The sequence below is a fragment of the Kogia breviceps genome, chromosome 2, assembly GCF_026419965.1.
Source record: "Kogia breviceps isolate mKogBre1 chromosome 2, mKogBre1 haplotype 1, whole genome shotgun sequence".
Classification (NCBI taxonomy): Eukaryota; Metazoa; Chordata; class Mammalia; order Artiodactyla; family Physeteridae; genus Kogia; species Kogia breviceps.
This window is the reverse complement of record NC_081311.1, coordinates 33,925,475-34,157,705: the sequence shown is the minus strand read 5'-3', so window position 1 is coordinate 34,157,705 and position 232,231 is coordinate 33,925,475. Positions and strand designations below refer to the sequence as shown.

Here is a 232,231-nt window from a genome sequence, read left to right as displayed (position 1 = left end):
AGTAGGACCTGTTTTTTATCCATTCCATATATAATAGCTTATATCTGCTAACCCCAATCTCCCACTCCATCCTTCCACCCCCCAACCCCCTCCCCCTTAGCAATGACAATTCTGTTTTCTGTGTCTGTGAGTCTAATAGACAGGTTCATTTGTGTCATATTTTAGATTCCACATATAAATGATATCATATAATATTTGTCTTTCTCTTTCTGACTTACTTCACTTAGTATGATAATTTCTAGTTGTATCCATGTTGCTGCAAATGGCATTATTTCATTCTTTTTTATGGCTGAGTAGTATTCCATTGTATATATGTATCACATCTTCTTTATCCATTCAGCTGTCAGTGGACATTTAGGTTGTTTCCATGTCTTGGCTATTGTGAATAGTGCTGCTAAGAACATAGGGGTGCATGTATCATTTTGAATTATAGTTTTGTCTGAATATATGCCCAGGAGTGGGATTGCCCAGAAGTGGATCATATGGTAATTCTATTTTTAGTTTTTTGAGGAACCTCCATACTGTTTTTCATAGTGGCTGTGCCAACTTATATTCCCACCAACAGTATAGGAGGGTTCCCTTTTCTCCACACCCTCGCCAGCCATTCTGACTGGTGTGAGGCGCTACCTCATTGTTAACTTGTTTATTCTTAAATATATTATTATTTTCCTTTTAGGATGAGAAATGGAAGCCCAGAGACTTTAAGTAACTTGCTCAAGATAATATAGCTGGTAAGAGATAGAGCCAGCCTTGTAACTCAGCCTGTCTGGCTCCAGATCTTACTCCTCAAACCATGTTATCCTTGACTCCTGACTTCATTAATTGCTTGGCGAAATGTCGACATCCTCCCCGTCCTCCCCCCCCATTGGAGCAGCTTATGTGTGTGCTTGAACATTATTACACTGGCACGAAGAGTCTGGCTCTTGTTTGCATCATTGTGGGTGACCTTGGGCACCAAGTCTCTTCATTCTCTGAGCTTCAATTTTATCACCTGTAAAATGAAGAGATTGGACTGTTTGATGCTGACTTGTTGCTTACCAGCTATGTAGCCTTGAGGAAGTAACATAACCTCTCTGAGCTAGATTCCCATCTCTGAGAAGAGGATCATTATTTCTGCCTTGTAGGGTGGTTGAGAAGAAGAGAGACCAAGTGTGAAAAGTGTGGGGCACAGTGCCTGGCATGATAATGATAAGTGATGACTGCCATTGTCTCTTCCTAAGGGTTCCTGAGTCTGGAGGGGTTGGGAAGAAGGGCTCACTTTCCAAGGGATATCCTACTGGGCCTTGCAAGGGCATTCTGGTGACTCTGTGGCGAGGATTCCACACTAGCACAGGCAGGGGATAAAGAGGGGCCTAGAACCTTGAGCTAAAAAGGGAGCCTAATAATTGTTTGAGCGGCCATTTATTAAACCCCTACTATTCTCTAGAATAGTACAAATACTACCACATTCAGCCTTGACTCCTCCTAGCAGGGCAGATGTTAACAGCATCCCCATGGCTAGTAGTGAGTAGAGTTGCCAGGATTAAAAACTGTGCTCGGGCTTCCCTGGTGGCGTGGTGGAGAGTCCGCCTGCCGATGCAGGGGACGCGGGTTCGTGCCCCGGTCCGGGAAGATCCCACATGCCGCGGAGCGGCTGGGCCCGTGAGCCATGGCCGCTGGGCCTGCGCATCCGGAGCCTGTGCTCCGCAACGGGAGAGGCCACGGCAGTGAGAGGCCCGCGTACCACAAAACAAACAAACAAACAAACAAACAAAACCTGTGCTCTTTCTCCTTTATCACCTTGCTCTGGTTATGCTTAATTAGATTTTTAAATCAGGTGTGCAGTAGAGTCTTACTGTTGTATTTAACACGAAATGCCTAAGTCACCAATTAAATAGATTTTTTTCAATTATAGAACAAATACATGCTCAATATAGCAAATACGAGAAAAATCTAGAAAAATAGACAATCCACTTGCAAATCTACTACCCAGCATACAAAGACGACTATGACTAGCATTTTTTCTAGTCTTTCTTTGTAAGGTTTTCTTATATAACTAATATCAGGAAATGGCAATAGGCTTTTAAAACTTAAAATCATTGAAATAATAAAATAAAATGACCTCGGATTATAAAGACCTCAGATTAGAGAGTATTGAAGTTGGTCTGTCTCAGTGGGTCTCCATTGTGGGGGATTTTGCCCCCCAAGGCACATCTGGCAATGTGGTGCTATGGTATGAGTGTTTGTGTTCCCCTTAAATTCATATATTGAAATTCCAGAGTACCCAATGTGATTGTATTGGAAGGTAGGGCCTTTGGGAAGTGCTCAAGACCTGAGGGTAGAGCCCTCATGAATGGGATTAGTGCCTTTATAAAAGAGGCCCCAGAGAGCTTTCTGGTGCCTTCTACCATGTGAGGACACAGGGACAAGGCGCTGGCTATAGGCCAGGAAGAGGGCCCTTATCAGAACATAACCATGCTTGCACCTTAATCTTGGACTTCCCAGCCTCCAGAACTGTGAAAAATAAATTTCTGTTGCGTATAAGGTACCTAGTTTGTGGTATTTTGTTATAGCAGCCCAAAGAGTCTAAGATAGATGGAGACGTTTTTGGTTGTCACAACTTGGGAAGGAGGGTTCCTGGCATCTAGTGGTTAGAGGCCAGGGATGCTGCTAAACGTCCTGCAATGCACAGGACAGTCCCTGAAACACAGATTATCCTCCTCAAATGTCAGTAGTGTGGAGATTGGGAGCCCTGGTCTATCTAATGCTTCCAAACACAGTGGCTTTGTCAGTGTTGGAAACAGGCAGCTGTATCTTGCTCATCTCCATGGCAACAAACCACAACACAGAGGGTCCAGCCTGATTAAGTGGTAGGGGAAGGCCAGTAGCTTTGGCTAAATTTCTGAGGGGTCCAGGATCCATGCCCCTGGGGTTGAATTTCAGCATTCCTCTCAAAGATGCTTTCCCAGCCAGGCTCCATTGCCACCACTTTCATAGTTGCTTTGTCAGGGGTCTGTAGTAAACCCAGAGGACTGGGAGGGAAGATGGGAGTACCACTCCCACTAATTATAAGAGCGTGGGATGTGATGGGTCAGAGGTCACAGACACAGTGGACATCAAGAGGAAGACATAAACACCCCAGCCAGCAGAGGGGTCCTGAGTCTATCCACGTGGCCATCAGGGCTATCTTTTATCTCCCTCCATCCGGAGGGAGTTGGGTCAGGAACACACTGCGGGTAGATACTGAATGGGAGAACAGGCAGAGTTCACGCCATGTATTCGTTTTCTGGGGCTGCCATAACAGTGCACCACAGATGGAGTGGCTTAGATAACAGAAATTTATTGTCTCACATTCTGGAGGCTAGAAGTCTGAAATCAAGGTGTCATCAGGCCACCATCCCTCTGAAGGTGCTAAAGAAAGATGTGTTCCAAGCCTCTCTCCTGGCTTCTGGTACCTCCTTGGCTTTTGTTACCATTACTCCAGTCTTCATGTGGCATTTTCCCTGTGTGTCATCCTGTCTCCAAATTTCCCCTTTTTATAAGGTCACCAGTTATACTGGATTAGAGACCCATCCTATTCCAATGGCTTCATCTTAACTACTTCCACCTGCGATGACCCTATTTCCAAATAAGTTCACATTCTGAGGTACTGGGGGTTAGGACTTCAACATATGATTTTGGAGGACACAATGTAACCTATAACAGAGCTCATATTTGGAAAGTAGTTTTGGTGTCACTAGCCAAGCAGGAGGATCTGAATCATGCTGACTGCTCGTGGATGCTCACAGATGCTTATTGGCGATGGAGTCCTTCCTGTGTAGGTATCCATCTCCTGAGGGTCCCTGCCCCATTCTGCACCTGGAAGATGTAGGTGTGAGGGGGCCACTCATAAGCCCTGCTTGACCAAAGGGCAGCACTTAGGCAGGAGGGCTTATGTGTCTGGCCCATGATGGTGGGGGATTTAGCTCATGGCCAAGAATCCATGTGACCTAAACCAAAAATGGAAAAAGGAAAAAAAAAGGAAGAAGGGAGGTGGGAGGTTGGGGTGGGATGAGATGTGGACCCAAAAGGACAGTTGTGCCCTGGAATGCTCTGCAGTAGAAGGCTTGTGGGCTGGAGCAGACATTTTTGCACACACACTGGTCAAATAGATTGGGATTTCCCAAAGTGCATCCTGTGGAATATTGGTTCTGTGGGATGTTAAATAGATATTACATGAAGGAAGGGTTCTGTGGCAAAATAAGTTTGGGAAACAATACTAAACTGAATTTTATTTTCAGCGTCGAGATTTTAGAAATTGTAATATACTAATATGGACTGTGCCTCTTCAAGAGGAGTAAATAGTAATCAGCATTTACAACTCGATTGGGCCGTAGAAACTTTATTCCCAGGAGCATCTTGCAGGATGCATTTTGAGAAATGTTGAACTAGGAAATGGATGAGCCCGTAGTGAAGAAAACCACAGAAGTGGTGAATGCAGTCCATAATAGTCTTGGAAAATTCCTAGTTTATGTTATTACCATTCTCTAGTCCTCTCTTCCTACTGCTTTCCTCTGTTGCTAGTGTATTGGATTTTCTTGGGAATGACTGATAAAATCCTCAACGGTCATTGCACCACTGTTAGCAAAATTATTTTACATGATGCCACAGGCCTAGGACCAACTTTCAACATATATCCTATTTCTTCCAACTCAGTCCCCCACCATGTATGCGAGCATGTGCGTGCGCGCGCACACACACACACACACACACACACACACACACACACACTCCTTTACAAAGTGTTTGTGGGCCCCCAGTGGTCTGCTTAAGCCAACATGGAATAGAAAGTTGTCATCATTATGACCCTTGAAAGGTCTACCAGCTTCCTGGGATGAGGCAGAGCATACCGAACAGATTTAGGGCCCAAAGTTCGTTTTCTTTTCACATTTAATCTAAAATAGGTCATTTGTTTGGATTCCCCACAAAACAAACTTGGAGACAGAGAATTTCTTTGGCAGGTGATCCCAGGAAGCCCAAATGAAGAAGTTGGGAAATTGAGACAGAGACATTAGCAAAACCAATAATGGGTACATTAATGAGTGGGTTCTTGTGGAAAACTGAGGCTCAGTCAGACTGGGGAACCCCTGGGAAACCATGAGGAGCACATCTTGGAATTGTGCCACCCGAGGATGAGTGGCTGGAGCATTCACCTACCCACTCACTTCCCCCATTGGTCGAGGGTTGGCCCCTGGACTGGATTGAAGTGTCTCCCTAAAATTCACGTTCTTTCTGGAACTTCAGAATGTGACCTTATTTCGAAATAAGGTTGTTGCAGGTGTAATTAGTTAAGATGAGGTCATAGTGCAGTAGGTGGACCCGTAATCCAATAGGACTGGTGTCCTTATAAGAAGAGGAGAAGATACGCAAAGACGGAGACACAGAGGGAAGGTGGTCACACGAAGACTGGGGCAGAGATTGGAGTGATGCTACCACATACCAAGGTACATCACCGATTGCTGGCCACCACAGGAAGCTAGGAGGGGGCAAGGAAGGATCCTCCCCTAGAGCCTCCAGAGGGAGCATGGCTTTGCTGACACCTGGATTTTGGACTTTATTGCCTCCAGAACTGTGAGAGACTAATTTTTGCTATTGTAAGCCACCCAGTTTGTGGTACTTCATTAGGGAAGCCCCAACTGATATACCCCAGAAGGTATAGAGCTCCCCAGAAGCTCCCCAGGTGTCCAAGACGGCCTTCAGGCAGAGAAATAGAGATGCAAGCATTCTAGGTGGGACGCTGTCGATGAGCTGAAACCATCCTGGCTGTAGTGAGCTCAGGGCGAACATGGGCGGGATTGGCAGTGTCTGCTATGTAAGTATTCTCACTTATTAAGAGGCCTTATGTCATAGCTAAGTGCACGAGCTTAGAAGTCAGGTTCAAACCTCGATCACTTACAAGTTTCAAGACCTTGGGCAAGTTACATAACCTCTCTGAGACTCAGCTTTCTTTATTTATAAAATGGGCGTGAGATCATACTTTACAGAAACGTTGTATCTCTGAGTTCACTTTTATAAAGCATACAACATGGTGCCAGGCACATGGCACTGTGCTATAAACATCATCTATTATCATTAGGTATTATTAGCAGAAAGAGTACAGGCTTTGGATTCAACCAGACTTGAGTTTAAATTTCAGCTTTGTCGCTACATGACCTTGAGCAAGTTACTTATTTGGATTTCAATTTTTCCATGAAGATAATAACACTATGTGTGAAGCCCCTGCTAGTTTTAACTTCTCTCCACTGCTAAGGGAAGCATAAAAATCCTGGAGGTGTCTTTCAAAGCTTCCCTTCACTCAGGGATGAGGTTCCGGGTGGTATTTCTGAAACCCAGAGACTCTCCCTGAGCCGGTGTTAGAATGCAGAGCCTGGAGTGGCATGTCCTCTTGACCTTGCTTTCTGATGCTTATGTTTCACCTGCTGTCCCTCTGGTAGCTTGTCTCCCTACCTCCCATCACCCTGCATCTGACTAGTGCTAATAAAGCCCAAATCCCCAACATGACACGTAGAGTCTGGGCTGTAGCCCTGGCCGGCTGCCTGGCAGGCATTCCTTTGAATAAGGAAAGGAAGCTCAGACGCCCGCTCGTGCCTTTGCGTCTGAGCTGGAAATGTGGCCACCGCCTGCGGAAACGTTGGCAGCAGCTCTGTGGAAATGAGCTGGAGACACTTTCTGTGGGCAAGGTGGGTTGGCACCTTCTCTGGTTTCTTGGCTCGCAGACAGCGAGGCGGTGGGGGCACGTGTTGATGGGGTGACATTGGCTGTTAAGTCTTTTCACTTCCCAATCTCACTCTCAACTAGCAGTTTGTCCAGTGCTCTGGGAGCAAGTGTGAACAGAGGGGAGGATGGCCCCCTAAGAGTCCCCCTTACATGCTCCAGTCCCCTCTATCCAGATGTCCACTATGGTAGCTACCAGCTACATGCTGCTCTGGGACACTGAGATGTGCCTAGTGCCACTGAAGACCGAGAGCTTACACTTTATTTAATTTTAATTGAAAAACAGATGCTCAATTCAGTTATTGGAAGAATTTTTAAAATGTGTTTGGAACAGCTTAGGTATGTGGATCATACCTTTTACTTTTACAACTATAAATTCTTATGAAATCTAAAAACAGATTCAGTATCTCCGATGAAAATGTAGCATCCAGATGGAGATGTGCCAGTAAATATAAAATGCATACCAGATTTTTGAAGACTTAGTTTGAGAAAAGAATGTAAAATAAATCATTATAATTTTTTAAACACTGATTCCTTGATGAGATGCTAATATTTTGGATATATTGGGCTAAATATATTATTAAAATTATTTACCTACCTTTTTTGACTTTTTTAATGTGACTAGAACATTTTAAATTATGTACATAGCTTGCATTGAATTTCTATTGGACGGTGCTGCTCTATAGATGTGTAGAAGGTGTAAAACATTAACACTGGAAGGAGCCTCAGGCATCGTCTGGAGCATTCTCTCATTTTCGAGGTGAGGAATCTGACACACAAGGAGCTTAAATGTCCTTCCCAAGAACCCAGACCTCTTTTCTCCTGGCCATGGTTACACGGAATCTGGGACGTTACAAATAGGCCAGACTGCATAAAGTGAGATGAGGGATTGTAAGTACATAATGATAATAACATGACAATAGTATCATAAGGTGTTTCAAATGGTATTTGCTATTATTTTTGCCCTTTTCTGAGGAGCATAATTGGACTGGGAAGTATCCGTAGAGTTTACTCAGAGAGGCAGATTCCCCCTTGCCATCCCCACCCAAGATATCTGCCTCATTCTAGAACTCAGACATCTAAGGTTCCTTCCTGGGGCTAGATGCCTGATCCTGTAAGGAATGTTCTCTCCTTGGAATGATGTAGGAAGCAGCCTCAGGTCAGAGAATGGCTTCTCCTATTGCTTTGGGCTGAGTATCTCCTCTGCTTTCCTTGACAAAGACATTGTTTTTGGAAGGCAAAGACCCCTTTCACATATCCCCTAGCTCTGTGTGACATGCTGAAACTCTGACATGCTGGAGCTGATGACAGGGATGTGACCCCTACCCACCAGTCTAACCCTGACCACTGCATTTAGGTGTGAGTTTGACCAAAGCAGAGACTGTCAGTGTGATTCCAGGTGGGAAGAGGAGGTAACTATAAACGTAAATACAGAGAGGGATGGGGCATTGATCGTCTAGTCTGAGGGTCCTTGCGTATTTGGCTTTGCTTGTACATGGGGCTGTGTGCATGGCTGCAGCCTTGGGAGTATGGTTGTGTGTCTGAGGGCGTGAGCTGAGTGTGGTGTGGAAGTGGTAGGGGCTGAAAAGTGGAGGTGGTCTATCCCAGTGCCTGGCTGAGTGGAGAGTAAACAGGAGTGGAGAAGCGATTTCGAAGGAGTCTTTGCAGACCTAAGGGGAGTTAAGGGCATTGAGCCTATAGTGTAAGATTGAATGTCTGCCCAGGTGGGTGTGGCTATGTGTCTGAAGGTTGAATGGGCCCCTAGGGTATGTGTTCTGTGGCCTTTTTGTATCAGAAATCAGAGCATTTCCTGCTGGCACCAAAGTAAGATGCAATTTTAGATGGCAGAGCAGAAAGACCCCAAGCTCACCTTCTCTCACAAAAAATTGCAGTAAGATTATTATCTAGTATCTTCTACCCTCTCTCCATACCTTCCCTCCCTCCCTCTCCCTCCTTCCATCCTTCCCTTCTTTTCTTCTCTGTATTTCATTTCAAGCTTACAGAGCTCTTGCTTTGTGACAGGCACTGTATTGGATTTATTTGTCATTTGTCTTTTCTCTCCATTAACTAATCCCTCAAAGTGCATGGTGACTGACCTCCTCTTCAGTGTTCATTATGAAAGTATCTTCATGGCAGGGACTGGGTCTTGCTCAGCTCTGTAACTCACGGTGCCTGGCACTCTGTCCCCTTCAATGAGTCCTTGTCGACAATGATAGGCCATGGCATCTCCTTTCCAAGAAGGGGAATGTGGGAAAGTGCTGGGGGGCTATGACTGAGTGGCTTCTTTTTGGCAGCCACTTTGGCGATTTGAGCCTGATGGCCTATGTCCCTGCTGTTTATTCTCCTGCAGGCCCATCACAGACCCGAGAGATGCCTAGCCAGGTCTGCAGCGTCATGGTCAGTGCCATGTGTGGCCTGGGCCGGCCCTGAGGCGTCAGGGCACAGCCTGGTCGTGTCCACCAGCAGCCTCTCCCTCTGGCACAGGCCTGGGCAGCCTGCCTGCCTGAAGGCTCTCCCTCGGGTCTCAGGACTATCGACCGGGCCTGGCCCCAGAGGGATCGCGGGACCTAGCAGAGGCCCCTGGTCCTCCCTTAGGGCCAGCAGCCATGGGGTCATTTCTCCTCTCTCAGTCTGCTGGCTGTGGTTGAGCACGATGTCACGCTGGTCCTGGCTCCCTGGGAAGGACTTCCAGGTGCCCCTGGGTCTCAGAACTTAGTGGCGATGCCATGTGGTACATTGCCCTCCGCGTCTGTGCCCAGCCAGGCTCATCGTCCATACTCGGGACCTCTTTGGCACAGCTGCCTCTGTGCTCACAAATGGGTTTGCAAAGCGGGAAGAGCTGCTGTCCTCAAAAAAAATCCTTTCTCAAACCTGGAGCCTGGCCCCCTTTGCTTCACCTTTTTTCTCAACTCCGTTTTCACACAGCAGATTGGAGAGAGATAAGGGAACATCACAGCATTTGAAATGTCCGGGGTCTGCCTTGGAGGGCTTTGGGGCATCTGCAGTGCTACCCGGACCCCAGCACGAACTCCTTCATGAACTGTTTCTGAACCTCTCTGAGCCTCAAGTTTTCAGATCTGTCAGATGAAAACATCTTCTTGATCACTGTACAGGGTCAGTATTTAGGTGAAACGAACTAGGCCATGTGAAAGTAGTTTGCAAAAGAACAAAACCAAAGGAGGAGACAAATGGTTATTTGGTGCTTATTGCATACCAGGAACTTCATAGACTGCATCTCAGTCTGGAGCTGGGCTCTGGAGACTGAGCTTCCCTGACCTCCACCAAACTCCTTTGCTCAAATCAAACTCTGTGTCTTATCTTTCTTCCTCCGTGGGCTTGATCTCAGCCATTCCCAAGGGGGTACCCTAACCATCCAGTAAAGATACATATGCTGAAATGTTTAGGGGTGAAGGGGCATGATATCTGCAACTTTCTTCCAAATGGTGCAGCAAAAAAAAAAAAAAAAAAAGTGTGTGTAGAGAGAGAGCACATGTGACAAAATATTAATAATTGGTCAATCTAAATGAAGGATATAAGGCATTCCTTGTAATATTCTTGCAACTTTTCTATAGGGCTGAAAATTTTGAAACAAAAACTTGGGAGGAAGGAACCTTATCTCATCCTCAAGGTCCCAGACTCCCCAGATATGAGGCCATTCTTCCCTATCATGTATTCAAAGGGTGGTCATTCTATTCTGTCTTAGGACTTACCATGATTTCTAATTTTGTATTTGTATTTTGTTTATTTGACCTTTGCCTGTCTGAGCTCCACAAGGGCAGGCACTTGCCTGCTCGGCTCCTGTCTGTGCCCCAGCACCTGGCACTCAATATTGATGGAAGGGAGGGAAGGAAAGGATGGAGGGGAGGGAGGAACCCAGAAACATAGATGGGGCTAGACAGGGACAGACCAGAAATATGGAGGAGGGGCGGAGGAGTCTAGATCCCAGACAGTGTCTTAAAATTCATGACGGTGAGCTCATTCTTGCTCTTCTCCTCTTTTTCCCCTTTCTGTTTTTCCTGATTCTTCTTCCATCTTTCCCCCCCCTCTCTCTTCTTTCTGTCTGTTGCTATTGATTCCTGGGTTCCCTTCCTCCCTCTCCGGGCCTGTTTGGGCTGCCAGTGAGATCCCGGGCCCCCCTGGGAATTCCAGGTCCCCGGAAGGGGAGCAGAGCATGGTGGACTGGGCGGAGCAGACGGCATACTTGTCAAGGCAAGCTGACAGACTCACTCCATCTGGAAGGAACCACAGATACAGTCTAAGACCTCCATTACATTGCAAATCTATTCACTCCTCTCCAGCCACCCTCATACTCGCCCAGACCACAGGAGCAGGCTTCCTGGGGTTTTCCCAGCTTCACCCCATTCTCCTACCACAGCGGCCAGGGGATGCTTTTAAACCCACAGATCAGCCCATATCACATTGCTCCTACTTACAGCCCTCCCATGCACCTCTAAATCCCCTCCCCTCCCCGCGCTTCGGATAAAACTCAAACGGCTTTTTATCATCACTCAAACCTCAGCTCAAAACTCACCCCCTCAGAGAGGCTTTCCCTGACACACACCTCCCATCTAATAAGCACCCAATACCCTGCCCTCCATTATTTTTTATCTCAGTGGTTTGAATTATGTATTTACGTGCTCCCTGGTTTCTTATCTGTCTCCCCTGCTAGACTGTAAAAGCTACGTGAGGGCAGAGCCTTTGTGAGTCTGGTTCATGGCTTAACTCCTGTGTCTAGCAGAGACACGGGAGGTGCTGGATAAGCTCTCCTGATCAAATGAAACAATAGATATATAATTGTCTTGTTCCCTTTCCCTACCTCATAAGTTTCAGAGCTGAGCAAACTGAAGCCCAGGGTGAAAGGTGGGGTGTGTGAAATAAACTGTCTGAGTTCACCCCACACTGTTAGCCTAGAGGTAGCAGAGCCAGGACTAGAACCCAGTCCACTGTCTCTCAGCCCAGGGCTGCCCTGACAGGGAAATTTCTGGCTCCCAGGGATGCCTGATGCTCTCAGCTGTGGGTGACTTTTGGAGGTTCCCATTACCCCAAGGGACGTGATCTGATGTCACATTCCAAGCCCCTGACTTCCCTCTGAATGTGAACCTTTTAGAGAAAAGAAGTAGGAGAACACAATCACTGGACATGAACGTCTAACCTCTTGCCAAATGCCACACTGAATTCAGGTCTGACCTACTTACCCTAACAGATTTAAGAACATCCTAAAGTCACTAAAAGCTTTTCAAATTAAATTGTATCAAAAAAGTAATTGAACAGAGTTTAAAGAGTCAAATAATGCTAACCAGCTTATAACTTAAAAAAATACAGTTAATCTTGTTTAATGCTGAGCCAAGTGGTGTACTATTATGACATTTGTTTTCTTGTATAACATTTTTCGTTTCCTGGGGCTAATTACCGTTCATTTCTTTCATTGTTTAGATTTCTTTGAACCTTTGGCTAAGTCTTCCCGCATCTTCTAATCCACCAAAAATGTTTCTCAATACAATTCTTTCATTGGTAAGTTTGTCAGTTGGTCCCTCAGTCTCATATTTTCCCAGAGATGGTGCTTCTGGAGCCTTCTTTCCTCTCACTCTTCTCTAGGACCTGTGGTGCTCTAGGGCTCCTGACCATGGTTAAGGGAACCAGGAGAGCTTAGAAGATAATGACAGCCACATCTCCGCTCTCCCTTGGGTCTTTGGTTCCATACCCATGTTCAGCCACCTTCTCTTACCTGTCTCCTTAAAAGAATGTTGTCAGCATCTCACTGCATATCAGAAATCCAGAGTAGGGTGAAGGGAAGAGGCGTGATGTTACACTTTACCTGGGTCCTACCAATGCTTTGATTTCACCCTGTGCTTGGAATGTCTGAGGCAGATCTGTGTGGGATTTTGGCCCGGTTGTTTGCTAAAGTAAACTTTGTGGTGCCCCCTGAATTTACTCAAGCCCTCAAGTTTTATGGTAACTCAAGATTAAATCAATTAGGAGGAAACACACTCCTCCAAGCATCCCTCAAATCTTGTTATTCCACTCAGAGCCAGCCTTATAGTGGTCAGTGCCATGAATGTGAAGGGAGTCCTGCAGAACCCCTGCCCCTGAATATCAACTCTGCTTGGAAAAGGCTTCCTGAATTTCTACCATTAGCGCTGTAACCTCTACTGCCTCCGGATCTGTTGCTGAAATTCTCTCGGAGGATCACACTTTAAACTACATCCGGGTTTTTACTTTAGGTGGAAGACACATAGGCTGCTTTCCGGAGAGTAGGTTGGGTAGAGGGGCAGCAAAGAGAGCTCTTCCGCAGGGCTGCAGCCCACCACACCCTGCAAAACTGATGATGGGCCCTCCATTAGTGGGTTTGTCTGGGGAGAGCAGTACCGAGGAGGGTGGAGGAAGGCACATCTGTAGGAACTGCAGACCCTGAGCTCCTCTTTATCTTCACCTCTCACCCAAAGTTCTCACTTCCAAGTCGGATGTGAATTTTCTGGCTTCCTTTTGTGCCATGACAGCATCAAGTAGACATCAGAAAGGATGGGCTCAGCTCCTCTCCTTCTTCCCTGTCCATGGCATGGCCCATGAACGTGAAGATCCCTAGTTCGAGCTGCCTCACACCCAGAAAACTAGGGAGGAAGTCTTACAAGGTCGCCAGCACCACCCCGTGGCACCCTGATAACACAGGCATCTGCCCTGACGCACATGGCTGCTGCCCACGGTTCTTCGGCTGTGGCTGAGCCAGAGGCTTAGCCAATGTCTGTAGCTGTGGAGCGCCAGTGCTTGCTGGGTTCTCCCAAATATCTAATTAGCTCAGACAGGAGGGTCGACCCTCCAATTCAAACTCACCCCCTTTGTAAAGAGGAGACTTCAGGGAAGGTTTATGGCAGACTGATGCAGTTTGGGCTCTGTAGGGCACTACACAGCCCTGGTTCTGTGTGGATGCCGCTCTCTCCATCATCTCTCCTTTTTCCCTCTCTCCTCTGGCTTTCTCTCCCTCTTTCCCTTTCAGTCCCTTCCTTGTTTCCCTTTGTCTGTCTCTCATGTTCTCGGAACACTGCTTTCCTTTCCCAAATCAAAGAAGCATTAAAACAATGAGACACACATGGGCACTGAAAGGTCTGAGCCGGGACTTCATTTGGCCTTAGCTCTGCAGATGAGTGTGTGTTTGTTTGCTGATAGGTTTGTGTCATGTGGAGGAAGAAGTGTCCTGGTCTATTTTTCTAGCAGGATGTGGACACTCCTACCCCCTCAGCGACTGGAAGAATGAGTGTACCCTGAATGATCAACACGGGTCTTTGCCCTCCAGGTTCTGTCCGTGACTATAATCTTGAGTGTGTTCTCAATATTTATTAAAAGTTTAGTTGAACCTAACTGTAGATCAAGTTGATAATATAACCATACAGAGGAAAGCAAAGAGCCCATCCAAGGACCTTGTGAACACAGTTCTTACTACACACCCTTGTGGGATATAGGCCAAGGATTACTGAACTACAAAGCTCTCCCCCTTCACTTAGGTGGTTTGTGGTGGTTAGTGGTTGTGGTGAAGTAATTCCTGAACCTTTTTGAGTATATTGCAGTAAATGAGTAAATAGATTGGTATTTGAGGGAAGTAGGCTTTTATGGTAGAAGAGGAGAGATATGGATGTGGCATGGGGGAAGGAGACGAGGAACTTTTGGTGCTGGGTTGAAATTGGAGTATCAGTACAAACACACTGTTAAAATAGATATGTATTCCTAGCTCTCCCTCCAAAGGTCTGGAAGCAAGGACACATCATTGTTAAAGAGCTCTAAATGGCACCAGAGCTCCTTGGAGAAGTGGTTAATTCCAGGGCCAGGGAAGGGAAAGTACTAGGTGGGTCTGGAGTGTCTTGTTATACTGGAAAGTACTCAAAGTAAGGAAGTGTTCAAAAAACTTGAGGAGATGTCAAAAAGACGTAGGAACCATCTTGAAGGAGCTCACACTGGCTAAATTTGGGTCAATCGGAGCATCAAACGGAATAGTGAAAGTGATAACTAGTAACACATCAAATAAAAGATGAATGAATCCATTGAGACACTAAAATATATCTCTGTATGGGGGTGAGATGGGGAAGCTCTTCTTTGTAGAATGATGTTACCAAATAAATGTATAAGGAGTGACAGAATTAGGAAATCATTATTTTCTAAGCACCATTTGATAACTGAGGCAAGTAAAAGTTCATAAATGGATGTTTAACCACTGGATAAAACTTTTAGGGGATGAGATATTCACACAGTCTTAAAATATCACCCTACAGATGTCCATGCGTTAGAAGAGCCAAGTGCTTCTGTGTCAAATGATCAAACTTACATTGTCTACAGTGAGACAAACTGACCACAGGTGCCCTGTGATGTGAGACACTGGGAAAGGTACAAGGTCACCTCTTAATATTCCTGCCAAACATTTCACTTTAACCTAATCACAAAGAAGCAATCAAATTTGGGAAGGAACTAAAAACTGAGGACCATTCTACAGTGTAACTTTTCTTTATACTTAAAAAAATGTCACTATTGTGGAAGACGGAAGAAAAAAGCTGTTATAACTAAATGCAATGTGTGATCCTAGATTGGATCATTAATATATTTTTTTAAAGCTACAAAGGGCATCTTGGCAAAAATTCTGGAAATTTGGATATGGGCCCTATATTAGGTAGTAGTACCATATTGATATTAAAAATTCCTGCATGCGACGGTGATACTGTGCTTGTGTAGCACTGTGTCTTTGGGAATAAATGCAGAAGTCCTTAGCTACGAAGTGTTATGATCTCTTCAACTTACTCCTGGATGATTTGGGAGGAAAAAAAGTATGTTTTTGAAGAGAATGGAGGAAGAAAGGAAACAACCCAGCACAAATATGATAAAGCGTTAACTGAATTTTCCAGATAAAGAGCATATAGATGTGCAGTGCATTATTTTCTTCACCTTTACTGTAGACTTGAGAAACTTCAAAATAAAAAGTTTGGGAAAAAGCCAGCTTATGGCTGGAGTCTGGAGGCTGGTTCGACACAGTCCACTTTTCCCATTGAGCCCGTGTTTGAGGCTTGGTCAGTGTTGGAACAGATAAAGGAAAAGGATTCTAACCTTTCAGAAGATCAGTTCCTGAACACCAGTTGCCTCTTGTTGACTCTTCTCATCCCCCTGGGACCTGGTGGGGTGAGGAAACTCACCCTGAGGCACTGAGCCCCAGCCCCTCCCTGGAATAGGTATTTCTGATGAAATCCCAGGAGCCTCCTTGGAACAAGTTCCTATAAATCAGATCTCCATTACACAGAGTGCTGTATGCCCATAGGAATATTCCAAATTCTAGGACCAGGTCCATGGCAGTGTATCTTAAACCCAGTAGCTCATCATAATCACCTACAGGGCTCATTAAACCACAGATGCTGGATGCTACCCCCGAAGTTTCTGACTCAGTTTCTCTCAAGGAGACCCCAGAAGCCATAGTTTTAGAGAAACGCCCAGGCATAGCTCATTTGGAAATGAGGATTGAAACCCCAGGGCAGAGGTGGCCTTTAAGGAACTTTCCCACTCTTGATGTATCTCTACTTAAAAATAGAGGATAAGGGCTCCCCTGGTGGCGCAGTGGTTGAGAGTCCGCCTGCCGATGCAGGGGACACGGGTTCGTGCCCCGGTCTGGGAGGATCCCACATGCCGCGGAGCGGCTGGGCCCGTGAGCCATGGCCGCTGAGCCTGCGCGTCCGGAGCCTGTGCTCCGCAACGGGAGAGGCCGCAGCGGTGAGAGGCCCGCGTACCAGAAAAAAAAAAAAAAAAAATAGAGAATAAAAATAAAGACACACTTAAGAAACTTTTCCTTGATCATTCCAGTCATCCGATGGTAAATCTCTTCTGTCTGGTTCAAAGTCTGCACTGTAAGTAGTACTTACTGCATTGGAGTAGATTAAATAATCAAGCCACAGCTTGGGCTTGAAGTTAGAAAGGTACTTTCAAATGTCGCAGACACCGGGTGTTTGGATCAGGAATGTGGTCTGGGTGCCTTCCAGGCAGAGCCTGCCTGTGCCAGGCTGGCAGGTTCTCAGCAGGGCTCAGCCCCTGTCTCCCCTGGCTTCTGACAGCTTTGGCTGTGCCATGTGGGAAGGAAGCTGTCTAGGTCTAGAAGTACAGCAAAGTCCCGAATATATCTGTGAAAGCTGGGAGTTTGGAATCAGGGACCATTAACACTCAGAAGAAGTTAAGGATTGTCCTGTTCTCCTCTTGGACCATTTTAGGGGTCGGGGAGCTGAGATCCAAGCTCTGTCATGGCTGGGAAGTGTCAGAGGTGGGTCTCTGCCAATAACTCAAGAGTGGCAGTGGGGCATGGAGGATGCTGCAGTGCACCCCACAGTCTCTGAAGCTTATCTCTGTTTGGTCCAAACGTGCTTCCCCCATTTTTAGGCATATGTGAAGATACTAAATGTCAAGCATTGGGTGAAGTGGGGACTACAGAGCGAGCTAACTGAGAACATTTAGGCCAGGTTCTCTATGGCAAGAAATATGCTTAATAAGTTGTGGGATTTTTCTGCCTTATATTTCTTCCTTGGATCTTTCTTCCCAAATTAATGCTTTCAGTGTCTGCTTGTCCTTAAAAGACAACATTGTTCAGGACTTTGTGCTAATGGGGGTGATTTCTTTTGCTGTCAGGTTTTGCCTGATTTGGGTAAACTAAACAAAATATCTTTTAATTATATGGAAAATCCTTTAAAATTATTAGTTTGTAATTCTATTTAAAAATGGATATTTAGGGCTTCCCTGGTGGCGCAGTGGTTGAGAGTCCGCCTGCCGATGCAGGGGACGCGGGTTTGTGCCCCGGTCCGGGAAGATCCCACGTGCCGCGGAGCGGCTGGGCCCGTGAGCCATGGCCGCTGAGCCTGCGCATCCGGAGCCTGTGCTCCTCAATGGGAGAGGCCACAGCAGTGAGATGCCTGCGTACCGCAAAAAAAAAAAAAAAAAAAGGATATTTAAAATTTGTTAATCAAATATTTATGTGAGAACATAGCATTGAACAAACATACAAAAACCCTAAAAGCCTGGTTGGGGGGAGTGGTGGGGATGGTGGTGGGATGGATTGGAAGATTGGGATTGACATGTGTACACTAATATATATAAAAATAGGTAAATAATAAGAACCTGCTGTATAAAAATAAATACGTATATGCAAAAAAAAAAAAAATCAGGAGCAAAAAATGAATTGATAATAATGAATATATAATAATGGACAAAAAAATCCCTAAAAGCCCTTCCCTCTTGGAAATTATAATTTAGTGGATAAAATATTAGAAGTGAATCCAATAGGCAGTTTGTAGTAATTGTCTAAATAAATATAACTTTAAATGTTAACTGTGCAATGCAGTAATATTATGTGAAAGCAGTGTTACAGATAATATATTTTCTTGTTCTTAAACAAGACCATATATAAGATATATAAGATTTGAGATAAAATTATTATTACATTTGCACATTTCTGTTGCCTTATAAAAACTAAAACAAACCAAAAAATTGACCTGTTTGAATCTTAAGTTTTCTAGGGATTTTACTTCTCTTAATGGGGCTTCTAGGATTTAAAGGATTAGCGGTGTTTGCTTTGGGCCAAGCTGATGGGGCAAGTAGATAGTAGAGCTTTGGGGGATTCTACTCAGAATCCTTTTGGTTTCAAAGAACAGTGACCCACTTGAATATCATTAAGCAAAAGGGCCTTAGTTATGAGAACCCAAAAGGAAACACAGCAAAATCTGTGGGCCAGGGCCCAACACAGGGCATCTCACTGGGACTACAGTGGAAAGCCCTAGAGCCATTGGGAACAGAGGCTTGTCTCTGCAAGGCTGGCTCTCTCTCTCTCTGTCTCTCTCTCTTTCTTCTCCTTCTCTAATGGTTTCCTGGCTTTTTTCAGTGCATCTACTCTCCCCGCTTTCCCTCCTTGGCTTTCCTGTGTGGTTCCAATTTCTCCGTTCCTCCAAATCTCACCTCGCGCATGGGCCGTAATGGCCACTCCCATCTCAGTTCTGCTGGGCTTTTCAAGGTGGTGCCACCACCACTGCCACCTGGCAATTTCCCCTGGAGCTTTTAGGTTAAATTCTCAAGAGAGGAAGCTGACTGGTCTGACTCATTTTCTTAAGCCAGGCCATGTACGTATACGTTGCTGGCTAGTTTATGGATGGTCTCCTTCTTGGGTCAGATGTCACTCCCGGTCTAACTAGTCATGGCCAGAGTCAGATGATACAGAAATGACTGTTGAGGGCAGCATCACATGTAAAATGAAGCAAATTCCTCCAGAAGGCAGTGTTTGGGGACAAGTACTCTAAAACTCATTTCATCTTGTGGCAGTATTTCCTCTCAGATCAGAACCTTTGGGAATACTCGCGGTTGCTCCTGAACCCCATGGTGTTGTGATCTGGGCAAAGTCAGGGATTGGGGGTTCAAACAGCCAGAACCGGACCCAGGAACTCAGTCTTTTTTTTAACTCGCCACCCCCCTCCCCGAGGTGTCTGTGAATACAATTAAAAATGGGGAGGGGAGAGCTGCCTCATTTGGGTTCCTTGGCATCCTTGACTGCTCTTGAATCCCTATCTAATCCTAAATATCTGGATTCAGGGTAAGCTTGGGCCAGGGTGAACCCTTGGTCGTGGTTAAAAGCAATGGCTATCCATGTGGCTAATTTTCAGGCTGAGCTCATGGTGGAATACCAGTCAGGGATGTCTTTGGCAGATTTCTGCTTAGAATGAGATCAAGAATGGGATCTGCTAAGAACACATAGATTTGGTTTAATCCATCTGGAGAAGATGGCTGGGACCCATAGAAAAGTATAAGAGACCAAAAATTAAGCCCGGAGTGTTCTTCAGAGAGAAGTTAGATGAGAATTATGTCCTGGAAGCCCAGATGGACGTATAAGGAGATGGAATACTTAGTTTTCCAGGGAAAATGGGAGGGCCAATTAGAAGGCTGCTGTGCTTTTGATCAGGTGGGGTTACATACAGCAGGTTTTGTAAAGCTGGTAATTGACAAGGCCTGTTCTGACCATAAGGTGGGTGTGCAAGAGTTGAGAGAGCTGACTTTGGGGTCAGACAGAAACTTCCAGAGCTGCATGATTTGGGTAAGCCTCAGTTTCCTCACCTGTATGATGCAGATAATATCTATTTCTCAGGGTTTTTCGGAGGGTTAAATATCATGTTATCAGTGAGGTGGAAATGTTAGCTATTATTCAACAATCTACAATCCTTATCATCAGGATATTTGTCCATGACCACTGACAAAACACATTACCATGCAATATTTCACTTGGCTTTTGCCATTCGGAACTGCTTTTCCTGACCTCAGCCGTGAGCAGAAATTAGGAAAGAAGGAAAAGGCTTTCAGTACTTACTTTGAAGTTGCCTCTTCTTTCTGGAATTGTCTTTAATCTAGGCTCAAATCTTTTATTCTAGTGAGGGCTGGAATCTCTGGGAAAGACATGACTTGAATAAAAATTCATATCAGTGTTCTAAATGACTGATAGAAAAATTTTCTTACAAGAAATGTTTTTGGTGAGCAGGGTGGGGGTGTGGGGGGGGAGGAGGAAGACATAGGCATATTGGTGCTTAAAGGAAACAAAAGTGAATGAAAATAGCTTAAGGGAACCAAAGATCAAGTTCTCACTTTTTCTTAAGAACAGTGTGGCCTTAAGTACTTCTCAAAAGGTGTTCTATAAAGTCTACGGCCTCTCTCAGACATAATGTGAACTAGTTCTGAGAAGTCCTGTAGCCAAGAAAATGCCCTAACTTTATTTAGTCCAGCATTTCCAAACTGACTGCCCATGGCACTCCTTTTCAGAGCTAAATCCCATCAGCCTCCTGAGGGACCAGGAAATTCTGCTCCACATCTAATCACGGAAGGGTACATCTCATCCTAACTTCTCTATTTTCTCACCTTGACTTACCTAGGCACATTAGCGAAGACAGGATTAGACAAATAAAATAATTGTCTTCAAATGTGTGAAGAGTTGGCACTTCAGACAGAGGGGTTATTTTTATTTTTATTTTTTTATTTTGGCAGTCCGGCATATGGGATCTTAGTTCCCTGACCAGGGACGGAACCTGTGCCCCCCCTGCAATGGGAGCACAGAGTCTTAACCTCTGGACCACCAGGCAAACCCCCAGAGGAATTAGATTTGCTCTGTATAGCTCCAAATAACAGTGAGGGTCGATGGTTGGATTCCAGGAAAGTGGACTTCACTTCTGAATGAGGAAGAATTTTTTAAAATTCCCTTCGTTTTGAAAAGGCATTATAAACACATGGTACAAAATTCAAAAGGTGTTAATACCGAGTAAGGATGTGGGTCAATAGAAATCCTTACACATTGCTGGTGGTATAATAACTTAGAGAAAGTGACCATTTACACCGTCCATGACCCAGCCATCTACCATGTAGGATATGCCCCCAGAGAAATTCTTGCACATGTGCGACAGAATATGCATACAAGAATGTTCTGGGAAAGACTGTAAGAGCCTCAATGACCAAATGTCCACTAATAGGAGAATGGGTAAATAAATTATAGTACTTTCATACAGTGGAATAGTATATATGCCACACTGCCAAAATAAAAATAAAAATAACCCCTCTGTCTGAAGTTCCAACCCTTCACACATTTGAAGACAATTATTTTATTTGTCTAATCCTGTCTTCGCTAATGTGCTTAGGTATGTCAAGGTGAGAAAACAGAGAAGTTAGGATGGGATGTACCCTTCCGTGATTAGATGTGGAGCAGAATTTCCTGGTCCCTCAGGAGGCTGATGGGATTTAGGTCTGAAAAGGAGTGGCATGGGCAGTCAGTTTGGAAATGCTGGACTAAATGAAGTTAGGGCATTTTCTTGGCTACAGGACTTCTCAGAACTAGTTCACATTATGAATGTCTGAGTATATGGTGATGGAAGTGAAAAAACTACAGATATATGCAATGATATGGGAAAATCTTAGAAACTTAATGTTGATATAAAAAAGTTGTGGAAGACTACATACAGCATGATACAGTTTTTATAAACTCAAAACCAAGCCAGATGGAACAATATATTGCTTAAAGAAATATCTATATAATAAAATGGTTTTTAAAAGATAGTAAGAAACAGTATTATTTTTAATAGCCAGAAGGTGGAAACAACCTGTCTTTCAACTGGTAAATAAAATGTAGTATATCGGGCTTCCCTGGTGGCGCAGTGGTTGAGAATCCGCCTGCCGATGCAGGAGACACGGGTTCGTGCCCTGGTCTGGGAGGATCCCACATGCCGCGGAGCGGCTGGGCCTGTGAACCATGGCCGCCGAGCCTGCGCGTCCGCAGCCTGTGCTCCGCAATGGGAGAGGCCACAATAGTGAGAGGCCCGCATACCGAAAAAAAAAAAAAAAAAAAGTAGTATATCCATACAATGAAGTATTTTTTGGTAATTAGAAAAAAAAAGTCCTGATACAGGCAGCAACATAGATAAATTTTAAAAACATTATGCTAAGTTAAAGAAGCCAGTCACAATGATTCCATGTATGTGAAATTCCAGAATAAATAAATCCGTAGTGACAGAGAGTAGATTGCTGGTTGCCTAAGGCTGGGGTGGAGGGTACTTGGAGGAAAGAGGGAGTGACTACTAATGGATACACAGCTTCTCTTGGGGGTAATGAAAATGTTCTAAAATTGATTGTTGTGATGGTTGTACAATTCTACAAACATCAAAACCCATAAGAATTGTATACCTTAAGTGGGTAAGTTGTGTGGTGTGTGAATTATATCTCAATAAAGTTGTTATACAAAATAGCAAGAGAATAATAGACATGAAATTCAGGAAAGTGATACTTGGGGGGGGTGGTATGTGTGTAAGAATTGGATAGATGGGGCTTCCCTGGTGGCTCAGTGGTTGGGAATCTGCCTGCCAATGCAGGGGACATGGGTTCGAACCCTGATCCAGGAAGATCGCACATGCCGCGGAGCAACTAAGCCCGTGCACCACAACTACTGAGCTTGCGCTCTAGAGCATGCAAGCCACAACTACTGAGCCAGCGTGCCACAACTACTGAAGCCTGCACGCCTAGAGCCCGTGCTCCACAGCAAGAGAAGCCACTGCAATGAGAAGCCCGCGCACCGCAACGAAGAGTAGCCCCCGCTCGCCACAACTAGAGAAAGCCCGCATGCGGCAATGGAGACCCAACACAGCCAGAAACAATAAATAAATAAAATAATATTTAAAAATAAATAAATTAAGAAAAAAAGGAATTGGGTAAGATGAAGAACCCACAGGTAGCCTTGATGGAGCTGAAAATGTTCTAGTGGAGAAGTACACTCTCTGGGGGCATTCACTGATATTTTTTGATTTTTAAAAATTATACTGTATAACTTGCATATGTGTTGCACATATTCTTTTGTAGATGTCAAATAATCCGTAATAAAATTTTAATACAAAATGCACAAAAAGGCATATAGTAAAAGTAGGTGTCACTCCTTTTGCCCTGGTTTGAAGGCAGCCACTATTCTCTGCCTTTTCTGTGTCCTTCCGGAGGATCTGTGCATTTACAAACATTACACACACTCATGTACATAACCAGAAGTTACTGCACACACTTCACACTGTCTCGCATATTGGTTCAGAGAGAAACTTGGAGAACCTTCCTAACCTGTACACAGAGTGGCCATGTGGTCATATTACTGACAGAGAGGCTTTGGGTCCTATTTGGGAAGAGGTGAGTTCTGGAGTCAGTCTGCCCTTGGTTAGGCTTTGCTGCCCGCTCGTTTGCTGCATTCAGACCTGTGAAACAAAAGGCCGGCTTATCTGAAATGGCAGCCCTCCGCCATCCTCTATCCCCTACCTTGAATTAGTTTTCTTCTCAGCATAACTTGTATGCATTTGTGTAGCTGTTTACTGTTCATCTCCCCCACTAGAAAGCAGACTCTGTGACAGCAAGGGCTCTATTCCACTGCCACGTAGGGTGTATTGCAGTAGGCACACAATAAATATTTATTGAACGGTCAAACTAATAAACATGTGAATGAATGCCTGTTTTGAAATTCCAGCTCCATCACGTACTAGCTGTAAAATCTTAGGCAACTTACTAAATCTCTTTGCCTCAGGTTCCTCACTGGCACGATAGTATAATAATAGCCATGAAGATGAAATAAATGTATACCTTCAAAACACTTAGAACTGGGGCTTCCCTGGTGGCGCAGTGGTTAAGAATCTGCCTGCCAGTACAGGGCACATGGGTTCAAGCCCTGGTCTGGGAAGATCCCACATGCTGCAGAGCAACTAAACCCAGGCGCCACAACTACTGAACCTGTGCTCTAGAGCCTGCAAGCCACAACTACTGAGCCCATGCACCTAGGGCCTGTGCTCTGCAACGAGAAGCCTGCATGCCACAGCAAAGGGTAGCCCCCGTTCGCTGCAACTAGAGAAAGACCGTGCGCAGCAATGAAGACCCAACACAGCCAAAAATAAATAAATAAAATAAATTAACAAAACAAAACAAGACACTTAGAACAGGGCCTGGCACTTGTAGCATTCATTTTATGTTGGCTCTTACTGTTAGAGTATCCCAATGTAGGGAGGTACCATAATTTATTTAACTGGTCTTCTACTGAGGTGGTGGTTTCCAAGCAGAGTTGTAATGCAGAACTCTGTACATAATGCCATTTTGCATATGGGCAAGTCTAGTGGTTGGATGAATTTCTAGAAGTGGGGTTTCTGGGTCCAAGAGTACACGCTTTTTTTTTTTTTTTTTTTTTTGCGGTACGCGGGCCTCTCACTGCTGTGACCTCTCCCATTGCGGAGCACAGGCTCTGGACGCACAGGCTCAGCAGCCATGGCTCACGGGCCCAGCTGCTCCGCGGCATGTGGTATTTTCCCAGACCGGGACACGAACCCATGTCCCCTACATCAGCAGGCGGACTCGCAACCACTGCGCCACCAGGGAAGCCCCGAGTACATGCATTTTTGATTCTGAGAGAGAAAGCCGACTTGAAGAGATCGGTAATGATGAGTACAACTGAACCATGCTGGAGGAGGCTGCTCCTTCACTAGACGTGCTTATTTAGTCACTAGGCTGTGTGACCAGCTCTCAGGGCTGTGGTGGCAACAACTCCTTCTGCAGATGCAAGGCTGGGCTGTGTGGCCTGCAAGGTCCCCGCAGACCTGGAACATAATAGTGTGTCCCCTACGATTACTGGCTAAGTGCCAGACATATTTGCAACACCAACATGCAAAGCTAAAATGTTCCATTTTATGTCCAATTGGTGGTAATGGGGAAAAATACTCTTTTAACTTATTTTTAAACTGAGAGCCAATTTTTTATTCACATTGTAGTTATTTGTTTTTTGGGGGGGAGAAGGATTTGCTTTATTTTTTGGACCTTTCTGAAGGTATTTGGTGTAAAAAATTTTAAAACATCCAGTGTACCTTTTTAAAAAATGTGTGGTCTAGTATTTGAACTCTCCCTACACAAATTAAATTCTTATGTAATGATTAGGTTGGGGGTAGGTCAAGAAATATTGTATTTCTTTTTAAAAAAAATTCTATTGGCTTTTTTTTTTTTTTGCCCTGTTGAGTCTAGTCAATAATCCACATTCTCCAGCCACTCAAATGTCAAAATGTTTCAAAAACATAAAAAAATAAATGAATAGAAGCGTCCTTGTTCTTTAAATTATTTCTGTGTTACCCTGAACTGTAAGTGAACCCTTCTTGCTTATAAAAGAAGCAGCTGTTCATGCAATTGAAACCATGGTTCATTACAAGCTGACCTTGGATTCAGGAGTAAAACTTCCTCTATTTTACTACAACTATTCAGACAGGGACTGGAGATAAACAATAATCAAAATCAGGATGGAACTTGACTGGGAAACCCTCTATGTTCTTTGGCAGAATTATAGCAGCTCTCGAATTGCCAGGAGTGAGGCAATGTGAAATGACCCTCAAACATTCCCTTCTGAAATGCAGTGGGTCCAAGCTGCCAGCTCTGAGCAGACAAAGGGCGATTGTAACGACTTCTTAAGCATATACTTATAGAAACATTAATTATCACCAACCCTATTTTAAACATTTATAGAAAGTTGAGATGAAAGGGTCTTTTTATATCCATTTTTATACATCCCCTTACAAGAAACTGTGATTACAGAATTTTTTTCCCCCTCTCACTCCTTGGAATTCTTATTTCTAGGTCTTATTCTTAAAAGACTAATTTTGGTTTGAGGCTTTGTGCTCATCAAGTTAGATATGAGAGGATGGCAGGGAAATGAAATGGGTAAGTGGGTGTGATAAGGGAGGGGACACACTGAAGTGTGGGAGTATGGGCGTCTGGAGTGCAGAAATGACCTGTTTTGGAAAGGTAGGCGTTCAGTTTGCTAAGGTGCCAGTGTAAGCCAATTTGAGATCGATTTGGTTAAGGTCAAAAGCAGTGGTTCTCAAACACTGGAGTTCATCAGAATCTTGGAGAAGGGCTGCTTTCATGATGACCATCATGGGGTACCTCCCTCCCAGAGAATTGCATTCAGTGTGTCCGAGCTGAATGTTAACCAAGACTACTAGTGATTCAGACGCAGGTGGCTTGAGGCCACACTTTGAGAGGAAAACTGATATGAAGGTTAGTTTTTTCCAGCCTGTCCCTCAAAGGACCTCCAACCGTATGTCTACACAACCTGCTGGAACCCAACCGTCTCCCTCTCAGGTCTCCTCCATGGCACACAGCATCATGTGCTATCAAGTTGGCTCCAAAAATGACGTATGGCAGGCCATGTGCAAGGGTGTTCTTGGCTGACACTGTCCTTGAAGAATGCTTTGACCTCTTGAAGTCAATTATAATTCTTTATAGAGTCACGAAAAAAAGGAGAGAGAGAAAAAGAGAGATCACAGGCTAAACAATCCACTGATAGGGAGTAGATATCCCTGGCATGGAGGAGGCTGACCTGGGCACGGTGGGTAAGGAGAAACCCTGAACTTGCCTGTGGAGCTGACAGTTCAATGCACACAGTGCAGACATGAGGACCGATGTAAAGAGCCAGGCTGTTTGTTTGGAGGAGTCGTGGAGCTGCACGAATTCCACTTAGGCTGCAAAATGAGACTTGGCTTTGCTCTGGTTTCCCAGTACCCACTCCCTCCCCTCCCACTCCTTCTCCTATGCTCCCATCCCTGGCCCAAGAGAACACACATCTGTCACTACTTCAGCTTCTCAGCCTCTGCTCTGTGCATGTGAACATGAACTGGAAATCCCAAATGGGGTGTCAGGAGGCCAGGACTTTGCCTTCCACTGGGTCCAATGCCGCAGTGTCTTGAAAAGAGCCACTGGACTGGGGCAAGCGTAGACTGTTGCCTTTCTCCCTCCTCTGCCTCCAGCTTCCTGCTGGTGATGCGAGGGTTCCATCACATAGGAATCAGTGATGTTCGTTCGGAAACAAAGTTCCTTCCCAAGATAGCCAAAGCAAGGGATTCCAACACAGGACTGAGAGAAGTGACTACCATTTATTAGGTACCTACTACATGCCAAGTGCTTTGCATCTTTATTACATTTTCTCCTCACAATAACCCTGCAGGCTGAGCAGCGCTATCTTGTTGCAAGTGGGGAAACTGAGGCTGAGGAGTCTGTGGCTAGTCCAAGATTGTACACATAGGGCTAGAATGTGTGAGGTATAGAGAGGGCTCTATGCTTTCTGTTTCTTGTTGCCTTAATGATTTGTCTAGCTCTGATGCATTTACTGTAGCTGCATTTTATGCCCACCTAGGAGGCAGTACGCAGAGAGGTTAGCAATTGGGCTCTGCAGACAGACTGCTGAGGGTTCTACCACTCATGAGCTGTGTTCTATCCCTCATTTCTCTTGGGAGAACAAGAATAATGATAATATAATACTTACCTCGGGCTTCCCTGGTAGCTCAGTGGTTAAGAATCCAGCTGCCAAGACAGGCGACACAGGTTCCAGCCCTGATGTGGGAAGATCCCACATGCCCCAGAGCAACTAAGCCCGTGTGTCACAACTGCCGAGCCTGCGCTCTAGAGCCCACGAGCCACAACTACTGAGCCCACGTGCCACAACTACTGAAGCTCTCGCGCCCAGAGCCCGTGCTCCGCCACAAGAGAAGACACCGCAGTGAGAAGCCCGTGTACCGCAACGAAGAGTAGCCCCCGCTTGCTGCAACTAAAGAAAGCTCACGTGCAGCAGAGACCCAACACAGCCAAAAATAAAATAAGTAGATAGATTTATTTTTTTAAAAAATACCTCTTAGAGTTTTGAAAATAAAAAGAAGCAATAAGATACTTAGCACAGGGCCTGGTACGGTGCCAGTGGCTCAACTAACGGCTAATTACTATCATTACCATCACCACCATCATCATCATCTTTGCAGGTTGCCTTATAAGTGCATATGGGATATAAATGTAAGACGGAAAAATAGCCAAGTGGTGGCTGGGTGAATTCATGAAGGATGTTTGTGTGAACAAAAGAGGGAGAAGGCTGGATGGGGAGAGGGAGGGATGGGGCATCAGATGACTTAAGGTGCAGCTATGCCTCTGCCCTCACTGACCTGCTGACCCATTTTGTGGCCAGCCTCCCGAGGAACTCCCCTCCCCCAAGTGGCCTGGGCAGGCGATCCAGGGTAGCACAATTATGGTGGCCGCTAATTACTTCCCAGCTGTGCTGCTGGCTGCAGGGTGGGTGGAGGTGGGGTGTTTCTGAGAGATTAAAGAGCAGGCGTTTCCAACCCTGCCTAGCCGGTCAGGTCCTTGATCAGCTTTGGGGGTCCCAGCCCTGAGGCCGGAGCGTGCACCCTGGCCTGGGCACCCCAGGGGAGGAAATCTGGGACTGGATGGTGGAGGAAGGTCCTGAGGGGTCGATTAGACCAGGTCCGGAAGATGGAGGTTCTGCCTGGGAGAGGGATTGGGTGCAGGCGGCAAAAGGGACCCATGGCTGGTCCTCATTTTCCAGATGGTAAGTCAAGGATTAGAAGATTAAGTCACTTATCCAGGTGTGAACACAGAGAGGTTGAGGGCACTTTGAAGAAAGGCCCTGCCTCCAAGAGAGGGGAATCCCAATACCTGCTTAGTTCACCGCTGTGATAACTGTCCAAGGAGTGATAACTATTTCTCTGTCCTCATCCGTGTCTCCAATATTTATTATGAGCCCATAAGCCCAGTAGATTATTATTGTGTCTGTGGTTCTGTGGGGGACACACATTTTCCATCCACATCCTGAAGATATTTATTGTCCAAGAGTAATAACTATTGATATCATAAGAATAAGACTACTAACTACCACTTAGTTCATATCTACTATGTATCAGGCACTTTATGTTCATAATTTCACTGAGTTGTGACAACAGTTGTCATGGAGTGGCTATTGTCAGCCTGTTTTATAGATAAAGAAACTGAGGCTCAGGGACGTTAAGTATTGTAGCTTGCTCTCCATCAAGAACATACAGCTGCATGCGGGTCAATGCCAAGGCCAAGGTTGCCAAGGTTCAGATCCAGACTCTGTCTAACCCCAAAGTCCTTGGTGTTAATTGCTAGTCAAGGGGGGAGTATATTTACCTGTGAAAGATCACCCACTAATTGAAGGTGGATTTTGAAGCCGCTGAGTCAGTCAGAGTGATCAAAGGAGGCTTTGAGGCGGGCTGGGGCACAGGAGGATTCTGCAGGCTGAGGGGAGGGGTCAGTGAGGAAGTGCAAGGGCAGAGTGGACAGTGAGGATGGTCACAGATGCCATCATCTCCCCTGACCTCCCCCACAGTCCATGAGGGACGAGGGACAGGGGTGACCCTTCCATTCTGAAACAGTGGAAGTTGAAAGAGATTATGTGACTTGCCCAAGGTCACCCAGCTACTAAGTGATAGAAATAGGTCCTCAGGCTCCTGGACGCCTTCCATTTTACAAGGAACAGGGACCCATGGAAATTTTGTGGGTAGAGTATGGAGGTGGGGCACAGACTTTCTTATATCACTAAGGGTGGAATTTTCATTATTTGGATTACAGCAGCCTTCTTCACGATTTTTGTTTGTTTGTTTTCTTCATGATTTTTTGTGTCACAGACCACTTTGGCAGTTTGATGAAGTCTATGAAGTCCCTTTGCTAAATAATATCTTTTAAATTTTAATTATGGTAAACACATAGAACATAAAATTTACCATCAGCCACTTTTAAGTGTACAGTACAGTGGCATTAAGCACATTCATTTTGTTGTGCTACCATCCACAGAACTCTTTTTATCTGTAAAACTGAAACTCTGTACCCATTAAACACTAATTCCACATACCCTCCTTCCCCCATCCCTGGGCAACTACCATTCTACTTTCTGTCTCCATGAATTTGGTACCTCATATAAGTGGAATCATACATTATTTGTCATCTTATGGCCAGCTTATTTCACTTAGCAGAGTGTCCTCAAGGTTTATCCATGTTGTAGTATCTGTCAGAATTTCCTTCCTTTTTAAAGTTGAATAGTGCTCTGTTGTATGTCTGTACCACATTTTATTCATCAGTGGACACACAGGTTGCTTCTGTCTTTGGACTATTGCAAACATGTGCCAAAGAATGTTTTAAAATGCATAAAATTGTGTGTGTGTGTGTGTGTATGCATGATGCTTCTAAGTGTGTGTGTACATATATAAATTAGATATAACATTACAAAAACAATTATATTGATACACAGTTATCTATGTATATTTAAAAAACAAATTGTGTCATAGAAATATATCAGCTTCTCTACTAATGCAGTAAATAAGATCTAGGAGCAGGCCTAGTAACTGTCTTAATTTTGAAACAGGAGTGTAAATGATATTTTTGAGATATGTGCAGTAACTAGAATATGATGTAAAATATCCATGATTTTGGTGACAAAATCCCAGGTTCTGCCAACACTCCTGTAGTTTGTGGTCTACGTTGATAATTGAAGGAAATGCTAAATTTCAGTTAGAGATTCATTAAAAGAAAGATGTAATTATTTCCCATACAAGTCTGGGACCCCCTGGAATTCACTCTGCAGGTCCTAGGAAATTACAGCCTACAGGGGCCGTGATGAGAGCTCAGCTTTGGAGCTTGAAGAAAAGTTCTTTAACCATCTTGGCCTGAAGTGACAGCTCCAACTTCTAACTTTTGGGTTTGGGTGACCTTTTTCTGGCTTGGTCCAGCCGTGTGAACTTGGACAGGTTATTTAGCCCCTTTGAGCCTCAGTTTCCCCACCTGTGGTTGGATACCAGTACACATCCTTCAGAGTTCGCAGCTTCCTATGGCTCCTGAGGTTCCTTTTAAAAGATAGATAAAACCAGGCGAGCATTTTGGCCCAGGTTTATCTAAATCTCAAAATCCCCTTCTCCATCCATAATGGATGGCAGGATAGCAGGCTTGTTACATCCATGTTTCCCAGAAGCTTGTTTTCTTCCTGCTGTCCTGGGTAAACAACACAAGTAAGCCAGACCCTGACTTCTGCTAGCATCCTAGCCTTTTGGGAGCCAAGATTGGCATCTGTTTTTATAGACTCTAAGTTGTCTAAAACTTTTACAAACCGGGGGTGGTCTGGGATCCTATCAGGGGTCATAAAAGATGTTAGCCAGCAAAGATAGGGGCTCAGAAGGGATATTCTTAAACAATTAGCTAGAAAAAGGAAGCCACAAATGGAAGTTTATATGCAGGTGTCCAGGCATTCCAGCAATGTGCCTTAAGATAACCAAGTCCCTGACCAGGTATGACAGATGGGGATTTGCTACCTTTGCAGCTTGCTGGATAGGCTTAGTCTGTTCTGTTTTAATACTGAGTATCTCCTACTGTAATCCATGAAATGGGATAATGTTAGCTAGTTCCCAAGACTGTGGACAGATTGCGATAATGTGTATGAAAGCCGCAGCCTAGGCTGAGTTGGAGCTGAGACACAGCTGGGAGGGGAGCAGGGTGACCCCTCCCCGGAAGACCTGTTTGTATGGGTTGCTGTGCACAGAAGTTTAGTTCTTGGTCGACGGAGGAGGGTGGAGGTTTTCTGTGGTTGTTATGTTTTATCTTCCCCTCAGGAGTGTCTGGGGAGGGAGGACGAACGGAGGAAGTGACCACTCTTTCTGTCCCCCTGTCGCAGATACTGGCCCTCTGCAGTGGGGAAGGAGCTGTACCTATGGACTTGTGGAGACTGTGCCCAAGCACTGTTGGGTCAGAGCCTAAGGGACAGAATGTCACACCAAGTAGGGAGAGAGGGCTAGTCTCCCCCTGTACCCTTTCCTTTCTGCCCAGACTGCAGGGCAGCACTGCAGACCCAAGGGGGCCACCAGCAGCATCCCTGTGGAGGGCAGTGGCTTGGTGAGGACAGGGCACAGTACCTAGCAGAGGCAGAAGACCATGAGCAGACTCCTTGCTGTGTCCATGGAGACTCGGCTCCCCTGAGAATTCTGGAAAACAAGTGTTGGGAGAGAGAGGAGATGTTAAACAAGGCCTAATTTGATAAGCTGATGGGGCTGGGAGCTAGCCAGGGTCAACTGTTTACCACAGTTTCACCACTTCTATTTTGAGCCTGGGACATAATAAGTAAGGCCTTGTCCTCATAAAAAAATGAGAAATTCCTCTTCTTTTTATGAGTCTGGGACATAGTAAAGTATCATGCACATAATTGCTTACTAGTAATGCCATGGCTGTTAAAGTATTGCTCTTCCATCAACTACGTAGGAGAAAGGTTAACAGGTCAACCAGCTGCTTGCCAAAGAGCTGGGATTCAGTCAGGTTTCTCTGGCCCCAAAGCTTATACTCTTCGTTCTAAGATAACTTTTTCTTTTTATCAAAGGTAACTTTGATAAAGAGAAAACATCTTCAGTAAATTAAACAGAACTACCATCTGCCCCAGCAGTTCCACTCCTAGGCATATACCCAAAAGAATCAAAGGCAGATGATCAAAAAAAACACCTTGTACGTGAATGTTCATAGCATCCCTGTTCACAATAGCCAAAACACAGAAACAACCCAAATATCCACAAACTGATGAATGGATAAACAAAAGGTGGCATACACATAAAATGGAATTTTATTCAGTCCTGGAAAGGAATGAAGTTCTGAAACGTGCTACAACATGGGTGAATCATGAAAGCATCATGGTAAATTAAAGAAGCCAGTCACGAAAGAACACACATGATATGATTCTAAATATATGTTATGTCCAGAATAGGCAAATCCACAGAGACAAAAAGCAGATTAGTGGTTGCCAGCAGGTAGGCGGTGGGGGAAATGGAAGTCACTATTAATGGGGATAAGGTTTCTTTGGGGGATGATAAAAATGTTTTAGAATTAGATGCTGTGATGGTTGCACAACATCGTGTACGTACGAAATGCCGTGGAATAGTACACTTTAAAATGGTTAAAGCGGTGAACTTTGCATTATGTTTGTTTTACCACAACATAAAAAGAAAACAGCAAGGAGCAAATATTTAAATAGGACACGTTAAGCACATTTCAGGTGCATTCTTTCTCAGCAACCTCTTTTATCAATGTTTATTATTTATTTTTTAAAATGAATTTTTATTGGAGTATAGTTGATGTACAATGTTGTTAGTTTCAGGTATACAGCAAAGTGAATCAGTTATACATATACATATATGCACTCTGTTTTAGATTCTATTCCCATATAGGTCATTAGAGAGTATTGAGTAGAGTTCCCTGTGCTCTACAGTAGGTTCTTATCAGTTATCTATTCTATATATAGTAGTGTGTACATGTCAATCCCAATCTCCCAATTTATCCCTCCCCCACTTTCCCCCTTGGTAACCATAAGTTTGATTTCTGTATCTGTGACTCTGTTTCTGTCTTGTGAATAGGTTCATTTGTACCATTTTTTAGATTCCACATATAAGTGAAATCGTATGATATTTGTCTTTCTCTGACTTACTTCACACAGTATGCCAATCACTAGGTCCATCCGTGCTGCTGCAAATGGCATTATTTCATTCTTTTTATAGCTGAGTAATATTCCATTGTATATGTGTACCACATCTTCTTTATCCATTCCTCCATCGATGGACATTTAGGTTGCTTCCATGCCCTGGCTGTTGTAAATAGTGCAGCAATGACTCAATTTTTAGTACAGTAATATCTTGCCCATCTTGGAACTCCTTAGGCAACCTCACCTCAGCAGAGCCCAGCTGAGAATCAGGAGGCAAAGAGCTCTAAGGACCTCCTTCAGTGTGAGAGGAAGGCCTGAACAGGGAGCCTGTGAGCTAAGTCCATCCTGGTATTATGACCTAGGACATTCCTGGATCATAGTGATTCCCTGAGCTATCAAGACAAGGACAATCCCATTCTGGGTCTTTGCAACACAGTTTTAGGCCTCTTGCTTTGCTGTCTGCCTTGTTACATAGCAAATTATGCATTCCTTGATTCATTTCTGAGAACTTCAAAGATTTTAAAGGAGTTTCAGGAACAGGCTCAATTTAGTGATATAAACTCATGTCCTCCAGTGTGCTTGATTAGGACACAATTCTGAACCTAGGACCAAGTGTTGAAACACAAGGCTTCTGCCTAACAGCCACAACATCTCCAATGTGGAGTTTTTCAACTATGGGACAAGGTCGTCTCAACACAGGGCTATTATGAAAGTCAAATATGATGATGTGTGAAAAAGACTTTTATGAATGATGAGATGCTATACACATGCAAGGTACTAATTATTGTGTTGGCAGCAAAAAGCCCCTCACTTCTAATAATAATAGCTAACACATACTATGAATATGTGCCAGGCACGAGGTTAGTACTTCACACAACATCCATGTACATATAGGAGGTAAGTTCTGTTTTAGTGTCAGGTAACCAATGAAGAAACTGACAGAGAGAGATGGTAAATAACTTATCCAGGGTCCCAGAGCCAGTCCATGATAGAGCCAGGATGTGACCCAGCAGGCTGGCTCAGTCTTCACGCAGCCTCCTGTGTATAATATATCTCATTCTTCATATGATAGCAAGGAATAAGTGAAGCAGAACTGAGGGGTGTAATCAATACTTTTTAAAGTGAGTATCCTTGGATGAGATGACACCCTGATCACTGGGACCAGCTCAAAGCTCATTGTTAGTGTCACCTTCCAAACTCCACATTCAAAGACATTCATTTCAGGAGCTTAAAATCAACCATGGTGGGAGTATTTACACCATGGAAATTAGCAAATGCTCTGAACCAGGGCTTTTTCTTTCCCTTCTTTTTTGGAGAGCCTATTAAATATTTACTGGCATATCACTGGCTATACCAACTCCTACTGGCAGAAAGAATTAGTAATAACATCTGATAATGATAATAAAAGAACATGGGTGCATATATATCTTTTTGAGTTAGTGGTTTTGTTTTGTTTGGATAAATACCCAGAAGTGGAATTGCTGGATCATATGTTAGTTCTATTCTTAATTTTTTTGAAGTAGCTCCATACTGTTTTCCACAGTGGCTGCACCAATTTACCTTCCCACCAACAGTACACGAGGGTTGCCTTTTCTCCACACCCTCACCAACACTTGTTATTTCTAGTCTTTTTGTTAATAGCCATTCTGACAGGTATGAGGTGGTATCTCATTGTGGTTTTGATTTGCATTTCCCTGATGATTAGTGATGTTGAGCATCTTTTTTTTTTTTTTTTTTTTCTTTTGTACGCGGGCCTCTCACTGTTGTGGCCTCTCCCGTTGAGGAGCACAAGCTCTGGACACGCAGGCTCAGCGGCCATGGCTCACGGGCCCAGCCGCTCCGTGGCATGTGGGATCTTCCCGGACCAGGGCATGAACCCGTGTCCCCTGCATCGGCAGGCGGACCCCCAACCACTGTGCCACCAGGGAAGCCCCGAGCATCTTTTCATGTACTTGTTGACCACCTGTATGTCTTCTTCGGAAAAGCGTCTATTCAGATCTTCTGCCCATTTTTCAATCAGATTTTTTTTTTTTTTCTATTAAGTTGTATGAGTTCTTTCTCTGTTTTGGATATTAACCCTGTGCCAGATATGATTTGCAAACATTTTCTCCCATTCAGTAGGTTGCCTTTTCATTTTGTTGATGGTTTCCTTTGCTGTGCAGAAGCTTTTTAGTTTTATGTAGTCTCACTTGTGTATTTTTGCTTTTGTTGCTTAGATACTATGATTAATGCCACTTCACAGGTGGGAAACTGAGGCTCATGTCTCACAACACTGAACACCGAGCAACACTGCCCTTGGAGTGTCAGAATGGGAAGTAGGGAGGGACCAGGTGGAACAGGCTGGATGTCACCTGCTGACTTGGAAGAGAAAAGAGGAGAAAGGAAGTCACAGGCACAGATAGGAGCCTTATGCAGACTTTCTGGATGTAGGGTGAGGCAGTTTGGCACCTACTGCCGAGTATGAGTGCCCCCTCTGTCCCCTGCTAGCCTGGATTAGGTTGCCCCCTTTCACCCTCCAAACCCCACATTCCCACAGCTCTTCAAGGTTATCTCTTTAATAGGAGACACCACATTTGCAGTATGATTGTCTGTTTGGGTCTCTATGTGCCTTTCAAGGCCGGGAACCTAATCACTCTAGTCCCAGCCCCCAGCATTCCTGGTTAGAGCTCAGTAATGTCAGTTCATCCAGACAGAAGACTGCATTTATGATCAGGAAGAGAGTAAGCATCAGATCTTTCACCTCAAGGAGAAGTTTATAGGTGTTAGCACTTATTTAGGGAGTGGAGCATCATGGCCTTTTCCTACTAATTTCTAACAAGGAAGCTTGTGCTTCTGCCTCATACAAAGAAAGTTGTTACAGTGTCTAGGTCCCTCAACAGGTTTCTTCATGTCCTGGAACCATCCCTCAAAACATATGTTTTCACATGTCACAGAGCCCAAATGGGCTGCCTGTTGCCTGGATGGACCATGATTTTTCTAACCATTAAAGAATCACTTAGGTTGTTTCCATTTTGGCTCTTTCAAGCAATGCTGCAAAGGTTGTTTCTGAACCTATCGCCTTGTACTCTTGTGCAAGTGCATTCCTAGAGGGGAATTACAGGGTCAAAAGCAATCCCATAAAGGTTGCATCTTTAAGACTCAAATATTAGAAAGTGTTCATGTGAATCTTGGCTAATGGCAGTTACCTCAGAGGCAAATACCTCAAGTACCTTTCCCATGGCGTGTTATTTATCTGTTCTGACTCAACATCAGGGTTCACAACTCTTGTAACAGAGTTTTTTTCTGAGATTGACACTGCAGTAAGCAGCAGGAATGCCCAAGAGAACGTGTCAAGAGAAAGGGATGACAAAGTCAAGGGTAGCAAGGGAAACAACATTGAAGAAACTGAAATAGAAAAGATGGCTTGGAGCTGAAAGTATATAAAGTCAAAGAAAGAAGGAAAATAAAGTGAGTCTCTACCTGAAAGAGGATCTTATGAAAGTTTTCCTTTGAAAAACCCATAATGCTAGTACATAGCAAGACTCTGGTAGGAAATCCTCAAGATTCATCCTCCTATTTTATAGATGAAGAAACAAGGGCAGAGGGGTTAACTGACTTGCTCGGGAACACATAGCTAGTTAGTAGCACTGCAAGGACCAGAGCCCTTGCTGCATACTCATGCTGCATCATGGCCTTGATTTTTCCTTCCATTTTTCTCCACTTATCCCTTTATAATTACTGTACTTAGGCAATATGGATAATTCATTCAGAGACGGAACATCATTTTCTCATTTCACTGAGTTTAAATAGAGATGACAGGGCCTATTCTTAATGTTTAGCAATCAAAACCAATTATGACTCTTTCTATCCCTCATGCAAAAAAACACACTGTCCTTTTCAGAATGCAGTGTTTTCATTCTATGGCATAAACAGGCCAATGAGAACAATAACATGGCACGAAAACCTCCGGAGAAGGTAAATACTAAATATAATCAAGGAAGCCCAGTTGTTCAGGGTTGGGGAAATTATGCTATGGATACAAGATAAAGAATAAAAATAGCTCAAAGGACACTGAATTCATGGGTACGAGTCAGGGCACACTCATGTGTGTTCAGCCCAGTGGTGTGACCAACGCCAACAAGCTCAATTTCCTTCCGCCGTGTAGAGGGGACCAGAAAGCCCCTAGATATTTCCCTGGTATAGAACCAAATCCCCCAAACTGCCCAAGTGATGCTTGGCTAGACCAGAAAGTCTTCCCACTTTGCCCCTGTAGCAGAGGAAAACTGGGTCATAGAGCTATCCTAAACATAAGTTCAATTAATTACACATCCACCTATCCACCTGTCCTTCCCTCCATCCATCCCTCCATCCTTCCATCTGACTATCAACATTTGTTGAACTCACACCATGTTGGAGTTCAATTAAGAATTTCAAAACAGCTTCCTGATTGGAAATAATAGCCAAGTCTCGACTTTGGGCTCTACACTATCCCTGGGTGTTTTTTCCTTGTTTACAGAGAGGGACAGCCAATTTTCTGAGGTTTTTGTCCATCAATGGAACTTATATGGATACGGTTGCTCTTCTCTTTGTCATCCTAAATAGTAGAGCTGGAGAAATGAAGCAAGACATATAATTAAATGTAAAAAGGAATCCTGTTTTTCTTGGACTCCATCTTGAAAAAGCCATTCTTTTGGAAATCCAAGGAAAAATATTGCCAGTGAGCCCTTCAAAGAGGCAGAAAGAGGGCTTCCCTGGTGGCGTAGTGGTTGAGAGTCCGCCTGCCGATGCAGGGGATACGGGTTCGTGCCCCGGTCCGGGAAGATCCCACATGCCGCGGAGCGGCTGGGCCCGTGAGCCATGGCCGCTGGGCCTGCGCGTCCGGAGCCTGTGCCCCACAGCGGGAGAGGCCACAACAGTGAGAGGCCCGCATACCACAAAAAAAAATAAAAAATAAAAAAATAAAAAAAAAAGAGGCAGAAAGAATTCCTGGACCCAGGGAAGATAGTCATTGTTTACGAAACACTCCTGGAGGAGTGTTTGAAATACTCTTGCAGGTCCCTTTCACATGTATAGATGCTACTGGCTTAATTCAGCATTAGAGGCTTTTGACACCAGTGCCATTGGGAAATTGCATCCTCGAGGTATCCAGGGGGCTCTGGCCATGACACTGCTCTTGTTCCTTTCCTTGGCAAAACTGCCATGTTTCAGGTTTTAGGGGACTGAGGAACCCAGACCGAGTTCTTGCCTAAGATCCTGGGATAAGTTCATAAAATGTGACTACCTGAGATTGAAAGAGAGGAAAGTGACGCAAGAGGGATAAGATAAGGTACCTCCTTGATTGTGAGCTCTGTGAGGACGGAGACTCTATTGATCACATTCATTGTTTTATCTCTAGTGTCTGGCAATATGATATTCAATGCTCAATAAATATTTGTTTAATTAATATCATTGTTGCAGTCTTTCCAGGAAATGTTGCAGCATTTAAACCTCTAAGCAATAGAAAGTATATTAGATTTGAAGTAAGAAAGCCCAAGTCTGATTTCTGGCATTTCTAGTAACTAGCTGTGAGCATCCGTTTTCACATCTTTAAATGGGGTCAGTAGCATCTAGCTCACAAAACTACTGATAGGATTAAATGGAATAGCATATTTAAAAGGCTTGAGCACAATACCTGACACAGTGATATGTGCTTAATAAATGTGGAGTCTGTTAAACAAAATAAGAGGACTGCATCCATTTTAGCAAGAGGGCTACAGTGACTCTAAAAAGGAAGCACCAATTTAAAATGTAACCAATGGGGCTTCCCTGGTGGCGCAGTGGTTGAGAGTCCGCCTGCCGACGGAGGAGACGTGGGTTCGTGCCCCGGTCCGGGAGGATCCCACATGTCGCGGAGCGGCTGGGCCCGTGAGCCATGGCCGCTGGGCCTGCGCGTCCGGAGCCTGTGCTCTGCAACGGGAGAGGCCACGGCAGTGAGAGGCCCGCATACCGCAAAAAAATAAAAATAAAATAAAATGTAACCAATGAAAGAGAAGCCAAAATCATGAAACTTCCAGCCTGTCCTAAGGAAGTGCTATAACGACAGAAACACTTGGTGATAGCTACAAAGAATATTTTAGAAAGGGAATCAATCGATAAAATTTTGCTAGTGTTTCTTTCGCAGTTTTCAGTGCTAACTTTATTTTCATATGAACAAAACTGCTTTCCTGAGTTATCTAGTGATGGCTCACTAAAACTTGCTTTCGAAGTTCTTGCTAAGAAAAAATTATCCAAAGTTTGGAAATAAGGCAGAGAAGTTATTGCATACTTTTGTTTCAATGTCATACTAGAGAACTGTCTGAAACACTCACTTAAGGATCATCTGAGGCTCTGGGAAATTATCAATTTGTTTGACTTACTATTTACTATCTGTTATAGGCTAAATGTTTGTGTGCCTCCAAATCTATATGTTGAAGTCCTAATTACTGCTTCAAGTCCAGAGTCTGTAACTTTGCATATTAACTTGTAGAAGATTGACGAGTTGTCTTCCACTAGGCATGTCAGTGGTTTCTGTTTGTAGAAATAAGAGCCCTGAAGGTTACGGTTTTATTGACTTGTAGGGCATTAACCTTTTTTTTTTTTTTGCATTAACCATTTTTATCTAATGTGATTTGAGCTTCAGTTTTCTTGCTCTGTAAAATGGCATTAATATTTCTCCTGTAGGATTCAATATAATGCATATAGCACTTGTAAGGCACTGCCTAACACATAGCAAACTCTCAATTAAATTATACTCACTATGATTATTTAGATCGGAGGTCCACAGATGTACAGTGTTTAAAAATATTGGTGACCAATAGGTAAAAATCAGGACATTACATATATACATATATACATTCAGATTTTGACTTCTCTTAGAAAATCACAAGGTCTGGTAGCCCAAGGCAGCCAACAGCTCTAAGTGGGTGTCATCTTCCCTTTGGGATGGGCAGGTATTGTCCCACAGGACACACCCAGGCCTCTTTGTTCCTTTACATTCCCTGCCTGGCCCTTGAGGCTTCAGTCTCTGGTTTAGAGCATCATCTCCTCATTCCCCAATTGCACAGGAGGTCTTCACAGAGCATTGCTTCTTTTCCTCTCTTTCCCAGCCCTGCGGGACGGGCATGGTGCACTCTGGCTGAGTGCATGGGTAGGACGTCTTCTTGAGGGTCTCTGAGATTGTCACATCCTGCTAGATATTCTCCACGACTGGTAGCACTGGCTGAGCACCAGACTAGCTGATAGTAATAGTTAACCTCGATACAGAGCTCCCACCTATGTCAGCCACTTGATGTGGGTTAACTTGCAGAATCTTCCAGACCATTTAAAGTAGGTATCACAGCCCCACAATTGAAAATTTCAGAGCTCTAGAAATCAGAATTCTTCTTATGACAAAATCTAACCTGAACCTACATGAAGCTATATAGTCTTTATTTCTCCCACCTAATTTAAGTACCTCACATTTTGCTGCAGAAATACTAATGTGTTTAATTACTAGGTACTGCCCCAGACCCCACTGTGGGGATGGTATTCACACCATACTAACTTTCTCAGGTCTGAATACCTGGTTCAGATAAGGTATTGAGGATATGTATTATTCCCATTTTACAGATGAAGAAACTGAATCCTTGAGAAATTTTTTTAAAAATCCAAATAAGTGCTTAACTGTAGTGACCATCCATCAGACTGTCCTTCCTGGATGGCCTAGGGCAAGTCAATTCTCTGGACCTCGGTGTCTGTTTGTAAAATGAAGGGTAGTACTGCTAGCTATATGCCACACACTTAATAGACTTTAGATCTCTTGTCCTATAACGTAGGTGTTGTTATTAGTTTCCCCATTCTGCTGATGAAGATATTGAAGTTCAAAGAACTTAAATAACTTGCCCAAGGTCACCCAGCCAGTCCCTGGAGGGCTGACTTGTGAATCAGGTCTGTCTGACTTTGGTATCACACACCCTTTCATGGGGTTCAAGGGTCCTCGTAGCTGTAAAAGGAGTCCCTCTCTCTTATATCCCTATCAGATCGCTTCACTAAAAAAAATAATGCCTGGCCCATTTTCTCTCTCGTTCCTCGCATTCCAGCAATCATCGGCTTGACGGAGAGGCCAGGGGCGCTTTGAGAATGGTGTTTACTGTTCCCTATCTCCCACACCCCAGGGGAGACTTCCAGCCATTCCAAAATGTCCACTTTCAGACTATTGTAGTTGTTTTCTAGGATCTCATTTTCCAGGACGCAGTGGTCTGTCTCTCGCTCTTCCTGCTGTAAAGATTTCTGCAAGTAGGTGCAACATTTCTCTAGGGACTTGCAGCCCCAATAAGTCTGAGCTCAGCAGGCCCAGTTCTCCAGCTCCTGTTAATGAGGTCTGTCCCTCCTCCTTCCTTCCATCTCTCCTGGATAATTACTCCTCCTCTCACTCAGGGGACGCAAGAGTAATCACAGGAGCTTCTGGGCTGGCTGTGCCTGGGAACCCTGACCTCACTGAAGGTGACTTGAGGGCCTGTCATCTTGCAGCCAGTTCAAGTGACCAGGGAAGGTGTGGCTCTTTCCCATAATGTCATGTTTTTCAACCCAGTTGCTAGAAGGAAATGTATCTGGGTGATAAATACAGAGCCTTGTTAAGTCTGTCTATAATTGTGGGCACTGGTGGATTCACTCTCCACCAAAGAAGAGATGCTATGGGGAGACAGAAAGCACCAGGGTCTGTTATCTCCCTCCCTGTTCTTTACCCCTCTGACCTTGGGCAAGACACTTGACTTTACTGTTTTCTTATCTTGAAAATGGGGATAAAATGATCCAGTTCTGCCTATCTCAAAGGACTGTGAAGAGAATCACAGTAGTAATGGATGTGACAACCTTTGCAAACATCCCATGCAATTATCATGTAAACCTGAGGACAATGGGTGAGTTATAGCCAAGGATGAGGAAGGAAGGTCACAGGAAGTCAGCTCTACAAAGAGATGAGATCAAAAGTTCAGTAGACTGACTCCAGTAGAACTTGAGAGATGATCTAGAGTTTACACATATATATCCAAACACATATCCCTTTTCGCCACTTCAAAGTGATTGTGAATTACTGGACTTTATGAATGATGGAGGAATTTTGTTTCGGTGTATCTTTTAAAGCATCTTTATCCCTCAAGATTTTGGGTAGTGCAAGGAATGCAACAGGAGTAAAAATCGAGGGAAAAAACATATAGCAGAAACAAACCTGCATCTAATTTCAGTAGTGAAGTTAGATTATCAAACAAATTTATTTATTATATAACTTATAAATTCGAACATAAACTCTAAAAAAAAAAATCTAGCAGATATAAAAAAGAGCCAAATAGAACTTCCAGAAGTAGAACCTATAGGAACTGAAATTAAGCGCACCAATTTCATAAACCAATCTGGGGACTGTTCTAGCTGGGAAAAGATAATAGGCAAGGCCTCCCATGGAAAGGAACAGTAGGCTTGGTATAAGTGGAGCTGTGCGTGGTGGGGGAAGGGAAATATACAAGACCTCTGGAAACTAGACTTCTCATAGCTACAGGGATCTCAAGGGATGTTGTCTTGATCCCTTGACTACAATAGTAGCATCAGCATCAGGGCCAGATCCTCAGGGGCAGAAACCAGTACTTCTTTGGGAAAAATGGAAACGGGATGGGAGAGGGAGGCATCACCAGCTCTTACCAAGTCGTTCAGAAGTAGGCAATGTCTGTCTATCATAAATTCCAACTATGATCCAGAACAAGAAAGCATAATTAGCAAACTCTGGGATTATTCTTGAACATCAGCTCTAATTACACAAAGGCCATTGGTGTTTTCCCACTGCATAGTCTTAGAATTGAAGCCAGGAATCCAGGTTCAAGAATTCTTTCCAGGAGGTGAGACTTCTTATCAAAGCGAAAGGGCATAAGAAATGAAATATACATCAAAGCCCAGAATCATAAAACTTGGCACTCAGAAGAAGCCACAGAATTACAGTGGGGCAATCCCTTCCTTCACAGAAGAGGGAACTAAGCCTTAGAGAGAGAGAGTGTGGCAGACACAGATCACACAGTTAACCTCCTAACCTCCACTTTGAAACAAAAGCAATACCACCTACCAAAGCAGGCTCCCTTGGCTCAGCTTTCCAGAAGAAAACATTATTGAAGATGGGGTTGTGAATCCCAGGTCATCTGGTGAATGGTTGGCCAAGTTGGAACGTAAAGAGATGAGGCTGGTTGAGCACAGCGAGGGGAGCCGGCCAGCAAAGGCTTGGAGGAGATGAGCTTGGACGCAGACCCTACAGCAGCCCCCAGCAGGTTGTGCCAGGACTGAAGACACTATGTGAGGAAGGAGAAGGCGCTTTAGGTAGGGAAAGGCCATAAGCAAAGGCCTGGAGGGAGGGGTGCATGCAGATTGGCTTGGTTGATTCATTTATTCAAAAAGCATTTGCTGGGAGCTGGTCATGTGTTGTGCTCAGCACAAGCCAACTGGACGTGGTCCCTGTTCTCATGGACTTTATGGTCCAGCGAGCTGGGGAGGGAAGGAGGGAGATGGGACAGCCAGCAGGTGTTCGAATGTCAACTGTGGAAGGATTTTTGATACGTTTCTGGGGAAAAGGAAGAAACCGGAAGACAAATGACTTGGTAGTTGCCATCATTACTGTTACTGCCAGAATGCCCCGCCGCTGGGGGCTCTGGTTGTACCAAGCTATTCCTTGAGGAAGCAAACCAGACTGTGAACAGCAGGTGTTTCCAGGTACGGCGATCATGGGTGCTTCTGTCTTCTTCTTTATACTTTGGTATACTTTTCAAACTTTCTACCTTAAATATGCACTACTTTGAGAACTGGAAACAAAATTAAAACAATATACTCAAAAAAAAAAACCCAATATACCCTATACCTTTAATAAAGTATTTATTTAAACTACTGGTATTAACCATAGGTATCAAATATACTGATATGGAAGAAAATCCACAGTATATTACTGAGTGAAGAAAAAGAGCAAGTAGGCAGCCACAGGACAAAACATCTAAAGTGATCTCATTATTGTGAAAAAAAAAACAAAACACCTACCTATGTATTTGATTACATATGCCTATAATACACACACACACACACACACACACACACACAGAGAGTTCTGGAAGAACCTACACTAAATTCCAGTGGCAGGGGCGGGGAGTTTTACTTTCACATTCTTCTGTGATGTTTGAATGTTTGCAGTAAGCATGTGTTAACTCCTGCCATTTTAAAGTCCTTAAATACATAGCTGTGAGGTATCATTTATTGGGTTTCTCGCTCTGGGTACTGTGCTAGCATATTCCTTCTCACTCCTGGTGGCTTCTACTTCAGTTGTCCTGTTCTCTGGGCACCAGGGAAGAGGATCTTTCAACTTGCTCAGGTCTGTGCCCACCCCACTCAGTATCTTGGGCTCCTTGGATCTTCCCTCCAGGGACGTGCGTCTACACCTTCTCCAGGTGTGGTCGGGCTTTGTGGAGCAGGAAACTGATGGGAGTGATTTTTCTGCCTCCTCTGTGGACCTCTTTGCCTGAAGAGATGGGGGATGGTGGCAGGGGAGTGGGCCTCAAATACCCAGTGGGGTGGATGTCCTGCCCCGTGAGGAGGGGAGGGAGAAAGAAGGAGGATTAGGGAGGTGTCCCCCACCTCCCCCCACCCTTGGCACCCACCTGGGGCTGACAGCCTCTGGGACCCATAGCTTCTTTCTTCCTCTCACCCTGCCCAGCCCAGGAAGGAGGCTGAAATAATTAACACCTAAGTGGAAACTCTTTTAGGAGAGATTGTGAACTCCTCCGTGACCTGCATTTTAAACCTTCTGTCGCTAATTGTGGAATGCAAGCTTTGTCTCCTCTGAAAGGAAGGCAGGCCAATGGAGATCAGGTGAAGAGGGGAGGGCGTCCTCTTTGGGCAGGGCCCCCCAAACATTCTACCTCCAAGCCTGGTGCGGATGCAAAACCCGAGCTGGGGGCCTGTCACCAGAGCAGGTGGTCCCCACCTCCACCCGAAAAGGTGTCTGGCAGTGAGCTCTGTAGCCCCGTCCGGGGTCTGTCGCCTGTCTGGGACCTGGGGCCCAGCCATCTCCTCCCTAAAGCAGGCGGAGGCCCTGCCTGGCATCCCAGCCCTCAGGACAGATGGCCTGTGTGTGCTGGCAGCTGAGGGCACAGAAATAGGTCTGAACGTGCTTAAAGGGGTAGGGGACTCCAGAAAGGAGTGACAGCATGAGCTGGGAGAACTTTTCAAGGACTGATTAATTTTGTGAATGGGTAAAACATTTAAAAGGTTCAGAGGAGAAAAAGCAGGTGTCCCTCTTACCCCTAGCTCTCAAGTTGTGTGCTCTCTCTCTCTCTTAATATGAGTATATATCTGTATATATGTGTGTGTGTTTACATTAATGACTCGCTACAGAATTCACTCTCGTTCATCTTTTTTTTCACAAAGCAATGCTTTCCAGGCCTACTACTTGCCGTGAGACTTGTTAATGTCATTAATTCCCTTGTGTTCAATCTCCTCTGTAAAATGAGTGATAATAAGATTACTGACCTCATGGGGCTGTGGTGAGAAATCAACGCGTGAATTCACGTAAAGTCATTAGACCAGTGCCAGCACACAGAGAGCACTGTCACGTGTTAGCTGTGATTATTATCATGGGCACTGAAAACAAAATTTTAGCCTGTGATCACCCCAAGAACTTGAATCTTTGTTTTTTAAGGTATGTAAGGTGTGTGTGTGTGTGTGTGTGTGTGTGTGTGTGTGAGAGAGAGAGAGAGAGAGAGAGAGAGAGAAAGAGAGAGAAAGAGAAAATAATCACCCCAAGAACTTGAATCTTTGTTTTTTAAGGTATGTAAGGTGTGTGTGTGTGTGTGTGTGTGTGTGTGTGTGAGAGAGAGAGAGAGAGAGAGAGAGAAAGAGAGAGAAAGAGAAAATAATGATTTAATATATTACAGGAAAAAAATAGTGATTGATTCTGAGATTCTGATTCTGGAAACTGAGAAATTAACGTGAAGAAAGCTCAACAACAATAACAACGAAAGCTTCTATTCATTACCTGTCTACCACGTGCCAGATGCTATCCAGGCCCTTGACATACCTTATTTAAGGCCTGCAACAGCCTTGGGGGCGGGTATTATCATTTCCAATGTACACATGGGGACACTGAGACTTCGCTTAGTTTGTAACAGGAAAACAAAGTCATGTAAACTTGGTCCTTTGAGTTTCCTGTTTATGCCAACCACATAATACAATAGTTGTCGCATGTTCATGTGCAGATCAGCGCTGGAAGTTTTATTTGATTCCACACTGTTCTCTGCGTGGCTCCTGTGGCGCGGTCTTTGCGTAAACCCAATAAATTAGGAGGTAGATTCCTGACCTTGAGCCTCATCAGTATCTCGTTTATCGATACTCTGTGGTACGTGACTTAAGGCAGTCATTGAAGCTGATCTTTTCCGGGATAAAACATCTTATTTTTCTCCTTAAACATGCCTGGGAAACTAACTGCATTTGGCCTTTCTTTCCGTTTGTCCCTGAGGCATCACCTCGGTGTTGCCCTCCGCTTCCGGTACCTTTGACCAGCCTTTTTCCGCCATCAGTCGGTTTTCTGTGGCAGAGCCCTGGTCTGGTCTTTAACATGTTGCCCTCCGAGAAAGCAGCAGACGACCAACCAGTCTTGATGGGGTTGTGCAGAAAGCCAGGACTGACAAGGGCCAAGGGAGAGTCCGTCCTATGGGGTAAAGAGTGGTAACTGTTTATCAGAGATTGTATGCCAACCTTCTGGGTTCTCTGCATTCTTTTTTTTTTTTTTTTTTTTTTTTGTGGTACGCGGGCCTCTCACTGCTGTGGCCTCTCCCGTTGTGGGGCACAGGCTCCGGACGCGCAGGCTCAGCGGCCATGGCTCACGGGCCCAGCCGCTCCACGGCATGTGGGATCTTCCCGGACCGGGGCACGAACCCGTATCCCCCGCATCGGCAGGCGGATTCTCAACCACTGCGCCACCAGGGAAGCCCAGGTTCTCTGCATTCTATCAAGAGTTGGTTGGAGTTACAGAAGCCTAAACCCACGATGAGTGATAACAGTCGATACCATGTTTCTGGCTCTGATGGGAGCCAAGAACAGTGAGGGAGGAATTTAGCAGAAAGCAGCACCAGTGAATGTTTGGTGACATTTAAATGGTGTGCGTTTTGTCCCTTTCCTCAAGTGTAGTGGTCACCTCCTTCCCCACCCCGGCATGGAGCCCTGGTACCTGCGGGAGGGTTGGCAGGGGTCTCGGGGACTGGCAGGGGCAGGGAGGTGGCCCCCTGTGTTGTCCTGGCTTCGCAGGCTGTGCTGGGACTCCTCCCCTTGAACAGCTGGCTCAGGAAGAGAACGTAAATAGCAATGATAATCCTAAGCAAATACACAGCTGGAAATGCCACTGATGGAGTTTCTGATGAAAATAAGTCACAGGAAAGATTGTTCAATGAGCTGAAGCGGTACCATTGTAAGTTCTGCCCAGTAACCTTGGGTCTTTTGTTCTCTGAACTGCCTGTTCACCTCCTGTCAGTGTTCTTCTATTGAGCTGCACTTACAGATCTCGCTGATTGGAGTGAACTCTTTGTAAAATAGAAAACTAACGTTTTATCAGTGGTCATAGGTTGCAAACAAATTTTCCCAGTGTTATTTGTCTTATTTTGTTTATGGCATTTATTTTTGCCATACAGAAATGGTACTTTTTTTTTTTTTTTTTTTTTTTTTTTTTGCGGCACGCGGGCCTCTCACTGCTGTGGCCTCTCCCGTTGCAGGGCACAGGCTCCGGACGCGCAGGCCCAGCGGCCATGGCTCACGGGCCCAGCCGCTCCGCGGCATGTGGGATCTTCGCGGACCGGGGCACGAACCCGCGTCCCCTGCATCGGCAGGCAGACTCTCAACCACTGCGCCACCAGGGAAGCCCCAGAAACGGTACCTTTTTATGTAGTCAGATGCATCAGTCATTTCTTTTAGATTCAGGGTTTCCTGGTCTGCTTGGAAAGTTCCTCTCTACTCGTAGATTATACATTTCGTACTTTTTATTTTGACATTTTATGGTTTCATTTTTAAAATTTAAATCTTTGCTCCGTCTAGAATTTTGTTGGTTTTTTTTTTTTTTTTTTGCGGTATGCGGGCCTCTCACTGTTGTGGCCTCTCCCGTTGCGGAGCACAGGCTCCGGACGCGCAGGCCTAGCGGCCATGGCTCACGGGCTTAGTTGCTCCGCGGCATGTGGGATCTTCCCGGACCGGGGCACGAACCCGTGTCTCCTGCATCGGCAGGCGGATTCTCAACCACTGCGCCACCAGGGAAGCCCCTATTTTGTTGGTTTTAAGGACTGAGGTAGGGGTCTAACGTCATGATTTTTCCCAACTGATTATCAGTGGTCCCCCCAAATCATTTACTGAATCATCTCTCTTTCCTCACTAAATTGAAATGCCACTTTTATCACAAACTAAATGTCCACGTGTATTTCAGTCTATTTATGGTCCCCTCCTATTCTGTTGCACTATTTTTTTCTCCACTATAAACTGTTTTAATTACTGTTAATTCATGGTGCATTTTAAAATCTAGTAGGAGCTATGCTGTCATTATTTTTCTTTGGATTTTTCCCCATCTGTTTTCACATGTTTATTTTTGCAGATAGATTTTAATATCATTTTACAGCCCTCTTCCATCCTCCTGATATTTTATTTGGAAATGCATGGACTATATACATTACTTTAGGGAGAATGACATCCAAAAGAAGGGCATGTCTTCCCATTTACTTCAGTTTTCTTTTGTGAACCTCATTAGAACTTGACAATTTTTTTCTTATGGATCCTACAGAATCTTGGTTAAATTTATCCCTACGAATGTTATCTTTTCAGTCATTATAGCAAATGAAATATGTGCTTCTTATATTTTCTAACTGGCTGTGACTTTAGGCAAATCACTCACCCTCTCTAAGCCTCAATTCCTTTGTCCATAGAGAAGGGAGCATGTCTCTAAGATTCCTGCATCTCAAGCTAGCCAAGGAGTTTATGAAGTAGTCAAGGACTATGTACAGGATGCTGGTATTTTCAGGGGCAGCTTTGCTCTCATTGCATTTTCATGAGAAAGACCCGGGGTCAGCTCAGTTTCTCTGGTCCCAGCTGTGCAAACAAATACCTGGGTCAACCCTAACTGAAGCCTCTGTGAGTCTCCTGCCCCCTCCAGTGGTTCACCAAGACTCAACTGCGCCTGACTCCACCTGCAGGCCGGACACCCCGCAGCATGAGCAGTGGCTTTATTCCACACCAGCCACTCTTTACTGGGCATCTACCATGTGCCAGGCACAGTGCTAGCCTCTGGATGGGGCCCCTGGCTGTTTCTCTGATCAGGGTGGACAACTGCTTTGAATAACTCACACCTCCAAGCACAACTTGCGTTTCAGGGTAGATTCTGAGTTTGTTTTGGCTTCCTTGCACCCTGAGCCAACGGACTAGTCAAGGGCCTTTTCTCCAGGGTGTGAAGAAGACCCAGCGGGCAGGCGTGGCACTGGAGGGAGAGGATGCTCAGAGAGAGAGCATTTCCTAGAGAGACTGAGAAGGTCGGGCTGGCCGCCTGGGGAAGGCCAGCTCAGCCTCCCATCCTGCGGAATCTCTTCCACACTTTCCAGCTGCCGCCGTGCACCCCACTGTGCTGACGACTGGGTGACAGGCTCACACTCCCCGCTAATTCCAGGAGGGACCCACGGACGCATTTACCATTTAACCTAATTGTTGCTTTAATTGAAAGTCAGCAGATAAGCACAGGTTCCTTTCCCATGCAAAAGAGGTTTGAACTAGAAGAAACAAGCCAAGGGCATAAAAAAACAAATGCCAGCTTTAGCCTGGCTCCGGGGAAGGAGGGCTTTGTGCCTCTGGTTCTTGCATCATAATATACAGGAGTTAATTTGACTGGTGGGGGAGCTTAGTTAGCCAAACACTTTAATAGGATTGAAGCGGGGTTGAGGTGGGCTACTTTCAGGCCCTGCCTGGGTAAGAATGGATGGGCTTAAGCCCTCTTTTCTTTAAGGAAACAGCCCCCGTGCTTGTGCAGGCCAAAATAATTAAGTAATTAGCAAAGGCATTTGTCAAAATGCCCAGTGGGGCTGACGAAAATGACAGCTTTGAGAGGATGAAGAGCTTGCAAATAGCATTTTCTCCAAGCTTGGGGCTGGGGTCAGGCCTGGAGCCTGCAAGGGAAACGCCTGCCTGGGACTCCAGGGTCCCAGCTCAACCTTTGGGGTTCAAGTTCACTTCCCTGTGGCAAAAGCCAAGCTCCTATTTCTAAGGAGGCTTTCTTGAAAGGCCTTTGGAACATCAAAGGGCTCTTAACACACAGCAAGTAAGTGAAAAATAAGGGAGTCATTTTCCTTTTCAAAGGATTGAGACCATTAAACAGCCAAGTCCATGGTGGAAAAAGCATTTGTGGTTTATTGAAATTAAAAGACCGGGGAAATAGCTGGAGATTATAAGCCAGTCATCACTGTCAACAGTGAACTGATTCTGTACCTACTGTGTGCAGGGCAAATTCCTGGGTTTTCTTAGGTCCATAAGGATGTCCATCCTTAAGAGGTGTTCAGTGTTTGCTGTTGTAGGGACACTAATCGTAACAACTACTTAAGGGCCCCTTCAATATATCAGGCACATGGTACCTCATTCAACAACCACGACACCCTATGAAATTGGTGTTCGTTTTCCTCCTTCCTCCAAGGGCAGAAACATCCTTCCCTCGATGGGGAAACCGAGGCTCACAGAAGTTGCGTGACTTGGATCTGAGAGGCAATAGAAAGGAAAGGTTAGGAGCAATGGAGTCATAATGATCTGGTTTTGATCTTGGGTGGCCTCAGCCTGCAGCCGCTCGAAGCAGGATTTCAGGTCCCAGCCAGAGATTGAGGTCAGGCTGCGGCAGTGAGAGCGCTGAATCCTAGCCACTAGACCGGTGGCCAGTGACAAGCCCCTTGGCCCTTCAGCTTTGCAGAAATGAATTCCCACAAAGACGAAAAGTATTGAAACAGAGTGTTTATTAGGAGGAAAAAGAGTACACACGGGCGGACTCAGAGAGAGAGTCGCGTGCTCGTGGTAGTTTAAATCACTTATATGGGGCATTTCCTCTGGGTTTCCTTTGCCCAGTCATCTTGTTTTGCCTGGTTCTGAGTCTGTATGTGGTGTATCTCAGGATCCTCCCATGTGTGCATGTGCATCTCTCAGCCAAGATGGCTTCCAGCGAAGAGGCCTATGGGTAGGTTGGCATCACTCTCCTTTTGACCTCCAAGGAGCCCTTCTGCGCACGTATAGTTGGGAAGGTCTCCTTGAGCTGGAGAAAGAGAAATATGTGGTCTCTATCTTTTATCTGGGCAGGGCTCAACCTCTCCTATTATTCCCCTGCTGTTTTCATCTTGGAGTCTCTGTCCACAGGGGACAAACTCCGGCTGTTCAGTCTGGGGCCCATCTATCTCCTGCCTCAGTTTGACAGCAGATTCTACTTTTATAGATCAAAAGAAATAAGGGCTGAGAAACGATCATTAGACTTAGAAGCTAGGAGTTGGTGGTGGCAGGAGAGAGGCGTTTCACTGGAGTGAAAAGGGATATCATGTGGTGAGAGGAGGGTGTGAAGAGTGAGTCTTCCAAAACGGCCAAGGGCAGAAACACCACTATTGGTCCAGTAGGGAGGTTTCCCAAGCCATGGGGAGATGCTCCAAGAGAGAGGGAGTTTGAAGATGCCAGAAAGGGAGGGAATATTTGAGAGAGATTGGTTCTTCTGGAGGACATGGCCCGGAGAGTGACATGCAGCTTAGAGAGGAGGTAACTTGTGGTGGTGGGGATGGAGTGATGGGGAGAGGAGGGTTGACTGTTCCTGAGAAAGGGGAGAACGTGAAAGAGAGATTGTGTAAAGTCCTTGTGGTATTTAAGGTTAGAAAGAAGAGAGTTGGTTCAGAAGTGCTTTTCGGGGCAGGGGAGGAGAGCAGAGAGGACTTAGATGGAGAGGAAGTGGCTGACGTGGGTACTGTCTATGGAAGAAGTCAAGTTAGGCCAAGAACCAGTGGGGCTGGTGAGAGTGGTGATGGGTGGAGGTTGTGGCTGGAGACAGGAGCTTGGGGCTCAAGATCTTGGTTGCAGAGCATTTCCATAGGTCTACGTGGTTGGGGATTGGAGGTGTCTAGAGTGGGGGCAAGACTGAAAAGACCTTAGAAGGCCAAAGGTCGGTGGGGTCATGGGTCTCTCCGTGAAGATTGAATGAGTGATGACAGGCAGGGGTGTGTCAGGTACCAAAATCCTCCAGGAACAATGCCAAGGAAGGTAGAAGAGGATGGTGACACAGATGAGGTGAAAACTGTGTAGGTGGTTGTGAGGGCTTCTGGTAGGAAGGGTTGGGGCAGTGGTGGTGGCTTAATAACCTGGTTGACAAAGAGTAAACCTTTGCCTCTTCCTTTTAGAGCTGGTGAGAAATATTGAGGCTTTGGGGCTCAAGACCAACCTGGCTTCTAATGCTGGCTTTCAACTTACTAGTTGTGTGACCTTGGAGACATCATCCAGGATATTTCCGAGTATTAAAACTCATCTACGGAATGGAGGTGCCACACCCACTTGGGGTGTGTGTGTGAGGATTAAACTAGGTCTCGATCATAAAGAACCTGGAACAACACCTGGCACACAGCCAGTGCTCAGTAAATGGCAGCTGTCGGAAATGTCTGAGCTGGAAGACATCCAGTTATTTGGGCTACCACGTGAGGAAAAGGAGGCCCAGAAAGGCCACAGATTAGGGAAGATGATGGCATTCCCGTGAGGTCACAGAGTGCAGGACTCTGGTGGAAACCACATGAGGGGGGTGGGGTGTGCAGGACCGGAGAGATTCTGGAATCTGCAAAATCCCCAGCCAGGCGCTGGCTTTGGGTACAGGCCAGGTTGTGTGTGCGTTGGGGGTTGGGGGACAGGTCACAGCTCTTTCCAGGGTGAGGAGTGCACACCGGGTCGTAAAGCTTGCCTTCTAAGTGTTTGTGACACCGTCTTCTAATCAGCCAAGTAAGCATGTTGTCTACAAGGGAAGGGGCCTTGTGCATTTGCTCTTAATCTAAACTCTGGGCATTGACCTCCCTCTTTGGTTGAAGGGATATTCCAGATTTGTTTACACCTCTGGTCCCTGAGCTTGGACCTGTCATGGCAGCAAGTTCTTTGCGTGAAGGTTACTTTAGCTTGCATTTGACAGCACTCATCTTTGTATGCCCAGTGTCTGATGGGGGTGAATCAGTGAATGCATAACTTCTTCTTTGTCTCTGGTGATGACACAGCCCTCTATCCACCTCTGCAGTCGGTTGGCTGTGTGGAGGTGAAGGATCCAGGTTCAGGACTTTGACAAATGAGAGTTTAAATCCGTCTTTATCATTTAATACTGGCGATTTTCTCTAAACCACTTAAGTAACTTCACAGATCCTCAACTTCCTCACCTTTAAAGTAAAAACAATAATACCTCTTTTACCTCTTTTGACTATTGATTGGGTGATATGTAGCTGTGACCTCAGCATCGCGTCTGCCTGGCGCTCTCAATAACGGTGGCTGGTTTTTATTGTCATCATAGCGCTAGGTGTGGCAGACACACAAATTTACCTTCTCTTCAGTTTTTAAAGCTGATTGCCTCTCCCGTCCCACATTCTAGAAAGTGCTATGAGGGACTGAAGACATATCCCTGTTTCCCATCTCCAGGCCCCACTTTATGCCCAGTGGGTTTGGTGCTTCAGTGAAAGAAGAGCCAAGCAAACGATCCTCTGGATCCCCTGATTACAACCCTGAGGCCCTTCAAACTCAGGTGTGTTTGCCCTGATGGGGCGGCCAGGTAAAGGCTTGCCACTAATAGCCCTGGCCTTTTTTTGGGGTGCTCACCGCCAGCAGGAGAAACCCTCTGCGTGGAAATTACTTTAATTTGCAGTTGACAAAAGGCAAATTGCTGGCATTTTTTTGCTTGGAGCCTGGAATGTAACCTTGCATGGCTGCCCTAGACATTCCAGGTGATGGCTTCCATTAGCCCGGCCCAGATTTCTAGCTTAAAGGAGGTGGGGGGGAAAGAACATAAGTAATTTTACAGGAGGCAAAACCCCCAATCATGATCGCATTCTACTAAGTTCTGTCCCTTCGAATTCCCTCCCACTGCTGGCAGCATACAAAGCGGGTTCAATGTGACTTCTGATCATGTACGTGTTTTTCTTTGCTTAACCTTCGATTGTGTATTTCCACAGTCCACAGGCTTGTAACTATTAGTTGGGTGGGAGACTCCTTCCTGTGATCTACCTGTGTTTGATTTGTGTGTAAGGTCATGAGAGAAGGGCCTTCTCTGCTTTGTTCCATTGCACGATGCCTGGGATGCAGTAAGGTCTCTGTACATATTTGATGAAGGAATGAATGAGTGAATGATGGTTTCCAATTTTTCCCAAGGCCAGAACGTCTTTGTCTAGCCATAGACTTGTATAGCATTCCAGAGGAAGGGCATCCTTTAGATGCGGTGCTGGTTGCCTTCCACTTAAAATATGACCCAGAGATGCCTGTCTTGGGCGGGGTTCCTGGAATGCAGGCTGAACGGAATGCCTTGTAGACCCAGGAGGAACCTGAGGCTGCTACTGCCATCTTGTGGACAGAATTTGAAACATTGGCAAAGTGACAGCAGTAGCCCTTATACCCTTCCATTTCTCCGAAAGGAATCTTGGCTGATTCTTTGATGGAATAATCTCCTTTGCAGTACATTAGGCCATATTTCCAGATCCATGCTTAACCTACTTATATTCCTCTGTTGAAATCATCATCATTATAGCAACAATAATAACTCACATTTATTGAGTTCTAGGCACTGTGCTAAGTGCTTTATATTAAAACAACAACAACAACAAAAAACCTTTAATGCCTATGCTATTATTACCATCTCTACTGTAGAGAAAGGAAATTGGAGCTGCACAACTTGTACCTGGCTAGTAAGTGGGAAGGGAGAACCAGGATTTGACCTCAGCCTGACAGGCTCTGAGCCCAACTCTTGGCCATTATACCAAGCTCTTTCCTACCTTTTTTTTTTTTTTTTAAGTTCTTCTTCCCTTTCCAACCCTCTATTTTGACAGTGCATCGTACCTGCCATCATATCAGGTCTTAATAATTTGTTTATGTGTTTGATTCCCCAACAAGACAATGAGCCCCCTGGGAGTTGGTCAGCGCTGTTGAGAAAGGGTTTTATGTATCTCTAAGCACCAGCTATGCACCAGGACTGTGCTAGATTAAGAGAATATAAAGATCTGTTAAACTGGGGCAAAGGCCTTCCTCGTGTATGCCTGCCAGGGTGTTGCTAAGCCGTGGGAAAGATGTGAAGTATGTTCCCGGGATATGTTTTGTAATGGAGTTGACAAAGGTGGTGAGCAGGGAGATTAGTCATTTAACTAGGTCTTTACAACCTTATTTTTATATGAACTGCCCACCCCTCCCTCCCCCCCAGCACTGCTCAGGTGAATCTTAACTGTTATGAAATCCATCCATACACGCGTTTCTTTGTTCTTTATGCTGTAGCACTTGACAGAGTTGCCCTGGTGAGAAGCAGTTCTCTGCAGCGGGCGGGAGGGGAGGAAGAGTGACAACCTCTCTCTTTGAGGTTTTCTGGGATGAAAGGGGACCCAAAGGGAAGATCACGTATTCCATAGAGCCTGTATTTTGAGTTGGACTGCCCCAAACACATTCTCTGTGTTTAGTGAAAATTTGTAGGCATTTTTCATTTGCTGCAGTACTAGACAGAATCAAAATCTGATTAAAATTAAAAGATTGTGAAATGGAAAGCAAAAATTAGAATAGATTTATAAATGAAAGCAAGACTTTGAACCTGCAGGTAAACCCTACAGGCTTGAAGTCCATTTCTCTGTGTATAAGAGTGTTTTGGGGAAAAAGTTCACGAAGTGCCCATGTGGTAATCCTTTATAGGAAGGCGGTATCACATGGAGTGACTAAACTCAGGACAGCTGTCTTTCTGCTTTATTCAAGGTCCGAGGCAGGATAACTCATCGATGGCCAGGCACAAGGCCAGTTGCTTCAGGGACACGGAGATAGTAAGGCAGGGTCTCTGCTCCTCTTGGGGGCTGGCAGATTTCTCAGCCCTAAGTACCAATGTCCTGTGAGGTAACACCTGTAGGGGTTAAAGACATACCTGGAGAGACAGTGGAGAGGAAAGGAGAGCATAAGAAAGAACTAGAAAAGGGAGAGGGGAGAAGCAAAGAGAAGAGACAGACTCTAGAGGAGGTGATGGGGATGACCCCCAGAGCCTCGGAGGCCCCCTGAAATGTCCACCCCAGGGGCCTGAACTCAGCTCGAACAAGCAAGTGCCCTCTTTGGGCCCTTCCAAAATGCCTGGCGGCAACCCTCTTCCTGCAAAAAGTTTCCTGCAAAAACATCTTACAAGCTTCCTGGGTGTCCCCAGCACTGGTATTTTTGTTCCGAGGTCAAGGGTCTTGTGGAGGAAGTGTATCACCATTATTAGTACTTTTATACCATCTGCCAGCCTTCTTGGGTAGCAGGAGCTGGTGTGCAACCAGGTCTGGAGTGATAAGCTCACAGTGGCAGCTCCAAGTCAGAGAAAGCCTCCAAAACAAGTAAGATGGTGAGAGACGGTATGGCTTCCATCCGGGTGAGCCTCCTGAATGCCACCCCATCTGCATGCAGGACACACAGGGACATCACATCCCCAGGCAGCAGCAACGGGGCCTCCCCAGAGAGCACGGCTTTGATCTTTTTGCCATGCTCATAATCTAGTTCAGTATCAAAAGTTGGTGGAAAGGAAAAATACTTGGGCAAGAATTGAAAAGCTGTACTCTTCATAATAGTTATATTTGTCAGCCATAAGAATATCCTTCAAAGGACTGTGCTTTCCTATCACACTCTGACTTGTACCAAAAGTCATCACAAGAGGTATTTCTGCACTTGACAAACAGTAACGACGTCAGCTACCATACACTGTGGACATAGCAAATGTTACGAATTGTACTAAGATCCTAGGGGGACTTTTTTTTAATATTTTATTTTTTATTGACGTATAGTTGGTTTACAATGATTCAGGTGTACAGCAAAGTGATTCAGTTATATATAGACATATATATCTCTTTGTTGATATATGTATATATATATATATATTCTTTTTCAGATTCTTGTCCATTATAGGCTATTACAAGATATTGAATATAGTTCCCTGTGCTATACAGTAGGTCCTTGTTGTCTGTCTACTTTATATAGTAGTGTGTATCTCTTAATCCCCAATTGCTAATTTATCCCTTTCCCCACTTCCTCACTGGTAACTATAAGTATGTTTTCTGTGTCTGTGAGTCTGTTTCTGTTTTGTAAATAAGTTCATTTGCATCATTTTTTTAAGATTCCACATATAAGTGATATCATATGATATTTGTCTTTCTCTGTCTGACTTACTTCACTTAGTATGATAATCTCTAGGTCCATCCATGTTGCTGCAAATGGCATTATTTCATTCTTTTTTATGGCTGAGTAGTATTCCATTGTATATATGTACCACATCTTCTTTATCCATTCATCTGTTGATGGACATTTAGGTTGCTTCCATGTCTTGGCTATTGTAAATAGTGCCTTATCTTTGTAGAACCATATGTACATGCGTTTATCTCCGGGCTTTCTATCCTTTTCCATTGATCTATATTTCTGTTTTTGTGCCAGTACCATATTGTCTTGATTACTGTAGCTTTATAGTATAGTCTGAAGTCAGGGAGTCTGCTTCCTCCAGCCTCTTCTTTTTCCCTCAAGACTGCTTCGGCTATTCGGAGTCTTTTGTGTCTCCATACAAATTTTAAGATTTTTTGTTCTAGTTCTGTAAAAAAAAAAATGCCATTAGTAATTTGATAGGGATTGCATTGCAACTGTAAATTGCTTTGGGTAGTATAGTCATTTTCACAGTATTGATTCTTCCAGTCCAAGAACATGGTATATCTCTCCATCTTGTTTGTGTCATCTTTAATTTCTTTCATCAGTGTCTTATAGTTTTCTTCATACAGGTCTTTTGTCTCCCTCGGTAAGTTTATTCCTAGGTATTTTATTCTTTTTGTTGCAATGGTAAATGGGAGTGTTTCCTTAATTTCTCTTTCAGATTTTTCATCATTAGTGTATAGGAATGCAAGAGATTTCTGTGCATTAATTTTGTATCCTGCAACTTTACCAGATTCATTGATTAGCTCTAGTAGTTTTCTGGTGGCATCTTTAGGATTCTCTATGTACAGTATCATGTCATCTGAAAACAGTGACAGTTTTACTTCTTCTTTTCCAATTTGTATTCCTTTTATTTCTTTTTCTTCTCTGATTGCCGTGGCTAGGACTTCCAAAACTATGTTGAATAATAGTGGTGAGAGTGGACATCCTTGTCTTGTTCCTGATCTTAGAGGAAATGCTTTCAGTTTTTCACCATTGAGAATGATGTTTGCTGTGGGTTTGTCATATATGACCTTTATTATGTTGAGGTAGGTTCCCTCTAAGCCCACTTTCTGGAGAGTTTTTATCATAAATGGGTATTGAATTTTGTCAAAAGCTTTTTCTGCATCTATTGAGATGACCATATGGTTTTTATTCTTCAATTTGTTAATATGATGTATCACATTGATTGATTTGCGTATATTGAAGAATCCTTGCATCCCTGGGATAAACCCCACTTGATCATGGTATATGATCCTTTTAATGTGCTGTTGGATTCTGTTTGCTAGTATTTTGTTGAAGATTTTGGCATCTATATTCATCAGTGTTAGTTGTCTGTAATTTTCTTTTTTTGTAGTATCTTTGTCTGATTTTGGTATCAGGGTGATGGTGGCCTCATAGAATGAGTTTGAGAGTGTTCCTTCCTCTGCAATTTTTTTGGAAGAGTTTGAGAAGAATTGGTGTTAGCTCTTCTCTAAATGTTTGATAGAATTCACCTGTGAAGCCATCTGGTCCTGGACTTTTGTTTGTTGGAAGATTTTTGTTGTTGTTGTTGTTTTTTGTGGTACGCGGGGCCTCTCACTGTTGTGGCCTCTCCTGTTGCGGAGCACAGGCTCCGGACGTGCAGGCTCAGTGGCCATGGCTTACGGGCCTAGCCACTCCGTGGCATGTGGGATCGATCTTCCTGGACCGGGGCACGAACCCGTGTCCCCTGCATGAGCAGGCGGACTCTCAACCACTGTGCCACCAGGGAAGCCCTGTTGGAAGATTTTTAATCAGAGTTTCAATTTCATTACTTGTGATTGGTCTGCTCATATTTTCTGTTTCTTTCTGGTTAAGTCTTGGAAGGTTATACCTTTTTAAGAATTTGTCCATTTCTTCCAGGTTGTCCATTTTATTGGCATAGAGTTGCTTGTAATAGTCTCTTAGGTTGCTTTGTATTTCTGCGGTGTCTGTTGTAACTTCTCCTTTTGCATTTCTAATTTTATTGATTTGAGTCCTCTTCCTCTCTTTCTTGATTAGTTTGGCTAATGGTTTATCAATTTTGTTTATCTTCTCAAAGAACCAGCTTTTAGTTTTATTGATCTTTGCAGTTGTTTTCTTTGTTTCTGTTTCATTTATTTCTGCTCTGATCTTTATGATTTCTTTCCTTCTGCTAACTTTGGGCTTTGCTTGTTCTTCTTTCTCTAGTTCCTTTAGGTGTAAGGTTAGATTGTTTATTTGAGCTTTTTCTTGTTTCTTGAGGTAGGCTTGTATTGCTATAAACTTCCCTCTTAGAACTGCTTTTGCTGCCTCCCTTAGGTTTTGGATTGTCGTGTTTTCATTGTCATTTGTCTTTAGGTATTTTTTGATTTCCTCTTTGATTTCTTCAGTGATCTCTTGTCTATTTAGTAACGTATTGTTTAGCCTCCATGTGGTTGTGTTTTTTACGTTTTTTTCCCCCTGTAATTCATTTCTAATCTCATAGCATTGTGGTCAGAAAAGTGCTTGATGTGATTTCAGTTTTCTTAAATTGACTGTTTTTCTTAATTGACTGTTTGATTTGTGACCCAAGATGTGATCTATCCTGGAGAATGTTCCGTGCGCACTTGAGAAGAAAGTGTAATCTGCTGTTTTTGGATGGAATGTCCTATAAATATCAATTAAATCTATCTGGTCTATTGTGTCATATAAAGCTTCTGTTTCCTTATTTATTTTCATTTTGGATGATCTGTCTGTTGGTGTAAGTGAGGTGTTAAAGTCCCCCACTATTAAAGTGTTACTGTTGATTTCCTCTTTTATAGCTGTTAGCAGTTGCCTTATGTATTGAGGTGCTCCTGTGTTGGGTGCATTTATATTTATAATTGTAATATCTTCTTCTTGGATTGATCCCTTAATCATTAGGTACTGTCCTTCCTTGTCTCTTGTAACATTCTTTATTTTAAAGTCTATTTTATCTGATATGAGTATTGCTACTTCAGCTTTCTTTTGATTTCCATTTGCATGGAATATCTTTTTCCATCCCCTCACTTTCAGTCTGTATGTGTCCCTTGGTCTGAAATGGGTCTCTTATAGACAGCCTATATATGGGTCTTGTTTTTCTATCCATTCAGTGAGCCTTTTTCTTTTGGTTGGAGCATTTAATCCATTCACATTTAAGGTAATTATTGATATGTATGTTCCTATTGCCATTTTCTTAATTGTTTTGGGCTTGTTTTCGTAGGTCCTTTTCTTCTCTTATGTTTCCCACTTAGAGAAGTTCCTTTAGCATTTGTTGTAGAGCTGGTTCGGTGGTGCTGAATTCTCTTAGCTTTTGCTTGTCTGTAAAGCTTTTGATTTCTCCATCAAATCTGAATGTGATCCTTGCCGGGTAGAGTAATCTTGGTTGTAGGCTCTTCCCTTTCATCACTATTTAACTATATCGTGCCAGTCCCTTCTGGCTTGTAGAGTTTCTGCTGAGAAATCAGCTGTTAACCTTATGGGAGTTACCTTGTATGTTGTCGTTTTTCCCTTGCTGCTCTCAATAATTTTTCTTTGTCTTTAATTTTTGCCAATTTGATTACTATGTGTCTCGGCGTGTTTCTCTTTGGGTTTATCCTGTATGGGACTCTCTGCACTTCCTGGACTTGGGTGGCTATTTCCTTTCCCATGTTAGGGAAGTTTTTGACTATAATCTCTTCAAATATTTTCTTGGGTCCTTTCTCTCTTTCTTCTCCTTCTGGGACCCCTATAATATGAATGTTGTTGCGTTTAATGTTGTCCCAGAGGTCTCTTAGGCTGTCTTCATTTCTTTTCATTCTTTTTTCTTTCTTCTGTTCCACAGCAGTGAATTCCACCGTTCTGTCTTCCAGGTCACTTATTCTTCTGCCTCAGTTATTCTGCTATTGATTCCTTCTAGTGTAGTTTTCATTTCAGTTATTGTATTGTTCATCTCTGTTTGTTCTTTAATTTTTCTAGATCTTTGTTAAACATTTCTTGCATCTTCTCGATCTTTGCCTCCATTCTTTTTCCGAGGTGCTGGATCATCTTCACTATCATTATTCTGAATTCTTTTTCAGGAAGGTTGACTATCTCCACTTTATTGAGTTGTTTTTCTGGGGTTTTATCGTGTTCCTTCATCTGGTACATAGCCCTCTGCCTTTTCATCTTGTCTGTCTTTCTGTGAATGTGCTTTTCGTTCCACAGGCTTCAGGATTGTAGTTCTTCTTGCTTCTGCTGTCTGCCCTCCGGTGAATGAGGCTGTCTAAGAGGCTTGTGCAAGTTTCCTGATGGGAGGGACTGGTGGTGGGTAGAGCTGGCTGTTGCTCTGGTGTGCAGAGCTCAGTAAAACTTTAATCTGCTTGTCTGCTGTTGGGTGGGGCTGTGTTCCCTCCCTGTTGGTTATTTGGCTTGAGGCGACCCAATACTGGAGCCTACCTGGGCTCTTTGATGGGACTAATGGTGGACTCTGGGAGTCCCAGGAGTACTTGGACGCCAAGGAGTACTTCCAAGAATTTCTGCCAGTGTCCTTGTCCTCATGGTGAGCCACAGCCACCCCCTGCCTCTGCAGGAGACCCTCCAATACTAGCAGGTAGGTCTGGTTCAGTCTCCTATGGAGTCACTGCTTCTTCCCCTGGGTCCCAATGCACACACTACTTTGTGTGTGCTCTCCAAGAGTGGAGTCTCTGTTTCCCCCAGTCCTTTTGAAGTCCTGCAATCAAAACTCACTAGCCTTCAAAGTCTGATTCTCTAGGAATTCATCCTCCCGTTGCCAGACCCCCAGGTTGGGAAGCCTGATGTGGGGCTCAGAACCTTCACTCCAGTGGGTGGACTTCTGTGGTGTAGGTATTCTCCAGTTTGTGAGTCACCCACCCAGAGTTACGGGATTTGATTTTACTGTGATTGCGCCCCTTCTACCATCTCATGTGGCTTCTCCTTTGTCTTTGGATGTGCGGTATCTTTTTTGGTGAGTTTCAGTGCCTTCCTGTCATTGATTGTTCAGCAGTTGTGATTCCAGTGCTCTCACAAGAGGGAGTGAGAGCACGCCCTTCTACTCCGCCATCTTGAACCAATCTCCTCCAGGCCACTTTTTAAACCTAAATAAGAGCAACTATGCTGACTCTTAGAATTGATGTATTTGTTTTTCTTCTCTTACCCTTGTTTTAACCTCCTGAAAATTTTGTTTGATTCTTCTGCTTTTCTGTTTTTTGTGAGTTAACTTAAAGCCCCTTCTTCCTCTTTCTAAAAAGAACATGAAGAAGTTTAATTTAACACTTGGTGAGGTTTAAAGATGGACTTAGATCTCAGTTTACTGGTTGGGGACTCTTGCTCAGGTTATTTTAAGCACATTGAGAGTTCTTTAGCAGAATTTACATTTTCTAAGTGAAAAATTTCCAAGTACGTGCTTTTTCTGAAGGACGTTGGAGGATTTTTCTGCCTCTCCAGAAACAGAGGGGAGACTCTGTCCTCATAGGAGGTACTCAGAGAAGACTTATGGAAGGCTTATTATTAAGCCCTGACAGCAATCCCTTCTTCTCTCACTGCTCTGGGGGGTGTCCAGCAATCAGGGCTTGGGAAAGTCACCCCATAGAGATGGAGAGTGGCTAAGGAATGTCTGTCAGGTCTGGCTTGAACCCTCTCAGACTCTGCTGGGGGTGGGGGGTGGGGGTAAATTGGTACTACATTTCAGGAAAGCAATTGGCATTTGTCTCAAGGATCTTAAATATGCTCCTGCCTTTTTACTCAAGTATTTCCCCTCTAGAGATTTAACTTAAAAAACTAATGAAAATGCATTCATTCATTCATTCAACAGTGGCTGCTCTGTGTCATATACTAGGTTGGCTGAACAAAAAACACTGTCCTGCCTTTGTAATGTTAACAGCTCAGTAGATCTAGAGGCTGTGAAATGCAGGCAAACATCTTTGTCCAGGGTCATTTAAAGCAGCATTACTTAAAATAGCAAAGAATTAGAAACAGTATATGTCCAATGATAGGGGATTAGTTCAAGTATAGGAGATACATATGATGGTATTTTAAATGGCTGTTATAAATCAGTTTTTTCCATGATGTGGAAAAAGTTTTATGAAATACAATTTTAAGAGGGAGAAGAAAACAAGCTATAAAACTGGGGTTGCTGTGAAGGCAAGACCAGGGTCGTTCTAGGGATGGGATCCCAGTTTTATATCTTAAAAAAAAAAAAAAAAAGACTGGGCTTCCCCTGGTGGTGCAGTGGTTGAGAATCTGCCTGCCAATGCAGGGGACATAGGTTCGAGCCCTTGTCCAGGAGCATCCCACATGCTGTGGAGCAACTAAGCCCATGTGCCACAACTATTGAGCCTGTGCATCTGGAGCCTGTGCTCTGCAACAAGAGAGGCCACAACAGTGAGAGGCCTGCGCACCGCTATGAAGAGTGGCCCCTGCTCACCACAACTAGAGAAAGCCCTCGCACAGAAACGAAGACCCAACACAGCCAAAAATAAATAAATAAATTTATTTTTTTAAAAAAAAGACTAGAAGGAAGTATTGCAAAATGTTAACAGTAGTTATCTCATGATTGTGAGATTTCAGATATTTTTATGCTGCTTCTGCATTTTCCATTTCTACAATGAATATAAATTAATTTAGATATCTTAAAAACAATACAGAGAAAAAGAAAATTACTAGGAGATGTGTTCAGGCCTTCTATGCTGTAGGTATAAGGAGAGAATTATCTCCCAGATTCTTCTATCTGCAACATTCATGCCAGGATCTCCCTCCAGGGCTGACATGAGCCCTTATCAGAACTCTTCACTACACTCACTGCATGAGCCAATGGGAGCCTGGAGTGGAAACTCTTCAAGGACATGTGTGGAACTGGTGTGATTGGGAAGGCCAATAGGTTTTACTCTGGAAGCCCCCCTCTCATTCACTGGGACAGATGTGGTGTAGGATTGGTATAGGTAATGGAATAAAAATTACAGTAAAAATATAGCCCTTTGGGGAGGAGACAGTCACTAAATAATTTAACTTAATCCTTAAGGTTTTGGTCCCCTAGTTTGATTTTCTTACTATTTTATCTGACCTAAATCATTACTAGGATCTCAAGGAGTGGAGCAGCGGAGAGAATGGCTCTGGAGTCAGATTGTCCAGGTCTAAATCCTGGCTGCACCACTAACTTGCCAGTTACTTAACCTCTCTGAGCCTTCCTCAGATGTAGAAGAGGAAAAACACATAACCTACCCAACTGAGTTGTTGCAAACATTAAATAAGAGAGCCTGGACCCAGGAGCGGGTGCTGCAGCTTGTCTGCGTTGGGCTCAGGTCGCTTCTCCACCCTTCCCTGTGCTCTTCTGCACCGCAGGGGTCACCTCTGCAAGCTCTGTTCCTTGGGACAGGAGACTCGAGGCAGGAGGAAGGAAAAGACAGGGCACTCTCCCTCTCTTGCTCTGCTTTGGGCAATGTTGCTGGCAGTCCTGTGATTTCGTGGGAGGTCTCTGTTCCCACAGGGCCACCCGCCTCCTCTCTGCTTCAGGGAGGGACCCTTTGTAATTATAGTTCCCTCTACTGAAATCCCTGATGTGGACTCAGTTTCCTGATTAGACCCTGACACTCTTCCAACCTTTGCTGGACCTGAGGTTTTGAATGGCCGTGATAAACAACTTTTACACAACTTTGTTCACTGATCACCTCTGCAATGAGTTTGATTGCATCAAAGAGAAGATCTCTGTGTTTAACCCCAGCATACTGTCCAATGACCCAAACATTTTGGGAGAGGCAACAAATGTTTTAAACAAATTATATATTGGATATAAAAGAATATCTCTATAGGATATATGCAATATAAAGAAAAATGATACAATGAACAGATACTCCTGTATCCAGCACCCAGTTTAAGAAAAAAATCACCATTATCTTTTTTTTTTTTTTTTTTTTTTTTTTTTTTTTTTTTTTTGTGGTACGCGGGCCTCTCACTGTTGTGGCCTCTCCCGTTGCGGAGCACAGGCTCCGGACGCGCAGGCTCAGCGGCCATGGCTCACGGGCCCAGCCGCTCCGCAGCATGTGGGATCTTCCCGGACCGGGGCACGAACCCGCGTCCCCTGCATCGGCAGGCGGATTCTCAACCACTGCGCCACCAGGGAAGCCCATCACCATTATCTTTGGACCCTTCTGTGGACGTTTTCCTGATTCCATCACTCCCCCCCCTCATCCCTAAGATCTCCAGCCTCCTAAGTCTATCATCTCTTTGCTGTTCTTTGTGGATTTACCATGTCTCTACTCCCTAAACAATATATTTAGTTTAACATGTTTTTAAGTTGTATATAAGAGAAACAGTGCTGCAGCTAATCTCTCTCGACTTGTTCTTCCACTCAGCACTGTTCCTGGGGTTTATTCATGTTGTCCCGTGTAGCTGCGATTCAGAGTGCTTTATGGCAGTTTATTCTAGAACCGCACCTCAATGTACTGTCCAATTAGTGTTCGTGGCCACAGAGATTCCTCCAGTGTTTTGGTATTTCAGACATTCTTAAATCCATCTCTAGGCACACGTGTGTGGATGTTTCTCTGGGACTCAAACTGAGGAGCGGAGTGCCGGGTCACAGAGCAGGACAGTCACCCTTAGCAGATGCCACATTGTCTTCCACAGCGGTTTTACCAGCTGTACTCCCACCAGCTGTGTAAAAAATATATGCTGTTCACATCCCTCAAGGGTCCTTGATGTCAGACTTTTAAATCTTTTTGCCAATCTGGAGGTGGGAGAGGATATCTCACTGTGGCTTTACTTTTTATTTTCCTCCCTATTAATGGGATGAGTTTCTTTGCATATCGGTCATTCAGATTTTCTTTCTGAGAGAAGCCTGTTTGAGGACAGCTGATTGTATTTCCCTGAACCTTGGGGTCGTGGCTGACTTGGGGCAGCTGGGGAGAGTAAGGAGGGCCCAGGAGGGAGGGGGTCCTGAAGTCCAGGGTGGAGCAGGGCAGAGGCTTGGCTGCAGTGGTGGAGACAGGCTGAAAGAGCTGCCCACCCAGCCTGGGGGCTTGCAGTCTATTCCATGCCTTGGTTAAGGACCCCCTCCTCTAGCTACTTTGACAACACAATGTATCTGAGTCCCACACTCGGCATCTCCGAGCTGGGCAGGAAATGTCCGAGAAGCGAGGGGGGATTGGTAAGGGGGGTCTGTGGTGAACCCGCAGGCATGTGACTCCAGCCAATTTTTGCACTGTGAAGTATTGAGAGACCTCACAATCGGTTGAGAAAAGCTCAAAATATGACTTTTTCATGTGAATTTTTCCAATTTTCAAACACTGGCAGCTCATTATAAAAAGCCAGTTTGGGCCAAACGAACTGTCTGTCGGCGCTGGATTTAGTTGTCCAAAGACCCCTTTGTGACCTGTGTTTTGGTCACAAGACAGGATTCATGTCTTGGTCAGTCAGCAAGTATTACCTGTTGCCTGGGACCGGGATCCACAGGGAACAGGCAAAAACTGAGTTCCTGGAGGGGGTCGTCTGAAGGGACCTTTCATTCTCTCAGACTTTTTCTATGTGTTTGTGGTAAAAAATAACGTAACATAGACCTGTACACCATTTAGGTGTACAGCTCAGTGGCGTTAAGTACTTTCACATTATTGTGTTACCGTAACCCTTCCCACAGAACTCTCTTCATCTTGTGAAACTGAAACTCTGTACCCATTAAAACAACCTGCCCCCCCCGCCCCGTCCCCCGGTCCCTGCAACCACCGTTCTGTACCTCTGCCTCTATGATTCTCATATAAGTGGAACCATAATACTATTGGTTCTTCTGTGTCTGGCTTATTTCGCTTGGCAGGATGTCTGCAAGGTTCACCCATGTTGTAGTATGTGTCGGAATTCCCTTCCTTTTTAAGGCTGATATTCCATTGTATGTAGAGACCACATTTTGTTTATCCATTCATCTGTTGATGGACACTGGAGTTGCTTACACCTTTTGGCTACTATAAATAATGCTGTTACCAACTGGGGTGTACTAATATCTGTTTGGGTCCCTGCTTTCAATTCTTTGGGGTATATACCCACAAGTGGAATTGCTAGATTATATGGTAATTCTATGTTTATTTTTATGAGGAGCTACCTCAGCATCTTTACCTGCTTTCTCTAATTAGGAATATGCAGTTAGAACTTGAAGGGGAAAATCAGTATCATTTTGGATAGTGGTGATTCACATCCTTTCAAAGGTGACATTTCAAAAGCAGAACACGTCTGTCACCTCCTGGCCCATATGTGTTTGGCTGTTCCTGTCCTATGATGATGATGATTGATAACTAGAATATATTGAGTGCTTATTTTGTGCCAAGTTCTGTTCTAAACACTTTTGCTTCTTTTCAATCATTTTATCTTTGCAATCATTCTATGGAGATTATTGTCTCAACTTTATAGATGAGGAAACTGAGCCACGGATAAGCAGAACCATAATACAATGCGGGGATAGACAAGGTCATTTAATTCAGCGCTTACTTTCACAAATGAGGGAAAGGAGACTGGAGAGGAGATACCCCGACTCACAGCATTACATTGTGACCGAGCTAGGTGAGCTCACGGGCTTCCAGACGTCTGGAAGCCCCTGGCCCCAGGCTCTTGCCGCCTCTAAGACAGGATTCCATCTATTCATTTTGTTTATCCCGTTGACCCAGGTGAAACCTCATCTGAGCGGCTGCCGTGCTGCACTGGAATCCAGCTGGATATTCCTGGTCCTCCTCTTGATAATTGCTGGGGCAGGACTTCACTGAAATATGTCGGGGGGGAGGATTACGGGTTTGGCTCTAAGATTTTGTGAAAACACATGGAAGTAGCACATTAATATTAGTCAAGGACTGAATGGGCCTTTATAAGAAGTTGAGATAAATTTTGGCAAAATCAGGTTGCCCTGAGAAGCATTCAATTTACTGTGAGGGAGTCGCTCCAAAAAATTACAATTTTTCTTTCTTGTTAAGTTTATTTAAAGAGTAAAAATCTAGAGTCTGCATCTCCTGCAAAGTTGCACCCCTGAGGTTCCGAGCTTGACCATGCATATGGCGGGCCTGTGTTTTTCATTATGTTTCCTTACTTGTGAGGCTTTGCAGTTAGTCCGAGTTACACGTTTCTCTGGTGTTTTTCTTGAACTTCATGAACTCTGGCATTTCGTTTCGGGGACGTATATCTCAGGGAAAAGCAGCCTTCCTTTGATCTTCCTTGGGACCCCATTATGTTTAACCTGAGAAAGATTAGGGAGTTGCCATTCAACGCTGCACACACACAAAACTCAGCTGCCAAGATGGCGGGTGCTTAATCTATTTACAACATCGACTCCATCATGAACTAATTCCACATCAAGCTGACTTTGAAAGGCATTCTTTGGAATGGAATTCCCATCTGCCTTGCGAGGCTACATGCATATGGTCCAGAGTACTGAAGGTATTGACCTCACAAAGAAATCTGTTTAGCATGAAATATGTAAACTGTAGAGGGTCTTTAAACCTTGAAATCATTGTCAACGTTGGTTCCCCATATGGTAGTCAAGTTGTACTTTCTCTGAACTAAACAGCCATTTCTGGAAAGCACCCTCACTTTCGAGCTGTGTTTGTAATAACATCTGCTCAACGGTGGTGAGACAAGTCAGTTCCAGTCCTTGGACAAACAAATCCTCTGAGCCCGGGTGAACTCCGAGGGGCAAGGAGCTGCCACTTGGCCAGCACCTGGAAAACCAGACCACTCCACTCCCCTCAGCTTCCTTTCCAAAATGGGTTTCAGAACTCTGCCCATAAATAGCTCTTTAAAGTAACATGCAGGGCTAATTGTGACTTTTTTTTTCCCCCCTAGTCTGAAAACGAGAAAGGAAGAACAAAACAAAATCAAGCGTTAGCCTGTCAAGATTTTCAGTGCCCTGTCACTCTCAAGACATTGATGGAGATTTATTTTCCTAATGAAGGCTCCAGCGTTAATGGTGGCACTTGCTAGAATCAGTTAGGACTAAGTGTTATTTAATTCACAGTGAAGCGACAATCTGACTGGACTGTGATTAGTTCCAGCTTTTAGCTATCATTTATAGGTCACCAGGCGGCTAACAACCTCAAATGAGGGACCATTATCTTTTGACAAGATGAAGTGTTTTCTGGGGAGGAATGGGAACTACCCAGAAAGCCCAGTCCAATATTCTCTCTGGGAATTACTCATTCCTAATAGGGCTTCCCTGCCACTTTCTCAAAGGAACTACACTAGTGCATACCAGTTCGGTGTGCTGAAGGCAAAGGAGGAGAAGACTTTCCTCAAAGCCATTCATGTATCTGCTCAGCAACTACTTGAGTGAGACGCTGTGGGAGAATGTGTAGCGGGGCGGGGGGGGCGGTACCTGGAAGGAAGGCCGACATTCAGCCTGCACATTTTGGTATGGCTGTGCTAGTTTTTTTACAGCTGTTCTCCATTTTGATGGGGTGAAGCATCTGTTTGGATTGGTCGGTACCAGTGCCATAATGATGGTTAAATATTCCAAGTAACAATCTTGTCTGGAACCCTTTTTCATTCTGTTGATGGTTTTCTTCGCTGTGCGTTTCTTAGCTTCTTTTAACCACAGTGCTATACCCACCAGTGGGAGGGCTGTCAAGAGGAGCATGGAGCTGAGATGGTCAAGTAATGAGTGACAGTAGCAACCCGGTGAGGCTATGCTGATACCAAGGACAGTGTGTATCTTCTAGAACATGTGAGCACATTGTCCTGTTAATATATGAGACCATGGTGAGATCAGCAAACAGTTCTAGTCTAAGAGCAACACAGAATCGAGAGGAGCAAGAAATGGTTCGATAATGGCAATGCTTTTGGGCATTTAGACAATGTTATACTGCAGTGGGACTGTCTTGCCATTATTGCTGAGTTGTGCACTGTTGGTGAGACTGTAAATTGCTGTAGACACTATGGAGAAAAGTATGGAGCTTCTTCAAAAAATTAAAAATAGAACTACCATATGAACCAACAATTCCATTTCCGGGTATTTATCTGAAGAAAACAAAAACATTAATTGAAGAAGATATATACACCCCATGTTCATAGCAGCATTTTTCACAATAGCCAAGATATTGAAACAATCTAAATGTCCATTGATGAATGAAGAAGGAAAATGTGGTGTATATACACAGTAGAATATTATTCAGCCGTAAAAGAGTGGAATCTTGCCGTTTGTAACAACATGGATGGACCTTGAGGGTATTATGCTAAGTGAAGCCAGGGAAAGACAAATACTGTAAGATCTCACTTATATGTGGATTCTGCAGGAAAAACAAAACAAAACACAAGCTCATAAGTACAGAGAATAGATTAGTAGCTGCCAGAAGGGGGTGGAGGGGTGGGAGTGGGTAAAATGGGTGAAGGGAATCAAACAGTATGAACTTGCAGTTATAAAATAAATGTCATGGGGATGTAATGTACAGCATGGTGAATATAGTTAATAATACAGCATTGCATATTTGAAAGTCGCTAAGAGAATAGATCTTTAAAGTTCTCATCACAAGAAAAAAAATTGTGTAACTATGGATGGTGTCAGATGTTAACTAGACTCACTATGGTAATCATTTTGCAATATATACAAATTGAATCATTGTGTTCTATACCTGAAACTAATATAATGTTGTCAGTTATTTCTCAATTTAAAAAAAAGCAAATAAATACAAATACTGATGTGAAATTTACAGACCCCCCAAAAAAAGTTAAGAGGAAAAGAACCCATACTGCCTGGGTTCAAATTCCAGCTATACCATTTATTAGCTGTGTGACCTTGGACAAGTTACTTAACCTCTTTATACCTCAATTTCTTTAAAAAAATTTTTTTTTAATTCTTACTTTTTAAAATTGAAGTATAGTTGATTTACAACATTGTGTTAATTACTGCCGTACACCAAAGTGATTCAGTTATGTATATATTGTGTATATATGATATTTATATACATTCTTTTTTAAAATATTCTTTTCCATTATGGTTTATCATAGGATACTGAATATAGTTCTCTGTGCTATACAGTAGGACCTTGTTTACCCATTCTACATATAAAAGCTTACATCGGGCTTCCCTGGTGGTGCAGTGGTTGAGAGTCCGCCTGCCGATGCAGGGGACATGGGTTCGTGCCCTGGTCTGGGAAGATCCCACATGCCGCGGAGCAGCTGGGCCCGTGAGCCATGGCTGCTGAGCCTGCGCATCTGGAGCCTGTGCTCCGCAACGGGAGAGGCCACAACAGTGAGAGGCCCACGTACCACAAAAAAAAAAAAAAAAAGAAAGAAAAAAAAAAAAAGCTTACGTCTGCTAACCCCAATCTCCCACTCCATCCCTCCCCAAACCTCCTTTCCCTTGGCAACCACCAGTCTGTTCTCTATGTCCATGATTCTGTTTCTGTTTCACAGATAGGTTCACTTGTGTCATATTTTAGATTCCACATATAAGTGATATCATATGGTATTTGTTTTTCTCTTTCTGCCTTACTTCACTTAGTATGATAATCTCTAGTTGCATCCATGTTGCATTATTTCATTCTTTTTTATGGCTGAGTAGTATTCCGTTGTAAATATGTACCACATCTCCTTTATCCGTTCATCTGTTGATGGACATTTAGGTTGTTTCCATGTCCTGGCTATTGTGAATAGTGCTGCTATGAACATAGGGGTGCATGTATCTTTCTCAATTAGAGTTTTGTCTGAATATATGCCTAGGAGTGGGATTGCTGGATTGTGTGGTAATTCTATTTTTAGTTTTCTGAGGAACCTCCATACTGTTTTCCACAGTGGCTGCACCAACTTACATTCCCACCAACAGTGTAGGAGGGTTCCCTTTTCCCCACACCCTCTCCAGCGTTTGTTATTTGTAGACTTTTTAATGATGGCCATTCTGACTGGTGTGAGTTGGTACCTCATTGTAGTTTTGGTTTGCATTTCTCAAATAATTAGCGAAGTTGAGCATCTTTTCACGTGCCTATTGGCCATTTGTATTTCTTCTTTGGAGAAATGTCTATTTAGGTCTTCTGTCCATTTTTGGATTGAGTTGGGTTTTTTGTTGTTGTTGAGTTGTATGAGCTGTTTGTATATTTTGGAAATTAAGCCCTGTCGATCGTATCATTTGCAAATATTTTCTCCCATTGTGTGGCCTGTCTTTTCATTTTGTTTATGGTTTCCTTTGCTGTGCAAAAGCTTTTAAGTTTCATTAGGTCCCATTTGCTTACTTTTGTTGTTATTTCTATTGCCTTGGGAGACGGACCTAAGAAAACATTGATTGGTATGATGTAAGTCAGAGAATGTTTTGCCTGTGTTCTCTTCTAGAAGTTTTACAGTGTTGTGTCTTATGTTTAAGTCTTTAAGCCATTTTGAGTTTATTTTTGTGTATGGTGAGAGGGTGTGTTCTAACTTCATTGATTTACATGCAGTATGCCTCAATGTCTTCAAGGGCAAAATGGGATTAATAATGTTACCTATTACCTTTATAGGATTACCTTGAGGACTACATTAGTTAATATGTATAAAGCATTTAAAACAATGGTGTGCATGGAGTAAGTACTTTAAATAAGTGTCAATTTCTTATATTATCCTCAGCTTGGCCCACTGGCCAAGCTTTGGCAGCACACTGATAAGGGGTTTACAGCCAAGTGGTATGTCCTGGCATTCCATCCACTGAGACGCAGACTAGAAATTGCCTCCTTCCCAGCTTGGCCCAACAAGCTACAACAAACAGGTATGTGTCAGAGGCAGAATGTTTTTATTTGGGTTCATCACAGAGGATGAATAGTCTCATGACATTTATCCATACAAAATATAACAATGGTTGCAGGCATAAATAAAAATTCCTCCACCTCTTCTAACTACTTGATAATGCACAGTCCTTTTTTGTTGACTACAGATAAAGAAGTATATGAAGTCGAGATGCAGGAATTTTCAAATTTGATTTCAGCAATTTCCAAAAATTGAATTATAGAACTAGGACACAGAAAAAAAAGATGGTTTTTAAACGGAACCAGCCACCTTGAAAAATATTCTGAAAAAACATGGTTAAGACTTTTAATACTTCAAAAGATTAAAATGTTGCTTGTTGGCCTGACTTGGACTTCGAGCCTCTGGGAAGTGATGGGCCTCGGTGAAATAGTGTAACATGCCCCTGGAATATAGTCTCAGACACAAACAAAATCACTCTCGGTTTTGATCTGTAAACAGAGACAGGATTCCCTCCTTGCTGGATGACTCTGGAAAAGAAGCCCTTGCTTCCATTATGCATTTGGCCTCACAATCTTCATTGACAAATAGTTCTGAAAAGGAAACAGAAAGAGGGCCATGTGTATATATATATAACTTAGGGATTCTCAATCTTGGTACTATTGACATTTAGGACCAGAGGGTTCTTGTTGGAGACTGTCCTGTGCATTGTAGAATGTTTAGCAGCATCCTTGGCCTCTACCCACTAGATTCCAGTAGCACCGCCAGTCATAAATGGGAGTCAAATGGGAGGTTTGACTAGGCCTAGAAGTGCCTTCATTCCTCCATTCGAGGAATTTGTTGAGATAGGAAGTATATGAAGTCGAGATGCAGAAATTTTCAAATTCGATTTCAGCAATGAAGGCACTTCTAAGCACACTGACGAACCTCCCATTTGGACTCCCATTTATGACTGTGGAGATTAAGGGAGATTTGAGGGGGAGGTTATGTAATGTGGGCCTTAAAGAAGGAGGGAGGTTTTAATAGACAAAACATGGGCAAAGGAACAGCCTTGGCAAAGGCATCTTGGCAGGTAAGGGCAATACTTGTCTGGGGAGGCCAGCTCTCTAGTTTGGGTGGAGTTCAAGGTTTGTGTAGGCCTATAATGAGCCCAGGATCTGTGAAATGTCAGGAGTTAGGATGCAGGATGGTTTGGAACAAGAAAGTCTGAAGGCAGGAAGATCCGTCAGAAATGCCGGCTGTGGTTTAGACACACATTCATAAAGGCCTAAGGGATTGCTCCTAGAATTCCTGAGACCAAAGTTTTTTTTTTTTTTCAGACCATGAAGTTCTGCCCTGTAATTCATGAAACTGTGAGAATGTAATCCTAGTCACAGGACACAGTACTCTAAATTTTCCAAAGGTTGACGGGTTGTAACACCACAACTGCTACATAGGTCATTTTACCAGATGGCAAAAAAGGCAAGTACCAAGTGAGATAACCAACCATAATTCATACCCAAAGAGCCAAAACAAGAGGCCAGGGACTCATACCGGTAAGGAGTAGAGGAGCACGGCCACAAAAAGCAGCAGGATCAGCAGGACCAGCAGGCCGAGGATGACCCACTTAAACCGCCGCCACACGATGAACCTCATGGTCTTGCAGGGGTTGGTGAACCAGAGGAAGGAAGTTTCTGGTCGGCTGCATTGCAAAGAAATGGTTTTACCTACCCAACTCAGGAGGGACAGATATTTTATACCTCCGAGCATAATAGTTTAAAGAATGATTAACAACATTTTACAAAGTCAAGGAAAGATATTATTCCCCTTAGCTGGCCTGAGAGAGCCTTTAACCTTTTCTGGCTTTCTAAGATGCCGAAGACACACTGGACTTTGGTTTCATGGGAAGGAGAATGGTTAAAATGAAGCCAGATCACCAGCCTCTCCCTCCCCCATCTCCCCTGTTCAGTACAAAATTCAGACAACAGCTAATCCATTGCATTAAGGCAATTGGAAGGGGGGCTTTCAGACTGCAGGTGTTTGGGGATCAGAACAAAGAGGGTCTCTCACTTTGGTAGGTCCAGCTTGGGGTTCATGTTGGGTTCATCCCGTCCCTTCCCGGCTGGCCTCTCGTCGGCCTCCTTCTCATTGAGGACTTCCAACGTCATCTCCACTTTCCCCTTCAGTAAAGCAGAACAGGTTAAACACATGACATCACGTTTCACAAATATTTTCACTTCGACCCAAGGAGTATTCCCCGAGCAATGATTTTTATTCTTGTAAAACAATCCTTAGATTGCCTTAAATTTTCCTCAAGAGATTTCATCACATTTCCTCTTCCATGTGTTTCTGAACCGACTCCTTGTGGGAAACTGAGAGGACAAATTGCTTTCCCTCCTCCCTGCTTTTCAGTCTCTGGATCCCCATCATTCTAACTTTCTCACATCTGTCTCCTTGCCTGCTCACATACCTCCCCTTTGTAACTTTACTTGGACCCAGAATAACCTGAATACGGCTGATAACAATAGCTAACATTGTTTTTTTAATTTATTTATTTTGGGCTGCGTTGGGTCTTCGTTGCTGCGCGCAGGCTTTCTCCAGTTGCGGCGAGCGGGGGCTACTCTTCATTGTGATGTGTGGGCTTCTCATTGCGGTGGCTTCTCTTGTTGCGGAGCTTGGACTCTAGGCACGCGGACTTCAGTTGTTGTGGCTTGCAGGCTCTAGAGCGCAGGCTCAGTAGTTGTGGCACATGGGCTTAGTTGCTCCGTGGCCTGTGGGATCTTCCTGGGCCAGGGCTCGAACCTGTGTCCCCTGTATTTGCAGGCGGATTCTCAACCACTGCGCCCCCAGGGAAGTCCCACAACAGCTAACATTGACTGAGCATTAAGTGCGGGCTCCAAGAGAGCCTTCGTGCTCCCTTTGGTACCCCCACTGCATGGAGCAGTGCTGGCACTTAGTGGGCACTCGATGTACACTAGCTGAGGAAATGCATGAATGAGTGAATGAATGAATGCTGCCTCCCTGTTCACAGGTTCCTGACTGGTGCACTGGGCACTGCATAAGCCTTCTATGTGGATAATCTCGTGTAATGCTCAGGGCAGCCCTATAAATCAGGCACTGCTATGATCCTCGTGTGCACATGGGTACACTGAGGCTGCGAGAGGGCCAGCAACTTGTCCACCCTTAGAGCCAGGCTTAACTAAGGCTGTAATAGCCTTTCAAGAACCCTGGCGCCCACAAGGTCACCAACAATTTGAGAGCTTCCGACCCTGAGGCTCATTTATGCAATGGAGCACAGATGCCTCCTCTGTCGATGAGTCAAAGGTGGGTGTCTGACTATGGCAAGGTGGTCCTCCTTTCCAAGCCTGTTCTTCGAATCTATGTAAAATGTAGGTAACGGCTGCTTCATGGGGTTATGCGCAGAACTACATGAGCTTATGTACAAACTACCCTCTAGTGGCAGGAAGCTTATAAGTGGTTTCCTGCACCAGGGGTAGAGGAGGTGATGGACTGCAAAGGGCACAACAGAACTTTTGGGGTGATGGGAATGTTCTGGATCTTGATTATGGTAGTGGTTTCATGAGCATATACGTCTGTCGAAACTCATCAAATTGTGCACCTTAATTGTACTTTAAGTGGGTGCAGTTTATGTAAATTATACCTCAAAGTTTTAAAAAACAAGATTATGAATATAAGGCATTTAGTATATTGTCCAGTTTATAATAAGTGATGTTAAATATTAATTATTAATAATACATAATGAATTAGGTAGTCTTTTTGTGACAGGGCATGGTAACCCGCACTTTTGCTTCTACATCAAAATTATCTTCAGTTTTCCAAATGTGCTCGTAACTTATGGCCTTCATGTTCAATGGATGTCAACACTCCCTGTTTTGTCCATCTTTAAAAAAAAATTTTTTTTTTTTTTAAAGATGAGGACAGCTCAAATTTGAAGTTTCTTTTTCTGTACTGAATTGTACTGGAAGCTCAGCATAAATAGCATTCCTGGTGGAGGAGAGTCCTAAAGAAATACAGTGCAACCACTTGCGTTCCCAGTTTTTTGACAATTCCAATCCCTCTATCATCCACTCAACCCCAAACATATGCTAACAGCATCTGCCGCCTTCTCCTATAATCCCAGGTACAAACCGTTCCCAAAACTTAAAGTACCACCAATTTAACCTCCCTTGTCTTATCCAGAGCAAATCTACTCATAAAGGGCAAAACCTAAAGGAGAAAAGGAATAAATGACCCTCAACCAGGAAATACTCATACATACAGCCATCACACGGGAGCCATCTTTATCTGCGTAGCACGGCCACCATCCTTTCATGGACTTCTGTTCAAAGAGAGAGGCGGTTTTCACTTTAAGGGGGTTCACGGCTTTGAGGTCAGGAATCATGTCCAAACTGCATTTCTCTGGTGATTTTGCTGGAACGATGCTGTGATTCAAATCGAGTTCCAGGAAACCTAGCCAAGGAAACATTAAACCCAAATAAATTTCAAGTGGGTCAGCCGTTGTTCACAAGTGAACAGAATGTACTTGTCAGAAGAGAGGTAGACCATGACTCTGAACAGGTGACAGGTGAGTTAGAGAAATGGACCCTGGTAGGCAGTTAAAATTCTTTCCAGATAGAATGGAAAGAGGCAGAAGAAGTATCTGTCCACTGCTCTGCATCTCACAGAGAACAACCCATTTAATTTCTCAGAGATAGGAGCATAAACAGAGTTCTTCTGCAAACTCAAAATAATTAAACATCTCCAGACAAAATTCCCACTGAACTTGGACTTGGAATTTGCTCATATTGGTTCTGAACTTCCCCTAACATAGTCATTTGGCTATGGGTAAAGAAAACTGGTACTTGGAACATGGGAAGCTCCATCGAACAGTCAAGTTCAAGTTTCTCCTACTGTAACCTCAAAAACAAGAGCTTGAGAAGGAACATTGAATTCTCAACAGAAAGTTCTCCCCAGGAACTAGGAAGCCCAGCTCAGGGTGCCTGGAGAAGCACAATTTTTCTTCCATGATGTGAGGCATTAACTCTTTTGTAGTTAATAACTGTCTTTAACTGACTATCTTTGGGGCTTGGGAACTCCCAGGAAACCTCTCCTTCAGAAAAAGGTTATGTGTGTGTTGGGTCGTGTCTATGGCCTACAGGTGGTCTTCAACAGTGGCAGCAGAGAGTAACAGGGAGGTTGTGGCAGATTCTCTATAAACTTTTAGGCTCAGAAACTGCCCTTTATCTTACAATGCATCCATAGCCCACAAGCCTTTCTGGAACTTATGCCTGATGTTATTTGTCTCTCCTTTTGGTGACAACTGCAACCATTTGCCCACTAGCCATTTAGAAATAAAGTCATTCTCTTTATTTGTTATCAGACTATTTCATTTAAATTCCAAGGGATGGGCTTCCCTGGTGGCGCAGTGGTTGAGAGTCCGCCTGTCGATGCAGGGGACGCGGGTTCGTGCCCCGGTCCGGGAAGATCCCACATGCCGCGGAGCGGCTGGGCCCGTGAGCCACAACTACTGAGCCTGTGCGTCCGGAGCCTGTGCTCCGCAACGGGAGAGGCCACGACAGTGAGAGGCCCGCGTACGGAAAAAAAAAAAAAAAAAAAAAAAATTATTAAATTCCAAGGGAAAACCCTCTACTATTCTTTATGCTTTCTAAGTTTGCACACCACTGTGGACAGGGAACGTTGCCTGCAATGCCAGTAAACAAAGAATGCTGCCCATCATCCCAGCTCTACAAGGATCAAGACTGAGGCTGTGGGGCTTCCCTGGTGGCACAGTGGTTAAGAACCCACCTGCCAATGCAGGGGACATGGGTTAGAGCCCTGGTCCAGGAAGATCCCATATGCCGCGGAGCAGCTCAGCCCATGCACCCCAACTACTGAGCCTGCGATCTAGAGCCCGCGAGCCACAACTACTGAGCCTGCGAGCCACAACTACTGAAGCCTGAACACCTAGAGCCCGTGCTCTGCAACAAGAGAAGCCACTGCAATGAGAAGGCCGCGCACCGCAACCAAGAGTAGCCCCTGCTCACCACGACTAGAGAGATCCCATGTGCAGCAGCAAAGACCCAACACAGCCAAAAATAAATAAATAAATGGGGGAAAAAAAAAAAAAAAAAGGCTGAGGCTGTGCCCTGAGGGGAGTTCAGGATGGAGAAAGACAGGATGCGTTCTGACCTTTGGATCTGCCTCTAGATAGTTAAGATGCATACCTAAGGAATAATTTCCATGGGCCCAGGATCTTGTATCTCCGCAAACATAGAAATGCACTCAAATCATTAACTTGAGATGTCTGCTCTTTATGATTTGCAGTTATCTTTTGATGTTTGACTAACTTTTTTGTTTTTCCAGCAAAAACCTCTTGTGTCCTGGCTCCCCCCTTACCTCTTGGGAGTAGTTCCTCAGAGCTATCTGAGAGGCTCTCTCCTGGGCTCTAGTCCTCAGTAAGGTGCCCAAACTCAAAACATTTAGGTTGTACGTTTTTCTTCAGTCAACACTTTCCCATTCACTTGTTTGTTCAACTCTTATTAAGAACCAGCTAAGTCAAAGGCACCGCAGTCAGTGTTGAAAAGGGTAAAGGGAAGAACAAGACACAGCCATTGGCCACCGTGGGCTTTTCCTCTGCCAGGAAAGATGCTCAGGAAGCAGGGAGATGCGCTAGGAGCTTCCGTAACAGCTGGCTACGAGAAAGTGAGGTCTGAACTGGCAAGTGGCAGAGATCATAAAAATAAGAAAATAAGTGTGCTTTATCATAAAGCAGGTTACATTGTTTAGGAAAGTGGTAGGAAAGGAGAGGAGGACCCGCAGAGGACTCTGGGTGCTTCTGCCTAGGTGGCTGGGAGAGGCTGTGAACAGCAAAAGCGGTTCATGAGGCGAGCAGGTATGAGGTCAGGGAAGAAAGGCTGAGTTTGGTCTTAGTTATCGATAAATTTGAGGTGCCAGCCGAACACAAAGGTAAAGTTTCTGGTGGGGAATGGGGAATAATCATCGTGGGAGTTTCTTTTTTTCAAACTGAGATATAATTGACATAGAGCATTGTGTAAGTTTAAGATATACAATGTGTTGATTTGATACATTGCATGTTGCAGTATGAGTCATCGTATTTCTTGTTATTATGTGGCAGGCACGGTGGGCAGTCAGGCTACACCTCTAGGTCTAGGAGTTATACCTCGTTGAAAGTGAGAGTTGAAGCTTTACCTTCAACGGAGGTGAGGGCTGGTAAGTCACTGAGGGAGCCTGGGGAAGAGCCACAAAACCCCAGGGAGGGCAAAGGCCTATATTTAAAGAGGAAGAGGGGGAGTTTCCCTGGTGGCGCAGCGGTTAAGAATCCGCCTGCCAATGCGGGGAACGTGGGTTCGATCCCTGGTACGGGAAGATCCCACATGCTGTGGGAGCAACTAAGCCCATGCGCCACAACTACTGAGCCTGTGCTCTAGAGCCCACGCACCTGAAGCCTGCGCACCGCAACGAAGAGTAGCCCCCGCTCGCCGCAACTAGAGAAAGCCCGCGTGCAGCAACAAAGACCCAACGCAGCCAAAAATAAATAAGTAAAATAAATAAATAAATTTTTTAAAAAAAGAGGAAGAAACAGCAGGCCAATGAGACACCCAAGACCTGGGAGAGAGAAAATAAGAACACTGTGCTGTGGGCAGACCAGGGTGTGTGCCAGGAAATGGAGGGGCCGGGCCGGGGTGTTTAACAAGGGCCTTTTACCCCAGAGAAGGGCGGGGCATCAGGGGACTGCAGTGACTGCTGAGAGCAGCGTGGAGGAGGGAGCCAATTCTGAGGTGGTGGTGGGGGGGCGGGGAGAGAGAGAGAGAGGTTTGGAAGTGGAGGCAAGGCTGTGGCATCCCTGAAAACAAAATCTGTGTCTTCCTAGCAAGACAGGAGCTGGTGCAAAGGCCCTGGGCGTGGCTGGGGCCCGCAGTGCCAGTCACGGTGCCCACTTCTCAGAGGACCTGGGGCAGCAGATGAGCAGGCCACCCCGCTCCGAGGACATCCAAGCAGGGGGTGGGACCCCACCCCACAGTATTGGAGAGTTAAATAATTGATTCCAAGTTTTAATTGCTTTTACTAATTTCTTTTTTTTTTGCGGTACGCGGGCCTCTCACTGTTGTGGCCTCTCCCGTTGCGGAGCACAGGCTCCGGACACGCAGGCTCAGCGGCCATGGCTCACGGGCCCAGCTGCTCCGCGGCATGTGGGATCTTCCTGAACCGGGGCACGAACCCGTGTCCCCTGCATCGGCGGGCGGACTCTCAACCACTGCGCCACCAGGGAAGCCCTGCTTTTACTAATTTCAAGCACAATTTCTTAGAAAAAAGTATCCAAAGGTAAGCCTTACCCAAGTAGTCATCCAGAGAAAACTTGTCATTATCCCATATCTGAATGATCAGTTTGGGTGGGACCCGAAATTCAGTTTGGTCCATACTCCAGAAATGCTCCTAAGACGCCAACAGGAACAGACAAACCAAAATGACAAAATGACACTGATTACTGGATTCTTAACACCCTTCCCTTGGGCCTCTTGAAAACCCAGCATCAAGCCATGGGGCGTCTTCTCTCCTTTGCATCCCCACCTGAAACCCCGCCCTTTGGCCTACCCCTCTACCCCAGGTGGATACAAGGCAGTTGGGCTCCCCAGGAACTCTCAAGACTACCAGCTGGGTGACAAAAAGGTTGTCCCAGGCAATTCCCAAGCGGCAGGTTTCCTGCCACGTTCCTATCAGTGTGACTTCCTGCCGCTCCTGCGGTTTGGAGAGTGATGATGTCTCCTGGTCTAAAGACTGTAGCCTGCCTAGATGATCCTCCCAAAGCCAAGCCGTCCCAGGCCAGACGGAAATAGCCCCTGCTGACGAGTTACTTCTGCTAAGCGACCTCCCCAACCCCTCCCTCCCCCCCTGCCCGCCAAGGATGTCCGAGCACACTAATTTCACACGGGGGTGAGGAGATGGGGGCCCACATTTCACTCTTTTGTTAGTGCAGATTTAAAATGTCCTGGCATTGCTGGCTTTTGAAAAATCTTGCTGGGTTTTATATACCGTGGTCATCCAAGACCTGTATTAGCCCAGGATAATAATGACGTCCCCACAGCCTGAGTACACCTAAGTTCCTCTGGCCCCAAAAGAAAGGGAAATCCCCCAGGGCTTCATGAATTTGAAGGAAGGTTGTTGGATTGTTTCTCGTTTTCCAGATGACATTCCAGGAATGGACCCTTTTGCAGGGCTCTGGGGGGCGGAGAAGCCTACTCTGCTGCCGTCTGGCCCTACTCGGCTGTCCTGTGTGGGGTGATGCTCCAAGGACTACTCAGGATGCTGAGAGGTCCAGCTCTAGATGTGAGCAAATAGGAAAGGTAACTTTCCCTAAAGGCCTACCTGACCCCAAATCCCTCTCTTCCCCCCACCAGTCTGTCTCATTATCTGAAAGTGCACATGGTTCAACATCAGGATGAGCCTATATGTCTCTAGAAAGTGCCCTTTGCAGGCATTCATCTCACCTGGACAGAAAAAGCGGTCACTAGAGCATCAGCACCGAGTAGGGCCAGCAGTGGGTAGGGCCTGGCCAGATGGGACATGAGGCAGGTATATTTTGATCAGGTGTAGGGTAAGGAGGTGACCGGGCAGAGCTAGGAAAAGTTTATAGAACATGGCAGGAGGGGGTGGGGAAGGGAGAAATGCGACAAGGGCCTGTAAAAGACATCTGTTGGTATTACCTACCCAGGTTTTAGGCCCCCCTTTTTGGATGAAAGCACCAGATTTTCCTTAGAGATTCCCTTCCCCCAGTCCATGCAATCTGGGGAGAAATGACTTTATCCCTAACTCCACGGTCTCGCCAATCAGAGCACTGAATCCCTGGGCAACACTGGTTCAGAGATGGACACATGGCCTCAAACAGGCAGACAATGGGGCCCAATTCCAGAACTCTGGTTGGTGCCTTTGGGGATTCATTCCCCTCTCTCTGCTGAGGTTGCCGAGAGGGCAAGACACAAGCTGGGGCTGCTGGCAGCCACCTTGCACTCACCAGGGAGTGAGGCCCGTGGAGGAAGGCAGGGCAGAGGGGCGGAGAAGGTGAGAGCAGTTTCTAAAGACATCAGTTCAACCCAGGCTCCAGGCGTTCCTTAAGCCAGCCAACCCTGGACTTTGTAGTAATGTGAACCAGTAAATCACTTTTTTTGGTTTAAGCCAGTTTGAGTTGAGTTCTGTAACTGAGAATCTTATAAATTAAGACCAGGAGGGCCCTGAACCCTCATGGAAGTGCTCCCGAAGGAAGGCAAGCAGATGCTTAAGTTTAATAAGGAAGGTAAGAGGGATATTTCACCTACATTAATATTTTGCCTCTGGCTAATTAGTGCAACAGTTGTGCTTATCAGGGGAAGAAATCAGTCTCCCTGTGACATAAACATATACTTAGGTTGCTGTATGTATTGACACAAGACCCCACTTACCAGATCCTTCCCCCTGCTGCCAACATGTTAGTGCTCCTTATACTTCTGTTATAACTACACAAATAACTGCCACACCTGTGTGAGCCTGGGCAAGTATCTACCCCGCTGGGGTCTCAAAGTCCCCATCTGTACCAAGAGGAGCTGGACGCATGACCTCCCCGGGCTCTGAGCAGCCCCAGCCTTTTCTGAGAGTCTGCATTAAGGAAGACCCATGACATCCACTCCCCACTGGCATATTTCAGAACTCACTTTTTTAGCAACGAGACAGAGCTGTTCAGCTGGAAGGTAGTCAAAAGGGAAGACAAATCTCCAGTTAAAATTCCCTTCACCATCCAAGGACCTGTAGTGGACATCTGTTTTCTGTTTGTTTTCTTCATTGCCAGGAATCCAGCTGAAAAGCAGAAGCAAACAGACTTGGCTTCATGTGATTGACAAGTAATCTAGCCACAGAATTGCACAGTGATTAGGAGAGAGTGAAGGGCAGGAGAATTAATGCACTTTTCTTGGTCAGGTTCCAGTTATCTATGGAGCTGGGGGGTGATTTATGAAGGGGAGGCACTCTGTTGCATCCAACACATGTGGTAGCCAAATAAAATATAATTCCTCTAAAACCAAAGCAGGAAACCCTTTAGACTTCAGTTAACAGGGATAAGGTGAAAATTTCTGGAAAATATCAACAATTTAGCTTCTATTTTGGGACTGGTGAAGCTTGCTGGCTATGTTTTTAGTCTCCCTAACTATAACTCATCAGTGTCTGTCATCAATGCTGATAGGCTCAATGAATATGGGTCAGTTCAAAATTTTAGCATCTTCTTTTCCATATTTTACTTAAGCAAACGAAACAGGCAAGACTCAAGTAATCTTACCACTTCATTTTTTAATCATTCTTAAATTTACTATGATCACATTAATGAGACTAGCAAGGGAGATGTAAGCTGCTATATCCATACTCATATCTGGGAAAATTCATTTCCATCCACAATTGGACATCTTAACTTTTGACATTTGGAAAGTTCCCTTTGGCCTGTGCCTGGCACACAGCAGACCGGTTGGAGGGAGGAATGAATGAACGAACATGTCTGGGAGGAAGTGTTATCACATCTGCCAGCTATGGGGAAGACTCCTGGTTTGGAACCAGAGGAACACGAGATTTTAGACTGGAAAAGTAGTGGAATGCATGGATCTCAACACCCACTACCCATTAGAATCACTGGAATCAACTGGGGAGCTTTTAAAAATATTGATACCGGGGCTTCCCTGGTGGTGCAATGGTTAAGAATCCGCCTGCCAATGCAGGGGATACGGGTTCGAGCTCTGGTCTGGGAAGATGCCACATGCCGCAGAGCAACTAAGCCCGTGTGCCACAACTACCGAAGCCCGAGTACCTAGAGCCCGTGCTCCGCAATGAGAGAAGCCACCACAATGAGAAGGCCGCACGCCGCAACTAAAGAAAGCCTGCATGCAGCAACGAAGACCCATTGCAACCAAAAATAAATATTTATTGAAATATATATATATATGTTGATGCCTGGATCCCCCAAATAAAGACTGTCGGTAGGAGGCAGGCCTGGCTGTGAACTTGCTCTGCCATTAACCCTCTGAGCTTCATCTCTCATCTGTAAAAGGAGGTTAATGATATGTGCTCCCTTCACATGGTCAACCTGAGGACAGAATGAGAAGAGCCAGAATGGGAAGGGGAAATCCTTATCTCATGTTAAGGATCAACTACTATGAACCAGGTATGTAGAATGCCTTATTTTATTCTTTCCAACTACAACTAGCTCCATCTCACACACAAGGAAGCTGAGGTTCAGAGGGGATGTACATCTCATACATCCAGTAATGGACAGAATTAAGTATAACTCCCAGGTCTGTCTGACTCCAAAGTCCAGGACTATTGCTCTGCTTCAAAGGACCATGGAGACTAGAAAGTCACGAGCTAATATTAGGTCCTATTATTAGTAGTGGTATTGATAGCAATCAACTACACTAGTTTTACTTTTTCTAGTCAACTAACTAAGCAGGTAAGCTGAGTTGAAAGATTCCTTTTGACAATTAACTTTTAAGCTTTTGAACTAACTCAGTGAAGAGAGTCCACACTCTTTGGCTGTGACCTTGGTAGCTTCAGCTTCTAACCCATCCCTAAACAGCACCATCATCCTCCCCTAGACTGCTCACCCACTGTAGCTCTTCCCTCTTTTTCATGAATCTTTTCACATTTTAATTTGAAAACAAGTTAAACAACTACTCTAAGTGTATGCATTTGTGTACTTGTACGTATAACTTTGTATGTAATACCCATATGCTTGTAGTGCTAAGCATGTTATTTGTGCATTATCCATCTTTTCACATATAGTAATTAGATTTCCATTCCAAATATGACATGGTACTTTAGATCTTGCTTTATTCTTGGATTACTGGAGTTATCTCTCAGTCCAGTATTGAGTTTGTTTCCCTGATTAGGAAAAAGAAAGCTTATGATAGTCAAATAAATTTGCATATATATAATTAGCTGGAATTAGTTTTCCTTGGGGAGTGGTAATAAGATCCTGAAATGAGAAAGAATAATGAAGAACTTGATGAAACATTCCCTGTTTATAGTGAACCTACATGACAGTAATTACATCTTTAACAAAGGTTTGATTGAAGGCCACTTGGGATCATAAGTGAAACTTTGTTCTCACTTTATGAATATATTAAATTTCAACAAGCTTTATCTTTTACATATCAAGGAACCAAACTCAATCCATGTAGAATAGTAATAATAATAGTGTGATGGTTAATTTTATGTGTCAACATGATGACTGGCTGTGGGGTGCCCAGATTAAACATTATTTCTGGGTGTGTCTATGAGAATGTTTCTGGATGAGACTAGAATTTGAATTGATGGACTCAGTAGATGGACCTCCCCAACGTGGGTGGCATTAGTCTATTGAGGGCCTGGAACAGAACAAAAGGCAGAGGAAGGAGGAACTCACCCCCTTTTTCTGCCTCATTGATTGAACCAGGACATCTCATGTCATCTCCTCCTGACCTCAGACTGGGATTTACACCATTGGCTCCCGTGGTTCTCAGGCCTTCGAACTCAGGCTGAATGGTACCCCCAGCTTTTCTCTGTCTCCAGCCTGCAGATGGCCAATCGTGGGACTTCTTAGCCTCCATTATCATGTGAGCCAATTCCCCATAATCTCTCTCTCTTTCTACACATACACACATCCTACTTGTTCTGTTCCCTGGAGAACCCTGACTAATGCACATAGTGTTTACTATCTGCCAGGTGCTTGCTATCTTAAATGCTTTGAGTAACTCAATCTTCTGAATATTCCAGAGTGGTGGATACTATCATTATCTCCAATTTACAGATGAGGATCAGTGAGCTTACTAACTTGTCCAGCTAGTAGGGAAAGTACCGGATTTCAACCCAGGTAGTTTGATTCCAGAGTCTGACTTCTTAATCACTGGATTCTGTACTCACTATCAATGCATAACACAACACGTGCCACAACTAAGACCCGGCGCAATGAAGTAAATATTTAAAAATATATGTATATAACACGAAACAGACATCAACATGAATTATTTGGAATTGAATTATGCAAGTAACAGAATAATGAACACTTTGCACACTGGATGCAGGCACTCAGTAAATGTTGGTGGAATGAATGATTTTTAAAAATTATGCTAATGGAGTGGTGGTGGTGGGATGAATTGGGAGACTGGGATTGACATTATTTTATACATATTAGTGTATATAAGAACCTGCTGTATTAAAAAATGTAATCATAATTAAAGTAAATCAAGGACAAGCAAGGAAACAAATTGAATACCTAAACAACAGTTTGGGAGAAGATCTATAAAAATCTTCTATATGAATCCAACAGTTTACTGGGGAGAAATAATAAATCTGACAACAATTGTAGCAGCTAATTACTAAAGGTTATCTTGACTAATGGTAACCTTTAATAAAGAAATTGGAAGAGCAAACAACCAGATGTGTATGAATTTAATTAAAACTTTGTGGAATAAAGAGGAGGAGGAGGAGGAGAAGAAAGCCTCAGAGATAGAGAAGCACAACTAATTTACTGGCTCAATTTTTGGAAAGTGCATTCTCTTTTTCAAAAAAAAACATTAAATGACAAGTATAATTTTATCTGCAGGCTGATCAAGATAGGAAACACATACTTTTTCAAGATTTTATAATAATTTAACGTTTTGGTGCCAAAGGCATATCTTTATCAAGTTCAGTTTCAATATTATGCTCTTGGTTTTGATCAAGGGTTAATACAAGAAATAAAGCATAATAAGGTTTTGTGGTTAAAAAAAATTATGCTAATGTTTCCTCTTTTCCATGGACATTAACTTCTGGTAATACATAAAAAAAGAAACTTTGGAAGCTCTACTTCTGTTTCTAAGGCTAGTTACTCAAGGTATTAAAAAAGTAAAAATGACTGCATGACTAAAAAGTCTTGTAACAAGTCTGCTTAATAAACTGAACAAAACTCACTTTCTTAGAAAAGAAACACTTATCAGTTCTTATAGGCATCAGATGCCTCTGTTCATAAACAACATGCATACAGGTTTCTCTTTTCTTTCTGTTCTCTCTCCCTTTGTCTCCCTAGAGCTTCCTAAGCAGATTGCATTAATGAAATATAATAGCTTGAAATAATCAAGGATCCTATAGCAGACACTTTCAATAATGAACACTCATGAAGGAGAGAGTCTGCTTTGTTCACCGAGTTTGGCATGCTCTTGCATGCCAGTCTTTCTTACCCTTTAACGTAGATGTCGCTCATTTCCTCTCCTGTGATGCTTTTCTCATCCAGGATAACGTCCTTCGTGTTCCAGATGATCACACGCAGGTAGTATCTGAAAGGAGCACATTTTGAAGGTGCTTTTTTTTCTGGTCCTGAACCAAGACCCCAGTAAGATACAACAGGGTCTCAAGATTACTTACTTCTTGGCTTTCCGGGGTGTGATATTGAAAGGAGGGCCTGGTGGCCCCAAACTCCTGGGGAAAACATCCACCCACATCTGAAGTTTTCCCTAAGCCATTCAAAAATGACAAGAGAAATGAAGTTATATTATGGGTGGTAGAGACTACAATTTTCTTTCATACATCTTAGGTGAAACTAGTTCTTCAAGCCTCCTAATTTATTAGTCCATATGGAGGGCAAAAAAAAAAAATGGAGTAAAAGAACAAACCAAGATGAATCTTATACCTTCAGTGTCACTTAGGCCATCTGCCCCGCCATTCTCTCCCAGGAGTCTCTGATGGCTGCATGTACCTACCTGTATCAGTCTGAGTCTTCCCTGGTTAATAAAATGAGGGGCTTCCCAATGCTAACACAACCCCCAACACACACACACACACACACACACACACACACACCCTCTTACAATGACTAAAAGTTGGGCCCGTCACTCTCAGAACAGTTTTCCTGCTGTCACTCTATCCATCTTCACATTGCCTACTTGATATCAGTCCCAGTTTTGTGACACCCAAGGGTTTCTCCACTTACCTTAAGAGAGAAAATAAAAATAATTTAAAACTGTATTTAATTTTGTAAAAGAAAAACTTACAGCATGGCATTTTTGAAGGAGAGACTCAAACAATGACAAGAACATTACTGTTCCCCCCAAATTGAGGACTCCCTGCATTGGCTTGCTAGTGTCTAACGCCTGAGAGGGAGCTTGCAGGAAGGGGGTGAGAGCTTGGACTGACACCTGTGGCACCATCTTGGTGAGGCCCCACTCAAGTCTTTGATGGCTACAGACCAGGCCCATATATCTGACTGGAGTATTCTTCCAGACAGGCTAGGAATGCCACTCACACACTGTATCAACGATACAAACCAATTTAAATTCCCCAAACTGTTTTTGGATGTTCTGTAGACTCTGCCTTCATGACAAAAACAGACTGGTCTTTAAGAAGGTTGCCAAGGAAACCACTAGGCTGGTTTCCTAATGCACTGTGATCAAAATGAATTAACTGAAGCTCTTGAAAAGGGATATATTTTACTGTGATCCTGACTCTCTTCCCACTAATCTCCAGGGCTCAAGGGTCTATTATACATCAAGCACACTGCAGAAATTAGGCATCCAGGTGTCTCCTGAGACCTAGCCAGAGTCTGTCCAATGCAGTAGGCAGAGGTGATGGAAGTATTGGTAGCCCAGGGAGCAATCTTCCCCGCTTTGTAATGTCTTAAGACTCTATTCAATTGAGGGGTAGGAGGGGAGAAAGGAGGAGAAATGGGCTCTTTGTGGGGAAAGAAGAATAATTAGAGAAGGAAGAAATCAAAATATGGAACAAAATAAGAGTGAGTGACAAAATCATCTAGTAAGCACAGGCTACTTGTGGTCACTTTTTAAGAGACCACAGTTCAGCTATCAGTGTCAACAATATTTGCATCCATTAGATAAATATTTCTTAAAGCGTGACTTCCTAACCATCTGCATCAGAACCTCTCCAGATACTTGTTACAAATTCAGATTGCCTGCCCCACCCCAGACTTATTGAATCTGAATCTCTGCAGGCATGGCCTGGAAACCTTCATTTTAACAAGCCTCTACATGGACTATTTTGTCATTTTCCATGTCTCTCCTTGCTTCTCTGGGAACTGCTCCCCCGCTTCTGGGAATTGACCTTCCCCCATCACTATCAACATGGTCCCTGTGATGAGCCATCCTGTGTACTGTATCCCTGTCCTCCTGGCTAGAGCTGAGTGGTCCAGTGGTGGACAAATGGGCCAAGTCGGGGCAACCAATCCTTTCCACATGTGGAAGTAGATGGGGCTACATTATAACATAAAAAACTCAGAAACCGTCCACAATATTCTGACACATGGAAAGGTGATCACAGGAAGGAAAAGTGCAGGGTAAAGTAGACTCAGAGAGAAACAGACACGAGACAGGGAGAGATCCTGGTCCAATGTTGTTCTGAGTCACTGTCACTCTCCTGTCTGGATTTAGTGAGTTACCTGAAAATTCTTACAATAAATTCCTCTTGGGTATGAAACTAACCTGAGTTTCATTTCTATTTCGTGTGTATCTAAAAGTATCCCCAAAAGATAAAAGAGGCGAGTCTGTGTCAGCTATCACCAGTGCCTTTGGAGTGTGGATGAGGGGTTCACAGTTAGAGAGCCCTTTACCTGGGAGATGTTAGGCTGAAAGGTGCTATGCAAAGTCCTTGTTTCCACGTGTTCGGGGACCAGCCCCTGAGTCCTAAGGATGTGAAGGGCAAGGCGCTCCTCAGGGGCCCCGAGGTGTTGGTGCAGGGTTTTGTTGGCTTCTGCAATAAAGAAGGACAGTGAAACAGGGATGCGCCTCCGGGAACAGTTCAGCCAGATCTCCTTGAGGGATTTGCAGTACTTCACTCCAGACTCTGCAAAAATGGTCAGGCAGTGCCAGTGTGCAAACCAGCTTGTGAAAGAGTTGTTGATAGAAATAGCTCCTGACTAGGCTTCCCTGGTGGCACAGTGGTTAAGAATCCGCCTGCCAGTGCAGGGGACATGGGTTCAAGCCCTGGTCCTGGAAGATCCCACATGCCGTGGAGCAACTAAGCCCGTGTGCCACAACTACTGAGCCCACGTGCCACGACTACTGAAGCCTGGGTGCCTAAAGCCCGTGCTCCGCAACAAGAGAAGCCACTGCAATGAGAAGCCCGCGCACCACAACGAAGAGCAGCCCCCACTCGCAGCAACTAGAGAAAGCCTGCACACAGCATCGAAGACCCAACAGGGCCAAAAATTAATTAATTCATTAATTAAAATTTAAGAAAAAAAAGAAGCTCTTGACCAAGAGCCCTACCCCAGCCAGGCTCATTTCTGACTTGTGAGCTGCCAATAGTGAAGAGACCAGAACTCTCCAGAATGTGTAAGTGAGAGCAGCCCCTATTTATGTTGGTGTCAGGGGCTCACTCCATCTCCCAGACTCCCTTGCAGTTAGGTGTGGCCATGCAAACAGGGTAGGCTAGACTATAACGTAGGTGGAAGTGACATGTGTGTCACTTCAAGACCTAGCCCATTAAACCCTCTCATGTAGGATCCTCTGTGTGCACTTTCTCTTCTGGATGCAGAAGAAAACAGTGACCTTAGACACCTAAGCTGAAGAAGGGCAGAGCTATAAGACGGAAGAGCCTAGTCCATGAAGCATTGTTTGGAAGAGGGCCACCCACCTGTAGGAGTACCTGTTTTGAATTTATGAGAAATAAACTTCTATTGTGTTAAGCTACTGAAATTTGTCAGTTTAACTATTACAGTAGCTAGGTAGCATCACTGTGGCATTTAAAAAACATAGCCCCCAAATTCTCTGTCACTCCTCCTATTGGGAGGTGGGGTCTATGTCCTTTCCCTTTGAATCTGCAGACATATTTGACCACTAAAGAAAGGATGCTGTGTGACTTCCGAGGCTAGCCATGAAAGGCCCCGCTGGTCTTCTTGGGGTGCTTGCTGTGGCGGAAGCTGCCAGCCGTGTAAGGAGTGTGGGTGCCCAGAGATCACCCTACGGGAAAGGCCCGGGTAGGTGCTCTGGTCATCAGTTCCACGTAAGCTCCCATCCAAGAGCCAGCAGCAAATGCCAGCCATGTGCGTGAGCCATCCTGGACATCCAGCTCAGTCAAGCCTTTGGATGACTGCAGCCCTGGCCAACATCTGACAGCAGTCAACTGCGTGAGCAACTCAAGTGAGAACTGCCCAGGTGAGCCCTTCCTGAACAGCTAACCCACAAAACTATAAGCAAAACAAAATGGTTGTTATATGGGAAAAGAATCTAAAAAAGAGTAGATATATGTATAACTGATTCACTTTGCTGTACAGCAGAAACTAACACAACACTGTAAATCAACTATACTCCAAAAAGAAAATAAATAAAACAATATGTTGTTTTCAGCGGCTAACTTTTAGGGTGATTTGTTATGTGACAAAAGTAACTGGAACAATCCTGACTGATATAGCTTTTTGGGGGGTACTGTTTAATTGTTGGGGGTTATCTTCTCCGTGGGGCCATGCTGCTTGCCAGTTTATTCCCAGTCCCTTTTGCAAGTTCTCATGTTAACAGAAGCATCAACATTTGTTAAACATCTTATCATCCGTGATATTGACCAAGTCCTCTTAAGAGAGCAAGGCAAATATAGTTTCTTACAATGTCAAGAAAAAACAGTTGAGGATCAGGAAGCACTTTCACTCCCGTGTGCCCTTGGCTCAGCTTTCTCTGTATATCCCAAGTGCCCTCAAAGCCACAGCCCACTGCCAGCCCCTCCAGGAAGTCCTCCTCCCTACGAAACACTGAATCATGCCACAGCTCTTATGCTCTATTAAGCTTATTTCAGTCTCTGTCATAATGCAGTTAGCTGTTTGTGTGTCAGGACAGATTGCATTATAAATTACAGATTGCATTATAAATTACTGCTTAGGAAAGAGCAAGACCCCAAGCTCGGATGTGAGCCAGATGTGAACTTAGCAGATTCTTCACACCAGCCCCCAGCATCCCTGAGCCTTCTCAGAGAAGGGCTGGGAGAATGCTGGAATAAAATTGGAGGAGAAATTCTTCCACTACCATCTGAGCACTTTTGAGCTAATTATGCATTACATGGAAATAAGTTAATTACTAGAACTTTGTGTTCAAAGCTCAAATGGCTATGACCTAAAAAGGTCAAGTGAAACATAAGACAGACAAGAAAACGTGTCCACTTTGACACCTGACATCATAGCAAAACTCTACTATAATGGGGCTTTTGTTAGACAGTCACGTGTACGGAATTCCCTATGGTACTAGGGTACTGCTCCGTCCCTCCCCCTCCCCAGCGCAAACCAGGCAGCATAAATGGGTTGCTGTACCTTGTAACCAGCTTGCCATCCATGGCAATGTGCTTACCAAATTCATCTAGGCTGTAGTCTTGTCCTCCGTATCTGATTCTACTTCCGTCTTCAGAAAGGACAGGTGGTGGGAAGCCTTTGAATCTGGCTACATTTTGAAGCAACTGTGTTGGTTTCAATTGATCTCGCCAGGTGTTTACTCCAGAACTGTGAATAATATCCCACACCCGGAGTTACCGCAGGGCACACAAGTTCTGCCTGGATTCATACACACACATACTTACAGGTGCTCTCATGTTAACGGGGTAGCAGGGAATGTGCTCTACATGTTGGCTTTTGCCCAGAAATCTATTTAGGATTTAGAGACCTAAAATCCACCATCATTTTGGCCTCAGCCAATTGGTACTCCCCCCCAGCCCCTCAGTTTCCTCCTCTGTAAAAAATGAGTTTGACTGAGATCACTGTAATCACAATAGGCAAACTTATAAATTAGAAATCACAAGCTATATCTCATTCAATACTACAGAAAGGCACTGTTTAGCACTCAGGGAAAGAGGGACATCACAGAATTGATCGGTTTGGAGGGAGAGGCAGGGAATTCCTGCCATCAAACATTGCCAGCTCTTGGTCCTGGGCATCAAGGAGGGAAGGGGCTCAAAGAATGGGAGAGTGGAGACTGGTTCTCCAGGGGCTGCTACCTGCGCCATCCCCACAGAGCACTGCACTGCTCCAGGGGCCAGCGTTGTACACAGACGCCAATGTGAATGGGCAACGCTACGGTCCTGATTGTCTCTAAGATGATTCTATTATCAACCACAGTGTCTACCTGACTCAAAGGAGCAGGGGCTCAGTTAAGACAGGCCCTGAGGTGGAGCGCCAGAGCTTCCCCAGGTATTAATGTTAGATGGAGCAAACTGTCAACACACACTTACACACAGTACTGCTCAGGAATGCCGCAGTGGGACCCAAATCGGGAAAGGAATCGGTTTTCCAGGTCAATAATCGTTTCTCCTACTTTTTCATCACGGGTAAAGGTGTCGTAATCATAGACAGAAATTTTCAGGTCTTTTTCTTGAGGTAAGTAGCAGCTCAGTTCATACATTCTGAATAAACAAATGCAAGGTTAGAATCGCCATGATCCCACCTGGGCGTCTCACACAAACCAGGGCTCTGCACAAAGACTCCCCGGGCTGGGGCTGGGGCTGCAGGAAGGAGGACGGCCCGGCCGGGATAACGAGGTGGGTGGCGGCAGGCAGGGGTGCTTGATTAAGTAGTGCACATTAGTAATGAGAGCAACAGATTGTACACTTGCTCAGGAGAAGATCCGGGGCTTTAAATGCCTAACGAGAATCCCAGCTTTGCTGCTTACTAGCTGCGGGACCCTAGGCCAGCTACTTAACCTCTCTGTGCTCAGTTTTCTCATCTGTAAAATGGTGATAATAATCCCTACCATCCCATGTTGTTACAAGGGTCAAGGGAAGAAATGTTTAGGAAAGCATTTGGTATGAGTGCATTACTCAAAACCCAACAGCTATAATAGTAATAATAATAATAAATTATTATAAGTTATATAATAATTATAATATTATTAGCATATATGCCTATTATCTGGGCACCCAGGCATCTCTACCCAGCTGGGAGATTAGTAAGGCACAGCACCCTGATTTATAGCCCCCATATCTGTGCCCCTACTATGTTCCCTTCTCTGCCTCAACAGAGACCACTACCCCATGGAACACCCTGGACTCACCCCACAGGAGCATGGGGGCCTGGAGGGGGGAAGTGGAAGGCTGCCAAGAAGGCTCCCTCCCTCCTCCCAGGCCCTCTGGCTTTGCCACTGATTTGTGAAGGCTTTTCTATAGTATCTGTAATAAAATGCAAACACTTCTGAGAGAACGATAATCAAACAATAATTTCTGTGGTAGGTGAGCAATATGGCGCCAGTTCTGAGACAGTGATAACTGTACAGCATAAGCTCCAGATGGGTGGGGTTTGGTTCTGTATCTGCACACAGAGGGGTGAGTCCCATAGTAGGTGCTCAATAAACTTTGTGGACAGAAAACTGTGAGAGGCCTCTTGCATCTCTCCTCTCTCACTGTGCCTCCACTCCTCCTCCTGTCACTCTGGTGTGTGGACCGGTTCTTGCCCAAAGAGCCAGGAGTATTAATCTCTTGAACAGAAGGGTATGTGTCAGTGGGGCTCTGGAGACAAGCTTTTAGGGTGTCTCCTAGATACATCTCAGTGACTTCTCCAGACTGCTGCAGCCAGGTGGGGGCCTGCAGGAGGAAGGCGGCCCAGGATAGAAGGTGCTGGAGTCATGGCCACACCTGAAGCACCATATCCACACGAGCCCCCAAATTCCATTACTGGGTTCCAAGGGACAGGTAATATGCATCCCTTGAGAAAAAGAATTCTTTGCTCAAATAAGTTTGAGAACCACTTCTGGTGTTCCTCTGGGCACACTGAAGGTTCTGAGAAGTCCTGCAGTTATCTTTTTAACCCAAGCCTCTTGGTTTGATGAAGGAATACGTCTTTCTTTAGAACACAATTAACATCTTCTGGCAGACTGACATCCCACTGAATGTTATGGGCTAACAATGCTGAACAGTGGCCGAGCACGAAGGTTGCTCCTTCCTGAATTCCTTTCATGGAATCCCTGAGGGTCTCCGCTGAGAAGAACGTCACCCTGGAGAAGACTTAGGCCAGGGACCGCGGCCGTGGGAGGGGTTGCAGAGCTGCATCTCCCTGGCTCCACCCTGCTGGGCGGGGCGATGTCTGCACGTTCACCAGATGGCGATTGGCCGAGCGGAGCCTGACGGCATCACTTCCTAACGGGGTGACTCCAAGCTAGACTTTTCCTGCCACTTAATTAAGCTCGTGCTTGTCTCCTCCGAGATGAGCGATTCAGACAGGGCCGCCTTTCTCCCGTAAAAGCTGGCTTTCCCTGCTTCCCTGTCTCCCTCGCATGGAGCCCTCCTTCCTGCCCTACGTGCCTTTTCCTGTCTAGACCTCAGGGCTGGATCAGGGGAAGAAAAGGAAAACAATCATATTGCCCTGCCAGAGGATTACTTCCACTGCCTGGCCCTGGCACGCGGCTCCGGGGTGTGCATGTGCGCGCGTGCACACGCACGTACACACAAGAGAGGGAAGGATTGCATAGAGCACCCACCAACAAACGCGAGTAGAGAAGAAGCGGATGGGCAGGATAATAAAGCCAGAAATTAAAATACAGGCACATGTCAAATAAGAACAAAGTGTTCTCCTTCTCAGCAGGGTTCTGGGGGAAAATAACACTATTTTCACAAATGTTTTGTGCAAAGAACATTTTTCTACAGGTGATGGCTTAGCCTGGAATATGAAACATTACCAAGGGTGTTGGGAAAGCCTGGGGCTTGGTCAGGAATTTCTACCTAAGTCTTGGCTGCCCGGTGCACCAGCTCTGTGGACACAGCTCTGGTGCCCTGTTTCTGTCACCTGCAAAGCAGGGCTGTTTCTCCTTGCCCTGTCAGCTGCCGGGTTTGACACTGAGGTGAAAATCAGATGGTGGGGGCCGTGCAAATGCTGCATTCGGGTGGCCTGGGCGTGAGTGTTGGCTCTGCTGCTCAGCAGTGGAGTGAGTTGGTGCTGACTCCCTCCGTGCCTCCGTTTCCTCTGTTGTCAGGTGAGGGTAGCCCCTCAGAGTTGTGAGATTTTTGAGACGTTCTCAATGAAGGGCTCAGCATAGTGCACATCCACAGTAAAAGCTCAGCAAATAGTAGCTATTATTAAATGTGGAAGTAGTTTATAGCTGAAAAAATCCGGTCCTCTTTAGAGGTCACTTGGGTGTGCCTTACCCTTCAGAAGGTTCTGATGAGATCAGTGTAACAGTCCAGAACAGATGTAAAATGGCAATGATGAAGACGGTAATGTTATTTCAAGAATCTTTGGGGGACTTCCCTGGTGGCACAGTGGTTAAGAATCCGCCTGCCAATGCAGGGGACACGGGTTCATGCCTTGGTCCAGGAAGATCCCACATGCCATGGAGCAACAAAGCCTGTGTGTCACAACTACTGAGCCTGTGCCCTAGAGCCCGCAAGCCACAACTACGGAGCCCGCATGCCACAACTACTGAGGCTGTGCCCTAGAACCCACGACCCACAACTACTGAGCCCGTGCACCACAACTACAGACCCTGCGCTCTAGAGCCCGTGAGCCACAACTACTGAGCCCGCATGCCACAACTACTGAGCCTGCACTCTAGAGCCCATGAGCCACAACTACTGAAGCCCGCATGCCTAGAGCCCGTGCTCCACAATGAGAAGCCACTGCAATGGGAAGCCCACCCACCACAACGAACAGTAGCCCCTGGCTCGCCACAACTAGAGAAAGCCCGCACGCAGCAACGAAGACCCAACACAGCCATAAATAAAATCTTCGGGAACAGAAGACAGGGAGCAGGACATCTGACCCCATCACTTTCTGCTGCCTTCCCAGTTTTGGTAACTGAGTCAGTAACACATATACTGGCTCAAAGTGGTGGAGTCAAAGCATCCCAGAAAAGAGAGCTCAGCAGGATCGGGGAGTGCGAACCACCTGTCACAACACATAAGTCACTGCCTACCCTTCTTGTCTAGAAGCCACAAACCCTCCGGACTCCTGGGCCTCATTACCCGCCCCCCGCCCCTCCAGGTCTCACAGCAAATCTCTCAGACTTGGTTTAGTTTTCTTCACGGTACTTTTCACTTCCACAAATTTCTTGTATTTGTGCATTTACGTATTTATTACCTGCCCCACCGACTTGGATATTTGAATAGTTCACAGACATAGTTTCACAGCTTCCGGGCCTAGAGCAGAGCCTAGTACCCATTGCATCCTTAGCACAGAGGCCAAGAAGAAAAGAACCACAGAAAAGCGTTAGGAAATGCCCGTTACCTGCCGAACACTGGGTTGAGAGTGTTGGGGATGTAGTGGTCTCGATCTTCCATTACTTTTTTGCCCAGTGTTATTTTTATATAAGGGTCACACTGTGGAGACAAAACAGACAGCAGGTTATGTCACCATGGGGTGCCAGTTCAAGGCAGTTTCTGGGACAGACTCAGGTGTGACTCTACACCCGCTCCCACCCTGATGAGAAGGGGTAGCCTCAGACCAGGTCTGGGCAATGCTCCCTCTTGGCGCCATGCAGCCAGCGCACCTTTGGAGGAGAAGCAGTGGTGGGGAGCAGTGACAAAGCAATTCTCCGAGGTCACCCAGAGGCTCCAAAGCCCCTTCAAGCTCTGAGATAAATACCCACTGGGACAATCCTCCTGAACAGATAGTTTTGATAGAGTATCTTTCCCCTTGTGAGATAACAGAGCCCAGAAAGAGGGAACATGACAATTACTGTGGCTGATGACTGTAATTATGTTGCTGTAGGAGAAGGCTCCACGCCCAAACTCTTACCAGGCCATTGTTGTCCTGGGGCTGGAGCTCTAAGCCTCGAACAATGTAAATCCTAACCGTGCATTCCTGTGGGACGCTGTCAGGTAGTTCCCGAAACTGCCGGGGAGGGGCCGGCACGCTGGGGTCATCCGACAGTGGGTAGATTCTGAAGGAGCCCTAGGAGAGAGATACACAGATGTACTCGCAGGACCTTGGGCAATCAGGGCAGAGGGCTTGGGTCAGTGTCCTTTCCCCTAGGACACGGTGGGGGTTGGGGGGGGTGGGGGGTGGGGGTGGGGGGCAGCCACAGGGGCTGTGGGATTGGGGGATGAAGGGCTGCCTTTTGTGAAAGAAATAGCTATGGTGTGCTTTGCATGTTTCCAGTGGGGAAAGTGAGTGATGATAAAGTAATTACTTAATAGATCACAGGGGAGAAGAAAGGGCAGGGCAGAGGTAGGGAGGCCTGGCAAAAACCTAGGCAAGACATGGAGGTGGCCTAGACCAGTATGATGGCAAAGGAGGTGATGAGAAGTGAAATTCTGTACATTTTTTGAAGATAGGAATAAAAATGATTATTTTTTAAACCCAATAAAGTATAAAGGGTGATTTCCCTTTTTTTCTGCATCACCCCTGTAAACCCCCTTCCATCCACTCCCAGACAAACTCCTTTTCATCCCTCAGGTCTCAGCTGAAAAGTGTCACTTCTTCCAGGAAACTTCCCTGATTGCCCCTGGGTTGGATAGGTTTCCTAACACTCTCTTCTAACCCCACACTCACCCCTATTGCAGCACTGACCTCTGCGTCATCACTGTCTATTTATTGTATGTATTCTTCACTAGACTGTGAGCTTCCTGAGGGAGGGAAATATTTCTTGTTTATCACTCTATCTCCAGGACCTAACACAGGGCTGGGCATGAAGCAGGGACACAATAAGCAGTTTCTGAATGAGTGAGCCATCAGGCCAGCTTGAGAGGCCTTATCTTTTATCTTGAAACCAGCTTATGTACAAGAGAAAGCACTAAAGTTGGATTCAGAACATGTGGGTCTTAGTTCCAGCTACTTTCACTCAGTAAAGCAGCATGATGTAAGCACCTACCATGTGCCAGGTACTGGGGGCCAAAAAAATGAACTCAAGGAATCCAGTCTGGCTCAGGGGTGTTAAATAGGTTTGACTCTCATGCTATCGTTGATGGCTTGGTGGAAAGCTATAATGAGAAGGATTTTGAAACCACATGTAGGGTAAAATGGTCTGATTGATTAGTAATGTCTGCTATTGGAAAGGATTAGGAAGTAACAGCACATCTGCCACGGATTTGCCAACTGTGGTTGGAGGGAGGGGAAGTTGTGAAAGCAGATACTTACAATGTGAAAGGTACTTTAGTAGCAGCAGGGACCCAGGGAGCCTGGGGTAGGAGTGAGTCACCCTGCCAGGAGCAACCAGGGAACACTTCACAAAGAATGTGACACCGGAGCTGGCGCTTAAAAGAATGAGTAGGAGTTTGTCAGACCACAGAGAGGGAAGGAAGGGCATCCAGGGAATGAAGAAGAACTTGTCCCAAAGCTCCAAGTTGTGAGAGGACAGCGTGTGTTTGGGGCTTGGAGAGGATGCAGTGTCAGGAGAGACAAGAAGCTTGTGAAAGGCCAACCCAACCCTTGGAAGGAGTTGAGACTTGACCCGGTGGAAACTCAAGCGATGTCTTTAAGCTGGCAAGAAACACGATCAGATTTGGTTGCGTGGAGGATGGACTAGAGTGTGGATGAGGAGGGTGCAAGGACAATGGATTGGGAAAGTGCTGCACTGGTCCTGCTGAAAGCCTGGGAGGGGGTGGGGGACGTGTGTGTGTGTGTGTGTGTGTGTGTGTGTGTGTGTGTGAGAGAGAGAGAGAGAGAGGGAGAGGGAGAGAGGGAGAGAGGGAGAGAGGGAGAGAGGGAGAGAGGGAGAGAGGGAGAGAGGGAGAGAGGGAGAGAGGGAGAGAGAGAGAGAGAGAGAGAGAGAGAGAGAGAGACAGAGACAGAGACAGAGAACTAGAGCTTAGAGAGGCTGACTCTACAGGATTCAAGGCTGGTTGGCATCAGCAGGGAGAAAGATATGGAGAATGGCTTTGAGTGCTCTGCCCCCGACCCCACTGTCCTCTTCCTTGTTAGCATTTTCTAGCATCCTTCAGATGTCAGAGGATATGTTCCTTACCCAGAGATTGGTTGTCCTTTATCCTAGGTCTATAAAGAAAATAAAGATGGATCTTAAACAGAACAGACACACACATTTTACTCACCTTAAACTCTCCTACCACAGAAGGATCTTCATTCTCATCTGATTTGCCTCGATACAGCTTGAAAGTATCTGAGAAGTCTGTCAGGCCCTTGAATTCCATTACATCCTCTAGTTCACAGTCATATATCTGCAAACCATCAACAGATGCTTAATTTCTCATTAAAATACAGGTGGAATCTAAAATCAAAAAGACTGACAATACCAAATGGGCATGAGATGTGGATGGAGCACCAGAACTCTCACATGGCTGGCTGGAGTGCAGGATGATATGACCACTTTGGAAAAGTGTCTGGCAGTTTCTTATGAAGTTAAATATCCAGCTACTCTATGATGCAGAAGTTGTTTTCCTAGGTATTCATCCAAGAGACATGAAAACATGTCCACATGGTATTAGAATGTCCACAGCAGCTTCATCATCAGGAGAATGGATAAACAAGTTGTGGTATATCCATACAATGGAATATGACTCAGCAATTAAAAGAGGCAAACTACTGATGCACAAGACAATATGATGGATCTGAAAACTACTGTGTTGGGCTAAAGAAGCCACACACACACACAAATACGTAGTGTATGAGTCCACTTATTTGAAGTATAAAAAAAGGCAAAACCGATCTACGATGATGAAATCAGATCAGTTGTCTCTAAGAGGGTTGGAAGGTTGTGAGAAATTGAATGGAAAGGGGTACAAAGGAGTTTTCTGGGGTGATGGAAATGTTCTTTGCCTTGTTTAGGTAGTGGTGTATGTAGGTGTATATACAGTTATCACAACTCACTGAATGGATTACTTTATTGTATGTAAATTATACCTCGAAAAAAAGCTAGAAGAGGAGGAGGAGGAAGGAAGGAAGGAAAGAGGGAGGGATGGAGGATGGACTGTGGGGCTGATCTGCCAGACTAGTTTATTTCTCTAAACAAGCCGTTCTTTACATGCTGGTGTTTCTCAAGCTGCATTGAGATGTTATGACAATCACATGAAAGAAAGTAGATTTTTCCACATTCTGAAAAAATGAATAAAGAACTGGAAAACCCAAACCATTAACAGAAAGATCATCCATAGCCAGACCGGCCTAGTCCAATAGCTCGTCTTCCTCCTAGACACACCGTTGTGATTGTACACTGCATACATGTAAAAGAATCAACTTCTCAGCTAGTGAAACTGATGCTCGTTTAGAGGACAGATTAAAGCATGTTGACATTTCATGCTTTTTTGCAAGAGCACCATGACTTTGAAGGTCTCCCTTGGTCAAACTGGACAATTGTTGGCCTAATTAGTGTGGTGCCAACCCATTCCCAACCCTCGGCCAGATGTCCCCAAGCCCTAAAGTGGCAGTCACATAACCATAAATCAACAGCTGTCCTCAAGCCCCGGGAATCTTGGCAAAGCCAAAATCCATCACAAGCGGGCTCCCCAGGAGGCCAGAGGTGCTCCTGGCCCCTCAGCCTCAGCACCCACCATTGGACCTTTCAGTCTTTCACTCAGCTCTGCCTGTGGCCAGTTTTAACGCACGTCAGTCCCCCACCCACAGTAGCATAGGCCCAGGTACCTGGAGTTTGGAATAGCCTTTCTGAATATATTGTCCACATTTTTCATGTTCCCCTGTGGAAGCATAATATTTACTCCACCAGTCAATAACTTCTTCCTCCTAAAGAAAGACACATGAAAATGGAAAAATCTTTAGTGATGCCCTGGATTTCCAATCATTGCAAGAAAACTCATATGTAATAGACAAGAGAAACAGGTACTTCTGAAGCTAAAAGAGGCGAGATTATATGGCTCTTGTTTACATGCACCAAAGTATTCAGGATTCTTCTACCCAGAAGCTGGAGGTGAAATGATGATCCTTGGCCAATGAAATGTGTTTGGCTTTAATGTCCACAGCTACACTAGATGATTTTCTTACATTCTATGGATACAATCTATTCATTTGTCTGTTTTTACTCTTTTATCCTGTTGACTTGATATTTACATATGCAGATAAATTAAAAGAAAACCTTCAGTATGTGTTTACTATTTCATCCTCCAGTATGTGTTTTCCACTGTTTCATTTCCTTAGCCCTTTTAGCCAGCAATGTGTTGCAAAACAAAGCTCACTAAGCTAAGAGTGGGTAAAACTGGTTCTAGTTCAAGTTCCATCCTTTACGTTACAAGCCATACCCTTATGTTACAAGCCACACCACATCAGGTACGTTGTTTAACATCTCTGAGCATCATTTTCTTCATCCACTGAATAGGATAATAACACTACCTGTCCCCATCCATCTCATAGGATTGTTTTGTTTTGTTTTGTTCTTTGGCCACGCTGTGTGGCATGCGGGATGATCTTAGTTCCCCAAGATCCCTGACCAGGGATTGAACCCATGCCCCCTGCATTGGGAGCATAGAGTCTTAACCAGTGGACCACCAGGGAAGTCTCTCATAGAGCTGTTCTGGACATCAAATAACATCATTAGGAGAAGGAGCTTTGAAAATTATAAAATGTGAAGCAAGAGTAGGGAGGCATCATGGTTTGTTTAGACCAGTGGCTCCCAACCTATTCTTGGAGATTCTAATTCAATCAGCGTCGGGTGAGACCTGGCATACAGGATGCTTTCAAAAGTTCCCCAGGTAACGTGCAGCCAGAGTTCAGAATCCGGTGGTTCTTTGATTGGGCAGAAGGGACAGCATTTAGAATCACTTGTGCAACATTCTCAAACTGTAGAAGGCTGTAGTTTATCGAAGGCTACTATCAATTCCACTCAGATTTATAACAAGAATAGATCCCATCAGACCCACCCATGGCTTAATCTACCTAGGAAGAGTGAGCTTGCCCCAAATAGTGTGTCACCAGCAACACAGCCTCCTCTTCCATCTGGGGGGAAGGAAGAAGGAACACTCAAGAAAAGCTATTTCTTATTTGTATATGGTATATGTATGTTTATACATACACCTTACAGTTATTTCCCCTTTATGGATCAGTAACCCAACCCTGGATTTTAAATTTTATTTATTTATTTATTTACGTACCAGCTACCGGCAGAAAATACATGAATCTTAAGTCTAGCAAAATGTGTATAATAGTTACCTTTTCTGTTAGCTGCCCATCACATATATATGGGCAGGAAGAGGACAAACCATGTACAGGTCACACAGCGATGGAGACCCCATGAGCATTAGGTTCAATGAGAAAGAGAAAAGGAGACGTTATTGTTCATCCATGTCTTATATTATCAACATTTTGATGGATTATTTATTCAATTCAAGATGATCTCATAATTAAACACACTTTATTGGTTTCTTCTCTGAAATGTGCAAAAGAGTTACAAACAGTATTAAAGTAAAAGGCTTGGAGGTAGCCACCCATGTCCCATGTTTTAATAGAGTTAGACAATCAATCTGTCTACCAGCATAGTGATCACAAAGGAGGTGGGGTGGGGTGGAGGTGGGAATGAATACAGTTGCTCATCTTCCTGCCCCAAACCTTTTATTCCATTTAGCTTCTAAAGTATATCCCCAACTTGGCCTAATTCTCATTCCTTCAAAAACTCCTGTTCCAAGATGTTTATGTCCAACATGACTGCAGCACCATCACGTAAGTATCTTTTCTTGATCTTTCCCCATGCCGACGATAAAGCACCAAATACATATCCGTCCATAAATGGATGTCAAGTCTCTCATTGGCCAAACCCTCCCATTTGAGTTTCTGCATGGAGAATCCACCAGGAGATGAGAGAATGGACAGCTAGGATGCTGGGGCTTGACTTTTCTCTTGGTACCTGCTGGAACATCAGCCAAGCTCACCCTTAGGGGCAGTTTGAAGAATTGCTACCTCCTAACTTCAAGTTCATTTCCACTGTGGGGGAACAGCGACTCCTCACTACAGGCACTTCCTGCAGGGAGTGCTGGGCGGCCATGGGGCTTCTGCAAGTGCCCCTCGGCATTTTCCTCATCGACTTTTGTTCAGCACACAGAAATGCCAAGAGAGGCAGGGAGACAGATAGATATAACCATTCTTTCTATTAGATTCATGTCAAAGCGAGATTAAAAGTTAAATCATCACAGCTGGATCGAGATTTTGGAGAGAGGGACTTGATGCCAAAAGTGTTTTCACATTCTGAATGGTTCATGAATTCATATTTTTAGAGTCTGTTTATTTACATCTGTTCTCAGCTATTTGAAATCATTTCAAAGAAATGAATAGTTCATGATTTAAAAAGCATTATTCAGAACAGATTGCTGATGTTAAAATCTAGGATTAATATGGGAGAATTTATTCATGTCCGCTGCTCATTAGTTCACGTGGCAAAGTAGCTGAAGCAGCTAGAGTAACTTGCTTCCTTATATCCAAACGGCACAGAAGATTCTCCCCTGAAGCTTAAAATAATCACATTTGTTTAAAGATCGTCTTTCACTCCAAAATCTAGAAAGAATCTGAAAGGAGAGTTCAAGTCTTTAGACCGAGGTCCCCGCAGCCCCAGGCAGCTTCATGCATTTTCTTATCATACATACATGCACTGTCGTTGGAGAAGCCATTTTGCTGAGTGCTGTTGACATACTGCTTAAGCACTGGAATTGGAAGGTAATTGTTGAAATGGCCATGTAGGAACGTCTGTGTTATCTGGCTAGCACTTAGCAATTTGTCCCCAATGCTTTTTTCCTGCTTTACTTGTGGTGGTGCTGAGCCCATCTGTTAAGAGCTCCCAGGGTCACCACAGGGTAGTGGTGTGAGTTTCTGTGAGCCCGAAACTGTCACCTGAAGCCACATTCTACAGCTCCCGTCAACAGCACAGTGTTGACCCATTCCCTCAATTTACCAATAAAAGGCTTGAATTGAGTTAGTGGTAATAGGTATTCATTACACACACATCACATGTACATGTAACACATGCATATCACATGCATGCATATATATTACGTGCATGCATGTATATTACATGTATATGTAATCCAGGACATCAGCAAGCTTGTCATTGGCTCTTCCAAAGCTCAACTTTGCTCATTTTACTTTGCACAGATGAGTGCTATATTCCCCAATGAATAGGTGGTATCAGATTTTCAGAGGCAATTCCAAACAGCCTTTCTTATCAACACAGTATACCTCCAGTAGGTGTTAGGAGAGCAGCTGAGCGAAAGTTATTTATAGTACATGAGAATGACTGATACTACCTTCCTCAGTCCTGCTAAGTTGCAACTTAAAATATGATGTAAACTCAGCTTTCACAATGTGTCGCTACAGTAGCCTCATCTGTTAACTACTGTTAAGAAATGAATGAGATTGGGGCACAGACTGGCTTTATTCTTCTTCTTGAGCCTCCATACCTGGGGCTACTGAGTATACAGAAGGCCCAAACAAAAGCTGATTAACAATGGGAGGCAGGAAAGCTGGAGGCTGATTACAGAGCAGGATCTTAAGCTGGCTTCTTCCAGAGTTGTGAAAATGTACGTAAAAGATCTTAAGTGTATTATACTTAGCTTCGTCCTAGGCTACTACTGTTTCATTGGGAATATTTGGGGTTGTTTATAAAGTGAACACAGTGGTTTTGCATATTTGGTATTGTCATTTCTGACTGTGGAAGATTCTCAGGGAATAGAATCAAACACACTGCTAGGGGCTTCCCTGGTGGCGCAGTGGTTGAGAATCCGCCTGCCGATGCAGGGGACACGGGTTCGTGCCCCAATCTAGGAAGATCCCACATGCCGCGGAGCGGCTGGGCCCGTGAGCCATGGCCGCTGAGCCTGCGCGTCCAGAGCCTGTGCTCCGCAACGGGAGAGGCCACAACAGTGAGGCCCGCATACCACAAAAGAAAAAAAAAAAAAAAAGAAAAAAAAAAAACACTGCTAAGCAATGCTGGCTGTAGAGCCCACATTTAGTATGGTCCGATTGTTGGTGAGTTTAATGCAGTGGGAAGAGAGTGGATTTCTTTAAAGGCACTGTTTACGGACATAACACATTAAAGTTCAACCATGTGCACTTTTCGGCCAGTTTGCATATTAAAACGTGCTGTGAAAGTCCATCGTGAATGCCAACAGAAACGAGGAGATATTTGATGTTTTCTTTTCTCTGGGCTGGGAACTTTTTCCCTCTCCTTCTTGTCAAACTGGCTGGAATGGTTTTAACATAGGGTCCTGAGTGAGCATTTCCACCAATTTCTTGATTTGGAAAACCACAGTGAATATAAAAGTCGGGGCTATCCCATACACTGACAAATAGGGTCATTAAAAATCCATGATTGGGCTTCCCTGGTGGCGCAGTGGTTGAGAATCCGCCTGCCGATGCAGGAGACACGGGTTCGTGCCCTGGTCCGGGAAGATCCCACATGCCGCGGAGCAACTAAGCCCGTGAGCCATGGCCGCTAGGCCTGCGCGTCCGGAGCCTGTGCTCCGCAACGGGAGAGGCCACAACAGTGAGAGGCCCGCATACCACAAAAAAAAAAAAAAAAAAAAAAAAAAAAAATCCATGATACTTCTGTTTCATGTAGGGGAAAAAAACTGGTGTGCTACGTGTATCCCTCTTCTGAATGTTGTGCTGCTGTGTATTTGCTCCTGAAATTTCTCTTTCTTGCAAATGATATCACTCAGACTGTCCACACTAAAGGTCCTCAGACCTGCCTGTACATTAGAATCACTTGGGGAGATTTAAAAATTTACTGTTGTCTAGATCCCTCTCCCTCATGGAGAGTGGAGCACGGGTCTCAGTATATTTTAAGTATCCTGGGTGACTGAGGGTAGAGGACGTGAGTCTACACAATGTAACCGTAGCTACTGATGAGTGTAAGATGCAGGTTTTTTACCGTCATAAGCTGGCTTGTTATTTTATTTTAGTTGCACTGAATGGTTGTTTGACTGAATTCACCTAATGCTTAGATGCCTGGAAGATAAAACTGACATCATCCAATGATCAGTTCTGAAGCCTACCTTTGATGCCAGTAATGGTTTGGTGTCTTCTATTTCAATGACGACATCCCGACAGGGTGGGGCAGACAAAAAGGAGGCTGCAAGACAATTTCATAATCTAAGATACTTAACAAAAATATAGCGGTGAACATTCTACTCCAAGTTCAAGTTCAACAGCCACACAGTGGAAGGTAGAGTTTGCTCCTGGATGAGACTTACTAAATGGAGAAGACCACATCTGAATGTAGAAAACTAACCCAATTCATTGCTTTTCCCAAAATATGATACGGTTTTAGACATTTTTAAGGGGAATTTTATGGCCCATTTTTTTCTTTTATCTTAGACAATTAGCCCAATCCTGTACACAGGAAATACTGAAAAAAGAATTGTGTCGACACATGTCTTTAGAGGATGTAGGAGTGAGGTCGGGGCAATGGGGGCTGGGGGGAGCTACACCAAAGGAGCTTCCTTTTCATGGAATCTGTTCTAAGACACAGAAAAGTAAAGCAGGGTGAACAGTTGCACATTTCAGGGCTGAAGTTGCAGTGGCTCATTCAGCTTGGTTCTCACAGTGTACATAGAGGGAAAAGGCACACATCCTGCCTTTAAATAATTCCCAGAATATTTGTGGCTCTGGATGTTGAGGTTAGAGCAAGGGCTCAGGAGCAGCCCCTGGGCTCACCAGGTTTGGTTCAGCTGACGTAGGTGCTGAAGCCTCAGCCCGGTGTGGGGTGGGATGAGAGGTACAGCTACCCTTTATGGAAGAAGGCATCAGGCAGCCAGACATTCAACAGGAGGGAAGAACTCAGACAGAACAAACTCTGCCAAGCCAAAAGAACTTTGTGTTTAACCCAGCATTTGATGTATAGGACATAAAGGAGGGAAAACACATTTTTTAGGCACCTACCATGTGCCAGGCAGTGGGCTAACCTGTTTACATACATGATCTCATTTAACCCCTCAAAAATCCTGTAGGATATGTGCATATGTGGCCTTATACCCATGATAGAGGTTAAAAAACAAACAAAATGAGGCTAAGAGAAAGCAAGTCATTTGCTTCCAGTTAAACAATTAATCACAAGTGAAAGTAAGTAATCTAGGTCTGTCTGACCACAAAGCTTGTGTTTTAACCATCACACCAGAGCACAGAGCAAAGTAGGCCCTTAGTAAATGTCAGAGAAATGATCAGGGAAACACTGGGGAAGCAGAGGAGACTGACATTTATTGAGCATCTATGATACGCCAGTTGCTATGCTGTTGCTAGGTGGCACCCCCAGATCTATCACAGATCTATCACCCCCAGATCTATCAGAAGTCTCTAGGCTGCCAAGATAGCTCCCCTCCAACTCCCGACAACTGCAGCAACACAGAACGGGACAGCCAGGTGGGCAGGCATGCCGGAACACAACTGCATGCAAGTTCCTTCCTATATTATCATTTCTCCACTTTACAATCCTCATGTAAACAAAGCCTCGGGGACAGGAGGAAAGTTATTCTGTGTGCTTCCAACAGTAGGCCAACCAAATACATTCCTCAACTCTTACCTCAGTTTGGTTTTAAGAAACTATCAGATTGATCTAAAATAACAGATTCTGGCCTTGGGAACACTGCTCCCCATACACCTTAAGGATTTTCCTCTTCAGGGGCTTTCTGAAGCCTTGACCTCACTTCACACTAACTACAAAGGATCATGAACCAGGAGACCTCTCCCTAACCCTGACCCATAGACACAAGTAGGTCTACACAAGCGATTCTGGGGCCAGAGAAAATTTGCAGCATTTGTACCTTCCTCATGATTTCACATATTTGTGTCAAAGAACTTTCTCTCATGAAAGCAGTAGGAAAAACACTAGGAAAACGGTTTCTCTCCATTAAGTAACCCCAGATGAAAGAATGCCTGCAGGGCTTCCCTGGTGGCGCAGTGGTTGAGAGTCCACCTGCCGATGCAGGGGACACGGGTTCGTGCCCTGGTCCAGGAAGATCCCACATGAGCCATGGCCGCTGAGCCGGCACGTCCGGAGACTGTGCTCTTCAATGGGAGAGGCCACAACAGTGAAAGGCCCGCATACAGCCAAAAAAAAAAACTGCCTACAGTTACATTAATCCTTGATGTTATAAAAATGTTGCTGTTTTAGGCACCATCAACCCAGCACAAAAATGCTTTGCATGGGAAATGTATGGATAAACACATGTAGGGTTTTGCTCAAGTGTGACTGTGAATTTTTTTCTCTCTTCTCTGAATCAGGGATACAGGATGCTCAGACCCACATAGCAGATGAGCTTCAGAGGTTCCGTAAAATCAATACCAAACCTTATGGAAGATTAAATAGAACTGGTTAGCAGAACAGCTCTCAAATAGAAGACATCTGTTTCAGTTTGGAGGCTACCAACGATCAGATGAATGAGTGTCAATTCTCCACTGGGCTTAATCTCATGAGCCTAGGGGCTCTGGGATCTTGTTCACGGACGGGACCCAGTCCCCAGCCCCTAAGAGTCTCTGACACATGGTAAATTAAAAAACAAGTAATTCTTGAATAAACAAGAGCAAAATGCTATTCATTAGTTTTTAGTATAGAACCCCAAAGTAAGTATTATACCCTGCTCTATCACTTATTAATTATGTGACCCAAGGCCAGGAATTTAAACTCAAGCAGGTGTTATTTTTCCTTCGATAGATAACAATGAAATCATATTTTTCAAATTATATCACAACAATGTTGTGATGCATTAATGAGGGAATATAGATAGAAATAGATGGAAAGCAATTTAAAATAATAATCCCCCACTCCTTCAGTGCTTATGGAGGGGCCCCTGTATTTCCCCATCAAAATATTTATCATAGGACTTCCCTGGTGGCGCAGTGGTTAAGGATCAGCCTGACAATTCAGGGGACACAGGTTCGATCCCTGGTCTGGGAAGATCCCACATGCCGCAGAGCAACTAAGCCCATGCGCACAACTACTGAGCCTGCATTCTAGAGCCCGCAAGCCACAACTACTGAGCCCACGTGCCACAACTACTGAAGCCCGCACACGCCTAGAGCCCGTGCTCTGCAACAAGAGAAGCCACTGCAATGAGAAGCCCACGCACCGCAATGAAGAGTAGCCCCCGCTCGCTGCAACTACAGAAAGCCCGCGCTCAGCAATGAAGATCGAACGCAGCCAAAAATAAATAAATAAATACATTTATTTTTAAAAAAACTTATCACAGCAGACTGCAATCACCCATTGTCCTGCCTTCTCTGCTGGATGATACAAAAAAGAATGTTCATCCAGGAGCAGGACAATTCAGAAAGTAATAGCTTGAGCATTGGGCCCCCTCAAACAAGGCCAGGATTCAAGGGTAGCTCTGCCACTTACTAACTATATTACCTTGGGAAAGTTACGTAGCGTGCTGTAAATCAAACTGTTTCCTCCTCTGCAAAATCTGGACAATGAGTACTTACTTTGAGACTTTGTAAAGATTAAATCAACTCAACATGAAAAGTCCCAAGATGCTATTTAGAGACTTGCATTTACCTTTTAGCTGTGGCACGATGTCCTCCTTTCCTGCATACGGGTCGCAGCGAAAGCGGTCCAGGTGGTCAATGGTGCACTGGCCCACGATGGGCTTGCGCCCAAACTGCCGGTGGTCGATGACCTTGATCACCAGCGGAGGCATGTACAATTCCTCCTTGGGCAAGAACTAGGGGTCACAGAGGTAGGTGTCACTTTTCTGTTTAAGACCTGACAAGGGCAACTTTGCCAATTAACTCCCCCAAAGGGACCAACCCAGGCTCTTTCTGCCCATTTGGTGTAGCCCCTGGGACCCACAGCGGGCAGCTCAGTAATGTACATGCCAGGCAAGCAGACTGGAGCTGAAGGGCCTGAGCTCCAAGCCGGGATCAAACCCTGGCTCTGCCACCGACAGCTGCATGATCTTAGGGAACTCTCCTCTGTCCCAGTGATCTCCTTAATAAGAGTAGGGGTGTTGAATTAATATATGTGAAGTGCTTAGCACTGTACCTTAGCACCTGGCTCTGCTCTGTAACAGGATGTGGAGTCAGCATTTAGTTAGAATTAGTTAAAATTTAGATCGAGATAAAACTGAACCTTCACGGGAGATAACTGTAGCTTGAGAGTCTTTCAGCCCTGGAAGTTCAGTGCCAACATGGGATGCTCATTTTTCCTCCATGCCTCCTGGTTCCTCTATATGGAATTTGGTAGCCTTGGTGACATTGTCTGACTGGGGAATCACGGGCTGGTCTCGGGTCTGCCTGGTGCGTGGTTCAGATGATTTCCACCTTCGTCTTCACACAGGAATAGAAGCTGGGATCAACTGAGTGGCTTTCCTCACCTCTGCTGACTGAGGCTAGATTCCAGGCTAGAGCTTGGGAGGTGGGGAAGGGGCTGGGGACGGAACAAGGATGGGGGGAGTGGCCCAGGGATCACTCTGGGATTCTGGCTCGGAGCTTCCAAGTGGTGCTCATCTGTAGCATCGCAAGGGGAAAAGTATTGGCTTTGAAGTTGGAGGGACCTTAAGTCCAAACTCTGGCCACCCACTTGCAAGCTGTGTCCCCTTGTGTAAATCACTTAACATCTCAGTTTCCTCCAAAGCACACATGAGAGGGGTGAAAATGCCTGCCGTGCAGGGTTGAAGACTTAATGCAGGGAGTGTGAATGCAGCCAGCACCGAGCTCTGTGTAGCTACTGCTGCAATCTCGACAGAGTCACTGCAGCACAACACGTGGGGCCTGGCACTCACTATGGAACTTGCATAAGGCGGTTCCCCTCTCCAGGCCTCAGCTGCCTCATCTGTAATTGGAGAAGTTAAGCTCCAAGACCCTACAGTTCAAGAGTGGTGTGCTGGAGGCCCTGACTGGGGTGGAGAAAGAAATGGGAAGGTTCTGGACCTTCCACCCCATTAAACTGAAGAAATGCCTTTATCTCTTAACGCTTTGTATAGTAGAGTAAAAAATAAAGTTTTTTTTCTTTTTAAAAAGTTAAGGATTTAACTGCTTTAAAAACGGAAAGATGGGGCTTCCCTGGTGGCGCAGTGGTTGAGAGTCCGCCTGCCGATGCAGGGGACACGGGTTCGTGCCCTGGTCCGGGAGGATCCCGCATGACGTGGAGAGGCTGGGCCCGTGAGCCATGGCCGCCGGGCCTGCGCATCCGGAGCCTGTGCTCCGCAACGGGAGAGGCCACAACAGTGAGAGGCCCGCCTACCGCAAAAAAAAAAAAAAAAAAAAAAAAAAAAACCACGGAAAGATGGAGTAACCTCTTCTTGCTCCAAAGTATTATAGGGTCTATGATGGACGACTGTGAACCAGATCTGAGGCTGCTGCCTTTCTAATAACCAGAGGGTAACTTTGATGGAACAAAGTGACACCATCCCAGGGACACCTGGAGGCAGGGCACAGTCATGGGCTCTTAGGACATGGCCCCATCACCCCGCAGCCGCCCTTCCCCAGCCAGCCAGTCACTATCCAGAGGGCTCTGGTCCACGTACACCTGCAGGGCCTGGGGGTTAATATTCCGCTCTCGGGGGATTGACCAAGAGCCTGTTACAGAGAGCTGACTAGATGGAAAGTTTATTGGAGAAATACATTAGTATTGCTCGTAGATACTTCTGTGTCACTGGGGTTGTTTGAAGCTTTAAGAAACCATCACTACAGTGTGAGAATCTAAGGGGGAAAAGTCACTGACAAGCTGTCTGCAAGACAGGGTTTTTCTATTTGTTGCCAGACTGGAAATATATGAACTACAGACTTTGGAAATATATATATATATATATATATGTAAAATATGTGTGTGATTTGTATATATTCATTTTCAAGTACAATTCAGCTATTCAACAGACACGAACTATTACGGAGTCTTGATACAGTACCACTTTCATGAAGAGAACAGAACTTGGGAAGTTGGGCGTCTTCTTCAGGTTTTTGATCACCACTGATTCTACCCTTTCCCCTCCACACTCCACAATGAGACTGGGGGAGGTGACAGAAGCCATCTGGTAGTTTTTCATATTTCTTAAGCCCCAAGCTAGAATCTAAGAAAACAATGTAAAGAGAAGGGAAGGAAACCCAGCATATTAAAAATAATATTCAAAAGGAAAACTCCTGTCTTAATAACTGGTAAATTCTTTAAGATTGACTTGTACAGATTTGCCTCACATCTCTGAGAATGTCACTCTAGAGAAACTGGAGGTCATACAGAGAAAGCGGTTTTGCCCATTTACCTCTCCTACCTGAGCCACTAAAAAGCAGAGGGGATAAGGGTGCAGGGGTCAAATCCTGGCTGCGCCATATCACAGCTCTGAGAACTCTGGCCAGTTAGTAACCTCTCTATCTCATCTGCAGACGGGGCTGAGAGCATTACCTATCATGGGTTATTCTGAGGCTCAAGTGTAAACTTCTTAACACAGTGACTGACATGCAGGCACTGAGTAAAAAATAAGAGCTGTTGTTTAAAGCCATCTGCCTCAGTCTTAGCAAGACCCCAAGAACGGAAATCTCCAGGTAACACAGCTGCTTGACTGGACAGAGGGAGAGCCCTCAATAGTAGGCAGGATGCTGTCCGTCAGGCTCCTTCTGTCTATATCTGCTCTGTCTGACATGTCACCATTTCTCATTCCTCCCTTCCCTCCCTATACCTCCCTCTGAGGTCCCCTTTTCTCTGCACATAAAGACACGCTGCTCTGAGTCCGTCTCCTGTCACCCAGTTCTCCAGTTGACACAGGAAACTTAGAAATCCACTGGCTCCCAGTAAAGGGGAATTCTAGATTCCCTCAGGAATGTTGGGATTGACTTGTTCTTATTGTTTTGACAAGCATATTTCAATTTTTTAGTCAAATTCTATAGGAAATTGGAGACAGCAAGAGAAGATGCAGCAAGATTCCATTCCTATACGAAAGATTCCATTTCTACAGCCACATCCATTTGAGTTGATCCACATCCATTTGAGTTGATCAATAAAACAGAGTGAGCAGCATACCTCAATAGCAGTGAGCTGAACCACAGGCCTGATGCCCTGGGGGACCATGTACAGATTTGGTGCCCTTTGTGAGGGAAGAATGGGAAGGTTGGAGCCATCCTGTGAAACAAACAGGGAAATGTCAATGCCTCCCTTTAGTTCAAGTAAGCAGTGCCTGGAGTTGTTAACAAGTGTTTTGATTGGCTACTCTGAAAAAAGATATGAGTGAGAACTCAGTAAGTACCTTGTGCCTCAGGATCAGCTCTGCAGTTACAAGGACATCCCCACAGGTTTTGTCTCCATTCATTACAGGGTACCAGAGAAGTTTGGGTGTGATGTCCATTTCTGAGTTTAGTTTCACCAGAGGAGAGCACATGCTTCGTCCTAAAAACTCATCTTTGCCCTAGAGGAACAAGCAATCCTTAAATTCCCTGACAAAAATCCCTATAAATCTCCATCATTCCCCTAGCCATCTTAGAAATTCTCAATTACCTACCACTTGGTCATTGTCAAAAAGTTCAATGACAACCTGGGGTGGGTTCTGTAGGACTGTTTGGGGTTCCCCATAAATTTCAATTTCATCAAATATAATCGTTTGGTCCCATGTAGGATTCAGGGTTGAGTGGATGATCTCGGTGGTTTTACTTCGATGAAGGAAGGAGACATGAGCATATGGATCTAAAACAGAAAAAAAGAATAACAGTGGGGGCCATGGCTGAAGTCTGAAATGGTAAAACTGGAAGAAAATACAGGGGTAGGCTCCTTGACACTGGCTTGGCTATGGTTTTTTGAATTTGACGCCAAAAGCAAAGGCAGCAAAAGCAAAAATAAACAAGTGGGACAACATCAAACGAAAAAAGGCTCTGTGCAGCAAAGTAAACCACCAAAGAAATGAAAGCCAACCTATAGATGAATAAAGAAAAAAATATAGATAGATACAAACTATGAAATATAATTCAGCTTTAAAAAAGAAGGAAATTTTGCCATTTGTGACAACATGGATGAACCCAGAGGGCATTCTGCTAAGTGACTAAGCCAGACAGTGAAACACAAATACTCCATGGTATCACTTATATGTGAAACAAACAAAAAAAGTCAAACTCATAGAAACAGGCAGTGGAATGGTGCTGTCAGGGTGCCTGGGGGCAGGGGAAATGGAGAGAAGTTAGTGAAAGGGTATAAATTTCACCTATAAGATGAATAAGGTCTGAGGATCTAATGTATAACATGGTGACTGCAGCTAACACTGTATTGTATAACTGAAATTTGCTAAGAAAGTAGAACTTAAGTGTTCTCACACACTCACAAAACAGGTAAATATGGGAGACGATGAATGTTGTGGAAATCGTTCCACAATGTGTACATACATCAAATCACCACGGTGTACACTTTAAATATATTACAACTATATTTGTCAACTATATCTCAATAAAGCTGAAAAGAGATAAGAAAAAAAAAAAAAAGAAGTGATCCATTTCTCCTCCATGCTAAATAATTTCACCCAACCTTTTTGCAATTGCTTGGGAGCTGACCTGTCTGAGCAATACCCTGCTGTCTAACTTGAAGCTTTTGCATAAGCTAAAAGGGTGCTTGGCTTTTAGCATTGCAGCATCTTATGAATAGGATTCCTTGCTTTTGTCCTGATGATGTATCTTTTATCTCAAACCGCAAGGAATGTGCTTAGAGTTTTATGCAACTTTAGTCGAGAAATTAACTTTGACTTTCAATGATTGAGTGCCCCCTGGTGGTGAATATTCAAAAGTGTCTTCAAAAACCATTTTGGAGATGTGTATTACAGAGATAACCTTGAATCTGCTTTAATTTGTGAGAAAAGGAAACCATTCACATATGTTGGTTAATATTAGTGCTCGGAACATACCTCACAACTGATGTAAGCATGCTGGCGTGTCAGATAACTGCTCTTAGAGCTGTTTCCATAGCAGCCCCAAGGAAGCTCTGATGGCCTTCAGGTCCTGAAGTAGAATGCTCCCCCTATAGCCCAGGGAGCCCAGGAACTATTCATGGTCCCACTAGCAACAGCACAAATCCCCCAGCAGCAGGCGCCCAGAACCTTCCTCTAAGAATCAGTCCAAAGGCAACAAAAGCAGCTGGGGTGTCAGTGTGAGGGGTGATGAAGCCTCATGGTTTGATGGTGCTGGGAATTGGGGAGCAGGCAGCAGAGGTCAAGATGGACTCCAAAGTAGGGGAATGGGTGATCTGGTGATCTTTTTGTCAACTTAAGAGAGCTACAAAAAATATATATATAAAGGTGAGGACTTACCAATTAACCCAAGAGCCCAGGGGTAAAAACACAGCTATAAACAGAAAGCAGAAACTGCTTTTCTTAAGGTGTTTTTTTAATCACTTAATCAATTAATAATTATTAATGTTAAAAGACCATGACACTTCTCTAGCGCTCAGCAACCGTGCTCGGCATACTCAGCAAGTATCTAATGACTGAGCAATCGACTTCATGCATATCAAACTACTCTCAATACAGAAAGGCTTTTTGTTGTTGTGAGAAATAACTCAAAGCATCCACTTGATGAAAAGTGGAATCAAGCTAGCCTGCTGTGTTGCTGTGTAATAACATGTGAGATGGAGACTTTTTCCATTTACCTGAAAAGCTATCCTTGTCTAGAGCCATGAGGTTTCTGGCTTGATAGATATAGCAACGCAGATGGTAAATGTAGACTCCTAAAAAGAACAGGATGGAGGTTACTTACAAGAAACAGAACACTGTATTTCTATTTGGAGATAATATATGTTTCAGATAAATGGGTTACCCAAATCTATTTCCCCACGGTAAAGAACACATATACACTGGTGATGACATTTCTTCCCAAAGTAGTTCTGTTTCCTGCAAAATGAAACTTATTTAAAAAGTACTACAGGAGGGCTTCCCTGGTGGCGCAGTGGTTGGGAGTCCACCTGCCAATGCAGGGGAGATGGGTTCGTGCCCCGGTCCAGGAGGATCCCACATGCCGTGGAGCGACTGGTCCTGTGAGCCGTGGCCGCTGGGCCTGTGTGTCCAGAGCCTGTGCTCCTCAACGGGAGAGGCCACAGCAGTGAGAGGCCCGCGTACCGCAAAAAAAAAAAAAAAAAAAGAAAAGTACTACAGGAAGCTCAATGCAAGTGTGTCAATCAGGAGAACATACTCCTGGTGTAAACCACCTGGATTTAGAGTACTGCTTGTCATCGCCGACCTTTAAAATGATACTTGGTATCTAGGAGTTATAGAAATAGGGCTTTCCAGACCATTTCAGCACCAGATCTAGGAAACAGTTATCTGCTAAACGTTTCTTTGATATTTCAAAGACTTTACACTCCTTATCATTATTATATTAATGCATATACGACCCTCCCCACTATGCTGCCACCCCTCCCTGCCCCTGCAAACACACATAATTTGAGAGGCAGGAGAGCATTTGGATTCATTACACAGATTCTGGGAACCAGACTACTTGAGTTCAAATCTTGTCTGTAGTGCTTACAAGCTATAAGATCTTGGTCAAGTTATTTAATCTTTCTGCACTTGGTTTCCTCCTGTAAAACTGGGACCAGTAATAGTACTTACCTTCTAGGGTAGTTATAAGAATTAAATGAGTTAATATATGTAGAGTGCCTGGCACATGCTAAGACTTATATGAGTATTTGCTATTATTATTACAGAGTAGGTCTGCTTCCAAAATTCCTGAAGGTTATCATTGAAACCAACCTTAACTTTTCGAACATTTTTTCAAATTAGAATAACCTTTTGCAGGAGCTTAATAGGTAGCATGAGTACATATCAGACAGATGATGTTGAAATCAATGATTTGACCACCCTCTACCGCAAATATAACTTTGAAAACTGTATTTTAAAAAATCGTCTCCATCAAGTGATGAAAATGAAAGTCACATTTGCATAAAGGGATTTTTATCTATCATATTTGGTGAATTCAAAGAGTTTCCTTGAGATGAACGTCATAGAAGTGAAAAATACAAATACATGTTTAAAACTTACTGTCAAAATTACAGGAAATAATGGGAGTGTTTGCTCCAAACACAGCAGTGGCACTGGGTTTCTGTTTTTCTACACTCTTTTCATCTCCATCCTCGGCAGTATCTGCACCCTAAAATAAAAGTCAGGAAAACCAATTAACAATGCCTAAAAACAAAAGAAGAGGTAAGAATTACAAACAAATGGAATGGTCGCTTTTAAAAGAGATTTTCTTCATCCAATCACTCTGTTTTTTTAAAGATGATAAAGCCCAGGACAGAGACAGAGCAGGAAGTCGAAGCCAGCCTTCTCCCCCACAAGGCCAGGTTTACCAAACCCTGCCCGTGAAGGGGAAAAAAAAAAGGAGGAGCATAAAGGATACATAAGTGGATTAAAAGGAAGGGAGGAGGAAAAGAACAGTGGAAGAAGAACAGAGAAGGGTCACTGTGTAGAAATATAAAAATAGGTTGTGTCCAAACACAAATTTCTAAAAAATGGTCCCTGATTACCACATTGTTTTGTTTTGGTTTTTTTTTGCGGTACGCGGGCCTCTCACTGCTGTGGCCTCTCCTGTTGCGGAGCACAGGCTCCGGACGCACAGGCTCAGCGGCCATGGCTCACGGGCCCAGCCGCTCCGTGGCATGTGGGATCCTCCCGGACCGGGGCACGAACCCGTGTCCCCTGAATCGGCAGGCAGACTCTCAACCACTGCGCCACCAGGGAAGCCCATCACATTGTTTTAAATCAACCATGACCATTTTCTTATTTACTCCTTCCACCTTTGTGCTTTTTTCTTCTCTGCCTTTTTATTGTGCTTCCGTATGAATTGTTCTCCAATTCTGTAAGCATCCTTCTGTTTTCCTTCCCCTCACATCTGCATATTTAACTTTCTTTGTTTGTTGAACAGTTGTAGTTTCCAAAGTATGATCCAAAGGGATGTTAACGGATGTCACCTGAAGCAAAGGTTTTGGAACAGATATACTTGGAAAAGGCTAGATGAAACAATATTAAACGTGCTTCTTAGAACCTTTCATATATGAATGGTCTATTCATTCTACAAAAATTATTGAGCACCAAGGATGTGCAGCTTTCTCCCAAGTTATGTGCAGTCTTACAGTATTGGAGTCAATGGTATTAATATCCAACAGTCATGTATTTTCCCTCTGCGAATATGACTTGAATTTTGGCTATTTATTACTTACAAGGGCACCTTCAAGTTTAAAGATGGCAGCTGCACCATGCGTCTCCGAAGGAGCCATTTTTCTCCTCCAGCATCTGCGGCGAAAGGTATCTGAACTACGCTGTTTCCAGTGAAATTTCCAGCCAATTAAAGAAGCGTATTCCCAGCCCTCCTGGTCTTTAAATTCGTCCATGGCCTAAAAGAGAAGTAAAACATTTAGTGATAATAATCATAATAACAATATTCCTTATACTGATAAAGCAGATTATGTGATCCATCAACAAATACGTATTGAAAATCTACTCTGTGCCAAAGTACTGGGCTAGGAGCCAGGGATACAACAAAGAACAAAATAGACAGGCTCTCTGCCCTTGCAGAGCTGATGGACTGTAGGGATAGAGAAAGATAAGCAGGCAAGTAAAGTGAAATGAGATGAAATGAAATGAGTGGTGGCTGTATCATCAGGAGGGGCACCTTATTCAGACTTGGTAGCAGGGGTTGGGGGCGGCATGAGGGAATGGGTAAAGCAAATGGATTCTTTTCCAAATTGCTTTCTATTTCCTCACTTCATTAGCTCATAAGAACATTGCCATTATGATATAGTTTGGAAAATATTATTATGTCCATTTTATATAGAGAGGGAAAAAAATGATACCACCCTCCCTAGGGTTTATTGTCTTGTCTAAGGTAATAGCTCCTATAGCTAATAAGTAAATCAGGGTATATTACTTTTGTAATAACTACTATCTAACGACGATAGCACTTTTAATCTTAAAAACTATATATAATTATCTCAGTTTTCAGTGGGTTTTTTTTCAATTCATTCAGTAACTCTAAGTGTGGTAATTGGGTTAAGAGCTGAGGAAGCAGTGAAGAAAAAGACAGGGTCCTTGCCCTCCTGTAGCTGACATTTCAGTGGTGGAAATTTTATGTGAATATCTTAAAAGTATGACTAGATTTAGTAGATGTAAAATAATACTGAATAATATTTATGATCTCAGAAATACGAGTTCCATGTAGGGGTTATTTTTTTCAACTTTGAATAAACAGAAAACCCAGGTCAAGGACAATCTTGTAATTGACCTTCTGGCAGTATTACTAGTGACACCAAAATATTTATGCAGCCAGGAGTAAGGCAGGTAAGGGAGCATGATCTAAGTCTCAACAATACTCTTTGGTAGAATAGAACTGGGCCATGTTTCTGGTCTTCTGACTGGTGGCTCAGTGTTCTTTCCACTTCACCTCAGTGTTCTCATGTGGAAGGAGGGAGTGAAGTACCTCTAGAAACTTCTCACCCTAACAGGATAAGGATGATTGCAAAACAAATATTCATTCATTAGCTCATTCATTCTACTCCATTATTTATTAGGAACAAGGTCCTGAGCTTTGGAACCTTAGAAGTACCAAAGAGCTCACTATCTAATAAAAAAGCACTTCATGACATCTACTATGAGTCAGGCACTTTATGGAACAGAAAGAGGTCGTATTTGGAATGACCTTAGCCTGGGTTCAAACACTCTATCACTTAACTAGACACATGGCCTAAGGTAAATCCATTTAACCTCTGTGAACATTATCTGTAAGATGAGGATAAAAATGCAGATTTTGTGGATTGGAGATGATGTATATTCAGTACCTACCATCACAAAAAGCACACAGAACATACCACTTATTATTATGAGTATTATTTTTCCACTCAATTTATTATTACTCCATTTAAGCCTGTAATACCCTAATTAGATGCATATTATATCCATTTTGCAGATGAGAAAGGAAATGAAGCCAGGATTTGAATCCTCAGGTGTCTTGTTCCAAGTCCTGAGCTATTGCCACTACTACATTATGCTACCAAAATAATTTGTTTCTACTACTGCCTCTTGAGTGGTTCTCATTATTTAGCCTGCTTCAGAATCACCTGGAAGACTTACTGAAACACCAAATGCTGGGCTCCACCCCCCGAGTTCCTAAATCAGCAGGTTTGGGGTGGGGATACACTTTTATAACCCTTGAGCAGGGCATCAGGCCCTTGACTGGCAAATGGTTTCTGTAGAAATAGCCCAGTTAACTATGGTTCTGTGTGGTCTGAAAGGCAGAGCCCCCAGCTCCTTCCCATTGCTCCTCTTACCCTTGCAGTACTTGAAGTGGTCTGTGTTAAATCTTTCTTGCGTTTTCGGACCAGCCTTCGGCGTCTATGAGTATGATACATTTTTTCTGCTGCAACCCAGGATTTGGGCTTATTATCAGGAGGAATGATAATTCCATACTCCCAGCCTGGAACAGAGTTTGTGAATGGTTATCCAAAAGAGATGCACGTGCCAGATTGCCAAATAAAGTTCCAGGAATCATTCGGTCACTCTCTGCCCCCCAACATTCTCCACTGTCATGACTGAACGCCACTGCTATCACTTTGCAGCGATCAGCCAAACTGGATACAGCCCTATTCCCCTGGATCCCTCTTCAAGAAGCTTCCTTTGTGGCCCTGGGGTTCTCCTCCATGTTTCTACTTCCAGTCATTCATGGTAATCGAGTGCATCTAAGAGTAAAGCACAGTGCAAGAGGCATTTGGGGACAGTGATGACGGGCATGGCCTGTGTAGTCAACAGCCTGGGTTCAAATCCCTGCATCACCACATGGGGGCTGTTTACTTTTAAAGTTTCTTGCAAGTTAGTAAACCTGCTGATGGTCCAGTTTCCCCAGAAGAAAGGTAAAATAAACCTTTTTCAAAAGAATTAATCAAAATAATGCATGCAAAGCACTAGGACCATGATTAGCATATAGTTTGCACTCAAAAATCATTAACTATTTTTTTTTTTTTTTTTTTGCGGTATGCGGGCCTCTCACTGCTGTAGCCTCTCCCGTTGCGGAGCACAGGCTCAGGACGTGCAGGCCTAGCGGCCATGGCTCACGGGCCCAGCCGCTCCGCGGCATGTGGGATCTTCCCGGACCAGGGCACGAACCCGTGTCCCCTGCATCGGCAGGCGGATTCTCAACCACTGCGCCACCAGGGAAGCCCCATTAACTATTATTAAAAGGCCTGGTGTGTGCATCAAGATCATCAAGAAACTTATAATCAATTTGAAACCTTCCTTATCAATGCTAGTTCTTTCGTGTGTACTGTTCCCTCTTGTAAGAAATTTAAAAGTCAAATATTCTCTCTTGATAATTCTAAATGTTCTAGTTTGTTTAACTTTAGATTACTATCTGTAGAAAAGGAAAAATATCGGACTTCCCTGGGGGCGCAGTGGTTGAGAATCTGCCTGCCAATGCAGGGGACATGAATTCGAGCCCTGGTCTGGGAAGATCCCACGTGCCGCAGAGCAACTAAGCCCATGTGCCACAACTACTGACTGAGCCTGCGCTCTAGAGCCCGTGAGCCACAATTACTGAAGCTCCTGAGCCTGGAGCCCGTGCTCCACAACAAGAGAAGCCACGGCAATGATAAGCCCGTGCACCGCAACAAAGAGTAGCCCCCACTCACAGCAACTAGAGAAAGCCCACGTGCAGCAATGAAGACCCAACGCAGCCAAAATAAATAAATAAGAAAAGGATTAAATATTACCAGAAGCTATGTCAATAATCTGCATTATTGCTGAGTAGGGTGACTTTTAAGGCATTTTGCAGTTCTTTCTGAGTTAGGGGGCCCCTGAGTGTGATGTTCCCAAGGATGGTATGCCGTGGTTAGACTACAGAAGCTCCAAACTCCAGTCCCCTCCCAAATTCTCATTGGATCCCCGGCATCTCAAAGTCCAGCCACCCGGTATCCTGTTACCTTGTATCGTTCATTCTTGACAGCCCCCCACACTGTACCTGTCCAAGTACTTGCTTGCCCTTCAGATTTTGCATCTGAATAGTCACAGGTAACACCACTTGACCTGGTCGTCTTAGACAAAGGGGCGTGAGACTCCTCCCTCTCAAGGAAACTTGACTTTAACCAAGGCATTGCTGGAGAGCCCCTGGTCAGGTAATAGGTCTGAAATGTTACCTTTCTCATCCACTGCACGATTAATGTCATAGACCCATGCATCATCTTCCCATTCCCAACCTGGAGGGCAAGTGAGCTCGCTGGGTGATACTGCTTTCTCACCATTCTAAAAAAAAAAAAAAAAAAAAACAGAAGAGAAAGAAGCCATAGTGTGTTAAATAAGATGCAAAGGTGGGAAAGAATTCCTCACACTTAACTACAGACTCACTCATTTCAATACCATCATACACATCAATCTTTCTCAGAAAAAGCCATAATCTGTATTTACACACAATTGCTAAACAATAACTAGATTTTTAAAGAATAGTTTCTGCTTCCACTATTAGGGAATATGTTATGTTAAACCATGGGAAATCGTTTTTGTAGGTCAAAAAATGATCAAATATCAGCAACATCATATGGTTCAACTTAATATTATGAAATGACGCAACTCTTTATGAGGGGTTATATTGTAGAGAACCCATCAGAGATGGATAAAGCATGAAAACCACATGTTTTCAAGAATGGGGTAATGCTACAGGAGGTTGTAGATGCTAATCACGTAAGACTGAGCAAAGTCTACGTGAAATATTGACTTAAGTTCTGCACTAAAACTGATAGAGTTATGAAAATAGTTCATAGTAAAGGAAATAAAGGAGGTCTGTAAACATAGAAAACTAGCTTCACTTTAAGAGTGTGAAAATTGAAATAACAACAGGATACCATCTATTCATGTACTGACAAAGATGTTAAAGTGGGAGGGTGAGTGTCTAGAAAAACAGCCCCCTATGCTATTGCTAGAAATATAAGTTTGTACAACCTCTTTGAAAGTAATTTGCCAATATTTGTCAAAATTTTATATGCATTGAAACCTTGACCAAGCCAACAGGTGCCTCTCCTACAGACAAACTTTCATAAGTGAATAAGAATGTATGTATAAAGATGTTCATTGTCATATTGTTTATAAAAAACAAAGACTGGGGGGAAAACCCCTAAATATCCACAAGGAGAGGATTAGTTAAATAAATTATAGAGGGGTACATATAATAAAACACTGTAGGAATTTTTTCAATGGTTCATAGATCTATATGTATTGATATCAAAAGATGTCCAAGATATATTATGTGAAAAATACAAGTTGCAGAACTGTGCATACAACACAATTCTATTCAGGTGGGGAAAAAAGAAGTTATATATTTGTATAGGAACAGAAAACTGCTATCAGTGGTTCAATGGTTATCTCCGGGGGTGGGGGTGGGATATGGATCAGGGAGAAGAATTACTTTTCATTTCCTTTTATGCTGTTTGACTATTCTAAAGACATGAGCATTCAATTTTGTTATGATTTTAAAAACTAGTTCCATAATAAATATAGTAAAAAAAATTTCACAACCCAGACTTTACCATGTACCAACATCTAGTTAAATAGGCCCCATGTCTTTCCTATAGGAATTAATTACAGATGCGCTTTGGAGGCTCCAGTTATAAAGGGAAGGCTTTATGACATGAGATACAGCAGAAGAGACCGGGCAGCCCCTCCTTGTGGTTGGTCATCCAGCGATGGTTTCTCTGAGCTCACGCAGGAGGGCTTATCCCCGGGAGCTGCGCTCACCGCATCCGTGTAGGTGTCCTCTGCTGGCTTCCACTCGCCCCGGGGGTAGCGACTCTCGTTCTGATACACTTCATCTGTGAACTCTGTGTGACCCGCATCCGCCTCGGTCAGCAAGCTGAGGGACAGGAGGGTCGCGTTACCAAAGGAGAAACATTACCAAAGGTGGTGACCGACCACCCCATCTATTTCCAATGGCGGGGAGACATCTACACCCAGGGGGTGGCCCCCGTTCCCTCCTCGCCCTACCCGCGTTGGGTTCTCCACTCCAAACTCTTCTTTGTACTAATAGCTTTTGACATTCCTTTGAAGAGGGGCCGCTGGAACAACGAGCCCTAAATTACAGAGAGCTTCTCAAATTAGAGTTGCTCCTGCCCAGTAATTAGGGTGGGGAACTGGGCAAACAGCATTGTGGGCAGCCTCCTCTAGGGACCAGGCTTCTGTTTCTGTGTCAGGTCAGGGCCATTCAGCATTTTCTCAGCAAGACTCTTGGCTAACAGTTCAAATGAATAAAGAGTCATCTTGCCTCTTTCCACCTATTTTAAAAAATGGAATGGAGACCGTCTCCTGGGGCCTAGTGTGGAAACTTTTACTCATGGCTTGCTTGGTCTACGTAACACAAACTGAAGGGAGGAGTTTACATTTTCTGGATAGTTCCTAGGTAGGGATGACAGCCAAACCAGGTCATTTAAGACTCCAGAGTCCATTTGGGCACTTGAGAAATCCATACTGACTCCCTGCCATGCCAATTTTCCTCTTGGATTTGGAACTATTTTGACAACCCAGAGAAACAAGTACAGAGGTTCCAACTTTGACTTAAGTCTTCTGCCAGGTATCCACTCAAGTGAGGTTTCTTTTTTCCTTTTACTGTCTCTACATCTTTCCCCTGCTGTATCCTCCCCTAGAATCAAGCACTGGAAAGAAATCAGAAAACAGAAAGTTCCCGCCCTTTGTATCAACGGGGCTTGTCCATCACTCCTCTGGGCCCCAGAGAAGGAGAACAGAACTGGCTGCCACCTCTGGGGTCCCATCCAGCTCCGACAGGCTCTGACCTGCTTTTCCAGTCCCAATTCCCCTGGCCTTTCCCTGTCCTCACTAACCTTCCTTCCTTCTTTCCAATTCTAACCCCATTTCCCTTCCCCTCACCAGCAACCCCAACTCCATCCAAAGCAAGTTGTCATGGGTTAAAAGCAATCACGTGCAGACACTGGGTCTTAACAGACCAGACCCAGCACACTTCTTTCCCTCCTGCCCTAATCCTGTGTCATTATGGGAAACAAATGTGGACAGAGAGAGCAAACTCTAGTTTAAGGTCTTAAAATCCAACTTCACAAGCTTGTTTCCTCCAAACACAAGTACACTGTCCTGAGCTGAAGAAAAGAGGGCATTCTGGTTCCAGTGCTTTTGGCAACACGTAGAAACCAGGCTTTGGTTTCCTCCAGACTCCAGGGGACACATGCTTGCCCCCCTGTACGGTTTCTTTCTTCCTGTTTAATAATAGCCTTTGACATATAATTCACATACAATTCATCCACTTGAACTATGCCCTCTACTGTTTCCTGCAGACATTCCAGCATAACAGTTGAGAGCTGGTTTTGGTGCCCAGGCTGGATTTGGGTTCTAGCCCTGTCTACACCACTCACCCACAGTCTATGTGCCTTTGGACAAGTGACTTAATCCCTCTAGGTCTCAGTTTCATCTGTAAAGTGGAGATAATACTGTTTTTTGTTGGGAGATAATTCTTTGTGAGTCTAAACACAGGCTCCATGACCTTTGTTACAGACTATCTTCTCCAGGATGTTTATATGAGGAACAACCTCGGAAGACATAGTGTTTCTCTCCAGAGCAAAGGGCCAGCATGCTTACTACCTACCCATTATAAAGGATTCAGGTGCCCTAAGCTCAGGTTTCTTTTCCTATTATACAATCCACTTCATGTGCAAGGGTCACCTGGCCCTCTTTTTGTCGCCCTGTGGGAATTGGGGCTTGGAGAACAGGAGCAAATGTTGATATTCCGGTACTACTATTTGCTGTGGGCAATAGAGTCCTTTGTCTCTGCTTTAGGAGTCTTGTGTCTCCTGCCAACATCCATGATACTGTGGCAGGTGACCTTGCTAGCTTGCAAGTAGGATAAAAATCTCAGACTCTTCATGATTTTTGACACTACCTATCTTGTAGGATTGCAATCCACATTCAGTAAGATGATGCATGTGTTTAGCCCATTGCTTCACACATTCACATGTAATAAGTTCTCAGTAATGTTAGTACCAGGTGCTGTTTATACTTCTTTGTTTTATTATGGGACATTGACAACATCTTTCAAGTTTCTGTGAGTTTCTGTGGACTTAGTTCTGCTCAGTGGGTGTTATGTAAATAGGATCAAGAATGATGATAGAGGGCTTCCCTGGTGGTGCAGTGGTTGAGAGTCCACCTGCCAACGCGGGGGACGCGGGTTCGTGCCCCGGTCCGGGAAGATCCCACATGCCTCAGAGCGGCTGGGGCCGTGAGCCACGGCCGCTGAGCCTGTGTGTCCTGAGCCTGTGCTCCGCAATGGGAGACACCACAGTAGTGAGAGGCCCACGTACCACAAAAAAAAAAAAAAAAAAAAAAAAAAAGAATGACAATGGAGAAGATTCACTTAGCAATTTCTAAGGAAAGACTTCATTACCATCCTTTTTTCTTAGAAAATGAAAAACTTACCTTTTTTCAGGATCAACTATCCAGTCTCCTTCCCACTGCCAGCCTTTTGGAGGCAAAAAGAATTCCCTCTTGAGTTTTATTTTTCCTGTGACATCAGAAAATTTATGACGACCCACTAATCCAGAAGTGCCCCATTTTCCAAACATAAAAGCTTGATTTTCATACTATTAAAAAGAAATTGGAGAAACATCACCAGGGAGCAAGAAATAAAGCCAACACATAAATTTTCAAGTCCATCGAGGACCTAGGCTAAACAATGATGAAAAGTGAAAAAGCTTTATATTCAGAAGGTATGGACCTAAGTTGCACTGTTGCTGATTATGCAACTTCGGTAAATCATTCATCTGTCTAAGACTCAGTGTTCTCATCTGTAAACTGAGGATAATACTACCTTTCTCATAGAGTTGTTCTGAAGTTCAAATGTACAAATGATTGTGAAAGTGCTTTGTAAACATTGATATATCATGCTAGTTGTTTCTACCATTATTTTCAATGGCTCCAAATAGTGCTCCAAACCTAAACTTTTAGATGCCTACAAAAGTCCTCAATTTATGAACATGTAGTCTTCTAAAACTTTATTTATAAGTCTGCTGCTGAGAACTTGGGCACATTTCCACAGAAACAATATTATAATTAATGGTACATTTCCTGGGCAGCACAAAGAACCCATCTGAAACATGAAGGTCCTTCAGCACCCAGCTTTTATGTGGCCTAAAAATTCTGAGCCTTCATCCCCTCTGGAGTATGGTGAGTAGACCAAGACCTTTCTGGAAGCAGGTTTTGTGGCAATGGCAGACCCAGGTTTACCGGGCATTCCTTTCTAAGATAGAATTTATAAAATCTACAGTGGTCTGTTTTTCACTATGTCAACCATAAAGAGGGTTGAGATTTGCCAGTGGTGAGAGTCTCTGTCTCGGTCCAAGCTGATATCTTTGTCTGCTGATGAGCTCACTGAGAAGACGATTTGCATAAGCAGCAGGGGAGTTTTTGGCTGAAGGATGATGGAAGAAGTTTGGGCAGGGGCCTGATGAGGACACAGGAAGTCTCTGAGGTGCTTCAAGTGTGCTAATGGTCCCGCCCCACAGCTGCTAGTTAAAGGCTTCAAAGCCACACGAGGCTCCCATCTCCATTGCTGCTGCTGCCCTCTTGTCCATGCCAAGGTCCTCACCTGGATTATACTACAGCCATGCTGGCTTCCAAGCAGAAGTGGCAGGAACTGCTCCTCCACTCTGTGCCCTTGTCACTTGGAAACCAAAGAAGCCATGCATGTGCCCCCAAGTCTCACAGTCCCTTGTGCCTAAAGCTCAGAGCAGTATCTAAGACAGCACTAGTGAGACCTCTAGAAGTTGGCGGCGGGGGGGGGGGGGGGATTTTTCCAGAGAACTGAGGGCTGGTATTAGCCCAGGAAGGCAAGAACCAGTGGAATTTCCATTACTGTCATTAATGTGCCCCTTCTGATACTCAGAGGCTGTTAGAATTTGGAGAAACTAGAGTCACACAAAACAACTAAAATGGGTGGATCATCTCTACACCTGTTGAAACTAGAGTTCACTCTATGCAAGGAAGGATCTGGAAATGGGAAACAGAGGAAGGGTTGCTCCTTGCTCAGTGCTAGCTTCTCTGGGCCCCAGCCACAGAGCTGTAGGGCAGGTGGATGCTGAGAAATCCCACAGGAGGGCAGGAGCAAGCCCCTCCCACATGTGCTCTGATGCCCCCTCCACACCGCCCAGATGACTGACGGTCAACGTCTGTGATTCAGGGCCTCCCCCGAGGCCTCCAGCCCACCCTCTATTTCTCTCCAGACGCACTTCAAAGCTTGCATCCTAAGGACTTTGTGTGTGTTTCCCATGGGTTTCACTGCTTCTCAAAGTGGACCGCAATGCCCTGTATCCACCCACATTGCAGGTGCTAATCCCTAACTCAGCTACAGAATCACCATCCTCGGGGTGGGATTCTTTTGAACAAGACACTCAGTTTTATTACTGTGATAGATTTTGAGATCCTTGAGGACAGGGCTTGGCTGCTTCATCATCTTCAGCCTCTGCCTCTGTGCCCGACCTAAAGCCACCACTCCCTAAAAGCTTGGATGGGTGGATGGATGGATAGATGAATTCTGTCACCATTTATTGATTTAATAAATACTTATAGGAGCCTACTATGTGCCAGGCACTGTTAAATTTTAAAAAGCAAAACTAAAAGATGGCCATGGGTTTTCTTGCCTAGCAAGCACATCAGAACCACAATCCTAAACCAGTGGTCAGGCATAGTGACAGCAGAAACACAATTACAAATTAGCTAGAATGAAGATAGTCTTCTCCCCAGTTATTTGAGCATGAAGGCCTATCTGTAAAAGAATGGAGCTCATCTGAAAATTGTCAGAAGAGACCCACTGAATATATCTAATAAATTTACCACAATAAGTACTTTCAGTAAAAAAAAAAAAAAAAAAAAAAAATCCAACTAACACCACTTCTAGCTGGAAAAGTTTGTGAAAATTATTTTCATTGGTTTAACTCTAATGAGATTTCTAATTAGCTAAAATGGATTTTTAACTCAGTGAAGGATTTACAAATTATCTCTATTGTTTTTCAAGTATCCAGGCAGCATTTCCTTTGCCCTTGGGCAAACCCCTCTGGGGCTTCCCCAGCTGAGGATTGAGTCTTCTGTGGTTTAAAGACTCCAGACACTTTGCTGTATCAACTATATTTTCAATGAAAAAAAAAAACCACTCCAGACCCCAAGCAGGCTTCTCAAGATCGGCACCTCTCAAGCGTCCTCACTCCTGGGTTGCTCATGTGTGTGAATCACTCTGGGGTGTCCCAATGTAGACCTCCAGTCAATCTTTCCCTACCCCCTTAGTTAAGGGCCCTTGAATGTGGGGTTTTAGGTAGCGATTATGGTGGTGGCTGGTTTGACATCTGAATATTTTCCCTTAGGATGAAGAGTAAAGTACTCCCACACAAAGAGGAAAAGAGTGATGTCATTAAATGTACCATTTCAGCAAAGACGGTGAATGTTCCTTCCGTGAAGCTATTGAACTTCTTCTCAACAGCACTTAAGCCCAGCCAGATGTTCACACGCAACTCCACAGGCACCTTCGGTCCATTGTTTTTTTCCTGTGGGTACTGTGAGATGCACAATAACATGACCCGTTACACTGGGCACAGTACAGGTTGTGCATTAAGCTCAAAACAAAAGTAGACTGAACATCTAATCATTGTTTTCAGCAGACTAATTTCATTTGTGCAGTTAAAATATTTCCAAATGACCCTTCTGCAAAGATTAAAATAACAAGTAAAGCAGGAACACCTGGGTGTCCCTGAGACCTTTTCAGGAGACTCACAAGGTCAAAACTATTTTCCTAATAATACTAGGATGTTACTCATTTTTTTCACTGTGTTGACATTTGCACTGATGGTGCAAAAGCAATGGTGGATAAAACTCCAAGCACTGTAGCAGGAATCAAGACAGTAACACCGAACTGCACTGGTAGTAATAGTTCTCATCACCACTCTCAGTGAAGAAAACAAAATGCCAGTTTTGCTTATTAATTACTTTGAAAAAGCAGTAAAAATGGCTAATCCTAAATCATTATCCCTGAATACATGTCTTTTTAATATTATGTGTGATGAAATTCTGCTGCATAGTAGTGTATGTTCTGAGAAAAAAACTTATGCAATTGAGCTGTGAACTGAACTAGCCTTTTTTTTTTTTTAAATAGAATACCTTTTCTTCCTGAAAGTGATTGGCTGACAAATATGGTTATTCATACTTATATGGGGCAGACATTTTCTTGAAAATAAACAAAGTGAGCCTGTCATTTCAAGGATAATAGGTGACTGTATTTTGTTGCAATGATAAAATTCGAGGTTTCAAGTTAAAATTAGAATTTTGGAAAATTTGTTTCTGTCTCAGTGGGTGAGCTTGATAGCATCCCAATACATAAGGGCTTTTCTTATAAGTGATATCAATGAATGTGATTTTTTTTTCTTTTTATTTATTTATTTAATTTATTTATTTTTGGCTGCTTCGGGTCTTTGTTGCTGCGAGCGGGCTTTTCTCTAGTTGCAGGGAGCGGGGGCTACTCTATTGCGGTGCACAGGCTTCTCATTGCGGTGGCTTCTCTTGTTGCGGAGCAGAGGCTCTAGGCATGTGGGTTTCAGTAGTTGTGGCATGCAGGCTCAGTATTTGTGACTCACAGGCTCTAGAGCACAGGCTCAGTAGTTGTGGCACACGGGCTTAGTTGCTCTGTGGTATGTGGGATCTTCCCGGACCAGGCCTCGAACCCATGTCCCCTGAATTGGCAAGCGGATTCTTAACCACTGTGCCACCAGGGAAGTCCCAATGAATGTGATTTAAAAAAATACTGTATGATGAAATGTGTCAACATTAGGAAGATTTGCATAACTCAGTGAATCAATATTTTCCAAATGAATCCTTAATGTTACAAAATCATGCATGGCTAAAAGAGCCATTCAAAGTACAAGACAGACCAATGGATTTTAAGGTAGCAGAGAATGAAAAGTTCACTGATATAGGTCAGATTCCACACTGCAAATAACCTTTTAAAAGCTACCACTTGAGGGCTTCCCTGGTGGCGCAGTGGTTGAGAATCCGCCTGCTGATGCAGGGAACACGGGTTCGTGCCCCGGTCCGGGAAGATCCCACATGCCGCAGAGCGGCTGGGCCCGTGAGCCATGGCCGCTGAGCCTGTGCGTCTGGAGCCTGCGCTCCACAATGGGAGAGGCCACAACAGTGAGAGGCCCGCGTACCACAAAAAAAAAAAAAAAAAAAAAAGCTACCACTTGAGTTTGGTATTGTATCAAAGATGAGTACCCATAATTATCTGAAAAAGTTATTAAAATACTCCTCCCTTTTCCAAATACATATTTGTGTGAGGCCAGATTCTCTTCACATACTTCAACCAAGCAACTTAGTCCATCGGACAAAACGTAGAAGCAGTTTTGAGAATCCAGTTATATTTCTGTGAAGCCAGGTTTGCAAAAATGCAAAACGGTATCACTCTGCTCTCTGATTTTTAAAAGGAAATAGTTATATTTTATAAAAATACATAGTTTATGTTAACCTATAATGGATTTATTATTGTTTATTTTTAAATATATTAATAAATACTTTTGAATGTCAGTTTTAATTTCTATTACAATAAATGTTGATAGATGTAACCCACATACACAAATGCTCTCTGGGGTCTCCAATGACTTTTTTAAGAGTGAAAGGGGCCCTAAGACCAACAAAAAACCCACTGAATTAAATAACTCCCTAAACTGGATAATGAGTATTAACAAAATCAATTAATATATCTCTTAAAAGCATTTTGCTGTTTATCCACTGAGTTCGGAAACCTAATGCAGAGAATACCACTGCAGGCTGGACCCTCAGGGATGCATTTAGCAAAGAAACACAGTGGTTAGGGCTCTGCCCAAATTCCTGACACTCCCATCTTCCAGGACCACAGCTTGCAGGGCTGGGAGGCAGCCTGTGACCAGCCAAAGGGAAAAGAGGGAAGCAGAAGGGAAGCTTCACCTGCCAAAGGCCCTATCTACAGAGCTCTCCCACCCCCTGTGAAGTTTTATTTATTAATTAGTTTGCTTCCACGCACTGCTGAGGTCAATTATAATTGTGGTTCTATCTTAAGTAAAATTTATTCCACCAAGAGACACTTGAAAGAAGATAATCATTCTGGTTCTATTTTCACCCTCTTGATTAAAGAGCAAAATATGTCCCTGTTTTAAGAGAACACTCTACCCTGACTGCTTTTTCTCCTTTTGAATTTTTTTCCTCTCCCTGAAATTCTAAGGAACTCGGTTGGAGTCTGGCAGGGAGAGGGATGTAAAACTTGCATCTGGCAACTATTTGGATCTCTTTGTTTCCATCCCCAGGCCCTCCTCTGGTTCTCCTTAGGCACATAAGAGAAGTTCTTAATCCACGGTCCTGGGATGGATTTATGGGTTCTACGAAGCCCCTGAATTGGATGCAAAATATTGGATGCATCGGAGATGTGCATTCTTTTGGAAGAGAGGGCCAGTAGCTTTCATCAGGCTCTTAAAGGAGTCTATGACTCCAAAAAATGTTCAGAACCCTGGCCCTAAAATAGTAATTCTCAAAATTTTTCAATTTGAGGACCCATTTGGCTAGGGTATAGATTCCATGGACTATCTATATTACCTTCCTTTTTTTTTCTGCTTTCCAAACGCTCACTAGAAAGGAAGAGAGGCATTGCTTCATACGAGACATTAGAAGTAAGTGGAAAATCATTCCAGAAAGCAAAGCATTCACAATGCCATATTAAGATTAGTGTCACAGAGAGCTCTATGGAAGTGTCCTTGTTTGAAGCCAGCAGACCTCAGGCCACTCTGGGAATTACCACCCTAGAGGAAATGCCAGAATAGGCTGAAATGGATCACAATTGCCCTAGCCATTCAATGACTGGCAAATAATATAAATCAGCCCTTCTTGGGAATATGGGTTTTGCACTTAAGTATTTCACATTACACAGTGACGAAGCCATACCTTCAGAAAGATGGTTTGGGTTTTCCCACAGTATTTCCCAGATGCGTTGTCACCGCTGGTGGAGTATAAAACCTGATGCGCGGGAATGCGTGCATAGGCCAATCTTTTCTCTCCCCGGATCATCCAGATGATGATGTCAGGCATGCTGTTCTGAGGCTGGTCACGTGAGTGGATGGAAAAGGAAGCAAAGCTATAGTTAGTCTAAAGCAGAGACACCACAGATCCTGCAGGCTGGACCCTCAGGGCTCCATTTAGCAAAGAAACACTGTGGTTAGGGCTCTGCCCAAATTCCTGACTCTCACATCTTCCAGGACCACGGCTTGCAGGGCTGGAAGGCAGCCTGTGACTGGACAAAGGGAAAAGAGGGAAGCAGAAGAGGAGCTTCACCTGCCAAAGGCCCTATCTACAGAGCTCTGAGAGGAGTTTTGGAAAATACCCCCTTTAATCTCTCCCATCATTGAAGAAAGCCATAGACAACAGTCAAGGGGTTACAGGCTTCATGTATTTCATAGGACATAGAGCATCTCTACCTCACAATTTGATATTTTCCAAATATGAAATATTAACTTAGTTTTTTTAAACCTCTTTTTTTCTGATTATAAAGGTGATATAAGTTCACTATAAATAAAACTTTGAAAGTACCAAAGCCTAAAGTAAAAAATAAAAATTTCCTGTAATCACATGAGTTTTTCAAATGTATTTCTATCCACAAATATATTACTACCCACCCTCCACCCCCCACCTTTGAAGGTCAGTAGGAAGGGTCTTCTACTCCCTTGTTCTTCCAACCCACAGAGGTCAATGGCAGCCAACAGTTATCCAGCACTCACTGTGAGCCCCACACTGTGCTAAGGCCTTTACGCTCTTCACCTTCTTTAATCTTCATAAAGCAATAGTAAATCCATATAGTAAATCTCCATTTACTATATGGAGAACTGAGGCTTAGAGAGGTCGAGTACCTTGCCCAAGGTTAAACATGGTAGATCTGGGAATCAAAGCCAGGTCTTCCCAATCCCAAACAAAGGTACTACACAGATCTGCTACTCTATCACTCTAATTGAAATATTCTGATTGTACCATGACACTGGTAATGATTTGTCCACTATGAAGACTTTTCTAGGACAACCAACTCAAAATTCTTCTTCTGCCCTGACCTCAATGATGCATCCATTAGCACCTCAGCCCAGTAATGCCTCGATTTCATCATGCTTTAGATCTGCTCAGTATACAAGATAATGCGCTAGATTTTCCTACTACCATCTCTATCCCTTCTACAGAATCCCTCCTCCATGTCAAGTGTAGTTTAAAAGCCTTACCTCTTCAGTCAGCTGCATTAATTTATCGAGCCAGTCCTCGATTTCTGACAACGTGGACTTCACCTCTGTGGCCTCAGACCTCATCCTCACAGCTGCCTCGTGTATCTGGGAGAGAGCTCTGGATCGCAGCTTTTGGATGTGAGTGTCAAGAACTGTGACATTAGGTTTTCCTTCCATGAGAGGCAATGTGTATCTTAAAAAGGAAAAAGAACCAGAGAATAGGCAGAAGAGCTTGCTAGGCTTCAGGACTGTCAAGTTCGTTTACGGTTGGTTTCCATCACACAAACCACAGCAATTTCCTAATAGACTCCACAAAGTGTGACCAGGTTTAAGCTGAAGGTGAGTGTATGTGGCTTTAAGGGCTGACCTGCCAGACAGACTCTCCTAACTCTCGTAGGGAATGCAGGGGGATGAAAATTCCAAAGCAATTCCTTGGGTTTGACCCAAGGCCCGTGGAGTCACTGGGAAGAAGATGGAAACAGTGGCAGCAGTTGGGAGGAACTGGCCTTGCCTTCTTTTGCTTCCTATGATCACTGTACAGACACAAAATGAAGGAGAAGAATGGACATTAGAGACCACTTAGCGGAAGGCTTCTTAATCTAGGGCCCATGCACCTCTAGGTAGTCTGCGGGTGGGCCTCTGGAGGTCTGTGAATCCCTGGAACTTATAAAGGAAAGTGTTTGTCTGTGTTGACATGCAGTGTGACATCATGATGAAGACGACATCATGATGAAGATGACATCATGATGAAGAACACAGGCTTTGGAGCTGACTATCTGGGTAAAAATCCTAATTCCACCATTTACTAGTTCTGCGATCTTGACCAATTACTTAATCTCTTGTTTTCCTATCTTCAAATGTGGGAAAATAATAACTACCTTTTAGGGTTGTGGTGAGAAGTAAATGAATAGAGCAATGCCTATTGCATAGTAAAGTCTAAATGATGTTGCCATCATCTCATCAGGTACTCAGAGAGGTCCATTGCCTCCCAAAAACGTTAAGAACCACTTGTGTAGGTCAAGCTCCCACTAGAACAGCTGAGCTGGAGCCAGGATTAGACTTTTTCTGCCAGGGCCCCCCTCTCACAAGGGCTGCTGATGGGGTCACATGGTGAGGATGTCACCTATTCCAGGAAATTCTGCTCACATTGTCTCTACCTAGAATTTTCATTGGTTAGAATTTTACCCGGCTTTTAAAATTAAAAAATTTATTTATTTATTTATTTGGCCAACCAGGTCTTAGTTGCGGCACTCGGGATCTTCGCTGCGGCATGCAGGATCTTTTTAGTCGCAGCATGCGGACTTCTTAGTCACGGCATGCAGACTCTTAGTGGCGCCATGTGGATTTCTTAGTTGTGGCATATGGACTTCTTAGTTGCTGCATGCGGACTCTTAGTTGTGGCATGCATGCGGGATCTAGTTCCCCGACCAGGGATCAAACCCGGGCCCCTTGCATTGGGAGCAAGGAGTCTTACCCACTGGACCACCAGGGAAGAACCTTACCCAGCTTCTTAAATGAAGGAAATTCTAAATGACTTCCCTTAAACACAAATTTCCTAAAATTAAAAAGTGCCCAATTGGATTCTTCAAAAATCAATTATTCAAAAACAGTATAAATAGATATCTTTTAAAATTCACAGGCATTTTCTACATGAAAAGTATTACCAAATGTTTTTGTTTGGTTGCATTGGTAATTATGGCAATGCATTGGAAATGTTAAGTCCCTGAAGTGATTCTTTGAGGCAAAAATATAGACAGAAGCTGCTAGCTCAGAGGTCACACATAAGACCTTCAACACATAGATGCTGATGGCGGGGAAACACATAGCAGGAAAAGAAGTTATGCGAATAAACCCAACTTTGGGCCTCAGATGGGTCATTTCACCTCCTTGGACCTCTGTTTTCTCATCTATAAAATAAGGGGACTGGAAGAGATGACCTCTTAGGACCCAGATATAAATTCTCTGAATTCAAACAAGCACCCAGCAATACTTTGATCTCAGCTGCATGACAGTTACCTAGCTAAACCACTAGAGGGCACAAGAAGACTGGGAGACTTTGGGTTAGGAGCTTGGGGTCGGGGGTAGGGGCTGCTGGACAGCCCTGGTTCCTGCTGCTGGTTAGAAGTATTGACTATGGTTTTCTTTTGGAACTTCCCTGACCACTGCTCTATCGGCCAACATTTAAAATGAGTTTAGAATGATCACTTCCCCCTTTGATTTACAAATACCCTGCGATCTGAGCAGTTACCCTAAGTCACAGTTACGAAAGTTTCTCTGGCTTTTGGTTCTAATCTTTTGGCTTCACCTAAGGGAGGCTTGGCCAGAGTACTCATTAGGCATCCAGTAAAAGAGTGAGTAAAAAGGCTGTTGCTAGGGCTTCCTTAGTGGCGCAGTGGTTGAGAGAGAGTCCGCCTGCCGATGCAGGGGACACGGGTTCGTGCCTCGGTCCACGGAGCCTGCGCGTCTGGAGCCTGTGCTCCGCAACGGGAGAGACCACAACAGTGAGAGGCCCGCGTACCGAGAAAAAAAAAAAAAAAAAGGCCGTTGCTAACGCTGTTCTAAATGGTAATATCAATGCCCCACCCCCAGATCCCATTTTCTGTGGGAGCCAGGAGTCACCTTTCTTGGGGCGGGGGAAGGGGGGCACACCAGGACCTCTGGGAGGCAGATCAGCTCCCTCCCCGCTTCCCCACCCCCTGCAGGAGGCCGCACTGGGACTATTTCCTGGAGTGGGACCTCAGCCTCCCTCAGCTGCTTTAGAATTGGCACCAGATCGGAAAGTGGAGCTTTTCCTGCTGGTGATTCAGAGACTCTTCCAGCGACAGCCTTCTGAGAAGCTTGACTGATTCAAATTCATTTTTCAGGCAAACAGTAGAAAATTCTAGAGACTCTTCAGGCCTTACAGTTTAAGGGAGGCAAGCACGGCTGGGAATTCTCAAGTACGAATACGATCGCTATACCTTGTGTCTTCTATGACTTCATCGATCAGCTTCAACCACATTTCTGCCAGCTGGTTTGCGGGAAGTTTACCTTGTATCCCTGATTTTAGAGCCTCTATGTTTGATTGCTGAAGAATTTGGAAAGGGAGGAAATAATTGGTAATTGTTCATTATACCTGGTAAAACTTTCATTTTCAAGAAAAAATACACAAGAAGACAACAGAAAAATGAAAAGTTTTTTTCTTTTACATTTAATAATGCTCACCATAGCTCAACTCTATTTTTCTTCAAAATGAAATCAACACTGATACATATATTTAAGTAATAAGACAAGATTTTCATATAGCTTTGACCTTTGAAACCATGCAAATTTTAAGTATTCAAAAAGTGCATAAAAGAAAAACCAACAAGGATGGGGGAAGGAACTCTAAAATGGAATGTAAAACAGAAAAAAGTGAACCTAACTATATTTCAGATGAATAACATAGCTACACTGAAGTAACCCAAGTAACTTTTGAGCACAATGTTTTTACTATATTCCCTTAGTTTGAAGGAAAGAACCATAAACATATCAAACTCTAAGTAGCTTTGTGTTTTGCAGTACTTCACCTATGGATTTTGGGATTAAACTAATGAGTAAATATATGGAGGAAAATGGAAGCCAGGTTTCTCACTGTTGGAGAAGGGAGTTGTAAATACAGAAAGAGTGAAGACTAAAATAAACCCCATGATGTGAGAATGGAATTGAGGTTATCCTTATAAACTCATTGCATTCAGTATATTGAGAGATATAGAAATAAACATACATATGTATATACATGTATGTTCTCATGCAAGTTTGTCTGCTGAGAAGGCCTAGAAGCAATGACATCTCAGGAGTAGTGAGCACTCCAATACCCAGACCTTGTTCTTCACATTCCATTCCTACTACAAGGAACCAGGGCTCCTTGGAGAAATGGTGATTCCAGGGTTGAGGTACAGAAAGTACAAGATAAGCTCAGGACAGATTATTGCATCACCTTGAGCATCTGCCAACAGAGAGGTTGAGGGAGAGCCCACCATGATCCCCAAAAGTCTGATCATGGAAATCCACTGTCCTGTCCACATTAGTATGGAATTAGGACAACTTGGTCAATGAAGAGAGCTGATGAGAAGAACAAAGATGAAAAATGCTGAAGAACACCCAAAACATAATTAGAACAGAGGTGTGACCAATTCTCTACCAAGTCCCTTGAGATGGAGATGGGAAATTAATACCACAACCGCAATGCATATCAATTGTAGCTCTGTTATGTAAACAATTATGCTTAAGTTAAATGTATAATTCTCCTTCAATATTGTCTGTAAAACATACAACAATATTTTCAGATTTTGCCATGGGGTCTTAGATCGAGTATATTCCAGGACCCCCAAATGTCATGGTCCAACCCTGACAGGTTGGATCTTAGAAAAATTAATATTCATGTAATTTGGAAATCAAAACACTAATACCGGATGGATTTTATCAGTACCTGATAGAAATAACTTAGTATCTTTGACTTAATTAGAAATATCCCGAAACCACGTTCTTCTCCTCATCAATGTAACTAGAAGGATAATCAAAGATATCACATCTATGCAAGTTCCCACCAGAGGGAACTCCCCCCCAACCTCCAAGCAAGAAAGTCCACTGAGTCCACTTCTTCCCACAGTAGAGATTCTTACCGCTTTGATAGCAAAGCTCTAAGGGTTGCATGTTTCTACTGGAATGAACCACTCTCCACACCATACTTCACATACAAATTGTGGCAGAAACTGTGAGTTGTCCCCCTACTTCAACATCCATCCTCTCTTTTCCACAGTAAGACAACTTGCACCTAGACATATGCCTGCCCAGGCATAAGACTGTATTTCCCAACTCCCTTGTAGTAAGAGGCGGTTGTATGACTGGATTCTGACCAGTGGAAAATGAGTAGAAATCAAGCCTGTGACTTCTGAGTGATTCCCTTGAAGGAAAAGTCCTGTGTCATCTTCTCCCCCTCTTTTCCCCTTCCTTCAGGCTGAAGGGTCGGGGTAGCGGTGAGCTGCCTCTCCCATGCAGACTATGACAACTCCTTAGCGATAGCAGAGCAACAAGGGGGAAAAAGCCTGGGTCCCTAACGCCAATGAACTTCCATACCAGCCTTGGATTACCTACCTCAACTGTTACTAAAGGAATAGCTTTCATCTTGCTTACCATTATATTCTGAGGTCTTGTGGTACAGTGGCCTAACCTGCATTCTAACTAACACATAATTCACTCTGTTTGGTGAAAAGGAAATGCAGAAAAGATAAACTCACCAGCCGTTCTGCCATGACTAGGAGAATGTTCACTGTATCCAGGCGATGACTAATATCCTCCCAGTACGAAGTCAGTGTAACAACTGGCTTTGTGTGGGCCCAAGGCAAGTAGTAATAGTAGTTCCCTGGTGTAGAAAATTGAGGGTCAGTGAACACTGGACACTTAAAATAAACAACACGTTGACTGAAAAGATGTGCAAACTGGACTGCTTGGGTAATCATAGGCCTGGGGGTGTGGTTTGGGGTGGTCTGGTTCTTTCATTTTATTTAATTAAGCAACTGAGGAATAAATAGAAAGTTCTTATTCATTTAGCCTGCTCTGAAAATCTCTACAAGACCCTAGTAAACCTAGCACAATGATCTCAGGATCTTTTGGTGATTCAGGACCATGTGTCTGAGCATCACTGATGATTACATAACACAGAAGAAAAGAGAACATAGGAGATTAGACTATATGTGTTGTCCCTGAAAACTGTTGTTCTAAATAAATATTTTAGTTGGAAGTGGGACAAGAAAAAAGAATTTTCTGGTTTTTTAAAAGCCTTAGCTAGATACATGGAATTTGATATTACTAAGAGCCTTACCGTAATTAAGAATTATTCGCCAACATTTTCTAGCACATTTTATATTTTAACACTACTTGTACAAAAATTAGGTTAAAAACTATGGTGACAACCGTTGGGGCATTTGATCAGAATTTCTCTCTCCCTTCTCTATACTCTCCAACCATTTGTCGATATCTTTATAAGGGCACTCTCATACTCTGCCTTCTATTATGATTTATTTTATACACTAGAATGTAAGCTCCTTAAAAGCAGGGACTGTTTCTCATTCATCTTTGTTCAAATACAGCTATTTAATCCTCATGGCAACTCTGGAGAAGATGAAGAAACTGAGGGTTAGAATGAAGTGATATGGCTAAGGGCATAGTGCTGGGAAGTAACTGAGCCAAGACCAGAAGCCCGATTTTCCATCCACTTCAACTACTCAATCTAAGAGTGATTTGGGGCCCGGCAGGGCAGAGGTGGGCTGGGGCAGGAGCTGCTTGGGGCGAGGCTCAGTGTTCAGCTAGTTGCCATCTTGTGACTTTACAAGACACAGCAAGTGTTAAAGTTGGGCATGGGAGGGGGCACTGGAGTGCAGCCAAGGGTCTGCAGCTTCTAGGGTCTGACCATTCTTGAAGGTGCCTGAACTCCAGCCACCTCTCCTCCCCATTCAACCTTTCCCGTTCCACTAAGCATATGCTGGGGATAATGGCTGCCAGAGGGAGAATACACTGCATGCTTCTCGTCCTGTGGTGTACCCACTGTAAATGTGTACAGGAGAGAACGGCCAGTGTCAGTCTTACCATCAAACATGGCACGGCTGTACTGAGTGCTTGATGCCAAAGGCTTACAGGTCATGTCAAACTTGTTGCCATAGTTCCCAATGCTGACTTCAAACTGAATGGCCTCGCCAACGTCTTGCAACATGGTGGCCGAATGGAACACAGCAGACAGGCTGTACTTCCGCCTTCGCTGATATTTCTACAAAGTATGAGCAGACATAAGGCTCAGAAAAACTCCTTTTGCTCCTGTTTACATGTGGAATTCTAGCAGATGTAATTCTAACCGTAATAATTAGTGTTGAGTTAAATGCCAATGGAGAATGTTCTTAGATCTAGCAGTTCCCCCTGTACTCAAACAAGTGGGCAAAGACAGAAGTAACAGGATGTTCATTGCAGAGTTGATTGAAATAGAGAAAAAATGAAAACAATACAAATGTTTAACAATAGGCCACTGGTTAAGCAAATTATGTTACATCCATATAATGGAATGAAAGTTCATAAAAAGGCTTAGGTAGGTTCATATGTACAAACATGGAAAAAAGGTATAGTTTTAACTGAACCCACTAAATATATATTTTAATACTGGCATATGCACAAAGAAAGTCTGGAAGAATATAAATCAAATTGTTAACAGTAGTAGTTATGTTGGGGTAGGTAGAGAGATTATGGCTAACTTTACTGTCTAACTTACACATTTCTAATAGTTTGAATTGTTTAAAGTATTAATTTTCTAATCAGAAACAATTAAGACTTTTAGGACTTCCCTGGTGTTGCAGTGGTTAAGAACCCGCCTGCCAGTGTAGGGGACACGGGTTCGAGCCCTGGTCGGAGAAGATCCCATATGCCGTGGAGCAACTAAGCCTGTGTGCCACAACTACTGAGCATGCACTCTAGAGCCTGTGAGCCACAACTACTGGGCCTGCGCGCCACAACTACTGAAGCCCATGCACCTAGAGCCCGTGCTCCGCAACAAGAGAAGCCACCGCAAAGAGAAGCCTGTGCACCGCAACAAAGAGTAGCCACTGCTTGACACACTAGAGAAGAGCCCACATGCAGCAACGAAGACCCAACGCAGCCAAAAATACATAAATTTATTAAGGAAAAAAATGTCTTTTACTGTCAGAGTCTCTTCAGCAAGTGGTGTTGGGAAAGCTGGACAGCCACATGTAAATCAGTGAAGTTAGAACACATCCTCACACCAAACACAAAAATAAACTCAAAATGGCTTAAAGACTTAAATATAAGAAATGACACCATAACATTTCTAGAAAAGAACATATGCAAAACATCCTCTGACATAAATCCTAGCAACATTTTCTTAGGTCAGTCTCCCAGGGCAATAGAAATAAAAGCAAAAATAAACAAATGAGACCTAATTAAACTTACAAGCTTACAGCAAAGGAAACCATAAACAAAACAAAAAGACAACCTACAGACTGGGAGAAAATATCTGCTAGTAATGCAACTGACAAGGGCTTAATTTCCAAACTATACAAACAGTTCATACAACTCAATAACAAAAAAAACCCAAACAACCCAATCAAACAATGGGCAGAAGACCTAAATAGACATTTCTCCAAAGAAGACATACAGATGGCCAATAGGCACAAGAAAAGATGCTCAAATCGCTAATTATTAGAGAAATGCAAATCAAAACTACAATGACATATCACCTCACACTGGTCAAAATGGCTATCGTTAAAAACTCTACAAATAGTAAATGCCAAAGAGGGTGTAGAGAAAAGGGAACCCTCCTACACTGTTGGAGGGTATGTAAATTGGTACACCCATTATGGAAAACAGCATGGAGATTCCTCAAAAAACTAAAAAAAAAAGAGTTGCCATACAATCCAGCAATCCCACTCCGTCATATATCCAGAGAAAACTCTAATTCGAAAAGATACATGCACACCAATGTTCACAGCAGCACCGTTTACAATAGCCAAGACTTGAGCAACCTAAGTGTCCATCAACGGATGAATGGATAAAGATGTGGTACATATATACACCTCAGCCATAAAATACTACTACTCAGCCATAAAAAAGAATGAAATAACGCCATTTGCAGCAACATGGATGCAACTAGAGATTACCATACTAAATGAAGCAAGTCAAAAAGAAAAAGACAAATATCATATGATAACACTTATATGTGGAATCTAAAATATACAAATGAACTTATTTACAAAGCAGAAACAGACTACAGACATCGAAAACAAACTTATGGCTACCAGAGGGGAAAGGGGAGGGGGGATGAGTTAGGAGTTTGGGATAAGCATATACAAACTACTATATACAAAATAGATAAACAACAAGGTCCTACTGTATAGCACAGAACTATATTCAATATCCTATAACAAACCATAATGGAAAAGAATATAAAAAAGATATGTATATGTATAACTGAATCACTTTGCTGTTCACCAGAAACTAACACAACACTGTAAATGAACTATACTTCAATTAAAAAAAAAAAAAGACTTTTACTGTCAGATTTAAAAGTAAATGAAATTAGGTACACTTATTTTTCTGAAATAGAGATCAAACATTGTTCCTTTCTTTTTAAAATTTATTTTGTATTTTAAAATTTTTTTATTGACGTATAATTTAACTTACAATATTTTATTAGTTTCTGGTGTACAACCTAGTGATTTGATATTTTTATACATTACAAAATGATCACAAGTCTAATTACCATAAATTTATTACAATATTATTGACTATATTCCCTATGCTGTACATTACATCCCTGTGACATTTATTTTATAACTGGAAATTTGTAGCTCTTCACCTCCTTCACCTTTTCACCCATCCCCCCACACCCCTCCCCTCTGGCAACCACCAGTTTGTTCTCTGTATCTGTGAGTCTGTTTCTCTTTTGTTATGTTTGTTCATTTGTTTTGTTTTTTAGATTCTACATGTAAGTGAAAGTGCTCTTTTTATAGAGCACAGCCAGAAGGAACACAAGGAGATTATTTGACTGGCTATAGCTTAAGTGGTTGCATTATTTGGGAAAGCTCACTTGGCTATTTGTGATTTGTTGTACTTTACTTTTGATTTCTTAATCTTGAGATATTGCCAGGCCTAGGTTTTTGGTTGCTTATGTAGGCTGCCAAGACTTGAGAGCCACCACCGTCTAATGGTCTCCTTGTTTAATTATACACTACATTTTTGTTCATCCATTCAAAAAAATCAATGGATTCATGGTTGTTTCCACATTTTGGCTATTGTGAATGCTGCTGCCATGAACATGAGTGTACAGATATCCATTTGAGTCCCTGCTTTAAATTCTTTTGGGTATATACCCAGCAGTGAATTGCTGGATCATATGGTAATTCTATTTTAAACTTCCTGAGGACCATTTTAAGAACATCTGACAGTGACTGTAGTTTGCTGTCTTAAAGCAGCGGTCCCCAAACTTTTTGGTACCAGGGACCGGTTTTATGGAAGACAATTTTTCCACGGATGGTGTGGGAGGAGGACACAGATGGTTCAGGTGGTAATGTGAGCAATGGGGAGGAGCAGATGAAGCTTTGCTTGCTTGCCACTCACCTCCTGCTGTGCGGCCCGGTACTGGTCTGTGGCCTGAGGGTTGGGGACCCCTGTCTCAAAGAACCTTGGGGAGAGAGATCAAGATAGTGGAGGAGTAGGACATGAAGCTCACTGCCTCCCACAAATGCATCAGAAATACACCTACATGTGGAACAATTCTAACAGAATATCTACTGAATTCTGGCAGAAGACCTTAGACCTCTGAAAGGGCAAGAAAATCTCCATGTAACCAGGTAGGACAAAAGAAAAAAGAAAAAAAAAAAGAAAATGAGAAAGGAATTGGGATGGGACCTGCACCCCTAGCAGGGAGCTGTCAAAGAGGCAAGGTTCCTGTACCCTGGGAAGTCCCCTCACCAGTGAAGAGATCAGCTGGGACAGAGGAGGAGCTTTGGAGCCTCAGAGGAGAATGCAGCAACTGGTTTGCAGCAGCTAGAATGGAAAGAGACCTGCACAGGCAGTCAGTGCCATCACTTTGCACTCCCTAGCCTAAGATCCCTAAAACAGAGATTAAAATAACAATAGAAAAAAAAATCAATAAAACCAAGAGCTGATTCTTTGAAAGGGTAAACAAGATTGACACACCTCTGGCCAGGCTCACCAAGAGGAGAAGAGAGAAAACTCAAATAAACAAAATAAGAAATGGAAAAGGAGACATAACAACCAATACTGCAGAAATACAAAAAACCATAAGGGAATACTATGAACAATTATATGCCAACAAATTCAACAACCCAGAAGAAATGGACAAGTTTCTAGAAACATACAGCCCACCAAAATTGTATGAAGAAGAAATAGATAATTTGAACAGATAGATCACTAGAGGTGAAATAGAATCTGTAATTTTAAAAAAACTCCCTACAAACTGTGAAGTCCCTGTGAAGTCCAAGAGGGCTTCACAGGTGAATTCTACCAAACATACAAAGAACTTATACCAATCCTTCTCAAACTCTTCCAAAAAACTGAAGAGGAGAGGATACCCCCAAAGACATTCTATGAAGCCAACACCACCCTGATACCAAAACCAGACAAAGATACCACCAAAAAAGAAAATTACAGGCCAATATCTTTGATGAATATAGATGCAAAAATTCTCAACAATGTATTAGCCAACCAAATCCAACAACACATAAAAAAGATCAAACACCACAACCAAGTGGGATTCATCCCAAGTTCACAAGGATGGTTCAACGTATGCAAATCAATCAATGTGATATACCACATAAACAAAAGAAAAGACAAAAACCACATGATCATCTCAAGAGATGCAGAAAAAGCATTTGACAAAATTCAACATCCATTCACGATAAAAAAAAAAAAAAACTCTTACCAAAGTAGGTATAGACGGAACACATCTCACCATAATAAAAGCTATTTATAGCAAACCCACAGCCAATATACTACTCAACAGTGAAATGCTGAAAGCCTTCCCACTAAAATCTGGAACAAGACAAGGATGCCCACTCTCACCTCTTCTATTCAACATAGTAGTTGAAGTCCTAGCCACAGCAATCAGATAAGAAAAAGAAATAAAATGTATCCAAATTGGAAGGGAAGAGGTAAAATTGTTATATGCAGATGACATGATTCTATACATAGACAACCCTAAGGACTCCACACAAAAACTACTAGAACTGACAAACAAATTCAGCAAGGTAGCAGGATACAAGATTAACATACAGAAATCGGTTGCATTTTTTTACACTAAGAATGACACCTCAGAAAGGGAATGTAAAAAAAACAATACTTTTCAAAATCGCACCCCCAAAAATAAAATGCTTAAGAATAAACCTGACCAAGGAAATGAAAGACTTATATGCTGAGAACTATAAAACATTAATAGGGACTGCCCTGGTGGCGCAGTGGTTAGGAATCCACCTGCCAATTCAGGGGACACAGGTTCAAGCCCGGGTCCAGGAAGATCTCACACGCCGCAGAACAGTTAAGCCTGTGTGCCACTACTACTGAGCCTGCGCTCTAGAGCCTGCGAGCCACAGCTATTGATCCCACATGCCACAACTACTGAAGCCTACACTCCTAGAGCCTGTGCTCCACAACAACAGAAGCCACTGCAATGAGAAGCTCGTGCTCCACAACAAAGAGTAGCCCCCACTTGTTGCAACTAGAGAAAGCCCGCGTGCAGCAATGAAGACCCAACACAGCCAAAAATAAATAAAAAATAAAATAATTTATTTAAAAAAACAACATTAATAAAGGAAATTGCAGATGATTCAAAGAAATGGAAAGATATCCCATGCTGTTGGGTTGGAAGAATTAATATTGTTAAAATGCCCATACTACACAAACCAATCTACAGATTTAATGCAATCCCTATCAAATTACCCAGGACACTTTTCACAGAACTAGAATAATCATAAAATTTATATGGAACCATAAAAGACTCAGAATTGCCAAAGCAATCCTGAAGAAAAAGAACAAATCAGGAGGCATAACCCTCCCAGACTTCAGACAATACTACAAAGCTACAGTAATCAAAACAACATGGTATTGGCACAAAAACAGACATGAATCAATGGAACAGAATAGAGAGCCCAGAAATAAACCCACACACTTTTGGTCAATTAATCTTTGACACAGGAGGCAAGAATATACAATGAGAAAAAGTCTCTTCATCAAGTGGTGTTGGGAAAGTTGGACGGCCGCATGTAAATCGATGAAGTTAGAACACACCCTCTCACCATACACAAAAGTAAACTCAAAATAGCTTAAAGACTTAAATATAAGACATGACACCATAAAACTCCTAGAAGAGATCCTAGGGAATTCCCTGGAATCCCAGTGGTTAGGACTCCATGCTTCCATTGCAAGGGGCATGGGTTTGATCCCTGGTCAGGGAATTAAGATCCTGCAAGCCACACAACATGGCCAAAAGAAAAAGAGCAGATCCTAGGCAAAACATTCTCTGACATAAATCATACCAATGTTTTCTTAGGTCAGTCTCCCAAGGCAATAGAAATAAAAATGAAAATAAACAAATGGGACCTAATCAAAGTTTTACAAGCTTTTGCACAGCAAAGGAAACCATAAAAAAAAAAGAAAAGAAAAAAGAAAAGACAACCTACAGAATGGGAGAAAAATATCTGTAAATGATGCAATTGACAAGGGCTTAATTTACAAAATATACAAACAGCTCATACAACTCAACAACAAAAAAACAAACAACCCAATCGAAAAATGGGCAGAAGACCCAAATAGACATTTCCAAAGAAGAAATACAAATTATCAGAGAAATGCAAATCAAAACTACAATGAAGTACCACCTCACACTGATCAGAACGGCCATCATTAAAAACTCTACAAATAACAAATGCTAGAGAGGATGTGGAGAAAAGGGAACCCTCCTACATTATTGGTGGGAAAGTAAGTTGGTAGAGCCACTATGGAAAACAGTACAGAGGTTCCTCAGAAAGCTAAAAATAGAATTGTCATATGATCCAGCAATCCCACTCCTGGGCATATATCCAGGAAAAGCTCTAATCCAAAAAGATACATGCTCCCCTATGTTCACAGCAGCACTAAGCACAATAGCCAAGACGTGGAAGCAACATAAATGTCCATCAACAGATGAATGGATAAAGAAGATGTGGTACACATATACAAAGGAATACTACTCAACCATAAAAAACCCTGAAATAATGCCATTTGCAGCAACATGGATGCAACTAGAGATTATCAAACTAAGTGAAGTCAGAAAAAGAAAGATGAATACCATATGATATCACTTATATGTGGAATGTAAAATATGACACAAATGAACCTATTTACAAAACAGAAACAGACTCATGGACATAGAGAAGAGACTTGTGGTTGCCAAGGGGGAGGGGGTTAGGGGATGAAGGAGTGGGAGATTGGGTTTAGCAGATATAAGCTATTATATATGGAATGGATAAATGACATAAATATATGTCCTACTGTATAGCACAGAGAACTATATTCAGTATCCTATGCTAAACCATAATGGAAAAGAATATTAAAATGAATATATATATATAAAAATCACTCTGCTGTACAGCAAAAATTAACACAACACTGTAAATCAACTATACTTCAATTAAAAAAAAAAACTTGGGACATCCCACTATTATGAAATCTCCATTTTAGTTAAAGAAATTTTTGACATAGTACAATTGAAACCTCCCATAGGATTTCATTAGAAACTCCCGAGTCTCAATCTTTTTGAAAGACTTTCTAAAACACTGATTTGCAACCTTAGCTGCAAATTGGATTGCCCAAAGAGCTTTTATATATTTAGATATATTTATTTATATTTATATCTGGGTCCCATCTTCCAGAGATTCTGCCTGGGCATTTCAATTTGAAAAACTTCCCTACCTTAGTCTGCTGTCACTTTGGTAGAGAGGGGCTTAAGGGACTTTTGTCACTTGTCAGGAGTCCCCTTAACTACCCACAATTAAGCCCCCTGAACTATCCATGGTTTAGAAATGCTGTGGAAATTTGAGGTTTGGTTTAAATTACTACATGAAAATTACAAAGTAGGAAGTTATTTGTATTAATCAGACCTTATATATACAGCATAACTTCTTCTTTGTAAACCATCTAGGATGATATCAGAGAAGGGAAGGAGCAAAAATATGAAACATAATTTGGGGCCTAAGTCAGGGCCCAGAAAAAATGAACAGCATTTAAGCCAGAGCTGCCTGTTACTGCAGAAAAGAACGAAGGCACGTCAAAAGGTGCTGCAGAGAGGCGGGGATGCCGCCTCTGGCCTTGGCTGGCTCTGCCCTGCACACCTCCACGTGGCCCGGGTTCCATTAGATCTCCCTGGATTTCCCCACACAGAACTCACAGTCACCCGCAGAAGCCCTGACAGGTCCCTCACCCTGGAGGGTCTGAGCTCTAAGATAATAAGTGGTGTTTCTGGCCAGCACAACTCCTAACAGAGTGGGCTCTCACTGTGAGCCAGCCACTCAAGATAGAGCAGCTCCCTGGACCACTTTGTAGGTCAAAATCCACGAGGGGCGCCCCTACCATCTGCTCACCTGCCTCAGAGCCCCATGATCCTGGAGTAATAGTGAAGCTGAGAATTCTGCCCTTCCCCAGCCCTTTCCTACTTCCCCTGTGCCCTCAAGCACAAAGAGGTGGCTAGAAGTAACTAGCAGCACAGTTTAGGGCACTCTAGCATCAGCTCCCACCCCTGCCCCCCAACTTCGTAGCCTTGGGGCAAAACCACCTACAACAGGGAAAGTTGAAGAATATAAATTATAGACTACTGAACTATAATTCAACCCATCCATTGATGGATGTTTGACTTTGCAGGGCCTTGGGGCTCTCTTTCTGACCTTCAGTGACCAGTGCAAGTTGTAGGTGTAGGTGTTATAACGGAGAGTTTCAGAAGTATCGATAAATTTGGGGAAGGGGGTGAGTTTTGTCAAGCAGCATACTGATAAGGGGTAGCAAGTAACAGCTCATAAAAGTGGCCGTGGGCCCAGGAGGCAGGGACATTAAGGGTCAATGACAAGGAAACTGTGCCAAGGAAAACTGCCCAACTTGCCACCTTTGGTCTAAAGGAGCTGACGGATGAATCTCAATGTGTTGTTTCAAGCAATGTTTATTGACACTTAACGTGGGCCAGACCAACGGGAGCTCTAAGCCTGGGGTTGCAACAGCTGATCTTCTTCTACCTGCCTGATTCCTTAGGAAAGCACCCAGGCTGAACCCTGCTGCATCTCTCACGGGGTCTCTTAACCAAGCTCATCTGGAGCGCCAGGTTGACTTCTGCTCTAGGGACATGGGGGAGCTCTGGGCTCTTTGGCAACTGAGTAGGAAAAACTCACTCTTCCTCCTGTGTGTCTCCTTTACTCTCACACTACGATCACACTGTCAATACTTCTGACACCAGATGTGGGGAGGATATTCCCACACTGAGCAATTCTGCCACACCAGCTAGGTATCCTACAATTTAACTCAATTTTGACACTGTCCACCTGGAGATAATACCAGATCCCACAGGTTAAGGGCTCAGTCACACAAAACTGCCCTACCCACTTCATTCACCTGCCCTTTTGACCCATTAGCCATAAATTGGAGGTTCCCACAATCCCCTCTTCAGGTTAGATTAATTTGCAAGAGCAGCTCATAAAACTCAGGAAAACAGTTTACTTACTGTTAATGGGTTAATATAAAAGGATATGATAAACGATGCAGATGAACATCCAGATGGAAGAGATGCACAGGGCAAGGTTTGTGGGAAGAGGCTCAGAGCTTCCACGCCCTCTCCACACACACCACTCTCCCAGTACTTCCATGAGTTCACCAACCCGGAAGCTCCCTGAAACCCATGCCTTGGGGATTTTATGAGACTTTTATCATGTAGGCATGATCAACCATTAACCCAATTTCCAGCCCCTCTCTGAAGAATAATGGGGGGTTGGGCTGAAAGTTCCAGCTTCTAATCATGGCTTGGTGACCAGCCTCCATCCAGGGGCCCACCAAGTCACCTCATTAGAACAAAAGACTTTCTTATCACCCAGGAAAGCTAAGGGACTTAGGAGCTCTGTGTCAGGAACCAGAGTCAAAGACCAAATATTAGAACAAAAGATGCTCACAAGTGCCCTTATCACTTAGGAAATTACAGGGGTTTTAGGAGCTCTGTGCCAGGAACCAGAGACAGAAATATATATTCTATTATTTCACAAGGACCAAGCTGCCCTTTTGTTGAAGCCTCTTCAACTCTACCAGAAAGTTTCATTACTTGCATATGACCGGGTCACAGGATCTTTTTAAGTTGGGCAAGGGTGATGATCACCTTCTAGATTGGCCACTCTCATGAAATCCTCTCAGCAGCTGCACAAATCTGCTCATCTCACTCTCTTCCTGGACTCCTGGTTGCTTGAACTGTGGGTTTATCCTTGGCATCTCAGGCTCCTTTCCTGCTTTTTAATTTTGTTGGGGTTTTGGTTTATATAATTCATTTCTGTTTTTATTACATTTGTGACACAAACCATTCTGGGTTTAATTATTTGGAGCAAAGAAAATGAATTCAGTTTTGTATTTCAGTTTTAAAAAGCTATTCTTTCATACTGTTGACATATACCTTGGGCAGTAAATATCACTGGTTCTTTGTTTCTATATTTTGCTTTTATTTTAATTAACTTTATGACATAAGCTTCTTTACCTGTTTGTGTTTAATTATTTGGAGTAAAGAAAACTAATTTGGTTTTGCATTCTAGTAGCTAAAGAGTTTTTCCTTTACACTTTGCTGGGCTTCTTCCTTTCCCTTCCCCTTTTCCCCTCTATTATTAATGTTTAGAGCAAAGAGAAGGGTCGTGGACTTAAATTGTGTTCTGGTGATGGAACAAGGAGGAACTGCGATTGCTGAGAAACCACAACATTTCCGCCTAACCGCAATTCCAACTGAATCTTCAAGAGCCATCGGTAACTACTCAAGGCCAGAATGACCCATGCGTTTCCATGGAGGCCTTTGGGTGGTTTCTAGGCATTCTCTGGCATGATCCTGGCAGTAAATAGTACGTAAGCTACTCCACCTCTCCCCCTACCTGCTCCTCTTTTCCCTTTTTCTTAACTTGTCTTTAAGATCTATTATGATTCCTGGACTTCAGAGGTGATGGTGCTGTGGAGTGGACAGACTCAGGCCAGGACCCTGCTGACTGGACGAACCTGTTGTTTTTGACTCAGTGTCTCTTTAACAAGTAAAAAACAAACCAATATTAATTTACACTGCATGATCCCACAACATGAACCCTTCTTGGAATGCAGGGTAAGTAAGGGGAGGACAGCAGCCTGAGGAAGCCTTTTGGGCAGGGGAGAGGGGTAGGATGGGGTGGAGGAACCCGCAAGGAGAGGCCATAAGCAGGCGGGCATCAGTTAGCTGGCTGCCCTGGCAAACAATTCAGATTTCTGGAACATCTAAGGACCAACCCAGGATTCTTAGAAATAGCTGGAGAAGAGGTGGTATGTGTGTGTCTATATATAAAATAGTGGAGTATCATTCAGCCACAAGAAAGAAGGAAATCCTCTATTTGCCTGACAATGTGGATGGACCTGGAGGGCATTATGCTAAGTGAGATAAGTCATACTGAGAAAGACAAATACTGTGCTATATCACATATATGTGGAATCTAAAAAAGCTGAATTCATAGAAGCAGAAAGTAGAATGGTCATTACTAGGGGTTGGGGGAATTGAGGAGATGCTGGTCAAAGGGTACAGACTTGCAGTTAGAAGATGAATAAGTTCTGGAAATCGAATGCACAACACTGTGATCACAGTCCATAATACTGTATTATACATCAATACTTTAAAGTTGCTAAGAGACTAGATCTTAAAAGTTCTCACCACAAAAAATGACAGCTCTGTGACATGACAGAAGTGTTAGCTAACAGTAGGGTGGTATTCATACTGCAATATAAAAATGCACCAAATCAACACACTGTACACCTTAAACTTACACAAATGTTACATGTCACATGTCAATTTTTTTTAAGTTCAAAAATAAAAAAATAAACTATCATGATTTATCAAAAAGAAAAAACAACAGTCATAATAATGGTATAGGATGTGCCAGAAACAATTCAGTGAGCAACAGAGACAAGGTTAATTTAATATCGGGATATCCATCACACACAACACACAAGCTAACAAATCTGTACTGCAGATGTCAATTAACTGACAAGGGAAAAAATTAAGCATTTAACTGTTTCATGATAAGAATATTATTTTTTTTGGTATTTACTGCCTTGAATTACTTACACTGACATTTGAATTTACTAGGAAAAAACTACATCTGTGGTTCTTTGCCATAAGAATCATGGATGTTGTGCATAAGTTGTCTCCATAGTGGGGAAAGAGCTGATTTTAAAAAAAAGAAAAAGAAACAAGGACCCACTGTATAGCACAGGGAACTATACTCAATATTTTGTAATAACCTATAAGGGAAAAGAATCTGAAAAAAAATATATATATGTATGTGTATATCTATATATATGTATGTGTATGTATATATATATATCTGAATCACTGTGCTGTACATCTGAAAACTAGCATGACATTGTAAATCAACCATACTTCAATAAAAATTTTTTTTAAAAAAAATAAAGAACAAGAAATAGTTGGTAAGGTGAACTTGGAAGACTTCCTTACTTTGAGGAGGAGTGGCGTCTCAGAGCTGCTGTAATGTGGGCATTAATATAAACATGCCCTCACATGCTGGGAAGCCTAAGATATGGCAATTACTTCTGAAAATGGAAGTGACTAGTGGTGGCTGCTATATCATTTGGAATGGCTCTTGTGGCCTCCTCCCCATGACACACCCAAGCCCAGTTAGCAAACAGGCCATTCAATTTGGGGGTATCACTGCTCTTGCTGGTTTTCAGTAGGGTAGTAACATCTCAAAGATAAAGCAAGTCTCATCACCCGCATAGGGCTGTGGTAGATACACCAAGAGGGTGTGGAGAGGCACTTGCTATGACTCCCATCTCTCCACCTCTGCCACAGCTGACCCTTCAGTCCCTGGATGCCCTCTTCAGGCCTGCTGGCTCAGGCAGGCCAGCACTAACCATCCCACCTCCAACCCTCTGTAACACCATTTCCCTACCACACACGGTCCACACTCCAACATTTACCTCAACAACCAGCAGGTCATCATTTGAAATGGGCTCAAGCTTTTTATCCGGGGGTGTCTTTTCAAGTAAAGTGCTTAATTCAACCAAGATTCTGCCTCTGTAGGCAACTCCTTCCCCCTGAAAGGCAACAGCACAGGATTATTCTTCTAGGCATGAACAACAGTGAAAAGATCCATCACTCTATTGGGGCTCATCCAGCTACAACTTTAAGTTTCTCCTTCCCAAAATGAATCAGTCAGCAACTCTCTCAGCTGGTCTTTGGCATCTGAAAGAAGAGCCAATGACTTCAGGAAGGATCCCAAAGAGAGCAAGGGCTGAAAGGGATCTTAGTCACGGCTGGTGTCAGAGGCTTTCGAGTCATGCTCGGATCCAGAAAGGGTTCCCTGATGCTGGGGTGGGAGTGGAAGGGGCTCGAAGTCTCCCTCACCCAACTTCAGCTCTGCATTTCTCTGCATTAACTTTGCTCCTTTCCTCAGAAAAGGGAGGCGGCCATGTTGGCAACCAGGGCAAGTCTCAGAGTAGCCAGGAAATAAATGAGGAAGATGTTCTGGGTGCGGCTGAGTGTATTAATTGTGGCTACTCCTCCCAATATACCAAGAAGTATAGGCAACAGAACCCTCTGGAGAGGAAGTGAAAGCTTCCACCTCCACCCCCACCCCCATCCCCAGGGCTTTCTCTCTACCCTAGCTCTTTTTTGGGCTTTGGGGGCTAACTAACAGACAGTACTTGGGCTTTTAACGTGGTGGAAAGACGACTTCCCATCTCTGGGCCTCCATGTCCTTGTCTATAAAATGAAGAGGTTGGATCGGATCAGGGATAGCAATGTCAAGCATGTCACCTCCAGTCTTTCAGCAAATTCCTAGAACATGGCATTGAATGGAATTCTGAGGTAGAACATTCGCTTTTTGGAAAGAGCCAACATTGATTACTGACATCTGCCTTAAGTCTAGGATGGGGGAATGGCCATGATATGCAATTGCCACATTAGATGATCTCCAGGATCCTTTCCTATTCTTGTGTTCTAGGACTCGAGGAGTATGAGACTTCCATCCTTCAACACTTGATCGGTCATCTGGTGGGTCTCTGGGGGTGGGGGGTCCCCTAAATGAGACTTGATTAATAACCATTAGAAGAAGGAATCACATTAATCAGTGCTCATTAATAACAAACCTTAATTGAAGAACTAACCTTTCCAGCATTTAGCTCATCATAGGGATCTGGGAATCCCGTGTACTCTCTGGGGCTTCCATAAAGGTTCAGATAACAAGGTCCAAAAGTTGGAACAAAGCCCACCTCTGTTTCTCCTGTATTGGCTGAGAGATAACATCATCATTAGTATTTTAGGCTTTTAACACTCAATCTGTTGAAATAAATATTAGTTATTAGTTAGCTGGGTAAGACTGTTTTCCTCCATTTTGTGAGTTAGTTGTATTAGTGCAAATTGTAAACACTTGTGAGAACTGCCATATTTCTTATCTTATTGCTATAAAACATTAAATAAAAAACATTTTCAGGGGGGAGTTCAGGTAAACTTACATTATTCTTACAAAAAGATGATGCTATTCAAATGAAAGAATAAGAAGTTGATCTTCACATTTTTTGCAAGTTTATAATTGGCACTGTAGTAAACATGTCATTGGCAACTGGGGTAAAGATTATAATTGTTTTGGGAAGTCATTTAAATGATGTATATCAGATTAATTTTATTTGTTCTCCAAAAACATCATTTAGTCTCAAGTAGTTAGTATAAATCTGGCAGATGATTTTTAAAATACAAGACATTTAAAATTTTTACATATAACAATGACCTGTCTGCCTACGATTATGACCATATGATATTCATAAGCAATGTGAAGTCTCCATTCATGACATTCTATCTCTGATGAGGATCCAATATGCTCCGTATTTCTGCTACCTGGTCTTAGCAAGAGCTACTCCCCAAGGAGGGGCACTGCAGGCAATGTAAGCAAATAGCGGAGTCAAAGGGAGACTGCAGGTGAAGATGGGGATGTATAATAGGAGCTGCCGCCAGCCATTTGAATGGCTCCCGTATGGAGGAGGGATGGACTTGCTTCCAAAAGCAGGGGAAGGACCACTGTTGGGAGCTACAAGGAAGCCAGCTTTGGTTCACTCAAAGTAAGGAAGATCTTTCTATGAATTACTGGTGTCAAACAATGGGACAGACTGCACTGGGAACAGAGGAAATGTTAAGGCCAAGACTTCAGCCTATCTTTCAGGATATGGTCAAAACGATTCCTTTATGGATGAGAAGTTGACCAAATGACCTCTATGGCCCTTTTCCAGCTCTGTGCTTAAAACTAAGGCAGAAAGGTAAATGTGAAGTGGCAGGTGAGCAGAATGCTGATTAATAAACAGTTGAGCAACCTGTATACACGTGTAGTTTGCAATCTTTTCCACCTTTTTGAGGCTCCTTTGCATTTTGAACTTCTATTAAGTTATCATTTTATATTTTAATTTTTGACCCTTAAATAGCTGCTTATCTCTGTAACTACACTATAAATTCCTTTGGTAGATGGGGTAAGATTCAAGCATGTTTTATCCTGACTCCCTAAGCACCTAGTCCTTGTTCTGTCTTGGAGTACTACAACATAAATATTTTTTGATTGGTTAAACAAATGAATGAAGGAGTGAAGTGTGACCAAATCTGCCAAGTTTGTTACAAACCTAAGGACTACTTAATATTCACATAAAGTCTGATTATAAGATAATGAGATTGATTTTTAAAAACAAATAAGAATGAGTCATTGTGCCAATAACATAAAGGCACATGATAAAACCTTAATTTTGCGCAGTTTGCAAACTTTCTTACATGCAGTATCTCTTTTCCCTCTCACTACGACCTTGGGTGGTTAGCATGGCAGGGATTACCATGTTTATTTGAAAGCAAACAAATGTCTCTAAATCACAAAGCCTTCATCTATTAGGGTAACAACATCTGCCCTGACAGGGTTGTAAGATTAAGCGTGAGCAAACTTGCAAAGAACGGCGAGTGCTGGGCAAACCCAAGGACATGTTATGATCCTGCATAGTTGGAAGATGAAGACCATAAACAACAATAACAGAAAAGTGTTATACAATTATTTGCAATGAAGCCAGGATAGTATGCATCTAGGGGAAAACATGAGGCATGTAGCAAAGCCTGGTTAGCACATTTGTTTAAACTTAGCTTTGCAGGACAACCATACAACACTAATACAAAAATTGTTACTACTAGCAAAACTATTTTTAAGACAGCAAAATGTAAAAAAAAAAAAAAAGCTAAAGGCAATCAATTGATAAGTTCTTAATAAGATAATAATAAACAGAAAGATCTAGAAGATAGCAAAATTACAAAGCATAAACCTGTGTATGATGCAGCCCCAGATCCCGAAGATGAGATATCTACATAGTAAAAATACAATTGGTTAAACAACAAGAGAAACATGAACTTTATAAAAGAGACAGTGAAAAAGTTAATCAAATGCAATGCTAGGTAAGTGGTTTGGCAACACCAGAAAAATCCCAAATCCAGACTCAAATCACATCACCCTTTTGTAATGTACACAAATGTCACTGGTTAAATACAAAATGGCTCAAGACTTCTGTGACACCCGGCAGCACCGTCATGCATGAAATAACCCAATCTCATCAGCCCCAAGGCAGTGAAGCATCAGAGAAGTAGCTTCCCACCGTCAAAGGAGGCCTGGGGAAGTTACCAACATTCCATGATTTTAATAAAGCATTTACTTGTCCTGTGTCTAATCTAGCTGGGACTAAGACCAGATAATCCAAGTTAATTTAGTCTAAGGCTGTGTGAGCAAAGGTTTATAGTTTAAGGTACATTCTCTGTTTCTTTCAGGGTGGGGAGGTTGGCGGCTGCTCATTGTTATTTTGAGACCCTGTTACTGACTGTCCGCAGGGCCTGCGTGAGAGAAGGCATCAGAGACAGGAGCTGACACTGTTTGTAACAATTCATCTTCACTTGTGGTGGATGTTAACCACCATATCACTAAGAAAAATGCTTATTCCACTATTTCTTGAATAATTATTTTTAGGTAATTATTTAATGACCTTCTGCTAAATTAAATGAATTTAAGTAATTTTTACCCTCCCTCCCATATAGTTATAGCATGATTTTAATTACTCTATTGGTTGCCTTTAACCAATAAATTTAATCTAGTCTTTAACCAATTTTTTTTATCTAACCAATGATTTAATCTAACCTTTATATCTGCATCCCTCACTTGATAAAAAGAGGCTAATAGGGGCTTCCCTGGTGGCGCAGTGGTTGAGAATCCGCCTGCCGATGCAGGGGACACGGGTTCGAGCCCTGGTCTGGGAGGATCCCACATGCCGCGGAGCAGCTAGGCCCGCGTGCCACAACTACTGAGCCTGCGCGTCTGGAGCCTGTGCTCCGCAACAAGAGAGGCCGCGACGGTGAGAGGCCCACGCGCCGCGATGAAGAGTGGCCCCCGCTTGCCGCAACTAGAGAAAGCCCTCGCACAGAAACGAAGACTCAACACAACCAAAAATAAATATATAAATAAATAAATTTAAAAAAAAAAAAAAAAAAAGAGGCTAATAGCATGCCTACCCTTCCCCACCTCTCCCCTTCCTTTTTTCACTTCTAAGCTCTATCTTCTGTACTTTTACATTGTAAGAGGCGATGACATTCACCTTCTGTTTAGAGCCTTGACTACAGGTTTAACAAAAACAAATTTTAAACAATTAATAGTGTTCACATTATAACAACACATCACAATAAGTATTGTTCTCTGCAGAGAAAAGGAGAGTTGTAATTTCATTCCTTTGTACAGGTCCAGCAGCATGGTTCCCTATGCCACTTAGCAGAGAATGTTTAGATGGAATCTCTTCCTCACTTTCTATCATTTGCTTAAAATAATGCTACACCTGACTTTATATTTGGACTACTGTCTTCTTGGTTCAGCTCTTTATTTTTCTTGGAATTTCTAACGCCTTTTTTTCCCTTCTTCTTGAGAGAGGAAATCTATATCTTCTTCATCAAATCTCTATTATGTTTCAGGTTCTTGGTCATACTATCTATTGCTTGGCTTACAGTATCTTTTTAAAAACCTATAAAGTCCTCTCTTAAACAAGATAAGGATGAGAGGACCCTTAGGTTTCCTAAAACAAAATTTTGTCTCAAATTCTCTCACTTTACTCACTGTGTTTAATCTACTGGTATTTACAAGAATTTTATTTTGGTAACAAACAATAAGCTGCTCATATTATTAATATGTTAACACTAAATTTTTTCTTACCGTCTTAATTTATTTCCTTCATTCCCTATTACAATTTCAGACCATAATACCAAGTATAGGCAATTAGTTCTCAGTATGAAAAACAACAAAAGGTATATTGGTTATTGATGCTTGTTAGCATAAAATGCATAAAAACAAAATGCACATTATCTGGAGTGGACAGGACATGGTTCAGTGCCATTTGACCTTGTTCCTGCCAAGGAAGTCAGTAAAGAAGGGAACTATCTTATATTTGGGTGGACTGGTGTCAATGCCACTCTTAAAAAAAAAAAGGTACCCTCCGTATTGATGCTCAAAAATTTGTAAAACAGCTACTGGGAAAGAGTTTTTGGATTGAAGCAAGAAAGCAACAAATTTTTTAACCCAGATAATTGATAGTTACCTCAATTATTAATTACTAATCAATTGTTTTGCTGCCCACCATCAAAACATCACTGAAATGGTTCACTAGGCTCATCACATTTGGCTTCTCAGAAACCAAGTCCAGGGCTTCCCTGGTGGCGCAGTGGTTGAGAATCCGCCTGCCGATGCAGGGGACACGGGTTCGTGCCCCGGTCCGGGAAGATCCCACATGCCGCGGAGCGGCTGGGCCTGTGAGCCATGGCCGCTGAGCCTGCGCGTCCGGAGCCTGTGCTCCGCAACGGGAGAGGCCACAACAGTGAGAGGCCCGCGTAGCACACGCACAAAAAAAGAAACCAAGTCCATTGCCAGGTGGCTACCCCAGTTCATTCCTTCTCCAGAAGCTCTCCACCCTGTCTTGTTCCTGCTCTGCTGTGTGACTCACCTTCCACTTCCCCACCAGAGGCAGCAATTTTAGAGAGGTGCAGATACGTTGTCCCAATGACATCATTTTTGGTAAGACGGTCCCTGTATAGAAGAACAGGTTAAGACCTCCACCTATGAAGACAGATCTTCGTTTCAACAATAATAAGAGAGAGCTGGAAAAGACCCTAGACCTCAGAAATCTTCCTGTCCAGTGGGCCTCAAGCTTTACCGTACTTTAAAACCACTTGGAAACCACCACCACTCCCCACCCCTGCATCCCACACCACCTCTCATGTCCTTGTCTCAAATTCTCTCACTTTACTCAATAAAGTGAGACTTTAGTGAGTCTGACTTTTGAGACCATTCTGATGCAAATGGTCCTCCAAGCACCCTCTGAGAAAAGTTGATCTAGTCGGACAACTCATTTCAGTTATGGAAACTGAGATTTTTACAGAGGTCAAGGGATTTGCCTATAGCCACACTCAGTACTGTTGTCATAAAGTGAATGGATCAGTTGCAGGCAGATAACATGATGAGGGTAATAAAAATCTCATTACATAGAATAAGTGTATGTATCTTATTTTATCATGTTCATACTGACTACTATGACGGTTTAACAATGACAGTGGGCTATTTCTAGGGGTGCTTCATAGGGAAAAAAATTCCCTTTCAATTCAAACATTTTTTGAACATCTACTATGTGATAGATGCTATTTTTCTGACTTCATTTGCTTGCCTATAACCTAAATCTTAACTATATGGTTGGGATAAGTTTGCCCACTACAAGTACCTACAACTTGGTATATATTTCTGTGAGTATCTTAGAGAGTCTGTGAGCCTAACATGAAATGGTCTATAGCTGGGCACGTAGTACATGTAACACACAAGGTTTATATTGATAACATCCTGTTTAATTCCTTCTCTTCTTTATTCCATCTAGTGTCACACCCACTCTAAAGTTTAGGACCCCATGGGGGGGAAGAAAGTTTCATTCAGTATTTTGAGGAAAGCTTATACTATAGTATATTATTATGTATGTTATAGCAATATTATATGTTATATATAATATTATACATTACATAGTATAATAATATTGGGTTATAGAAAGTGACTAATTAAACACAGTATACATGAGAAAAAATTATTTTTAGGTAGTAAGCCACATACGTGGGGTTTGCGTTCTCTCTGTCCATCCAGAAGAATCTGGACTACATTTAAAGAATCCTTAGCTTTCCCTCAGTTGTGTAAATACCCTACAGCGTATGTAACCAAAGATCTGGATCTAAGGATTCCCCAGAAAAACAGGGTCTCTCTGTACATCCTAGTCTACTATTGCTTTGGAGAGGGCAGACGAGGTCAGGGAAAAAACCCCACCATTTGTTGTGACCACGGGCAACTCTGGGATGGCTCAGCTAGCAAGAAGCCCACTGCAGAGTCTGTAGGCCAGAGTGCTTACCTGATCTATGTAGGGTCCAAGCCCACACTCCTGACAGTTCCTGAGGCCCCTGGAGCACCTTCAGAGTGTCAACTAGGGGTCCCAAGTAACTTAAAATGAGCTCATCCTCATCAGAAGGGGCATTTTGGCCTCAGGCCCCTTCACGACCCTCAATGAACTGTGATGTAGTTACTGAACAAAGAAAGCCTTCTCCCCTCTTCCCAAAGTGCCTTGTTGCCATAGTGCCAAGAGGGTACGAACATGAAACTCAAATACTTTTAGCCAAAGGAAAAACTAGGGCCAGACAGGATGCGGACCCAACTGGGTCTCTAATTATCTGTGTGACTGTGGGTAAGTCACCTGACTTCTCTGAGCCTCAGTCTTTGTCTGTAAAATGAACTAATCATAGTCTCTATTCCACAGGGTTACTCTAAAGACTAAATGGGATAATATAGGGAAGGCAAGAGGCATAGCACCTGGCACTTAGCAGTGCTCAAAACACAGCAGCTAACATCATAATAAACACTGATGATGATGATGATGATGATGGTGGTGGTGATAGTGGTGATAATGATGCCGGTGCCAATGATGATGCTATTTACCATTTCCACTCTCAGGGAGCTAAGGGCTGTCTATTGAATGCCCCATCCAACTAGAACATACCCAAGAATGGCCTCATTATGGCCAATCGTTGCTAGGATGCTGGTCTAGTACAAAGTCCATCAAAAAATTTCAATGAATTTTCTTTGCATTCAGATAGGGAGCTCTGCCTACTTTCCTTTCTAACAATAACAAAGAATAGCTCTCAGAATGTTTTGGTGATTCTTCCCAAGAAATAGTTTACTCCATTTCTGAAGTCTATTTTGGACAGCCTAATGGTATGTAAAGCCTTGATTTCTTATCTCGATTTCTTGTCTTATATTCAGCTCGTTTTTCCTTCCTTTTGTTTGTGAGCAGTTGAACCAAGATATCCAAAGCTTTTCTGTAACAACCACTATTATTATTTTTAAAGAAAACACCCAGTTCTAGGAGCAGTGTACCCCTTCCCTCTGAAAGAAAAGCAAATGTCCTGAAAAGTAAGAGTTAGACCATCTGAAGTAATGTTTCTCAATATCCAAATATTTAATTCTTTAATTTTGAATTAGACACAAGTCCTTTTTAACTCACCAGTCATATATTGTTAGTTTTATTTTTTCACACACTGAAGGAAACTGTTAAACAGAAAAAAAAAAAAAGCGGTTATTTCTCAACTTATTCAATAACAAAGTATTCTTACTTTTTTCTAAAAGCAAAGAAAGTCAAACCTTGATCTGAAGACTGATGACTTGATTCCACTCAGGGTTTGCATTTTTCTCAATTATATTTGTGCAAACCTGTACAATTACCAAAACAAAACAGTAGGTATTCAAGTTTCTTAATTTCAAAAAGTTTACAATACATGCATACTGGATTATGACTCTAGCAGTTTACTTATAAGTTATAGACTTGGTATCCTCGTTAAAGTTTATTTTTCTTGATAAAAATTTGGTAAAATATGACACGGGTTTAACATTGATCTTTGCTGCTTCTTTGCACAAAAAGCTAGTTTTCAATTGCCAGATTACTAACATTGGATTAGTGTAATGATGCAAGACTTAATATTTAGTGAGCACTTGTTACACGTTGTCTAATAAGCATCTCTACACTAACATGTCTGTCTACACTAACAGATCTTTTGATCCTGCCCACCAGCCCTTCTCCCTGCTCCCCAAACTGGCTGCTCTTTCCACTGCTGTTCACAAGGGTGTTTAGGCTTGAACCAGAGTCAGCCACAACCCCTCTCTTCCCTTCACATGCCTCATCCAATCCATTAGTAAATGTTGACACCCCTATTGTCACCCCATCTTCCCCCAGATGCCTGCGGCTGGTCCCCATCTGGATCCGCACTTCCTCTCCTGCCTCCTCACTTTCACGTCACTCCTGTGTAACATCTTCCATCAGCTCCCCAGGTATGCTTGCAGTCCTGGTTCATATTCTGCCTGCCCCCCTCACCCCACCTCTTTGAGCTCATCTCAGTTTCGTCCCTTGCTCACTCCACTCCAGTCATGTTGGCATTCTTTTGCTGCAAATGTGTATCCTCCTTGGGGCCTTTACATCTGCTCTTCCTTCTACCTGGAAACCCCCCTCCACCCCCAATATGCCTGCATTATCCAGGCCTCTGCTCAAATGTCACTTCCTCCAAGGTGTCCCACTTGATAACCTAGCTGGATACGCCTCCAACACCCCGCCCATCACTTCTTGTCCGCTGCTTTATTTTCTGCGGAGTACTTAGCACTAACTGAAATTACAAAACTTCTTATTTGCTTGTTTATTGTTGTCCCTTCTGTTACAAAGTAAGGTCCATGAGCGCAAAGACTGTCTCGCTCACTTCTTTATCCCCTGCTCGTGGGACAGCATCTGATACTTAGTAGGCTTACCTGTTTAATTCCAGAATTAATTAACTCTTTCAACAATCCTATGAGATTATAAGCATCCTCACATATAGCTCAGGAAACTGAGACTCAGAGGTTAAGAAACTTGCCTTCACTCCCTATGGACAGGGGTCAAGTCTGAATTTAAATCTGGCCTCATTTAGCTCCAGAACTGAGAACTTTTCTGCCATCTCCCACTGGCTCTCCTAGGACATAACCCAGTCTGTGTGTGCAGTTTGCCAAATCTCACTTTCACATGGTTCAAATACATAGAAGATGCTACTTTCTCATGCCCAGAACTATCCGTGGTACATCATTATTCTAAATACTATGGAGGGCTTCCCTGGGGGCGCAGTGGTTGAGAATCCGCCTGCCGATGCAGGGGACACGGGTTCGTGCCCCGGTCCGGGAAGATCCCACATACTGCGGAGCGGCTGGGACCGTGAGCCATGGCCACTGAGCCTGTGCATCCAGAGCCTACGCTCCGCAAAGGGAGAGGCCACAACAGTGAGAGGCCCGTGCACCACACACAAAAAAAATAAATAAATAAATACTATGGAATCCCACTCTCCAATCTTAGACCATCTCTGTAGGTAAAAGTGGTAGTTACAGGTGTTCCTACACCAAGAGTCCCCCAGCTTTTCTCAGAGGACTGGGATGGGGTTCCCCTGCCTGACTGTCTAGCTTCTGCAGCTCAGTGGAGCATGGGTGGTGAGGAACATGACAGGAGTGGGCAGCTGGGTACTGGGGGCTGTCCTCTACCACATTTACCAGGGATCATTATTGTTGGCTAGGGACTTCACCTAGTAGTAAGATAATGCTTAGACCTGGGAAATCACTTCCGCTATTCTAATCTTCCAAAAGACTGAATACTTTGAGTCCTGTATACTTTCCACTCCACTGGAGGAGTCTGGCATGTTCAGACTCAGATAATCTGTGTTTCTGCGCAGTTCCCAGCTCATCGGGGGGCTAATTTAACAAAGAATAAGCAAGAAATCACTCCAAGGAAAGCACGGCGTTTTAAAAATGTGTTTCTAGAGGCATGTGCATTTAGATCACATACAAACCTTTTTTCCAGCAAAAGAAACTTCTACAAAAGGATCCACTAGGTTTTTCTTATCTGCACTGCCTCCAAATATTTCCTTTACTGTCTGTGAGAAGGCATCATCCACTGGAAAGCAACATGTCACACAGCAGAAATTAAATTTGATTCTCTTAAAAGAACAGAAATCACTCAGCAAAATTAAACATTTTCTCCTGCACAGAAAAACAGTTGCAACAAGAATCATTCTCAAAAGTAGCAAGTACCAGAGGCACTGGATTGCAGAAATCCTTTTTGTCTTAGCTGAGAGAAAGAGAAAATCAAAAGGAGAGCCTTGAAAAAGAAATCAATAAATTATTATGTTGAGACTCAACCATTTATTGAGGAAAACAGTAGAATAAAGAAAGTCCATCCAAGTGGGGTAAGAGGCAATTCAAAAACTCAGGCCAGGGCTTCCCTGGTGGCGCAGTGGTTGAGAGTCCGCCTGCTGATGCAGGGCGCACGGGTTCGTGCCCCGGTCCGGGAAGATCCCACATGTCGCGGAGCGGCTGGGCCCGTGAGCCATGGCCGCTGAGCCTGCGCGTCCGGAGCCTGTGCTCCGCAACGGGAGAGGCCACAACAGTGAGAGGCCCGCGTACCACAAACAAAAAAAAAAAAAAAAAAAAAAAAAAAAAGTACAAAAACTCAGGCCTAGTTTCAATTTGGAAAAGTTTCCTTAGGTCAGCATGTAGGCTTTATCTGACTTTTTCTTAGAAATTCAAGGAAATTTGGCATAATCATAAATATTATGTTTAATCAACTACAAACAGCAGGCCTCTGTTTTAACAAACTTAAAAGTGAACAGAGTTCAGCTGAATAGGCCCAAGTAGTCCATATAATGTGAGGTTTAATTTAGTCACTTCATTTAAGATATTTCTGAGGGAAAGATGGTCTGGGGAGGCAGTAGAGGGTGTTTAACAAGGTGTGGGGGGGTTCCCCAGGAAAGTAGCAAAACCTGAAGCGCTCCATGGCCTGTACAGTGGGTGCTGCCTCCTGGGGACTGGGAGAGGGGTCCCAGGGCCCAGCAGGAAACAGACAGGCCAGGTTAGGCAGAGAGGATGCTTGGTCCTCAGCAAGGACAAAGGAGTAATTGGACTAGACTCTGCGAATAGAATCACTCTAAGCAATTCTCTTAAATGCATCCAATCTCTTAATATAATAATGACAGACTTCTAGTTATTGGCACGTAACCACCTTTTGCTCAGCCATTTTTAATAATCAGATAGCAAACACATTTATTTGTTTATAAAATTTCAGTTTCATTTGGGATGAAAGGAGTTGGCAGTGCTGACTGCTGAACTCTGTTTGGTATTCTCTAGAATAAGGGGAAGATGGGGAACCCTGAAGAGAAAAGGGATGGAGATGAATGGGCCAGTGGCTCCATAATGGCCATGGGTCATGACCAATAGGCTGCCCCATGAACCTGTTTGGGTAGCTTTCAGTGGGACCAAAATGAACGAAAATAACTCCATGAAGGGCTTTAAAAAGAAAGACAGGGACTTCCCTGGTGGCACAGTGGTTAAGAATCCGCCTGCCCAGATGCTTTGTGACCACTTAGAGGGGTGGGATAGGTAGGGAGATGCAAGAGGGAGGAGATATGGGGACATATGTATACGTATAGCTGATTCACTTTGTTATAAAGCAGAAACTAACACACCATTGTAAAGCATTTATACTCCAATAAAGAGGTTAAAAAAAAAAAAAAAAAGAATCCACCTGCTAATGCAGGGGACACGAGTTCGATCCCAGGTCCAGGAAGACCCACATGCTGCGGAGCAACTAAGCCCATGCGCCACAACTACTGAGCCTGCGCTCTAGAGCCCGTGAGTCACAACTACTGAGCCCACGCACTGCAACTACTGAGCCCACACGCCTAGAGCCCGTGCTCCGTGAGAAGAGAAGCCACCGCTATGAGAAGCCCACACACCACAACGAAGAGTAACCCCTGCTCCCTGCACCTAGAGAAAGCCCACGCGCAGCAATGAAGACCCAACACAGCCAAAAATATATAAAATTTTTTTTAAAAAAAGAACGGAGGCCTACTGTAGTCAGGAAGTTATTATCCTAAACTACTGCTAAGAAAGGCAATTAGCATATGCTTCAGTTAATGTCTCCTTCAAAAAATTCTTTAAAAAAGAAGAAGAAGAAGAAGAAAGACATACAGCAGCAGCACCAGTCACAATTCAAAGTATGATTTTAACACATCTAATCACGCAGATAGCCGACAATCCTGGGGCAGGATTAAATCGATACGTACTCTGGGGGATGTCCTCCGCTCGGTAGATCTTCAGCAGGAAGGTCACCCATCGGAGGGTGATGCCAGCAGGGAGTAACAAGTTACTCTCCACGTCATCACTGTCATTACCCTGATCTTGTATCTCAGGCTATTGGGGACACAAGAGGACAAATTATACACACAGGAAAGCAGAACTTGAAGAAGCCAAATTGGTGCTTATAAAATAAAACCAATCAGAACTGTTTTCATTAGGATTTCCTGTGTTTTGGGCTTAAGAGTTCAGAACCAATTCAACCTCAAAACTGCTCTGCATAGGGAGGGTGGGAGAGAGGGTGATGCAAGAGGGAAGAGATATGGGAGCATATGTATATGTATAACTGATTCAGTTTGTTGTAAAGGAAAAACTAACACACTATTGTAAAACAATTATACTCCAATAAAGATGTTAAAAAAAAAAAAAAACTGCTCTGCAAAATCAATGCTCATGTTTCTTTGATCAATACACTACAAGAAAATAATGTGTCCTTTTGTAACCTTCTGAGCACTAAATAGTAGAGAAAGAGAGATAGCTCCTGAAGTTCTTCTAATTTCTTTCTGGCCACTGGCTTGCTGCCCAATTTTCTAGAATAACAACTGTCCCCTTAGGTAGCGATGGCTGATTGTGCAAGGGAGCCATGCTCTGTAGATGCAGTGATGCAGGGAAGTCTTAAAAACACACGTATCTTTACTGAATGAAAAACCCACTCATAGACACCAGGAAGGAGCCTAAGGGAGCTGGAATAATAATTCTGTCATGAAGAAAAGAACAACTTCCGGAAAATTGGAGGAACTGGAGGGTTGGAGTTACTGACTGAAAGCTGTGCTCCATTTCACAACTACTGGTGCCCACTGGCTTAACTCCTAGTCCTCTTTTTTAGTGAAAACAATGTAGAGGGTAGAGAATTTGGGGCTCACGGGAGGCTCATCTCCGGTTCCCAGGACAAGCATGCTGACTTTCATGTAGCCTTTAGCACCCGAGCTGGTATCTTCAGGGTCATTGAGGAGAAGCCATTTTCTCATGACAGCGTGACCTAAAATAAAGAAGGTGTAAAAGGACAGGGATACTCTAAAGAGAAGCTGACAGGTCTGTGATTTCATCTGTGGTAAGATAAACAAGCATGTCCTCCAATGTGTCTTCATGACACGCCAAATTCCCCAGCTGAGATTCTATATTAATGTCCTCTGCTTTGCCCTAACTCCCCACCCACGTCCTGCCCTGGTGTGACTTAAACAAGACTCTAAGCTCTATTCACTGGTTTTATACGTTGATTTTGATAAAGTTAAAATGCCCTCAACAAAAGAGAGAAATTATCTATTTGTTACTATTTGGATGATTACCACTAAAAAAAAAAAAAGCCAACCATGCTAAACTGCTACTACCATAATTACCACTAAGTATCCTTTCCTCTTCTCAATCAAGAAAAACATTTTTTTGATTCTCCTTGATCCGTCAAATTTTCTAGATTCTCAGAGTCTTCAAGTTCAGGGGAGAACATTACTTACCAGGTTCATCATAAATGAATCCGATGTCAATCTGGTAAAAAAAATAATTTAAAGTAGTTCAAACAGATTTTAAAATCAGTTTTGTCACTTCTAGAAACCATTGTTATTATTACACTTAAAAATAAGGCTTTTGACTAGACGAATTTCTTTGAGATCCAACATTTCCATCTTACCCTCTCTGTATACCCAATGCCTGGCCTGATGTGTGACACATAGAAGGCTCTCAATCCATCTTTTTGAATGAATGAGCTAGTCTTAGAGCTGGAAGAGACATGGTGGCCAATGTGTCCTGGTTTGCTTGAGACTTTTCCAGTAGCACAAAAGTCTCACATTCTGTGGAACCTCTCAGTCTCAGGCAAACCTGGACTTTGGTCACCCTATGGGAAGTCACCTATCCAATATTCCTCCTCCTTTTTCTCCAACTGATTAATGCTAATACTAATACCCACTGATTGGGCACTTCAGTATGCCAAGTGCTGTGCTAGGTGCTTTATATATCCTATCTCACCTAGTCTTCACAATGATCCCATTTTACAGATGAAGAAACTAAGGATCATAGAGGTTGACATGTGGCTAGTTGGTGGCAGTGTATGAACACAGGTCTGCCAGACCCAGATCATCTTCTAGGACTTCTAATGACTGGGAGCTCCTTCCTTCAAGAAGCAGCCCAGGGCTTCCCTGGTGGCGCAGTGGTTAAGAATCCACCTGCCAATGCAGGGGACACAGGTTCAAGCCCTGGTCCAGGAAGATCCCACATGCCGAGAAGCAACTAAGCTTGTGCGCCACAACTACTGAGCCTGCGCTCTAGAGCCCGTCCTCTGCAACAAGAGAAGCCGCCGCAATAAGAAGACCGTGTACCGCAATGAAGAGTAGCCCCCGCTTGCCACAACTAGAGAAAGCCTGCACACAGCCACGAAGACCCAATGCAGCCAAAAAAAATAAATAAAATAAATTAAAATAAATTTTTTTAAAAAAAGAAGCAGCCCATTCCACGTAGAATTGCTGAGAAGGCACCAACCAAGTCTTTGTCGTTAACTGCAGTGTAAGTTACTTGGAAAAGCATCTTGATTCTCTTCCCTGGTTTGGCTTGCCTTTCATGCTCCAGGTTTACAGTAACTGGCTTTGTAGATAGAGCTCTGGGCCACTGGCAAGTGGAGCTGGGTAATGGGCTTCTTGCCACGGTCAAGCACCCTTCCCTTTGTAGCAGTGCACTGGCTTCCATCCACAGCAGGAACTCTGTGAAGGGCCCTGGTGTGCCAGTTTCTGGGCATCTTGCTTTAGGACGCTGGTAAGTGCTGTACTTTGGAAGTTGACTAGACCCAGGTCAGAGGACACTCAACTGGCTTCTAGCGCCCAGGGCATTCATGTCCAGCCTTCAACAACAATCATAGCATCAATGCCTTACACATAACCTTAAGATGTCACCAAGATGGGCATCCTGAGACCTGGCCAGGAATCAGATTCCTCATTATGAAAGTGCCCACCTTTGATATAAGTTGAATGAAACAGACAGTTGACACCCACCTTAAATTCCCCCATCAGACAGTCTGCCCGCAGAGAATGGGAATTATAAACCTGGAAGAAAGGAGAGCAGTGAAAAGATTATTGGCTTCATCTGGCAGTTAGTGAGCGCTACCCTCCTACTCCGTGGCCCCCTTACCCGAATGCTGATGACCTCATCCATCAATTCAGAAGGAGTCAGGTGGACATTGTAGAAAAATAACTGTAGAAACAAGAGAGAAAAATGTTTGAATGTCAGCAGGGGTAGTCTAAGGTTTAGTGGGATCTGATGCTACAATTTGAGGGGGCCTTCCTAAAAAACTGCAAGACACAACCCCAAATTCGGTGTGACCACAGGAACCCACTGAAGGACCTTGGAAAAGGCCCTCAGGTTAAGTGTCATGAGCTTCAACTTAACCTCTGCATGTCAGAAAAAGGAAAAAAAGTTAAGTAACAACTGTAGAGTTTTTTTAACTATAAATAAAATTGTTCATTTGGGACCAGATATCTAGTAGCTAACTAAAGATCTAAGGCAGGGACTTCCTGGTGGCTCAGTGGTTAAGAATCCACCTGTCAATGTAGGGGACACAGATTCGAGCCCTGGTCCGGGAAGATCTCACATGCCATGGAGCAGCTAAGCCCGAGTGCCACAACTACTGAGCCTGTGCTCTAGAGCCCACGAGCCACAACTACTGAGTCCGTGTGCCACAACTATTGAAGCCCACGTGCCTAGAGTCCGTGCCCCGTGAGCCCGTGCCCCACAACAAGAGAAGCCACCGCAATGAAGAGTAGCCCCCGCTCACTGCAACTAGAGAAAGCCTGAGCAGCAACAAAGACCCAACGCAGCCCAAAAATTAGTTAATTAATTAATTAAGGGAAAAAAAGAGATCTAAGGTATTTCATGTGCTAAGGCTTGCATGTCAGGAAAGTTGAGGTTAATTCTCTTCCATTTTTAGCGCTATTGTTTCTATCCAGTGACTCTAATTTTGTTCTTTCTAACAAAACACCTTTAAAGCCAACTCTGCCCATTAGATAATGTTAGGGCCTCAGTAGAGTCAGTAGAGACCACATTTTAACTCATTGTTACAGTTAAGTTTAAGGTTGATTCCTGGGAAATGAAAATTGGGTATAAAAAAGTTGTACCATAAAGCCAAAGTTTATGTGCTGATAAACTTTTGTCCTAAGAGAGAAAGACTGAGCATTTACTTAAACTGAGATTGTTTCTACATTTTACTTAGAAATATTTCAGGGCTTCCCTGGTGGCGCAGTGGTTGAGAATCCGCCTGCCAATGCAGGAGACACGGGTTCGTGCCCTGGTCCGGGAAGATCCCACATGCCGCAGAGTGGCTGGGCCCGTGAGCCATGGCCGCTGAGCCTGCACTCCGCAACGGGAGAGGCCACAACAGTGAGAGGCCCGCGTATCGCAAAAAAAAAAAAAAAAAAAAAAGAAATATTTCAAATTCACAGAAAAAAATGAAAATTGTAAATAAACACCATCTTTCACCTATGTTCACCAATTGTCATCATTTTGGGACACTAGCTTTTGGCTTTGTCACTTTTTTTTTTAAACTGAACTATCTAGAAGAAGGTACTAGATAACATAACACTTCACTCCTTAAAAATACATTTGCATGCATCTCCTAAGAGCAAGGATATCTTTTCATAAAACCATAATATAATTATCACACCCAAGAAATTTAACATAGTCATAGTAACATAGTCAATTTTCAAATTTCTACAATTTTCCTGAAAAAAGTTCTTTTTAGCTTTTTTTAAATCTAGAATAAAATAAATAAATAAATAAATAAATAAATAAATCTAGGATTCACTCAAGGGTCTTACGTTGTATGTGGTTGTTGTATTTTTTTAGTTTCCTTTTATCTAGAACAATACTCCTGGCTTATTTTTGTTGTTTGTTTATTTCTATCAAGACCAGTTGCTTTGCAGAATATCTCACAATCTGGATTTTTGTCAATTTTTCCTCATTGTTAGATTCAAGTTGACCATTGGACAAGAAATGACACAGATGATGCTGATTACTTACATTATATCACATCAGGACACACATGTCCATTTGTCCCATTATTGGTGATACCAAGTTTAATCACTTGGTTAAGAATATGTGTGTAAACTAGGGATTTTTTAGTAAAATCCTTTTATTGATTTATGAATTGGTCTGTGAATCAGTTATCTGATTCTTCCCTTTTACCAAGAGATCTAATCTCAAAAGAATTCATTAAAGTGGAAAATTCTGAGCTGGAGATTCCTGCAGAATGAGGTTGAATAAATATTTGTCCTGCATTATAAACACTTGGATGGGTCCTATGCTCTAGGCATCAAGCCGTTCCAAATCTCATCCTCCCTGCAATCTTGCCTTGTCCTCCAACGTGACTCTCTCCCAGCCTTTCCCGAAGTCCACTTCCAGTGCCCCATCTCCATATGCACCCACCTCTGTCTTAGCTTTGACACTACCTAGCTGCTTGCTGTTGCCTGCAATTCATCTAAGAACTTAGAGGTGAGAATAAGATGGGGCCTTTGAAAAGCTGGGGTCCAGGTTGAACAAAGGGAAAGAAACAGGAGCACCACATGGAAGAAACCGGTTCCTTTTGTGAATAGAGGTCAGAAAAAAACCGACACCAGAGCCAGGGCTGGGATTACAAACTGTAGGGAACTAAGAGGAACTGTGGTACCAAAGGCATGGCCTCAGAGACCAGAGCATGAGACCTAAGGAACCTCAGAAATGCTTCTCCTCAGCAGAGTAAGGCTGGACTCCGAAAAATTCCCCAAACTTATCATTTCTCTTCAGAGTCCTAAACGTGGAGTTCTGTGGCATTGAAGACAACTAACAAGGTATTCAGTATTTTTGAGGAGTGTTGCAGAAGAGGTCAACAGAACAGGCTATAACCTCAGTATGGAGGGAAAAAACCCTTTTTACTCATAATTGCTTTTTTTTAACCTATATTATTTTTATAGTCAAGTAGGTTTTGACACCTTTGAAAATCGGGTTACTTAGTTACATAGAGTCACCCCTCAGAGACATCTGCTAATTAAAAAGAGCAAAGGCAGGTGTAAGTGCTTTGTGCGCTCCATCAAAAGGGTTGCGAGGACCCATTAGAAAGGTCTCCCTCCAGAAGTTGTTGCAAAACCACCAGAAAGACACTGGCAGCTCTGAGAACCAGTGACAAAGCAGGCCACTTGACGTCCAGACCCAGTGGTTCTTAGCGCAGAACGTTTAACACCAGAACTTTGTACTGTGTGTGCACAGGTGTTCCCCTCCCACAGGGAACTGGGGAGAGGTGGGTGGAAGCCGGGAAGGTGCATATAAATAAAACAGACTCACAGAGCAGGACATGCATTCACCCGTTTACCTCATCAAAAAACGGATTGTTCCCTCGCTTGATTCTTGTTCGGTGGGTCTGGCCACAGACGTGGACTTTGACCACAGGCCTGATGTTGTTGCCACTTAACTGCCGGCCCTCGATCACCCAGACACGGATCTGCAAGCACAGGAGGGGAGTCGTCACTGAGCCTTTCCCAGCACGGCATGTAAGAGAATCCTCAGGTGTGGCCTCAGCTCATTCACCTGTCAGGACAGCTGAAACCAGGCCAGCACAGCTTTGCAATGTCCTGTGCTTGCAGACTGGGGGCAGCCACCTGCGCTCATTCTCGTGATGGGAACTGGGGTTGGGTTGTAAAACCCAAGATCAGTAGTGGGGTTGCAATGGTCCAGAGCTGGCCCAGGAAAGCACAGGACACGACGGAGGCTGCTGCTCAGACCCCAGCCTCCTACTTGGTCTTCCTGAGCCCTGAGAGGTACCAACTCACTCCATGGCTGTCTCCCAAGGAAGTAGCCAGAGCTGTGAAAAACACAATACCCGTGACTCTATTCTTTGATTAGCTCTTTCCTACCACCGAAGGGGATTTTATTTCTCTGAAGAGCCTCATGTGGATTGACTACATCTACTGCTGCTTGCAGAAGAAAGATGGGGAGCTCTTCTTATTGGGTTTGTGCCCTGACATCTCTTTTTATTAGTTGAGCCACTGCCCACAGGCAGAAGCTCTTCCAGCAACACCACAATTGCCAGAAGCTGGACAACACAGTGTTGGTACAACGGGAATACGGCCCCTCAGGCTGTTCCTACCTGGAAGTCCTGTGGCTTGTTGGACAGCATCCTCCGGCTGTTCTTCCCTTTTGTGAGCCTCCGGGCAAGGTGAGCTTCCGACACCATCCGTCCCGGTCCCCTGGGCCCTGGGACCCTGACCGTACTGTCCAACCCGTCCTCATCACCGCCATCCTCCTCCTCTTCTCCTAAAACACCAAAAAGGGATCAGTCAGAGACGGCCCTCACCCTGCATGCATCTGAACACTCTGGTTTCCTGGACCCAAGAGGGTTTTCTGTGTTCCTGAGGCAGCAGGTGAAGGAGACACTTCTTGGTGACACTGACTTGGGATGAGTTGTGACTCAGATACAGCTTCTTTAGGAAAATGTGTTCACGTGCATCAGAGCACTCATTCAGTCTGTCTTCAAGGTGACAGGGAGAACGTCAGAGGCCATGGGGAGAGCGAGGAGATGGTGCAAATGGACCCAGCCAGAAATCACTCAGTTCTGACCTGGGAACCCTGCCTGAGGTCAGGGGCCTTCCTGCAGGTGGGGAAATGCCGGGGAAAATTGAAGCCTTGCAGGGGATACTTCAACTCCACCCTTCCCACTACAGATCTTTTCTCTAGATCTTTACTCATGAGGTTTTGTACTGTCTCCTTTCTGCCTGAGCCTCCTGATTCTCAAATGCCCTCTCCACTCTCATGGCAGATGAGAAACTCACCCCTGGTTTCTTGCCATGCAGACCAAGCTGGCCATCATGCTCTCCCTTCGTCCTCCTGGTCTGTCACTTCCATACACATCTGTCCCCTAGATTCCCTTCACACTCAGGGGGAAAATGTGTTTCAAGTGAACCCCCTTCCCCATGCCTGAGATCCCACTCCCTGCTGGTTCCTTCCCCATAGGGACCGCCCCTCTGTCTTCAGATATACACAGATCTTTCTCTCCTAAAATAACAAAAATCAACTCTGCCTTCTAGATCTCCCCTTTTCATTATTCACAAACTCTTTAAAACTCAATGACAAACTTCAGTTATTTTTTTCTTAATAGACAAAAAGTTTGAACTCCTGGTAATCTGTACAATATAATTTAAGAGAGACTAGAAGACCAACTAACTACCTTATCTAAAAAATACCAGCATTCGCACTTCCCTACCTTTGGATCTTGAACCTCCTCCTTTACAACGCAAAATCACGTGGGAGACAATTTCAATATGGAGTTATCTGCCAGTCACTCACATCATAGTATGAATTAGTTCCATCAGATCGCCGTGTAGCACGGCTCTTAAAGCTTGGGCTTTGGAGTCATGCTGTTTGGGTTGTAATCCCAGTTTTGAGCTATGTGAGTCTGAGTAAGTCTCTTAATTTCTGTTTCAGTTTCCTCATTTGTGAAAAGGGGGAAATATAATAGTATTTACCAATAGGTTATTGTAAAAATAAAATTAATCTATATGCAAAGCCTTTAATACTGTGCCTGGCACAAAGTGCAACCCAACAAATTAATCTTTTCTTCCTTTTTCTCCTTTTTTTTTAGTTTTGCTGAGAAGTCAGTTTAGTTGGAGCACTTCCTAGCAAGCAGTGAAGGGGCAGGGGTGGGGGGCAGTGAGTGAACAGCACAGGGGACAGGGCCTAGAGTAAGACAAGGGCAACCACAAGGAAGTAAAAGGTCCCCCCAGTGTGCTGCCTCAGAGTTCAGTCCAGGAGGAAACTTCCTCCTCACCACCCCTCCATTCATTCTCGCCCCATCTAAGGCCGGCGCCTGTTCTGCAAAGGGTCAACCGTGAACCTCTTCTTGTTAAGCTCAGGGCCCTTTTCTGAATCTTCATGCCCCACCTTCCATGGCATTAGACACTAGGGCCCACGCATGCTTCTCTGAATTGTGCAGCTCTCCTGCTGGCACTGACTACATATTTTCAGGGTCTTTTGAGGCCCCCCTCTTTGTCTCCAATTCATCAAGTGTGCATTCCCGCTCGGTTCCTCAGCCCTCTGGCTCCTTTGACCCAACATTTTCTGGAGCCACACTTCAGTCTTTCAAGGAGTCACAGACCCGCAGAATTTAGACTAGAAGGGACCTTAAAGATCCTTACCTAACCTGCCCCTCACCCCATTTTATAGGTAGGAAAACTGAGGTCCAGAAAGCTGAAGCAACTTGTTAGGTTATTAGGAGCTGAGCTAAAACCAAGACCACATCTTCATCCTCCCCTCACTGGTTTTTAAGACTGGATCTAGAAACAGCCTGCAGGTGAAGGTGATGCTGTGCTCCTAGTTCCTCAACATCTTTGTCAGGACACCAGGAAACCCCCACAGAAGCCACAGGTGGAGAAGAGCCACCTCTGTGTGATAACCTGGGCCTCCTCTTCCCTATTCTTTAAGAGGCTTCGAAAGAAGGGTTTGCCTGGGGCCTGGATCCAAGCTCCCAGAATGTCCTTCCTCTTCTCCACCAGGCGGGCTGCTCACCTCCCTCAAGTTCCAGATGAAATACCGTCTTGCTCTGTCCCCACCACCCCCACCGGATAGACTGAGTCCGCCCTCTCGTGTCTACCACACATTGTTCTATCCAGTCCTCACCAGTCTTGCACCAGTTATTAACCTGTGCGTCTCCCCACTACCATCCCCTCTTCAGAAGCTGGGGGCTTGCCCTTTTCTTCTTTGTAGCTGCCCTGTGCCTGACTCGCACCCTTGTAGTACATAGCAGGGGCTTGACGAATGTGGAATGAGGAAACAAACGAACAGGGACATCCTGACCCCTGCTTGAGCCCTCTCGAGTTCTCCAGCAGTTTGGCAAAGCTCCCGCAGGGCTCGCGGGAGAGGGCAACCAGATGCCAGGGGGCGCTCCTCCCAACCCTGGCACCAGCCTCAGGGAAACACGGACAGTCAGGCTCCCCTGTGCAAACCAGACTGGACAATGGCTGGGCCACATGACTTTAAGGCTCCTCCAACAACCAACATGAACTTTCTTGGACCACCTTGGGCCCAAGTGAGATTTCCTCCCTGCTGTGGACTATTCCACTTGGGGTTGGTGGTTGTTTACGGCAAAAGAAGGGGTAAATCATAGCCCTTTGTGGTGCTGGACTCTGAACAAATCCTCTTTAAGCTCCTGATGGATGTTCCAGAAACAGACTGCAGGTAACAAAGAGCCAATTCCTTCTGGAAACCTCTGCTAGTCAGACTTTGGGCTGAAGGGATGGATCAGAGGGAAAGCACACCAAGTCATGTCTACCATCCGCATCTCTACGTAGCAGCAAAAGGCTGTTTGAGCAGGAAATCACCCCTTTATGTGGCAGGAAGCTGCACAGAATTAAACAATGCTAACACCCTAAGTGTTCCACAAAGAATGACTGGGGCCCTTAGGGCACTGCCGAACACACTCTTCTGCACAACTTGTGACATTACCCAACATTAGCCACTGAACTGGCGTGCCCCACCCCGTATTGAGACCCAGGCATGCCCTGGAACACAGCCAAGAGGATCTACAAAGTATGAGTGTTTCATGACCACAGAAGGCAACAGTGAGTTAGGATCTGCTGACTGAATAGGAAGTTGCTGGTTGTATTTGCTTCCTAGGACTGTTGTAACAAAGGAGCACAAACTGGGTGACTTAAGACAACCAAAATTTATTCTCTGACAGTTCCAAAACCCAGAATTCCAAAATCAAGATGTTGGCAGGGCCATGCTCCCTTAGAAGCCTCTAGAGAAAAAGACTTCCTTGCCTCTTAGTAGCTGGTGGCTCCTGGCAATCCTTGGTGTTCCTTGGCTCATGGCTGCATCACTCTAACCTCTGCCTCTGTTGTCACATGGCCTTCTCCCCTGTGTATCTATGGGTTCTCACCTATTCTCCTAAGGACACCGGTCATTGGATTTAGGGCCTGCCCTAATCCAGTATGACCTCATTTAACAGATTACATCTGCAAAGACCCTATTCCCCAAAAAGTTCACATTCTGAGTTTCTGTGTAGACAGGACTCCAGTGGCCATCTTTTGTATCTTTCCAGTTTGTTCTTTCTATGACTCCAGTCCACAGTGTGCAGTCACACAGGCTGCCCCAATCTATGGACCACATCACATCCCCTGCCCCCTCCTTCATGTCCTTTTCTCCTAACCTGTTAGATTCTGGGATCTAACACTGCAGTCGCTCCTCTAAGTGCCCCTCAGTCCCTCCATTTCCCTCACTTCATCGTACTCACCTGGTTCATTTGACTCTCCACTTACTACACTCATTCACAAAGGTAACTGAACTTGAACACACACCTTACCGACTAGTGTCACTTTAGTTTCATGATCTCAAACCTTCAGTGGACTCACAGGATTGCCCAGCTATCCTACCATGTTTCCAAAGTACCTATGTCCAAGTTCTCCTAAATCCTGGTTTGAAATGGCCATTGATTAGCCTGCAAGGTCAAATCCCTTCACCTTTCTGAACGCCCACCTGTTTTGCACCTTGAAAGCTTCCAACATTCTATCCTTCTCACCATCAGCTAATGACCTTCCTTCTTATTTCAGAGAGAAAATAGGCAATCAGGGTGGCCAGGACCACCCTAGCCAGCAGGCTTCTTTATCCAAACACTTCCATGCCTCTCATCTTTTCCACCTAAGCACTCATTGGGCCACTATCCCACCTAATCCTCTTCCATTCCTTGATGGAGACTCCTTTCTTTATGAATATTTTTGCTTTTTGGGGGGTCAATATTTACTATTTCCCCACAGCAACCCTGTTTTTCCAGAGTCCTAGAATGCCAATCTCTGCCTGGGATATTCATTTTGCTTCTCATGACGAGGTCTTGTTAAATGGTCGTACTGGTTAAGGCAGAATTTAATTTACCTTGGGCCAAAGGTCATTGCAAGATCAGGAGAAGGCTGGTACGGTATCATCAGTGTAAGTTAAAAAGTACAAAGCAGAACACGAGAGAGTTAAGTTTCTAAGCATGAAAACATCTTGGAGATAATATGCTGATTTAGCTGGAATGTTGAATAATAACTTTGCTGGGTTTCTAACATGTTAGAAGTTATATAAATAAATATCTGCATTCCACCATAAGCAATTCATTACTTTTCACTCTGATTTTTGGGTAAATGGCACTATACGGGCCCTGAGAATCCCCTGGAACAGTTCCAACACATTGACCAAAGCAAAGGTACCATAAAAGTGCCTGTAACCAAACAGTGATGCAAACACAGGCTGGCAGGGAAATTCTGGCAGCATCTACCTTTGACTGATGGAGGCTGTGAGCCAAGCTAGGAAATGCTGCCCAAAGAGCTCTGTCTGGATCAGAACAAGATAATGTTAACCAGGTAAAATGCTCAACTCCACGGCTTCTCAAAGGGAGCTCCATAATCAGCCTTCATCAGGATTTCCTGGAAGTTCCTGTTAACCATACAGATTGGGGGGGTTCCCCTTCAGATCAGCTAAATTAGACCCTCTAGAGATAGGTGCTGGAAATCTGCACATTTAAAGATTTCCCCCGATGATTTTACTATGTCTCTAAAATTTAAGAACCACTTGTTTATTATCATCACTTTGACTTTCCTAAATATCCTGGGGGGGAAAAAAATGGCCTAATGCAAAGCCAGTTAGACCTAATCTAATAGGACAAAGCCAATTAGAGACCTAATCGTGGAAACAGTGCCTGCAATGATGTTCTAACACACTGATCATGTTCCAGGGCAGTTCTGAACAAGACAGTCCCTTGTTCAGAAAACCTCCCATGGATCCTCATGGTCTGTTCATCAAGGACAAATGTCTCAGTCTGGCACTCCCGGCCCTCAGGAACATGCTTCCCTTTTATTACTCCTCTGAATGAATCAGTCACTTTGGCCTATACACTAGTGTTCACCAAAATGCCCCTCTTGAACAAAAATTTAAACTATATCTATTGCTCATCCACCATTCACTCATTCATTCAATCAACCATGCATTTATCGGACATTGTGGTTTTCCAAGTGCTGTACTAGGTGGTAAGCATACACAGCTGAAATCCACAGCTGAAAAAGCACTTTTTCTAAGAAATTGTTTCCCACATATTAGTTTAGTCTTCCCTTGAGGAATTTATTAGATTCAGCGCTGACCTATAGTTATTCATATTTATATACTACCTTTCCACTGAAACACAAGCTCTTGGTGGCAAACAATACCTTTCTCACCTCTGTATGCTCTACAGACAGGTATCAGTAAATGTTTTCTGAACCAGATTGAATTTAACTTCAAGAAAAGTGACGCTGGTGTGCATGGAATGAAATGAATTTGAAGTGCCCAACTCTGGCTATGAATGTTTTCTGGTTTTCTTTTTTTTTTTTTTTTTTTTGCACTTCTAGCATTGAACAATGTATACTTTTAACAGATTGTTCTTCAAATATAGATGTGAGATTTTAAAAGTAGTTTATTCTGGCCATGGGGATGTAGGCTCCAGTCAAGCTAAATGACATCTGGCAAATCAAGTTGGCAAAGTAACAGGTTTTCAGAAGGTCAAGCCGGTGGTCTGAGTCAGCCCACCCCTCTGTCATGGGAAAAGTCTCAGAGGCAGGCAATGAAAAGCAGACCTTCTGACACCACACACTTTCGGTTAAGCCACCTATGCCCCAGGCTCTTCAACCTTTGTCATTTTGAAATAAGAGCTTCAGGAAAGCATTCCTTAAAAGGGAACCTCTTAGATACAAACCAAAGATCTGATCCATGAAAGCAATCATTGATAAGCTGGGCTTCATTAAAATTAAAAACTTCTGCTCTGTGAAATACAATATCAAGAGTATTAGAAAACGAGCCAAGAAGTGGAGGAAACATTTGCAAAAGACACATGTGATAAAGTACTGTTATCCAAAATATACAAACAACTCTTAATCTTAAAACTCAACAATAGGGACTTCCCTGGTGGTGCAGTGGTTAAGAATCCACCTGCCAACGCAAGGGACACGGGTCCGAGCCCTGGTCAGGGAAGATCCCACATGCCGCAGAGCAACTAAGCCCATGTGCCACAACTACCGAGCCTGCACTCTAGAGCCCATGAGTCACAACTACTGAGCCTGCGTACCACAACTACTGAAGCCCATGAGCCTAGAGCCCATGCTCCGCAACAAGAGAAGCCACCGCAAATGAGAAGCATGCACACCGCAATGAGGAATAGTCCCCACTCGCCACAACTAGATAAAGCCCGCACGCAGCAACCAAGACCCAACACAGCCGAAAAATAAGTTAATATTTAAAAAAATTAACAATAAGAAAACAAACAACCTGTAAAAAAAATGGGCCAAAGACCTTAACAGAAACCCCACCAAAGATATGCAGTTAGCAAATAACCATATGAAAAGATATTCCACATCATATGTCTATGTCATCAGGAAAATGCAAATTAAAACAATGAGATACCACTACACAGCTATTAGAACGATCAAAATCCAGAACACTGACAACACCAAATGTTGGTGCAACAGGAACTCTCATCCATTGCTGGTGGGAATGTAAACTGGTACAGCCACTTCAGAAGGCAGTTTGGTGGTTTCTTACAAACTACACATACTCTTACCCTATCACCCAGCAATCATGCTCCTTGGCATTTATCCAAAGGAGTTGAAAACTTAGGTCCACACAAAAACCTGCACATGGATAACCTGCACAAGGAAAGTTATAGCAGCTTTACTCATAATTGCCAAACTTGGAAGCAACCAAGATATCCTTCAGTAGGTGAATGGATAAATAAACTGTGGTACATCCAGACAGTGGAGTATTATACAGCACTAAAAAAGAGCTATCAAGTCATTAAAAGACTGTCAAGTCTATCAAGTCATGAAAAGACATGGAGGAACCTTAAATGCACATTATTAAGTGAATGAAGCCAATCTGAAAAGACTGCATACTGTATAATTCCAACTCTGTGATATTCTGGAAAAGGCAAAACTATGGAGACAATAAAAAGATCAGTGGTCACCAAAGGTTGGGGGTGTGTGTGGGAAGAAGACAAATATGCAGAGCACAGATGATTTTTAGGGCAGTTAAAATATTCTGTATGATATTATGATGATAGATATAGACCATTATACATTTGTCCACACCTGTGGAACGTAAAACACCAAACGTGAACTCTGAGGTAAACAATGGACTTTGGGTGATTATGATGCATCGATGCAGGCTCATCCTTTGTAAAAAAAAAAAAAAAAAGAAGTACCATTCTGGTGAGTGACATTGATAATGGGGAAGGCTATGCATATGTGGGGGCAGAGGGCATTCGGGAAATCTCTATATTCTTCTCAATTTTGTGGTAAACCTAAAACTTCTCTTAAAAAAGAGTCTTAGGGCTTCCCTGGTGGCGCAGTTGTTGAGAGTCCGCCTGCCGATGCAGGGGACACGGGTTCGTGCCCCGGTCTGGGAGGATCCCACATGCCGCGGAGCGGCTGGGCCCGTGAGCCATGGCCGCTGAGCCTGCGCGTCCGGAGCCTGTGCTCCACAACGGGAGAGGCCACAACAGTGAGGCCCGCATACCACAAAAAAAAAAAAAAAAAAAAAAAGAGTCTTAAAAAAACAAAAAACAAAACCTCACGAACCTCTGAAGTATTCAGTTCCCGTGGTCTATGGTCATAATTAGTTTCTTCAACTTGCAGAGGTGAATTTTCCTGAAAATCTTCACTTTTGTGTCCTATCGTTAACATTTCAAATGTCTTCTTTGCAGATCCCACTATGTGGATGGTAACCTTTAAAATCAATATCAGTGGTGGTGAATAGCGGTTATCGTAGGATGTGACTATGAGAGATTTGTATGTTCTTGTGTCTTATATTCCCTGTGATGTTTATATTTTTATAAGCAGATATGCTTTTGAACTCAAAATACACCCCCAATGAGTTCATGTTTTAAAATTTGAAAAGATCTATTGATATTTAAATTAGAGGGAGTGGACTCATTACTTTTATACAAAATGGTAAAGATTTTTAAAGAGTCAATTTAAGGAAAGTGAAAAAAAACAATTTCTTGGCCAGATGTTCTGTTTATGTTAAAGTCTGTGATGGCAGGCAGTGTGGCTGCCTTGCTGTTATTTCTGTCTCATGTTTATTGCTCTTATTTCCCCCAAGACTGTAAGGTGCTGGGTTTTTTTCCTTAGTGTCTTCCCTAACATGGAGTTGTACTAAGTACTCAAAGATATCTTTGATTAGCTGAATTGTCACATTAAGACAAAAAAAGTTTTATCTTAAAACATCCAGATAGGTACTTCCCTAGTGGTCCAGTGGTTAAGAATCCGTCTTCCAATGCAGGGGACGCAGGTTAGATTGGTCAGGGAACTAAGATCCCACATGCTGCGGGACAACTAGAGAGCCCGCATGCCACAACTAGTCAGCCCGTGAGCTCTGGAGCCCACGCACTGCAACGAGAGATCTCACGTGCTGCAAATAAGACCCTATGCAGCCAAATTTTTAAAAAGTTAAAAAAAAAATCCAGATAATCTAGGACATTAAAAGATTTTTTTAAGTTTCTTTTAGCCAGATTATAAAATCATTATTCACCACGCCACCAGCTGTGGTGAATGTTAATCTCATAGAACAAAGATGGCACTTCCAGATCAAAGAAACCTGTTCATTTTTCAAATAAATAAATTTCACTTTGTCATTTCACACTTAAACATAAAATTGCCCTGCGGACACAGCTCATTTGCAGGCCAGCACTTGCTAACATTCTTTTTGAAATCCAAATAAAAGGAACCCAAGTTCTGGCTCATTTCCTATCTCCGTCCAGCAGTATCAGGTATTAAAAAGAACTTCTGAGGCAGACCTTGGCCACCTGCCATTGGAACCCGCTGGAAATCAGCTAGCTTCCTAAGAGGATGGGGGACTCAGTCCACATGCACTGCTGGAGCTTGACTTGTGCTGCCAAGACAACCCATGAGGTGAGGAGAAGGAGCCTTGGGCAAAGGGAGCCTGGATGGCAAGGTTTTTCTCCCCAGTGCGTTTAAAATTTCAAGAGTTGGTGCTTTTCTCATTTCTAAGGAAGCAGTCTTTGCTCTGGGGAAATGGCATGTTTTCTGAGCTTGGGCTTACAAGGGTCCATCTCAGGAGATGGGACCTCCCCCTATACTCCCAACACCTTGATAAATTGCTTATTCTCAAAGTCTTCCTGGTCCATTAGGATACAACCCACCCCCCTTTTTAAAGATATTTAACAAAAAAGCATTTAGTCATCTCAACATGACTCTGAGCCAAACCAGATCATTCTTTTCTAATAACTCTGCTTTTTAGAGGAAACAATTTGAATGTTCATACAGACTGTGGCACTCAACTGAGCTCATAACTACAGCTACCCAGAATTGTTTTTGTGATAATAATAAAGACCACATTAAGGTAGAGCTTACTCTATGCCAGGCACTGGGCTAAGTGCTTTCTATGCATTCTCATTTAATCCTTGCAACCACTTCATGATGTGCTACAGTTCTCCCCCACCTTACAGTAGAGTAACTGAGATTCAGACAAGTTTAGTGACTTACCCAAGGTCACACAGCTAATTAACAATAGACGCAGAATCTAACCTAGGCTAGTGTGACCCCAAAGCCCTTGCTCTTATCCATAATGCTACCCCTTCAGAAAAAAAAAAGCCTTGTCTCCAAACCTGGACTGAAAGTTCCTGGAGGGGAGGAGCTGTATTTTAAAGAATTACCACCCTCACTGCAGCATTGAGCAATGGGTAAGGAAACCCAGCAAGCAATTTCTTTACTCCATAAATACTAAGAAGTTGTGTGATGCCAGTTCACTGTAAACTATAAGTTGACTCTTTCTACTTGAATGAACCTCAGTGCTATTTTTTTCCTAAAGGCCCGGCTCAAGGGGTACCTCAAAAGGGCCCATTTAACGTTTTGGATCTTGAAATGGAATAAACATAATGAAACTGTCTTTTATCTACCAGTATACAGGGCTGAATAGTGCCCTCCCCAAAGTCTTGCCCATCTGTAACCTCAGAATGTGATCTTATTTGGAAATAGGGTCTTTGTAGATGTAATCAAGTTAACCTGAGAGGACACTGGATTAAGGTGGACCGAGTCCAATGACTGGTGTCCATATAAGACGTGAGAAATTTGGACATGGACACACAGAGAGAGCCCCATGTGAAGACAGAGACACACAGGGAGAACACTGTGTGATGACAGGCAGAGGGACTGGAGTGATGGGTCTACAAGCCAAGGGACACCAAGGATTGGCAGCAACCACCAGAAGCTAGGACAGAGGCACGGAACAGAATTTCCCTTAGACTCCTTGATTTCAGACATCTAGCATCCAGAACTGCAAGAGGGTAAATCTCTATAGTTTGAGCCTACCAGTTTGTGGTACTTTATTACAGCAGCCTTAGGAAACTAGTAAATAGGATCTGGCTTAGGAAAAATATCAGTGTAAGAAAAGGCACCCTGGTCCTCCCAATTCAGAGGCTACACCGGATAGCCCACCAGTTAGGGCTGCCTTTTTGGGCCCAAAAGTACCTACTGTCCTTCCCTGGCCGAAGCAAACACTGGTGATAGCGGCCATCAGCGGAGGAGAAAGAAATTGGTCGGACTGCTTGGTCCAGCCCCTGCTGGTGTGCGGCTCAGGACTGCACTGTTTCCTCTGGGGTGTATCTGTCATCACTGCTCTGGCAGCAAAGGGGGCCACAGATGTTCTCAAGCCACCACAGGGCCCTTGCGGGGCCGAGAGTGTCCAAGGACAGAGCAGCGTGCCCCTGGTGCCAGTGGGCAGACGGTGAAGGCAGAGCGCGTTGCTGATGTGCTGGTACCCTTATAAGAGGTAAGGGGCTATCTCAGTCCCAAATGTCCCCAAGGAAGAAGGGGCCAGGTGACCCATGCTGGACACACAACTACGTGGTCAATTAATGGGCCCAACCCTTAATATCGGGCCATCTGTGGGCTGGGAGACCAGGGGCCATGGCTGGGATGGGGCTGAGGCAGACAAGAAGTCACACAGGAAGGGGGCAGAGACATCACAGGGCAGGAAGGGAGGTGGTGCCACAGGTGCCAGGAACACCCACCCCTCAGGTGGCCAGAGAGCTGAGTTCAGAACCCAGAAAAACTCAGAGAAGCCAGGACCGGAGGAACCAGGCCTGGCAGGAACCGGGGCCAGGGTGCCCTCCCAGGAAGAGGGATTTCAAGGCGGGGCGAGTGGGCCCTCCCTCCCTGGGGCGCATGCCAAGGCTGGGAAGATGGGGGCGTCTGGTGAGACCCCTCCGCGCAGAGGAAGCCACAGAGACACGTCTAGCATCCCGTCACCCTGGAAAGACGCTAAGAGGAGGTCGGACTCAGCTGCGTGAAAGGCCTGACTGTCTTGTAGACTGCCCTCCACCTGTGGCCCAAAACCCACCCCGAGTCCCATGCCCCAACCCCATCCGAAGCAGCACCTGATGGCCCTGCATGACCCCCAACTCACGTCCGTGAACAAGGAGCACAAGGTGGGTTGTGCGGCAGGAAGCACTTGGTTAAAGGACCGAGGGGCTGTTCGGAGGCGGGACGGGGTCAGGGCCAAGGGAGAGAGAGGCTCCAATCCAAGGGCTCCGACCACGAGACTGGTGGCTGAGAGCTCAGCCTGGTGATGGCACATGTAGGAGGTGAAGACATGTGAAGAGAGTACAGGCCACTCCTGAGACTCACAACCAGGCAACAGTGTATGGGGTGCAAGCTACAAACAGAAAGCAAAGCCCTGCCTGGGACCTTCTGCTGGACGGGCTCAAGTGAGGCTGCTCAGTCATGTGACCAACCAGGACCCTATGAGGCCTTCCCAGAATAGACCCCACCCATGTCCTCCTCCTGCCTTTTGTCTGTAGAAAAACTTTAGTCACATAAATTTAATCAGAGAAGTGAGAAAATGCAGAAAGAAAGAACAACAGTCAAGCAAGACAAAATAATAATACTTTAGCCATTAAACAAAGTCAGGGACCTTTAGTTCTTCCTCAAGGACTACAGATACTATTCTGAGCTGTGTCCTTTGAGCTGTTTTGCAGATACTGAAACCCCCCACTAGGTGGAAGAAATTAACTGTATGCTGTCCACAAGCACGCAGACCCCAGACCCGTTGGAAACAGGAGGTTGATGATGCTGACTCCCAATTACCTCACCATCAACCCATCAGAAGAATGTCCACGAGCTGATCACGCCCTGCTCCTTGAACAGTATAAGATTCCTCACTACCCCCTCCAGGGTGGGACACACAATCCTGAGGGCATTAGCCCGCTGTGGCCCCGTTTACCTGGCAAAGCAATAAAGCTATTTCTTTCTACTTCACCCAAAACTCTGTCTCCAAGATTTAATCTGGCACTGGTATTCTGTCACCGAATTTTGGCAACAGTAAAGGACTGTCTTGCTGTCCCCTCTCCTTTGAAGGGCATTTTGTAAACTCTTGTAATGTCCAGTTCAGGGCAGCTCCACCTGCCTCATGGGGCCCTGTCTAGGTGGGCAGGGAGCTACAGAGAGTATAGTGACAAGGAGAGCTTTCTTGGAGAGTCCTTGTGTGCCATTAGTAGATCCCCCCTGGTGTAGGCTGGGCCTTCAGGAGGGTCAGCTTACCTCCCAAGCCTGGCACGCTGGTCCCACTGGGGTCATCCGGATGTGGAGCTGAAGGTGGATCATAGCCGATCACCAGGTCAATGGTGGCCTGGGTAGACAAAATTCATTGCAGACAGAATCAGTGCAGGGCATCAGAATGCTATAGACTCAACACAAACCAATTCAGCAGGAGTAAAAGTTCTAGCAGGGGTGTGCAGGGGGATGGGAAAGTGAGAAGAGAAAGAGAGAAGGATGACACACCCTCCACTGTTTATATCTTCCCACCGTGTGAGCCCAGGTGGAGTGGGAGCACCTGGGAAAGCAGTTACCTGGTACAGGTTGCCAAGTGTATCACTGCCAAGGGGCAACCTTATAACTGGAGGAAAGTTTTGTGACAAGGAAGCTTGAACTTGTAACAAACCTCCTTCCTAGGCTGGAGATGGCCTCAAATCACAGAATTACAGTCACAGAGGATCATTCTAAGTGTTTAAGTTTTTTGTTTGCTTATTGACGTCTTTGTTAATTGCTGAAATTTACTTTCACACTTCTCTCCAAAAAGAATTTTAAGTGACTAACAAAAAGTTATAAAATGATGTGATTCATAAAATGGGGCTCAAAAAAAGGGAAACAAGTCTGATTAAAGAGGAAACAAAGATGCAAAACATGAAGTTGAAGATAAGTGCCATCCCTCTTGCATTAAATATGACCACAAATTGTCTAGAAGCCAAGGCAAGAAGGAGAACATAAAATGTTATAGACCTTTCATTATCAGAAAAGAAGAAACATACTAACTCATTACAGGAAATAAAATTATTCCCATTTAAAAAATCTGAGTTAAATTTCTCACATGGGGCATTATTTTAGGGCAGAGTTTCCTATACTTTCATATTTTGTGAACTGATAAAATTTCAAAAATGTTTGCGAGGGGGAGTCAACATAGGGTTGCTAATTTTTATTTTGCCAAACACATGCCCTCAATACCATCTACTACTATAATCATTTCACAAAATAAAGGACTTTTAACAGCAAAAATGCGGAAGGATAAACCTCAAAATAAAAGAAGTCCTTTGAAAATAAGAATGGTGTACACACACACACACACACACACACACACACACACACACACAGGTTATCAGATAAAATACAGGACATAAAATTTGGGACATATTTATACTACAAAATTGTTCATTGTTTATCTGAAATTCAAATTTAAATGGGCATCCCACAATTCCATTTGCTACTTTGCTACACCTGGTAAACTCTAACACACACACACGCGCGCACACACACACACAATTGCCCTGTTTTCTCCCATCTGTCTGCTCATTAGTAAATACTCCCTCATGGATCAGCACATTCTTTACCAACTTAAGAACTATGACCTGGGAGACACTGAACAGGATAATAAATGATGCCTCTGACAGCAGTTTCTTGGCAAATATAGAATCATAAGAGCAGCGTCTCATGGCTACAACCAGGCCACAATAGGAACACCGAATGCAATAAGGGGCTCAATTGCCAAACTTGAAGAATCCACCTTTCAAACCCTAGAAGAGTCCATGAATGGCTCGACCTCTGTATCAATGGCTTCCCAATAACTTCAGGATCCTCAGAGGTGCTCCAGGCCCTCTTACAGGGGTAAGGGGATAGCAGAGGGCCAGCCCTGAGGCCCTCACTCTTCCTTACTCCATTCAATGATGACAATTCTGCCATTTCAGGGTTCTACATATACTTTCTTCTCTACTTTAAAGAGGAAAAAAAACTGCCAGAAAAATCACTGACTTGTACCATCTTCCCTTAGTATCATTTCTCTCAGCCAGTTTTGGGTAGATAGACGATAGCTGACATTCTGAATTTACATTTTATGATTAGAATGCTAATTCACAGCAAACCTATAAGTTTTGGAGACTAGACCAGCAAAACTGACATTCTTAATGGGCATTAATGCATTCTTGCCTTCAGGGATGGCCTCTTTTAAATTTTCTCCCTTTGCCCAGGCTCCCAAGCAAAATATTGACAAATTGTTTGGAAAAACGAAGGGGTCAGAGATTAACAGGGCAAGCATATTAGCTTTATGAGTGCTTGTTAGCAATCTTAAGAAATCTGAAAGCTGTGATACTAGAGTCAATTTTTTTTTTAAGTGCACTTGAAAAAGAGTCTCTCTCTTCTGGTCTCATATCAGACAATATCAGTGTATACTTGTTTAGAGAGGCTGTGATCAGAAAACATTCAGCTGCCAATGGAATAATAAAGACCATGGGGACCTCCTTGGTGGCGCAGTGGTTAAGAATCCGCCTGCCAATGCAGGGGACACGGGTTCGAGCCCTGGTCCGGGAAGATCCCACATGCCGCAGACCAGCTAAGCCTGTGCGCCACAACTACTGAGCCTGTACTCTAGAGCCCGCAAGCCACAACTACTAAGCCCACGCGCTGCAACTACTGAAGCCCAGGCACCTAAAGCCTGTGCTCCGGAGAAGCCACTGCAACGAGAAGCCCGTGCACAGCAATGAAGACCCAATGCAGCCAAAAATAAATAAATAAATAAATTTAATTTTTAAAAAATCATGATATTAACATCTTGATATTCTGGTCTAATATTAATGAATTACTTTCTATAGAATGCTTCAAAGAGTATCTGATACACACAGCTATACTCACCATACAAATGTTAACAACCAAGTGAATATGCCCAGAGCTGTACCAAGAGAGGGTCCCACTCACGCTATAGCATTCTGCCATAGAAAATCAAGTTTATCTACTTTGTAGTTCTGTCAATATGAGTACAGGTTGAGGCCATATCATTTGTAAATGCACCTATTTATCGAGGGGGAGGGGGAGGGGGGAGGGGGAGTGTGTGTGTGTGTGTGTGTGTGTGTGTGTGTGTGTGTGTGTGTGTGTGTGTAGTGAGCTACTTATAATTTCACTCTTGTCTTAATGAATCTCTGCAAGGCCATTTCACTTCAAAGCCATTCAACAAGAGGGAAATGCTCACCCCAGTCTCTTGCCCCTTTTCGTTTAGCAGGGAGATCAGTTTGTAGGGCAGCGACCGGCTCTGGTCACCAATCAGGTCTTTCAGGGCTACGGTGGCCGTGCCAATTAACCTGCAGGGGAAAGGAAAAAGCACACAGTAACCCACATAAGAGGCATGTTTCCATTTCCACACTGGACCTCCCAATCCTCTTCCTATTCATCTGAGAGCATTAAAATCACTCATACTGAAGCATGGGCCATTTTGTGCTCTCCCTAGAAGGGTATTTTGGCAGTAACCATCACACATCAGCCACCACGTCTCCATAACAAGTAGACATTTCAAGAGTCAAACTATGGTGCCTGTGAAATTTCAAGTCACAAATGAGATCGATGGGTGAGAGACAAAGACTGAATATAACCTCAAAGAATACAGGAAGAGAGAAAAGTAAGACAAAGTTTAAGCATTCTTCTGTAATGGACATTTAAAAGGAGGACTCATAAAACATTGTCCACTGTAACCTGTTAATATGTTGTAATATATAGAACAAAAGGGAGTTTAAGGTAGCAGAGGGAATTAAGGTTGCTAATCAGCTGACCTTAAAATGATTAGACTGGGCCTACCCAGATAATCCAGGACTGAAAGTAGAAGAGGGAGACAGAAGAGTCGAGAGACTTGCAAGAAACACTCAACAAGCTGTCACTAGTTTGAAGGGACCACAAGCCAAGGAATGCAGGTGGCCTCTAGAAGCTGGAAAAGGCAAGAAAATGGATTCTCCCCTAGAGCCTCCAGAAGGAATACAGCCCAGCTGACACCTTCATTTTGAAGGTAAGCCCACTGGGCTTCAGACCAGTAGAGCTGTAAGGTGGTAAAATTGTGACTTTTAAGCCACTAAGTTTGTAGTAATTTAAAGCAGCAACAGAAAATTAATACAGGTCTCATGCAGAGTTTTTCTCACCTTCACCTTATTTCCTAAACTTTTTTGATTTTTGTTTGCTTGCTTGTTTTGGTTCCATCATCCTTCATGTAGGCAGTAGCAGTAGTGAACTTCATCTCATGTAGGCCATGGTCTTCAGAGACTGGCTAATTGATTTAGTAATGGGCTGAGGAAACCACACAAGAACATAGAAAATCTAGGCTTCCACCTGGGCCAGGTAACACATGGTTCAGAAGCTGCTTTGGTGTAACGGATACCTGACCGAATGTGAAAGTCCGAGTCCAGGTTAATGGAAGAGCGTTAGGAATTCACTGACTCAGGCCTGGGCACTGATGCTGTCTGATGTGTACAGCCTCAACGTAGAAGAAATGACTTAAAAGTGCATAATTTGTAAATTTGCCAATTGATTTTCATTTGAACAGTATCATATAGTAAAAGTGGTATAGGAAATAATTTTAATGGAAATAGTTTTGTGAAATAAAGGCCACTTGGGAACATTTGAGCAATTAAAAAAACCAACATTGTCCACTGTAAAAACATCCCAAGTAAACCTTCTTGCAGTGTGAATAGGTTGCTAGTTTACTGACAGGGTAACTTGTTAACTCACATGCTGTGCAGCTTCATTCAAAAGTTGGATGTGTGCACTTCTTTCTCTTCCTGGACCCCAAGGGATTATATTCAGCCCCTACCACTTACCCATCCACCTCTTATTTTTTTGTTATATTCTTTCATTTGTTTAATTTTTTAGATTCCACATATAAGTGATAACATACAGAATTTTCTTTCTCTGTCTTACTTCAGTCACTAAGCATAATACCCTCCAGGTCCATCCGCGTTGTTGCAAACAAGAAAATTTCACTCTTTTTTATGGCTGAGTAATATTCCATTGTGTATATGTGCCACATCTTTTTTATCCATTCATCTGTCGATGGACACTTAGCTTGCCTCCATATCTTGGCTATTGTAAATAATGCTGCTATGAACATTGAGGTGCAGATATCTTTTTGAAATCGTGTTTTTATTTTCTTTGAATATATACCCAAGTGGAATTGCTGGGTCCTATGGTCACTCTATTTTTAGTTTTTTGAGGAACCTCCATACTGTTTTGTTTTGTTTTTACAGTGGCTGCACCAACTTACATTCCCACGAACAGTGTAAAAGGGTTCCCTTTTCTCCACATCCTTGCCAACGTTTGTTGCTCGTGGTCTTTTTGATGACAGCCATGCTGACAGGTGTGATGTGATATCTTATTGTGGTTTTGACCATCTACCTTTTAGTGCATATAACATACTGGTACAGAAGTACACCTGTGTCCCTCCTTACTAGAATGAAGCTCCTGAAAGGCAGGGATTGTTTCCTGTTCTGTTCATTCCTCTAACCCCAGTGCTTGGAACATAGTTTGCTTATTAATAGATATTTACTGAATGAAGGAAAGAAACATTTTTGTAGTTAGGGCACATGATCAAAAAAATTTATAGAACACACATCCCCAGGGAGTTGGTCGATATAAAAGTGTAACCTGTGGATTATAGTCTGTAAATTGGGGTTATAACACGCAACATGGTATGAGAGTGGGTGAATTGAAGGAGTCCCCTTTGTGAAATGCAATCAAAAAGCAAAGAGAGTCCAGGGGTGTGCTCTCAGTATAGATACTGAAAAAGGAAAAGAGAAATAGTAAGAATTTTTAAATGCTATTTACTTATATCTTGTCTATATTTGCAGTGACTTATACTAACAATAGCAGATATGATAGCCTGGAATATCATTAGCATCAAGTTAGAAAACTAAACATCAAGTCCTCAAAATGACAGGAGAGATTCCTTATACCACAAACCACGTGGTGAAGAAAATGTAGTTGAGAATAAAAATAGCTCTGGGCTTTCAGTCAAAAACAATAATCAGGAAAGATCCCCCTGTGGAGAAATATTCATTTTATTTAAAAATGTTGTACATTTTGTTCTAAAATCAGGAAGTGAAAGTTGATGTCAACATAGACACATTATTTTTAAACTGACATATATCTGTATTCTCATCCTGCACTCGGACCTCAGAAATAGGACCAAATTGTAGATTTCGGGTCTATCATCCAACCACATAGGTCCAGTGACTCAGAATAAGTGACTTCACTTTCTATGAATAGATATATTATATCACACAAGACCAAACATTGCTATGGCACCCTGTTCCACACAACTTACCCCATGATGTGAACCACTGGCACAGGGCTTCTTGGAAGAGTGCACTGACTTGAAACGAACACACCCAAGACATTCAACAACCACAATGGATTCTCCTCTCTTCTAATATCACAAGTAGAGTCAGAAAAGAAACATTTTGCCTCCAGAGGATTAAGAGTGCACTGTTCAGCCCTTTTAGGTCAATATAGAAATTAGGTCTCTCTGTCAATGCTGAGAATTGATGGGACCTTTACAGAGTAATTTTTCAGATGAGTATGTTCACTCCGTATGTTAGTATCTTGTTTGTTTTTGTTTTTTTAACATCAGTATGTTTTCTTCTCACTTGGGTTTTTATTCCCCTGATATATTGAGGACAAGAGACTACCCATGACTCTATGTCCACCTGATGAAACAGAGAAACCTCCCACACAAGGTAAGAACCCCTGGCAAAATCTCTTCCACGTCTCTCTCAGCCCCACAGGGTGTGAGCTTCTCTCCATGGACTTCTCTCCATGTTTTAGGACAGCAGGCCACAGGGTTGGTTAATTCGGATTTTTCAATAAGAACAAAATGTGAAAAGGTTTAAAAGTTATCTGACTGGTACTCACTTTGGAAAGCCATGGAAACACACTGGATTTTACTCCTCACACTTCCATGATTGATAACCTAACTTTATGATTAAAATCGTAACATTGTACACCTGAACATGTACTGATTTGCTTTTGCTAAAGCCAAGATGACCTGAATCTCTATCAACAATAAATAATCCCTGGAACAAAACAAAAAATACAGCATGCAGGGATGATACTGAAGTGGAAAGAGGGCTGACCTGGGTTGGACCAGCATTTCTCAACAGCGGCACTACTGACACTTTGAACTGGATAATTATTTATTTTAGGGGGCTGTCCTGTGCCTTGTCAGATGCTCAGCAGCTTCCCTGGCCTCCACCCACTACAGCATCTCTACACATTGCCAGGCAAAATCACCACAGGCTGAGAACCACTGGGTTAGACAATTCCTGTTCTAACCCTAACCCTGTGTCCCAGCTTCCTTTGAGGACTTGGCTAAGTCACCCAAATCTCTGAGCCCCCTTCATTATCTGCAAATGAACAGATTGAAAGAATTCCTCAGACCCTTTTTAGCCCTGAAAGTCTGCTACTGGCTTATATATGTGATATTCCTATGTATGTCTATTCAGAAAACTCTCTCACGTTATACATTTCTTTTCTCTTAAAGCCTTTGTTCATTGATTTAGGGGGAAGAAAATATCCTAGAAAATGTCCATAATGAACAATCCAGAACACTAGGCAAGTTTTCTGCCTTCAAAGGTATTGGCCTATAACATCAGGAGTCAAACAAATTCCCACAGGGTGTCAGGAGGAAAGTTTAGGCCAGTAACAGAAATGTGGAATACAGTGAGTATTAGGTAACACAATAGGGAGTGGTGCGACTTGTGGCTAACTGGGGAGAACAGCTTTGCCTAAAACACAAAACCCATCTGCTGGCCCTTTATGGCCCTGAATGGTTTTACAACCTCCATTCTGACTCCTCCAGTATCCTCTGCTTTCCCCTCCCCATGAGAGGGTGTGAGAGGATGGTAACAAATAACAGACCAGGAATAGAGTAAAATAAAAGAAGCCAATCGTGAAGTCTGATCTCAATTCCTTCTTTCAGAAACCTTTAGTCCCGTATCTTAAGATTTGCTTTTTCATCATAAAATTCTTATGCTTGTGGGGGTGGGGTGGGGGAGGGGAGGGAGACATCAAAGAAAACTTAAATTTCTTTTTTCTGAAGTAAAGATAGTACGTGTTTAGATGAAAGCCTAGAAGGACTTTAATCCACAAAATATTTTTAACGGCTCAGTGAGTTGAAGAAAAATGTAAACAGTTACAACTTCTAAGATCTTTCACTGTAAGTTGAAGAAAACATCCCCTATGGGTGTCTGAACTCTATAGGGCTTTTTTTTTTTTTTTTTTTTTTCTCTATAGGGCTTTGAAGGCAAGCCTGGCCTGGCCTATTTTCTATGATGTTGCTTGGATACAAAATACAGTGAGAGACTGGGAAATGATGACTTGGCCTCCTATACAGGGAATAAGAAGAGTTCAGTCGGACCACAAGCCAATTTCCTTTAAAGAAGGTGATACTAAACCAAGACCCTTTTTCTTTCATATTACTAATGCTATAAATATGTTAAAATATTGTGGTGTGAAAGTAATGGGGAAACTTTTGCCCTGTGTTTTCATGGAAAAATAAGAGTCTCCCCATGGGCTCTACCCAACACTAAAATGGATGGACCACACCTCAAAAAGAAACTTATGGTGCAAGAATAATAAACAGCAGATGTATTCTGAAATGAAGAAAGAGCCAGCCCTTCTCCTATTCCTTTCAGTGCATGAACGCCCATATAGTTTGTTGTTGGTTCTCTCTGTGACATCAAACTAATTCTAAGCAATGGAAGCAACTACTTGAAAATTAGATATTAGGTTTGGGGGAACTAAAGAGTTTAACTGTAAACTAGTCAACTCAGTCATGCAAGTGTTGGTTAAGAACTTTTGTTTCTTTCTTGTTAAAACAGAGTCTAGTGTGTTTAAAAGAGAAATGGAAAACGTTTTCCCCATAGGCCTGGACGCAAATGTTAACAGTCAAATGTTAACAGTCGCATGCCACTGTGGTGAGTAAGGGCTTTGCTGGCTGAGTTCTTATTCAGGGGAACACACATCTAGCAAGTTGTTCTTCTGTGCAGCAGGGACACAGCCCACGTGGATTACTGGGGGAGGGTTTACTGGAAATTCCCTCATGAAGGAAAGGAAAAATAAGTTGGAGGCTGGAAAGTAAATCACACTTTGCTCTGTTTCTCCCCCCAAGGACTGCAGAACTACCAACTTCCCATCCTCCGAGGGGCAATAACAATCCCCAACAGGGCTGGGGAACAAATGCTTTTCTGAGTGGCTCTCAGGTCTCCTGCAGGACCATGACTCGCTCACCCTTTGAAGCACTGAGCTCTCAGCCAGCTGGGCTTGTCGTCTGCGCCAGGCCCAGAAGGCCAGTGGGGATGCTCAGCTGGGTCCCGTCCCCTCCGCAGACTTCTCCCTCCCCTAGGCCAGTATCAGTGGAGCTCCTCCCTTGGCTCTGAGCCAAAAGGAGAGAGAGCCAAGCCCTGTACCTTGCTTTCTACCAGATAGGGGGAGAGGCAGGGACAGCCATGGCAGTGAATCCTATCACAGGGAACCCAGGAAGGCACCTCCCCGGGTCTCCCATCCACCTCACCTGTGGGGAACCCTCCGAGTCTCCCAACCGGCCCACCCTTGAGCTCTGGATTAGCTCCTAAAACTGTTTCCCAGAATGTGGTTCCCCAGACTTCCCTGCAGCAGAATCAGCAGGGAGGGTACAGATTCCCAGGACGCTGAGTCAGACTTTTTCTTTAGTTAATTCTTATACCCAGGAAGTTTGAGAAACAATGGCCTAGAACAGGTGGAGGGGTGGATGGAGGGCGGGGGTAGGGAAGGCAGCTGGCAAAGCCAGACCCGGGGAACAGGGAACACGTTCAGTTTTCTAAAAGTACATTCAATGTGATGGTACAGGTTCATGTTTGAGAAATGGACACAGTAATCAATTATTTAATAGAACAAAGGAGAAAGCAAAACTCCATCAAAATCTACTCGGCAGGCCTAGTGACCTGCGTCCTCCCGTGGCTTCCCCTCCTTACTCCACACCAGGATTGTCAGAGGACCCTGAGGCCTTTGTCCTGTTCATCACAAGGGAGCAGGGGTTTTAGAAAACCTAGAAACTCCGAGTCCACACAGTGGTTCCCCAACCTAGCAGTGTACAAGCCCCCTGAGGTAGAGGTGTAAAAAACTCCATGCCCAGATTTTGGAATCACTGAACTAGCCTGGAGCCTGTGGCAGTATCTGCAGGATTCAGGGTCAGCCTTTGCTGCAGACGGCATCACTTTAACAGGGGAAGGAGCTGACTGGAAGCCCAGGTCTCTTGCCCAAAGCCCTCCCGAGCGAGGCTACAAGGCCAGGGGTGGGTTAACTAGCCTAATGCCTGGCATGTAGATGTCTAAGAGTTAATTTGATGTCTAAGAGTTAATTTCTTGAATAAATGACTGTAACCTGCTATTTTGCTATTTGCTCCTGACCAATTCTCCTGTTCATTCAGTCCTCAAAGTTCTGGCTCTATGCTTGCCCGTTCTGGACAGCACAACAGAACTCCCAGGCTCCGTCGCTGTCTAATGCCCTCATCCTTTAGACTCAAGGCAGTAGTATTCATTCATTCATTCATCAAGCACTTGGACCTTATAAAGTAAGGGGGACAGCATAACATAGTGACTAAGAACTTGGCGCTAGACAGAGCTGACTGATTCAGACTTATCCTTGTACCACAGATTGTGTAACTTCTCTGAGCCTCAGTGTCCTCATCTGCAAAGTGGGGATAATGACAGCTCCTACCTGACAGTATTGTTGTAAGGATTAAAAGGATGATCTGGTAAGTGCTTAACATCACTTTTCATTATTATTTCAGACACTATTCTGGAAAAAGGAATCCTAAAAACAATATGACTCCAAGTCAGTACTTGCAGGGAAAGCTGGTCTGAACTCATGCACAGCCTAAATCACAGGAAGGCGGGTTTATCTATGCCAAGTGTGGGCAGGTAAGCGTGAATGAACAGATAAGAACCCTTTGTAACTACCCACAGTCATTTCTATACAATCACTGTGCAGAGTTCTTAAAACCAATCCTTTCTCTTACGTACATCAAATAGCTCCCTCCCCACCATCAATGCTATATATACACAGTGAATCTGCCTGGAAAACAATTTTTATTTTCAGGATTAGACCAGAAGTAAACTTCAGCTGTAGCTGAATTCTCATAAAATCCAATTCGTCGAATCTGAATGCATTTTTAAAGCCATAGGTCTCATAAAATGTTTCATTATAAAAGAGACCCCAGAGCAAATCCTTATATGAAAATCCTTTCTAAACCAGCGCACGTGTACGTGCATGCGCGCGCGCACACACACACACACCCTTTACCCTTTTTCTCCCCTTTGCCCCTGCTTCATTCTTCTTCATCATATTTATCACCATCTGATAAACTATATGTGGATTTACTTGTTTATTGTCTGTTGCCTGCACTCAGATGTGAGCCCCATGAAAGGCATGGAGTACCCCCAGCACCTAGAGCAGAGTCTGACAAACAGCAGCCATAAGCAAATATTTGTTGAATGAATAAACTAATTAATACATCACTGAAGATAGTCCAATGACCTTGCAAATGATTTCTAGGTTATGAAGCTTCCTCTCCTAAGAGATGTTCCTCCAAGTACAATTAGGAGATAATTACAGCCCTTATTATGAAATGTCTTTCTCTTTCAGTCTCTCTGGGTGCTTCTCACCAGGGCTGTGATCTCCCCAAACAGCCAGGTTCAGCCTCTCCAGCACTCAGAGCCAACCAGCCCAAACCAGCTTTGATCTTTGCATAGCTTTGCTGCTCTGTTGAAAAAGCAGAACTAAAAAAGAAATCAGAACTGGGAGTTTTGTTCCAAGTACCATCTGCCTCTGGCTTAGACTTTTGCACAGCCGGAGAAGCTACTCCAGGTAGAAAACCTGCTTGAACCCTTCTCACCAACTACACTGGGGAAAAGGAGAGGTCATAGGGACCGCCTCAATTAATCCCACTGCTATGTTTACACATGGCAGTGGCAGAAGTGAGTCTCACCGCTAGGGGAAATAAAAGTATGAAAAGCTTGAACACAAGGTCTTTTGTACACCAGTAAACAAAAATTTCTCATAAGCAATGCCACACCGTCCCATCAAATTAATTTCATTCTAAACCACAGTCTTTCTGTTTTCTCTAAGCAAAAACAAAAAACCCTTGCCCAGGGAGTTACTATATTTCATAACCCAGACTTGTCCTTTTGCTTTTTCTAATTCTACAGTCCCCAGTACCATCCTGTGTGTAAGTGTGTGCGTTAGTTATGCTGTGCTCTCACTTTCACATCCTGGCACTCTGGCCCTCAACACACACACACACACACACACAACACACACAGAGGAAATAAATATTGGAAGGTCTGAGGTTAAACTCTGGATTTACGAGGTTAAATCCACGCGCTTCCAATCAAAGAGCTGGGTGACTTTAAGCAATTTGGTGAACCTCTCTGAGCCACATTTTTCTCAACTCTAAGATGTCAATAAGCCTATCTGACTCAAAGTCATTATAAAGATGAAAACCGATTGTGTGTGGAGCAATTTTAGCACAATTCCTGGCCCATGGTAAGCCCACAATAGATATTAGCTATTATGTTGTTCATCAGGAAATTGAAGTGATCTTTTTCCTTAATTATATTAAATTTGCCCTTATGTCTATCACTTACTGAGGAAGTATTCCAGCCACCATCATGAAGATGAAGAAACTTGCCAAAAGCCACCCAACCAGTAAGTAGCAGGGCCAAAATCCAAACTAATCTTATGATCATGCAGCCAACCACTTACCCACACCACCTCTTATGCAAGAACTCGGGTAAATTTCCTCCTAGGTATATTGTGAGGTCTTCGGTTATCTTCTTACATTACAGCAAAGCAGACAATTTACCTTCAGAGGATGTCTCTAACTTTGCTGTGCATTTGTGTGGGGTATATGTGATGGTTTCAAATACACAAGTACACACACATGGAGGGGAAAAATAAGAGTACTAGGAAGGCAAACTCTTAGACAGTTACAGTCATTTTATATCAGACATTGTACTTTGCATTCCTACATGTTCAATTTGGATCTTTTTTAATACCTTCCACGTCTCTACTTCACTTGCTCAAGCTTTCCTCTGCCTTCCTTAACCTGTGGAATACGATGATAACACCTGTTTCATTGTCCATACCTACTCATAATATCATCTAATAGTGTATCTGTTTAATAATGATGTCTCAGGGGCTTCCCTGGTGGTACAGTGGTTAAGAATCTGCCTGCCAATGCAGAGGACATGGGTTCGAGCCCTGGTCCGGGAAGATCCCACATGCTGCGGAGCAACTAAGCCTGTGTGCTACAACTACGGAGCCTGCTCTCTAGAGCCCGTGTGCCACAACTACTGAGCCCATGTGCCACAACTACTGAAGCCCACGTGCCTAGAGCCTGTGCTCCACAACAAGAGAAGCTACCACAATGAGAAGCCTGCGCACCACAACGAAGAGTAGCCCCCATGCGCCACAACTAGAGAAAGCCCGCACGCATCAACGAAGACCCAAGGCAGCCAAAAATAAAATAAATAAATTTATTAAAAAATAAAATAAAATGATGTATCTTTTTTTCTTCACAATACTGAGGTAAAATCCTTCTGAGTACTCTACCTTATGCTCATGAATTTGAAGGTTTTCCCACTCTGGATGGTGGGAACATTAACTATTCTCAGCCCTCAGGTAGTTTCCTCACTGACCAGTCCTCACCAGAGGAGTCAAGCGGAACCCTCTGCGAATCTCTGGAGCACTCTGCGTGGGTGGTGGGTGGGTGTGTGCACGCGCGCCTAGCTCTAGGCTCCCACCTGCACCTCCCCAACTCTGGGAGACAACCAGGATCTGCCTGTTCTGCAACGCAGCCTGGAAATGCTCTCTAGGCATGAAGCTGGGCACTCAGAGGGCTCAGCTCATTCATTCCCCTCTCTTGGGGATCACTGTCCTGTGCTGCTAGTGTCCAGTATCTGAAACCACTGGGGCATGTATTTCATCTACTTTTTCAGTTGTGTCAGGTGAGAGGGTAAATCTGGTCCCTGTGATATCACCTTAGCATGGGCAGAACACACACACATATACACACACACAAATCTGAAAACTTGTAAAAATCTTTCATTCCTATATTTCCAGGCTCCTGAAGATGCTTCTTCTTTAGGAACTCAAGCAGAGTGACAGCAGGGCCAGGATGCCAAGAGATCAGGGTCCCAGCCTCAACCCCTCTGAGCCTCAAGTCTCATCTCCACTTCTCGAGGTCATTGTGAAGATCACATGAGATATATTCAGAGATATTCTCTGAACTCATCTTGTTCATTGCAGGGAATGAGCTTAAGTGACTTATTACTCAATAGCATAAAATGCCTGCTTAAAACTTTTACCTAAGAAGGAGGTACCAATACTCTGACAATGAGTGGGGAGGTTTTTTGTTTGTTTGTTTGTTTTTTGGCAAAATTAGAAAAAAAATTTTAAGCTAGGGAGTTTCCTGGTGGTCTAGTGGTTGGGATTCGGTGCTTTCACTGCAGTGGCCCAGGTTCAATCCCTGGTTGGAGAACTGAGATCCTCCCACAAGCAGTGCGGCATGGCAAAAAAAAAAAAAAAAAAAAAAAAAAAAAATTAAGCTAAAAGATAATCATTCCACCTATATTTTGGTCCCTATAGGTGGTCAGAGGTTTTCAGTGTAATGGAAAAGAGCACAGGTCTGAATATAAATGCTGACTCTGATACATACCTGCTGTGTGACCCTGAGCAGATGACTAAACCTCTCTGAGAAAAAACTGGGTATCTGTGAGGATTAGGTGGGATAATGCATTCAAAGGGCTCATTAAGGGATGGCCACATTGCCTGTCTGGAAAGGGAACTCTCATTCTTCAGCCACTGGAAAAATCCTTCCACTCTGACATTTCAGCTAAAAATACCACTTCATATTCATCATGTGACCAAGAGGCTCTTCTAGCTCTTCCCTCACCCTCTTTCAGTCCACATGGCTGGTTGGATGACTGTAAAATGAGGAAGAACAGAGTCTGCGCAGAACAGCCCCACCAGCTCGCAGCGCCTAGGGAGGGACGTTGCTGATGCACCAGTACTGTGCGTGTTCAGACTGCCCGGTCCACTCCCTATGGGTGTGGGCACCATGCTCAGGCAAACCCAGGCAGCCTGGTGCTGTTTGCTTACATGCCCTGGGGCTGCAGGCTCTGGAGTGAGGGCCCTATTTACACAGCCAGTCTCCATGGCAACAGCAAAGTTCACAGGCAAGACATTCCTTAAGCCGGTAGACAAATTCTCTGCCCCCACCCTGTGCTTCCAGGTGAGGGAGACGTTCCCACAGAGCAGTGAGCACAGCCTCAAGGCCAAATGTTTAATAGAAAAGCCAAGAAGAAAATACGAGACCAAAATACACAAATATTTTGGAAAAACATACCTAAAACATTGCCCTGCTATCATCCAAGGGCCCCACTGTGTTTTCAATAAGTATTAAAATAAATATATAATGTTCTCCCAGTAGTTTTCCCTACTTCCTAACTGGTTCCTACATCCAAACTCCACACAGAAAGCCCAAGCGATACACTAAAAATGTAAATAAGATCATACTCAGTACCCTTCAGTGAACTTCCATCCTACTAGGAATGAAATCCAAAGCTTGCATCGTGGATCACAAAGCCATGCATGTGTGACTTTGCTGATCTCATCTCCTTCCCCCACCCCAGCCCTCTGGCTTCTTTGATCTTTCTCCAACACCGAGGTATACTCCTGCTTCAGGGCCTTTGCACTTGCTGTTCTCTGTGCCAGGAATATTCTTTCCCCCCAGAAAAGCTGCATGGCTCATTCTTTCACTTTATTTGGGTCTCTGCTCAATTGTCACCTTATCATCACCTCACATAAAACGTTCCCCCACCCTCAGTAACCATCCTCTTATGCTGCTTTAGTTTTCTTCATGTGCTATGACAGTTTCCTCCTTAGATTACAGCACTTCAGAGTACCTGATTTATTACATATTTCTTCATGTATTTGTTTGTTTTGACTCTCTCTCGAGGATGTAACATTCAAGAAAACAACTTTGTTTGAAACATAGATGAGAGCTCCCAGGCCAGCCTGCCAGGCTTTACTGCCATGTTCAAATAGATGAGGCACAAAGTGATGAAGTCTGAACCAGGCTGCTGGCTGTGGCCACAAGTAAGAAGCACATGGCACAAACAGTGGAAAGAAAGAGAAGTAAGATTTGGCAACAGATTGGATAGGATGCAAAAGGGAGAAGATCCACAGAGACCTGAGGTTTTGAGCTCAGTGGTCTGGAGCTGTGCTCTCCACTGTGATGGCCACCTGCCACACGTGGTAAAGGAGCACTTGAAATATGGCTGGTCTGGACAGAGATGTGCTGTTAATGTGAAATACTAAGTCTTTGAAATCCAGTGTGTAAGAAAAAAATGCATGTAAAATGTCTCAGTGATTCTTAAAATATTGATTAACATAGTATATTATCATTTCTATGTGTAAATAAAACATATTATTAAAATTCATTTCATCCATTTCTTTTTGTTTTATAATATGGCTACTAGAAAAATTTTAATTACATGTGCAGCCTGCACTATATTTCTTTCAGAGAGGGCTGGTCTAGAATATAAACAGTGGTACCACTTGCAGAAAGAGGAGGAAAGAAAAGAACTATTATTAGTAACAGATAGGAGGCTACAGTGAGGCTTAATCACCCACTTCCCCAGACCTTTGAAATCTGATAAATAAAACTGCCCTCTGGAAGTTGGGGTGGGGGATAGAAAATCATATAATTGCTTCAAAGCTGAGAAGTACAGCATAACCTTAAAAAGCTAGAATGGTTTTTCGATCCAAGAGAGTAGGGCCAGAATCTACCAGAATGTATTTATATAGCTTAAGAAAAAAATGCATCAGTCACAAGGGGCATTGGTCAGCAATGAAACATGGAAGAAAGGATCTCATGAAAGGTGACATGGGCAGTAGCTATCAAAGCCTGTGCAGGCTCTTAGTCGGATGCCATTAAGCAGAAGACCCCAATGACTAAGATGACCATCTAATTTACTGTCCAAATCAAGCCACTGTTGACAGCAAAAGTGACATCATAAATCATTGTTCTGGGACAACAAACTAGGACTACCCAAAGCAAATCAGAGCATATGGCCACCCTACCTCAACTAATTCATTCTAATTTACTGATCTCATTGCAGCCTTCTGATCATACCAAATGTACCTGAGACTAAGACATACATTTTAAAATAAATTCACATTACTAAAACGTGGGATGCTTTTTACAACTGACGTGGGCATTTAAATATCAGCTTCTTCACCACCCCCCCACCACCTGCCCCAAACATGTTACTAACTTAATAGTACATCTTACAGTCAATGATATCTTACAATCAAAGATAGAGTAATTTGGCTTCCCATGTGAAATGACATGAAAGAAAACAGACATTTCTCCAAAGAAGACTTACAGATGGCCAAAAAGCACATGAAAGATGTTCAACATCACTAATTATTAGTGATTAGTGATTATTAGATAAATGCAAGTTAAAACTACAATGAGGTATCACCTCATACCAGTCTGAATGGGCAATCATCAAAGAGTCTACAAACAATAAATGCTGGAGAGGGTGTGGAGAAAAGGGAACCCTCCTACACTGTTGGTGGGAATGTACAATAAATTGGTGCAGCCACTGTGGAAAACAGTATGGAGGTTCCTCAGAAAACTAAAAATAGAGCTACCGTATGATCCAGCAATCCCAGTCTTAGGCATATATCCAGAGAAAACCATAATTTGAAAAGATACATACACCCCAATGTTCACTGCAGCACAATTTACAAGAGTCAAGATATGGAAGCAACCTAAATGGCCATCAACAGAGGAGTGGATAAAGGAGATGTGGTACATATACACAATGGAATATTACTCAGCCATGAAAAAGAACAAAATAATGCCATTTGCAGCAACATCGATGCACCTAGAGATTATCATACTAAATGAAGTTAAGTCAGACAGAGAAAGACAAATATATGATATCACTTCTATGTGGCATCTAAAAAAATAATACAAATTAACTTATTCACAAAACAGAAACAGACTCACAGACTTAATAGAAAACTTATGGTTACCAAAGGGGAAAGGGGGTGGGGAGGGATAAATTAGGAGGTTGGGATTAACATATACACACTACTATATATAAAATAATCAACAAGGACCTACTGTATAGCACAGGGAACTCTACTCAGTACTCTGTAATAACCTATATGTGAAAAGACTCTGAAAAAGAATAGATACATGTATATGTATAACTAAATCACTTTGCTGTACACCTGAACCTAACACAAAACTATAAATCAACTATACTCCAATATAAAATAAAATTTTTTTTAAATTCATTTTTAAAAAAATTCATTAATCAGAGAGTAGGAATGCCCTCCCCAACCAGGCAATTTATTTCCATTGGAAAATAACAAGTATTATGGTTTTAAGAATTGTTCTCTTGTGAGTTTAGTTAGTTTGAATTGATAACCTAAGACTGCGTTCCAAGTCTATGGCCAAAGTCTAGATCAAGGACTGGGGTGAATTTACTATGGTCATTCTGTCCCATGGGAACCTCACCTTTACCCAGGGGACAACTCTGTGTGCCACCATTGGGCACCACCGTGACTCTTCCCCATCTGAAACTGGCAGGGGCAGTAAGAGTAGGAATCTGGTTTGGATCTGTTGGGTCTAAAAAACCAGCGAGACGTTAAAATGGAAGCAGGGCTGGAAAGAGAACTTGATTGAGACATACATGGGTTATACATAATCAGAAGGAGAAATGATTTTGTTTGTGTCCAATAAAGCTACAGTTCGGATAAATCATCAGTGCCTATACATAGTTAACAAAGAAACTGCAGGAGCATAAAAAGTTTTCACTGTTAAGTGCCAAATTGGCTAGACTAGTGGTGGCTTAGTGTTTGCAACCTCTTATGATTACAGCAGTCATTGGGAAAGAGCAATTTATTGATTAGCCACATCTGATATTGGCTCATAAGGGGTGGAGGAGGGCACAGAAGTAAAGCACAATTATATTGGAAATAGTATAATATGTTATTAAAGATATGTTCCTTCAACAAAATAAACAATAGTAAGACAATATGTAAAATGAGGAAAACAATTGAAATCAACTTACTTATTTTGTCCAATTGTCTCAAAATCTTTCACAACAATCCCAAGGGACGATGAAAAGTCCAGTGGTATACCCCTCAAGTTGAACTCCAAAATCTGTCCACAGGTAGATTATGAAAACAAAGAGGCTGTTAAAAGGATTCGGGAATATAATAAGATGCACTGATACTAAATATCAGGTCATCTCCACCAATAACAATCTTTTGAAGTACTCAGTTCTATAGTTAGACAAAAGTGATCAAATTCTGAACCTGGAGGCTGCTGAGGCTCATGGGAAAGCAAACCAGACTCCTAGCTTCCCGTTTTCTAGACTCTGTGGCTTTGGACAAGTCACCAAATCCATCTCATAGGCAGAGAACTAGACTTAATGCCTACCACAACTGTAGCACAAATAGAATAAAATATGTATGTGAAAATGCTTTCTTCAATGGTTATTTTTAAATTGCTTTTCTTAATCATATTATTATCAAAGAAAGTGGTAAATAATCTAAGAAAACATTTTCTGAAATGCATCAGCCCCTTATTTTAAGTCCCACCATGGTCAGTGCTGTAGTCAGCTGAGTCTCTCATATTAAGGCAGTAAATTGCTTTCTAATGGCAAATGTTTAAAAAAAAAAACATTTTTTTTTTTTTTTTTTTTTTTTTTTGCGGGCCTCTCACTGCTGTGGCCTCTCCCATTGCGGAGCACAGGCTCCGGACGCGCAGGCTCAGCGGCCATGGCTCACGGGCCCAGCCGCTCAGCGGCATGTGGGATCCTCCCGGACCGGGGCACGAACCCGCGTCCCCTGCATCAGGCAGGCGGACTCTCAACCACTGCGCCACCAGGGAAGCCCAAAAAAAAAACATTTTAACTTAGTACCAATGATGTCTTTGATTATGTAATAAATTAAATAAAGCAGTGCATGATGGTGATCTGATGCTCCTTGTAATGGGTTTGGAATGGATGGAGGAGGAGTCTCACAGCTCATATTAGAACATACCCACCAATCCAAATGGGTTTGGGGTTGGCATTTCATTTAGGTTTGGTTTCAGTTATAAAGCTGCAATTGCGAAGTTTACTTGATAAATACATATGCACTATGAGAAAAAAAAAGTGCATTGGAAACAAAATGGGGTAAGATGGATGATGCCCTGGGCAAAACACGCCTACTCATGTGACCATACACCTCTCTGCCATCGGCCACATGGATCGAGCTCAAATATAAAGAAGCGTGTTGGGACTTCCCTGGTGACAGGGAAGTGGTTAAGAATCCGCCTGCCAATGCAGGGGACACGGGTTCGAACCCTGGTCCGGGAAGATCCCACATGCCGCGGAGCAACTAAGCCCGTGCACAACTACTGAGCCTGCGCTCTAGAGCCCGAGAGCCACAACTACTGAGCCCACATGCCTGCAGCCCGTGCTCCACGGCAAGAGAAGCCTGCGCACCGCAAGGACGAGTAAGCACCCCCCGCCACAATTAGAGAAATCCCACATGCAGCAACGAAGACCCAACACAACCAAGAATAAATAAATAAACTAATTAATTTAAAAAATAAAGAGTCATGTTATCACTAAATGCACATACATGTACTTTTTATTTATTTTAGTCTTGGAGGTCTGTTTGAGGTGCTAGGAACACACAGTTTCCACAGGGACCAACCAGACAGGCCTCTGGCTCTCATGGAGCTGGCAGTCCAGCTGGCTGTGCTCTGGGTTCCAGTGAAATTGCAGAGAAGTGGAATTCTCTCTCAACCTGCGTGAAACCAGCAGGGCATTTCAGATAGGCATTGAGAAGCTTTTAGTCTTGGCCTCATCCAATGAGAACGAGTAGTCTTTATTTTATAGGGATACTGAAACTGGTTGGGAGGGGGAGGGGAGAAGGGATTTGCAGTCGGTGGAAGGAAGCTGTCACAGCCTGGTGACTTAGCAAAATAACAAAGACATTTATCACTGCACTTATCCAGAATGGTCTGGCCTGGTTTTTGGAAAAACAATGGGGCAGATGATCAACTTTTCAAAAATTAGTCAGCGTAGGAAAATCCTACTCAGTGGAAAGAATTAAAAATTTCACATATCTGTAAATCTATTAAACACTGAAACAATTTATAAAATAGATATAAAGTCAGTAGTGGGGGGGAGGTCTATAAATTATATCAATTCAATACAATATTACATAGTCAATAAAAATATCTTTGGGCTTCCCTGGTGGCGCAGTGGCTGAGAATCCGTCTGCCGATGCAGGGGACGCGGGTTCGTGCCCCGGTCCGGGAAGATCCCACATGCCGCGGAGCGGCTGGGCCCGTGAGCCATGGCCTCTGAGCCTGCGCATCCAGAGCCTGTGCTCCGCAACGGGAGAGGCCACAGCGGTGAGAGGCCCGCGTACCGCAAAAAAAAAAAAAAAAATTTGAATGGAATTATAGGGGTATATGTTCAGGATATAATAGGAAAAAATAGGATAGGAAACTGTATTCACTGTATGATACTAACTGGCTAATTCTAAGACATCCTATTTTATTAAATGTATTCATTCAATAAATTTTTGTTGATACCTCCGAGATGTTAACAGTAGTCGCTTCTGGATAGTAGGACCAAAAGAAATGTTTTTAAGCTAATCTGAAGTTTTCAAAATTTCTACATTAAGTATATATTACTTTTATCAAAATAAAAAACAATAAATGACACTCTTCCAGACACACAAAGTATCATGTCATACCATCTCTATTAGTCACATGCAGATATGTTTTTAATTACAGAGCTTTCCCTCTGGGACTCCAGAGGTGATCTAATCCCACCCCTCACTCTACAGATGTGCCCCAATTTGCAGCATAACTGGACAAGTTCACACAGCAAGCTGTGTGAACAGCACACAGCTGTTCACACAGCATGGCTGCACCAGGCTAGAACACCACCCTCCTTAACCCATCCAGGCTCTACTTGCCACACCACTACTGCACAGGAGATGTCACTGTGCAGTAGTGTCCTTAAGCTGCTCTGCTGTCTCTGTGGCCACAGAGGGAGGTGGAGGGGGTAGGGGTGAAATGCAGAGATTCTCCTTCCAAATGGAAGGGTTAACCTCTGACCAAAGATGGGACGATCAGAGGTAGCTTATCCAGTGAAACAAAATTGAAAAATAACGAAGTCACCTCATTCCACACTGGGTTGAGTTCATTATCGACTTTCTTTGTTTTCTTTTTCTCATCTGAAAATTAAAAGTAAGAGATATCAGTCAATTAGAAACATTTACAGAGCCTGTACCATTCATCTGTTCATTCAAAGAACCTTTCCCTGAGGGCAAACGGTATGCCTACATCTTACCTTCATCTGACTAGGATGAGGGCTACCTGAATCAGTTTTCCAAACTGAACAGCATTTTTGGCCTAAAAACATTTTTCCCATCCCCAGACTGACAAGGAGCTGAGGGATGGGAGACTCAAAATCACAGAAATGCTGTGATCCATTGTTTCTCCCTCAGCAAATCCTGCAGACCAAAGTCACCCAGGGCCTGTGCATCTCCCCAGCTCATTGCAGAAAGAAGCCAACGAAGGTAACCTTTGACCCACAGGTTACCATTTTATAAATGAGGATACTGAGACTCAGAGGAGTTAAAGAATGTGTCTGACCTCATATGCAGCAGTGGTGCCCTGATATAAACCTGGAATTTCAGCTCTGAAGCCCATGCTGCCTTTGCATGTGATAAGACCCCAACACAGCTTAAAGATTATGCTGGCTTCCCTCTCACAGCCCTAATACAAGGTAATTCGTAGATGAACACTTTCTAGGACCAGCAGAGAATTGGGCATTTCCTTTACTCCTGGCTCATTGTTTCTGAAGACACAAGGTCTTCTTTCTCTGCATCTGAGACTGGACAGTACACCTACCCAGATGAGTAAATGTTTATCCAGCTAGTGCTTAAAGCTTCCTTGGAGCAAAGTCCAAAGAGCAGGGGATTCTACTGAGTCCCTGAGTCCCCAGACACTTAACAAAATAAAAGCTGAGTTTTAGTACAAAAGGCTTTGTAAACCTTAGCTCACCTGTTTTCAGGGGGAAAAAAAGTTTTTCTTCCTGTGTGTCTCTTCTACTATCACACAGAACACTCACAACATTCTGACACCAGATGTATTGGATGGGGCAAGTTCCCCCAACCAAGCAATTTTCTGCAACATCAGCTGGGTGTTCTACAATTTAACTCAATCCTGACACTGTCTACCTGGAGTTAGCATCAGATCCCAGGGGTTAAGGGCTCAGCCCCACAAGACTGCCCCTACCCCCAGACACCAACAGCAAGTCCAGGTTGTCACCTGGGCTTCTAACCAATTAGCAATAAATCTGAGCTTCCTATGACCCCATCCTTGGGTTCAATTAACTCGCTAGAGCAGCTCACAGAACTCAGGAAAACAGTTACTTACATTTACCAGTTTATTATAGGATTGATAAATGATATAGACAAATAGCCAGTTGAAGAGATACATGGGGTGAGGTCTAAGAGGGTTCCAAGCACAGGAGCTTCTGTCATGATGGAGTTGGGGGTGCGTTGCCCTCCTGGTACATGGATGTGTTCACCCACCTGGAAGGTCTCTGAACCCTATATTTCTGGGATTTTTATGGACGCTTCATCACATAGGCATGATTAATTATTAACTCCATTTCCAGCCCTTCTCCTCACTCTAGAGAAGTGGAGCTGGGGCTGAAAATCCCCAGCTTCTAATCATGGCTTTGCCTTTCTGGTGAACAGCCCCCATCCAGGAGCCCACCCAGAGTGGCTTCATTGAACAAAAGATACTCCTAAGTACTCTTATCCCTTAGGAAGTTACAAGGGCTTTAGGAGCTCTGTGCCAGGAAAAATGAGGGAGGGTGTGGGATTGGGGGGAAGACACAGACCAACATATATTTCTTCTATTATCTCACATCACCTAATCTCCTTCAAACCCTAGGAGGTATGTATAATTATTTTCATCCCCCTTTCACAGCTAAGGAAACTGAGAAGTCAAATAACGAATTCAAAGTCACCGAGTTAGTAAGTGGGGCAGAGCTAGGTTTTGGACCCAGGCAGTCTCACGTTGGTGGCCAAGCTTTGAACCACTCCTCAGCTTCCCCTCTACTGCTGTGGAATGGAGAAGGTAGTGGGGCTTCGTTCAGCTGAATGTCATGTTGCTAAAGCTCCCAGCACACGGCCAGCTGTGGGACTAGCCACCTCTTTCTTCCACGACCTCAGCATAGCAAAGCTATGAGTCACCACCCTCACTCTGCTAAGCATTAACTCCTCCACTTGAGTGGGCTCCCATTGCTCAACTGGCTTCGCTTTTTAAACTTCGGCAGGACTTGACTCAGCTCATGCCTGCACCTATCCTGACTCTGACTGGTTTTTCTATGCAGCCTCCAGAGCCCCTCACTGGATCAGATTCTGATGTCACCTAGAAGTGGTCCTGATTTCCCCTCTCACACTTCCACATTGACCCCACTCACTCTTCCCCTCGTCTGACAGAAACCTCTCAATCTTCCTCTTTGGTACAGTACCAGAAAGTGTGGGAGAAAAAGAGAAGTCCTGCAAAGGATGTTGAAATCGATGGAACTGGTCAAAATGGCTTCTATCCACAATTGTAGCTGCTCCCTCTAAATAACGATCTACAGGTGCCAGGTTGTGCATTCTACTGCGGTGACTCTAAATCCTTACAATAAACCTACAAGGTAAACATTCTCATCCTCATTTTATAGACAAGGTGGTTAACTGAGAAAAGCTGGCTAACTTGTCCAAGGTCCCACAGCTAATAACGAAACAGCCAGAATCTGTACCTTAGTCTCCCTGGCTCCAAAACCTGAGTGTGTGTTTGCTACCACACCAATGCCTCGCCAGAAGCTGTCAGAAATGTTGAATAAAGAAGATGCATAGGGGCTTCCCTGGTGGCGCAGTAGTTGAGAGTCTGCCTGCCGATGCAGGGGACGCGGGTTCGTGCCCCGGTCCGGGAGGATCCCACATGCCGCGGAGCGGCTGGGCCCGTGAGCCGTGGCCGCTGAGCCTGCGCGTCCGGAACCTGTGCTCCGCAACGGGAGAGGCCACAACAGTGAGAGGCCCGCGTACCGCAAAAAAAAAAAAAAAAATGCATAGGGACTTCCCTGGTGGTGCAGTGGTTAAGAATCCACCTGCCAATGCAGGGGACGGGGGTTCGAGCCCTGGTCCAGGAAGACCCCAGACGCCGCAGAGCAACTAAGCCCGTGCCCACAACGACTGAGCCCGTGTGCCACAACTAGTGAAGCCCGCACGCCTAGAGCCCGTGCTCCCCAAGAGAAGCCACCACAATGAGAAGCCCGCGCACTGCAACAAAGAGTAGCCCCTGCTCAACGCAACTAGAGAAAGCCCGCGTACAGCAAGGAAGACCCAACGCAGCCAAAAATAAATTTTTTAAAAATGTGCACACATTACATTTTATTGCCTTTTCTCACATGTCAGCCAAAAAAAGTACATAAATTCCTGTCTTATCAGCAGCCACAATGTCACACATTTATTAATTATTCCACATCTTTTTTTAAAAAAGGCCTCAGTTGCAGGCACTAAACATCAGATTAAATTACAGGAAACTCTTTCCTCTTCCCCACCTCCCCTACCTCCCCCTGTTCCCACCTCTAATGTTATGAAGAGAACTGTTTCTGTCTACGGTAAGGAATTCAATAGTTTCAACCCAGAACATAACAATTGATTCAAAATGCAGAATACACTTTGGACCATGATTCAAGGCATTCTTTGAGACATTTCCTGTTTTTAGATTAGCTACACTTGCTTCCCTCTCAGTTCTGTGAAGGTCACCATTGCAGTAATTAATTCACATGCCAACCTCCCAATAACATTTCCCAAGAACTGAACAAGCACTTCTTGCCAAGCCACCATGCCCTCTTGCACGGAACCATTTCCTTTGCTGTTCACCTACAGTGTGAACTCTTATTGAAATGGTGAGAGAGACACAATGACTCCTAAGACCAGATTGGTACATCTGTGCTGAAAGGACCAGGGTGATTGCTAATCATACATCAACTTGGCTAGTCTATGGTGCCAGTTGTTTGGTCCAACACTAGTCTAGATGTTGCTGCGAACGTATTTTATAGATGTGATTAACATTTGCAATCAACTGTCTTTAAGCAGATTACTCTCTATAAGGTGAGTGGGCCTCATCCAAACAGCTGAAGGTCTTAAGAGGAAAAACTGGTTTTTTTCAGTTAAAAACCTTCTCTAGGTTTCCTAGAGAAGAAATTCTCCTCAAGACTGTATAAGAAGATCCTGCCCAAGTTTCCAGCCTGCTTGCCTGCCCTTTAGATTTCAGCCTCAAGACTACATCAACTCTAACTTGAATTTCCAGCCTACTTGTCTGCTGTTGGGCTGCACCCCACAGGCCTACAAGGCCTGTGCTTGCCCAGCTTCAAAACCAAAGAGCCCAGAGTAAGCAACAGAAATATCAATGGTTTAATGGAGGTGGGGAGCTTACACCTCTGAAGCAAGGTCCTGGAGCGACACCCCACCATGTGCTGCAGACGGCAGGCAGGACGTGGTGGCAGTCTTCAGTCCCGGGAAGAAGGGGAGGTTACCACTTATAAGGGAATTGATGTCAGATGTGCTCATTAGTTACCAGGGAAACCAGCAGAGGGGCAAGTTCTTCACGGCCCCTGTGATAAGAACAATCACCAGCTGGGGCCTGGGGCAAGTAAGTAGGAAGGTGAGTCAGGTGAGTAAGATACCGGTAAAGCAGGCACTGGTCCGGCAGAGGATGTAGAGAGAGCAAGAGAACCGCCATCTTGAGTGGCCTGACCATATACCTGCCCCAGAAATTTCAGTCTTGCCAGCCCCTACAATTGCATGAGCCCTCTCCCCCTCTCTGTCTCTGTCTCTCTCCATTTATATGTACATACATACTATTGGTTCCAGAGAAACGGAACCAACTGGTAATACCAGGCGCCCATGGAAGTAATAACATCTACGATGGTAACACATTTTACATACTTCCAAATACATACACACCATCTCACCGATCCTAACAATCCTGCAAGGAGAAGACAGGTATCGGTCCAGCTCTTCTCACTGGACTTTCAAATCAGGGAACTCTCCATTTCCCTGAGCTGTTACCTCAGGGAGACATAAGGCTCAACCACCAAGCTCAGAGTCCCTCTTGTGTGAACTGGTGAATTTAGACTAGATGATCTCTAAGTTTTCCTCCGGGTCCAATATGAAGTGCCCCCAAGTCCTGACTGGTTAGATTGCTGCGTCTTACTGAGATGGCCCCAGGACAAATGGGGGTGCTACTTACAAAGCTTTCTTAAGTAACTCAGCTCTTTGGTATGCAATGTAGGTCAGCCATGCATCTAAACTTGACCTCCCATTCAGAAATACTTCTGCATGGGTTTCCCTGGTGGCGCGGTGGTTGAGAACCCACCTGCCAATGCAGGGGACACGGGTTCGTGTCCCGGTCCGGGAAGATCCCACATGCCGCGGAGTGGCTGGGCCTGTGAGCCAGGGCCGCTGAGCCTGCGCTCCGCAACGGGAGAGACCACAACAGTGAGAAGCCCACGTACCGCAAAAAAAAAAAAAAAAAAAAGAAATACTTCTGCATCTTCTCTGGGTCCTGGATTATGCCCCCTTTGTTTTGAGAAACATTCACAGACATACACAAAGGCATCCACTATTTGGCTTAAAATTTCACAGAGCCCCCTGAAGCCCTTCCACACATGGCTAACAGTTATTAAGTGCTCTGACCTAGTCACTGTTCCCAGCACTTCCCATGACTGTCTCATTTAATCTTCACACCAACCCTAAGAGGTAAGTTCTATTATGATCATCTCCAGTTACAGAGGAAGAAACCAAGACACAGAGAGGGTAAGCAACTTATCAGAAGTCACACAGCAAGTGAGTGGTAGAGCAAGGATTCAAACTCTAGAAGATACAGACACAGAGCAATTTCCAAAATTGGAGGATTAAGACCAGAGAGTGACTTCTTAAAGGCTGCGACTGCATTATTAACATTGTTATCCCCCCCGCCCCGAGTCATTTCCCCATGATTTGAATGAAATGGACTTGATAAGCTCATAAGTATTATGACTAAAGTTGCTTTAATGATTAAGAAAATGAATACAAAGTGCTCAGCATAGGGCCCAGCATATCGTAAGCACTAAACCAGCAGGAGCTAGTGCATCAATATTACTTCTTCTTATGGCACCTGAGCAGCATCCAGTGTGGACTCCAGGAGATTTCCCAGGCTGTGGAGCCCTCTCTGGAGGGCAGGGCCCCAGTGACTAAAGGAAGTGCCCAGGGGCCTGGGCACAGCCCTGCTGGAGCAATTGTGCCACGTGGCTCCATTCCAGGCCTCTGAGGCTCGCCAGAGGCAGCTGGCATGTGGGTAGTGCCTGCTCCTCCCTGGCAGCGAGCCTGGCAGCTACTAGCAGCTGGAAGAATGTCCACAAGAACCAGGAGGCAGGGAAGGCTCTGGGAAGGGCTAGCAGGAGACTACTGCGCCCTCAGGTGTTAGAGGGACTCGGGGCAGCATGAAGACAGGTGGTCCATCCAGGTCAATCTGGCTGAAGGAGTATTTCTATTTGCTTCCCAACCGGCTGCACTAATGCTCCAGGAGATGTTGCCAAACCGGTTCTAGGAGAAAGGCATTTTGGCCAAATGGCAACTGTGATACAAAGCGAGGCTGTTTTGTAAATTTCTGAAACAGTCACTGACATTGCTGATTAAAGGAACACCCAGACAAAAAGGCAGGCTGGGTTACTGCTGGGCTTTCTGTTCCCAGTGCTCCAGTGGCCTCTGGAGCTGCCCCTTCAGGCACACACACTCTTGAATCAAAACCAAATCTTCAGGGGAGCTGCGGTGAAGCCCAGTCAATCTGAACAACCCATACAGCATCTTCTTCCTAAAAGCTGACCCTGGGCTGTGGTCACGTTCCAGCCCTGCCAACTGCCTGGGCTGCAGGTGAAGGGAACCCAGGTGGGGCAGGCACCTGGATTGGCTCTCTCGGTGGAGAACTGAATACGAGCATCCATTCTGTGCCAGACACTTTAAACACATTCACGTCAAATCCTTATGTGGGAGTGTTGGGCTGCACCCTGCAGGCCTACAAGGCCTGTGCTTGCCCAGTTTCAAGACGGAAGAAAGAGCCCAGAGTCAGCAACAGACACATCAATGATTTAATGGAGGGGGGAGCTTACATGTCTGAAGCAAGGTCCTGGAGCGACACCCCACCACGTGCAGCGAACGATGGGCAGGACGAAGCACCAGTCTTCGCTCCCAGGGAGGGGGCCCCGTGTGGTGGAGGAGAGATTACCAGTTATAGGGAATTGACATCAGGTGGGCTCATTAGTTACCAGGGAAACCAGCAGAGGGGCATGTCCCTCACGGCCCCTTTGATAAGAACCGTCACCAGCTGGGGCCTGGGGCAAGTACCTAGGAAGGTGAGTCAGGTGAGTAAGATACAGGAGAAGCAGGCACTGGTCGGACAGGGGATGTACAGAGAGCAAGAGGACAGCCATCTTGAGTGGCCTGACCACACACTTGGGGGTGGCTCTGGGTTTGTGAAAACCAGGGGGTGGCCTGTCTATATTGTATCTGTGGTATCTGGTTGCAGTGCCCCTCTACATCTCGGAAGAGAGGAGGACCAAGATTGTAAGGGTTATACAGGGTACGTAGGGGTGGAGTATATACGGTCAGGCCATTCAAGATGGCTGTTCTCTTGTTCTCTGTACATCCCCTGCCTGACCAGTTCCTGCTTCTCCTATATCTTACTCACCTGACTGACCTTCCCTTGTACTTGCCGCAGGCCGCAGCTAGTGATTGTCCATATCAAAGGGGCTGTGAGGGGCGTGCCCCTCTGCTGGTTTGCCTGGTAACTAATGAGCCCACCTGGTGTCAGTTCCCCTATAATTGGTAATTGCCCTGCCCCCCTCCCCCCAGTGAAGACTGCCACCATGTCCTGCCCACCGTCCACCACACATGGTGGGGTGTTGCTCTAGGACCTTGCTTCAGACATGTAAGCTCCCCACTCCATTAAACCATTGATGTCTCTGTTACTGAATCCGGGCTCTTTCTTTGGTCTTGAAGCTGGGCAAGCACAGTCCTTGTAGTCCTGCAGGGTGCAGCCCAACAGGGAGGTACTAGTATCCCCATTTTGCAGATGAGGAAACTGAGGTTCAGGGATGTTAACTGACTTGCCCAAGATCACAAAGCTACTAATTGGCAGAGCTGAGCTTCAGCCCCATGCCTGCCTCATTTCCAAACCTGTGCTCTTCACCAGCACCTCAGGCTGAGGGTGCCAGGCAACCTGCTACATTTTCACCACTTACCAGCTGGGTGACCTTGGGCACTGACTCCAACTCTCCATACCTAGATTTCGTCATTAATAAACATGGCAACCTAATGCCCAGGAGTAATAGGTACCAAATTTTGGGCTCATGCCAGGCACTCTTCAAAGGGCTTTGTATGTTACCTGTTGCTATTATTATCCTTATTTAAGCCCAATAGCACAGTAAAATTAAGTTGTTTGTTCAGGCTCACCTGCTAGTAAGAAACAAAGCCAGAATCTCGATACAGGTGTTCTGGCTCCTAAGACTCAACCTCTGGTGACTCTGGCTAACATGTTTCTGAGACATAATTTGCTAGAGACTGAATTAAGGCTGGTGCTCTGCAGATTCACTTCGGACCCTGCTTGAGGACATGACTTCCTACTGTTTCAAGAGAGCCCCTCAAGGCCTCCGTGCTCTGGAAAAGGGGATGAAAAAGGTCACCTCGTAGGGTTGCACTGAGGATCAAAGGAGAGAGCGTGAAAGTGCCAGGACACAAGGGACACGCCTCTGTGTGGGATTCACATCAGAATCATAAACAGCCTCTATCAGACAACATGAAGAGGATCCAGTTCCTCTGCCCTCTCTGACTCCAAGAGATTGTATCAAGAGAAAATAGTCACAGAAAAGAACTTTGAAAATAAGCACAAAGCACTGAGTCAAAAGCTTGATAACCCCATCCTAACCTTCCTAGGCAACAATCTTAGCTGAATTACGACTCAGCCTCAGATCCTGGTATCCCATAATTAATCGTCTCTTTTAATGGGATTTTTGCCATTGCCAGCAGTTTTGATCCACTACACTCAGCCCTCCTTCCTATGCTGAGAAGAGCTTTGGCCTTGGGGCTCTTGAGCAGAGCTGGGCTGGTCAGCTGCTGCAGGTATGGGGGAAAGCTGGAGATCAGTAGTGCCTGTGGATGGCAGCTTGTTGGTGGGAGAGGATGGAGGGTAGACTTAATGCAAGAGAGATGCCAAGCACTGGGAAAGCCAGACACGCACGACGCAGTGGGAAAGTGCATGAGACAAACAGTCTTGGTCTGGGGTTCGAGTCCTTGCCTCTTCCTGGTCACCCAGCTTTGGCCACTCTTGTCCTCTCTGAGACTCAAGGTGATCATTTGTGAAATGAGTATTAACAATACATGTCCTGGACACCTGCTAGAGTTGTTGTGAAGAACAAACACGATCAAGCCCAGGAAAGGGCTTTCTGCACTGCAAGTGCCCTGGGAAGAAGCTCCTTCCTCAGGCCATGTCATACATGGGAGGCCACCATAATGTGTCCAGCATACTGGGACAAACTGGAGGGCATTTGGAGACCCAGACAAGACCCCTGAAGCTAGAGGTACCTGGCTCCAAGGCACCACAGCCCTTAGGCCCTGCCACTGGTCTAATCAGATGCCTTCAGGGCTGAATTTGGCCAGGGAAACAGAGCCTGGATTGTCAGGCTTAGGGAGCTAAGCCCTGAGCCCAGGTACACTAATTACCCCAGGGTGGGTCAGATGCAGCCTCACCACACAGGGGTGGGTGTTACAGCCTCTGGGTGGGCCTGTGTATCCCAGCTCCACCTGGAACCTAGTGTGAGGTCTTGCACAAGGCAACTCACTCTCCCCAAGACATGGTCTCTTCAGCTGTAAAATGAGGGACTGCAATTTTTGGTGAGAAATAAATGAATGCATATATGTGAAGCTTTAGGGCAATGCTTCGTAGCTAGAAAGTGCTCGTCATCAATATAATCTGCAAAATTTATGCCTCCTTTCCAGGAGTTTAAACTCATTTAACTCTGCACTCACTGAACTCTCGCTGGATCTACAGCTAGACTACAAGCTGCGTGCAGGCAGCCGCCAAGTCTGGCTTGTTTCCCATCCAGCTTGCAGTGCTGAGCCCAAGGCCTGGCAAAGTACACTCTCGACCAAGGTTTGTTAAATGAGTTTATGCCTGAGAGGAGCAGTAAAGAAACAGCAGCAAAAAAGAGGATGGGAAAAAAAAAAGGGGGGGGGGGGGATGGGAAGAGACAGGGACTGCCCAGGCAGTGAATTCCAACAATGAGGAGAGAGAAGCAAAAAGAATGTTGTGGTTTTTTTCCCTGTCTTTTTTTAAATAATGAAAGAGGGATAAGGGAAGGGATTTCTTTTTTAATTGATAAGTTATGCTATTGGGATGAAAAGATGGTGAAAGTAATAAACCAGAAAACGAAGGTAAGGGGAAGTGGAAACTCACCCTGCCATTCAGATATTAGGATCTTAATACTTTAAATGTAATAAGTAAGAGCTGTAATCTCCACTAATAAAATGGTTCCCACTTGACCCTCCAGGAACTGATTCACTGCTAAGCTATGTCAGCTCTGAGCTTCTGAGTCACAGCACATCCTAAAGGCTTTCATACCCTGGGGAAACTCACCCCAGGAGGGCTGGGTTTTGTTTTTTCTTCTTCTTTTTTTAAAGTTCTTTTGTTCTTGGTACACGGCTTTCCTCTTTCAGACTGGGTCCAGATGCCCCTAGCACACGGAACCATTCAATCCGTTCAGAGCGGGGAGGAAGGGATAATCATTTGACTTGGTTGTTTTAGGCACATATATATATTTTTTTCTCTATAACCATGATGACCTCCAGGAAGACACACAGAGGCTCTGGAATCAAGAGTCCAGAGATGAATCCTGACCTGTCTCTGTCTCAGTTTCCTCGTAAAGCCAGACTTCAAGAGGTGAGGTGGGACTAAACATCTATTTTTAGTCCAGGTACCTTAAAGACATCATCTCATTTGACTTTTACAGTCTTCATGGGTAGGCCTTATACCCACTTCACAGCTAGGAAAACTAAGATTCAGAGAGGTTTCTTGTCATTAACTAGACCAAAGCCCTAATGTCAAGGTCAGAGGTAGGCTAGGGCTCCCCTGCTGTCCAGCTTCCTTTGAGATGCAGCTTAATGGATCCCAAACAGCCTGTGGAAACCCTGAAGTCCTAAATACTCAAGATCAGTTTTGTAGTTTGTGGTCACAGGGATCTGGTCTCATGTGGTCCTACGTGGTCCCCCTGGCCTCTGAGATCCTAAACTGAATGACTGAAGGGAGGAGCCAGAATCATTCATTCAACATTATTTATTGGTCATCTACTATTTGCCAGGCACTGAGCTAGGTGCTAGAGAAAGAGACATGGCACCTGCCCTCATGAAGCTTCCAGTCTGATTGAGGAGGCACACAGAAATCAAATAAGCCAGCAAATACATAACTACATGTTCCAATAGATGCCACAAAGGAGTATAGGATGTTAGGGGACAGAACTACAGGGCACCTGATCTAGGGCTACTCTGATCTCCCAGGATGTGCTGCTGGGAGAAGCAGGGTGACCTCTGGTTCCAGCCTTGGCCTGGGGAGCCCAGGCCAACTGGAAGACCTGGTACTGTGGGGAACCAACTATTTCCCACTTGCCTTCTGCTCTGCTATGACTCTCAGCATGACCTTGGCTGCACAGACCTCACAAGGCCAGGGCCCCACTGGTCAAGAGGCCACCAGGCTCTCAAGCCTGCTGCTGGGCCCCTGATAGGCAGGCTTACAGTCACAGGAGGGCTGCTTCGTTGCTGGCCACTGAGGCTGCAGAATCACTGCAGGGTTTCTCACTTTGCATTAATGAGGCAAATGTGAGTCAAAAATCCAAGTCAACAGAGAGTTGCTAAGAATCTACTGTTTATACCCCTTAGGATGACTATTATCCCCAAACAAACAAAAACCACAGAAAAAAACAAGTGGTGATGAAGATGTGGAGAAATTGGAACCCTTTTGCACTGTTGGTGGGAATGTAAAATAGTGCAGTCACGATGGAAAACAGTATGGTGGTATCTCAAAAAATTAAACATAGACTCACCAAATGATCCAGCAATTTTACGTCTAGGTATAAACCTCAAAGAACTGAAAGCTGGGACTCAAACGATATTTGTACGCCCATGTTCACAGCATGATTCACAATAGCTAAAAGGTGGAAGCAACTCAGGTCCATCAGTGGACGAATGTATAAACAAAATGTGGTATAGACATACTATGGAATATTATTTAGCCTTAAAAAAGGAAGGGAGTTCTGACACATGCCACAACATGGATAAAACTTGAAGACATTCTGCCAAGTGAAATAAGCCTGTCACAAAAGGACCAATATTGCATGATTCCACTTATACCAGGTACTTAAGAGTAATCAAACAGAGAGACAGAAAGTAGAACTGTACATTTTAAAATGAGTTAAAAGGTACATTTTATGCTACATACATTAGAGCATGATTTTTAAAAAAAAGAACCTGCTATATGCCTAGCTGAGAGTCTATCATGCGCTCTCACAGATGAATCAAACATGGGCTCTGCCTTCAAGCCGCCTGTGTGCCACAGCTGAAGGGTATCCCATTTATTCATGTAAGCCTGGGCCACCCCTCAGATGTCCCCCAGGGTTCTGTATGTACCCCCCGCAGTGGGGAAGGAGTCAGCCATAAAAGGGGGAGGAAATGAGCATTTGCCACATAAGTACTACGCGCCAGGCACTGTGATAGTGTTTTATCACCGTTGATCCTTGGAGTACCCTTGTGAGGTACATGTAATTCTCCCCATTTTATAGGCAAGGAAAGAAAAGCTCAGAAACATCGTTGCCCCAAAGATTTAAATCCTAGTGATAAAGTCAGGAGTGAAACTCTGCTCAGTCCAAAATTCATCCCCTTTCACGTAATGTGTTGATTACAAAGAAAGGGGGCTCCTTAAAGGAGGGGTGGGGGTGGGGTCAGATTACAGTTTAAAGATGGGAAGAAGCAGGTCTAATCCCCAAACTGGAAGGAGGTAAACTGGATGGTTCATGTTCTCGGCCCTCAGAAGCTTACCTTGTGTAGGATCCACCTTGTCTGTCCGGGGATTCTGTATTCCTTGTCACAGCTGATTGGACCAGGGGTGAGACCAAAACTGAACCACTTGGAGTCTTGGTCTCAAGCACCTCAATTAAGAGACATGGATGCTGTAGCAGATGTGGAGTCAGGACCAAGTCATCTCCATGGTAACCCAGAGCCCCATGCAAGCTGCTAACTGCAAGGGAGCAGCAGTAAGAGTCCCCACTAAGGCAGCCAATGTGCAGAGAGGAGACGGATGCAGTGCAGGGAAGGGCGGAGGCCTGAGGCACACAGGCCCCTGGGGGGCAAGAGCAAAGGCTCCCTTGCCGGACAGGTGAGGCCCATGATTGTATTCTGGGAAATTTCTCTCTAACTTTAGGGGGAAAACTTGAGCAAACCTGAGTTCCTTGCAATTCAACAACTGCTGACACTTTACCCCACAACTAGGTTGGGAGGGAAGGACCTTATGCGAGTGAGACCACAGCTCCACTTGGTTGAGGAAATGCTCTCCATTTGACTTTTGGGAGAATAGCAAAATGTGTCTTTGGTATCACTTTCTATTTCTGTGCCTTTCTTCTACCTCTGGGGGGCCTCCCTCTCCAGTCTCAGGTAGCTAATGCCCTCAGGCCGGCCTCTGGCAGAGATACCCCACCCAGCCCTGCAGGCATGAACAGGCCAAACACTCCCTAACCCTAACCCTCATGTCCTATTTTACAGAAGAGAGTGAGGAAGGATGGCCCAACTCGCCGGCCCAGCAAGGTTTTCTTATTCATTTAATCCAATTGGGCTGTTCCTTAGTATCTTTCACATTAGCTCCCGCCTTCTCATTCTAGCCCTGGAATGAGCTCCCTCTGTCCTGGAAGGCATTTGCCTCAACTAGTAAACCATCTAATTAGTCTACCTGACTAGAATTAATCTGTCCACAGTGCAGCCTAGTGGCCCCCCAGTGATTTATGATGAGTAAAGCACAATCGCAATCACACCAGATTACTCTGTCAACCTCACCCCACAGGCCCGTGGCTCTCTGGCCTTTTTTGGTGCTGTTCCAAACCTAGAATGTCTTTCTTTTCATTACTTCTGTCAAATTTCAACTCATCCTTTAAGACCAACTCAAGGACACTTTGTCCATGGAGCTTTTCACTCTCCCATCTGCTTTTGCATTATAATTTTTGCATGTCTATTCTGGTTTCTAACTCATTCTTGTGTTCCAACCAGTTGCTTCCCTAGAAGACCAAACCATGTTATACGTATTTTTCTAGACTTGATTTCTAATATACTGTCTGGCACATTTTAGGGCTCCATAAAAGTAAACGTTATCAAATAGGGAAGGAAGTTTAGGAAGTTTAGGAATTCTCATGTGCTATTTCACATGTGTATTCATTTAATACTCAAACACCCCTGCAAGGTAAGAGGGTTATTAAGAACTCTGAAGCTGAAGGTTTTAAGAATGAGCACTTAGGAAGTAAGAGGTGAGAATTTGGATCCTCGTTTCTAGGGCTCCCTGGCTCCAAAGCCAGGGGCTTTGGCACCTTCATGCTCAATAGGCTTTGTATCCTAATGCCTAAGGCCAAGTTAGCTGATAAGGCTTAAGGTGTCAGATGTCTAAGCAGCTGTTTCTGAATGAAAACTGCTCAGGCCCACTCAAAGCACACCCCTATTCAACAGAACAGCTGTTCAATAGAAATTACAAAGTAGGTAAGTCACCGCTGCCATATCACAGCAGATGCATTATGCCTTACAGACCAGTGAACATTTCATGTATGAATTTTGAACATAAAACTGGCAGCTTCACATTTTTCTTGCCAGGATCAAGAAAGCAAAAAGTAGCACGACACCGATTTGCCCCTGGGTAGCAGGTGTTAGGCACTCAGCGTTAGAAATGTGTGAAGTGGCCCTTTGCCAAGCCTCATCCACAAAGCACCTGAGAGAATATTAAGCGTAATTCTTCCTGAAAGAAGGGAGAATGGCGGACTTCTGATGGTCCCTTTCAGGACCAAGAATCAATGACTTTATTGCACTAAGATGTCTCAAATCTCTTGCCAGGGCATTGTTTCTAGGGTCAACCTTTAAAAGGTATATTCAACATCAGTGACATGTTAGATGTGGCGGAGGATATAAAAACCCCATGCCTTCTTGGCTGAGCCAGAGACTCACCAGTAAACCCAAACCAGACAAAGACCAGCGCCCCTGAACACGCCTGGAGGGCATGCAGTTAAGATCTGTCGTGGAGGAGGAAAACAAGTCACACTGATTCACTTTTAAAAGGCAATTGTGGGGGCTTCCCTGGTGGCGCAGTGATTGAGAGTCCGCCTGCCGATGCAGGGAACACCGGTTCGTGCCCCGGTCCGGGAAGATCCCACATGCCGCGGAGCGGTTGGGCCCGTGAGCCATGGCCGCTGAGCCTGCGCGTCCGGAGCCTGTGCTCCGCAACGGGAGAGGCCACAACAGTGAGAGGCCCGCGTACCGAAAAGGAAAAAAAAAAAAAAAGAATCCGCCTGCCAATGCAGGGGACACAGGTTCGAGCCCTGGTCCGGGAAGATCCCACATGCCACGGAGCAACTAAGCCCATGTACCAAAACTACTGAGCCCGCGAGCCACAACTACTGAAGCCGGTGCGCCTAGAGCCCGTGCTCCACAACAAAGGGAAGCCACCGCAGTGAGAAGACCACGCAACGCAATGAGGAGTAGACCCCGCTCACCACAACTAGAGAAAAGACTGCATGCAGCAACAAAGACACAATGCAGCCAAAAATAAAAAAAATAATAAAAGAAAAAAAAAAGAACAATGTTACTTAATCTTACCCAGTGCTCAAAGTTGGAAGGCACTCCTGGAAAGGGTTTGCCATCACCAGTGTTTTAAACCATTGGAATAGATTGAAAGCAAGAAAAATACCATATTCATTACTATATCTGCTCTAGTGCCTAAGGCAATGCCTTCCATACCTTGCTGAGAGCGGTTATTCAATACATGGAACTGTAAAATTATAAAACCTTAAAGCTGGAAGAAATCTCAAGATCAGTTCCCATGATTCCACAGCTGAGAAATTTGAGACGTGGGTGATTAAATCTGGGTCATCAGCTATTTTGTCAATATTAGCCAGAGTCCGGATGTTCCTACTCTAAGTTGAGTTGTTTCTTCCACTGGGCTGCTTATCAGATGAATGAATGACTTTACTGCTCAACTGATACTATGAAAGGAGACTGGAAAACAGACTGAAGTTAAATAACCTAGCAAAAGTAATGGTTTAGATAGCCTATATTTGCCCACCTTAACTGAAGTTTTTCACTTTCAGTTGAGTGTTTATGTCCATAGCTAAGGCAGACATACTTTTAGTCATTTAAAAGTTTGACCAATGCATATACACTCCAGACAAATAACAAGTCAGATTTCAATATAGTGTTAAATTTTAATTCCATTATAATCTATATGACTTGCCCCATGACATCACCAGATTGAACCCAACATATTTGTACGTGTCTTTACATGTCAATGGTGAAGGTAACAAACTTTTCATGTTATGTCTCTATTATGTAGCTGCTTCAAGAAAAAAAAAAATTATAAAACCACAGTAAGATATCACCTCACGCCTGTCAGAATGGCTATTATCAAAAAGGCAAGAAATAACAAGTGTTGGTGAGGATGTAAAGAAAAGGGAACCCTCATACTTTGTTAGTGGGGATGTGAATAAGTGCAGCCACTATGAAAAACAGTATAGAGATTCCTCAAAAGATTAAGAATAGAACTACCATATGATTCAGCTATCCCACTTCTGGCATTTATCTAAAGAACACAAAAACACTAATTTGAAAAGGTATGTGCACACCTATGTTCATTGCAGCATTATTTACAATAGCCAAGATACGGAAATAACCTAAGTGGCCATCAATGGATGAATGGATAAAGAAGATATGGTATATATATGCAATGGAAATACTACTCCGAAATTTAGAAAGGTGAAATCTTGCCATTGTAACAACATGGATAGACCTTGAGGGTATTATGCTAAATGAAATAAGTCAGATAGAGAAAGACAAATGCCATATGGTTTCTCTCATATGTGGAATATAAAGAACAAACAAACAAATGAACAAACCAAAATGAAACAAACCTGTAGATACAGAGAACAGAGTAGTGGTTACCAGACGGGAAAGAATAGGGAGGAAGGCAAAATGTGTAAAGGGGAACAACTGTGTGGTGAAGAATGGAAACTAAATTTTTGGTGATGAGCATGTTGTAGTGTAAACAGAAGTAGAAATATAATGTTGTACACATGCAACTAATAAAATGTTATAAACCAATGTCACTGCAATAAAAAATAAATTTTAAAATAAAATTAAAAACAGAAAAATATTTTTTAAAAGAATACATGCAAATGAACTCTGATATAACATGACTACATGATATTCACTAACCAGATTCTCAAACTACATTGTCTTTAAGAATCCAATTTTGTCCCCCAGATCTTTTTTTTTTTTTTTTTTCAACTAAACAATCATTTGGCAGCTTTGGGTTTCATTTCTGGCATTTTCCTGCTTATCTCAGAGGGAGAGGTTTAAGGAAAGAAACGGATACATTGGACAAAAGAAAAGAGAAAGGCACAGATTACCCAGAAACCGAAAGGGAGAAGTAGTCAGGTTCCTGGAGGAAGAGAGAATGTGCTGAGGTGTGGTCAGGAACCACATACCCATCAAGGCTCCCATTTTTTCTGCCCTCCTCTCTCACTCCCTCTCATTCCTCCTGCCAAGGAGTGAGCTGGCAATCTTACCAATGACCTTGGACAAACAGAAAATGATAAAGCTCCTAAATTCAGCTTTAGCCACACCACTCCAGCCAAAACTAGAATCACCTACAATGGCTGGGAGTGTGCCATCACTCCAACCACTCCTGTCCCCCTCCACTGCAATCAAATGTCAGGAAAAATAACCTGTTGGAATTACAATAAGCCTTGTAAAGATGGTCTAGTCTAAACCCCCCCTCACCTGTTTTGCACAAAAGAAAACTGACATCCAGAGAAATAAGGTCACATGCCCAAGGGCATTGAGCAAGTCCAAACTAGATGCCCAAAACTTCAGACTTGCATTGTTCCGAGTTCATTTAAAGCAATTTAAAAGCTACCGAACATGCAACGAACAAACAAAAAGACAAAACACCCCAACTTTGGAGAGATGAAGAACAATTACAAAAAGGCACAAATTAACATGAAAACAAACCAAAATAATAACTTTACTCCACCTCCCAGAAGCCCAGTGACAACAAAAGCAGCAGGGGTCTGTTTTACGAGTAATGATACCTAGAACAACTTAATTGTGCTTTTTCCTCCTTTACCCATTTCTCACAGGCAATAAGTGCATACAAGACTGCTGAAATTCTTAATCTGAACCAACACAGACCTTTTTGATACTTGAAATTTGGTACATCTTTCCCTCCAGGGGCTAAAAAAAATCACATTATTAGAGTTAAAACATCAGGTCATTCAATGGGTCTCAAAGCCCTGAGGAAAATGCCTTCCACAGAAATCCATCCTCTCCCCTGACCCGCACAGGTAACCAACTCCAGCTAAAGCCGCACAGGATTTGATCATTCGCAGACTTTCAAAGAATGGGACCCAAGAAACTAACATTCCAAAACAGGACTGGAAAAAAAGAAGAAAACTTGTCCTTACCCTTAAAAATAACAGAAACAATAGGATCCGGTTTCCCAAATTTCGTTTTAGGGATATTGCTGGCAGATTCAACAATCACTCGAAGCATGGCTCTCAATGGGCAGAAAGCAAATTTCAGCAACGAAGTTAAGAAGACACGGGCTCTGGAGCTCGCGGCCGCCGCCGCCCGGGAGAGAAGGCGGGGGAAGACTTCTTCAGCCAAGAGGGAAGGAGGAGAGGCGATGGGTGGGTCCCTGGCGGATTACTGTATTTACTGAAGGTTACGTGTAAACTGATACCCAAATACCCGAGTCTCCGCAGCGCCGCAGGCACCCACTTAAGAATTCGGGAAATGTGGGAGTGAAAAGGACAAAACCTCAGCTAAAAATAATTATGGGCAACAAATGAAACTGAAAAGGATTTGGAGTTAATAAATGTGGACAGGTCAAGAGACCACTAAGACGCTGCAGCTAAGAGCAACAAATTCGTGAAGCCCAATTAATTGGATTTCTGTTACCCCTTCCATTCTTTGCTGAGCTTCGTGGAGTTTTAAAACTTCACTGCGTCATTAAAAAAAAAATTTTTTTTTTAACTTTTGCCGTTTCTTTTCTCCTGCTGTTGAACTCACCCAGGCAGCAACAAGTTAGAGAATAATTTGTTTTTAATCAGTTAAAGGGTGCCCCCTATTGTATGGCAGAGAAATAAATGAGTTTATTTCAAGCAAGACCAATCCGGAGGGTGGTAATTGCGGTTTACAAAATCAGTGTCCTGGGGGCTGATCCTTTTCAGTCACAAAAGGATTCTCCATAGGACTTCTTTAAAAATCCTTACGAGGTAGGTTTATTCCTAGATATTTTATTCTTTTTGTTGCAGTGGTAAATGGGAGTGTTTTCTTAATTTCACTTTTGGATTTTTCATCATTAGTGTATAGGAATGCAAGAGATTTCTGTGCATTAATTTTGTATCCTGCTACTTTACCAAATTCACTGATTAGCTCTAGTAGTTTTCTGGTAGCATCTTTAGGATCCTCTATGTATATTATCATGTCATCTGCAAACAGTGACAGCTTTACTTCTTTTCCGATTTGGATTCCTTTTATTTCTTTTTCTTCTCTGATTGCTGTGGCTAAAACTTCCAAAACTATGTTGAATAAGAGTGGTGAGCAAGGGCAACCTTGTCTTGTTCCTGATCTTAGTGGAAATGGTTTCAGTTTTTCACCACTGAGGAC

At 43.9% G+C, this 232,231-nt stretch overlaps 1 protein-coding gene across 2 annotated transcripts; it reads right to left on the bottom strand.

The window, feature by feature from the left end:
- Positions 1-73,632: 73,632 nt before the first annotated feature.
- On the bottom strand, positions 73,633-231,503 carry MYOF (myoferlin). 2 transcript variants are annotated; one of them, XM_059055428.2, is made up of 55 exons: positions 231,025-231,503; positions 212,346-212,401; positions 209,227-209,318; positions 193,248-193,356; positions 190,277-190,364; positions 176,812-176,978; positions 176,038-176,166; positions 172,830-172,892; positions 172,694-172,744; positions 171,170-171,200; positions 170,582-170,697; positions 169,649-169,775; positions 167,378-167,481; positions 165,165-165,233; positions 165,028-165,071; positions 162,445-162,527; positions 159,742-159,780; positions 157,567-157,691; positions 156,379-156,495; positions 143,230-143,407; positions 141,882-142,006; positions 139,584-139,690; positions 136,624-136,816; positions 135,308-135,463; positions 131,770-131,901; positions 128,777-128,940; positions 126,080-126,194; positions 124,489-124,594; positions 122,632-122,777; positions 120,529-120,702; positions 119,351-119,459; positions 117,964-118,041; positions 115,841-116,022; positions 115,589-115,747; positions 115,366-115,464; positions 114,260-114,421; positions 111,910-112,075; positions 108,413-108,489; positions 106,007-106,063; positions 104,583-104,594; positions 103,065-103,163; positions 101,519-101,644; positions 99,267-99,422; positions 98,757-98,848; positions 94,778-94,948; positions 93,904-94,052; positions 91,182-91,321; positions 88,988-89,076; positions 88,804-88,899; positions 84,283-84,424; positions 81,934-82,033; positions 77,859-78,049; positions 75,650-75,759; positions 75,134-75,281; positions 73,633-74,193 (listed from the first exon to the last, which is right to left on the bottom strand). In XM_059055428.2, the coding sequence occupies exons 1-55, from the start codon at positions 231,110-231,112 to the stop codon at positions 74,155-74,157; spliced, it is 6,243 nt and encodes a 2,080-aa protein (XP_058911411.1). In that variant the 5' UTR covers positions 231,113-231,503; the 3' UTR covers positions 73,633-74,154. The 2 variants fall into 2 exon arrangements, with proteins under 2 accessions (XP_058911411.1, XP_058911412.1); XM_059055429.2 differs by lacking the exons at positions 104,583-104,594; positions 106,007-106,063.
- Positions 231,504-232,231: the final 728 nt, after the last annotated feature.

Bases quoted from the DNA above. Each gene is read 5' to 3' on its own strand.
- MYOF (XM_059055428.2), bottom strand. From the start codon at position 231,112: ATGCTTCGAGTGATTGTTGAATCTGCCAGCAATATCCCTAAAACGAAA. The intron at 190,365-193,247 runs GTGAGCATTTCC...TTGTCTACCCAG, and splicing joins AAAAGGGGCAAGAGACTGGG to GCCACCATTGACCTGGTGAT. The intron at 82,034-84,282 runs GTGAGTTCTGAA...TTGGCGTCTTAG, and splicing joins TCTGTCTCGTTGCTAAAAAA to GAGCATTTCTGGAGTATGGA.